Genomic DNA, 257159 nt, shown 5'->3' with positions numbered 1-257159 from the left:
TAAATCGATTTTTCGACCCTTTTTAATTGAGGTCTCTTTATTTCTTCCTCTTTTCAATATTGACGAATAAGGTAGCCCTGATTAGATGTCCTGGAATCTGCGTACTGAAAAACCATAAAATATTTTCCGAAGTTGAATGGCATATTACATGGGACTCAATCTCAAATGATTAATTTGAGATCACTGATCACTGATGTAGTTTATGCAGTTAGCTCTGAAATAGGCCCCGCAACAACAATTTCGTAAAAATAAATCAATAGGTGTGTTTTTTATTACCACCGGGCTTAACTGGATAAAAAAACGCATCAGGGCTTAACCTGAAATCTTGGCAGCACTGTTTATTGAATGTTCCGAAAACAGCAGACTCAAGAAAAATTTAGAGTTGTCATTATTTTTCGCTTTCGGGTTTTTCTTGGGAGAAGTAACCGTGGCCGAAGGCAGTCGCAGCTCTTGGAGCTAGTAAAAGTTTAACGTAAAGTTATATATCTGGACGAGTTACTAATGGGTCTGTGGGATTGCCCCAACCCATTCGTATGTCCAACAAACACGTGTGACTTATAAGTCAACACCAGCAATAGATAATTAGCCACAGCTAATTAATCCAAATAGTGATGGAGATCCGGACGAGTCACTTACGGGTCTGCGGGATGCCCCAACCCGTTCGTGTGTCCTGCAAAGAACGTGCGACTTTGAAGTCGACATAAATCATCAACAGCAACAGACAATTAGCCACAGCTAATAATAACACAAAAAGTGACTAGGATGGATAATTACATCGCCATAAAACAGGGAAACTAGTATGTACAAAAAGTTAAACTGTGCTAACAGTACAACATAACACACCACAACAGTAAATAGCGGCATTTCATCGCACGCTATATCCATACAAGTAAGCGGTACGAATCATAACGGCGCATCGAAACACCTGATGCTAAAACTGAAAGCATATTCCCTAGTACATCTAAAATACTTTAAAACATATTCGCCAGTTAATTGATTTAATTTCATCTAAATTGAATGTTTTATTGTTTAGGTTAGGTTAGGTTGAACGGGGTGATAATCCGACAAGTCGAGTTATCCCACTCGGATCTCGATGGATCCATTGTGATCCCCAGGGTTAGGGTGGGCAGGAGTGAGGATGGGTAAGGGAAGGGTTTAGGGAATTACGGGTTGGAGTTAGTGTTGTGGGCCTCCCTGAACCATCCTGAAATTTGGATAAATTTCATTATGTTTTTCAGTGGCAAGGACGAGACGTCATCTAACTCATCGAAGAAGTAATCTCCGAGAGTTGTTTTCCTACTTTTTGCTAAGCTGGGGCATTCACAAAGGAAGTGGTATGAGCCCTCCTCCGCCTCTTCGTCTTGACACCCTCTACATAAGTCTGATGAGACAATACCCATCCTACTCATGTGGGTTCCCATTGAGTTGTGACCCGTAAGGATACCAATCAATAGGGACAACTGAGGCCTGCTTAGCTTAAGTATGGTTTCAGTTTTGTTCTTAGAAATGGTCGGCCACAGATTTCTTGAAACACGACAGGTTTCAAGAGCTGACCATCTATCGTTTGCAGAGTTCAGGAAGCTTTGCTTTATTCTGCTTTTTTCGTGTTCCATTGGCATAAGCACCCATGAAGCTGTTTGGCACGGATCAAGTGTTGATCCTGTTTTGGCCAATTCATCTGCCCTTTCATTCCCCTGTATATCACGATGTCCTGGGACCCATCGAAGGGTAACTATGTTCGTTGTGTTTAGGGACCTTAGTGCCTTACGACACTGGTCAACTAGTTTGGACTTCGTGACAATAGAGGAAATGGCTTTAATTGCTGCCTGGCTGTCTATAAAGATATCAATATTTTTGTTCATTAAATTGAGTGCGGAGAGTATGTTTGCTGCTTCGCAAACTGCAAAAACTTCCGCTTGAAAAACACTACAGAAGTCAGGGAGTTTCAGTGATTTGTTTATGGGAGGGTTATCTGAAAAGATGCCTGACCCTACGCCTAGGTCTGATTTAGACCCGTCAGTGAAAACCGAGACATTATCTGTAACAATGACCCTGTTTGACTCCCAGAGTTCCCTTGTAGGGAAGTCTGTAAGCGCTACTGGGTTAAAATCATTGAATGGAAGATTATAGTCAGTTTGAATGTTACTTGCAACATAGTTCAATATTGTTTTATGACCCAAGAGGCCCCCTTTCCAGTTCTTGCCCTCCTTCAAACGAAGGGCACTTATGGCCGCCGATTCTTTTGTAAAAAGGTCGATCGGGGCAAGTGAAAGGAATGTTTCTAGGGCTGATGTGGGTGTAGTTCTCATGGCACTAGTGGTACCTATACACGCGAGTCTTTGAATTTTGGTCATAATTTTAAGGTTGACTGTTTTATCTAGGGCTGGCCACCAGACCAGGCATGCATACGTCAGAATAGGCCTTATAATGGCTGTATACATCCAATGAATCGTTTTGGGATTGGGCCCCCATTTTTTACCAAAAATTCTACTACAGGTGTAAAAGGCAATAGAAGCTTTCTTTTCACGTTCCTTTATATTTTCTTTCCAATTAAGTTTTCTATCAATTATCAACCCAAGATATTTGGCTTTACCAGTGATGGTAAGAGGAGTCCCATTTATTGTGGGAGGGTTAATATTTGGGATATTTCTTTTCCTAGTAAATAATACTAGTTCTGTTTTAAGTGGGTTTACATTGAGACCGCAGCCTGAGGCCCAGTTGTTGAGCTTGTTAAGGGCTGTTTGAAGAAGATCTCGCAGGGTCGGAACAAATTTGCCCGAGGCCATGATAATAATGTCGTCGGCATAAGCCACAACTTTAACACCGTTTTGGCTAAGCTTGGTTAAGATCTGGTTAACAACTAAGAGCCAGAGTAGGGGTGATAGGACTCCTCCTTGTGGAGTTCCCCTACAAGTTCTTACCTTCAGCTTGCTGCTACCCATTTCTGCATTTACAAGTCTAGTTTGAAGCATCGAATCAATCCAGTTTGACAGATTTGAATCGACACCGCTGGTGTCTAGGGCTTGCCGTATGGCTGCATTTTCAACATTGTTGAAGGCCCCTTCAATGTCTAGGAATGCTCCCAGAGTGAATTCTTTATGGTGGATTGAGTGTTCAATCGTACCCACAACTTCATGTAATGCCGTCTCAACAGATTTGCCCTTCATATATGCATGTTGGGCCTGTGAGAGAACATTGTCGTCGATTTTAAACCGAATGTGAGTTTCAATTAGTCTTTCTAAGGTCTTTAAAAGAAAGGAAGATAGGCTAATCGGCCTGAAGTCTTTAGGTTCCGTGTGGGAAGGCTTACCAGCTTTGGGAATGAAGATTACTTTAACTTCTCTCCAACTAGAGGGAACATAAGTTGTGTTTAAACAACCTCTAAAAATGTCCGTAAGGATTGGGACTAACAAGTCTTTAGAGCTTTGTAACATGATTGGAATTATTCCATCAGGCCCTGGAGACTTGAAAGCTGAGAAAGAATCAATGGCCCATGCCACTTTTCTATTGTCTACTATTTGGGTACCTATATTGTTGTTTATTATATTGGGACCATTTTCATCAAGAGTTGTGACCTTGTCACAGCCTGGGAAATGAGTGCGCATAAGTAATTCGATAGTTTCAGAGCTAGATTCTGTCCAGGTTTCATCTGGGCATTTTAGGAAGCCCGGAGGGGAATAGACCTTTGACATAACTTTTCTGAGCCTAGCTGCATCGTTTGTGGACTCGATGTCGGTGCAGAATTGCCGCCAGGCTGCTCTTTTGGCATAGGTAGTTCGGTTTTTATATGCGTTTTTGCTGATTTTGAAGAGATCCCAATCAGCTGGATTGTTACTGTATTTAGCTCTATTGTAAAGCCTCCTAGAATGTAGCCTCAAAATGGAAAGCTCGTTTGACCACCATACGGGGTTGAGCTTTCTTTTAGCTTTGGGCAAGGGGCAAGAGCTTTCGTACGCTTTAATTATATCTGATGTAAATTCAATTACAAGTTTTTCTATAGCTGAGCTGTCTAATAGAGGTTGACTAACATATTGGCCCAACGATGAGGCCTTAATTTTACTATTATAGGCTTCCCAGTTAGTTTTCCTAGGATTTCTAAGGGGTTTGGGGCTTACAGCATCATGCCTTATTTGGAATGTTAACATTCTATGGTCTGAGAATGTAACATTACTTGACACAATCCAGTTACTTATCTCAATAGAGTTAGAGTTCGTGGAAAGTGTCACGTCTAGTACTTCTTTTCTGATTTTTGTAATGAAGGTTGGTTCATTACCTCTGTTGTGTATCACCATATTGTTTTTAATAATAAATTCAAAAAGTGACTCACCTCTTGTGTTTGTATCTGTGCTGCCCCATTGCAGATGGTGGGCATTTGCATCACAGCCTGCCAGAAGATCCCAACCTTTCTTACCAACTTCTGCTACCAACTCGGTGAACGCTGCTGATGGTGGAGGCCCCGGTGAATCACCTGGCATATAGACGGATGTTATGATCAGGGGCTGGGCCCCGTCTCTTTCACATTTGACCGTCGTCATATCAGCGCTACAATGGGGGGATAGAAGAAAAAGATTTAAAATTTTTTTCGCTACTATACATGTACGATAGTTACCTTCAGTGGGCCCTTTTTTGCAATAAATAATGAAATCTTTGGATTTAAGTCCGCAGATGTTACCGCTGTTGATCCACGGCTCTTGCACCAGGGCGATGTCTATATTATTTTTTGACATAAATGAGGTTAGGGTGGCAGAAGCCAACTTGCTGTGTTGCAGATTGAGTTGCAACACTTTCATATTTTTGTTTTTAGTTATTGTTGTTGTTATTTTGCAAGTTGGCTGCCGTTACCGGTCTCACCTTTACCGCATTTATGCCAAATCTCAAAAGGAAGTCTAAAGATGGTAACATAGCCATGGTTTCATGGTTGAGCATGATGATTGCTTCCCGACCTGATTTTGTAGGTGCCTCCATTTGCATGACTTTCCAGTCTGCACTGGGGAGGCTTGGGTTTTGCGCTCTTAGGTACCTTTCAAGGGTGGTCTCGTCGATATTGGGGCCCGGTACGTTAATACGGACTTTGGGTCTGGTGGGGAGGTCATCTTTAAGAGCAACGCTAAGCGTAACTCCGTCCAATAACCCCTTCATGCAGCCCACTTTATCTCTGAGCCAGTTCAGGGTAGGTTCACCGCAACAGGCAAGAACCTTGAAGCCTTTTACTGTCGATAGTGGCCCGAAGGTTGGAACGAAACCTGTGGAGGCAAGTATCTCTTCGTTGACGAATTCAAGAAGCTTAACCTCCACTTGTGACCACTGTTCGTTGGTTAGTTTCCCTTCTGGGCTCCCTGCATTGATAACTGCCGCCTGAATATTTATGGGTGTTTGAGCACTGTTTGCCGACTTATATTTCTTGGGGTCAGTTTCTTTCGGGGACGACGTGTCGTTTTGCCTACCTCTCTTTTGGCGATTGCTTTCACCAGCATCTTGGACCCTAGAGTGTTTGGGACCGTTTTCCGGTATCACCCTTGGGTTGCTGGCTGCAGCTGCTTTTGAGGTGGAGGCGCGATGTTGGTCATTTTTCTTTCCTATTTTCTTTTCTTTTGTGTCGCTTGGGGCTTCGTTTTTAGCATCGAACTTCGCAAGAAGTTTGCGGGCCCAACTCAATCTTTTCCAGTCTCGCAGACACAATTTCTTCTGGTCACCACTGCCATATCTTCGTACGGTTCTCCTCGCATTATCGATCTTTTTGAGATCTGGAGTTGGCTCCCCTACCTTATTCTGCTTATTTGGATGCACCTTTCCTTTATGAGTCGATGTAGGCCCTTTTGGGCATCGCTGTTCGGGTCCGGTGTTTCTCAGCACCTTTGTGGGGTCTGAGCCATCCTTACAGACTTTGGTAGGTTCACTGTTCCTTTTGTCCGGAGTCGACGTAACTTTGGCTCCTGTCAATGACAGGGTTTTGGCCAAAGTTTTGTCTAGTGGGTTGTCAATGTCCATGCCCATCGCAGGGTTTTCTGCCACTGTGACATCTGCGTCCGAGCTGTCTGAACTGGGTAGGGATTGAAAGTCGTCGTCATTGAGAATACGATTCTCTTCATCCGACGACATCTCTCTCTCCCCAGTTCCCACAGTTTCGTCCTCAGTGTTGGTGAGGTTCATGAGATACGCAGAGAATATCTCATCAACCCCACCGGCAGTAGGCCTGCTACAGGATGGAGCGCCAATAGTTCCTAATTGTTTTGAGTTTTTGTTTGTTGTCACTGGCGACTTAGTTTTATTCAAAACCAAGCCCTCGCCGGCAGCCGTGACATCTGCCGACACTTGAGTGAATATCCCCACTCGATTTTTATCTACTTCTTCAACTTTATCCATAATTGTTCATTAATTTAGATAACATCTCTGTTTTTTGGTTTTCTTAGTTTGTTTGGTCCTACAGCTGGGTTGCTGGAGTGCCAAACGTAAGCCCCCCCACCACGACAAGGTGAAAACCTGGGGGGGGTTTTATTGTTTGCTACAATGTGATTTTACTTGTATGTTTAATGTATATATGGCGCTCTCGCTTCATAAACTCAAAAGAAACAAAAAAGAAAAGAAACGAAAAAAAAAATAAAAATCTCAAGCAATATGTTAGATATTAAGCATATCACTGCACTGGCCAGTTTTCGTATATATGTAGTTTTAAGATAGGTTAAGTTTATTGTATATATGTCTTCGTGACTACCGTCACAAACAAATTCAACTAAATGCTTATGAGCAAAAGCAGTCCAACCATATATTTAGTTTTATATAAATACTGACAGCCACGAGGCTTTACAAAAAAAATACTCGAAAAAGAAGGCAATACTTTATAGCCACTTTAGTACAATAAAAGCTATTGTTAGAATAAGATATAAAATGTAACCTAACTTTGAAGACTCAATAAAATTCAATTCAATTCAATTCGGGTTTTTCTTGTATTTTTTTATGTATGTTTTACAAAGAGATACAAAAATGTATGCCAGGAAAACTAGTTAAATACATTTTGTCATTCCAAACGTCAGTTTTCATGTTTTTAAACAAATTCTAAACAATTTATGAAAAAATTAGTTTGGTAGCACAGATTTAAAACTGTTAAAAGTTAAGCCCAGAGAAATATCCGGGCTTAACAGCTAAGCCCAAGGGACTTAGGTATTGTTGTATTTAACATATGTAAATTGCTTAGCCCCGGCTGCGTTTTTTTTTTTTTGTCCAGTTAAGCCCGGTGGTAATAAAAAACACACCTAAAGGCTTGGCCACACCGGAGGGTATGCGGTAGAGGTACGGGTAGCGGTAACGATATTTGTATGAAAAAAATTCCACATCTGAACGTTGATATGTCAGTTTGGAATTTTTTTCATACAAGTACCGTTACCTCTACCCGTACCGCTACCGCATACCCTCCGGTGTGGCCAAGCCTTAATAACTCTTTTTTCATCTCAAATAATAGAAGCTGCGTTCCTTTGGAAATATTTATCTACTGCTTAGTACTTAAAACTTTTTTGAACTACTTTTGCTATACTGAAAAAGTAGTTCAAAGCAGCTTTAAGTACTAAGCAGTAGATAAATATTTCCAAAGGAACGCAGCTAGAATAATTGAATTCAAATAAATAGATTCAAAAGAAAACGATAAAAACCGAATTGTATCCCACTATAAAAACACTATTGTGACTTGATCCAATTCCAATTGTTTTAATTCACAATCAAAACAAAAACATGGCTACTGACAAATACTTGACATATTTGTCATCCACTCAGCTGTCATGTGTCATAATATTAAAAAAAAAGAAAAGAAAACCCATAAAAAATTTTTCCTTCGTCTGTAATTCGTAATTATTGAAAGAAAAAATTGATTTTCATGAAAAATTCCAAATTTTCTGTATAATTTTCCTATCTGTCCATTATCAATAAATAATAAATTATATTATAATTCCCTAAATATGTATTCATAACGTTAAAATTGTGTTCAACAATTCAACAAAAAAACATAAAATTTCAATCAACCATTCCACCTACGCAATAAAAAAAAAATGGACAACAAAAATAAAAACAAAAGAATTTGGTTTATCCTCTGCTGCTGTTCTTCAAACTAAACAACACATATCTTGCGTAACGAAAACTAAAAACAACAAAAACAAAATTTCAAGGTTGTTTTTTTGGAAGCAACACAAAAAAAATGCATCCATTTATACTCTGCCACAATGGCAGAGATTTGCAATTAAAAAGCACCTCTGTCAGCCAAGATTTAGGTCCTGTCAGTCGAATCTGTGCGACAGAAGATGAAATCTATCTTCTCAGTCATGGAATCGTATTTCAAGCACAGATTCCCACTGAAAACGATAACAATGAACTTTCTCTCGATATCATGTTCCGTAACATAGTAGACATGGACATGTGGGAAGAAAGATTCTATATTGTCGATATTTACGGTCTAGTTCGATCGAGAAATCCAGATTTAAGCTGGACAGAAATCTCATTCGATCCTCTAGAAATCGCTGAGGAACGCATTCGAATTAATCGAGTCAAATGCAATTCTCTCGGAGCGGTTTTCGTCACTGACAAGCGCGAAGTCTACGCCATGGGTGTCTGTGGCGAACTCTTCAATTGTCAATTGCCAATCCGACTCAAATCCTTTGACAAACCAATTCTCGATGTGAGTTCTGGAGATGATTTCTTCATTGTCATTGTTGAGAATGAGTATTGTGACAAAGAAGGCGAGCATTTTGGAAGAAACTCGCAAAGAACAGCTTCCAATCGGCCAGGGAACTCTTCCCGGTTGGAACGATGCTCAGAGAACTCTCTGAGCAGCCGGGAGAGTGACGCCGCAATGTGCCTTGAAGATAATATCCAAGACATTCTTCGGTGTGGTTATGCTTTACTCCACACGACAGTCTGTTCGTTTGGGGCATCGAATAATGGAGTCCTTGGGACGGGTGATCATATCAAACGTCCTGGGATCAATCATGTCCTTAATCTCTGTGAAATCGGAGTCTGTGCTATATCCACAGGCAGGGAGCACTCCATCGCTCGAACTATCGATGGGCGGTTGTTTCACTGGGGATTGAATTCCCGTCAACAGTTACAGAATGGCAAACATGAACTAAGTTCACCGGCAGAACTTCGTTTGGATACTGTATCAGTGGATTCGATAGAATCCCATGTTTTGGAAGCTTGTTGTGGGGATTATCGAACTGTCTTGCTTAAATTAAACGGTGAGAGGTTGGAGAAAGACAATGGCGAGATAACTCAACGCCAGCTGTTGGCAATGCATGTGTCGAATGTGCCTCAGAACATTCCTTTAATTCTCACCGCCAGAGATTTTACACTCTACAACGACTTTACATTCCAACAAGCCTATTATCAATTCCTCCTTTCCCTTCAACAATGTTTGCATTTGTGTCAGCGGGGAAGGGCAGTCATTCGATCGTTGCAGGCTCTCCAAAAGTCTCAACAGCAATTTACCCAGATTTGTCAGAATTACTTGCAAGTTCTCTACACACTTTTTGCTTGTTGCAAATCTTTGGAGAGTTTCTATCGTGGTGATAGTCCTTCTTTCAAGGAGATTTTATGGCTGCGAAATGCCAAAGAAGTAATAAAGATATTCGAGGACTATACGAAGTCTTACTGCGATTTGAAATCTGTAAATGGCTTTGGACAATCTAGTCAAGCTTCGTTTGGTGTCGAATCTGCTCCCAAGGAAATGTTGGAGCATTTATTCACCCATCCCTTTGGTCAGATTTCGAATTTTGTCAAACTTCTCGAAACATTGGCTCAGAATCAATCTGAGGAACCAGCGTCGAATGAGTTAAACGAGAAGCTCCTCTTATGGCAGGAATTCTCTCGTCAAAGTCGAATTGACATCGAATTGGCCGAGCATACTTATGACTTTTGGCTGCGTAATGAGAAGAATATGAAAATTCGGCCATTTATGAAGAAGCATCGACGAGTTATTCTTGCCCCAACTACTGTTCCATTGAAGTGGTACAGTGGAGTGACGACTTTGGGAACCAATTGCTTCATCCTCTTTTCGGATTGTCTATGTCAATATGCCGGAACCAGTTTGCATACATATCCTCTGGTCGCTGTGTGGGTCAAAAAAGAGAGCGAATCCAGATTGAAGATTATTACGCCTGAAAAGTCATTTAGTTTAGAGGCGAAGAATCATGAAGATAAGGTTCTGTGGTATGATCAATTGGAGTCGAGTATTATGTCAGCATTGGGACGTCCTGGGGGGAAGTTATCGAATGTTAGGACAACTGCGTATGTGTTTAGTAGCAAACATCCAAAGTATGCGAAGGTTCATGCCTATGGTCGATGGAAGAATGGAATAATGCATGGCAAGTGCTATCTTGAGTATCCAGATGGGAAATTCTATTTTGGAGATGTTCGAAATGGAGAAATTGAAGGTAAGTCTTTCCTTCTCTTTGATCTTAAATGGTTGAATCTAATTTGTATTTTTCCAGGTCATGGGAAAATGGCAATCCCATCGGTTGGCGTATACGAGGGCAATTTCAAAGCTGGCAAATTCCATGGTTACGGTTGCTTTGAAATGAATAACAACGAAGTTTATGATGGGAATTTCCGAGATGGTCTCTTCCATGGACACGGTTTGTTGCGAACGAATACTTACACTTATGTGGGCGACTATCAATTCAATTCGAAGAGTGGATATGGGATCTTAGATGACATGATTAGCGGAGATAAGTATATGGGAATGTTTGCCGATAACAAACGAGTGGGAGCAGGCACATGTATAACCATGAATGGCGACTACTTTGAGGGGATATTTGTGAATGACGAGTTGACTGGGCAGGGAATTGCAGTTTTTGAAAATGATTATTACTTTGAGGGGGAACTCACGATGCATGGACCGGCAGGAAAGGGGACCTATTACATGCCGCATGGGACTATAGATGGAGTGAGTTGGTTACTAACCATGTCTAGAATATTTATCAATGTTTTCTTTTTTGCAGGATGGTGATGACGATGATGCTACAAAGTGCAACATGATTGGAAATGTAATAAGTGGTCACCTAAGTGGCACTTGGAATGATGTTCGAGTTATAACTGGATCTGTGGCAATCAATCGAAACTTTCCGAAGTTTCCCAAGTGAGTAAAACCATAGAATAATTATACATATATAAAAGTGACACCTGAAAAAAAACATCCGCTATAAATAAGATAGGGCGTTTTTTAGTTTTTTTTATTCAATAGCCAAAAAATCCCTGAAAAGACTTTTTGGTTACGATTTAATAAAATATGCTATTTATATTTTGATTATTTCTATTGGTTTTGTTTTGTGTTCAATTTGTATGTTTTTGTTCTGTTTTAAAGTTGAATTTTCAAATGTTTGATTCTTATAACACTGACGACAAGAAAATGAACATTTTGTTCTATTATTAAGTACAAGTGTTCATTTAATTTCGATAGGGGTGTGTTAGCATTCCGGCTATAGTTGTTGTACACATTATTTGCACGTTGTCCACATACACTGTGGCGTATACTTGCTGTTTTTTGTAATGGCTTTTCCTAAACCGCATATTATGAAAGAGTTTTGGAGAAGAAAACGTTTGGTCAAGTTATAAAATTTAGGTTCATGTGATCTGTTTATTGGAATCCGTTTACTTATATTTTTGCATAAACAGTGGCTCAGACCAAGGATCTTCTTAACTTGTATTCATTCAAATTGCTTCTTTTTGTCCTTGCCACATGGGTTTTGAGTTTTATGACCGAAATGAAAAGTTAGATTTTATAGCTTTAATTTTATTTTAGAGTACTTAATGGAATTATGTTGCGCATGATTGAAGGTTATTTTTCAATTTTGATCTGTATAAAAACTACTGTTTTTGGTTTCAGGTTGAAAAACACGCTTTTATCATATACCTACTAAATGCTTTCATACCATAGCTCTGAAATTAAATTTAAGTTATAAAACCTAACTTCATTCTCTCTTCCCTTTAAATTGGGATAGTGAAAAAAACTTTTTGTGTTCTAAATCCTCCCGTTTCAATAATGTTCACACATTTTTCCAAAATAAATTGGCATGCTATTTTTAAATTCATCGACCCATTTTCAAAAAATTTTTTCGAAAATTGGGGATTATTGAGGATGCTAGAATTCTTGCAATGACTGAAAGTCGAAAGATACGAGTAAATTATTTTTGACGCTACATCCAGATTTTGAGGTTATAGTGGAATTCGTACTTAACATTTCGTAATCAGTGTAATGATTCAAAACTTTTAATATTAACTATTTGAAAAGTGCGAGCCGTTATAATTTTAAATATTGGTCATATAGCTGGTATCGCTAAAAAAATTCAATTTCCCCTCTAGGGAATTACGAAGTTTGAACCAAATCGCCTTACTGTTTTGGTCTGTTGACTGATTTGCAATTTTGCGAAGAAACGAGACGAAGACGTCAGGGATGGAAAATGACATTTTTTAATTGTACTGAAAATTTAATTTGTATTGTACTGAAATGAGTCCAATTGCATTTAAATATATTTTTTCACCCGAAAAATTAGTATAAAACTTAATCAAAATGTTTTATTTGCAAGTGGGTACTCTTAAGTTTTCTATATACCTTTCATTATTTTCTGCGTTTAAGGGTAATTTGTATTTATTTTCAGTATAAAATAAATATGGGAAGAAGAACATATTCACAGAAGAAGTATTAAAAAAATTGAAAATAAGCACAACTCTATGAAAAGATATAGTTTTAACACATAGGTATCCAACATAAAGACAAACATGCTTTCTTTGAACTTCATGAAATTTTATGTAAATCTACACTAACATGCGTATTCCATATAAAAGTTTGCAGCTCTTCGGGCTTAATGTTTTACTTTGACAGAGTGAAGTCAGTTTTGACATTTCGACTTAAAAATTATCTGATTCGAACAGCTTTTACAATATTTGCTGATGAATGTCGAACAAATAGAATAGCTTGATCTGTTTCATAAATATTTTCAGAAAACAAGTCACTAGACTCAAATTGTAATATTTATTATGGTTCAAATATCTGAAACTAAATTAAAACTTAAACAAATAAATCTGTCTTTGTTATAATTCTTTCCATTTTCCTTTTTTACTTGCGATATAGGTACTATAGGGCAAGTTTAGGATTCGTAAAAAAAATCGAACTCGAGATAACAATTTTACATGACATTACGATGATGGAGAATGCCAAAAAAGTGGGTCCGGCAATTCTGTCTGTCTGTCTGTCTGTCTGTCTGTCTGTCTGTCTGTCTGTCTGTCTGTGTGTCTGTCTCTATCTGGAGCTGCAGCCTAAACGAGTGAAGTGATTTTCTTCAAACTTGGTAGTTAGCAGTTTTTGGTGATTCCCTAGAGGGGAAATTGAAATTTTTTTTTTATGACCAAAACTAACGGTACCTGCCATATAACGGAAATAGAAAAGTTAATTTTTTTCAAAAACGGCTCTAACGATTTTGATTAAAATTTTTGTGTGTAGTACTACACATAAGGGCCAACTTTTTAAATAAAAAAAATATTTTTTGTACCGTTATTAACGGTACCTGTCATAGAACGGTTTTTTTCGTTTCTGAATATCTCGTACAAAATTAACCCGATTTAAATGAAAATTTTTATACAAAAGTGTGTAAGTAAAGATAATATTAAAATTTTAGAAAATTTTCAAAAAACGCATTTTTGGTTTTTTAAAAAATATTTCAAAATTTTTTTTTGAAAAATCAATTTTTTGAAAACGGATCAATGAAAAATTTTGAAATTTAGTTTTTATGTGTAAATAAATTATTTCTTCAAAATGGCATACCAACTTTTTTTTTGAAAAATGTTAAAAAAATTTTATATATAAAAAATTATTTTTTTAAAAAACGGCTCCTACAATTTTCAAAATTTTTTTTCTAAAAATACCTTTTTATACGAGAAATAAAATGGCATATTTGTTTTTTTTTTTAAGATATTTTAAAACAGAGTTTTATTAATTATAAAAACAGATTTAATTTTTTTTATACTACTTATGAAATTTCTTCAAAATATCAAATTTAAAATTTCTTGAATAAAAAGCTTTAACATTATAGTTACTTTAAGCATAAGAGCAAGTACGTGCGACCCCAGTCGTGCAATTTATTTTTTTAAGTTTAGATTGCAAAAGAATTTTTAAGACACAGAAAAAATTGTATTGAATTTATACAAACTCATTTGTATCGAATTCGATACAATTGTATTCACTTTTCTATGCCTGGAAGACGTTGAGTTTGTCTCCAAACAAAAAAAAAAAAAAAAAAACAACCTTTCTTGGGATACAAACCAAGAACGGCAAAATTGAGAAGCAACTCAGTTGTTGTCTCGATATTTTTGTTATTCCTTACACGTACATATCCATTATATCATATCATTTACTTGAATACTGTCATAACTCAAAAATCACGAGTTTTGAGTTATTATTGCAGAATATATTGGAATAAATTAATCTTTAGTCCTGCAGAAAGGAGCACTAGTTTTGTTTTAGAAACTAACTTTTTCCATACAAAAATAGATTTAAAACTCGTTTTCTGAAAAAAACACTTTGTTTGAGTTATGACAGTGTTCAAAATATCTAGGACAAGCTCCATTCCCTTTCGGGATTTTTTAGTACATCTAATTGCCAAAAATGTATATCGCTTGAAACTATCGGTGTCACTTCTATATATAATTATTCAATGGTACTAATATCTTCGTTCAATTCCAATGCGCTTTACACTTTTTTCTTATTTTCCAGATCTATCGGTGAACTGGTTGTGGACAATTCTCGAAAATGGCGCAATCTCTTTGATAATTTCGAAGAGCAAATCTTTGGATCGAATGATTCCACATCTTCGACAAAATTACTCTGGAATCGCATAGCAGTATTTATGACAAATCAAAAGAATCGCGAGAAAAATAAGGATCTCGAGAACATTCCCTCGTCGACGCATTATTTTGCAAAAAACATATCAATGGGCTATTCGTCGAGTTTGGATAAAATAAGTCTCAAGTCGATGAACAGTTTACTGGTGCCACCATCGGCCAAAGCTAGTTATCTTGATCTCACCTCGGATGAATCACAACCAAAGAAGTCCTACAGCCAGGAGACTCTCAATGATAGTTGGGATGGCCTTCAATATGATATATCATTCAATGAGGATAATCTTTTGAGTAGTAGTTTTTTGAATGCTCAACTTGAATGCTGGGCAACTGATTCTCTCACTTCGACTAGTACACGTAGTTCCATTGATAGTACAACCATACACTCGACATTATCGAATGGATTAGAATTTGTTCCGAGTTTTGGCGTGACCTCTCTGACAGATGATGATGTAACTGCGATTAAGGAGTATCTTGGACAAGCATTCAAAGATCCACATCATCCATTGCATTTGTTAAATCAAAAGATTGCGAATTGCTTTTGTACTTCATACGGCTCGTGGAAGGTTAAGCCGACGCCGATTCTAGCCAAGCAAGCGATGCAGGAATGGGAGTCGTTTTCGAAGAGGGTGTATAATTTTGTGAGGAGGCTGTTTCCAGCTTTGCCAGAAGATTTTTGTTCAACTGATGGATCTAGAGAAGTTATTTCCCATATCAGCCTACTCTATCCAATTGTCCTGTCCGAAGGAATCTATTCCATTTTGTTTGTTCTCTATGCACATAAGTACAGTCGCAAGGATGAGCAATATCGACAGAATTTGATGTATGTCGACAAACTCTCCGATAAGGAACTTGCAAAGATTTTGTCTCTGGATGAGTAAGTTAGTCACTTTTGAAAAATTACAAAAAAAAACTAAAAAAAAACACATTTTTGTAGGTCCCATCTTGTTGTAGTGTCGAATGCATACTTTCACGATGCTATAGCAATGCTTAAACAGCTGCAAAAAAAGTACAGTCCCAAAGCCATGCTGAATGTTATCGAACGATCCGTTGAACTTATAACAGAAGCTCACAAATATGCTGCAATGGAAAACTCTGTGATATTAGCGGCAGATAGTATGATGCCATTGGCATTGTTTTTGGTCCTTCGAGCCGGAGTACCACATTTGGGGGCAGAATTGGCGCTATTAGATGATTTAACAGGAGGTTCAAATTTTCAATCAGAAATGTCTGGTCTAGCAGGTTATTGCTACACAACAATAAAGGTATTTATTCCAATTCTAATATTAAAAATAATCGAAATTAATAATATTTGTCATTGCAGGCAGCATATGAACACATCACATCAAACCAATTGTCAAAGTCATAGTATCAAATCAAATAAATTGCTAACCAAATGAATGTTCTCGTTAAAAAGAAAAAAACGATATCTTCAACATTCCTGTTGCTTATTTTCTAAGAAACATACAAATCCATATACAATCTAAAACAACACATAATAATATATATTTTGAGAAAAGAAAAGACAGATAAAGATTTATGTATATGTAAATAAAATACAAAAATTATTGTTGGTATATAATTATATTCGTGATAAGTAAAAAATATGTTATTAATATTATTTTCAAATTTTATTTTATTTCTTTTTTTTTTTGTTTTTTTAACTCTTTTTGCGCTAAAAAAAATCGCATTGAGAGTTTAGTGGCAATAACTAAACAAAGTAAAAAATGTATATTTAAATATTTACGATAAAGCGTAGAAGAAACAAATCTAAAAAAAAATATTTCACGTTTTTTTATTTCTATGGAAGTTTTGTTATGCAATTTGTTTTAGGAAACAAATAATAAAAATAATTTCTTATCGCTGTTTCCCAAGCGAAAATACAAGTGGAAAACTTTTCATCCGAAATATTTATTCAGATCGAATGTAGAAAAATTGCAAATTGCAAGTTAAAACTCAATGATTTTGAAAAAAAAAACTCACCTCCATCCCATTTCACGTGAATAACGTTGTTTTTCTTATCCTCTTGATCAAGTTAGACATCGAGATTATAGCAGCGCCGAGAAAAAGGAAGAAGAAGAAGTAAGACATCAAAAGGAAGGACACGGAATTCGTCCGTAATGGAAAATTTCATACGATGGAATACGTGATAAGGCCGATTTTGTTTTCTAACATTCGAAGGCAGATTTCTGCGGGCCAAAGTCTCGAAACAAATTTTGGTTTACAGATATGAAATTTTCGATAAAAAATCAAGGAACCGAAAAATAATGCATTTTAAAAAATTTCCTCCAATTTAATGGAGTGAGATATCAAAAGAAAGGTCTCCTTAAACTCTATTCATAACGGAAAACCAAAAGTTTTTTGAGGGTTTGGTTGCTAATTTATTTGCATGCAAACAATTTGTTTCTTACAGTTGGAGGCAGATATGTACATTATCTGTGGACCAAAGTTTCGAAACATGTTTTAGTTTAGATATGAGTACACATTGAGCAGGCCTGTACAAGAATTCCATTCGTATCGGAAATTTTCTACAATTCCCGAAAAAACAATCACAAAATCCGATCATTATGGCAATTTGTATGAAATTTTAAATTACGGACGGATTCCGTGATTGTTTTTTCGGGAATCGTAGCAAATTTCCGATACGAGTATCTTATTATCTTATACGATAAGGCCGATTATCTTCACTTCACTTCACTTCAAAGTACAGTCGATGTGAAAAACCAAACCCATTTTATGTGACATCAAAGCCTCATTTTTGCTTCGGAGAGACAACTCGTTGACCGACATCATTTGGGTACAAACTACCCAACAAGGGATATTTTTTGTTGTTAATGACTTTTGGCACCCCATATTTAAAAATTTTGACAGCTAGTAAGTGATCAATAAAGTCCAATTGGATGTCAGTAATTATTTAAAAAAAAAAATGTTTTTGGCAGTTTAGCTTTAAGGGTCACTGAGGCGTATGTGGAACTTTTTTTTTTAGGACTTTCATGAGGGGCAACGAAAATCAGCTTAGCTATCTACCCCAAAACTGGCGATATTTTTAGTTTAATTTGATTTGAAATCCAAATAATTTACGGTATATGTTTCTTCTTTAGTGCGACCAAATTTTTTTTCACCACCGGATATGAACATTTTTCCAATTGCCAGGATTCATTCAAATGGAGTGTTCTTTTTCGGGGTTATACAAATTCGTAGTGGATGAATTTCGCGTCAAATAACAGGTTAAATATAACATCTTCTTACAAAATTAATCATGAATTTTCTTTTTTGTCATCAAATCAATGTTGAAAATAAATTTGACTTCATCATATAACTCGATGGGGTTGGGGTCGAAATTCTGTATGTGCCAAAATTCGGATTCCAAAATTCTGTATTCCAAACCTCTGTATTTTAAAATGCTGTAAATTCAAAATTCTGTATTTTAAAATTCTGTAAATTCAAAATTCTGTATTCTAAAATTCTGTATATACAAAATTCTGGATTTCAAAATTCTGTATTCCTAAATCCTGTAAATGATAAAAGAAAAATTGTTTTGATAACGAAAAAAAGTCCGCACTTTTTCATACAAGAATATTCATACATTTTTTACCATTTTGTTTTTTTTTTTTTGTTATTTTTTATTTGTTTTTGTCTTTTTTTGTAAGGTCTGAAACGAAACTTAAATATTTATGTATGTAGAACATAATCTCTTATTCCCTAATTTTTCCTCTGCGAAAACTGTCACATGAGGTTTTATGTAGAACATAAATCCTTGACTTGCGTTTTACCAAACGGCTCTTATACACTGTTATACTTAATTTGTGAATTGAATACAAATTGTTTAACAGGAAAGACCAAAAGGTATGTGGAATATACAGAATTCCAAAAAGCAGAATAATGGATTTCCAGAATTTTGAAAAAAGAATTTTGGATTTACAGAATTTAGGAATACAGAATAACGACCCGTTCCCAATTCGATGTGAACAAAGACCCTTTCGCCACCATAGACAAAATTATTGTCAATTTTTTCAATCATTTACAAGCAAGAAATTACACAATTATTTTTTTTTTTTTCCAAATGGTTCATGCCTTAGAAAATAATTTATTTAAGTATTTCATTTTATATAGATTTTTTTTGTTTGTTTTAATTATTTCTTACAAATATATATGTTTTAAAAATATATAATTAGATTTTTTTGTTTTTATTTATTTATTTATATATTATGATAAATTGTTTTCCCTTTACATTTGTCTGTATTTTTTTTTCTTTTTATGTTTTTATTTTTGTTTTTAATTTAATATTACATACATATATTTTATATTTTTTATTTTCTTAAAAAAGCGTTATAATTTGTTAAAATTGATAAAAATGATATAAATAAGCACGTAGCTATTCGCGGATATTTTGTTTGTTTTATTTTTTATTCTTGTTTTTAAATTAATTTTATAATAATTTATTTAGGGTCTGCATTTTTTTGTTTAATTTAATTATTTTTGTTTTTCTGTATGATTAAATACAATATGTTGTGTTTATAATAATATGTATATAATTTTTGTTTTCTGTTTATCCATTATACTTTTAACTCTCTCATAGGTTTATATACTTCCATTGGATATTTTTGTTTTTTCTTTTAATAACAATCATTTCTTTTTTTGTAATTAAAATTAACTAACTTATATTTCAACAAATTTAATAAAATAAAATGCATAATTTGATTTCTTATGGCAGAGTGTATGATCTGTGGGTTTTCTTTTTTTAATTTTAAACAAATTTTTCAAACCTTTCAATTTTTTTTTCGTTTTGTAAATAAACGAAAATATAAACATTGTTTTTCTTTCCTTTCATAGGTACTTCTCTTTGTTGGTGGATAAAATTTTAAACAACACATTCTTTTCATTTCTAAGAACAAAACATTCCATGCTAAAATATGTTTAATTTCTTTATTAAAAAAAAAAGAGAAATTAAGGAAAAGGCGAATTATCAGGATCGTCATCGTACTTTTACACAAAAAATGAAAAACATTTGATGTACCAATATAATGTAATAGTTTTTAGGTTTCAGAGTGAATGGAATTTGAAAGTGAATACAAAAAATGTTAAACAAAATAAAATAATAATTTTATTTATTATTGAAGAAGAAACACTGATATAAAATCCTATAATTTCTTTAGTTTATATTGATAAGCTATAATTGGTACTTCTTTTTTGTGTATAATATACGTGTATATTTTTTAGTATAAGTATAAATATAAATATTTTTTTTTTTATTCCCATTGTGTCCTTAATTTAATATATAATTTTTTTTTATTTATTATTTATTTTACGATTTCCCTTTGTTTGTGGTCGGTAAAAAAAAGTTATTTATATATTTTTCTTTAATATAACACTATTTCGATATATATTTTTTTTTATATAAATTTTACTGTTTTTTTTTTTCTTAGCTTATGGATTATGTTATATTATTTACATAACAAAAAAATAAAGGAAAAACCAAACAAATATAATATTTATATATATAGATTATTATATAAAAATATTTACAATAAATTAAGTTTATCTGTATGCGTGTAATACATATGCATAATGTTCACATTTATTTTTTTTTAATTTTATTTTTTAGTAAAAATTATTACATACTATTTTTTTTTATTTATTTAGGGGCATCTTTGTAGAAAAAAAAATATATATAATTAAAAACATGTTACAACGTCGATTAATTTAGAATTTAAAAAATGTTTATATCGCTTCGCTCGTTAAATTAATATTATTATTATTTTTTCTTGTTTATAGTTAATATTTGAATTGTTTTGTTTTGAAAACATCAATTGCAGTTTTATTTGTTTTGATATACATTTTTTAATTTATGTTTTAGTTTGTTTTTGTGGGATTTTTTCTTAAAGGAAAAACCACACATTCATCAATTTGATATTTTTTTGTTTTTGCTTAAATAATTTTATATGTATGCGTATTACATGCATGCTGATTATACAAAAAAAGAATAAGAAAACAGAGAAAATAAAATAAATATCTTTAAGTAAGAGTACTTTCTGTTTTGTATCTGATTTTTTTTTTTTTTTTTTAATTTTTTTTTTTTGTTAGTTTAGTTGTTTTAAATGGACACAATATGCATTTGCCATTTTAAATCTTTTTTTTTTATTATTATGTTTTTCTATTCCTCTTGCTATTGTCGTCTTATATTTAAAAAACATTTTTTAAATTTAAAACAAAAATAAAAAATAAACAATTAAGCTTTAAAACTTAAATATTAATAAACATATATTCCCACTGTTACGTTTTATTACTTAGATCGTTTAAACTGGGCGGACTACCGATTTGTTGCTGTTGTTGTTGTTGCTGCTGTTGTTGCGACTGAACTCCTTGGTTGTTAGTCGGTTGCTGTGGTTGTTGGGGTTGTTGTTGTTGAGTGATAATAGATGTCGTTGATGATGTCGGCTGCACCATTTGCATTTGATGTGATTGTGTTAAATGAGTTTGTTGGAGAATTTGTTGTTGTTGTTGCTGCTGTTGTTGTTGTTGCTGTTGTTGTTGTTGAAGATGATTGTTGAGGGGATTATTTGAATTGCACAATACACTATATACTGAATCAACTTTGCTTAGTTTCTCAAAGAGAGGAATCAACTCGAGCAGTTCACAGTCAGTTACGTCGTCGAACCACGACTTTACTGGAACCTTAAAAAAGAAAAAATGAAAGTTAAGAAATAGCAAGATTTTTATCTAAATCATAAATAAGGATGTTCAACTCTTAAAGCATCAAAACTCAAAAAGAAAATTTACAATCATTCATTATCCAGTAAAGAACGTCCAAAACATAGTATCTTTAATTTTTTTTTTTTTTTCAAAATGGTTGGAGATATCCAGAGAGAATAAAATAGCTAAGCGATCAAAGGTTCAAGTTCTTTCTTGAAGAAGGTAGATCGATATCACCAACTTCGAATGCGTTTCTCTATAAAATTGTCCACATTCAGATACAATACCGAAGTAGAAGAGGCTATCAGGATAACAACTGACACACTTAGACCACTTACTGGTCCGTTGTAATACCATGATATTGCAAGCAAGCTTTTAATAAAGCGGTGAAGGTCAGTGGTGATTATGTAAGTCATTCGTATTTTCTAAATACATAGTATTTCTCCAAGAAGTATAATTTACGTCTACTGGAAAGAGCAGGACATGAGCAAAGAAGGTGTTGGGTTGTTTCTTCTTCTTCTTAATCAAAACAATTTCTGCAGAAGTCGTTTGAGACCACGCCTAGTCTCACGGCGTGTCTACCTATGAGACAGTGTACAGTTAGACACCTATTACGGAGCTAGAATGCAGTCTTTTCAGAGATTACAGATTTTTTAAGGCTTTGTATCCAGCCTAGGTCAGATCTTTTTGGTAATTTGGCATGTTGTTATACTTCACCATCTTTTTTTTTCTCTATGAATTTGCAAGTTGCTATGGGTACACGAAAGTTGAACTAATTAGGTAAAATTGCTATTCCATTTCAGGTGAGTTCATCTGCTTCGCAGTATCCCAGAATATTTCTATGTCCCGGCAAAATAAAGAGGTGAATGTTAAAATGTTGTGAAACCTCCATGAAAGGCAATCGACTGTCACGGGCATTTACAGAATTTAAAAAAAAAAACCATTTGAGGGCAGCTTGGCTATCAGAGAAGATGCGGATATCCGGTGTAGATATCACATTTTCTTGAATGAACTTAAATGCTTAAGTTTCGATTCAGCAAACGACTCTTAGTCTTTTTGAGTAAACTCCGCCACCCACTCCGTCATTAGTATTTGTCTGCGTACAAATGAATTGATTCATCTCTCAAAAAATCTTCATTGGCCAATGCCGATTTGTTCGGAATGGTGACTTTATAGTTGTTACCAAAAACCAATTGTAAAGTAGTGTAGTCAGAGTGACTATGAATTGATCCGAATGAATTCAGAATTTTTTTTGTGGCCAATAAAGTTATTGGTCCATTGGGAGATGACCTCGGAGCGAATAGCTGTGCTCAAGCCCACTTGTTTGCTCAAAATATTTGGTATCAAGGAATGCAACAAAGATGAACTTTTTGTGATGGATGGAATATTCATTATTGCTAACTACAGTAAGTAGGGCTGTTTCTACCGATTTCCCTTTACAATAAGCACAAAACTGCTGTAGATAGAAGATTGTAATCTATGAAATTACGAAAGTGGGTATCAATCATTTACTCTAGAGTTTTGAGAAGAAATGATGATAGACTATAAGAGAATTTGACTGTTTTGGATATAAATACAACTTTAACTTCTCTCCATAGAGGAGAGATGTATTTCATGTCTACACATAAATTCAGAATTATCTATAAGATGAAGTGGATTTACATAAGGCATTTTTTGGATTTTAAAAAAATCCACTGAATATTTATTTATTTATTTATTTCGTCAAGCAGGGTTTTAAATCTCTTATACACTACAGAATACAATGAGAATTATAATAAATAAATTCTACCCACCAGAGAACAAAAAAGATATAATATTTTTCTTAAATAAATCTCTGCTTGAAAACATATTGAAATCGATAATGTTACAAACTGAGTTAACCTTTGATTTCTTCTAGATTCAAGAGATTAAATTCCCCATAAAAAAAAAATATTCTTAGAGTAGTTGAAAAATAAGCGCCTTGAAACAAGTATCATGCATTGCTTCATGACTAATTTGTCGAATTGTATTTATATTTACTTGTTTATGCATATCTTGAAGTATTTATATTATCTAAAATTAACCAAAACAAAAGTCGATAAGAACAAGGAAACCTAAAAACAGTTTTGTAATGTTCTTTGAAAATCTTATCTACCAAGACAATAATGATAAGACTTAAGGCATAACAATAAACTTCAATCAAAACAAAAACTCCCATCCATATTAATAATTACCGCATTATCTGGATGAAATATGTAACTAGCTGGCGAATTATCAACTATAACAATCTTTTGTAAATCACGTCCTAGTCGATTAAGATCCTTAATATAATTTCCTCGATAATAAACGCATGATTCCCTAAACAGTCTTGCACGAAACACATTCCATCTGTTTAAAATAAAAAGATGAATATTTTTAATTAAACACACAAAAATTCAAATAAAAAAAGAACTTACTTATCTAACAGATCTGCAACAGGATCTGCATATTTGGCTAGTGATGCTGTAAACAATACACACTCGTACAGTTCACCCATTTTCCGAAGGAATTCATCCACATGGGGACGTTTCAAAACATACACCTGATGAATGGTTCCATCTATTTCTACCGGTACTATAAAATCTGCATTGGGAATTGGCTGTAAAAAAAAAAGAAGAAGGAAGAAAATTAAAGTTATTATGTTTTTCTTTTTAATGATTCTAAAATAAGAATAGTGTTATATTCATGTGTATTTTTAGTGACACTCTCTGACGAGGACAAAAAGCCCGAGCAACAACCAGGCGGATGACACATACTGTACGATGTCCTTTTCATGGCTCTTGTGGCAGGAAATTATGACTAATTTTAGATGGATATCCATAATGGAAAATCATTCATGAGGGAGAAATTCAAAAGGTCCAGCAGATGCCCTTTTAGTTTATAAAAAAATAATAACATAGAGTTTGGGGTTGAATGAAGAAGAAGGAGTTGAAATATGATGGCCAGAACGGACAACCATAAACGCACACACACAAATGAATGTGCTACTGGTGCTCCTTTTCAAAGTCTCTAAACGGAAGCAGTACCTTCATAAATTTGTTCTAACCCAAACTTTGTTTTAAAATGATAATGTTTTATATGGTGGAATTGGGTTATAAAAGAGAGAGAGAAAGATAAATATTTTTATTTCCTCTGGCTTTTTGTTGGACATGAACATGGAGTGTGTCAAAGAGGTAAAAACACTGAATTAATTTTAAATTACCTTCGTTTTTTTTGTGTCGATTGAATGAAACGATACGAGGATAATTAGAGCTTTTATGGGTCATGAATAATTTAACTTTTCTCCTGAATAAATGGTGTGATGACTTAAAAATTATATTTATTTCTTTTTTTATTAATTAATTTATTTATCAATTATGTACATATTTGCCAGTAAAGTTAATTCAAACAAATTTCTGGTGAATAAAAAAATCCAAGGTGGCAGAAAAGTAAATATGTATATTTAAATTGTGCAATGTGCATGGGTGCATTTTATGATAAAGCTTGTTAATTAATTTGATTATTTTGTATAAAATTGAAGTTAATATCACTCGAAATGATTTAAAATTTAAACAATTTAAAATATAAGTATAGACAGGTGGTAGAAATGGCAGTCATAAGCAACCTAGATTGGTGACCCAAGGAGCTAAGAATGCACTTTTTTGATACCAAAACTAAAGTTATGAGTGATTAATGGATTTATAAAATTAATATGGTTCTAAAAACATATGGCATGGTCAAGTCCCTGGAAAACTAGTCGTTTACCGTATTTAAAAGCCTGCTACCTTCCAGAGAGAGCAGTGCAGTACTAGGAAGCTGTTACTAAAACCACTGTCGCATTGGGGAATGAGATCAAGTCTTTGATTTTTGATAATCAGATTCCCAGAGAAAGTACTCTATTCCCAGCAAGGGCAGGGCATTGGTATAGCAAGTGGAAAACTGTTTCTTTTTCTTGCTGGTTGAAAAATGAAAATGCCAGCTGATTGGAAAACGAAACACCCTTTTGCAAATTGGACGAAGACATTTTTAATTTTGTTGCAAACCAAATTCACCTTTCTGCAAATCGAATTCATCTTCCGAAGATCAAATTTTTGACAGAAGATATAAGCTTTTCAAGCAAGTTTTGGAGGCTTTTCTGCTTATTTTCTTTGAACCAAACACTCTTCAAAAATCGAAATGATATGGTAAATATAAAAAGCTTATATCGTAAGTTCTATTCATCCGCACGCCAGTTTAAGGGAAAATTACAAAAATGTTAATTAATAAGAATTTATATAAAAATCAAACATTTTTGATTTTGAAAAGGGTGAATTTGGTTTGCAAATGAATGCATATAAGTTACAATATGGTGAAATTTTTTCCAAAAAGTTTAAATATTAAAACCAAATAACTAATTTGAAGCACATCAGTAGATATTCGCTAGTGTTAAGAATTTTTTACAGAATATCGAAAAATTTGAGCATGTTAAAAAACATAAGCAATCGTTTTTTAATATTCCTTATTGAGAAAATTTTGTGTCAGAAATTCCTAATTTCAGCATTGCAGAAACAAGACCTGTTTTCTATTAATTGTTTATCATATCACCTTCATAATTTTAATAAACCAATAAACTCTAATAGGTTATGGACGAAATAAAGAGTCGGTTTATGGAATTCCCAATTTCATGCAAGCGAATTTGATGGTTGGCAATTTAGGGTCAAGACCCACCTGAACTCGCTTAATCTGGGAGATGTTTTGACCAATGTCGTTGAAGCAAATGGTGAGGGATATGAAGATTTTTTGAAAAGAGATAGGAAAGCCATAGAACGAATTGTAGCGTTTGTTCATAATGATTTTTTGAGCTACATACATTCTCGAGAAGACTACAGCTAAAGAGATGTGGAAAAGCCTTCAATCGACTTTTGCAAGAAATTCTGTGGTGGATCAGGTTTTGGTCAGGAAGCAATTATTGAAACTCAAGATGAAATATGGTTATTCAATCGCAAAGCACATCACTGGTTTTGAAAATTTGGTAAGGCAGCTTAAGATGTCGGGAGCATCATTACCCTGTCTTAAAAATTTGATCCGTTGGTTAGTGGCAGTGATCTAACGTTTCAAATTACCAAAGACAGACTGCTCTTAGAGGAAGCAAAGTTGAATGACAGAGATGATGAAGTAATCATGTGAGATCAGCATTTGCTGGAAAGAAATTTTTTAAGAAACCTTTCAAACTCCAAAGCAAATGTTTCAAGTGCAATAAGCAAAGGCACTTAGCGAGAGATTCTGAATCAGGACATAATCAAAAGCCCAATAAAAATTCAAAGCGGGTATGTCTGATGTCGGATCGAAATAACTGTAACCGTTTCAAAGAGTCAAGCTCCAAAATAAAATGTAAGCTTGATTCTGGGACAAGTGACCATCTGATGAATGTTAACTACTGGTGTTTTTCTGAAGAGAAAGAACTGAGAGAACAAGAAAAAATCAATGTTGCGAAGAATGGTCAATTTTTAATTGAAAAATGTGCTGGAATTATTCATGGAAGAAGCAACACGGGAATCGACCTGACAATTAATGATGTTCTGTGCCTACCAGAATTAAGAGACAACTTACTTTCCGTTCAAAGTATTAAACTATTCCGAATTAGTTATTAAACTATTGCAATGAAATTTCTTCAACTGTATTTAAACTGAGCAGGTTATGATAACGCATCTCATGGATGAAAGTCTTAAAAACAAAATCAATTAATAATTACGATATTCACAGGTCGTTATCGTTTTTAAACAACTTAAATAAGTTTCTGAGTGTAGGAGTAAAAAAGAATATTAATTAAGCAATCAGACTTTCCTTCTAGGTAAAATTTCCGAAGACCCTGAAAGGAATATTTATCGAAATGGAAAACAAACAAAAATATGTACATCCTAATGACATCGTTCAGGTTGAGTTCACCTGAGTCAACCTTATATTAATTAGAAAATAAAGCAATGAACTTTTTTAATAGGCTTCTTCGTAGACTTAAATTCATCTACCCATCTGAGTTACTCAAACTTTTTTGTTTTATTTTCGTTAAAATGTGCGCATCCAGCAATTTATGTTTTATCTTTTAATGACTTCCTTCCAAAAAAAAAAATTCTGAGTACATATTTTCGTTTCCATTAATAACCTACGTGATACAAGAAACAATTAAGTATATCACCAACGACAACGTCAAGATAGAAGCAACAAAAAGGATTATATAAAAAAGGGGGCTGCTGCTGCTGTCTCAGATGTATAATTGGCCTCGAGTCCGAAAGGGGTGTTAAGAAAAAATCAATTTTAACCCAAAAAATTGAAGAAAAAAACCAGAATAACTACAAAAACACCCAACTTCATAAAAAGAACTTGCGGTGTATCATCTAAGTAATCGTCATCATCACGGTGCTCTTTGGTGGAATCCGCTTATAATGGAAGAAATTATTAGAAATTAATTTTCATATCACTCTTCAGCACTTCGCCATCGCGCTCGTTTCGATTTCCATTTGTAGCTTTCTTATCTCAAAAATGGGAAGTAAATTCCATCCACTAGAGCTATACATAAATGAAGACACGTGCATGAGACTATTTAATTTGAAAATAATAACAAAAAAAATGAGAGAGAGGGAAGGGGAAAAAAATATTTAATAATAATAAAAACAAAACACGCACATCAGAAGCCAAATTCAGAAGGCCACCGGCCGCTATTTGAGCTCGCTTGGCCAATTACAATCTCTCTATGCGAATATGTTGTAGTGAAACTATACTCTATCGATTGATATTTAATAGAGGGTTTTAATGAGGGCAAAATCGATTCATAATAATAAAATATGTAGTAAACCTTTCCATTTTCTATTATACGAGTTGAAGAGAATAAATGATATGATTTTTTGTTTTGTTTTGTATTCTTACCTTAAAACTACTATGAACTAAGGTCTCGTCCAAATCGATGACCATGCATTTTTTATGCATATCCGAGTGCCTAACTTGAGGTAGTAGGTACCTTTGTTGGTCCGGTAATGGTGGCGGTGTTGTTGATCCATCGATCGGTGTGCCATTTTGGTTGGTTTTCGTTCGGTTTCGTCGCCAACAGCACAATATTGATTGGAAGAATCCACGCTTTGGGGGTTTTAATCGGTCAACGTCATCTGTAAAAAAAATTGTAAAAAAACACTGTTAGATTCTACTTCATAGGTTTTGATGAATTAAATTTAAAAAAAAAAAATGAGTAGATTTTTAAGCTAAAATTCATTAGTTTCTGGTTTATCAATTTCAACTTAGGCTTATAAATTTTTGTTGAGATTTATGAAATTCAGCCGAAATTTATCAAATTCAGTTAAGGTTTATCAAATTCAGCTGAGATTTATCAAATTCGGCTGAGATTTATCAAATTCAGCTGAGGTTATTAAATTCAGCTGAGATTTATAAAATTGTGATGATATTTATCAAATTCTGCTAAGATTTTTCTATCAATTTCAACTTAGGCTTATAAATTTTTGTTGAGATTTATGAAATTCAGCCGAAATTTATCAAATTCAGTTAAGGTTTATCAAATTCATCTGAGATTTATCAAATTCAGCTGAGATTTATCAAGTTCACCTTATCAATTTTAGTGAGGATTTAGCAATTTCAACTGAGAAATATCAATTTTTGCTAAGATTTATGAAATTTAGCTGAGATTTATAAAATTCATCTGAGATTGTTCAAATTCACCTGACATTTATCAATTCAGCTTTATCAAATTCACCTCATCAATTTTGGTGAGGACTTGGCAATTTCAACTGAGAAATTTCAATTTTTGCTGAGATTTATTAAATTCAGCTGATCTTACCCAAATTCAGCTGATGTTAATCAAATTTAGCTGAGATTTATCAAAATTAGCTAGATTTATCAAATTCAGCAGAGATTTATCAAATTCAGCTGATATTTATCATATTCAGCTGATGTTACTCAAATTCAGCTGATATTAACCAAATTCAGCTGAGATTTATCAAAATAAGCTTAGATTTATCAAATTCAGTTCAGATTAATCAAATTCAGCTGAAATTTGTTAAGTTCAGCTGAGATTTATCAAATTCAGCTGAGGTTATTAAATTCAGCTGAGATTTGTAAAATTCCGATGGTATATTTATCAAATTTTCCTGGGATTTTTCAAATTCAGATGAGTTTTATCAAATTCAGCTCAGATTTATCAAATTCAGCTGAGATTTTTCAAATTCACATTATCAATTTAAGTGAGGACTTAGCAATTTCAACTTAGAAATATCAATTTTTGGTGGGATTTATCAAATTAAGCTGAGGTTTATCAAATTCAGCTGAGATTAATCAAATTCAGCTGATATTAATAAAATTCAGCTAATGTTACTCAAATTCAGCTGATATTAATAAAATTCAGCTAAGATTTATCAGTTTCAGTTTGATAAATTCAAGTCCCGGTTATAGACTGTGACAAACAGGCTCCTCAAAGTTGACTTTTTTCAAACAAATCTTCGTTCGATAGGTCATTACGGAATCCATTTTTAAACATTTCCGGTATTCATAAATATCATTTATGATTTATTCCTGCTCTTTGGATCTAAGATTCATTCATAATTTTCTTCACAGAAATTCTTATAGAATTCGGCATTTTTCTTCTTAATCCAATCAAGTTTCACATTTTTCCTAAATTTCCCTAATTCAAAACTGACAAGTGAATTTGATTATACTTTCCCCTCAATTGTAAACGCATACATAACTCAAGTATACATACGTCGGTGTCGGCCGTACATACATAAATGTGCAACAATATAAACAATCAACTTACACTATCACTATTCTGGTTTTCTGGTGCAAAGAGAGACGGCAACTCAAGTCAAATCGAGAGTGGGTCATGCTATAATTAAGTGTTTCTCGCACAGCGGTACCTCATGCCCTGGATTTGTTCAGTTCAATTTTTTTTTTCTGTTTCGATACAGAATTTTCTCATATTCAACGCAAAACCCCATCCCTTTTCTCTCTTCCTGATTTAACCGAATTCCGTCGATGCAATTTTGTTATGACAAAACGAAAACATTGCGAGGCAGCAGAGCGGCAGTAAGCAGCTCGACATGGCATCCACATACTGCTGCCTGTTGCTGCTTAAATTTTTTTTTTATAACTTTTTGAACAACAACTGTTCACTCGCGCGAATCAAATTTGCATGTTGTAAACATTTATTTCGTTCGGTTCGTCATCATAATCGAGATACGGGTGGCAAAAGTGCAGTGGAAACCTACCACCACCACACCACACCGCCATCATCATCTCTCTCACCCATAAGGAGTATTCTCTTGAAAAAATAATAATAACTCACAACTTTTATGAATTTTGAATGTTTGTTTACATTTTGAACATTGCAATTTTTAGTAGGAACGTGCCGCCTTTTTTTTTGTATGTAGATACTTGTGATATATGTGGCTGCCTCATTTACTTTAAGGAGATGTAAAGGGTTCTTAAAAAATAATCGATAAGAAAGAGAGAGCTAGCGAACCTAAATTTGTGTCATAATATTATGATATTTACAGCTGTCAAAAATAACTCCCAATAAAACAAGCTAACTCAGCAATTTATTTTGTTGTAATTCCATCATCTATTCTGATTTAGATACGTTCGGTCAGTAGCATGAACATGAACACGTCTTTATTTTGTTTCATTTTTATTTGGTTCGCACTTAAATGTTTTAAAAAAGCATGAACATGAACACGCCCATATTTTATTTAATGGCGGTGTTCACATTGGCCTCAGTCAACCGACTCCTTTTGACTTCTTTGTGTTTTTTCTCACTCGCACTTTATGGTGAGAAAGAGATGGCGAAGTGAGGCAGAAATTTTAAACAGATTTGAAATTTTTGGACTCTTTTTGACATTTGAAGTTTCCCAATCTTGCCTTAAGGTTGGAGCGAGAAAACAAATATTTTTTTTTTTTTAAACATTTTCCTTTGTGTTATGTCAACGAATACTACCATTATAAATAAATATTTTGAAACAAAGTTGCAAACTCGTGTTTGATTTCTTGAAATAAACAATTAAGATGAGTAATTGGAATAGAATTCAACAACTACAAACGTCAAAATGAATGTGGAGTGTTCACACTACTTTTGTGTCTGAACACGACGGTGTGGCCTTACGTCAAAATGGGTCGGTTGACTGAGGCCAATGTGAACACCGTCAATGGAGTTGTAAGCGAATCTGTCAAATGCAACTCCCACTTTGAAGAACATGACAGATACAAATTTTTATTAAATAAAACACGGGTTTTTAATTAATTTTCGTATGAATTCATTAGATAAATTGTTGCTGACTGTTTAAAGACTCTTGTTGAATTGATTTTTTTGTAAAAAAAAATAACATAACTTTATAGTTCTTAGAGATGCTTTCTAATAGAAAAACAAATGTCAGTTTCATCAAAGTGTAAAGTTTGACGTTTGAGCACTTTTTGCTTAAAAGCCCTATTCTTTTTCAGGGGCCAGCTAAAAAAGAGGACTGGACGAAATAAAATTAGGCCATGTTCATGTTCATGTTTTGTTTTAAACATTTAAGTTTAAAATATTTAAGCGATCGGGCCAATGTGAATCCTACCTTAAACAACTGACCAATCAAAGTGTTAAGTGTAAACACGTTTTGTCAATTATTGAAAATGTTAAATGAAGATTTGATTTGACATGACATTTATACCATGTTGATCTGTCAATAATGAAAGCCCTTCCGAGAGATATTCTATTTCAAAAGTTTATCTAGCGTAAGTCAAATAAGCAAGTACGTACGACCGGCTAGAGATTCACTTTGCTTCTTGCTCCATTGAGCTATGTAACAACTAAAAACGAAACGATAAAGAAAAAAGAAGGAAAAACCTTTCAATATATGTATAGAGATAGAGGACGCATGTAAATAATTAATATAAAACTCATACCGGCTGGTAGTAGTGTGAGAATGTGTAATAGGTAGTAGGCTTTTTTTCGCATCCCCTAAGGGTGGAATATAAAAAATAAAAATTCAAGATTTATTACATTTTTTCAAACGGAACACGTTTAATGTGACAGTTTTTTTTTGACATACAGTTGGTTGACACAGAGTACGTGTTGTCACATCCGAATTGGAAATGTTTGTGTTTATAAATTCATCCCTGAGCAAAAAAAAAAAAAATGAAAAACTTGTAAAATGCTAACATAACTTTTATGCAAAATTTGCTCTATATTATCTCTCTCTAACATCTCTCTTCGACGACTTCAAACTAACTCAAACGTGACTGGAATGTCATGATAATTTTTCCCTTCCTTTTTTTTTTGTTCTTTTTGGCCCAGAATTTTATTGGATTCATTTTCAAACTTGCTTATATGATTGTCTCTCTGACATCATCAAGTTTATATTTTCAATTGCTTCATTAATTTGCTTGCAATACAAGACACTGGCAGTCTTCAAATGTTTGATTATAATCATCTATCGAATGTTGCTTTTTCCCAATGAGAATGCAATAAAACAAAACGCCTTGTTGGTGTTTATGACAGTCGTCGTCGTCGGTCGTCTACTTGTTACCGAATTCCTCCACCAGACGACGATGCATCTCTACATCATATCTTCAATTCATTCGTGCATATTGTAGTCATTGTCGTCGTCGACGATGTTGTTTATTGCTAATTTCATTAGAATCAAATGCAAAAAAAAAAAAAAAAACTACAACAAAACTATGCAATGACAATATATACTAAAGGGGCTTGGTGCCAATCGGGCCGACCAACAAAACAACCATAACAAGTTAGAAAGAAGTGGGCGGACATCATTGTATCGAAATGCAAATGTTGCTTCCACACAATGTGTGTGCATACACAATGCCCAATGTGTGATTTGATATTGCAATTATTCCAAATAGTTTTTTTTTTTGTGCCGGTTGGGGCGCGATTGCCATGGAATGTGGGTGCTGAAAAACCAATTAATAAAGTCAAATAATTGTTGTCATGATGTGAGTCGGTTTTTTGTTGGAAAAAAGACTAAAAGCAACACAAATTAGTTGCAACGGACGACAACAACACCGACATCGACACGACGACATGACATGATGACGATATTTTAAATTTATTCCGTAAGAGGGCGCTAGTAGTGTGGCAAGATACCTAGAGTGATGGCAACAAACGACTAAAAAGCCATTCATCAAAGTAATGCATTTATGGAAATTGGTATTTCTTAATTGAGGCGCCTGTGATTTGGTTTTTACCTTGATGGTGCAAAAAGTTGAGACTGATAGAGGTAATTAAGAACATTAATTTGCATAAGGAAGAGGAATTCAAAATTACTCAACACTGCAATAAAGACATTCTTATGATAAATTGAGTGTTGAATAGAAATTAAGTTTGCATTAAAAAGAGTTTTCAACAAAAATCCATCAAAAAGGTATTTTTTTTTTATTTGATACTAAACTTGAATACTTTCAGTAGAATGAACGCGCCCCAAAGAAGTTCTGTTTAACAGAAAAAAAAATGAATTTAACAATAAGGTAGACTTATTTCAGTACAATGAACACGGCCAGTTTGACGTTAAAAACCTTTGTTCGGACAAAACAAAACAGATCTTTTTCACGTCAAACATTTTATACGCTAAGCGTGTTCATTGCACAGAAATAAATCTTCAACATTTTTAAGTTCTCTTTCTTCACGTCAAACATTTTATGAACGGGACGTGTTCATAGTGTTGAAATAGCGTCGACTTACCTATCAAATGACCTTGCTGTTTACAGTTCCAGCAATGGGTTGTTCGGTCATAGGAGTCGGGGAATTCTAAATGCTAGGCGTCGAGATTTAGAGAATTAAACGTCAAGTTCTGAAATACGCGCCCTCTTGTTCTTTCATTTCATGTTCACATTTCATTTTACTCATCTCCAATAAAGCTTAGTAAAAATATATATTTAAAGAACTTTTGGGTATAAAATTTCGTTGGTGAACAAAAAAATGTCTACAATGCAGTGCGTAATAAATGACAGTTCAATGTTAAAGAAATGAAAAACATCGACAGATGGCAATCTGTCACTGAAAAATTTAAATATTAAAAAAAATTAATAAAATAAAGGCAAAATATATTTAAGCATTTTTCTGTTTCATTTATAAAAGAAGAGAAATGAAAAAATTTGGCACACATAAATCTTGTCGCCAAATATTCCATTTTACTATCCGAATTGAGGGTTAAAAATGTTTCTCTCGGTTATTTCCCAAGTCGACACGTTCGCCTGTCCAATGTTTAAATTCCTTCGTTTAATTTTTGTTTTGCTTGAGGCACCAATGTCACGGTGAATACCACTTAATATTGCAAAATAAAAAAAAAAATACAAAAAAAAAGGAAAATACATTAAGGAAACAATATTGCCTGGCGTCTGGCAATTTCTTTTTTTAGACTTCTTTTGTGTCGCATAAATTTAACCAGGCACTGCAACACGTCATCATCTCGTTCGCGAAAAACTTATTTACGTGCCGGCTATTTAATTGAAATGACAGAAATAAATAAAAACCAAGCCAAACAAATAGCCATATTCCTGTGTTGTACAAAAGAGTTAAAGCAAATAATGTATTCCCAAGGCAAATTTTTCATGCAAATAAAACCACAATCCGTTTAAAAAAAGTTAAAAAAAAAACATTAAATAAATGTTAAGCTAAAAGCTTCAATAAAATCATTTTATGTAAAGGATTTAATTGGAATCTCTTTGGTTTATTTTTTATTTCTACAATTTTAACAGAAGCAAAGATTTGAATTTATGTAGGTATGTTTGTTTCTATTCTGCGGCATACTTAGACTGGGTTGTCGTGATTAGTACTAATGGAGTGTTAGTACTTTTATAAAAAGTTTATTTAACAATACAATCTTGATTTAATGTAGAAGATAAATTATAAATAATCTTTTGAATGATTAATCGGAAGAGGAAACTTTGTATCATCTTTCATTTTTGTCGGTTCTTTTAAAATTCCAAAACGACAACCCTGTCTCACAACATTGTTTTAACACTTTTTCTCTTTTTTGAAATATTATTCCTACTTTTTTATCCGCATTCTGCTTGGATAACTTCTCGAGGTACAAAAAGGCAGAAGCCCTATAAAGCTTCATGGGTAGTAGCATAGTCTGTATTAAAAAAAAAAAAAAACAAGACAAAACAAAAAGAAAACAAAACAAAACAAAAACTGATGCTTGCTGTTGTGTATATGCCACACTACTACTATCCAAACAAAAGGAGTAAAAACCAAACGAATAATTCATAGGGAAATAAACAAAGGATGCCTTCTAGCGAAACGAGTGAATTCGACAGTACGAGAATGCGAGGGAAATCCTGACGAAGAAAATTGGATAGCAAAAGGATGTGAGACGAGTGGGTCGGTATATACAACATGGATGTGGTGAATATAAACCTCCCACTTCTCATATCATGATGGCACGGCACAGGCAAGGCGCACCGAAAACACACAGCAAAAGCAAAAGCAGCTGTGGGAAATAATCCATCGACACTTGTTGAGCTCTTGAGTCCTTGTGCTGTGTGTTTCCTTTCTTGGTTTTTTGCCTCCGCCGCCCGCTGTCGCGCTGCCGTCGCCGCGCATTTAAATGTAGATATGCCGATTCTGGTTTGAGGCTAAAATGTATATTTGTTGCTTTTGCAGCCACAAAACTAAGTTTCAAAGATGTGTAGCTTCGAGTGCACGGAAGAGTGTGATGATGACGATGATGGTGAAGGGAGGCTTTGTAGGAGTCTCTGCACGGTTAACATTACCTTTTATTGTTGCAAGCGGAAGATGGTTTTGAAAATAAAAACACAAACCAAGAAAGAAAAGGAAATAAATCCAAGCAGTGAGGAATAAAGTAGGAACTGTAGTTGTTGCTCTTGGAGTTGGGGAGGGTAAAAGTTCATATATGCGGTGGACCCGACCCTCAAGTACGAGAAAGAAACTTTTCCTTCTTCTTGTTCTCGAAGAAGAAGCCACGGGGTTGTTGTTGATGGGTGATAGGGTGAAGGTTCAAGTTCACTTCGAGAACTATTTTCGAATGCAGATTCCATGAATATAACTTTTTTTTTTTTTGTTTCAAATACAACACTTTGGAAAAAACCAGAGCAAAAGAACATATATAAAAAGCAAAGGCCAATGGCAAAACAAGCCATCAGGAGCATGTTATGTTTCCAGAGAAAAAACAGAAAAAAAAAAAACATTCCATTTACCCTTAAGGCACATATATGATGATGATGATGTTGATTTTTTTTATGAAATGACAAACATTACTTTAACAAATTAAAAGCAAGATGGATTGTCAATGAGTATAGGGAGTTTAAACTTGGATATTCTTTGTTTTCAAATTAATGTTTTGTCATTCAAAGTTTTTGGGGATAATTTGAATGTCAGGTAGATGTCACTGTCTTGTTCGGCCGATATGTTGGTAGTCAAAATTAAATCAAAAATGATTTTACATTCTGCTTGTTGACTGCGAAAAAGAGAGGTAAAGTTATGTAACGCTACAGTACCTTATGTTATGTAACGTTATCTTATGCTACTTTACGGTATGTTACGTTATGTTACGTTACGTTATGTTACGTTACGTTATGCTACGTTATGTTACGTTGCGTTGGATAATTGCCTACCTGGCAACTGAACCCATGTCATATGAGGCAAATTTTGAAAGATAAGATTAACAAATGGTGCAGTTTAGCGTCACGTACGGACAAAGCAGGTGCCCGAAAGAGAAATCTTCAAGTTTTCAGACTGCTTCGGTTGTCACGTATGTACATAAAAAATACTCTTTTCAGTGCAATATACCAAATGTACAAATACGAAACTTATAATATTTATTTGCATGTCACAACAAAAAATTAAAAAAAAAAATATCTACAAAATATGTCTAATTTTGATAAACCTAAGCTCCTTCACTATGTTTCTATATATCGAGGCCAATAACACATAAATTCAACCACCACACAAAGACTTCTTTCCACAAGGTGGCACAAAAGTCATTACCCTATAGAAGATGCTCCCATTTTTTGCAAGGTATCCACCAAACCAACAATAGAAATGAACCAAACAATATTAAAAAAGTTTATTTTTATCAAAAATTATTTTCTTTATTTTTTGTTTGTTGCAAAAAAGAAATATGTAAGTTTAAAATTGTTTAAACCAAAACTCATCACACATCTTTTTGGCCGCTAAAAATATCATGAAAAAAAGAATTTTTTTTTTTCGAAAACGTGTTCGGCAAGAGAGAGTAAAGTCAAAAAAAATAAGCATGTCTAAATATTTGAAGGAAAATAATGTTTCTAGCCTGGGAAATTAATAGAAAAAAAAAGATGCTCGTATAGTAAAAAAAAAAATTGGGAACATTAATAAAACATACACAGCTTGCGGCAACTGCAAAATACACAAGTTTAAAAAAAAAAATTGAAGAAAAACCTATAAAATCATCATCAGCATCATCATCATGGTTATTTTACAAACGAATATATGCTTAGTTGGATGGGAGCCAATAATTTTTGTTGCTTCTCTAATATTTTGGCAGATTTGTTGGCAAATTTTTTTAGTACTTTTTTTTTTGTTGTTGTTGTGCCTACTTAAATGCCTTACAAATAAATACAATGGGGATTTACTTTTTTTGGGAGTAGATATGTGTTTTTTTTCGCGAGCATAAACCAGTAGGATATGTGTTTTAATGTGTTGGATTTATTTTTAATGGTGTAATTATTATAGCTTTTATTAACTAAATCTTTTTTATTACTGCAATATCATTATTGCATTAAATAGACACACTGCAGGCTGATTTTGAATGGGAATTTTATGGAAACTCTCTTAGTGACTTTTTTTAGTCAGTGGAAGTCATAATTCATAAAATAATATGTTTTTCTTTTGATTGCAATCAATAGTCACAGCCATTAGCGTAACTTTTAAATCGAGTGACTGAAACATTGGGATATTACTCGTTTAAAATTCTATAAGGCTTCAATAAACAAAAACATTTTCACAGAATTCAATTTTTTATGGAAGTCTTCCTTTCTTTATTTTTTGGAAATTATTTGTTATTATGTCACACACAACACACATGTAAAAAAATTTAATTGGACATCAAAACTAACTCCATTACATTTTTGCAAATTAATTGCCCAAAAGAATTGTTGAGAGTTGGTACCACAAGGTATTGCTCCTTCATTTTTTTGTTTATGATAATTTATGCATGACATTTTAAAGAAAGCCATCAGTTTTGGTGTATTTCACACTGTCACGTACAGACAAAACTGCACTCATCTAAGGACAAACCTAACTTATTATTTCTTTATTTTTCCTATAAATAGTCTTCGTCGTATGATGAAATTAAATTATTAAGATATAAAACAAAAAAAAAAGAAAGAAACGTCACGTACAGACAGATAAAGTCACCAAAAAGCTGTATGGAGTTCGAAAGTTAATTTTTCAGCAAATCTATAAAACTTAGTATTGCGAAGTTTTGTTTTCTAAAAAAAAAAAATACCGTAAAAATATGTTAACATATGAAAAAGTGAATCGTCACGTACAGTAAAAACTTTCATGAAATGTTCCTTTTCAAGATACATAATTCAAATATAAGAATTCTGCTAATGTAATGCAATATCAGGATAAAAATTCTTAAAATTATAAAAAAAAGCACGTCACACCCGAAACTATACCTAATTAATTGTTAAGAAGACAGTTTTTGGCGTCCAAAAAAAAAATATGAAAAATGTTTTTAAAAACTGTCAATTTAATCTGTTTCTATCATTTTCAATCAATTATATCTGAATCTTGATAAAAATCTAATTGAAAATCATAACGATTTGGTTGTGTAAAATGCCTTTTTTTAAAACAAATCTGTTTGCCACAATAGCTCATTGTACTCTATCATTAAGGTACCACAACACTATACAACGTTATGGATGATGACTCAACAACAGCAACAACAAAAAAACCACATCAGAAAACTATGGAAATTATCATCAACTTTTCTAATATTTATTTCTATATTGTGTGGAGACTATAAAATCATACAATCGTAGCCAAACTGCCCACACAATATAATAATGTCGTCTGGGCTATGTCTGTCTATGGTGGAATGTTGGAATATAGAAGTCCCACAAGCATTTCTTTTCCTCTCTATATATGCTTGCATGCATACGAACGAGATTATAGGACATGTATACACAAAGGGAACAAAAAAAAAAAAAACTTCCATATCTGTCAACCCAATGGAAAAAAGTTTCCTTAGTCCTGTTTTGTTCTTCTGCTGCTATATGCTTTTTGACTGTAATCAGATATTCTACTGGGTTGATTGTCCTTTGCAAAAGCCAAGCAAAAAAAAAGACGAAGGGAAATAACCCAACGATACTGTCATTTAAGAACACACACAAAAAAAAGGGGGAAGAAATTTTCTAAAAAAAAAAAACAAAAAGTAGAAGAGTCTCCTTTTTCGCCACCCACATAGAATATCTAAAAGTTTGTCTAATTGATGTAATGTTTTTGTTAGTTTCTGACTTTTTGTCGAAACACGATTAATGTCAAAAGGGCTGGCTTTTGTTTTGTTTCCACACAAGCAAATTTAATAACAAAATAGACAAAGTATCAAGAACAACTCTTTTCCACACTCAACTTGATAATAAAAAAGGAAAAAAATAAAATAAATATCGAGTTCAATTCTCTCAACTTGTTGAAAATGTTAACCTTTCATCAACAAAGTCGAGTACATATTTAACTACTTGCAATTTTCGCCATTTAAAATGTACTTTATGTTTATTTTTTATTATTTCATTGGTAATTGTGTATAAATAAGAAAGCTATAGGGCATGCACATGCGATTCTAAAGAGTCTTGAAGTTCAACAAATTAAGAATGCAAAACACGATTGCTATATGCAAGGGAAATATAATTTTGTTGTGTTTTTAAAATGGCTTCGTTTATATTTCTGGCTGCTGACCTTACCATTAAAGTAATATCAATGTTTGTTAACAAGAATCTGCAGAGGGAATAAATTTACATTTATATGAACAAATTATTGTACAGGAATCTATGAGGTAACTCACTTAGTTTTATTTTTAAATCAATAAAACTAAGTTTTTTGCCATAGGAAACGACTTGAAAATGCAAAAAATACTTCACCTTCACTAAATTAATTAAATAAACTCCTATATCCTTCACAGATAAATCAACTTTTAGTAAAAAAATATTTTAAATAATTTAATTAGTTCGAAAGATTATTCGCCACAAACAGAAAAAAATAAACAAACAAATTTAAAATGTCATTCCTACGCACAAAACGCAGGAAACTATAATTTTTTGTTAAATTATTCTAACATAAATATTCAAATAAACAAAATTTCTGGAAAATTATGAATTTTTCAAGCATTTTTCTGTTCTCAAAATTCAAAACTAAATCCATTAATTTAAAAATAAGAAGCAAAATGTTTTAAATCATTTCATGTATAGATTTTGTTTTCTACATTTTTCAATTTATTTTTCTTCTTCGATGAGAAAAAAGATGGAATATTCCAATACTAAATCATTCTTTGTTTAAATTGTTATTAGATAATAAAAATAAAAAAAAAAAAAAAACTAACTCAGCAATTAAGTTGTCGACCAACATTCCCGCAACGATATTGAATAAATAAATAAATGAAAAATAATAATGCTCGTTTGGTATAAAGAACACAAAACAGAACACAGCACACAGTGAGGGAAGCAGCAGCTATCTGATGGATTGATGCTGGATCACGTCGAACGATGCATTTTATAATCCCATATTTAACCACGGCAGCTAATATCCGGATGGAGGTAGTACATTATAATTTGATTAATTGTTATTGTTTTTTTTTTCACTTTAAAACTTTCAAACTGTGCGGGAAAAGAGTGTTTTTAAACTAAAAGTATTAGTAAGGAGCTTAGAGTAATCCAGGTGAAATAGAAAATGGCATTTTATAAAAATGTCAACTTTAATATTTAATTAAACCGAAAGAACAAAAGATTTATTAGAATATATACATGGAAGATGGTTACAAAATATCTCAAATAGTACATCCATGGAATAACTTTCTATTTCGTCAAAAAAGAATGATGTTTTCTTAAGATAATAATCTATAAAAGTTATGAACACTAAATAATGCAGATTTGTCTGTACGCGACGTTAAGTTTGCCGTATGTGACGAAGGAATGGACCAAATCTTCTATATTATATTAAGGAATGACGAAAATGATTGCTTGTGTGAAGAGTTTGATTACTTGACAAATGTTTACCAAAAAAACAAAGTTTTAAAATCCCCAAACCTAATGTTTGGAATTTTTAAGTTTTGAGGTTTAAATGCCCGAATTTCTTGAACAAAAATTTTGCACATTGTTTGTGAACCTATATTTGAGGTCACGAGTAGCATAAATTAATTGCATACAAAAAAAAAAAACACAAAAAATCAAAAATACCTACCGAAAATTTAAATCTTGAGAAAGCTAACATCTGAAAATATGAATTGACAGATTTTTTGGGTTTTCCAAAAGCAACAGTGTCGAGTCTTTTTTCAAATGTTTCAAACTAACAAAACATTGAACAAAAACTCTCCAAAATGACTCAAAAGTGTTGTTTCAAAATGGCTATGTTTTGGTTTCTATTGGTCTTTAGGCTAAGGGAAAATGAGAGAGCATTATTTATACAAAAATATAAACAAAATGTGGAAAAACCGAAAAACTGAGGCACATTTGTGGAATCCTGTTCCAACTTTTGAAATAAAAAAAATATTTTTGAACCAATTTAAATTAAGTTATTTAAAAAAACATTTAAATAACCTTTATGTTGGAAGTTAGAACATTTTTTTAAAAAAATTATTCGAAGTATTTTTTTGGAAAAATCAATTTTTTGAAAACGGCCCAGTAGTGTTTAAATAAAAACTTTGCGAACTTATCGAATAGTTTTCGATATTATGGATTTTTTGTTTTATAGCAAAATATAAAGTTTCCTTCAGATAAAAAATTATTTGGACTGCACTGCACTTCGTGTTAAATTTCAATGCTTCTAATTAGCCTTATCAAAACCCCCCGTTATCAAATAAATTACATTAAAATAACATGTATTTATTCTCAATGAGTTCTTATTTAGGCCCGTTAGTTATCCTCTTTTTTTTTAACAACTCCACCTCCGTTTCCTCCTTTCACATAAAGAACCAAATCAAAAAACATCCTTCGTCTTAAATGTTCAAATATTCTCAAGAGCACCCTCTCAAACCAACAAAAAAACAGCCCTAGCAAGCAGCCTTATAGAGAAAAAGAAGGCAACCTTTACAAAAAAAATAAGTGAAAGGAAGGAAGTGTTTTTTTTTTTCTGCAAGCAAGCAACGTTAAGCCTTCGCTATTACAGGCCACAATGTGTTATTGAATGCAAATTTAGACCTTAAAAGCTCTCACTATACACGAACACGATTACACAAAAGTTTTTTTAATGTTATGTTCCTTGCACACATAAAAAAAAAAGCAAACGAGAGGGCGGGTGGGTATAAATAAAATTTACATTTAAAATTTCTTCCAAAGAACCTCTCTTTTTTCCTTATGGAAAGTCCGTCCGTCGTCATTTTTTTCGAGGACAAAATATATGTTTATGACGTCATTAATAGTTAAGAAAATCGATTTTTTATTCCCTTTCATTCACTCGTCAGCGCGCGCGATGGCCAGTGCAATATGACGGACCATGAAACGAGGACGAGGCACAGGCTAAAAGGTATATAGTTGTTGGGTAGTGTGGTACTCAAAAGGTCAGGAAATTATATGATATCCGTTGAAAGGATACAATTTTTTTTTTTTGTAATTTTCTTGTATAAAATAAATGTAGAGGAGATATTTAACACACATATGTAGGCAAAATGACCACTTGAACTAGGACATCCTTTAAATATATAATGGCAGTTTGAAGGCAACAATTTAAGTACCATACACGACCACCTACAATTTACATATAGGACATGGAAAGGGTTAATATGTTTTTTATATAAAAGAATATTTTGTGCAAGATACAATTCGACCCACATTTTCTATAAGATTGATAAATCATGTTCAAATAGCTAAGAACTTGTTACAAGCTCACTACTCTCACTCACTTTAAGAGGGTTTTCGTTTCCGTTTACGATTGACCTTTTTTGTGTGTGTGCGCGCGCGTTCTCTTTGTTGTCCTTTTTGTGTGTTGATATGCCATTGCCAGAGCGAGCGAGCACTCGGAATTGGAATCGGAATCATTTCACTTTATTTAATTGCAAGAGCATTAAGTGAAGCTAAGTGGTAGCCGACAAATAAATTGATGACAGAGACTGCACTTCTTAAGTGTTCAATTATCCGATGCAAATGAACTGTAGACGAAGTCGTCATCATCATCATCAGCAACAGCATCATTGATGTTGTTGTCGTCCTACTTTTTATTTTTTTGTATTTTTTACAAACTGACTAAATACTTGATGCTTTCACTGCACTTGCAATGGAAGTGATGTGAATTAAAAATGTATTTGTAAAAAAGAAAAACAGTACTGATATCAATGTAACTGTTGAATTTAATCATAACGGCTTTGGCGCCATTTGGTGATTAAAAAAACATACTTTCTCAAAGTAAATGGATTTTCCCATTTTTAATTTTGATAACTGACTTTGATTGTTTACTTGTGTAGCTTTGATGCGATAAGAGGCACAATTTTTAAAAGAAACTATTCAAATTAGGATGAGGACATGTCACTTTCTGTCTAGTTCATCTCTATCAAGAAATGTATTCTTTGACAGAAGTTAGACGTTTTTTTTAAACGGGCTGTCAAACTACTTTCGCTGTCTGACATTTTATAAAGGAATGAGTTCGTTACTTGACAAGCTATCATCAACATAATCATCTGCGTTCGTTTGGAGGTTATAGACCACTCATTAGTAGAAATCTAGTACAACTGCACATTCCTATCTACTCGGGTAGAAGATCATGTCTTCATTGCAGTACTAGATCTACTTATCATTTTACATCTCCAAGTGAACCCAGCTACTGTCAAATTTCAAATAAATTTTAAAAATCCATATTTGACAGCTGCGATGAATTTTGATTTGACGTTTAGAAAATGTTGCGGTCATTTTGGCACTTTTCCCTGTTGCCCTGCCCCATCTCCACTGACTAGATCGAGATTTTAGGTGATTTACTCTAAATCTCATCTAAATCACTAATATAAATCTCCTCAAAACAAGCTTTAGAATAAATCTCCTTTAAATCTACTTGGAAATCGAGAATGAGGAAATCAAACATACCCAAACATACCGATTTTGGTTTGCTGAACACACTCATTTTCTCACTGTAAAAATGGAAAATTTTAATTATTTTGTAATTTTCTCACAATTTTGGGAAATATTGGAAACTTTTTGCGCTAAATAAATTAAATAAAGCTTTAAGGCAGTGAAAGAATTAGTTTACATAGCTCATCCAGATGTCAATACATCTGGATGAGCTACTCCAGTACGATTTTTGTAGAACTGTCAAAATAAATCTTCTTATAAATCGTCTCATGCTGGTGGAAATACCATTTTAAATCTTCTTTCTTCAAAGTTATAACGAACATTCCTATATAAAAACTACACAGCAAAATGCACAAATAAAGAACACATATAAATTTTCATGTAAATGAACACAGCCAAAAAATAAAAAAGTACTGAACACACCCATCAATATGAGAACTGTTCGCCTTGATTTAATTTGATAGGTGCGTTCTGCATTCAGTACTTTATTTTTTGGCCCTGTTCATTTAGGTGCATGAAAATATGACTATAATAAGATTATACACGTGTATGATATATGAATAAAGATTAATTTATACAACTGCAAATTAGAAATATTTTTAAATTCGGCAAAGTAATGTCTGCCACTTTTGACACAGACACATTCGGAATTTTTCGTTTACTAACGAAAACATTTCCACTAACCAGGGGTTCCAATATTACTTATAAAGTAGCAAAAAGTTCACATAGAGATAAGGTTATCATCTTCTTAAACACCAAAAGATTAATGGCAAATAAAACTTTAAAATATTTTTATTTACTGCTTGATTGTGTGCTTTCGTTTAGAGGTATACAGTAGTCAATATGATTACCATGAGTCATTATGAATCATTGTTGAATAGGTAATTTGTTTGTGTACCTTTCTAACAATTTTTACGTGTGTGAGGTCGTGATTGACACTAGATACTTTTTTGCCTCACTTTTGTTTTGCACTTCATTTGCTGATCGTTTGTAGAGATTATGTCAAACGTGCTTTGTTGTGTGATTTTTTTTTTTCTCAAACCCTTCTCACATATGTTTTAAAACTTTCTAAGAACAACAGAATCTTTCAACACACATAATAATTGTGTCATTGCCTAAGCCGCACCTTCTTTTTTTATTCTCGTGCCCTCTTTTGACATTTTTTTGCTTTCCTGTTTGATTAAAATTTGAAGGCAAAAAAACAACATAGTTTTATAGGGCAACACTGTACACATCGTACACCTAACTGTCATTATTCTTTTGCGAATTCCATTTCTGTGTCTTCCTTCATCATCATCTTAGTCTTCCGCGCGCCGTTATTCGGAAATACTTCAAAACGATTAACTAACAATAAGACCTTAACATTCTTCTTCTCTTCTGTATTATTCCTTTCTTTATTATATTCCTTGACTCTGTGTGACAAAATGAGGTGTTGTTTGGCTCTTGTTAAAGAAGGAAAAAAAAATTGGATGAAGAAAGAGAATTACATGAAAGAACAATGCGAACATGAACACAAAACACGTAAGCATGTCACGTTTTTGATCCGCGACAATCTTATTGTCGTTAACATTACGCGGTTATGCACGTGAATGTGTAAATTACTAAACGTTATTTATTTTTTTTTTTTTTTTCGATAGGTTCATTGGGATTGGGGGACTTTTATTTTTTTTGAAAATAGTTTAGGAGGTACAAAATTTTAAGTGATAGTGTCTTTTTTCACCAGGTGAAACACGAGAGGAGATTATAATATTTTTTGACATTTAAATGAAGCAATAATTTTTTGTTAAAAGACACTTGATAAGTGACATTTCCATTAAAAGAATTCCAATAAGTCTTAAAATTTTAATCGGAAAATAAGTCTCATTTTAAAACCAAACCAAAAGTTACCAGAAAAAAAAAAGTAACCACAACGAATTGTGGTAACTTAGGCAAATGTCAAACGCAAATGTCACATCCAATGTTATACAGATTTGTGTTACTATATTCAATATTATTTTTTTTTGCTCGAAGCAATAGTTAAGAGCAAATAATTTCAAGTATCGACCAGTCACAGAAATTAAAATTAAGAGTCAACATATAAACCTGCGTTGAGTTGAAATGTGTTTCAAATTTGACAGTTAAGTAATTTCGAACTGTTTCAATGGCTCTTGAATAATTTCGCGAAAGCTAACGAAACTCAGTAAAACGCATATTATGGTATGTGTCATAAAAGATTGTCTTTTGGCTCTTTCGCATAAGCTGGCTTCAGCTCAGTTAAGTTTTTTAAAGTGAATAAAAAAACATTTGATTTAAAATGAATATTTAAAATTAATGATGTTTAAAATACAACTCTAGGTCCCAGACTATCATTTAAAATTTAGTGGTGCGTTAAAACGAGATGGGATTGTATTAACATGTAGTTATTTATGTTGTATTTTATTCCAGTTAAACCAAAAATTGATCAGCAATTAAATGGAACAAAATATTTCAGTTTGCTTGTCAATTAAAAATAACGAAATACAATTTTATTATTGTTGCTGCAATTTTCAGTTCAGCATTCTTCAAATGGTATGTTTTTCCAAACTATTTTTAACAGTTATTTGTTTATTGTGGTTTGGCGACCTTATTTTACAAATTGTGGATTCATATGATTTCATCCTGCTCTAATTGAATGGCAGAAAACTAGTACATTTTAAATTTTAAGGGTAAAGTTTTGCTGGTTTTTGTTGTGCTGAATTGTCATAAATTCCTTATTCATTTTTCTATGACAGCTGTCATTTTTCTTCTTTTTTTTTTCTTTGAAAAACTGAACTTTATTTAGATTTGAGAGAAAGTTATTAAGAATAGATTGCTTCTTTCTTCGGTAAAGCTTCGATAAAGCTTCATTTAAAATTGGAGACTAAACCAATGTTTCTATAAGGCCTTTAGGAAGCTGTTAATGAATATCTTACCGAAGTTGTATTGTTAATTGTTTTAAAACAAAATTTTTTTGTTTAGCCCCGTTAAGATATGAATTCCTAATAGGTTCTTTAAACACGTTTAATATGCAAGAAAAAAATTGCTCCATACAAAATGTTTCCTTTTGACAATATTCACTGACAACTAATGTACCTACCGATAATTATTTCTGTTCTAACAATTCTTCTCCATTTTTCAAGTGTCAATTGTATCGTGTCAAGTCTAACATAATATTTAGTAGAAACCTCACCCAAATAACAATCCAAATCGGTTTTGTGGTAATTAACCTTTAACAAAGTTCACGCACTTTCATTCCACACGTTTTCACTCAGACTCTTCAACTGAATTAGCAATTCAGACTTTTTCGATTATGTCTCAATCTACTACAATCTAACAATCACAGAGACATTCAGCGGCCATTTGAAATTTATAAAAGGAAACTAATTTACCGTGTTACTGTGATGTCACGAAATCAAGGCCAAAACATAATGCGCGCTTCCAATGAAACAACCCATTGCGTATAGCTAGCTAGCTAATGATTAATTCACTTTTTCGTGTGAATGAATACACACTCACAGAGCCTATCGAGACGTTTGACCTACCTAAAATAATTAAGCTTTCTCTCCAATAATGGCGTAAAGTAGTTTAAATATCAACGACGCGGTGCGCGAGGCGGAAACTATACCTACGCGACTTCATGCAACTCACGTATCCGTATCCCGATGCGGAGAGTCGTGTTAAATTTCTAATGAAGCAAGTTAGCCATCGCGCGGCATTCACACGCACTTATAATTTATATCAAAACCATTTCCATTTCTCCATCAACCCTTGACTAATGTTGGTGATAGAGTCCTTCATCCGCTACCAAAGAACAGTATCAATTTGTATAGAGGAGAAAGAGAGAGGGACAATGCCATTAGTTGAGGATAATTTAATTTCCTCCTTTTAGAATTTTATAATAATACAATGTACCAGTGCCAGTGCCAGTAGCAGCGAGAAGCACTCTAACCAGCTCTCTAGTGCACATCAATGTAATGTAATACAAAATCTATAAATTATGAAGGATGTGTGTCCTTTGTCGTCCTATCGATTTGTTCTCACTTAAATACCCTCTCCATCACTCTATCCACAATCCCTAACCCAGGTGACCGTTGTCGTCGTCAACGTTATTGTATCGATATGTGAAAATGACAGCTCAGGATGGTTATCTCTATTTTTATAGCCTAATTCAATTCCTAGGAAAATGTAATGAATTATAATATTTTCCATAATTCTATACAACCCACACACACATACATATGGTGTTATTCTTTTTTAAACTGATGCGATGGCAGGCAGAACAAAAAGAAGACTCTTCAGGTTAAATATAGGACGACCGTTTGAGGTCGTTTATCCCCCGCAATTTTTGTATTGTGCTCATGTTGACAAAAAGGAGCATGCGATTTTGTCATCTCGTGGCTCTTTGGCTAACAAAAGGATAAAAATAAATTTTATTGACATGATGGAAAAAAAACATGTTTTATTGAAAAAGGATGGGGTTTGGCTTCATATACAAACAATCGATTAGCGATTAAAATCTTGAGAAGGAGGTTGGGGGTTGGGGTAGGTGCCAAAGTTATTTCAACTCAATCATTCATCCGTTTATAGGCTTTTAATTTATTTGAAACAGTTTTTCTATATCCATCAATAGGATTAACAACAGTTGCCCCTCCTAAACCCTTTGCCAACATTAAGATTAGATAACCGAGAGGTGGCAAAGGCAAATAGTGTTAATTGACGGCTTTGCCAGGCACACTGAGAATTTGGAATCTCGGCGGGAAGCACACTTAATTTAATTGACGGTTTTTTCGTTGTTGTTGTTGTCTTCATTTTGTTTATAGAGGTGAGTTCTAAAAATAGAATAAATTTACCAAACAAAGAGAGAGAAGAAGGCTTAGAACTAGAGCGAACGGGTTGTTTGATGTATAACTGATGGCACAATAACACACACCGTTTTCGTCATGGCAGTTTAACTTTGAAGATAAAACGTTGACAGCCAGCGTTTTAGCCGGAATTCTTTTTTTCAATGAAATGACGTTCGAGTTATTTTCTTCTTTTCTGTGAAGTTTATGGTTTATTTTGGTCCGAAACAAATTTAAAGGATTTCGTTATACAATTTGCGTCATTATGAAGTGAAAAATAGAACTCGACATTAATCTCGCCATAATCAGTTGGTTTATGTGTTGTTGCTTCGATAAGTTTACTCTTCGTCAGAATTATTATCACAATTGCTAATTAATGGAGTGTGTCGGTTTTAAGCCTACCCCAATAACGAATTGATGTTATCTAGATGTCAATATATGATAGGAAACGGTTCTTTTCTCGGAGTTCTATATTTTTCAATTATAAAGTTGAAAATGGAAATTCAACTAGCATCACTCGAAATTTTTGTTATACTTGCATTCAACAGATTACGAAAATTCAAGTACAATTTTTATTGGTTAATAAGTATGTATAGTTTTTAAAATCCAATGCTAGATCTTTATACACTCCTGCTCAGAATTATCGCACACTAATTATTTTTCAGAAAAAAACCCTTTATCACTGTATGCCTCAGTGTTAAGGTAAAATTTTGTTATATCTGCTATTTGTTTAATAAAGTAGCATAAACTGAATAAGTAAAAAGTAAAGGTAATATGCACTGAACTGAATAATTAATGAATTTCGACAGGCGCAGAATGCCTTTGATTTTTTTTTTTTTGAAAATGACGTTGGATTTCAATATTTGAAGTCATTAGAGAAATTATCTTTAATAGTCGCGCTTTAAAATTTGTTAAAAAACTAAGTTTGAAGAAAGTTATGCCCAACCGTCACTTTTTAACAGAAGTTGAAGCTGTTAGAGCAAGAGTTTTGATTGAAACAGGAAAATCGCAAAGTGAAGTAGGTAGAATGACGGGGGTTCACCGCACTACAGGTGGAAGAGCCCTAAAGCGATTTTCTGAGACTGGATCTGACAAGAGAAGACCAGGACAAGGTCGGAAAAGATCCACAAGTGCAAGAGATGATCGATTTTTAAAAATCACAACTTTAAGAAAACGCACTGTAACAAGTACAGAGCTGAAATGCCTAATGAAAGAGATAAGAAATGTGAACATTTCAAGGCAAACAGTCTGCCGACGTCTTAGAGAGTCGATATTAACAAGCAGAAGACCATTTAATTGCCCACGGCTTACTGTACAGCACCGTGTAGCTCGACTCAGGTTTGCTCGGGAGCATATCAATTGGACATTAGATAACTGGAATAAGCAAGTTCTCTTCTCAGATGAGACAAAAGTGAGCTTAAATTCACCAGATGGAAGAAAACGTGTGTGGAGGAGGGTTGGAAAGAGATTTTCTGAAGTTTGTCTATCAACCCGAGAACCTTTTGGAGGAGGGTCAGTAATGTTCTGCACTGAGCCAAAAAACAACGTAAAATCAATCTAAACCACTTTGAATCAATGGAAAATCACTACATTTTTAGCCTAAAGTGGAAAATGATTGAATCAAAGTAGCACACTTTAAATCAAAGTTGTTCACACATTAAATCAAAGTTGTTCACACATTAAATCAAAGTTGTTCATACATTAAAAAAAATAAAAAAATAAAACTGGCATCCGCTGGGGATCGAACCTGCTATACCTGCGTTGACAAGCTTGTGCTTTACCACTGTGCCATCTCACTTATAAAAATTGATGTGACAAACTGTAACTTAAGCACAGGACGATTTTTTAGAAAATTAATGAATATATTTTTCACCATTGATTCAATGCAGAACGGATTAAAAATTACTATGCGTTTTTTCTCTTGGTGTGGGGAGGAATCTGCTTCACGGCACGTACAGAGTTGGTGAGTGTTCCTAGACCTGCGCTGAATGCCCAAAGATACGTGAATGATATACTCGAACAACATGTGGTCCCAATCAGCGCTCGAATTGGGCCACGTTTCATTCTGATGCAAGATAATGCACGACCTCATAGTGCTAGAGTGGTTTCAGGATATCTTCAAGACGTTGGTATACCGACTTTGGACTGGCCAGCTAGAAGTCCGGACATGAATCCCATAGAACATGTCTGGGACATGCTCAAGAGACGCGTTCGTGACCGAAATCCGCCTCCAAGCAATCTTGATCAGCTAGAAACCCCAGTAAAAGAAGAGTGGGCGAATATTTCACAATTGGACCTACAAAACTTGATTCGTGGAATGAGCAGACGACTGCAAGCTGTCATAAGCGCAAGAGGAGGCAATACCAAATATTGAAGACAATTTTTGTATCGAACTGACACTTGCTTACCACTTTCTTTCTTTTTATTCTTAAAAAGAAAAATAATTTTAATATCAGTTTTTATAGCATTGATTGTTAAGTTTTTGTTTTTCTTTTTTTTTTGTTGATGCTACTGTGGCAGTGCAGCGTTTTTTTTACTTGTCAATAAACAAACAAACACCAAAAAATACAAACTTGAATTATTAATCCATTTAAGCTAAGTTATAGGGGCTTAACTACAAAAGTTCAGAGATGTGCGATAATTTTGAGCAGGAGTGTATTTTATTTTTTCTTTCAATTATGAATAGCGAACTGAACTCTGCCATTTTGCTTTCGTTCACATTAGTTATGTCATTATTTTATAGGTCTGTTTGGGTACTGCCTAGAACATAAATATTTACAAAGCGGCGTGGCTTTGTCTGTTGTTTTTATTTTTATTTATTGCGTGTTAGTAGTAAACTCAAAATAAATTAATATTTAATAAAAAAAAAATAATAATAAAAAAAAAGTGTTTCAAAAACCAAATTGCAAAATGTTTTGATATTTTTCGGTTCTTTATTTTTTTCCAACTGGTGTTGTTGTTTACATTTTTTTGAGGTTAGAAAAGTAGCAGAAAATTTTGTACTAAAAGCGTTTGGGTACTTTTTTTCTTTTTCTGAGAGGATTTCATCACCACTCCCTAAAATTTGACAGATTTCATATTTTGTCCAAAAAGAACCCAAACAGACCTAATATTTCGTTCAAATTATGAACGATTTAGATGGGCTTAATTCCACATGTGTCATAATTTTACTTTAAAATATATAATGGAATTTAGATAAACTACTAAAATTTTCGTTTTTATTCCAATCGAATTATTTATTCAATTAAATGAAAATAAATCTATTTGAATAATACATAACTTCAAATTGTTATTTGCTTTCAAAGATTGGTTTCTTTTTTTGTTGCTGTTAAAATCAATTTATTTTCAAAATACATAAAACCCAAAAAACAATCACTAGGTTAGGTAAACCAATCAAAAAATAGATTTATCAAACAAAAAAGAATAAATATCTCATCTACTAAAAAAAAAAAGATAAAACAATAATATCTTCTATTTGTGTCATTGATTAAAACACAATACAAACGACATGAAAGGAAGGACAAGACAATATAGAAATGAAAACATCCACATCCTCTACCGAATTTATTTCTACAAAATATTATAAACATACATATAAGAAAAACCAATCTGGGTCATCTCCAAGGCATGCTCTCTCCATGACTATTCGGTTTTCTTAGAATATCATATACCTAATACAAGTAGCTCAACCATGTACCATAGTTATACTCATCAAAATACTATTTATTCCAATAGAACAATTCAATTAATTGAGATTACCAAGAATCCATTCCATTCAGGAAGCTAGAAAAAGAATCATTCACGCCTTTTTCCTTGTTCTCCCTTCTCTATATTTTATATAGCTTTTTTAGACCACCATCCACTTTGAGCCACTATACTTCCACATCATCCCGAGATGAAGGAAATAGTACAAATTATATTGCTCTATATATTGGGATCTGAGCTGAGAGTGACTTTGTGTGCATCATTAGAGTCTTACAACTTCGATTTCTTTAATAAGATTAAAATCATTGAAGTGCACATAGAGCTTTTATAACCTAATGCAACTTTTACAATTATTCTCCCCAAAGGGGTAAGAGATTGTTCAACATTATCTATATATAGGTACGAGAGTATATTGGGACTCTGACAATGGGCTAGGCATAAACTTCCTGATACTTCATGAAGATGACTAAGACGATTTTTAATTGGCAATGCAATGGGATCTTTTCTTTTCATTTCATTTTTCAGGGCAACGAAAACTTTTTCAATTTAAAACTTAAGGTTTTTTTTTCAATGACAGGACTGTGACGTTTGGATAAGATGTAATCATGGCTTAAATCTTGCGTTCATATCTTTTTTTTTGACAGAAAATTTTAAATGTCATAATTTCTGTCATTTCTCAATTATTGTTTGGTGAAAAAAAACGTTACCTTTTTCGTAGCCTGCTGTCACAATTTTTTTGACACTTGCATGTCAATTTGATTTGATCGAGACTGTCAAATTAATCCTTTATTTACTGGCTAGAGATGAAAAATTAGCAGCGTTCCATCGGAGGTAGTCTACTCATGAGAAGAAATTTAGTACTACCAACTACACATCCAATTTACTTGACCAGAAGATCATGCGTTAATTGTACTAGAACAAATAATCATCTACTCATGAGAAGAACCAGTAAAAAGGTTGTTTATATTTCGACTAACTTTTCAAAACTTGCATGATTAACTGCGTGATTAATAAATTATGACAGTTGACTGACACAATTAGTCTTTTCCGCCATTTTATCGTAAGCGACTTTAACTAAAGAACTCATGAGTCTACAAATAAAGTAGGAACACTCTAAAGTTTATAAGTGTAAACATATATGATAACGCTAATTGTCACGTACAGACAAAACTTCCGCTATTTCGAGGACTGCACCTACTTCTGATATTAGGTGGGTTCCTATAAACATTGAAAATGCATTTTAAAGAACATCTGGCTGCGTTTAATGCTTTCTTTTTCAATAAAAATATACGAAATATAAAAATAATGGAAATAAGAAAAAAAGAAGTAAAGAAAAACTACCCTCAATAGACAACCAAATACATGAGTTTATAAATTGACGTAGGACTCTGTCCCTAAAGTACCTCATGTACCTACACTCTCTCATAAAAAAAAATTTCAATAAAATTTATTTACTTCTGCCTTTATTATCAATAAGCCTAATGGAAAGAAAATGTAATAATTGAATCAAATTATAGGCATTATCATCTTGTGAATCTGAAATTCTAAAAAAAAAATTCCCTATGTAAATAAGTATCAATAAAAAAAAAAAATGTGTGTAAAGCCTAAAGCGACAATAATTTTAATATGCTTCTGCTTCGGTATTTTCTTTTTTGTTGTTCTTGTCTGATATTATCATAGAATTTGGTTGGTATGTATATGTATTTAATCAAATTAAACAGAGGTAACCTTCAAAATATGTATAAAATATTTGTACAACCTTTGTTTGGATAAGAATAATTTCTTTAGAAGGTCATTACTTTTTGTAGACGTAAAAGTAATGAATATGAAGATTATTCTTCTTGAATTTAAACATTGAAAGGAATACAAAACTCCCACAAATTGACTTAATTTTTGTTAGTTAATGAGTTTGAGTTTCGAAGAGTATTCTATGTCAGAAAGATATACCAATTTTAATGGTAAAAAAAAACTCGAATTCATTTAATCAACTTTTTATGAAAAAAAAAAGTGTGAACAGAACCTTAAAGCTCCCATTGCAAGAATTAAAAATAAAAGAATTTAAAGAAAATAAAAAACATCAAAAATAAGAAAAAAATTAAAAACAAAATTAAAAATAAAAATTAAAAGAAAAACAAAAACAAATTTAAATGAAAAAAATTAAAAAAATATATAAAAATATAAGAAAAACATAAAAAATATATACAAAATAAAAAAAAAATATAATACAAAATAATAATATAAAATACAAAATAGTAATATTAAATAAAAAATTATGTATAAATAAAAAGCTACTACTGAAAATGTTAAGCTAAAAATAAAAATAATAATTTTGAATAAAAGGTATTAGGCCTGGTACGCAGCTCGCGCTTAATTTTAGCTCCCATACAAATTATCGAAAAATTTTAGCCGAGCTAAAATCTATCCCATACAAATTAGCGATAACTTGTATGGGAATTTTATCTCGGCTAAAAGAACTCTAAATAAATTTGAATTTGATATAACACCGTCAGAGGTCAGAATGATATCCAATATGCGTCATGTTGAACTCATTTTCACAGCCGCACAGTGTGTCGAGCCCATACAAAAGTTTATCATAAATACTTGCAGCTAAGTTTTTGGAGTTTTAATATCTTTTTTTTGTGTTTTTATGGCAGGAATAGAAAAAAAAATTACAAATTAACAAATTAAACAACCTATTACTTTTTTTTTTAGTATAATTTATGAAATTAACATTTATTGAAGAAGCCACTTGTGAGCAAAATTAATTTTTTTTTTTATATATATAAACAAAAATATACTTTTCGTAAGGTTTTTGGTGTGCTGAACTCGAATATCACGTTTTTGAAATATTCCCGTTAGTAAATCTGAAATGTCGTTTTTTAACAGTTTTTGAGGTTATGTTATTGAACGTGGTGATTTATTTTAAATAAATTTGTGACAGTTTCTAAAAGAACTAAATGTTTTCTTTTAAAGCCCGTTTAAATCTTTTTTTCTACCTTGAGAAATCTTAAGTTGAAGTCAACTTGTTTTGTTTATCTTCTCTATACAAAAAAATCGTATGTTTATTTGCGTTTCATAGCAAATCTCGAATAGTTTTTTGTCAATCGCTTTCAAATTTTGAAATAACGTTTTATTTGCATTTTCGTAAATTCTTATATCGGAGAGGTTGGTAAATACGCTATAATACACAGTAGAGCGTGGCCGGGTCAAGTAATTATATTAAAAATTTAGTATGCAGAAAAATATTATTTTTTTCTTGTTGAAAACAATATTTAAAATATTTTGAATTACATAAACAGCTTTTTGTTACTTGTGTATGGCTAAAAATTATTAAAAACATCGATTTTTTCATTTTTGTGATCCCCTTAAGGATGTTTCTCAAAAAATGAATTATTTTGAGTACTTGACTCGTAGCACATAAATGTGAATATCTCTGGTAATCGCAAACAGAAGCAGACCAAACTTTGCCAATATTAAGTATAGGCCTAAGGCAAAATAATATAAAAAAATTATCGATATGATTTTATTAGTTTTTTTTTAAATTAAGTTTAAATATTAAATTTTTTTTTTTTGGCCATTTATCAAAGAAATTTTAATAACTCATATATAATTTTATAAATTTAATTTTTTTTTGTTATACGTTTTACAACAACACTCAAATAAACAAAATAACATTTAAAAAAATTTTCAAACAATTACCAAACGTGAAATATACACTCTCAAAGATTCCCATAAATTCCTCAAAATATTTTCGATTTCCGAGGTACTTATGTTTCGGAGCTTATTTTGAATACATAACCTGGGTTATTTTGTAAGATAAATATGTTTTCATATGAGTTGACACTTCTAAATTATATTTTAATAGCAAAAATATTAATTTAAAAAAAAAAAAAAGTGATTTATCATAAGGGGACGACAGACTGTGAGCCGGTTATAAATTTGATCGGAACAAAGTTGACACGATGGAAACATTTTGTATGTTATCTAACAAATTGTTAAAACGATGATCTAAATTTTTACTTGCTTGCTTTATAGGGCAAGTATTGGTTTCATGTCGAAAAAAAAATTTGAGGTTTTAATCAAAACCAAAATTACGATGATGGGGAATTTCAAAAAAGTGGGTCTCGCAATTCCGTCCGTGCTTCTGTGCGTCTGTGCGGTTGTGCGTCCATCTGTACACATTTCCACAACCTAAACGGGTGGCCGGATTTTTTTCAAATTTGGTACAGATGATTTTTATAGAATTCTGAAAGTTGGTTTTTTTTTTTGTTTTTTTATATCTCGCTTAGAAAGTGGTACAAATTTTTCAATTCAAACCAAATAACTCGAAAACGGCTCTAACGATTTTTATTAAACTTTGCAGACGTAATATTTAAAGCAATTGCAACAAAACTGCATTTTTAGTTTGCCTCAAAAAAGTCAGAAAAGTGTACCTCCCATACAAATTTTTCAAATTGTACCAAATAACTCGAAAACAGCCCTAACGATTTTGATTAATCTTTGCAGACTTAATAATTCAAACAATTGCAATAAAACTATAGTTTTAGTTTATCTCAAAAAAGTCAACAAAATTTCTTTAACTTTATATAGAGGCAGCTCTTAAAATCTACAAGTAAACTAACATAAAAGTGTTTAAACTGCAAGAGCAAGTACGTGCGACCCCAGTCGTGCATTTTATTTTATATTGCCTTTAAAGTAATAAACATATTAAGAATCTTGATTCACTGATTTTAGGTTAGACTAACAGATGATGGTGTCAAACCGCTTATTTGTAAATGTCAGTCCCCAAAACGATACTATGCAAATTTCCAATAATGCTCTTGTTCCATTTTGCTAATATAAAATTTAAAAAAGTGGGCCATAAGTCAAAAGTGCCAATGCAACTTTATTCCTATCCAATTTTATATATACCTACTCAGTACTCCTACCTATTACACATTTCCCTTTTTACTCTCAAATAGCTATAAATCTAACCTAAATTCGTAATACATCTTCTTCAAATTCGTTGAGCTATAAGGAACACATCTCAAGTTTATCTCCTTACCTACTTCCAATCCATTTAAACCCTCGTAGAAAGGAAGAGAAAAAAAAACAACCACAATCCGTCCATATAGCAGAATGAAAACTGTTTTTTTTTTTTTTTTCTCCAGTTCAAGAGTCACTGTAGGTGCATTGACATTTCTCTAGTTCTCTTCTCCGTCAAGGGAAAAAGTACTAGAAAAAAAAATCAAAGTGCACATTCTGCAGTTACAAGACGCATTGTTTGTCTGCTTCCGACAGAATTTCAATTTCAAAATGTCGTCGTCGTCGTTGTCGTCTTCTTCGTCTTGGTTTTGGTGCGGTTGGTGTTGTCGTCGTCGTAGTCTGGTGTCTCAATGTGATCGAGACTTTCGAGCCTTTTATTCCATGTCTCCTCTATATAATTTAATACCGTTGTTTTCCCGCCCGCCGCCTTGCAAACAAATTGAATTTAACTCATTCAGTACGTTTGCGGATGCAAATAAATAAATTGAATAAAATTTAAATAAAAAAAAAAAACTAAAAAATTATTCAAACAAAGAGTAAATCTCACACATGCAGGATGAAAACTATTTGTCAAACTATGCTTTAGGTTAAGATTGATGATGAAGATTTGCACCTAAGGTTGCCAAAAACTGAGTATTTTAAAAACCTTCTCAGTATCCAATTAATTTTCTTTGTTTTCAAAATGAAAGCATTAAACTTTTTCTCAATTTATTACATTTTTGAGACTCACATAAAAATCTACTACTTTATTCTACAAAAAAAAATTAATTTACGACTTTTTAAGTTTAAAGAAGCAAATCATAAAACAGCTACCACTTTTCTATTAAACATTTTCAAAAGACCTATTACTACCGCAGGTGCACAATATATTTTATATGAACTTACGCACCCATAAGGTTTTTCAATTTAAAAATATTATACCTTTTCAGCAAGTAATTTTTTTTGTATCTACCCCTTAAAATGTGAGTAACTTAAGTCTTCAGCCTCAAAAGCAAAAAAGAGATAAAAAAAAAAAAAAACAAATATAAACCTTTATAAACGTGTCGCGCTAGATAAAGCTAACCACAATATAGGACACTTTGGAGGAATTTTACCGCTCTGGGATCAAACATAAAATTTTTTATATCATTAACTTGAGTCATGTTATCTATGGAAAAAGTAGGTACATAAGCTACTTTTGTGACATAAAATCGTCTTTAAAAATTCTTTGCAATTTAAGATTATAGGCTTAGAGCAAAAAAAAAAAAAAAAAACACAATCACCATTTTATGTTGAGTTAAACATTGTCTGCAGATGTTAAGGAGTTAATCTTAGTTCGATTATATTCAGCTATTACCAATTTTATCCTAATAGAACGTTTACTACAAAACGCGAAAAAAAACTATTACAGAAATCATATTCAACTACAATTACTTAAAGAATAAAAATTAAATTGAAATCAGTTGATTGAAAATATTGGAATTTCAATTTATCAATGGTGTATTCTGCCGTCACGTGTGCATTAGGGTGGGTCAAAAAAAATCGAAATTCTTTTTTATTTTTATTTTATTCTCCGAAAAATCGATACGAATATCTTCTAAACGGTTAAAGCAATTAAGTTGACGAAAAGGACTTTTTTGTAGAACGTTTAAGCCCCTACAAGAATACATCTTACTAATTTGATAATAATGACTTTTCAGTGAATTAGAAAATTTTGAAAAGTAAAAACTGTTTTTATAAATTTTTTTAACTTTGATTTTGAATATATTTCAAATGGTTAGATTAATAAAAAAAAAGTTTATAAGACCATTTTTGTGGAGCAATTTGTTTCCTACAACTTGCCCGTTTGATTATTATAATTTTTCAATTTGTTACAAAATTGAGAACAAAAAACGATTTTTGAACCTCAAATATCTATTTAACGGTTAGATAAACGAAAAAAGTGTAGAAAGGTCTTATTTGTAGAGCTTCAATTTCTTACAAGTATATGTAAAGACATTTGCTAAAAAGTCGATTTATAAAAAATTATTTTTTTAATAGAAACTTGATGTAAAAACGGAAAATTGCGAAGCGGAAGACCTTCTCACTAATATAAAGAGCCCATATTTGGTGAGTATATTCTAGAGCAATTTATTTCTGGAGTATAAAATAAAAAAAAAAAAGGATTTACATTTTTTTGACCCACCCTAGTGTGCATGCAAATCTTACGTCACGTACAGACATATTTGCTTGATTATGGTTCATATTTTCGAACTGTCTCGTTTGAAGGTTGTTTGTTTTTTTCGCAGATATCATTTATCTTTAGTGCAAACAAATAATTTAACTCCTAACTCAATTAGGTAGGAGATTAAAACAGAAACAATTAAACGTCACGTACAGACATGAAAAGTTAAACAAGAAATTGTATGATCTTTGGAGTACACCAGAACGTTCTAAGCGTCGAATTTTTATAAAAAATATATCAGAAATATCTGAGTTCCTAAAAGTTTAACTGTTTTTCCTATTATCTGTCTGCTCCTCCCGATTTCGATTTAATTGTGAGTTTCAAGTGAATTAGCAGTTTTTTAACTGTTAAAATTGTCTAACTAGTTTCAGTTGTTTAACGAAAAGTTGGCCCGCTTCGTGAAATGTAATTTCCATCGCCCTTTTTATGAAAGAAAACCAACATCAAAAGAAAGGTGTCTAAAGCGATTTTGGGTGGCCTCCGTTTTCCTTGAAATAACGATGAAATACGAAACGACTTCACAAATAATGACTAATTCGAAAAAAATTATAATGTTCTTATGCATAAATTAATTTTAGCAAAAATATTCAGGACATAAAGAACCTATAAAAACTAAACTCCCCCATCTTAACAGTTCCGTCTGCGTCGAGTTGGTAATGTCAGTTCTTTAACTTAATTTTTTTTTTCTTTCTTTCTTTTGCAACACTTTTGTCACGTAAAACGCCATCGCATCGCGCCGATGAGTTCACTTGAGTTCATCACTTTTCAATTCCACTTGAGTTTTCCCTTCTCTTTGCCAAACTAAACACCACATACCACCACCTCACTCTCAGGCAGTCTCAATTCTATGCCATATCAAAAAAAAAAAAAGTCTCTAAACTATCGCAATTCATTGTCGCTGATTTTCTTCTTTGGATTTATTGCCCGTTACAAGCCAAGTTTGTTGGTTTTTTTTTTGTATTTTTTCTTGCATGTTCGCTTGAGCGCGAAGCATGTTCGAACGACGACTACCCTCCCGCTATATGTATATTAGCAGCACACGGGGTTTATATCTATATCTATGATTGGTTGTGCCCTTAATTTAAATAAAAAAAAAAAATACTTTTGTATATGCATTGTGTGTAATGCACTTTCTATTTCCCTCCCCCTTTTGCATACCTACATGCATATAATGCAGGGAAGGAAAAAAAAATTATGACAAGAATGTCATTCGTATGGCTTCATCTTATAATATAATAATATTGTATGGCAGCAATTGTATGGCAGCAGCAGCAGCACCAAAACAAGCGAGGGAAAATAATATTAAAATGCAAACAGCAAATTGAACGGATTGATGTGAATCGAGGGTGTTGTTTGGTGGCACATGCTGAATTTAATAACGTAGAAGCTTTTGTCTACTTTAAATCTTCAAAATAAGAAATGTCAAATTTTAAAATGAGTCTGAGTCAATTTGTCTGAGTCAAACTGTCTGGGTAGCACTGTGTGAGTCGAGTTGTCACTGAGTTGAGTTGTCACTGAGTCGAGTTGTCACTGAGTCGAGTTGTCACTGAGTCAAGATGTCACTGAGTCGAGTTGTCACTGAGTCGAGTTGTCACTGCGTCGAGTTGTCTATGAGTCGAATTTTTTTTAAAGTCGAGTTGTCTATGAGTCGAGTTGTCTATGAGTCGAGTTGTCTATGAGCCGAGTTATCACTGAGTCGAGTTGTCACTGAGTCGAGTTGTCACTGAGTCGAGTTGTCACTGAGTCGAGTTGTCACTGAGTCGAGTTGTCTATGAGTCGAATTGTTTATGAGTCGAGTTGTCTATGAGTCGAGTTGTCTATGAGTCGAGTTGTCTATGAGTCGAGTTGTCTATGAGCCGAGTTGTCTATGAGTGGAGTTGTCTATGAGTCGACTTGTCTATGAGTCGAGTTGTCTATGAGTCGAGTTGTCTTTTGGTAGGTTTTTCTGTTTACGGAGTATTTATTCGTAACGCAGGGTTTTCTGTTTAAAAAAAATAGAAATTGTGTATTAAAATTAGATCTGTTTAAAAATATAAAATGTATTTAAAAATCATATTTTTTTAAATGTTGCTAAAGGTTAAAAGTAGCAAATTTATAACCTAGAAACAGAAAAAAACACATAATTAAATGTTCTTCAATTTTTTTGTATGTATGTACGTCAATGTATTCAACAACAACTACCAGTTTCTAATTATTTACGTTCTTCTAATCAAAAAAGGAACAGACTTAAAACGTTTTTGTAAATGCAATTATATACAATTTTATTTCGGGGAAAACCCCCCAAATCAAAAGCAACACTAAAAGGCAAAGAAATGAAAAAAAAAAAGTTTTGCAACTTTGGCATTTCGTTTTTATTATCTAATAGGATTTTTGAAGAGTAAAGGTCATGGAGAGAGTGATTTGATTACACAAATGATGTTTAAGCTGACATATTTCTTTACTACGCTTCTCTTTTGAATTCTTTTCATTTATACTTTTGGAGGTTATATGTTACGTTTGCTAAATAAGATTTCTTTTCAATATGCTTGAAAGTTGCGTTACATTCATTTATTTTTATAACGATAACATCCTCTCCTTCAATAATGATATACTCGTAGAAAGCTAAGAATAAATACAATAAAATCCTGCAAATGTCACATAAAACTACTACTGCATGTGACGTAGTGACCTTTAAAACTAAACTAAATTAAAAAAAAAATAAAGAAAAAAACAGAATCATTACAAAAACTTTTGAAATATGAGCAAACTATGCAGTTTTAGGAGTATTTTATTGCACCCAACACAACGACGCATAAGTTCTCGTGTCGATTGAACATAGTTTACCAGAAAATTGTGTTTGTGTCTTCATATGAACAGTTAAGCGCTTAATTACAATCACACAATTCCTGATGAATAGTTGATGGGATGTTTTCAAAAAAATTCAACTTTGAGGGTTCTCATGCATCGATATAGAATTCAAGAAAAGTTTTATTTTCTTTTATGTAAGTTTACCATTGGGTAAATGAGCTGTCAGAATTTGTATGGAATACTAGTTACACAAAGTAAGCAGTTTCCCGAGAATAACGGAAATAGACGAGTGAGATGGAAAACTTAAACAAACGTCATTTTGACATTTAGAATTAAATTGTAACATAAAACCCACGTAATTCAATTTATATTTTGACAGAAAAATGTGACAAGGACAAAAAAGAAATGTCAAAAAACTCTTTCATCCGCAAATTAATTGTTAAATGATTTACAAAAATTATTTGTTCTGCTTTTTATTTTTAAGAAACAAACAATTTTGTTCGTTTGAACAAAAAAAAAAATACACTTATTCCCATCTGTCAATAAAGTCACTCAATTAAAAAGTGCTACTCTAGCGTCACAAATATGGCAGCACTTGAAACATAATCGTTAGCCATTGTGTATGTGAAATGTGCACATTGTGCATCATCCTGCATAGCTATGCGTATTGAGTAATCCACATAGAGCACAGGCCAAACAACACAAACGCATTGTAATAACTTCTTTTTTTTGCAACCACACATTTTAACATGAGACATAGAGCTTTTAAGGGTAAAGTTTTGGATTAATAAAAAAAGGAGTATTTGAATTTTTGCGTTTATAACTTTTATTTTGTTTTTTTTTTAATCCAGCTCAGTTATAATAGACGTTAACGAACTTAAGCTAATTTCAAAACTGAACGAAAAGTTACCAAAAGTTAAGTTAAAACAAAAAGTTAACTATATTGGATTTTTGTAACTCACACAAATGTCAAATTCAAATGTCACTTAGCATTCACTTACAATTGATATAAAATTTTTTTTGTGAATTTATATTACCTACTTCTATTTGTACTACTTTTTTCTATTTCTACTACTTTCTTCTATTTCTACCACTTTCTTATATTTCTACTACTTTCTTCTATTTCTACTACTTTCTTCTAATACCTTACATCACGAGTCGTTTCCGAGGAACCAATTTAACAAGATAAGTAAACGTAGCCCAAGGTTCGAACTAGGTTGCGAATATTTTATTTTAGATTGACAGAAATCATGTTGCATGATTTAGTCTCAAAACTTTTTTATATTTTAAGCGCGTTTACATTAATAAATAATATTACTTAGATTAAAAGAGTGTTTTTATGTTAACCTATAAACAGGGTTGCCATGTTCTTTTCCTTGATATAGAGACATAAGACTATATATTTTTTTGTTAGAAAGACCTCAACTATTTGTACTTGTGTCTTGTGTACATTTCATTAGAATAGAGTTGCCATGTACTTTTGCTGGGATAGAAAAGTCAACTGATATTAACCTTTTTTTTATTAGAGAAGAATCTCAGCAATACTTTTGTAACCTTAAAATTATATAAATATTTTGTTTATAAAGATATTTAACATAGCATTTCAATAGGGTTGCCATATATTTTTTTTTTAAATAATATAAACATGGCACGCTCAATTTTTTACATAAACAGAATCTACAGTAATAATATAATTAAATTTTTGGCATGGATTTTAAAACATAGTTTGTTTTTTGTGAACAGTGTTGCCATTTTGTACATATTATTAGCTTTTGTTTTCACTTAAAAAATATTTTCAACCAAAGGTGTTACACCTTCATTTCATGTGAATAGGGTTGCCAAAGACAATCTATTGATTCCAAAAGTGGCAACTCTATATTTAAATTTTCAATATTTCACGATTTTTAGTCCAAGTTCTAAGAAAAAGAGCTACCCTAACGCACCTATGTAGGTTCTGACATTTTTCAAATTCAGAGCAATATCAAAACAACAACCTACACAATGCCTACCACCTATAAAAACATATCAATCTATTTGACATTTGCTTACAGATTGACTATTACATGTTAGTGTGATGTTTAACATAACTTAGAAGTCTTTGCTAGGGATACAATTTTGTTTGCATTCAAAAAATTCTTTTCCACTGATGAACCCATGTCAATTTATATTAAAGTGTTTACTTTCAAAAAAATTTTTTTGTTGGTTTAAACAGAGGTTAAGACACACAATGAAACTCTTCGTTAAAAAATAAACAAATCCCTACGACCCATGTCAAGAGCTTTATTTTGATCTCTTTTTTTTTTTTTTTGTTGCTTGCAACATTATTAGAAATCAATGTGATATACATGATATACCGGGTTTTAGTGGGGGTTCAACGTCTTATTGACAGCAAACATAAATATTATGCTACACAAGTCTAAGAGTTCCAACTTCAAACACACACAATTTTTGTTTTGTTGGACGACCGAAGACGACGACGAAATGACATAATTCGACACGATGCTGCGTCTTTCATCGTTGTTGTTGTAGTTTTTTTTTTCTGACTCTCTTAATGGAGCAAATTCGCATTGAATTTCATTTAGATATAAAAAAAGATATAAGATATAGTTTTTATCGTAAATATCGTATCGGTATCGGTATTTATTTCATTTGCCTCTTTTTTTTTTTTTTCTGTGAGTGGTTATCGATTTGTGGTGCTCAAACACGCTTACACACAACATTGCCTGGAGTTATTTATTTTGGTTTTTAGTTGTTGTTTTTTTTTTTTTGTTTCTTTTTATAAATGTCTGTGTCCTTTAGCATTTAGCCGGTAAAAGTTTATTATTGTTTGTTTGGTTCATTAAGTGTACGGATATTTGCTATATAAAGTTCTTTCCGGCCAATAATAACAAATAAACTTTAACACACATATAAACAACACATTTTTATTCATACATGTGTTGATGCATGTTTGTATATATTTTTATATTTGATAATGGATTAGAAATATAATTTTGATTAACAAAAATGAACACACTTACATAACAACAAACAAAAACCTTTTTTATTATTTCGAGATGAAATCTTCTTTTTGATCAAAATATGTTAATATGATCAGGAGATGGTGAATAAATTACATACCTGAAAAAGAAAGAGAATATAAATTAGTGTTTAATTTTTATTGTTTTGTTGAAGAAATTTAAGCAAAAAATCAAATGTTTTTTTTTTTGTAAATGGCAACTTTTTTGTTGATTGAATTAAACATCTGCGGATAAGGCAGAACCTATGGGTCAAAATCATGGAGGTGGAAAATTTGTGGTATTTTTTAAAAATCAAAATAACATTTAATTTAAGGTTTTTTTTTTTTCATTTACCAATTGAAATAACAGGCACGCTTCTGGCAATATTATGTTTCGGTTAGAAAAGTTTTCAATTCTTTTTTGTTGCATCTAACTCAAAAAAAGTGTTCCCGGACATGTGCATAACCCAAAAACTGTAATTCAAATGGCTTAAAAAAACACATTAAACTCAATTATTTTTAAGTATTTCTTTTCTTAATGCCAGTTATACACTTGGGTATTTTTAATCAGTATCATATCTAAGTATGGCTGTAATAGTAGGAGAGCTAGTGGCACATTTGACTAAAGTAGCTCTTTTAAGGCTGAAAATTTGTACAGTGGTAGTTTTCAGCATGCTAAGTAAGAAAATCTTGGTCTGGCAGGCCTCAGCGGTGCACATCATATATATATTTGACCTTGAAAGTTTAATTTTCAACTTTTTTTGCCCAAAATTTGACTTTGAAATCGATTATTTCAAAAAGTATTGATTAAAATAACTTGATTTAAAAACTAATATAAAGTGTAATATTCTGCCTTTTGAAAAATGTATCACTCATAACTGTCGGTGTTGCCGTCGTTTTTAAATATTTTTTTTTTTATTTTGAGTTACTTTTTTAGAAAATTGCCCCTCCCTCCTGAACGGGGGGAGATAGACCCCCCCTTCCCATAGTAAAAAATGCTTGTATTTAACTCCTCTGCAAGAATCCGTTACTAATTTTCCCCGCCTTAGCTATCGTAATTTCCCCAAAAAATATAAAATACAAAAAAAAAATTTGAACCAAAAATGGTTTTCTAAGGCGGGGAAAATTAGTAACGGATTCTTGCAGAGGAGTTAAATACAAGCATTTTTTACTATGGGAAGGGGGGGTCTATCTCCCCCCGTTCAGGAGGGAGGGGCAATTTTCTAAAAAAGTAACTCAAAATAAAAAAAAAAATATTTAAAAACGACGGCAACACCGACAGTTATGAGTGATACATTTTTCAAAAGGCAGAATATTACACTTTATATTAGTTTTTAAATCAAGTTATTTTAATCAATACTTTTTGAAATAATCGATTTCAAAGTCAAATTTTGGGCAAAAAAAGTTGAAAATTAAACTTTCAAGGTCAAATATATATATGATGTGCACCGCTGAGGCCTGCCAGACCAAGATTTTCTTACTTAGCATGCTGAAAACTACCACTGTACAAATTTTCAGCCTTAAAAGAGCTACTTTAGTCAAATGTGCCACTAGCTCTTGGACTATAATATACACTGTTATCAAAAAAATTCCAAAAAACAAAAGAAAAAATTTGTATGGCCCAAGATTTTCGGACATGCCTAAAATCATTTTTTTTTTGTAGAAATTGGTCTCTGAAATAATAAGTAAAGTCATATTAAATTTTTTTCAGACCAACTATCTTAATATAATGAATTAATGATACATCATTCACATCGATACTGTTTCTAGACCCCTAAAGTCGTTTTAAAGAGATCACCATCATTTCGAGGAACTTTTTTCTATAGTACTAATTTTTTGGGTTTTCCCGTTCATGAAACGGCAAATTATAGCTTAATCAAACATTTAGGCATTAAATTTTTATCATAAAACAGAGTTGATTTTTTAAGAATTCGGTCCTTGAAATTTCCCATTTCCATGATTTTGACCCATACAACAATCAAAAAAATTAAAAAAAAATGCTCGGTCATATCACTTGAAAATATTCAACTTAAAGAACTTTTATCTTCAAGTTATATTTCCCTCATAAAATAATAATGAGTACTGAACTTGAACTCTCTAAAAAAAGATCAAAAAATCATAACACTTCGATTATGCAAAAGTCAAGTGAATTATAAAAAAAAAATAAAAGCTAGAAACATTCCGCAATCTATTTAGCGCTAAAAAATAATTTATAATTATTGTAAGTCATTGCGGTCGGTCTAGACATCAATTTAATGTATGACTTCATCATCTGGAAGCTGATCTTGAGATCAAACTCTATCTGCCTAGCAAAGTACAAAAAAAAGACATTCTTCATGTTCTGATTCCATCTATTACGCTTGTACTTATATATACAAATAAAAAACAGAGGAAGCTCATTCGTACTGTATTTACTCAGATTAATTCAAGACTAACAAATAATCACATTTAGCCACTTGAAATTCAAAAATGAAAAAAAATATTCAAAAAAAATTCCTCATCACTTCTCTCAACCCACGCCCAAAATTCAAGTTAAGAAATGTTTTTTTTTTTTTGTCAGCCGCACTGTTTTTTTTTTAATTTTTTTATGACTTCATCAATTTTTTTATTTTTTTTTGTTGTAGATAGCGAATTTCTCGAGTTTTGTGTTTATTTTCTAGACAAACACTTAGAACACACACAAATCATTATCTTATCGCATTTGGCATCGTTGTTGTATGCAGCACGTTATATTTTTTGTTTGACAAAAACAAGGCCATCTTTTATTTTTTTTTCCATTTATTATTATTATAATTGTTGTTGTTGGTATTTATTTTTTTTTTAATCCACATTGATTATATAAATTAATTTTATTTTCAAGGTAATTCACTTTTTTTTAGTAAAACGATATATCCGCATATTGGTGTTTGTGTTTATTTATAACAACAAAAAAAAAAAAGTAATAATATTTATAGTTTTCATACACTCGGATATTACTGACAGACGACAGTTATTTGCATAACTGCGGTTAATTTCTAGATGGCATGCATGACAGGTAAATGTAATTACAACAACAACTAATATATCAATAGCAATCGCTCACACACAATCAAAATACAAAAACAAAAAAAATACGAATACTTAATTAAGCTTCAAAGCAACAAATTTAATAATAAATAAATAAATGAAGAATAAAAAAAATTGATCAACAAGTTAAACAATGATTGAAATAAAGTGCATGCTTGTGGCGCACGTGCTTGTGATTAAAGATAATCTAGTTTTTTTTTTTTTTTTTTAATTTTATTTTAATGATGATTTAATTTGTTTAAATTTTTTCTTGCTTTTTAGTTTTTCTCGCGAAAAATTAGGTATACATAGTTTCAAGTAGTTAATATTTTTTTTTAACTGAATTAAAACTTTCGACTCAAGCTAATGAAATGTATAATTTTTATAATATAAAAAGTATTCGGGTAATAAACATTTACTGCTGTTCTTATTTTTACTTATCTGTTAATATGTTAAATGAATTATGTTAAAAACTCTCTTAACAATCTGTTAATCTGTTAAAAACATTCTATAGCTAGGTTAAAAAAATATCTAAAAAGAAATGTTACCTACCCTGTTCATACCTGCGTTTAAACACTCTAATAAGTTTATTAATAACACTATTACACTCAAAATATACGCGGGCGGAACCCTATTACGAAACGTTATTTTTTAAAAACTCCGTAACACCCCCAAAGTCTGGAGTTAGAGGCAAAAAATTTTTTTTTTTGGACCTTCAACCCATTGAAAAAAATCTAGCTTCATCAAATTTGTACTCACTTTAGATTTATTTACAGTTTTGGATATAAGACATTTAGGAATTTTCAACAATGTATTAAACATGTTCAGAATTTATAAGCTGACAAGGTTCAAAAATTTCATTTTTTTTTTCGTCATTTACCCAAATTCGACATCAATTTAAAGTAAATGTTTTCAAAACAACATGCTGTTTGAAGAATTATTCTAAAATAATTATTTTCAAATCAAACGAGGTATTTTTTTATGAAAATCGGTTCAAAATTGGCTTAGAAAAAAAAAAATCATGTGTGCAATTAACACGTGGTAGAAGTGAAACCTTAAAAATCATTTTTCTTGCAAAAAAATAAAATAGAAAAAATCTACCAATTTTTATTTTTTCACCTTCAAATCCATGTTTTTTATATGACAACCTATATAAATTTTACACCATCTGAAAGCTTATTGTCTTAGCTCAAAATATATATATCGATCAAGTCTATGAGACATCTACAAAAAGAGCTAGAATTTTATAAACTCGATAAAATTTCATCCAAAAAGCAAAAAAAAAACATTTATTTTTATGTTCTCATGCTATTAAATCATTTTTTTGTTTGACAAGCTATAAAAAGTTTTATACCATGTGAAAGCTTATTGTTTCACCTTGTATAATGATGTATAAATCTTATTTCAAAGATGTCTACAAGAGAAGTTAGAATTTTTTAAAGTCAACCATGTCGAATTTCCAGACTGAGATTACGGTAGGTACTTCCTACACTGGTAGCTGGTCATCGCCAACAGATCTCCACAGGTGTTTTGAGGTATTTTTAAATTTTTTTCAATTTAAGATTGTGTAACTCGTAGAGCACGTAACGTTATGTTTGGTATATCAAATAAAAGGTTATGTTATCAGCATGCGTATTATTGTTAAATCAAATTTCTATGTGCACTAGAGCAAAAGATATTACGTGTGTTGGAAAAGAGCATCTTTTTACAGTTATCTCCGAATTTTGAATATGAAATTAATTGAAATTTTGTACAATTATAATTTATTTAATTACCTATCTACAGTACAAATTTCATTCATCTATCTATAAAAACAAAAAAGTTATAACAAGTTGAAGTCGTGTCGCGTTTTCGTTTCATCTTGTTTCAAATCACTACGATACTAAAGAAGTTTTCACTTCAAAAATTTACGATTTCAACCCAGATACATTTAGGCACAGAAGAAAAATGTTATTTTGGCACGTAGTAGGATAACTTGGGAGCCAGGATTTGATAGCGGTTTTTTGAAGAGGAATTCAATACAATCATTTTTTACTATCTACTCCCCCTTAGGTGGGAGGGGCGATTTTATAAAAAAAAAAAACTAACTAAAAAAAAATATCAAAAAACAACGGCAACACTTACAGTTATAAGTGATATCATTTCCGAAAGGCAGTATTGTACATTTAATTCTAATTTTTGAATCAATATATTTTAACCAATTGTTATTGAAATCATCGATTTCAAAGTTAAAAATAGGCAAACAAAAAATTTAAAAAATAACTCATTGAATATACTATATTTGTTCAGGCTGTGAATTTTAATACAAAATTGACTTATGCAGAAACCTGCCTAAATTGATTGCTTATCGAACAATAAAATCTATATGTATTATGTATGTTTCAATGCCTCCTAGTTTTTGAGAAAATTTTCTAATGATAAGCTAGTTATGCTGAATGCACTCATTTTATTGAAAGGACAAAACCAATTCTCCGGAAATAAAGAAAAGTTTATGTTGCTGGAAATTTTGACGATTAAAGATCAAAGTAAATGTTTCGTTAAGTACACTGAACCAAATCCTTACGTAAATACAACGAAAAAATTGATTAAGCCAACGAAAATTTAATTAATTTTCAGCCGATGAAAATTTTAATTGGCTCAACGAAATGGCTTTCAAACGTTAATGAAGAACTTCATCAATCAATGAAAACTGTAGTATTTTAATGAAATTTTTCATAAAAATTTTTGATCGAGAGTTAATGAATTTTTACATAGCTTTACGAAATTTTTCATCGATTAACGTAAAATTTAATTAACCACGATGATATTTTTCGTTAGTCAATGTATTTTTTGATTAATTTATGAAAAAACTTTCGTTAGCTAACGAATTTTTTCGTAAATTTTATGAATATTTTAATTAAATTACGAAAAAATATTCGTTAGCTAACGAAACTTTTCGTTGTATTAATTATTTTTTTTTAGTAGATTAAAGTATTTATTTATTGGACTTGTTAAATTATTAATTTACAGTCCAAACCAAAAATTGGCGTTTCGACAAGGTTGAGCTCACTTAAGTCAACTGATGAGTCCGACTTATCGTGAGACACCATGTCAATACGCAAATATTTTTTATATTCAGCTCAACTTACATAGATTTTTAAACAAAAACCTAATGTGAACTATATATAAAGCAAGATTAAATTTTTAATCATTAAAACAGAAATGCACCCCAGTCTACTTTTTTTTTTTTGTAAGGCCACGATTTTTTTCGCTAACTGATGTATTTTTTCATAAGCAAATGTAATATTTCATTAGTATATGAAGAATTTTCATAAGCTTATGAAGATTTTCGTAAGTTAATGTTAATTTTGAAGTTAATGAATTTTTTCGTTACTTAATTAAAACTTTGATAAAGTAAGGAAAAAATTCTTAGTTTTATTCTTTAAAATGAGTATGAAATTTTTCGTTAATTGATGAATCTTTTCATTGAATTGGATTTTTTGGCACTAAAAAGGGAGAAAAAGTGTATGAAACGTTTTCATTAATTGATGAAGGTTTTCATATTACGAAAAAAAATTACATATTTTCGTTGAGCCAACGAAAGTTTCGTTCGGCCAACGAAAATGTATAGTGTATGAAACGATTTTCGTAATTTTACGAAATTTATTATTTGCGTTCACATTTTGTTCTGTGATTCGCAACTGTGATTTTTTTCCAATTAACCTTAAACAAACTCTTTTCTAGCTTAGCACTTTGAATATACTAGAACTTGTCTAACTACGTGACATTAACCAGTTCAATATGAAGACAATTATTTTTAATTTACATTTGATTTTAATTATAATAGTCTCTAAAATGATCAAATTTCCTTTTCTCGAGTTTTCTACTTTAGAACAAAGAGCTATTAAACTTCAGCATTTACTACAATCTACTATCCTTAAAATAGAGTAGGTACTGTTTTTTATAATAAGAAAAATTAAATAAACATTTAAATTAAAATAAGAGCAAGTTTCGGGGTTCGTTTTTTGATAAAAAAATTTATATTTCTTATCTAGGATTGATACCCAGTCTTTTGCTGTTTTTTTTTTTGCTAAGACATTCTCCTTTAAAGATTGTAACCACACAAAATTAACTTTAATTTTTTAATATTTTGCAAGTTTTGTAAAAATGAAAAAAAAAGTAAAACACCTTTAATAGAAGCACTTACTAGTAGTTTCTAAAACACCTAAACTAGATCAATAAAATAAACGAAAACAATTTTGGCAATGAAAAAAATAATTATTTCGCCATTAAACCCATCAACACAACACAATAGTTTCTAGAAGTTATTATCATTTCAAATAAAACCTCCCACCAAATACATTCTTATGTATACATTTTATTCATATTATGCCTAAAAAACAAGGACAGACATTTAAAACACAAAATTCAACAGCACAGGGTTTTTTAGGGCAGTTCATATGCATAAAACCGTGTCGACCTTGCTTTAGCCAAAAGAGCTTAGCTGTACTTTGCACTAGAAAATAGGAAACGGATATATAAAAAAAAATATTCTATATGTATTTATGACCTGTCGGCTTTAAACAACTCACAAAAAAAAATTGAAAAAAAAAGAAAACTTGAAAAAACTAAAAAGGAAAAAATTTATTTATTTTCATTTCATTCAAATTTATAGTGAAAAGGAGTGTAGAAGAAGAAGAAGAGAAATTTTTCTGTTCAAGGGGATTAAAAAGCACTGAAGGCATCCTGTTTATTTTTAGAAATAATATTTTTCATTCCAATTTTTTGAGAGTTAAAAAGGGAATAGAACACAAACTTTGCCACACATGTTGCTGTTTGCTGCCATACAATTTATTGGGGGTATGTTTGTATGTTGTATGAAAGTATACCTAAGTAGTTTGGGGGAAATGAAGAAACTTATTTCTATTTTTTTTTTTTTTTGTTGAATGGCATACATTTAAGTTTTCCAAGGAAAATGTGTGTGAAGTCTGGGTTCAAAGTATGTGAAAATACAACACATTTGCTTCCGGTCTAGAGATTATTTTGTTTTTTTCTTTCTTTTTTAATGTGGTGTATGTTTAGGTTTGGGCACGTAACAGGTATGAAAAGAATTTTCAAGGAGGGGTTTTTTTTTTGATTATTTTGGCAGACGTTTGTTAAATGTTACTTTATTGGAGTAAGGGAATTTAGTCATGGTGATGTATAATGTATGTTTAGGCTTGAAAAATTTGACTGAATAAAGTTATTATGGTGATTCATTTTGTGATGCCAGTTCAAGGACGAAGAAAGACTCATTCCTTTTAGATAAACACTGTGACTAATAATTTTTTTTTTTTTTTTCGTATTTTACGAAAAACTTTCTCCTCAAAATGAAACCTTGCTGGTTGAGGTACACTGATAAAAAATGTTTAATATTTTCATGCAAATTAGATTTACTTTGTATTTATATACGTCCGTCGATTAACATTTTGAAATTTTATGTTTTCCTCAATTATTATTAACATACATTGTGTCAAATTAAAAATAAACGTCCAATTATAAAACTGTCAAATTGTGTCAAATTAATGACAAGTTGAAGGGTGTCATTAATTCTGTTTTGTGTATATGAATGAAATTCAAAACACATAATTGTAAATTAATTTGCTAAAATTTGAATTAATGACCCATTCTAAAGCTTTCAAACAGTGTCAATTTAATGACAGGTATAAATATAGCATTTAAAATATTTCTGTTTGTATATTTGTGTTATGTTATAAAAATTGTGGTTAATTATGTTTACAATAGAGTTTGGCGTATGGCATTATTATTTATATTTGATAGAATGAAGTAAGTCATGTCACAAATGCTAATAAATAATTATGAGGAAAAAATGCACTGAATATTTTGTTTAATAAAATTATATTTTATTTTTTAACTTAACACGAAAATAAAGATTCGTATTAAAAAGAAAAAGAACTTTTTTAATTTTTTTTAATTCTTTTTATTTTTTGAAAAATTCAATTTTTTCGAAATTTTTTTTTTTTTATCTTTTTTTTTTGAAAAACCTTTTTTTTTTAAAAAAACCTTTTTTTTTTGAAAAACCTTTTTTTTTTAAAAAAAAAAAAACCTTTTTTTCCTGAAAAATCCTCTTTTTTGAAATTTTTTTTTATGAGAAATGCATTTTGCTTGAAAAAATTATTTCCTTTTTGATAAATGCTCTCTTTTAATCATTTTTGCAAAAAAAAATTTTTTTTTAAACTATTTTTATTTTGATGTTTTTTAAGTATATGTTTTTTATTGTGAAAAATTCTTATTATCATAAATTTTTGTTTTTCTTAAATTTTTTAAATACTTTTTTTTAATCTTTCTTATTTAAACTTAAGAAAAATCTTTCTTTTTGTGTTTTTTTTTTCAATTCTTTGATGTTTTTTTTATTCTTCCTTAATTATACCTACTATGTATTGTAAAAATTGAAAATTTTATAATTTTGAAGGGACACTTTTTGGTGGTTGTTTTTTTTATTGTTTCTTTTGATGACATATTCCCTGAGATAAAATTGTCCCTTGATGGGCTGTTTATAATGACTTACTTGTTCCATGATGAGCTTTGCTTTGATTAGTTGTGTTAAAACCTATGTTTGGCCTCTTAGTAGTTTTGACATTTTTAAATATTCAAAAATAACATTAAAATTTTTATTTTTATTCAATCGAACAATTGACTCTATTTCTATTAGTGTATTTTCCATAAGGGGTCAACCTTAATTTATTTATAGCTTCTCGTCCCTAATTTCATCGATTTGTGGCAACAAAAAAAAATAATAAAATCACCGTAGTTATAAAGTTTTTTGCGTATCGCTACTATATTTTCAAAAGCCTCTGTTCTGATTTTCCCCCATCCATATCGTATCAACATAGTCCGTCTTTATTTGCACGCAATTTTGGCAATCCCATACTCCTCTCTTTCCACCTGACCTCAAATCGATTGAAAAATAAAACAAACAACAAAAGAAATGAAAATAACATAAAATAAACGAAACGAAACGAAAGGATCAATGTTGTTTGTGCCCCAAAATGAACCTGTCAAGCTTAAATCAGGACCGTCTTCAATCTTTTATAATATAACCTCGTAATTAAATTCCTTCTTTCAACAAAATACGACTTTTTCTTTATTTTTTTCTTTATTTTAGAGCCGGAGGAGTTAACTATGTACAAAACACACATACAACAACTATTTGTTGTCTCTCGTTAAAAGTATACTTTGGAAGAGAGATTAATTGAAAATGTTTTCCACCTCATGATGGCCTTCCTTTGGGGGATTTGTTTTTTTTTTTTTTTTTTAAAGCTTGCAATCGTAATTCAGTGGCCCATTTTACAAAACACAGCAAACATTGCGATGGTCGACTGACTGCTTCCACACAGAACAGTGGGAAAAGTATATTTTTTTCTTAACACTTTCTTCAATAACTTCAATACTTAATATTTGTAAAAAATAATTTTTTTAATGCATTTGCTTTCCATTACAAATTTTTAAAAAAAATATGTATTTGAAATACCTAAACTAATTTGCATTGAAAAAAAAAAAAAAATTTGGAAGTGAAAAATATTTGCATTAAAAAAAAATATTTTTCGCAATTGAAAAAAATTTGCATTAAAAGTAAACTTTTATTGCAAATAAAAATATTTTGCATAGAAAAACAAATTTTCTGCATTGAAAACAAATTCAATGCAAAATGTGTGCATTAAATATTTTTTTTTTAATACTCGTCGAATTTCTTACAAATAATATATATTATATTATCTTAAATATTATAGTTGAAAAAGTCAAATAACCAAAATTGTAAATTCGACAAGTATTAAAAAAAAATATTTAATGCACACATTTTGCATTTTATTTTAAATGCAAATTTTTTTCACTTGCAATACCTACATTTTTTTTTTAATGGAAAATATTTTTAGTTGCCATATATATATTTTTTTTTTCAAATGATATAATAATCATCTTATTCACTGTACCAACAAAATCCACAAAAAAATGTTTTTTTGTAATTCATATTTTTACAACCCTGGCTTGGAATAGCTTATTCATTGGAGAGAAAAACTCTGTAGTAGAAAAACTCTCTGTAGTTGTTCACAAAAGGATTTTCAAAATATTTTTTTCTTTAATTTATTAGATGTCCTGTCCCACTGTAATATGTACACCCTTCAACGACAGGTGGAATACACTGTAACTTGATCGATTTCTGTCCAAAAATTAAATTTTTGTCGACTGTGAAGAATTCCCCGAACTGATGGTATGCCATGATGTTGTCGTCGTCGTGGTGTCTGTATTTTCGTTTAAAGTGTACGTAAAACCAAAACCAAACATACCCAACCCTCCCTTCAAAACTTTTATACAAACACCAAACCACCCACCCCAAAAAGACCTTTCGAGTAAATGAGTTCAAATTCAGTTGAAAACTGTCGTATTCGGTTAAACATAAAACCCCAAAACCGCGACCTGGGATTTTGTTTGAATTAAAAAAAAAAAACTAAAAAAAAACGAGGTCAAACACTCTTGTGTCGGCAAATATTGTGTCGCGGATTACCATGGTAGCAAGTGCTTGAAAAGAAAAAAAAATAAGTTTTTATATTAAAATACAAGTATTCCTTATAGACTACGACGACGACGGCAAACGACAACGATGACATATTTTAGGGGACACTTTTTCATTCACATTATTTTTTGCTGCTGCAGACGCTCTTTTGGAAACAATTACGGAGAAAAGATTTCGTGACTCTTGGTAAATTTTGTGGATGTGAAAAATACAAGTGGTATTTCATAACTTAATCATAGTATCGAGTGTTTTATTATATTTTTTTGAATAAGCTTGGAGAGGTTTGAAAAAAATAAAAAAAAAAATAGGGCTACACAAGGAGAACAGAGATAATATAAATTCTTTTTCGTCACTTTTAATAATGCGAAAAATTCAGTCAGTATCAAATGAATACCTAAATGAAATGAGACATACTTAAGGTTCCATTACCTCTTTTCAAAAGCTAATGGGTACATACCATGCGTCATTTCAACATCAAAAAGAATTAACTATAAAGGAGAGGTTCACAAAAATTACGAAAAAAAAAAAAAATTTCCAGGTTCAGCGACTTTTATTAAAATTTTAGAAGGTTACGGAGAAATTTCTTAAACATTTTCAACTGACACCTTACAAAGCTCAGTTACAAATTTGTCTAAATGAAGTTACCATGCATACGAAAGCGTTTAGTGACATGTAGAAGCATTCTCAACCAATCCTATCTGCGTATAATTACTTTGCAGGAATGGAAGGGGCCCAAAATTTCCTGTCCAAAGGGCAAAGGACTAGGCAGAAATACACTTTTTCATGACAATGATACTTTTAAATGCTTTGTGAATACAATTTGTCGGCTATTTAAACTACGCGTTTATCGGACAGAAACTATTAACTTGATCCAATAACCAAATTTCCCATGTGAAAATATTCAGTAAAATTTTTTTAGTAAGGTGAATTCCATTAATAACCATTTAATTTTACCAAAATGGCAACAAGCATAAAAGCAATAGGGAATATTTTTTTAAACGGCTTCCTCAACAAACTCCATAAATGTACAGTTCAGGACCTAATACACTACTTTGTGGAATACCAATTTCAATTGTTTTGAGTTTGGATTATTTTTGATCGCACCAGTCAAAACAAACCTTTGTTTTCGTAGCCAAGGGAAATCCCAATTAAAGATCCCACAAATTAAAATAAAATATATATGACTTTGCCTCTAGAGGAGCAATTTTATGCGATGTAACATAGCCATTGACCAGTGGACGAACAAGACGCTTCGAACGATACCTCATTTGTAAAGTAGTGATAAGGAGTTTAGGAGCTTTGATGTCACAGATGAACATAGTTTTTTTTTTTTATTTCAGAGAGATTAATGCAATCAAGAACATTTGGTTTCGCATTTACTCTTCTTAACATTCTCGTTATTGGTTTGTTTCTGTCATAATAAGTTCTATGGCGATCTTCTTCAAATTAGAGTACAGATCCGAAAGAGTGTGAGTGTATGTTAATATTAATCTCCTCAAGGAGGATGTATTATAAAATTCGGTGGACAAAAACTACATCGGCAAATTTCCAGACATTTTATAAGAGATTGCAATCCTCGCAGACGATCTTAATAGACAGACAAGTTGAGTTTGTCAATCTATTGAAGTCCTCTTAAACCAAATCAAACATAAACCTTTTCTGTATTGCTTCATTTCTTTTAATGTAGAATGATGAAATAAGGTACAACCTTTGCTGGCATATTCAAGTAGGCCTCACAAATGGTACAAAGAGATTTTGTTACGTAAGGCGCAAATACGTTTGCGGAAATACGTGATTGATTAAAATGCTCAATTTAAAGATTCAACGTTATTGATTGAGAGGATAAATATAATAGGGCCTAAATGTCTACCTTAAGGGATGTTTGATTTAGCAATGAATGGCTAACTGTTCATGTTCAACACCAGGAGTAATTGTAATCAACTGGATAAATATTCTAGGCAATTTTTTTTATATAAAATATAGATTTTTAATAAAGATTTCATAAATCTTAATGCTTAACGTTACGTTACCCCCAAAATTAGAAAAAAAAAATAAAAGCGGCACAAAAAGCCCGGTAATCTCTAATAATTGTTTTAAGACACCACCGAAAGATTATTCGAATTCACTCAAAAACTTCTCAACAACATTTCTCTTCAAAAATCACTCAAAAATTCATCACATCTTAAATTTTATTTCAATTTTTCTTCTTTTTTTTTCTTCGTTCTCCATCTTGTGTCATCTGAAGTTTGTCAAAATCCAGGACAGTCTTAAGTACAAAAACAACGAAGAAAAACAAGACATGTCATTAAGGAACAAGACGATATTACATTCCACGTTCGTTCGGAGGTATAAAAAAAACCGCGAGGCACGTGCTTTTCTTCTAATAGCATAGCAAATAAACAAGAGTGTTCCCAGTCATATCTCTCTTCCAGAAAAGAGAGATAACTTTATATATTTTCGCTCGTTGATGTTGTTGATGTTTTTGTTTTATTCCCTGTTTCCATTAAGGATTTTTTTTTTCTATATTTTGTCAGTTGTTGTTTCTACAATTCCTTTTTTTTTGGTTTTTGTTTTTCCATAAAACGACATAAAACAACTTCAAAAACATTCCCTCAGCTTCTGTGGATTTTGTGGGTTGAGTTTGGATTTGTGTGTTGTCTGAAATGAACTTTGTGAGCTCATTTAACTTGAAATGCGTAAAGTGAATGATAAAAGGAATCTGGTTGTGTCCCTAATTACACATATACACGGACTACATAACGAAAAATTGAGGACATCTGGTGGTTGATATTAGAACAATCATATTCTTACTGCACTTGCATGGGCAGGATGCTGAGAGTGAGTGATAAAAAGAAGACAAGACAAGATTTACAAGCACAGGGTTGAAAAGGACATGACCTGCAACCAATTTATGGTTAAAATAGAATTAAAAGAAAACAACAACAAAAAAAACTAACAAGGACTGATGGAGAGAAGGGTCTGGGGACTTAAACTTTGTTAATTTCTAATCTAATCATGTTTCCCTAATGTCTTTTGGTAAACAAAAGCTGCCTTTGCTTGCCTATATATAGAGAGAAACTGATGCTTTGATTATAATTCAGGGCATGGGTGCAATTGCAAGTTAACTTTGTTTCAATGTTCTTGCTTGGTCTTAATTTGCAACTTGTTTGTATTATAATTTATTGCATTACAAATATAGATGGATAAAGTTCAAAGAAAGGAAAGAGAGAGAGAAAGGGAGGGAGAAATTAAGGTGGGGCTTGTTTTTACCTTTCTGCGAATTATAAAAATAGAAAAAAAAAAAAAACAAAATTGTTATTGTTATTATCGTCGGTCTAACTAACGGTGTACAGGGGGTTTGTTTCTGTGTTGACTTTTACTGGTTATATCACAGTAATTGTTTGACATTACTTTTTGTGTTGCTTTAGGATCAAGTAATTAATGGACCGCACTTAAGTAAACAACAACAACCTCAGCAGGGGTGTTTAAAGGAGGTGAGTTGAGTAGTGTAGTAGCTGCTGCAAACCTGTCCCCTTTTCTAGGTTTTAGTGTAAAGTTTTTTGTGTAACAGTGTCAAATGTTTGTTGGCTTATTTAATTATTTACACTGTGTATAATGTGATGATTCAATTTTATGTGCTAATGGATGTTGGTTGTTTTGCAGTAATTGTGTTATAGAAATTCATATAAATCGAAATAACATCCAATTTCGTGTTAAATTAGGGAATTTTAAGCTGATTTATTGACCCTCTTTGTTAAATTGTAAGATTATTTTAAGGAAAGGGGCAAACGGTTGGAATAGGTGACTTAGGAATACCGAAAGTTTGTAGGAGTTTGCAGACCATTTGAAATTAAATTCATTCATTGATCATCTTTCATGGATTTTAGTGAAAGCTTACATTTTTCGAACTTTCTTTTTAAGAAGTTTTTTTTTTTCAAAGAAAAATAATAACCAAATTTTTTTGATGATCTGGATAGATATTACCTACTGTTTGTGTGGAAAAAAGAACACATACAAAGAAAGGACACGAATCCTTTTGCAAATTGAAGTTACCTTTGATTTGAAAAAAATCAAAAAATCTACTTTAGTCCAAAAGGTGAATTTGATTTGCAAGGAGATGAATTCAAGATCAAATTCTGTTCCGTTACCTGCTCCTAACGAAAAATATAAACACGAAAAATCGGTCTTAATACTAACAGTCGTATTTATTAGATTTTTGTCTACTTATACACTGCATAACTTTTTTCAAATTGTAGGAAATATGCTTTATTTCATAAAAATAATAATCACATTGTTCGCGGTTGAGACAATCTACCCTTGTGTATAAGTTTGACAGCTATAAGACAACAATAAACAAGGTTTTTGATTACATTTTCCAAATTTTAACAGTTGTATAAAGTTATACAACGTTTATAAATACGGGAGTAAATGTATAGGAGTCAAAATCATGGAGGTGAGAAATTTCGAGGACCGAATTCTTAAAAAATCAACTTTGTTTTATGATCAAAATATCATGCCCAAATGTTTGCAGAGCACAAAAATGTATATTTTTCAATTTACCACAAAACCCCAAAAAATTTGTAGGTACAAGAAAAACGTTCCTCGAAATGATGGTGATCTCTTTAAAAACGACTCTAGAGGTCTAGAAGTATTATCAATGTGAATGATGTATCATTATATTAAAATAGTAGGTCTTAAATAAATCAAATATAAATTTATTTTTTGGTTCAGAGACCAATTTCTACAAAAAAAAATTATTTGTATGCACGTCCGAAATACTCGTATTTAAGCCATACCTAAGTAATTTTGTCTTTTGTTTTTTGGTAACTTTTTTGATAAAAGTGTATATTACAGCCATACTTAGGACACTGATTAAAAATACCTAAAAAAAATCAAAATTAGGAGTGTAAGACCACATTATTAATTCACGACGAAATGATATTTTGACCTTAATTTATTTTTATTTTGTATAAGTAAAACAAAATATTTTTGAGATTATATTGTAGTGGCCTCAATTTTTGATCATAAATATAATTATAGTATCAACTTAAAAAACTGCTTGCAACACCATTTGTAAGTTAAATGATTAAAATATTGAGTTTATTTTTTTTTTTTTTTTTTTTTTTTTTTTTGCTTATTACAAGCAGATACAAAATGTAAAAATAAATATGTAACTATATGGGAGCATGGGGAAACATACAACCATATAGAAAAAGAATTAAAATAAAGTATTAAATAAAGTTAAAATTTAAAAATAAGTAAAAAAAATTAAAAAAGTGTAGAAAAAAAAAACAATAAATAAAATAAAAAAGCATGCTTATGCACTTGTTAGATCAGTAAAAAAAATAAAAAGTCCAGTTTCAGTTTCTCTTTTACTATTTCACTATTTACTAATCTTTACTAATCTTTAGGTCCAAGAGGGCTATGAAATACCATATAGTAGGTTTTTTTGTGTGATCTTGCTGTTATTACAATCAAAAATATTACAATTTTTATTAACATTCCTTAACATTCTCGTAATCGGTTCATTTTTGCCATAATCAGTTCTATGAAGAGCTTGATGAAATTGCGGGGTCGTTCTGAGAGAATAGGAACTTACGTTAAAACTAATTTGCTCGAGGAGGGTGGAGTTTTCAATTACATTACATAAAATTTGGTGTATGAAAATAACATCGGCAACTTCGCGACGTTTTTCTAAAGATTGTAAGTTAATGAGTTGCAAACGTTCTTGATAAGGGGGCAAGTTGAAATTATCAACCCACGGAAGTCCTCTTAAGGCAAAACGGAGGAATCTACGCTGTACTGCTTCAATTCTCTTGATGTGGACTTGGTGATAAGGGGACCAGACTTGGCTAGCATATTCAAGTAAAGGCCTCACAAACGTGGTATAAAGTGATTTCGTAACGTAAGGGTCAGAAAACTCTTTAGACCAGCGCTTGACGAAACCTAAAGCAGAATTAGCCCTAGATATAATATTGTCATAGTGGGATCTGAAGTTAAGTTCATTATCACAAATTACACCCAAATCCTTAATGGTTGTTACTCTTGAAACAATACATTCATTGATAAAATAGTCACGTGGTGGAGGACGGAGTCGTTTGCGGGAATATGTGATTGCTTGGCATTTTTCAACATTAAGATCTAAGTTATTTTTCTGACACCAAACAAAGAAATTGTCTAAATCAATTTGCAAAAGCAAAGGGTCGTTTGACGATGAAATTGTCCTAAAGATTTTCATATCATCTGCGTACGTAGAGACTTCACAATGCTGAATGACTGATTCTACGTCATTGATTGTCAAAATAAAAATTATGGGGCCTAAATGACTTCCTTGTGGGACGCCCGACTTTGCAATAAATGGATCTGAGATTGAAGATCTAAAAAGTACTTGATATTTACGATTATAAAGGTATGAATTCATCCATTGAATAAAACCGGGAGGAAATCCTAGAGCTTTAAGTTTAAACGATATAATTTTATGTGATATTCTATCAAACGCCTTGCTAAAGTCTGTAGCAATGACATCAACTTCGTTCTTATTTTCTAATGATTTCAAAGTGTACGATACAAACTCGGTTAAATTAGTGGTCGTAGATTTGCCTTTCAGAAAACCGTGTTGTCTGGCTGAAAACAATGATTTACAATTAAAATATAGTGTGTCGAAGATAATACTTTCAAAAAGTTTTGGGATGCACGATAATTTGGCAATTGGTCTATAGTTAGCAATATCACTTTTGCATCCCTTTTTGTGAATAGGGATGATGAATGAATCCTTCCAGATTGATGGAAAAAACCCTACAGTTATGGATTTTTGAAACAGAGTGGCAATAGGTGAGGCTAAATGGGCTACACAATTTTTTAGTACAATCGCGGGCAAGCCATCAGGACCCGATGAGAAATCATTCTTAAGTTTATGAATTTTTTGTATCACGTCTTCAACAGTAATATTAATTGATACTAAAGATGTTTGGTTACAGTTATTCATGTAGGTGAAATAGTTACTATCAGGCACAAAGTTACTATCAGAAAACGCAAGACTGAAAAAATTGGCAAATAAATTAGTTATAACTTTAGAATCACTAGAAGAGAGATTTAAATAATTTAAGGTATTAGGATAACCGTCTGACTTTCTTTTTAGATTAATAAATTGCCAAAAACGCTTAGGGTTTGAAATTAAATCAATTTGCATTTGATTGATGTAGTCATCGTAGAGAAGTTTTGAAAGGCTCGAAAATTCATTGCTTACATCCATATAAAGAGAAAAATCCATGTCTGATCTAGATCTTAAATATTTCTTCCATAGAGCGTTTCGGGAGTTGCGTAGAGAACGAAGCTCCTTTGAATACCATGGGGGTGAAGAAGACATATTTTTCTTTTGTGAATATGGTACTGACTGGTAAAAACATTCGAAAATGGCTACGTAAAAATTGGTGGTTAAACTATCGATACTATCGTTGACACTATTTAAAATAAGATCAAAATTTATATTACTTAGAAGCTCATTCAGTTTGTTAAAGTTAGCCTTCCGGAAATTAAAACAATATTGTTTTTCAGACTCTACTTCTGAGTTACAATGTTCATAGGCGAAACTTAAGCATAGTGGTGGATGATACAGGTCAATAGTTGAGAGAATAAGGTTACTTTCCTTTACGATGCAGTTATGAGCATCATTGGAGAAGATCAGATCGAGTTGCCTATTCAAGTTATTTTTTATATCGCTAATCTGAAGTAAGCCGCAATCAGACAGATTATCAGTGAATAAAGTTTCTTTTTCGGTTGTTGCGTTAGTTGCAATAAAATGTGAGTCATCATCGGACTTTGACCACGACAGATTAGGAAGATTAAAATCACCTAGGACCAATAAGTTATCATGAACTTCAATAGTGTCATCCAAGAAGTCAACTGCATTAATGAGATTTTGATAAGTTTCGATGGGGCTGCAAGGTCGCAAATAGCAGCACATAATATAAATGTTTTTTCGCATAAGTTTAATTTTTACACAAATCATTTCAATGTTTTCGGTATTAGGAATTTCAATCAGAGAACTGTCGTAACTAGTGTTAACAGCAATAAGAACCCCTCTTCCAGACCTATTCCCTAATTCTAACTGACCATCTTTACGGTAAACATTATAGTCTGATGAAAAAAATTCATTACTATTAAAATCATTAGTTAAATTAGTTTCGCTTACAGCAAAAACATCAAAAGGAAGCTCTTGCGACTTTAAGAATACATCAGAAGCTTTGGAGCGGAGTCCCCTTACATTTTGATAATAAAGGGACAAGCATATTAGTTTTTTGGAGCTGCATTTAAATGGATTTTTGACCCTTGTGTGTTTTTGTTTACAAATTCTTGAATAAATGTGTTATCAGGCCATGATGAAGGGTGCATCAACAAATTAAACATAGGTTCGGGAACTGAAACTTTAAATGATGCTACTCTTCCATTAGACCTAGTAATGTTTTTACATTTCACTAAGTTTAGGTCATTAGAAACGTTATTTTTAATAAGGACAGACTTAATGTGATCTAAAATGTCTGTATGAGATGTTGAAATATCAAATTTAGAGATAAATATATTTTTGGGACAGGGTACAACTCTAGGTTGAAATATGTTTACTGGAGAATTAGTATTAGCAATAGGCAAAGTGATGTTGGTTGGGTTTTGAGTTTGAATTGAGTTTACATTGATGTTATTATTAGATAAACTTTCAGTGTTTATTGTAAGATTATTGTTGTGAACATGAAACTGCATTTCTTCCTGAATAGACATTGAAACAGGGTTTTCAAGAGCATTGACCGAAGTTTGGTTGGTAGTGGGAATCGTGGAATTAGAAATTTCAATATTGATCAATTTATTTAAACTATCTTTGGTACTTTTTAACTCATTCTCCAAAGCTGCGAAATGATTGTTGCTTTCATCAAAATTATTATTGCTTATTGTTAATAAATTCTCAACTTCATTTGAAAGTTTGAGAACGGATTCAGAAATTTTGTTATTAGTTGAGTTATTAAATGTATTGTGATTATTAATATTTTTATTAATCAAAGTCAAATTTTCATCAATTTTTATTAAAAGCCGCGAATTTTTTAAATTTTCTGAATTAATTTTATTAATTTTACTATCCAATACCTCATTAAGGGTATTGTCTAAGTTATTTAACGATTTAACAACTTTGGAGTGGTTTTTATCACTGCTAAGAGTGTTAAGTGATACAGCTCTACTATTGGAATCTATAACTTTTTCTATTTTATCTAAATTACCTTCCAGATCAATAAAATGTTTAAAAAGCAATTCAACTTTGTTTTCCAGGCTGAAGAATCTTTCTGAGTTATTATCCACTACAGATTTTACCATGTCTACATTATTTGTTACACTAGCGAGATTAGTATTTAAATTTTGTAGTTGTAAAGAAATATTTGAACTTTTGCAGTGATTACACAAGAGTGAAAACTTTTGCAGAGCGATCGTTTGCATTCTTGTGAGTCTATCAGAAGCCTCAGTTATTATTGAATTACAAAAAAAACACCTTATTAAATCCATATTGTATGAGAAAAAAAAATATAGAGAAAAAAAAAAAAAAGCTTAAAAACAATCAAAAATGGCAGGTGGTAACCCTAGATTTGTTTATGTCACTATGTATGTATGCATACAAGAGAACCAACAAGATCACACAAAAACACAACACACGGGAAAAAAATATTAACTACTAATTATGATGAAAAAGCAGGCAATTGAAAATTAAAATACTAACTATTATTTTATTAAAAATTTATAACTATATATTGTTTATTTAAAAAATCACTCACCCCAGAATTATTATAAGGCACAAAATTAATTAACACAAAAATAAAACAAATAACATTATTGAGGCAAGAGAAAAGAAAAAAAGAGAATACAAAATATTTAGTAGGTACTAAAAAGAAAAGAGAGTGATTGATAGTATATGGTTAGATGTTTGAACACTGTAAAAAGCAAGAAGAAGAGACAAATAAGAGAAAATGGAATTTAGCTTTACGGGGAAGTAAACACCATGCATATGATACAGAACTAAATGGATACAAATATAGATTAGATTTTTTTTTTTTTATATATATTTTTTTATATATTTTAACTTTTATATTACTTGTGTATTCTATTCTATTTTAACAAAGAAACATAATTAAATTAAAAAACACAATAAGAAATACACTGTCTAAACACAAAACATAAATTAAGAGGAGGAAACAAAAATTATTATATATAAAATAATTGTTTAGACATTAAATGAAAACAAAAAAAAAAATTTAAGAAAGAGATTAGCACAGGCACTAAGAAAAAGACAACTTCACAGGGAGAGAGAGAAACTGAAACTGTGTTTTTGAGTTATGGACATGTCCGGGAACGCTGTTTTTGAGTATATTAAATGCAATACAAATTAAATGGGAATTTTTTTTAATGAAACATACATATATATTCCTAGATGAGTGCCTATTAATTTAATTGGTTAATGTGAAAAAAAAACTTTAGTTAAATGTTATTTTGATTTAAAAAAATGCCTGGGCATCAAGTTTTCCACTTCCATGATTTTGACCCGTATACAATATTTATACTTTAAAACATCATACAGCTAATTGTTATACGGAAAACGAATGTTTTTCTTTGGAAGTTATTCATGTTTAGCCTTCATTTGGTGTTTAAGGACTTTCATATGCTTTAACAACTTATGACTTTACAAGAAAATTGTCTTTGATGAAGCAATTTTTACGAATTTTTCTTGGTTTTAAAAATGTTTTGGTCATAAGAAATGTGAATTAAAGTTTTAACCAAAATTTTATTTGCAAAACTTGTAGTCATCAATTTAAGTTAATGGTTAAGCTAGATATATTTGAAGGTGGCTGTGAGAAAAGGTGTGTTATACTTTATACATAATGAAAGTGATAATTATTTAAAATTCATCAGAATTAAATAGTGCAATTCTTGACTTAACATCTACTCAGACAGACTTCCTAGAAATTTCTACACCACCTACATGCAAATTAAAACAATATCAACATCAATAAAACAATAGCTATCATTCAATAATAATTTTTTCTTTAAAAAAAAAACAACACCCTCTATGTTAATAAACTCAAATAGAATATTGATTATGAATTGTTTTAGATCTTTTTTCTTTAGTTCTAAGAAAAAGCCATGCAATTTATCCTCAGATGATATCATTTCATCATCAAAGAACCCTATCAAAATTCACATACCTACTACTATTTCTTTTTTTTTTTGTATCTCTTTCATTTACGTAAGAATAATAAAAGAAACAACAACAATATGAATTTCGTATAGTTTCTGAAAGAATAGAAATCGCATCAGACTGCTTGGTATCGAGATTTAAATAAATGTATATATAAATATCTATACAAATCCACTCAGACAACACATTTAATTATTGCAACCTAATAAAAAAACAGAAGAAACAACAAAAAAAAATAACAGAAAAGTTCATCTCAGCTGGAGTGATGGTTATTTTAATATTCCATTCTCCATCTGCTGTCGTGTTATCGAAGAGCAACAGCAATTTTTTTTATCTATAAATTAATATTCCCACAATTCACGTTTAGTTTTAGTTCAAACAAAAAAAAAACGAACATTCGTTTAGATACAAATCGAAAAATAAAATAAAAATAAAAATAAAAATTGTATCTACAATAATTGTATATTATAGGCACTTGTTGAGCTCATACTATATACATTTTGCTATCAACTTAAATGCACTATTATTTATAGTTTCATTTTGTAGAGAGAAGTTGTTTTTTTTTTTTCATTCTTACAAACTAAATATACAAAGCGGCAACTTTTAAGCAATTAAAAACGACCAGTGTTTGGCAACAACAACAGCAATACTACCTGATTAGATAAAATATCAAAAAAAATTCTGTTCCTACCGAGACTTAATAACGGATGTGAATAAATTTTTTTGTTTTTGCTTTCTTTCCGCCAAAAATTTATAATTATATTATTCACCACCAATTAAAAAAGATTAACCTTGTCCTTGAAACTAGGGTTATAGAGGCGGTATAAAATAAAAATCACAATAATTAGAAAACTCATTTGGAGAGGTACACTGTGTCGTATACGCAACCTTTTTTTTTTTTCTTTTTACATTGTAATTTCGGCAGTGGCACAAAGTCTAATCATTTCAATTGTGTTCGAGGGGGTAGTAATAATTACACATGTTTCTGCTGACGAATCCACGGTACTAGTAATTTTTAGCGGCAGAAAAATTTCTATTCTCAGGGGAGCTAGATGTGAAGGGCGCGACACTAGGAGCTTAAATAAATTACAATATTTTTTTCAATTTTTTTTTTCCATTTTTTTTTTTATATTTTTATTTATATCCAAGGTGCAAAGGTTGACATTAATTATTGTAACCATGTCGGCGCCACACCACGCCACTTAGGGGTTGTTGCTATTAGTAGAAATTATAAGGTATGAGTTTGGTTTTTTTTTCGGACCCTCTCTCGTGGATCATCGGCGAAAATATATCTAGAGCAAAAGTTATAATGTGTTTGTGTTTATATTTATTTTACATACATATGCACATCAAAGAGGGTAGGTAGCTTGTTTTAAGAATGCTTTTGAGAGAGAGAATGAAAATGAATTTAAATTTTTATTGGTTGGTATAAGCTTAATGGTTTTGATAAATTGAGGGTTAGGGAAAAACTCTTTTGTATATTACCTTGAAAAATAATATAAGTTCATATATTATTTTGATCTAATTCTATACACATATTGTACCTAATATAAATAACCTACATATATGAATATTATATTAAGCACTTTTTCAAGTCATAATAATATTTTGCGTAGGAACATGTTTACACTTGCCATTTTGATTTACATAAAAACACATTGCATTCTAGATATTATATTCATGATAATGTTATTCAAAAACGAGTATATAGGGGAGGATGAAATTGAAAACATATTTTTTTTTGTTTTGTTTGTGTCTGTAATGTTTTTAAATGTCAGGTTCAATTTGGTGAAAGTTTAAATCAGAAAATTTTCAACTTTTTGATTGTGAAAGTTTAAAGTAGTTATTCTGTTTAATACTTTATTATTATTACTATCTACTTCAATTTGTGATGATGCTTGGCAATGTTAACAAGAGAATTTTGATTAAAAAATTAAATACTTATTAGGATAAAAATAAAAATGTAATTTGATTTTTGCGTTGAAAAGATTTTTTGCTCAAATTTGACTCATTCAATCTCAAACTTCAATTGAAATGAAAAGTTTTAAAATTTGTATTAATAAGTAAGCTTGTTGTTGGTTGATTATTTTGGTTGGGGATTTTTTAACTGTTCAAAAAAATAATCAAAGATGAAAACCTTAAAGTTCGAAACCAATACTTGCCCCCTATGAAAAATCAAGTTGTTGTTTTTTATCTACTATACCTTAATTTGTATGCATAACAATTCTTAATCAATTGTCTTTATAGCTTTATATCATTTTGATATTTAAATGCATTCTAATCAATAAACGTCAATAACAAAGTAACCATTTAGGAATAACATTTAACGTGTTTATTATTTTATGACATGAGATGTAGAAATAAAACAGGTATTTGGTGCGTATAAATTCAAATTGTAAGCGACTAGAATTGTTGTTGCGTTGAGTTTTTTAAAGTCGAACTGTGCAAACAAAAATGTGTTAATTTGATTTTTTTTTTTTAATAAACAGGGTATTTTCTACTGTCACGTGTGGGACAAAAAAAGAAGCGATTTTCAGGTGAAGCATTTGCTTACAGAATCTTTGCGAATCTTTTTCAAAATTTTGGTCACTTCCATTGACTAAGTACTCAAAAAAGCGAATTAACCCATTAGCACCCAAGTGTAGTAAAAATTAAAAATAATATATTTTTATGATATTTTCTGTTTATTTAGATAAAAGTTAGATATATAGAAAAAAAAATTATTTTTAAAAATTGTTGGTAAGGAGTTATGGGGGTGTACTTTTTTTAGTACAATGGGATCATGCATACCATATTAATTTTCATAAATATTAGAATTTTCAAAACACTCTTTCGCAATGCATAGTGCAACATTGCACATTCAACAGCAACATTTTAACCATACATGACATTTGAGACACTTTAATTGATTAGGCAGTTTTATTTTAAAGAAACTGTTGTCTAGCACTCTCTATAATGCGATTTTTGAGGTATTGGAGTGTAAGTGCTTTTGTAATTTTAAGTCGAACATTACGGTAGCCGTAGCTCTATTATTTTTATGTTGTCATCATCAATGTCTTCTTCATCTGTCATACTACCCAATGGTCAAGAAATCAGGGATATAAGGCCCAGGGACATAACCTCGCACGTACAACAAACCCTATAGTGTGTCCACCATTGTTTACACACCATTATTGCTTACATATTATACAGTGCTTGCACTCAGTATAAGTGAAATATGTTTAGGAGGGGAAAGAGGGCATGCTTCCCAGCAACCCCTGCTTGGGCGCACTATTGGATATGGGGTAGGTGCGAAGTTGCTTGTATGCAAAGTTCCTTTGCATTTGAAGAATCTGGAATTAAAGAATCCTTTTGTTGGGTACCTTTTGAAAACAAATATGCTTGGTGGGGTATAACTCCATAAAATTCTGGTATGGACTGATGTTGGGCATAAGTACAAAATCGAATTTGCTATTTGGGACTAATGTCCCACTTGAGTGGGACTTGAGTAGGTCATAAGCCCCATAAAAGTGGGCGTAATTACCCTGAGCCTTATTTCCCTTAGCCAACTATAAGCTTTTACTACTTCCGCATTGTTATCGACTTGTTCTAGGACAGCACCAACATTTTGAAAAAGTTTTTCATACAAATTTATACTGGGGATATAATACAGTAAAATAAGGAGAAAAAAGGGGTAAATCTCGGAATGAATGTTAGTAGAAATTTTTTTTGCTCAATATCTTCCTTTTGCCATTCTATAACATATTTCAAAAGTCTAGAAAAATCTCATGTCCGCTTGTCGCGATTTCAAGGTCAAATCGCGAAATGGAGATTTTCAAAATTAGCAAAAGTAGGCTATGGTAGTATATACACATATGATACATGATTTCAAGGTGTTTTTTAATGCTGATTCCAAAAAAATTAAAATCAAGACAATCTGACGTCTCTGGAAAAAGTTTTCTATCTGTCAACTCATATTATTATAACAGTTGCAAACTTACTGCCGAAAAACCCTTAAAAATTATGGTAGATGAACCAAATTTTGCATGAAGATTTTAGAATCCATCATTATTAAAAATCAAAACAATTCATTACAAAAAATATATATACCTACGAAATAATGGTATTTTTTGATGGAGGAGCAAATTTAAGGATATGCACTAAAGAAGATTCTTGTTCATCTTAGGAATAAGTGCAAATAGGCTATTTTTTTCATTTTAATCTTTGTTTGGATATTCTTTAACTACCCTCAAAAATCTAAAAAAATCTCATGTCCGCAAGTCCTAATTTTCTTGGTTTGAAAATAAGGTGCAGATTTTAAAAAATTGGAAAACTACACTTCAGATATTTGTGTCAGATCAACATGAATAAGGTGCATTACTTTTCAGGGATGGTCAGGTTGACTTGTTTGTGAGTTTTGTTGGCATTAGTGTTAAAAAATACCTTTAAATCATGTCGCTTATGTTGGTATACATATAAAAATTTAAACTTTTCTTATTAATTTTTTAAAATCTGCACCTTATTTTCAAACCAAGAAAATTAGGACTTGCGGACATGAGATTTTTTTACATTTTTGAGGGTAGTTAGAGAATATCCAAACAAAGATTAAAATGAAAAAAATTAGCCTATTTGCACTTATTCCTAAGATGAACAAGAATCTTCTTTAGTGCATATCCTAAAATTTGCCCCTATATCAAAAAATACCATTATATCGTAGGTATATATATTTTTTGTAATGAATTGTTTTGATTTTTAATAATGATGGATTCTAAAATCTTCTTGCAAAATTTGGTTCATCTACCATAACTTTTAAGGGTTTTTCGGCAGTAAGTTTGCAACTGTTATAATAATATGAGTTGACAGATGAAAAACAGGTATAACTTTTTCCAGAGACGTCAGATTGTCTTGATTTTAGATTTTTTGGAATCAGCATTAAAAAATACCTTGAAATCATGTATCATATGTGTATATAATACCATAGCCTATTTTTGCTAATTTTGAAAATCTCCATTTCGCGATTTGACCTTGAAATCGCGACAAGCGGACATGAGATTTTTCTAGACTTTTGACATATGTTATAGAATGGCAAAAGGAAGATATTGAGCAAAAAAAATTTCTACTAACATTCATTCCGAGGTTAAACCCTTATTTAACTGGATTAATAGTTATAAAATCCATTCAAAGTACTTGAAAGAAAAATGTATGTATGATCCCACTGTACTTTTTAAAGTACATTTAACTTTATCTTTGCTTATCTCCGTATTTATGTATAAAAATATGATAAAATTTATTATTTTCTTAATTTTGGGTTTATTTCCAATTGATTATTGCAGAAAAAACCAAAGCATTTGGTCTATTAATTTTTTTTTATATACAAACTTTTTCGACCGTAGCAAAAAGAAAAATAATTTAAAATGCTTTGCGCGAAAAGACAATTGCGTACACCCTAATTCAATTTTTTAAAAATATATGTATTGGAAAAATCAAAAACACCCCCGACTGCTTTTGCATGCACATAATGTCAATGCATTTCACTGTACTTTAAAAAGTACAATGGGAGAGAATGGGTTAATATAAAAATTTGTTTGTTTAAAAAAAAAAAAATTAGTTATAAATGTCACGGGAAAGAGACACATGCGAATTGTTCTGAAAATGAGTATTTTTTTTTATTAATTATAAAACAAAAGAATGTCAATAATTAAAATACCATTTTTATGCTTTTTCAATTTAAAAGCTTTGCAAATCAAATTCACCCCTTTGTAAATTAAATTAAATCATTACTTTGCGGATAAAATTCACCTTTTGAAAGATTTTTGATTCAAAATAGGTGAATTAGGTTTGCAAAGGGATGATTTAAAATTGATGAATGAATTTAATTTGCAAAATGTAGTGAATGGTGATTTAAAAAAAGGATTTATTTAATTTGGAAAATGGTGAATTTGTGAATATTTCACTTGAACCCAATTGAAATTTTCATCTAAAAGAAACCCACGAAGCAGACTTGAAATAAAACAAAAAAAGAAACAGTAAACTGCACACATTTTAAAAACAAATTGTTTTTTTTTTTAACTTAGCATCAGCAACCATAAAAAATTAAAGTCTTCCATGTCAAAGAAGCGGCGGATGCAGTCAATGGAGGATTCAAATTTTTAAATTTCATTAAATTAGCAGCTTTTTCTTTTTTAAGTGCGATCTGCATCATAATTTTCTTTTATTTTTACACTATTTCTAATTAACTTTTCCAACAGATGTATACTATTTACGTAACAATGTTTCTTTCTTTCTTTTCCCCGAAGTACTTTTTCCTTCATGTGGCAATTAAAAATCTGGCAAAGTATTTTTTATTTTTTTTTGCGCCCCAGCACATAGATAGTACACAAAGTACATAGTAACCAATCGTATTTTCTTAGAAAACTAGATCACGTCAAAGTATTAAATAAAAAAAAAAAAAAGACAAGAATCAGATACATAATTGCATTACACTTCCTCTAAGATGATGATGACGAACGGTTAAAGTACGCAAGAGGATTTCATGCATTCTTTTTTTTTTGCATAATTGCATTCAGTAGCGTAGGCTGATAGAATTGGGCCCAGAAGATGACCTTACTAATATTTATCAACTTTCATACTCTTCAAGTGTTAAGAGTGTGATTTTGTTTAGAAAACAAGACAAGATTCATTGGCTGTCTTTTTCATAGAAATCCCAAAATCGAAGAATTGAAAAAATTGTAGATATCGAAATCGAATCCGTAAATGGTGCTTTCCACCGTCACGTACAGACAAAACTCTCGTCAAGTACTAATATGTCTTACAACTGACTAATATTATTATTAAGAGATAAAACAAAACCTAATAAACGTCACGTACAGACAGAAAAGTCAACCAGAAAAGACAGAAATAAGAAATGTCACGTACAGACAGGAAAGTCGGAATATTAGAAACATTAATTTCATTAAATCTAAAAACTTGATGAATTAAACAAAAAAAAAACGCTATTAAAACATATAAATGTTTATTGTCACGTACAGACAAAACTTGGAAACAAATTTTTTTTGTCATTTTCTTAAACTCTATTTCACAGAGAGCCCTGAGAATTGAGTCATTTCGCCCTAATTCAAATTCGTCACTTTAAGCATTTCCTTCTGTTGTTGTGTCTATATAATATTGCCTTTCCATGACTTGCACTTAGCGGATTCGAATAATAAAAAAAAAAGAAAAAGGAAAAAACTAAAACAAGAATAAAAGCTGAGATACTTTCGCTAAGACAACAATTGAATCGGATATACTTTTTATTCAATATTTCTAGTGCCCCAACAACAACAAAAACAACTACTTCCCTTGGGATGAAGGAAGAAGCACTTTTGCTATTTTTATATTTCGCATTCGAACTAAGTATCTACATATGCAGGAAAGATATAAAACAAGATACAACGGGTAGGTAGGTAAGGTACATCTCTAAACACAATGGGAGGAAGCCATGTATTCTTATTTTGCTACGAGAAAAGTATAAATTGCTGTTACTGCTGCTGTTCACTTTGCACGCATCAATTCATTGTGATGCTGCTAGCTACTACTTGCTACTCCGCTCTCTATGAACGAAGACTGAAGACCGACTACGACGACGACATACACCGTATCCAAGTGTACACATATAGTTTGTTTTTAAGCTTCTTTGCTGTTCTATTTTTATTTTTAGACCAACACCGACCATATTATAGCCATTGAGCGAGCCCGGCTGCCGACTGTCAGACCAAAAGACTACTGTCAGAATTCTCATTCTCAACCAGCAACCAGCACGTATGAAAAAAAAAAACAACAACAGAAAAAAAAAACACTAAAATTTCAGTTGGAATGGGTAAAAATAGAAAACTCGTAAAAGAACAAGACTTTCTGATTAAGATTGTATAGGTAGGTTATAGCTAAATATTTTGGGTAGGACATTTTGCCATTTGGTTATAAGTAAATTATTTATTTTTTTTTTTTTTCTATAGAGGTAAAATATTTTGTGAGTATTTTTTTGGTGATCTCATTGATTTGATGAATTTGCTTGTTTTTTTTTTTTTTGGGAGTGGGGGGAATATGAAGAAAATGATGTATAGCCAAGATATTTATCAATAATTCTGAGCAACGCAAGTGTTGATAAATCAGATGCCAAGGTCTCCATGAGTTTATTTTTAATTGTTTTGTATATAAGCAGTTGTGCACAAGATTTAAGAACTTATGAAAGATTTTTAATTTGTTTAATTTACATTAATTGATTTTGCTGAAAAGAATACGCAAGCAATTTATTTTCTTAGGTGAGTTTTGGCCAGAGTAGTATAATTTTGGTATTGATGAGCCATAAGAGATTTGAAATTATCAAATTTTGTGGTATTAAAATTAAATTGATTAAATAGAAAGTATTTAAGTCAATTTTGAAGAGAAAATCATAAATTAAACTTGTCTTTCTGTATATCAATATATTTTAAATAAAACATTTTCCCACTTAATTTGCATATTTGCATTAAATTCGTTTCAGACCGTGGTGTTAATCGAACTTTTCATATAAATAATTTCATTTTAAATTAAATTCACCATTTTGCAAATGAAATTCACCTTTTTGCAAATCAAATTCTTCTTCTTCCTTTTTTCTCGGCGCTGTTATGATCTCGATGTCGAGGGGATCATAACCTTCCCACGTTACTGCTTCACACTAGTGATCCGCCTGTGGGGTTCGCCGGGTTGACCTCAGAAATCGGCGGCAAGCCTCCCGGTTTTGTATTGTTCCGTTTCTGAGGCCAACTGAATGCTGGTGTTTTTGCATTTGCTTGTACCAGGAGTTTTTAGGCCTACCTTTCTTTTTATTTATTTTGCAAATCAAATTCATCCTGTTGCAAATCAAATTCACCTTTTTGGAGATCAAATTCACCTTTTTGCAAATCAAATTCACCTTTTTGCAAACCGAATTTACCTTTTTGCAAATCAAATTCACCCTTTAAATAATATAATACAATAAACACATCATTCTTACACCGGTATTAAAATGGTCTCTGTGTGTTTAGAACAATGACCTCGGAAATGACTTATATTATGAAAAACAATTAGGTACATAAATTCCAAAGTAAATGCCACTTGAATCCAGCGTTATTCTACCAAAAAACTTAAGAAAAATAATTTCAAAATAGTGTTAGGCTAGTATAGTAATAATTTCAAAACTTCATACAAAAAAAGAAATAAAATCAAATAAACAATCTACTTGCTAATTTTCACAAGTTTTGAGAACAAACATAAATGTAAATCAATTTGAATAAAATTTAAGACTGACATTCACCTATACAAACGACATACACGAGTAGAGTAAGGAAGGTTGTATTTTCCATATTCATAAGTTAAACTTTATTAATAACGAATCACGTGAAGGCTTTTTAAGTAAATATATTTACACCACATCTGTCAAGAAAACAATGTATAATTGTATATATAATTTGACATTCATAAAATAATGACATCAGTTTTTTTTTTGTTTTTTTTTTTTGGAAAATATGTCATAAAAATTCAAAACATGTGGATGAAGTTCCGAGATTCCTTTATTCACCTTGACCATCATTAAACTTCTTTTTTTTTTTTGTTAAATTTTTATCGAATAACTCCACCTCCATGGTAATAAACATTTAACATTTATTGATATTTTATCTCAATTTATATTCAATAAAAATAATCAACACCAACAGAGGTTTTTTTTTTGTCGAACAAAAAACACATTCCAGTCAATCAAATTCTGCCCACTTAGAAAAATAATGCACTTCATGTCATTTAAACGCAAATAGATGAAGCGCAAAAAAATAAAACAACAAAACCACAGTAAAAAAAAAGCAATAAAAATGTAAAAATTATCGGATATTCGTTTATAAATAAAAATAAGCAAAACAAAAAGTAAAATAAAAATTTAAAAAAAATTCAACAGAAGCAGCAAAAGTATTTGGCCACGAACGCACCGGATAGAAATACGTTATTTTTCCGCACCTTATGATTTTTTTCTTCTCTTAACTTGCGGTATTATATGAAATCTTAGGGACTGATATAGGAACCAAAAATAAAACTGAACAAAAAAATGCACCACGAAATGTTTTGTAAGACTATGCTATGGAGTTATTAAATAAACGCTACAAATTCGCCACATTTAAGAAATTCTCATTATTAGAAACTTGTTTACGTTCACCTTTTTTACAAGTTAAATTACTAAGTCATTCCTTTGAAAATCAAATTCACCTTTTTGCAAACCAAATTCACCCTTTTCCAAATCGATTTCATCCTTTTGCAAATCAAATTCATATTTTTTTGCAAATCAAATTCACCCTTTTCCAAATCAATTTCACCTTTTTTCAAATCAAATTCACCATTTTGCAAATCAAATTACCCATTTTACAAATCAAATTCCCCTTTTTGCAAATCAAATTCACCCTTTTTCAAATCAAATTCACCCTTTTGCAAACCATATAGAAATACACACTTTTGCAAATCAAATTCACCCTTTTGCAAATCATATTCAACCTTTTGCAAATCAAATTCACCATTTTGTAAATCAAATTCACCCTTTTGAAAATCAAATTCACCTTTTTGCACATCAAATTGAAAGATTATTCTTTAACTTGAAGAAAATTCACAAACTCATGCGATACCTTTGATTGCAAGAGTAATTTCTAGCAACCAAATCGGGCTTTATTTTAAGCAACAATAAGAAACCAGTCTAAGTGCAATGAAAGAAAACGGAGCATGAACAAAGTATGTAATCTTTAAAAACATTAAAATAAAAATACACCAAGTAAAAACCACTAAAGCGGGAAAATCATTTCAATAAAGAGACGTCGACGACGAAATGGAGAACGAGAACGGCAAGAACGTTGTTGCTGCTGCTGATTGCTGCGCTGGCCAACTTTGAAAGTCTGGTAATTTCATTTCTTGTTTGTGTCTCTTTCTCCACTTTAATTGACATATCATAGAGTATGAGGCAACAAGATGAGTGCGTAAAGCGCAAGGCCTAATGAGGAATTAAATGGGTTGTGTGATGTGATGTGGATGTGAGTGATACATATGGCATTTTTTCGTTTCCCTTAGCATCCGCATAAAATCAAAATGAACAAAAAAAAAAAAAAACAACATGACTGTGCGGTAAGACAGACACAAACCATCAAAAGACATACGCATATACCTAACCTACACCCAGGTCTAAGAACTCTACCAGGTTTGTTTATCTTTATGTTGAAAAACGAGGGATTGGCATCTATTTTTGTCACAGTCACGCAGTCAAATGAAGGAAGCGATGTTTTTTTTTTTCTTCAAGAGTGATATAAGAGGGGAACATAAGTGTTTTTAGATGTTACTCTTCTATACCTACAAATAGACAGTTAGGTTGTTAATATGCAAATGATAGATGTCATACTCTTTGTTTTAAAACAATTCTATTTTTATATCAAATGTCAATTGCTTTTTATTCCTTTAAGGGCAAACCTATTTAATAAAATAGAGGAAAAAAGTAAATTACTGCTTGATTACTCTCTATAACATCAAAACATTATTCAACCGATATTTTACGTCAATAGTAAACCGTAGTTTTATAGATTAAATTTGTTACAAGAGAGAAAGAGAGAGATAGTCATTGAATCGCCATCACAATATAAAAAATGTTTGCATAAACGTTTTTATAGATCAACTATCTCCGTCTTTATAGCAACTTTGTATACCTACAAGTTTTAAATGGATATAAGTTTCACATTTAAATTTTCAACTTTAATTAAAACTAAATCGCAACAGTCATACGGAATTGATTCACATCTTCGAATGACATTTTCCATGAACGTAAACTCAAACATTAAACACATGGATCAAATGGTTGACAACAGTGACAAACGTCACATTCAGATCTAGTCAATGTGGCATTCCAAGAATAAAGTGTATACTCGTATACAAGAGTATATTATTGTTTTTGCTCTCTTGTTTCGTAAAAACTCTTGCCTTCGAGTAAAAGTAATCGAAAATGACAAGTTGTAGACGTAATTGTTGGCAGGCAAAAGACACAGGCATTAAAGGTTTGAAAAATACTTTTCCAACAAATGTCAGTCAGAAAAAAAGAACATATCATTTATGTTCTAAAACTTTTTTTTGTTTTGTATGCAAAAAAAAGTTCGAAGCCTTCTTTAAACAAGAAGAGTTAACTTGCACATTTGCTCCTGTCTGTTTTTAAGTTGTCAAAAGAGAGAAATATAATTTGACATATTGTATGTGATAGTTATTTGCAGAAATGTATGCTGAATTAATTTAATTTATTTGAATTTATATCAATTTGAAATTATTTTTTTTCTTTGTTTTAATCTAAGAAGGGACGGACAGAACTAATGCAAATATCTGTTTTGAAGTTTGTCAAAAAAAAAAACTAAATTTACATAGAAAGAGATTTTATACGTGAACGTGAACAAGCCTATTAAATGGAAAATTGTAAACAAATTGAATTTTTAATGGCATCAATCAATTATAGGTCTGTTTGAGTATTGCCTAAAACAGAAATATTTCTACTTTTTTCAACATTTTTAACCCATTTCCTGCTTGGGTACTAAAAAACTAAAACTGTGTAGTTTTTTTTTCATAAACGAGAGCGCTTGCTTCATAAAATGTAGCAAAATATACTGTCTAACTGACAGTACTGTAGTCAAACTTACCTTTTTTTTGACAGACTAGCTGACATTTGGCCAGATCGAGCGCCATTAGCATCGTTCCATTGGAGGTGGTAGTTTACTCATGAATAGATCTAGTACTAGAATTAACACATGATCTTCTGCTCGAGGAGATAGGAATGTGTAATTGTTGTACTAGATTTCTACTCACGAGTAAACTACCACCTCCAATGGAACAGGGCTATTGTAGTAATAGGTCTGCTTGAGTTATTTTTGGACAAAAATATGAAAGCCGCTAAATTTGGTGCAAAAGTTCCGGCCAAATGTCAGCTGGTCTGTCAAAAAAAGGTAAGTTTGACTACAGTACCGTGAGTTAGACATTAGGTCTGTTTGGGTACTGCCTAAAACAAAAATATTTCTATTTTTGTCAAAAATAATGTACAAAACTACACCATTCAAGAGTAATCAAACAGGAATCGGCCTGAAAATGTTTAAAAAAAAAGTAGAACTATTTCTGTTTTAGGCAGTACCCAAACAGACCTAATATAAGCCCTCCTTATCCGACAAGGTATATAAAATTGACAGATGAAATATTAAATTAATATTTGACAATTTTCCAATACGAGTAATTAGGCTAGTTCACGTTCATGAAATCCCTTTTGATGTGACAAAAGACCACTGAAAGCTATATTCCGAAATTCATAGTCAAAACCGCCAATACAACTGCGATGAATAATAGAAGAGACATAATACAAACCTTTTGTGTCTCTTCACCAACCGAGTTTATATTTCATGTTACTTGCGTTACAATTTGGTAAAGAAAAACTTGGCTACATTATCATGAAGAGAATTGACCTTTAAGCGAGCATAACCTTCTGAACTCTCTAAAATTCAAATATGAATTTTTGTTCAGTACATTTTTCACTAATCCCTTACTAATCGGTTACTTTAAAATTACTAACATTTCTGTATAGCATGGTTTCATTGACTCCAGAATTGTTATCTCTTCTTAACAAAAGAACTTTTTTCTATCCACACTATTACATTCCATTGACCTTTTTTCATATTTGCAAAATTAGCAAAAGTCTACCAACGCCAACCAACCTAGCTAGCACAACGTTTCGAATGATGCTCCTTCTTCTACGATTCTGCTGCTATTGCAGCAGCACTACTCCAGTTTTTTTTTTTTTTTTTGTACTTATCACAAAGCCTCTTTCCGTTCACCGCGCTACTGCTGGGGTACTACTGTATACCACATGCAGATGGGAAATATTACACTTTCCTGCATGAAAATCCACAAAAGGTACTTGAACTGTATTTTACCCAATTGTTGGCAATGTTGAGAGAAGTAATACAACACAGTACCAACAACAGCAACAACAAAAACAACGACAACAAAAAAACGCAAAATGCATGTATAATATAGGTATCAACGAAGTATGGAAGGATGATGATGCTTCTGCTGCTCAGAAAGAGTGCACAAAACCCAAACAAACAAAAAGAAAATTCTGAAAACTATGGAAAGAAGCTTATAGAAGCTCCTTCATGATAAGGAAAAAAAACAACAGCAAGACTGAGCGACCGGTTGCAGTGTCGAAATGTCAGCCCAGACCCAGGATGTGGTTGCATTTGCAGAAGCTAGAGAAGTAGAAAGAATAATAAGAAAGTGTTGGTGGGCGGGAAGAAGTGCAAACAACTACAACAACAACAAAAATAGAAGAACAACCATTGAAATGAAAAAAAAAAAAATAATAATAATAATGAAAACAAACGTCGTCGCACGTTGTGACACATCCAAGCTTTTATACATTTCCATTTGTCACACAAAAGTCAGGTACTTCTTTATCTGAAAACTCAGATCCAACCAACCAACGAGCCAACGAGCGCGCAACAAAGAACGGTGGAAGGACATTCCACTTTTTATCTTCTGATTATTATCCTTCATTTATAATCTCTCTTTCTCTCTCACCAAAGTAGATGACATTTTTGTTCGTACTTTTTTTTCTTTTAATTAAAAATAGATAATAAATTATTCTTTGTTTACATTTTTAATTTTCTCTCAAAACTAAAGGACAATAATTTGTTTGGCAACACGAGCAACAAAAAAAAAGTGGCTTAATATTTATGTCAGTGAAGGAGTTGCAATGTAGAAGGTGAGGCATTGTTTTCATATTTTTGTTCTTTTCTTTTCAAATTGTTGTTCTCACCGATAGATGGCATCTTTCCAAATGTCATTTTCTTTTTGTTTAAACGATGATGCTTTTATTGAATTAATTCACCAATTTATTTTGACGTTCCTGTCAAACACAATGTAATGTGAACATGAACACACCTAATTTTATTTCATTCCACATTTTTGTATCGCTTCTATCTCAGGCGAGAACAAATGTCAGAACTGTAAAAATCTAAAATTAACTTATGTCAAATGTCATTATGACATCCAACTAACAATTTTGCTTCTATAAAGCTTTACAGAAGCAACAGTAGAACATGCAATACAAACAATGGTGTAATGGTTAAATTTCTTTCTAATAAATGTTCATCATGTAATCAGCATAAATTCGCCATCTGGTGACAAACCCACGTAACGTTCGTTTTGAAAAATCTAATCCCATTTGACGTTTTCTTCTAAATGTTTAATACTTTTGCAGTTACAATCTATTGCATTTCTTTCGCTTGTCTATAAGCGAATATGACATATTGAGACTCAAAGGATTTAGGCAATTTATTATGGATAACAGTTTCTTTGCAAAGCTAAGAAAAAAAAAACACTAAAAACAAGATTTGATGTACCATTTGTTTCAGGTTTAATCTGACTTGTTTTTCTTCAAAGCCTGGATTGGACAACATGGACATGGACAAGTACAAGAAACTGTTTAGCAATTTTTACAAATTCTTCCACACATATCCGTTCAGTTTTGTTTTTGTATTGGTTAGAAATAGAACTAGTCTTGTCATAAAACAATACCAATTCAAATTTAATATTAAACTTTATTTGATTGAACTTGTTTTGCAAACTGGCTTAATGGTCTTCAATAACTGATATTTTTTTTTGTTTAATCAACTTGTTTCCTTGATTGCATTAGTATGAAACAGTAATTTTCTATCCCAGTTAAAAAAAAAAAAACCTAATGAGAGTGAGAGATATAACACGAGCAATCTAATTGACTTATACAACACCTTGATTTCTCACTTTCGACACAGCATTTATGAAAATCACATCTACCACAGACAAAAAAAAAATATAATCAAATGAGAATCTTGTGGCATGATAAATATTCATTTGAATTCATCAACTCACAAACATACATAGAAAACCTCCTGCTGAGTCGCACAACATGACATTAAAAGATTCGACAGTTAAAATTGAAAGGCAAAGAAGAGATACAGTAGTAGGTAAAAAAAAAATTAAATGAAAAGAAACAAGTCCTTGAGAAATTTTCTCTTTGATTATTTTGACTGTCATATGGTTTTGCTTTGACATTTAATTACATGTGATATACCAATTCATTAAATAGGGGAAGTAAATTCCCTTTTTGAGGAAATAATCGTGTCACTTAAAAAAACATGAACAAAAAAATCATTTATAGATAAGAAAATTGTAAGTTAATATTACTTAGCATACGTGCTAAGGGTCCTAGTTTAATCCTTGTGATATTCTTTTCAAAAATTTAATTTTAATCTGTACAAACGCCAGAAAAGAAGTATAACTTCAAAAATACAAAATGTATAATCAGATAAGCGTTTTCGTAAAAAGCTTTCAGCATGAATTTCAAAAGTCACACGAAATCACGCCTAATATCGACATTTAAGTCAAATCAAAGCAATGAATTTTGTACGGTTTGGCTGTAAAAGCACCTACAGCATGTAGAAGTAGATGCGGATCTCAATAAAATGACGGAAACAAGTAATACATGAAATACAATAATTGCATTACTAAGAGTAGTATTTAATGATGCGAATTGATTGCGAATCGTCAAAATCAATTAATCGGGAATTCCATTTGCATTTTTTTGACATTTTCACGCTTATTATCCAGTTTATCTCGTTTAAGAAGCAATATTTTTTCTTGAAACTTGGTGGGTCTTAAGGGCTCATGATAAAGTTGAAGTTTTAAGAACAACTAATTCAAAATAGCTAAATTATTAACAGACAAAGACGGTAACGGAAAAGACTTGTACGCGTCTTCTCCGTTACCGCTTTATCTGTGAATAATTTGGCTACATTTATTTTTTTTTTTTCGTTAAACTTCTAGAATATCAACTTAATCATGAGCCCTTAAGACCTACCAAGTTTCAAGAAAAAGGTTTCTTCTTCAACGAGATTAACTGAAAACAAGGTCAATGTCTTCTCCTTTACTTTGGAATTGCCGTAATGCTTAGTTTAATCTTTGACACAAAATCGATGACAAATTTTGAGGATCGAAAATGCGCGCTAAAAGTAGCTTGGAGTGGATTCCTACATCATTTACTTTTAATTTTTTTTTTTTTGTTAATTCGGGTCTATTGCTAAGAACCAAATTGGTCATAATCATAGTTTTTGTTTAACTTAAACTGGAGTTTATCCAATGCAATTCAAATGGGATAAACTCGAGTTTTTCTTAAAAGCAGCTTAAACAGTATCTATGAATACGCCCCAATATGTTTAACTTTTGGTATCAATTTATTGATAACCACTTGAACGCGGTTACTAGGAAGTAAGTTCAATTAACAAAATGTCCTTTTTTTGGTCATTGAAGAAATGGTTACTGTATACATAATAAATAAGTCGAGTCTTCAGAAAAACCTAAGATACTTTATATCAGTTACGACTACCATCCATCACTGACTGATTGACATGGTATAAAACTCTTACATTCTACTGCATTTGGTATGTGTTAATGCACTTTAAAAAAAAGTCTAATTCCTAGAAAAAACAAAAACACCACGCTAATGTTTTACAGTTAAGAAAATTTACGTAAAATAAATAAAAGGTGTCCTGAAAAATGTTTACACGATAAATTTATCCAAAGAAAGGGAGAAAGAAAGGATCTAGGTACATTACAAAGTAAACTTTCACTATGGTTCACTTAAAATTTCAAAAAAAAAAAAAATAAATTTCCATGAATATAATTTATTCGATCCTTACCTCAACAGCAAGACTCACAAATTTAACAAAACTCCAACAATGAAAAAAACAAAATAAAAAAGACGAAATAATGAAAATATTGTTTCTTTCGTGTATTAAAATTGTTTTCATGGATTTTGACTAAGGCAGCGACATAATGAGTGCTTCATGTCGCAAGTGGGTTGAAAATATGTACATAAATGTAAGAAGAATTATTCTTCGAAATTCCTTTAAAAACAAATTCCAAACCAAACCTTAATCCTGTCTACACAAAAAAGAGTTTATCCAAGACGTGTCCTTATTATTTTTAAAAAAATTAAACTTTAATTTACTAATCTTATGCTTCGTTTTTTTTTTCAATACATGGTTTAATTGTTTGAAAACCAAACAAAAACTGCAATTTTTTAAATTTGAAATATCTAATGATACGCAAAACTTTGTGTTGCTATCTAATATTAATGCAAAATCTATAATAAATTAGAAAAGAATGAACTAATTAGCCAAATTAAAACACATGTTATAGACACGAGAAAAATATTGCATCTAATATACAAAGTGTCACGCAAATTATTAAACCATCTAAACAAGCAACACCATTTTATTTTTATTTTTCTTATTAGCAAATATTATCTATCATATCTCATGAATATTTTAAAGTGTTTGAAATAGATCACATTTTGATTTGATAAAATTTTCCATCTTAAAGCAGTCTAACAAAATTAATAAATTAGAAAATATATTTCACGATAAGGAGAAACCTAATATCATTGTTAAAGCTTTTGTGAGATTGTCAGCAGTGTCTCATATCGATAAGCCAAGAAATAATTAGCATTTTGAATCGAAATATTAGTATACTTTACCGATGTACCGATTTTTTTTAGAAGTTCCGAAGAATGCTTATCCTCATGCTAACGTATTGATCGATTTTCAAAACAAATAGCGAAATTCTATCCATTTGTCCAAAAAATCTGCTTAAATCTTGTACTCAAAAATACTAACCAACAAAATTACCTGTAATAGCACATGTATATAACAAATTTCAAATCTCTTTACCACCGGAAATCTTATACGAATGAAAAAAGAATAAAGAAAACAAAAACAAATGTGTTAATAATAAAGTCAACACCAACATCACCTTTGTCAAATGACAAACAAAATTAAAAGATCTCCCACATTGATCAACACAAAACGCCAAATGTGCTTCAAAGTAATCACATTGAGAAAGAGTTGTTCTCAAGGTCAGCTCATGACCAAATTTGTTCCGAGTAAATATAACCAACTTGACTTTGGGAGGAATAAAATAAAAGTAAAAGTCAGTTATAATTAATCTTATACTCGTATGCTTTTATTAGGTTTTTCTTGTTTGATATGATTTCATTTTCCTTTTGGGTAAGAAGTTTGATGGTCATTGATTAAATATTAACGAATATTCATGATGTAGTTTTACTTACATTACATCCCTTTGGGGCATTTCTGTATAAAAATTAATTACATTTCAGTCACATAAAATCTCTGCAGTAATTACTTTGTTTTTATTACATATTTCCTTTTTCCAAAAAAAAAAACTGGTAATAGAGAAGACAATAGCAATTTTTGGAACAATCATGACATTAAACTCTATTTAACTTTTGTGTAATTAATTTTGTTCCTACCTACCTATTTCATTATGCGATTCATTTTTACACCATAGTGCATGTATCAGCATGGATGGATGAATACCTAGATGTTGCAATGAAATAACATACTCTTTTGTAAAATGTACATATACATTTTGTGCTTGCTAGTAGCCAAGAGCATTAGGCCATTTTAGTGGACGACCGAACAGGTCTTTCTGGCTGTTCCTTGTGTGAAGACATTTTTGGAGTGGTTTTTTCTCATGCATGCACCCACCTACATTTTCTTTCTATTCACCTCACACGTTTGTCTTCTTTTTTTTTCTTTGCTTTTATACATTTTCAGTTCATTATTTTTGTCTTGCTTTTATTTTATTTTTATTTTGCAGAAAAAAAAAAATTCACATAAGAATGAATAAAATTAAGGTCAAAGTATGTATTTAGAAAAAAAAAAAAAAGAGTTAAGTCCGTTTGAAAGTGGGTTGGTTTGAAATTTTATTGTTTTATAATTGATAAGAGTTTTTAATTAAAATAATCATAGTGATTTTTGTCTTAAAACTTTTTAGAAGCCATAAATGAAAAAAAAGACAAACACAACGAAACATAGTTTGCCAAAATGAAACTTATAATATTCGTTTGTTCATAATTTTTCTTCGCTTATCCACCAAAAATTTGTTGTCCTCTAGAAAGTCGGAAAAAAATGAAGAATCATCTGGGTTAGGTTAGGTTAAAGTGGCTATCGGGCGAAGATCCGGCTTACTTAGTCCTCATGGATCCACTATACGAACTACTCGGAGCTTCTTATGAATAATCATGCAAAAATGGGAATTCCTACAAAATTACACAAAAATAATCAAATAAAAATTTTTTAAAGCCTGAAATGCTGCTTGAATGATAATAATGTTATGCCCACATTACCTTACCATTGTAACCGTTAAACTAAACGGTTGTTTTATTATAACGTCGAAAATACTTTAACAATAATGTACCGTAAAACCGGTTGACTTTGGCACGTTTTCAAATTCAAATGTGAATAACTTCTGCAATAATTTTTTTTAACCAATTTACCTACTTCGCTCATTCTATAGGTATGATTAATCTTGAAGAAATCTGTCCAACAGTTCTATAGATAAATGCCAAAATATGGGTGGCCAAAGTCACCCTCCATTCCGGGTGACTTTGGCCGGTAGGACGTTTGCTTTATTTCCAGTTCAACTACAAGTAGCACGTCATTCTAACCCAGCCCAAATGAAAGAGCAGATTTTTTAAAACATGTGGGTATTTTTTTTTTTTTATTTTCGTACACAGAATTGTGGGTTTTTATTTGATTAAAAAAAAAAAACAAGAAATTAAAATTAGCATAAATTTTGATATCCTTCAAAGGATATGGAAAAAAATAGTCTCTCTCTGCGGTCAACCATTGGAACAGGAAGTTTCTTCTCCAGATCACTTTTGGTGACTTGTGCAACGTCTTTTTTCTCTGAAGCTGTACCCAGCACCTCTTCGCAGGAATGACACTGTAACCTCATCGTTATCAACATTTAAGATGTAGCCGAAGTAAAATGCTATTTTAGAAGCCTAGGAAACACATCTTTCGGCACTGTTTTGTTTTCGAGTTTGCCATCTTATAAGCTGTTAAGGTCTTCATCCATAATATTTTAAGAGGCCGAAAGAAGGCTACGTCTAGTGGTTGAGCGGCCAAATGTTAATATGTATGATCTGATAACATTTTAATTATATTGCCAAATATCAGTTTTGTCAATATATACCAATATATAAAAACAAAGTCTAGTGCAAAAATTAAGAGGGTGACAAAGTCACCCTACCATATGGCATTTTTTATAAAAAATTAAAATTAATTTTTATGAAATAGTTGCAAGGGTAGAATAAAAGTAATTCAACTTGCAAAACAATACACATATCGGAGTTAAAGTCATTTTGCAATCCTATTTCTGCAACATGTTCAAATCATCCAACATTTTCAGGTGATTTTTTTTTTTAGCATTTTTAAGTAAACTAAAATTTAGTATAAATTAATATCTAATTTTAATTAAATAAAGCTAGTATGATCACTTTTGAATTCATCAAATTATACGAATTTACAAAGAAACTTGGAAAAAATCAAACAAGTCCTTCATATATTAACAATTTTTTAAAAAAGTGTCCATGTCAAAGTCAAAGTCACCCGCCAGGCCAAAATCACCCGGTTCTACCGGTAATAAATTACTCCACATATGAGGAATGAGGATGCTATGGTTCTAGAAGCCTGGCAATTATTTTGCGAACAGCAAGTGAGATCTCATGTAATCTACATCTTACACCCGAAATATCAATTATCAGTGGTTTGTTTTATGAGAATAAATAGTGTATAAAAATATACAGTTGTGTTCAAAATAATAGTAGTGCCTGCAACAAAATAACATTTTTTATATTTACGGTGCTTCTATGGTTAAAAATTTAATTTCTTTGATGTCAAAGTTTGTAACGGTCAATTACTAATAAATGTATCGTAATTTTAAAATGAAAAAGAAGGTGCCAAATAATTTTTCATTGATTTTTGGTTGTTCTTTCGAATTCGACCTGTTCAAAATAATAGTAGTTAAAGTTATTTTTTAAGAATTTAAAAGCGGTTTATAACTTAGAATATTTATTTTTGGTTTAAAAGTAAGTACTCATATAATTTGAATAATTTTTCAACAAAAAACGATTTGTTTCGGTTTTAATCTATTTAAAGTTCGAAGAGCAAAACACTGCAGTTCGGATAACGGCAACTTATACGAAAGCTGCTTGAAGAAGGGAAAACCTACTTGGAAATTCAAGTTTATATTAGGATGCTCCCCTACAATGGTAGCCAATGCAATAAAGTCAACGAAAGACCCGAAACGCGCGGTAGAAAAAGAAAAAAGACCGCCGTAGATGACAGGCGTATTGTCCAGATGAGCAAAGTTGAGCCTTCTGCATCGTTGTTTCACATCCAGAAGGCTTTAAGCCTGAATTGCAGTGCAGTGAACATTCGGAGGCGAATGTTAGACACTAATTTGTTTTTCCCTTCTTCAAGCAGCTTTCGTATAAGTTTCCGTTATCCGAACTGCAGTGTTTTGCTCTTCGAACTTTAAATAGATTAAAACCGAAACAAATCGTTTTTTGTTGAAAAATTATTCAAATTATATGAGTACTTACTTTTAAACCAAAAATAAATATTCTAAGTTATAAACCGCTTTTAAATTCTTAAAAAATAACTTTAACTACTATTATTTTGAACAGGTCGAATTCGAAAGAACAACCAAAAATCAATGAAAAATTATTTTTCACCTTCTTTTTCATTTTAAAATTACGATACATTTATTAGTAATTGACCGTTACAAATCAAAATTTTACAGGAGAGACAAAAGAGTAGAGAAACAACAGAGTATTTGGGGAGTAAAGTACTTTACAAAATTTGAATTTAAGTCTTTTAAGAGTTTTCGGAATGACTTCAAATTCTTCTGGGTAGCTCCGCTGACTATTTTCTAAAAAATGGTATTCAAAAGTCATTTTCGAAAAAAGGTGGAGTTACGAGGTTTCCTTATGAAACCGATGATATGTAAATGTATATGGATAATGACTAACTGAAAATTGTTTTAAATATTTTTAAATATTGGCATAGTAGGTAATAAGCAACATAAAAAATATAAACTATCAAAGTTGTTACGTTTTCAGCGGCAATATCAATGAGTTGTTATTATTATTGTTTCACCACAAAATGCGGTATTTCATCAAAGGAATCATTTTTTTTTTTTTTTTTTTTTGCTTTATGAAACTTAACACTAACTGAGATGATGTGAAATCAAAACCGCAAACCACTATGGTATCTTTGAAAATTAAAAAAAAAGTATTTGTAGTTATCTTTGAGATTATTTGAGTATAAATTTCAATATACAATAAGTACAAATTGCAAATTAATTTTAAATTTTATTAATTTTTGTGCCTGTATTTTTATAAATTATTATTTTTTTTTTTTTATATTTTATTAATTTAATAAGCGTCTTTAAGTTTTGAGTAGGTAGGTAGGATTTTCTTTCCTAGATAACCACACAAAAACCAGAACTATCCAGATTACTTTATTACAATAATTAAACATTCCCCATTCATGATGGGTTATTCTATTTTTGAAGACTTTGAATTTAAATACATTTTTTTTACTGATAATGGTTTTATGGCTTTAAGGTTTTGTGAAATTAGAAAGACCATAAATTGAATTTGACAAATTGTTTTGAACTATTAATGTTTATGTTTAATCACTATAGGTACTTTCTCAGTAGTGAACAAATTATTTACTATTACTATTTTTCACTGTCTAAGATATGGTACTATCCCCATAGTTTCAATTTGTGCCAAAAACCTGCGATTAGATTTCAAACCTAAAATTCTAAATTTACGAATCATTAATAAATTTAAAAATAAACAAAACAAATTTACTCGACTTATCTAAGATAAGGTTTTAATGAAACGACAACTTTTGTGTGTTATCAATCACTATTTGTACTAGGAAATTAATAGCTATAAACTAGTTTTGGTATGTACAAAATGTGAATAGAATGAGTTCATACTTTACAATTTTTCTAGTAAAAGCATTCACTATTTTTAATGCATTAATGGTGATTGGAGAAGAAGATATAAAAACGAACTTTGCGGGTTGTACAAGCACACTAACCTAGCCGAGGGAGTTGAAGTGCAGCGCCTGATACATAATACCGATTTTATCAAAAGAACTATTCACAATAGATCTCAAATTTATAGCAAAGACACAGTTTATCAAAAATTTTGATAGTCGATCACGGTAATACCGATTCATTCATTTTGTTGATAAATGTCAAATATTGTGTTGATATTTGACAACCGTAATAGGGGCCAAATCTAGGTTTAAAGCCATATTGGTGATAAATTTTTAGTTGCATAGTTATGCATATCGTCGGTTCAAATGCAAAACTCCCTGGGGCATATTCATTGTCATTTTTAGACTCCAGTTTATCTTAGACTAGAGTTTATCCAATGTTATTTGAAAAAGATAAACTCCAGTCTTTCTTAGAAGTAACTTAGACAATGTCTATGCAGGTTAAAAGTCACTTCAATTTTTGCTTTCTTTAACGACGTATCACTCAAGTAGTAATAAAACAGTTATGCATATTGCACAGGTATAGGCATTCGCATTTATAATCTAAATCAAACATACGTTTCATTTTAGTGTGTTGAATCTGAAAAACTAAAAAAAAAAAAACAATATTTTTTACCCTTGACTAGGATCCAGTAAACCTGCATGAGTACCTGCCTACGTATTTTCCCTTTTTCTGATTGCCATTTCACAAAACTTTTCACCCTATTTGAAATTTCCAGAATTTCTTATAGGCAATTCGTCTTAAGTGAACACTTGACCTTTTACCTTTTATCTTCCAAAGCTGGTGTGATTGCAATTTAAATAACTTCCATTTGTTTAAAAGTATAGGAAGGTACTAGGGCGGATCCAGGATTTTTTTCTGGGGGGGGGGGGGGCACAAGGGACTGATTGGCAAAAAAATCAGCAATAACAGTTAGAAATAAAGTGAAGTATCATACGACTGACTGAAAAGCAGCAAATTTTAACGACGCACAGTGCGGTATTTTAGTCTTAAACCTGGCCAAAAATATTTGGGCACATTTTCCACATCAAATAGGTACCAAATGACAAAAAAAATATTCGGAAGGAAAAATTTTCATTTTCTTGGTAAAAGCCACTTAAGTGCTTACCCACTTACCTCCCGATTAGCCGGGAGAAAAAAAAATATTAAAAATCATAAAATGCACGTATAACCCTGTGCTATAACTTTTCTTAAAGTTAGTTATTCATTTTATTTTTTGAGTCAAGTTGTTTCATTAAATATGTAGGTAGTTTTTGAGAAATTAAGTTTTAAAGATGAAATGTAGAAAAAAAAATGTTTTCGTTTTTTAATTGATTTTGTATAAAATTTTGCAATATTATGGACATATTTATACCATTTTTTAATGACCTCGTAGTTTTTGGTCAAATACTTTAGTATTCACAGACTTCATTCTAATAAAAAATATTAAAGTTCCTAAGATTAAAAAAAAAACTGAAACATAGTTAGGTACTTTTTTCTGGGAAACTCAGTTTTGTTGTTTTCATTTGCAATACATTTTTTTTATATCTCAAGAATATTGTGTTCAAGTTGTAGGACTATTGGAGCCAAATTGACCAAGTTATAAGTATTTTAATACTTTGCTTACGAACGTTTTAGTCCAGGGTTCAAAACTTTAAATCGTTCTCCCCACAACTAATGTTTTCAAGCCGGTGCCCTTTATAACTTAAAAACTACTGCACCGATTCTTTTGAAATTTGGAACACTATTTCTTTACATATTTTTAAAGGTATCCCTGAAGAAATTTTCTCAATAACATAATATTTATAAAAGTTTATAAGTAAGGGTCGCTTTTTTTTCAAGGGGTCTTTATTTTTAGGGGTGCAAACTTGGGCAAACTCTTGAAATGCAAGATTGTTCTATATATCCAGCAGTTCAATAATATATATTTTATGCAATAACGAAAAAAGTGCAAATTTTTTAAGTGTGTATTTCAACCCCTCCGTATGAAAAAATAGAGTTGCATATACAATTAAATTTTTTTTTTAATACAATTCATACCTTAATTGTCGATGTCCATATCAAAATTTTTCACCAAAATCACTTTGAAGTTAAAAAAAAAAACACTTAGAAAATTAACTTTTTTTTAAATCGAAAAAAAATTCGTGTTTACCCAACAAATAGTGGTTTATTTATTTGTGAGGTGGATCAACAAACAATAAAATTCGCATTTACAGCCAGAAATAGACAAGAGTTTCAGTCAAGTTCTTTCTGTTATTATTCATATATTTTAACAACTCTTATAATTTGATTTGCTTTAAGTATGAACCAGTGACCCCCCCCCCCCCCCCCCCCCCCCCGATGGGAAGGTAGGTACTTTTAGAAACGGAAAAATAAGACTAACATCGTAACACAGCCACACAAAAAAAAATAAAAGTTCTGACCTGGGGTTTCGACTAGATTTTTCATATAGTTTTTGGGTCGCTGAAACCGAATCCGAAGTCCGTTTTGGCCCATCACGTCAGGTTTTCGAGATAACCTCAAAAAATGTCACAAAAAATAAAATTTTTTTTGTCTGATCTGGATGTGCGAATATGTTAACCATATAGTTTTTGGATTGCTGAATCCAGATTCGAATCCAATTTTGCCCTATCACGTCAGGTTTCTGAGATATCCTCAAAAAAAATGGCAAAACCAAAAAAACAAAATTTCTTATCTGGGATTGCGATTCATATAGTTTTTGGGTTGCTTAAACCGAATCCGAAGTCTATTTTGCCATATCACGTCAGGTTTTTGAGATATCCTCAAAAAATGTCAGATAAGAACTTTTTTTTTTAGTTTAGACATTTTTTGAGGATATTTCAAAAACCTGACGTGATACGGCAAAATAAACTTTGGATTCGGTTTAAGCGACCCAAAAACCATATGAAAAACTTAGTCGCAACCCCAGGTCAGAACTTTTATATTTTTTTGTGTGGCTGTGAAATATCCGTTTCAATGTTTAATTTAATTTATAGTTCGTTATTTGTTTTCATATTGACGAACTTGATGTTGATTTCTTTCATTTCCAATCGATAATAATAATAATTTTTTATTGTCGTTTTCAAAAACAGTTTGATTATCAGCTACTAGTTTTTATTAGTTCAATTCCAATGATTCCTCTTCATTTAAATAATTGTATCTAACACAACTTACGTTTTTTTCATTTTTCTGATTGCCATTATTTCACAAACTTTTACACCCTATTTCAAAATTTTCCAGAATTTCTTTTATAGGTAATTCATCTTTACTGAACACTTAACCTTTAACATTTTATCTTCCAAAGCTGGTGTGATTGTAATTTAAATAACTTCCATTTGTTAGGAAGTCAAAGTTACCTACCTAAATCTTCTCTACAACTCTGTCATAAACTTGAAACAAACCAATAAAAATCTTCTTATTTTTTGCAATATATAAATTCCAACCATCTCAAAACAAAAAGACAAATATCTTTTCCTCTTAATGGTGACTCCCTGACACTGGTAAATGGTAAGAGAAAAAAAGGATTTCCCCTTTTTCTTTGTATTAATACCTTCTTCGACTAAAAGCTAAAAAGATTTAAAGGAAGTTACACCCAAATCCCACATCCTTATGCCTCATACTCGTATTGTCTGCAAAAATATACAAAGTATGAATCATCTATTCAAGGGGAACCAAAGTAAAAAAAAAAAAGAGAAAACTCCCATCGTCGTCTATCGTCCTCCAACAGAAGAAAAAGAAAAAAAAAACCTTTGTGTTTATTCTCAATGCCAATTGGCAATTTTTAATATGAACTTTATACCTATCCAAATTAGAAGGAATAGTAAACTTACCTTTCTCATTTGCATAAACATTTAACTGTTCATCATCACGTGCGACTTGAGTTATTATTGATGTTGCATCCATTTAAGCATTCGCTGTTTAAGTGCGAATTTATGCGCACTAAAATGACTTGAATGTGAAGTAAAAAAAAAAAAAAATAAACAAAAATCCAAAAAAAAAAAAGAAAATCGAGGCGACGCCGATTGGCAAATTGAATTGGACAACCAAAACGACACGACTTATTTATTAACTATTATCGAATTGACGTCCTTCGTCGTGGAATCTTGCACTTTTGCAAATTGGAAAATCGAAAAATTTTCTTCCCTTTTTTTATAGAATCAAGAGAAGTCAAAGAAGAATTAAATTAATGACCAATTTGATGGAGGAATCTTCCTGCGTCTGTATTTATATTGCATAAATAAAAAAATTCACACAACGGCAACGCGGAGACAAATCACAGTTGAGTAATGATTTTTTTTTTTTTATAATTTTTTAAGCAAAATTATAAAAAATAATCCACTTGCAGTGGCATTTTTTCATTTGTAAACAGAAACAGAAACACACGGCAGAGTAGCGGCACTAATACAAAGCGACGGCATTGGCAACAATGGCAGCAGATGTAGCAAAAAATAACAGTACACTTCCAATTGCAAATCTATTGCGACTCTTCTTCGTTTCGTTAAATATTTTTTGTTATAAATATTTCTTTAATTTAAAATCGGAAATTGATGAAAATTTTACTCCTGACAAAATGAAAACTGGACACAAGAGACAACAAACACAAACGACAACGATGACATGAAATCAGCGTAAAAGAATTTCTGTGTACGTCGCGCGGATCGAGTCGAGACTTCGCCACCAACACCAAACCAGACAGAGAGAAGGTGAAACAGCAACAGACGATGAGACGAACGAACGAAAATTAACACAACGAAAAAAAAAAAAACAACAACTAAACAGTTTTTTATCTCTTTTTGGATGTGTCACTTTTTGATGGGAACTACTATAAGTTAGAGTGAGACAGTAGTAGAACTCGTTTCGTTTTTCTTCCACTTGGCTTTTTTTTTTTCCTCTTTCTCTGGTTCTTATATTTTTATTAAAAATTGAACACAACCCGTTTATGATACATTCAGCACAATGGTACGTGGATTATTTTCAATTATCTTAAATATTTGCATAGACTTTTCATTGGTAAACAAAAAATTAGAAATATTTAAGTGAATTTTGAATGAATAAATGAAGAAAAGCGCAACAGCTCGGAAGGTTCGTTTTTCTTGTTTCCCCTTGTGGTTGATTTTTTTTTTTTTATTCTCACACACTTGCAAACCGACTTGACAAAAAAGGGTCTCACACATAAAAAAAAAAAGTGCAAACGTACGTTTATTTTTTTAGGCTGTGTTTTCTCTCGAGCGTATACTGCGCTACGTCCAATGAAAAAGACAATTGGAAACTGAAATTTATGCGAATGTAAAATGGCCGCAAACTATTTTTTTTTTTTCAATTTTTTTGAACGAAAGTTTTCCAGTGAGAATTTTTTGATTTCCCCTGAATTGAAATGTCAAAATAATGTAAGAATATGGTTGTCTTTGTTTGGTATATAAAATAGTTGGTAAGGAAAATTGGGTGCTATATGGTTATCTCTTTTGTTGAGCAACAAATGATTTCCATGAAATGTGAGATTTTCTTAAAAATAACGAAATCAGGATGTTAGAAATTAATCGGTAAAATGAATGAATTCAGGGTGGAAAAGGATTGATTTTGAATAAAAAGTTATTTTCTAGATAGTTTCACAAATGAGGTCAGTTCAAATTTAAAATTAAATTTTATTTCTATATGATTTGATATTCAAAATGAGATTATTTACGAAATTATCTCATTTAGACGTTAGTGAAAACAGGTTGTAATCTGTTTACTCATGAGTAGATCTAGTACTAGAATTAACGCATGATCTTCTGCTCGAGGAGATAGGAATGTGTAGTTGTTGTATTAGATTTCGACTCACGAGTAAACTACCACCGCCAATGGAACAGGGCTTATATTTGTAAGATCTAAAGGCCAGTTGTACAAATATTTAATCCAATGGTTTAGCAAATTTTTGTCTTCTGATATCGATGGGAAGATAAGGTTTAGCACTTCGACTTCCGACTAACAAATTCGCTTCTATAAAGCTTTACAGGTGGTAATGTAGCTCCTGTAAAGCTTTATAGAAGTGATATTGTTTGTTGGGTTGTTCAAGGTCCATATTTATGTTAAAATAGCCAAATTCATGCTTGGGCAAAAGTTGAACCACAGGAAATCCTACGAAATCAGTACGTTAAAACCCTGTTCCTTTGGGAGGTGGCAAAGTACTTCTAGTCGTTTACTAGCGATTTTCAATGGTACACACACGGAGAAAACATAACGCCAGGGATAACTTTACTTCTAGTATATTCAATCAGAATAAAGTTGAATATACCAGAAATAAAGTTAAATATACCAGAAGCATAGTCATCCCTGCCTTATTTTTTCTCTGTGCACTTTCAACGAATCAATTCTCATCTACTCGGCAAAAAAGCATGAGTAGTTTTAGTAGTAAATGTACAAGATTATCTACCACCTCCAAGGGAACCGGGCAATTATAAGAAAAACAGATAATTTTGCCGAAATCACAGATTTAAACCAATATGGAAAACACGGTTTAATTTTTGTACTGTATGCTGCCTAGAGTATTTTTGAATAAAAAGCCAACATCAACGCAGAACGCTGTGAAGCGTTGTTTTTTTTTTGAGTGTGTGTATGGTAAAAGTTACACATGAGTTAGAAAATTGCAAATTTTTTTGTAGTTGTTAAAATCGGAAATTGAAATGACTAATTTTGGTTATAAAGTCAGCTATTACACGAAGCCTCAAGAGGCGCGCCTCTTTTCAAACATAATAATAGGGGTATTCACGATTCGATGCAAATGGTCTTTTGTATCGTTGTAAAAGTGCAAGAGTGTAACATTTTCTTAAACTAAAATAACCAAATATACAGACTACAATTTTTTTACGCTTTTGCAATACCCTAACCCTATTGCAAAAATAAAATACAATGGTGCAAAATTTGTTTCTCTTAGTTGTAGTAGTAGAAAAATAAAATTTAGCAATTTTATACCTTTTTGTTGCACCGGATCGTGAATGCCCCTAATGAGTGCAAAAGAGAAAAAAGATGAAGCAAAAAATTCTCCAACCAGAGAGTCGTGGGTCGAAATTCTGAGACACTTTTTTGACGTTTCTTTTTTTCAACATTCCCTTTCATTTCTTTTTGTTTTTTGGTGCAATGCAGCAACAACAAATTTTAAATCAAAAGAGAAATGCCCTTGACTCAAGAGGCATCACGGAATAGCACGCACCTCACAGAATAATTATCATAAGAAAATTCGAAAAAAGAGTCATTGCAAGCCTCCTGAGGCTTCGTGTAATAGCTGACAAAGCATTTTTAAAAATAGGTGTGTTTTTTTTTTTGTTTATCTATAGGTGTTTTTTTTGCTTATATATTTTGTGCAAAAAAACCACATCGGGATTTTTGAAATCCGTCCAAATGTTTGGCACCACTGTACATACATTTTGGCAGCTGTCTGTCAAAAATGTGCCGTGCTCATGTTTTTTTTTTTAACTCCATAGTGGTATGGCCATTACATCCATGATGGATTAAAAAAAAAATGTTCAAAAAAAAACCAAAACCATTCATATGGCCATTGCATCCATGTTGGATTCATAAATTCTTTTTTTAACAAAAAACCAAAAATCTTTTGTATATTCTTAGCTACATTTTAAGACCATGACCACCAAGACCAACATTAGTTGCTTCGTTCTTGTGTTATAAGCGTTTGAAGGTTTCGATTTCAAATATCTCGATGTCTTTTTTTGCACAAAATATATATAGATAAACAAAAAAAAACACACCTAATGTCACCTTGGTATCGGAGAACCTTTAAAATCCGCTGAATGCAGCTCACATAAAAAAAGCAAAACAAAATAGAAAATTCTACCTCACTCACACACATCCCTGTACAATAATCTCCACCAACTGTCATTTTTTTCATCCCATTTTTCTGACATTTCGCAGGCTCAGCTGAAAATTTTGTGCATAACCATCATCTAAAAAATTTAATAAATTTATTAAAAAATAAAATAAAATAAAAATGTTAATTATACGAAGATTTCAAGATCTAACTTTGAGGTATTTACATACATTTCACAAATATAAACAAATGTCATCAAATCAATCCTCTTTAGAACACTTGCTGTTCGTTCCAACCTCATCGTGCGAGATTTCAGTGATCGCAAAAAAGATGATAGCGACAGTAGTGACAGCGACCGGGAAGACAAGAAAAAACCCAGAAAACAACCAATCAAAGAAGAAACTGCCGCAGAACGTTTGAACAAACTTTTGTCCACCATGAATTCCGAGGATAATACACAAATTGTTAAAAATATAAACATGGCAAAACCAGGTGGTAGTAAGAAACGCTCAAAGGCAGAAGATGAATCCAAGGATGTTGTGGAGGCGGCAAAGAATGTTGCCTCGCTGTTGGGAGAAGAAAATCAAAAACAAACTGAAGCCGAACTATTGAATAAGCTTTTGAATCCGAATGGAACTCCTCCGACGACACAATCAACTAAAGAAGCTACCGATCCAAATGAATTGAGTTTGAGGTAAATAAAGTTTGATGGTTGACATCCTTTTTGGTTTAGGGTAATTCCATTGTAACGGGTGTGACACAGTTACTTCATTTTTTGTTCTTGGCTTGTGTACTTACTATTCACTAAGCCCTGATTTTTCAATCGTCTCGTCACACTGTGGGCTAGAACGCTATTTTAGCTGGAATTAATTATAGAAATTCTCGAAATAGTCTAAAAATGCAGTTAAAGGTATTGAGATGATGTTGAATGATGTAATAATAATAATTTTATGGTGCAACAGACACTAAACATAAGAACAACAAAAAAAAAAAATAAACGAAATATTATGTTAAATAAGGTTTTCCAATTTACAACAGATATTTGTAAAAAACAAAAAAAGTTCTATGATGTTTTAAACGCATCAAATTCGAAAATGGTGTCATTGAACACGAACAAAAGTTGTTTTTACTTAATATGGAAGGTAAAATATTAGTGCAAATAAAAAAACCGTTATTTGATAACATACAACTCGTTTTTTTGTCATCGTAAGTGTTTTTTTTTTTTTTTTAGTATTTTGCTCACTATACTTTCAGAGTTAGAGCGAAAAAAGTTTGCACTTGTAGGACATAGTTTTATATAAAACATAAAGCCATCATATAGTCTAGCTACTTTTTAAAATTGTTTCTAGAGTGTGCCTCCTCGTGCCTTTTTTTAAAAGCTTAGGAACATTCGTTTTAAATAAAATTGGTGCAAGTAGCATACTTTACTTTAAAATTTATAAACAAAAGTTCAATATAATAACAATTTATTAGCAAATACTATATTTGGATACATTACCTATTTATAAACTAGCAAAATTTTCGCAATCGATCCGTTAAAACAAACTCAGTAAACGAATATCTGAATAGGGAAAAAGTGGCCTTTTTTGTTTTTTTTTTTATGTAGCCAATGAATTTTTTGACCTAAATTTCGAATGGGCAATTATAGCTAGTCCATTTATCTATCGAATAAGACTAAAATTAGCAATATTGGAATAAGTTGACTATTTAATTAATTCCTGCTAAAATAGCGTTCTAGCCCACAGTGCGTCAGTTAGACTATCAGAAGAATGAATGTCAATATAAAAAACTTTTATTCCTAGGAATAACGGGAATTTTGGAAAAAGATAGCCCAATTTTCTATAAGTAAACCAACCTGGCAAGGGTAAGCCTGCTTAACTGGGGTTTATCTGGATATTTAAAAATTGGGAAATTTATGTAGTTACGTTGCCAGTAAGCATATATTTTATCACTGAGGAACGATGGGACGTAGATATTGAAGTTTAAAGTCGTTGATGTGGCTGATGTAGTTCATGTAGCTCGTCGAGAAATAAGTCCCTGATCAATTGTCGTTTTTACAGAACAAAGTTTGATTCCATTTTTGCTCCTAAGTGTATAAACATTATCTGCGTTCTTTTTAGAACATTTATCTACTGCCTAGTACTTAAAACTACTTTTTCTATATTGAAAAAGTTGTTCAAAGCAGCTCCCAAAGAAACGCAGCTATTAAAGAAAAAATACAGGTTTGAAATGTTTAATCACTATTTACACAATAAATAGTTTTAAAGTAACGAAGAAAAAATAATAAAAATTATTTTTATTTTTAGTGGAGCGATTAAATATAATTCAATTTTAAAGTTGAGGTCACTTGAACTTTAAAATTGAACAGTATTTTAGCCCTATTCTTCTATTCGATTCACGTGAAAGTCTAAAACAAAAAAACATTTAAATAGAGGTTAAAATTAAACCTAAGCAAATTTTGTGTCTTTTAAATTTCTTAAAGAGACGGAAGCAACGATTTGCTTTCGAGGTTTTACAAAGCCAGTTTGATTTCGATTCACGTGAATCGAATAGCAGAAAAGGGCTGTTTATTAGAATAATTGACTTTAAAAAAAATGCCGGCCTTGGAAACTCTTATGTCGAATTCCAAACAACCAAAAATTCGATCAGTAGTAGTCGCTACTTTTTCCAATGAAAAAAAATTCGTAACTTTTTCTCGAAGAATCGATCTTTTTTAAAACTCTTTTTTTAGACGGACTTACAAAGATTTTCACACACACTACAATTTTGCCAAACTAAAATTTTATAAAGAGATGAAGAACCAGAGAAAATTTTTGTTTATTTGTGAAATATAAATCATTTTTAGTGAACAAAATAAACTAATTTTACGTTGTTTTGTTCCTACTATGAAGTTTTGTATATTCTTTTCATCGGTCACTTGGACACAAATACATTCACAAAAAGAGATCCCACAATTTAATTTCCTAAACAGCCAAAAAGTAACGAATTTAGTTTCGTTTTTAGTAGCGACTGCAAGCGGTTGAAAGGAATTCTACATTAGAATGTTAATTTTTCCCATCTTTTACTAAAAAAAATTTCTCATTTTTTTAATTTTTGAGATTGAGGAATATAAAAATAATTAAACTTATATAAAATTATTAAAATAAAATGCAAAAGTATTTAAATCACATCATTAAATTTCTTATATTTTTTGCTTGTTGGTGGTCAAATTGCGTGGAATTAACCTTTATATACTCGTTTCAGTGACCTAATTGTGGGAATGAAGATTGATAGGCGCCAACCGGCCATAGAATACTCTCGAAGCGAATTCGTTCGAAAGAGTCTTGCACCTGCCCGACCTGACCAAAGTCGAGACAGATCTGTTAACCGAGGAAGAGGTGGCAAAAATCAGCATCAACAACAACAACAGCAACAACATCAACGACAACCAGAGCCAAACACTGGTAGTGTCAACCTATTTGGTGCCAAGCCATTAGATATATTCAAGGATCCCAGTAAACTTCGTGACTCTCCCGATATGATCCAAACATGGGACCATCTTCACCAACACGAACTCAAACTGGCCATTACCCATCCCCCAGCAAACTACTTCCAGAAAATGGCCCTTTGGACCGAACAAGGCAAGCTATGGAAATTCCCCATTGACAACGAACAAGGCATGGACGAAGAACACGCCACTGACTTTTCCGAACACATTTTCCTTGAACAACATTTAGAACCATGGTGTCCAACCAAGGGACCTATTCGTCATTTCATGGAATTGGTGTGTGTGGGTCTCTCAAAGAATCCCTACATTACTGCCAGAGAGAAAAAGGCTCACATTCTCTGGTATCGTGATTATTTCGAGGACAAGAAAGAACTCCTTAAAGAAATCATCATACCCCAAAAGGAAACTCCAAAAACTGTCCCATCTAGTTAAGTTTGTTGTTGTAATTGAATAGAGAAAAATATATATAAATTCATATTCGAACGTTCTGATACATTTGAGGATTTTTACTTATATTCTCTTCCATAATCCTCTTCTTCATAATTTGCCATTTTTCGAATTTTTCCATAACTTCAGGTAGCACCTTTTTAACTTGCATACGGTCAATTTCTGGACCATCTCTCAATTCTACTTGAGTTTGAAAATCATAACTTGGTTGATAGCCATTGATAATGAGAAAATGATCAAAGTAAAAAGGAACAATAGATTTTTGAATTCCTTCAATCACATCCAAACTTTCGCGTGCTTCTTTCAGACCTTTCGGATCACCCTCATCATGAAAGGCTTTGTAAAAGAATTTCGTTTGTTGTGACATTGAAATTTGCCTTTTCTCACGCACACGAATCACTTTCTTCAATTCTGAACGCGGAAGATTACCTTGACGTTTTGGTTTTACAAATGGAGGTGCTAAGTTGCGTTTAACTTTAACCATTTCAGAGGCAATTCGGCGTTCTATGAAAACAGCCTGTTTGGACATTTTGCGACGGTAAGCGAGGAGTCTGCGGTGTTTTTTCTCAACGCGATTACGTTGGGCCACAGGAATGTTTTCGAATTTACCTAAAAAAAACAAACAAACAACAATACATTTAAAAAAAAAATCTTATGACTGAAAAAAAGACCGGGAAAGCTATTTAAACAGTTGTGAGTTGGATTCGCTAAGAAATTCCCGGTTTGTTTTGGAAATTTGAAGAACTGCCAGAAATAGAAAATTTCTACTTACCAAGAAGTTCATCCAACACCTCCGATATTGCAGCAACCTGCTCCAAAGCACTCAAATCCATTTGATCACCATCAGGCACTATGTGTTTATAAATTTCATTACAGATTCCTTTAATCTGACTCAATCGCTTATCCCCAAAAGTTTCATCAATCGGATCGCCTAGGAAAGCATTCATTTGTTCTTTTAACTTTCCAGCTCGATCTTCCATATAGTACTTATTTGCACATTTATTTTCAGCAAATTTCTTCTTAGATGCCAACTCAACTGTACACCAATCATTAAACTCTTGATATCTCTGTTCCAACTCGGCCAAAATCCACAAAGTATAATGTAATTCAAGAAGTAGAACAAATGTTTTAGATTTTAAATTTTCAATTCCATTAATGAATTCTTTAGCATTTGGAAAAACAACAATAATAGGATGAGGATTCTTTAAGAAAATCTCTTCATAATATTTTTTAACAGCCCATGCATCATCTTTATCCCTCTTACGAATGTTCACAATCGATCTCTTAACAATCGACTCTTGGAAGCCTTCCAAACTACCATCTTCATTTCGATGAATCCAATCGTGCTCCACTCGCCACTCCATATCGGCCAATAAATAATGGAAATTTTGTAATATAGTTCGACGTGTCCAATCGTTTTCTATGTAAACAATGTCCATATTCAAAACTGTAAATTCCTTACTTAACTCTTGATAGTCCTTTCGATAAATATCAGTTGCTTCATAGTAGGGTTTGACTCTATTCACAACTTCCATTGCAGCTTCATACTCTTTCTTTTCCCATTTTGCAAACAACCTTTCAAATAATTCCTTTGATTTAATCATTTGCTGGTAGTATTCTTCATTGCGACGATCGTTGATTTTTGTTCGGACAATTTCACCTTGAATCAACATCGATTCGAATTTCTTGCGAAGGGCATCTTTGATCATGGTCCGGCAGGAATTCCACTTAAATGGCTTTAATGATGGAGGTTTCTTGAGGTCTTCTATATACAATTCGTCGATGTCAGTTGCTACTTGAGCGATCTCTTTTGGGCCTTTCTTCGGACCAATTACCTTTTTTTTGGGATCCTCTGTCTTCACTTCTAGACGTTGTCGCATTCCATTCTGTAATCTTGTATTGAATGTGAAAAAGTTATCTTTAGCTGTTGTCATAGACAATTGTTCCCTTTGCTGACCAGCAAAGGGAACAGTTCGATAAGGATTAAGTTCTTCTTTGCTAGCGTCAATAGGTATAGCTTCGATACGATGTCTATTCATTTCCTCAAAAGGAACCACTGACTTTCTCAAGTAGTCTAATGGGATTTTTTTGTCTCCAGCCATAAGGAAGCTTCCACTGTCATTTGATAAGTTTGTACATTCTGAAGAGCTAAGTGAGCTAAGACAAGATTCTATACTGAGGAGATCTTCCTTGAGTTCATCTATGAAGGATTTTTTATCAATTACCAGTTGACTAGTGTCGGTTACCCCTGAACGCTTATTCAATTCTGTTTTGATGTTACGAATAAATTCAAGAAATTTATCACGTCCTGGAAATTCTTGAAACTCATCTTCACCCAAGCTATGGATGGGCATATCTTTAGATTGATGGAACACGTGTTCTTTGGTTTGTCTTTTGGTATCACTTTTTATTTTATTTCCATGATTTTCGATAATTTCGTCAAAATTATACATTGGTATGGAAAAATCTTGTTCATCGACATTACTTCCTCTTGGTCGAGCTTTGTCAAAAGTTGTTTGGGATTTTTCTCTTGCATCGACTTGAGATGTTCTTTTCAAAAGTTTAGGTTTAACTATTTTTCTCGAATACCGAACATTTACAGATTTATGTTGCGTTGGATTCCAATGGTCATGATGATGACGAGCTCCAAATTTCTTGGCATATTCGGTTGGTTTAACATTTCTAACATTTTCGACAACAATTTTATCATCTCTAAGCTTTCTCAAAACAGGTATATGTTGGGCTTGGACATATTCATTGAGAAGAGGTGAAGGGACTCTCAAGTGTTTGTAATCTCTAGAATTTTTTGGAATTTGCCGTAAAGTCGTCTCCCGATTTTCTGATGCAGGCATATTTCCACGACCTCGCAAATCAATGTGCTCAGATGGATTTTTGTCATTTGGTATTTCATCTGGAATCCAATCAGAATCTCCCGAGTCGGAATCAACGCATTTGGATTTTGTTTTTTGAATCTTCTCCTGAGAATATGGTATTCCCAAGTATTGCATACGTTGACGTTTTTGGATTTTCTTCTTTAACTTTTCCTTTTCTGTTTTGTTTCTCACATATTCCATCGTGCATCCTTTAAGATTGATTGCTTCAGAGCTTCTTAAAGATGCTACCGATTTGTTTCTTGTCGATTTGCCATATAGAAAACCTATTAAGTTAAACTTTCTTACCTTCATGGTTTTTGGTCTTTTTATGTGAAGTTTCTTTCTAACGGTTCGATCATAATGCCCTCCCAATGGCTTTTTTCGAAATTCCCTAATAGCACTTTTAGCATGAAACGGTTTAAGACCGAGTTCTTGAGGATAAAGTTTCATTTCAAGATCTCGTTGGTCATTTTTCTGAACTTTTCTTGGAACTAACGACTCAAACCATTCTGTTCTGGTTATGCAACCTTTCATCTTGCCATTTTTCTCAGCCAATTCATGCTGATTAAATTTTCCTTTTAAATTTGTACCCATTTTATATCGAAATCCACGAAGAATAAATTTACTTCCTTTCTGGCCAACAACCATGTCATCTTCATCGTTGGTAGATTGCTCCTCAGTTTTAGTACTTGGGGAATTTGAGTCAGTGCTAATGGCAAGTTCAGTTTCAGGAATTTTCTTCGGTATTCCCATTTGTTGGTAGAAATTCTGCTTCACAATGGCGCTGTCCCTGAGAATTCGTTTAGATTTTTTCATATCGTAACGAAACTTAATAGTTTCGGAAATATTATGGGGGAATTTTTTCCTCTCAGGAATCTGACGAGGATTCATCTTTTTCGTTATGATTGTACGATCAAGTAAATTAACAAAATCTTGAATATCTTTTTCTGCTAAAACAGTTGCTTTATCGGCAGCAACTGCTTTTTCATTTTGAATTTCTTCTTCATGCTTTCTAGCAGTTTTTTGTTTTTTCTTGATATACAACTGCTTATAGCGTTCTCTTCGATTTTGTTCTTCCTCTTTAAGGATCTTATAGACCTCTGGCTTTTGCTCAGCTCTAACGAGCCTCCCATACATATGTCTGCCTTTATTCAAGACGTTTGATAATCGTACAATAGGTTTGGCATGTTGTACCGAAGAATCGTCCATAGCAAAACACTTTGGAATTGCTATCCTCTCAGCCTGTTGTTCTTTTTCAGTATATTGTACAGTTTCTAATTGAACATTTCGTCGATGTTGAAATCTTCTTACCTTTCGGTATTCGATTTGGTTCTGACAAGATTGCTCATCCCGTTCGTAAGTGTTTTTATAATCGGTTCCTTGAAAATCCAAACCCAATGGATTGGCTAAATCTATAACTTGACAAATACTAGAATTCGATGAATGCGATTCTGAAGAAGAAATAACATTGTCGGCAGTCTTTACAAGTTCTTTGACTTTAGCCAGCTCAACAGGCTGTGCAATTGGTTTGAAATGAATTCGATTTGGATTTTTTAAACAAAATCGTTTACGAGGATCTTCAGTTAATTTGAATTGTTGTCTATCTTTTGCTGGACATTTTCCAATTAATGATACGGGAGCACCAAATTCAACACTATCTGCACAAGGTCTTGTAAATTGTATCTTTTTGACTCTGATAGATTTTCTATGTTTTGTATCAACCAGAACTTTTGATGTACCCAAATGGGATGGATTTTTGGACAAAGGTTTGAAAGAGGATGCAGGTGGAGAAGTTGAATTGTATGAGCTGGATTTGGAGAGTGATTTTCTTATCGATATAATTTGTGGTATTCCAAAATCAGTTGACCGAAGGGGTCTTATGTTGTTCCGACACATTTCTCCGAGAGAGCAATGCCACTTGTAATGGGCTAATTCTTCTGGGAAATCAAGATTTGTAATAGGTGCACTAATTGTTGATGATCTTTTTGAATGTGAAGTCATATTTTTGGTTTAGTTTTGTTAAATATTTACAGTTTAGAAAATATTTTTTCTTTTTTTTTTTTCAAAATGTCAGTTATTTTGTGAAGTACCTAATTTACTACCTATTGTGATTTTTAAAATAAAATAAAAGGTATTCTTTTAAATAATTTTCATATAAAAAGCCTTTACATTCTAATACCCGTGACACGCTAGCATAGATACCATGGTATAAGCTTATGCCACATGTGTTTTAGAGGCTACCATGCTAGTATCATGCTAGTAGCATGCATGTCAAACTTGCGGCCCACAACGAATAACTTTGCGGGCCACAACATTTTTAATAATTTTGAGCTTAAAGATTGGTACGAAGATCCGTGCTCAATTTTAGGTCCCATACAAATTTATCGATAAGATCCTCAGATAAATTAACTAAAAATGTATTATTTTCTGTTTAACGCACCTTCACCTCTTTTTTTTAATAATAAATAAATATACATAGAATGTACAAAAAAACAAAATTATAAATTCATAAGATCTCGTGGTTCAAATCAGGGTAAGTTCTGTGATTGCTTGAAGGTTCTAATTAAACCCAACAGTAGGTTAAATTATGAATGCCTTAGTTAAGGCATTCAAATGCAACATAGCTTTGTATGCACATCAGAAGAGAAACAAGGATTTGACGGCTTTCCTACGTGCAATATTTCAAATTTAGGTAAATCTTCATCGTCGTCGTATCAAAAATAATGCGCGGAAAAAATCTAAACTTTAAAACTGAATATGAAAAAGGTTTGCAGAATATGCCTCTGAAAGACAAGTGATTTTAATTTTCTTAATTTTTTTTTCTAGTGTGACTCCGAAGTCCGAAGCATATTCCAAATTTCTATGAAGTGGATATGACCGAATTTTATAAGTATTTTCCAGTCAGATTTAGGGCAATTTAAAATGCCATATAAAATCGTTTAAAATCCAGCCTAACTTACTCCTTGGTCTTGTGAAATAAAATAAACGACTGGGTCGCACGTACTTGCTCTTGCAGTTTAAAGCACTTTTATGTTATTTTACTTGTAGATTTTAAGAGCTGACTCTATATACATTTTAAAGAGATTTTGTTGATTTTGGGAAAAAGCCGAAATTTACATAGGGCAAAATTTTCTTAAATGAAATTTTATTTTCGTTATTTGACTTTTTTTGAGAAAAACTAAAAATGCAGTTTTATTGCAATTGCTTTGAATATTACGTGTGCAAAGTTCAAAATCGTTAGAGCCTTTTTCGAGTTATTTGGTATAGTTGGAAAAATTTGTATGGGAGGTACACTCTTTTACTTTTTTGAGAAAAACTAAAAATGCAGTTTTATTGCAATTGCTTTGAATATTACGCGTGGAAAGTTTAATCAAAATCGTTTGAGCCATTTTCGAGTTATTTGGTATAGTTTGAAAAATTTGTTTGGGAGGTACACTTTCTAAGCGAAATATATAACAAAAAAAAAAAAAAACGTACAGACGCACAGACGGAATTGCGAGACCCACTTTTTCGGAATTCTCCATCATCGTAATATTGATTTTGATTAAAACCTCAAGTTTTTTTTTTTTTTTGACACGAAACCAATACTGGCCCTATAGAGCAAATAAAAAATGGTATCAAAGAAGAGATTCTAGGTACCAGGAAGAAAACATTAATGTTACCATTCTTCTTATTTCTATAAATTTGTTTTATAAAAATTTTAGATCTACTTTTTTTGCTGCCCATAAAAGTTTAGATCCCGATGTTTTGGCCCCTAGTAACAATTGAGTTTGACATGCCTGGTATAGAAACTATGGTTTTTAGCGTAGTATAAGCCGTGTTTTATTGGTAGGTAGGTACTCAGTATTTTACTGAGTTAACATTTTAAGCTGTAAACAACAACAAACGATTTATGTATAAGTTTAGAAAAAAATTTGTCTGTAAACCAAAAAATAAAAAAACTTTAGTTTAACCTTACCAATCAATTGTTGAGCTTTGTACTGAGTTACCAAAAAAACACGGCTATAGTAACTATACAAGCAGTATGTCTCAGGTATAACATATGTATAACTGTTTCTATACGAACAGGTTGGTGCGACCAAGTCGTGCATTTTATTTTATTACCCCTGCTCTATTTGACTATGCAGAAAAAATAGTTTACCTATTGTTGGTAAACTGAAAATATAATGTAGTTAATATCTTCTAAAGAAAAATTAAATCAAAAAATGTTAACTGTGAAAAAATGTGCATTTTTTTAAAACATAGTAACCCGGAAAATATTTAAATACGTTTGTTCAATGGGGATTTCCCTTCTTTACTTCTTTTTCTTCAGTTATTCAAAATTCAATTTTAGTTCCAGTTACGGTTACCGGTATAACCACGACTACGACGTACAATACCGAGCTAAAAAAATAAATTAATTTTGTTCAACAGACAAAAACCTACCTAAGGGCAAAAGTAACCACTAAAAATAAAAAAAATTGAAATAGAAATAGAAAAAGGTATGTAGAAATACACATCTATAATAGGTATTAAAAAAAAACAATGTCCAACCCAAATTCCTTGCAGATCCGTGAAGATGCAAGAGCAACAAGAAATTTCTTTGCCAAATTTTAACCTTGCTCCCAAAAAGAGTAAAATTGTTAAATCAGTTAAGCATATGAATGATTTATGCGATAAGCATCTTTCTTTTCTCGAAAAACATGAACTATCTGATATTTGTATTATTGCCTCCAATAATGTCGAATTCCATGCTCACAAAAATGTTTTGTCAGCTGGAAGTGATTTCTTTTTGACCATGTTTGGCGGTGACCTTATGGAATCAAAAGCTTCTGAAGTCAAAATCCATGAAGTGATGGGTGATATCTTGAAACTTATTCTCGTTTTTATTTACACCGGGACTATTGATCTGCAAACCGATACAGTAGAAGACATCTTGAGAGCAGCTAACTTCTTTCAAATAAAAGCATTGATTAAAGAGTGTTACAATTTCATGGGTGAAGAAATGGATTCTAGCAACTGTTTGGGCATAGCTTTGTTCGCTGATCAACATGACTTGAAAGAGCTATATGAGAAAGCGACTCAATTTGTTTGTATGAATTTCGAAAAAGTGGCCAATAACGACGAGTTTCTAGACCTCACCGGGGATCAAATCGACATGATAATTTCTAATAAAAACCTTTATGTGGCATCGGAAGAAACTTTATTTTTGAGTCTGATGAAATGGATGGAGCATGACAACCTGAATCGTGAAAATTATGCCTTCAAATTGTTTTCTCATGTTCGATATTGGTTGCTGAGTCCCTATTTTATAAAACAACATCAGAAAAAACTTTGCAAAGCAGCTGAGTGTTGGAATATGATATGCGATTGGCTTCAATGGCATTTATCACCAGATAGTTCTGGACTGGAGTCCAGGGAGCTTTCTAAAGATAAACTTATTGTGATTGTGAAAAATCAGATGCACACTTATAATCCGAAGCTAAACACCTGGGTATCTGAAACACTTCCAGGCTTTCCATTATCATTCGATAAAATACTTGAAACAAATAAGAAGCTTATTGTTAAAGTCGATAATTCTTTACAGTGCTATGATCTCCACTCAAATGAATTATCTAATCTACCTCAATTGGATATACCGAGAACTGGCTTTGGAATAGGTATACTGAATCATGAGTTGTATATTGTTGGTGGTTACACTCCTAACCCAGTTTCTTGGAAGAGGCATGTAGAAAAATTTAATTTTTCTTTAAACAAATGGCAAGCTGTAGCTCCCATGAACAACAGACCACTTTCCAATCCTATAGTAGCCGTTGCTGGTGGATTTTTGTATGTTTCTAATAAAGAATATGGTACAATTGATTGCTTTAATCCTCATTCTAATGAATGGACTTTCAAATATGGTCCACCTAACTCACCGAACTTAAATTATTGTTTCACCAATATAAACGAAAAACTTGTTATTGTTGGAGGCCAATTATCGAACAACCAGATTTCTAAATCTGTTTCAATATTATGTAATGGTTCAACTGCCAACTGGAATATATATCAAATGAGGCTTGCACTATCCAGACCTAAATGCGCATCTTGGAATAATCGACTTATAATTTGTGGTGGATATGACGATACTAATACTCTTCTAAACTTCATTCAAGAATACAATCCTGATTTAAAGAAATGGAGAACTTTGGCTTCGTTGGATCATTTAAATGATGATAATTATGATATCATTAATATACCAAATGGAAACACTGATGTAGCTATGAATGGTACCTAATTGTTATTTGAAATTTTTTGGTTGAACAAAGATTAAAATAAAAATTTAAAAAAATTTTATTTATAAATAAGTTATTTTTTTGTATAATTTGTACCTGTACTGTATTGAAGGTGTGTAGAATATTATCTTCGGTAGCTAGCGCTTTTCACATATTATTTTGTAATTTATTTGCAACGTAATAAACTTATAATAATAATAATAATATCTTCGGTAAGATGACAAACTTTAATTGTCTTCAAATAAGATTTAGACCTGGTGGACTCTTTGCCGACACTGATGGAGCAGCGCGCATTCTCCATTGTCATCCTGCCAGGAGCACGAACTTGGCAGGGATACCAAAACTAGACATGACTCTATAGAGCTCTTCTCTGTCGATCCTGTTTCACAACTTTGAAATCAATGAATAATAGCTGATGGGCATCGATTTAATATGAACTTGGTCGATGGTGGACTTTTCAGGTCTAAAAATTAAAATACACTGATAAGGGCCTATCTGATTGTTGACGAAATGCGTCAGACTTTCACATATTAAAGGAGAGAGGATATTATATAGTTAAGATGACTTATTCCTATGTAACTGGCGTAGTTCAATATCTCGTTTCTTAACTTACATGATGATTATAAATTTATCAAAACTATAAGGAGGAGTTTTTCATTGAAAAAGATTAAGAGCGAACAATGGTTTGATTTATTTTCATTTTCTACCTTGAGTATTAAGTTAGTCTATTTACTCCTGAAAAAAAAATATTCAAAATGCTTATTTAAAAGACGTTACAAATTTACATAATAACTACTTTGAAACTACGTAGATCTAAGAAACAAGAAATCTATTCATCATTATCTACAGGTACTTAGCATTTCCACTAGAAAAGCGACTATCCAAGAATTTAGCTTTATCGACGATTTTCTTGGTTTGATTCTTGTCGATTTTGTTGAGTTGTAAATCAACATCTCGACTAAATGGACGACGTTCTGACTTTCCATTAACTTCTTTTTCCTAAAAAATAACAAACAATAGTTGAAAAAAAATTATGCATATTTGTTATTAATCTATTATTTACCTTCTTGTCTTTTTTCAGTTTCTTTTGATGAATCTCATACAAAGACTCATCTCGTTTGTGTTTCTTTTTTAATTTTTTTGCAATTTTCTCTTGTTCAGCATCACGTTGTTCCTGATATTTCTTCTCAGCTTTTGATTTAGTTGTTTCAGTGACTTTAGATGTTGTTGGGGCATCACTTGAATTGGGAGTTTTTGTCCAAGAAGATCTATCAAAAAAAAATTTATTAAAAAAAGTTATTTAATTAAATTATTTAAAAGTTTACCTATCACTAAAATCAGGTCGTTCTTTTGTATGAAAAGTCCTTTTCAAACTGGCCAATCCAGTTTTCAATCCCACATCGGGTAACTCTAACATCCATTCTTCACGCTTATTTATATCTTCTTTATTGGCATCCGGATCAAGCATAGCCAGTCTCATCTCTAGGGCACGTTCTTCGAGTTTAATTTGAGCCGTTGTCATTTTTGCAAACGACTTGCAATCTGTTGGCAGGGGACCGAATAACTCCTCTGCATCTTCTTCATCTTCGCTTTTCTGATCGGATTCATGATCTGTTTGAAGGACTATTCCAGCAGGCAGAGATGGTCCTATAACTGCAGGTTCCTCCTTAGTATTCTCAGGAGTCTTTCCAGCCAATAAGTGTGGAGGCAATGCCGGTCCAAATGCTTCATCGGTAACTTCTGGATTCTCATTAGTTAAGAACCTTGGTATTGTTACATCTTCAGGTATTTTTTTCTTGAGAGGATAGTCATCCTGAATAGATGCCTCAGAATCAGAGATCTTGTGAGATCTCTTTTTATGTTTGTGTTTTTTGTCCTTTTTGTGTTTCTTTTCTTTTTTCTTGTGCTTCTTTTCAGAACGTCGTTTATTGCTTGAATCTGAATCGCTCATTGTCTATCACGAAAGATGAAATGAAAGAATACAAACAAAGTTAGCTTCATTTTTTTTTTAAATAACAACTTTTATTTTTTATTCTTAAAAGCTACTTAGCAGTTTATCTAATGGAAGGAACTCTTCGACTAGCAGTAAGCTCAATATACATATATGATTGTTCTTTAACAGAGGTACATACTTAGTGGAGTAACTAAAGCTCAAAAAATGTCAATATTAAGGAGCCCGACAAAACAGCTCTGATTTTGATGATCTTTTTACTTGCTCTATAGGGCAAGTATTGGTTTCGTGTAGAAAAAAAAATTGAGGTTTTAATCAAAACCAACATTACGATAATGGAGAAGATCAAAAAAGTGGTTTTCGTCATGCCGTCCGTCGGTCTGTGCGTCTGTGCGTCTGTGCGTCTGTACGTCCATCTGTACATCGAGCTAGGGCCTAAACGGATGGATGGATTTGCTTGAAACTTGGTACAGATGACTTTTATGTAATTCCCTAGACCCCTTTTTTTTATTTTTTTAATATCTCCGTTTTAACGCATATCTCCCATATAACGTTTTCGAGGTATTGCAAATTTCTCGAAAACGGCTCTAACGATTTTGATTAAATTTAGTGTACGTAATACTCTTACTGATTCTAACAAAACTGCGTTTTTAGTTTTTCTCAAAAAATGCGGAGAACGGAAATATGGCGTTGCCGTTTTTCAAAAATTGACATATTTTTAAAGTTCATAAATTTCATCAAAACATAAGTCAATTTTATTCAAAATTTATAGACATAATTTTGAACTGGCGAATGTAAAAAAAATTAAAAAGAAGTTTTTAAAAAAAAATTTTTAAAAGGTTTTTGAAAAAAATAAATTTAAATGTAATTTTTTTAACTTTCATTTTTTTTTTGTATTTTTTCTCGACACTAAACAAAATCTTAAATTTCCGATAGATATTTAAGATAACGATACTTTGAACTACAAGAGCAAGTACGTGCGACCCAGTCGTGCATTTTATTTTTCAAACGTCGGTAATTAAAAATACTTTAAGGTGTATAGGTTTAAAATTGCCGATGTTGCCGTATTTTAACAAAACCAATTTTTTTGTTTAAATTTCATAAAATAAATGATACCAAAAGATTCTCTAGGTAATTTAAGGAAAAAAAAATATATGGGAGTAAAAGACAATCTTCCATCGTTTAAGCGATAAATGCAATTTTCTCACAAACTGACTTCAAACACAAAAAAAATATTTTGAACACAATGGTAAAACCTACAACATTTGCATAAACGTTTTTAAAAAGCCAGAATCTCATTTCTATCTGTAAAATTTAAACCCAAACTTTTTTGTAGTAAAATATGAATTTATTTTTAAAAAATTTGGCCATAAATATTATCAGAAATTCCGAAGAGAAAAAGGTGATATTTATTACAGTAAAAAAAAAAATTACTTCAATTTCATTGGATTTTTTTGATAAAAACTGAATTTTTGCATTGAAATAATTGATTTTATCAAAGACTTTAAAATTTTGCTTTTCAACTTTCAACAATAAGGGCTATTGAATGAATCAAAAATAACTTAATATTTAAATGTTGAACATAAAAAAAAATAAGTTAATTTTTTATCAAAACTTCTATTAAAAAAAACTTTTTAATTTTTTTTTTTCATAAACTGTAATACATATTGACATTTTCTTTTATAATTTCAAATCATTTTATATTACGAAAAACTTTTTAAAAGGAAATGTTAAAATTTTTTCAATAATTTTTTTTTTTCCAAAAATCTGAGTTTAACTACCATTTTTTCAAAAATTCTTTCCTCAATTAACTTAGTTTTAATTTTACAAATTTGAATACGCTTCTAGCTTTTTAAAAATGTATATTTAAATATTGTAGGTGTTGCCGTTGTGTTCAAATATTTTTTTTTTGTGTTTGAAGTCAATTTGTGAGAAAATTGCATTTATCGGCCATATAGTTGTTTTCCTTTAATTGCCTAGACAATCTTTTGGTATTAGTAAATTTATGAAATTCAAGCAAAATTTTTGAAATCAATTAAATTGAAAAAATCAAAACGGCAACAGCGGCAATTTTTAATCTATAGACTTTAAAGTATTTTTAATTACCGACGCCGACGTTTGAAAAAAAAAGATCATCAAAATCAGAGCTGTTCGGTCGGGTTCCCTAATATTTCCAATTTTTTTTAGCTTTAGTTACTCCACTATACTTTGGGATTTTAATTAAATGTTTTCAAGGCTTTTCTATAACTATATACAAGGGATTTCGATATACCAGCCGATGGTATATTCTTAATTGACTGTTTTAAGCTACTCCTCCAGACTATGTCGGTCAGAGACATTGATATAACATCATGTGTATTGCCACTAGTGGAAATCGATTGTACCACTTCCATATAACTTCCTTTAACCACCGAATTCCTACGAATTCTTTCTTGCATATGGCTTGGCAGTAATTTAAGATGATGCTGAGTGGCTTTAACGGATTTGTCTTGTTCGAAAAATATCTCGTTTTTAGTCTTCTCTTTGCCTACAGCAACGTAGGGAGAGAGACTTCGCAATACAGGTTGATACAACTCAAAGAATTCTTCCAATTGAGGGCGGACAATATTTTGAACTTTATTCTTGTTCTCTCCAAAAATCATTCGAAAGTCTCCACTGTAACTTATATTCGAGATTGTATGAAATAATTCAAAATCTGTGAAGTTTTCGGGCAACATTAGCAAAGCAACTAAAAATGCTGATTGAAGATTCTGTTGCAAGGCTTTTTGTAGACTATCATCTGGAGCAACCACCTGATTGACAGGCTTATGAAGTCGCCCCGCAAAGTATAAATGAGTCCAGTCATTTAGGTCATTTAAAAGATGTTCTTTGGAGATAATTCCATATTTTATGGTTACTCCAATGTCTGTCAATGGAACCAAAGTGTTAAAGTACACTTTGGCTGCCAATTTGTCTTGATAGGATGCAATAAATTGACTACCAAGTATTCGGAAGCCTGAATAATGACTGGAATGTTTTTCTAAGTTTTCTGCATGCCATTTATCTGGATTGTCCACGCAAAATGCTAGATCTATGACATTGGATTTTTGTTTGGATATGCGTTCGTAGCCAACTTGTTGTTTGACTCCAGAGCCATAGGCGAAGCTGTAAACTATCCCGCGGGGAAAACGTCTTATTATTTTCTGGTAAATATTCATTACTTTTTTGAGGGGGAGAGTGTGTTAACCTAATGTGGAAATGGGTATATTTGGTTGACTAAATGCAAGCTAAATTAAGAATAATTAAGGAAGAAAATCTTACCTTGAAAAAGGGTTTTGCAAATTAAATTAAATTTATATTGGACTTGGAAGTGGAAGGATAACCAAAGACCAAATTGTTGTTTTTTTTTAGATATGCAAAAGTCAAATTTATGAACAGTGGATCTATCTCTTTTTAATTTATAGTAAATAAGAGACAGTTGTATTTTCTGATATGTGTCTTTCTTTTTCGTTCAAATTTGTGAAATCCAGGGTTGGCAAATTTATGGGATACTATAATTTAATGGTCTGTTTGAACTACTGTACTGCCCATAATCTCGTAAAGGCCCTAAGTCAGCTATTACATGAAGCCTCAAGAGGCGCGCCTCTTTTCAAAACCAATGAGTGCAAAAGAGAAAGAAGATAAAACAAAAAATTATCCGACCGGAGAGTCGTGGGCCAAAATTCCGAGACTCTTTTTTGACGTTTCTTTTTCCACTATTTCTTTTTTCAACATTCCCTTTTATTTCTTTTTGCTTCTTGTTGGAATACAACAACAACAATACTTAAATCAAAAGAGAAATGTCAAATACAAGTTATCGATATTTTTTATGGGATTGGGCTTTTAAGCAATCTGTCTTTGTCTTTTTCCTTTCTATCATAACTGTTTATTAAAGAAGAACAAGAAAAAACCAACCAATCAAATCAAATCAATTCTGAGGAAAACAAACTCATACTGAGGAAAACATACGCCACTCTTTTCCTTAGAATTGAAATGTCAAGTTTTTTTTTCTGCTTTTTTTTTTTTTCGACACTGACGTTTGGCTTAGGGCCAGTTGTACAAATATTTGATCCGTGGATCAGCAACTTTTATCTTCTGAATTCAGTGATTTTTAGCACTGGTTCTAGGTCCATATAGGTTGAAATAGCTAAATCCATCCTTGAACCAAAGTTGATCCACTGCTAATCCGCCGAAATCGGCGAGTTAAATTCCTGATCCGAGGCTGAACCACGTTTGTACAACTGGCCATTAAAAGCCCAATAATTTTCTAGCTCGGCTAATTTTTTTCGATTTTTTTTACAGAGTACAGAAAAACAGTATGGAATTCTTGTACTAGATTTGTTTTCATTCATCGCTCATCTCTAGTGACAGATGTTTTTTTTGACATTTCAAATCAAAATGAAATTTATCCCCACAAGAAAAGAAGCAAAAAAGAGAAAATTCCACTCACAAAAACAGCAAAAGCAAAAATCTTTTTTTTTTGTTTTAATTAGAAACTATTTTTCCCCGTTTACCAGAATTTATTTTTAAAATAGAATCCAAAAAAGAATAATTTTCTCCAATATATATCTTGAATGTGAATTGCCAAGAGAAGTGAATAACCCGAATGAATCCTTAAAGCCAGAACTATAATTGGCGGATGGAGTCGGATGCTAATGTCAATTGTTGTTGTATTTCCATAAGTTTCCATCCGACGAGTGCGGTTGCGAGCGCACTCGTCGGATGGAAACTTATGGAAATACAACAACAATTGACATTAGCATCCGACTCCATCCGCCAATTATAGTTCTGGCTTAACACAAAAGAATATAATCGGATTTTGTTGGAAAAAAGCAAGCAAACGTAAAAAATAAAAAACAAAAACGAAAATCATTTCAATCACACTTCAAGCCCTGTGTTTTTGCTGTGTGCTTCTACTTTTTGTGTCTCTCTCGAGAAACCAAAGAAAAAGTCTATAATAAAATATTTGCAAAAATCAATCTGCAACACTTTTTTGACCATGGCCAATATTACCGTTGGACAAATTATTGTTGACGCTCAACGAATGGCAAGTCGAATCAAAGACTTGGAAGTCTTAAGTGGCGGATTGCTAATGGAGGCCGAAGGCAATAATCGACATCTGGAGGCGATGAGAAAGGTATTAATATAGTTGTTATTTTCTGTTTCCACTCTGCCACATTTGGTATATATTTTTTGCAACCAATCCGTTAGGTGGCAACTTTTTAGGTCACACAAATCTAATTGATATTCAATGCAAGTATCTCCTCCACTCCATCCATATACTATTGTTTTCTATGGAATTATTACTCGATTAATTGTATTTAAATTGAACGAAATATTCTTTAATAAAAATTCGCTTTTCTTCTCGTTCCGAAAGGTAATCTATGAGCTTTGCCATATCGCTGGCTGACAACTATACAGCCCTATTCTGCTGTTCGATTCACGTGAATCGAAAGATTTCCTTCCTTTACTACGTCAACATGGTTTTGAAAAACCACTAAAATTCGAAAGCAAATTGTTGTTTCCGTCCGTTTTAGAAATTTTGAAGAAACAAAATTTGTTTATGTTTAATTTAACCCTCATTTAAACGCTCTTCATTTTAGTCGTTCAAGTGAATCGATTAGAAGAATAGGGCTGATAAGGTCGTATTTCATACATATGTTGTTTAAGTTGTATACATCAACATTTTTGGTAATTTCAACGGCTCTCAGGATAAATTTGAAAAAATATTTTAAAAAAATTAATGGCGAAGATACTGGTAAAAAACTTATACAACTTCCATGGTTTCACACAAATTTATTATTATAATAAGGTTCCATGTTATTCAAATTGCAACATTAAACCCTTTTACTGATTTTTTTTTTCAAACAAAACAATACATTGATTAAGGTTACATACAACTTTTTTAGCACAAATTTCTCAACACGTAATCTCATGAAAATAATTAGTGGAGTAACTAAAGATCAAAAATTGGCAATATTAGGGAACCCGGTCGAACAGCTTAGATTTTGATGATCTTTTTTTTTCAAACGTCGGTAATTAAAAATACTTTAAAGTCTATAGAATAAAAATTGCCGGTGTTGCCGTTTTGATTTTTTAAATTTAATTGAAGATTTTTGTGAGCAAAAACAAATTTTTTTCAAAACTTTTTCTTAAATTTCATAAATTAATTGATGCCAAAAGATTGCCTAGGAAATTCAAGGAAAAAAAATATACGGGAGTGAGGGACAATTTTCCATAGTTCAAGCGATAGATGCAATTTTCTTATTAATTGACTTCAAACACAAAAAAAAATATTTGAACACAACGGCAACACCTACAATATTCAAATATACATTTTTTAAAAGCTAGAAGCTTAGTCATATTTGTAAAATTAAAATTAAGTTAATTGAATGAACGGCTTTTGAAAGAATGGTAATTGAACTCAGATTTTTGAAAAAAAAAAAAAAATTATTGAAAAAATTTTAACATGTCGTTTTTTAAACTTGATCGTAATATAAAATGCATTTATTTTCAAATTTTTTTGGCAGCATTTATTATGATTTCAAATTATAAAAGGAAATGTCAATATGTATTACGGTTTATGAAAAAAATTAAAAAGTATTTCATTTTCGAAGAACTTTTTTTTAATAAAAGTTTTGAAAAAAAATGTAACTTATTTTTTTTTTTTAAGTTCAACATCTAAACATAAAATTATTTTTTATTCATTTAATAACCCTTACTGTTGAAAGTTAAATAGCAAAAATTTAAAGTTCCTATTTACCACAGTCTTTGAGAAAATTAATTATTTCAATGCAAAAATTCAGTTTTAATAAAAAAAACAATTGAAATTGAAGTAATTTTTCATTTTTTTTTTTTCAAAAGTGTGATATATTTACCTTTTTTGCTTCGAAATTCAACTGATAATATTTATGGCCAAAAATTTTTTTTAAATAAATTCATATTTTATTAGAAAAAGTTTGGAAAAAAGTCATTTTAAATTTTTCTAATAACATTTTTTTTTTAATTTTGAGTTTGAGGACCATTTTTTCAAAAAGTCTTGATTAAATTTAGTGGATTTAAATTTAAGAGATAAGAATGAGATTCTGGCTTTTTAAAAATGTATTTTAAAATATTGTAGGTGTTGCCGTTGTTTTCAAAATATTTTTTTTGTGTTTGAGGTCAGAATGTTAGAAAATTGCATTTATCGCTTAAACGATGGAAGATTGTCCCTTACTGCGTTTTATATATTTTCCTTAAATTACCTAGAGAATCTTTTGCTATCATTTGTTTTATGAAATTTAAGCAAAAAAAAATGGTTTTGTTAAAAAAAATTTAATTTTTATTTAAAAAAAAAACAATACGGCAACACCGGCAATTTTTAATCTATAGACTTTAAAGTATTTTTAATTACCTACGTTTGAAAAAAAAAATCGTCAAAATCAGAGCTGTTCGGCCGGGTTCCCTAATAATTTGCTTTAGTTACTCTACTAAATCTTTTTATTATTTAAAGTAAAAATAAAAGATCTTTTGATGTTGTTGCTGGTATTGAACAACAAGGTGGAATCGGCTAACTTGATTGTCGATAGTTGATAGTCAAAAAATGACGATTTTGTTCCATAATTTGTCGTATTTTTACTATCAACTATCGACTATCAAATTAGCCGATTTCACCCCAGGACTTTTGCTAAACAGCAATGATTTTTTTTTATCTCGTTCTGTACTCTTCAAACTAAAATGTGTACTCTCCAACCTAAACTCCTTGCAATAATTCATTCGGGTTACCTAACCTAGATATTATTACAGCTTAATTAAGAATTGGAAGTGATTTTTTGAAAACGTTATTTTCATAATCGAGGTTTCAAATTTCCTAAAGTTGGCATTAGTAAACAAAATTTTAAAGAAACACTTAGTTTTCGTAACTTAAAACAAAAGAAGTCAAAACTCAAAAGTACCAAAAACGAACCTTCGGACAAACCTAAATCCGTTGGCAAGCTTTCAATATAGTACTAAAAAAAAAAACAAAAATATTTAAAAAAAGTTAACTAATTTTGAGTTGTATTTAGTTGGCAAATTGAGTAGGTTTTTTTTTCCAAAGGTCAATATTTTACTCTACTAACCAAAGTTTGTTTTTAAGACGACTGTCTATTTGGCAAAATAGCTTGCAAAAATATGATTAATTTAATACAAATTCTAATTGTTTTTAGCATGTCTTTTTTTTTTGAGTACCTAATTCAACAAAAGCAGAAGTTGTTGTTTTCTATAAATGCAACTACGTGATTTGTGGTATTTTTTTCTATTATTGAAAATAGAGTCTGGCAAGTCCTTTTACTGTTTTCACCTATTTCACGATGAAAGTCACCTTTTTTTTCATTTAAAATCCATTTATTACAAACATGTAAGCTCTTTATAACTATAAGGTTCTATGTTAAACATAGAACTTTTCTCAAAACCTTTTCATAAAAAGGTTCTATGTGTTTTTTTTTTTAATGCTCATAGAATCCTTTTTAGTGGTTTTATGACTTTTTTTTATGGTTTTATGACTTTTTTAGGGTCCTTTATAAGATAACATCAATACTTTACTGCTATGTAACTATTTTATCCAAAAAAAAACAGCCTTAAAAAACTTTGAGATCGATTTTATCAAAAGTAAGGTAAGTTGACATACAACCCTATAATTCTCAGGCAGCGATATATGCGCGACTCACACAAATTCTGGTCAATCTTTTGTTTTCTTTTTAACATGTCTCTTGTCTTGATGTCCAATGTCCAAATCGCTCATGATACAGTTGTAGTGTCGTATTATCTCCAACGACTACATTGAACTGCAAATCTGACTTAACTTTCGAAACTTTTGGTGTGATCGCTGCCTTGTGCAAAAATCCGTTCACATGACGATATCCACGTAACACTATCTTGCCATTAACATCAATCCAAAACTGAGTAGTTGTGGACTTGAAAACACTGTTTCGATTTCGGTCTTGAGCGGCTAGAACAGAACATAAAATAGTCATTCAAGGTCACTTCTTCATTTTTGTGAGTTGATTTGACTTTGATTTTTCCCTTTCTAACAGCTGCAAGAATTTCTTTTGCAGCAACTTGAATTTGACATGAACTCTCAAATATTTCAAAATCAATTAACCAGTCTCGGCAGTTGGTGACATATCTTGTAGCACCATTACTCTGGTCGGCAAAAAAACAAAAAAAAGTCGGGAGCAAGAACTCTGTAATTTGATTAAAATTAACTTGAGTGTGCTGAATTCAAAACTGTTAACAGATTTAGTTAATCACGTCTAGTTTTTAAGCTCAGCTCATCACTATTTTCGCTAAAAAGTCCCAAAAACTAATCTTGAATAAAATGTTTTTTGACGTTTGATCTAAAATATATATTTTTCTGAAATATTTTACTTTTTTTTATCCAAATCAGAAGTCCAAAACTGGAATTTGCTTCAAATATGCTTCAAAAACCATAAGTTACCTTAACCACCAAGATTTTGAGATATCATAAATTTCTATACCAAATACCTTTATTTTAGAAAAAAATAGGTGATGAAATTCAACGCCAAAAGTACCAATAAAATGCGTTTTTGACTATATCAGATTCGGAATCAGCACACAAAAATCCCTTAGAAAAATATGGTTTGGTTTAAGCTCTATTTTCGTTGCCTAGGCATTTTTGCAAACAGACACTAAAAATGCATTTGTATCAACAATGTTGCTTGGATTTCTGCTAAAATTCATATCTTTTTCTGGTTTTCCTTCAACTAACCACTTGACCTCTTTTCTTACAAAAAATACAAATATCTTCTTTCTTGTTTCTTGAATTATTTTGTTTTGGTCGAACTTCTTCCTTCTTTTTGTCGAATCGTGATGCAATTAGCGCCTCTTGAGCTAAATTATCGTTTTCTTCTGTTTTCTTGAAATTTCTTTCATACATGCAAAGCTGCGTGGTCAACTCATCAAAAATGTCATGGCTTCATCTTTTGTGAGTAACATCCAGCTTGATCTGAAAGTCTCAAATCTTGATGGTAAAATATGAAAGACTTTGCATACCAATATCAAGTATGGTACGGCGTTCTCTTTTTTAACTTTGAGTCCACTATTCAGATCGTTCCACAAACCTCTGAGCTTCGCAATGTGTTAGAAACATCTTGAGTGTCTATCTTGAACGGTTGATCCTTCGATGTTGCTTCAAGTTGCTGTTTTAAAGCTTTTCACGCATCATGTGCGGTCTCTTTATCCACTATCTTCTGAAAAACTTCTTCTGTGACTGAGCTTGTTATCATCGATTTAGCGTAACTGTTCACTTTTCGATATATGTATGTAAATTGAACATTTCTTTATGTTGGCTTATTTCTTCTGCTTTAGCTGTCGCTGATAATGGATCTGACTTCTTCAGAATTCCATCTATTACATCTAGCGCTTCCTCGTGGTAGTCAAGTAAGTCTCGAATTTTTCTTTTCCATATAGGCCAATCTGTCTCACCAGTTAAAAGCTTGATATATTTTGCTAAGTCCATCTTCAAATAGACTATATCTCTCGGTTCAAAAATAACGAAAATTAAATTCAAATCAAAACAAATTAATCAATATTGCATGCTAGGCAAATAACCTAGTATAAATTAACAATAATCATAATTATTAATATACGTATTCAATTTTCTTTACAGTTTCAAGATGACTTAGATTCGCTGAATCGTATTACACGTGACAAATCCAATGCCGATATGGTAAATCGCATAAACGTCCAAAATCCATGCATTCGAAAGGTTCGCGAGGAGAATCGTGAACTCAAGGCATGCCTAGAAGATCACGAAAGAGCACTAGAGCTGATTATGCATAAATACAGAGAACACACGCAAAGCAAAGTGCTCACAAGTCAAATTAACTTTAAAGAAATGTACAACGAGAATCTGTGGAAGATAATACGCGAGCAGGCAGACAAAATCACTGAAATGGCCGCTGTAATGCAGCGAGCCGCTTCAATAGACGACGAAGCTATGTACAAAGAAATCGAATTGCTTACAAAGCTCAAGATGGAAAACCAAAATCTAAGAGAAATGCTCCAAATCTCTAATAAATTCGATTCAACTGGCAAGCTTATAACCCCAAATGCGCATCTGCTCGAGGACAAAGCAATACAAACAGAGAATAATGCCCCTACTACATCTACATCTGTCGCTGACCATGAATCATCAGCATTGACGACTTGTGCAAATGTAGCCAACAACAACAACACACCCATAAGCACTGTGGCTGACAATGTGGTAGACAAAATTGGAACAACCACATCCGTGGCCACATTGGAATCGGGTGGTAACAACAACGTAGTGGCGATAGTAAATACACCACCATCACCAAATGCAGCAATAGACAATTCCATTATAGCAAACTCAACGGTGGCCACAACTATAACTGCTGCCGTTAGTAATTTAGAAAAGAGCTTAAAGAACACTTTGAATATGTCCAGCACCAACCAGCAAGCTAGTGGCGATGAGAGTAGCCGAGTCGAATCACAGCAACAACAAAATCCAGAAGCACCACCAAATAACCCAGCTAATCTACCAACAGCCACATCAACTACGTGATAGAATGGACTTAGTCCGATTGACAAGCTTTCAAAAATTTACACCATTACCATAAAACACGCTCCATCTCTCTTGCTTATTAATTAATTAAAAACAAAATGAGTAACATTATATTATAATATGCTTTCTAATTAATTTTTGTATTCTTTTTTGTTTTAATTTTATTCATTATCGCTGATTTTTTTTAAGCAGTGATAAGTTTTTTTAAAAAATTATTTAATATTCTTCTAACCCTCTACTGTATAACCAATGAGGTCAATTTATTTATAAACTTATGTTCAATATTATGTCCCTATTTTTCAACACCTAATCGTCCCTTTGAAATGAAGCACAAAACAGGATTTATATATGATTTGCGTTTGATTGAATCTGACGATAGACCAATTTCCGAGTTGATCGAATGAAAGAGTGCGCCAAAAGAAATAGTAAGCAAAAGATTATAACCTTAAGCCCTAGTTTATTTGAATTATGTTTTTTTTTTTTTTGTAAGTTTAAGTTAAAAATATACACACATTAATTAAAAAAGTTTTTTTTTTTTATTTCATTTTGTAAACAAAAATTAAATACTTTTGCAAGAAAAGTATTAGGTCCTTGTGGGAACGATACAGTTTAGAAAACACTAGTTTTTGGTTTAAATAGCATTAATGGATGTGCTTTGAATGCTTTTGTTTGTGATAGCAAAATATCGCTCACTATCGTGTAAATTTTTTTTGAGTTTATAGATTTTTTGAAAGAACTCAAATATATTTTTTGCAGTTAATTTAACTTCCGGATATGTAAGTAGTTGGTACTTTTTCGTTATTTGGCCCCCTCCTAGTTTTGCATAACAAGAGGGTCTTTTCATTTATTCAACACGTTAAATACTAACGCATAGGGCAAGTATTGGTTACGTGTCAAAACAAATTTGGATAATCAAAATCAACATTATGATCATAAAGAAGATAAAAAAACTTATGGCCGTTCATCTGTACATCCAGCTAGGGGTTAGCGGATGGATGATTTGCTTGTAACTTGGTACAGATGATTTTTGCGTAATTTCCAAGACTCGTTTTTTATTTTTATTAATATCTATTTTTTACGCATCTCTCAAATATGTAACATTTTCGAGATATTGCAATTTTTCACAAAAAAAAAAGTTTTTGTTCTTTCAGTAGATTCTAACAAAACGGCGTTTTTAGTTTTTCTCAAAAAAAAAAAACCGAGGATGGAAATTATGGCGTTGCCGTTTTTTCCAAAAATTGACATTTTTTTAGTAAAAAAAAATTTGAAAATCGTTAGAGCTTATTTTCAAAAAAAATTATGAAAAAAAAATAGCTTTTCTATTTTGGTTAATTTTGGTCCTAGAACCTGGAAATATAATTAAATATAATTTCTCCTCTATGGAACGTGTTCTGTAGTCACAAGCCAAGTGTGAATGTGAGTAAAAGATGCAGTTAAACAGTGGATTTTTTCTCACTTTAAATCAGGATATCATTTAAATCAGTGAACTATGACCAAAACAAAAAATACTTTAGTTAGGATTTTTTACGTTGTTGAATAGTTTCGTCTTATGCAGTAGAGGGTTATGTTATGAAATTATAGTCAATTAATTAAACATCCAAGTTCTAGTATTTTAGTTTCTATCTTTTCAATCACAATTATGGTTTTATTTGGGCATTTTTTATCCGCCCCATTTGTTAACATCATTAACCAGAAGAAAATAAAACATGATTTGATCGTTTTTTGGTCGCAAATAGCATAAATAAGGTACTTTACTAAAAATTATATATACAAGAGATTTGCATTTATTTTCTTAAAACACATCACCACTACCACCACAATTATTAATCATTTTCACAAGTATTTGTTTTTTTTTTTTAGAGAATCATAAATGAAACAAAAACATCAATTTTCAAAATCTTACTTAAATATTTTTTGAAAACTAAAAAAAAAACTTAACATCAATGTGGGTCTATTACTGCCTTTAGGTTTTTGGAGAACTGTGAAACCATAAAATATAAATGATTAAATTAGAAAAAATGGAAATAATACATACATACTATACTAAATCAAATATTAAATGTATCTAAATAAAGAAGAAATCATAACGAAACAAAAAAAAAAAAATAAACTTTAAAACTATAATTTATTGTTCATGATATCGTTTATTTATAAATTAACAGTCCCTCATGTGAAATCGTGTTTTGGATATCGATGTTAAAAACGTTTCTCAAAACTATGATAGAATTCACATTCAAACTAATTTGTGTACCCGGCAGCAAAATTATCACAAAATCTCAATAATTTTGGGATATATTCTCTCTTCACTTGGAATATAGATTAGGGTGCTCGTTATTTATTTCGAGAATCAAGTTCCTAAGTGGAAAAAGTTCAACGTAGACAAGTACCTCATCAAAAATTTTTGATTTAAGTCTATATCTAAAAAAATTTCCTCATAAGTCAACACATACCTATTTCTAATGAGAAAAAACTTTACCCCTCTTGGGGCGCCATCTAATGTCAAAATAAAAATCTGAAAAAATTAGTGGATTTTTTTTTTATTATTTAGAAACGGTTTTTCCACTTAGGAACTTGATTCAAAAATAACGAACGCCCTAATATAGATATATACCTTAAAGGTAAGTTTTCCATTATCTCTCTCATCTTTTTACCTGCAACAAGGTTTCTCATGGCAAGTTTTGCATTCTTAAAACAGAACGACGCGACTTTGAGATTTTGATAAAACATCAATAATTGAAACGGGTGCAAGAGAGGTACCTTAATGGACGCTTGGGGTAGTATGGCTTTTTACTATATTTCTTTGAAAAAATATCTTATTATTCCCTTTCATCTCGAATAAAATATTTTACTGACCTTTCTTAAAACAAAATTAAAAAAAAAAATAAAACATATACATTCACATAGTACAAGTACCCAATAGGTACTCCATTTTTAATACATTTATTCTTAAATCGCAGCGAAAAAAATGTTGGTTTAACAATAAAATTCCATTTAAATTTTTTTTTTCTATAAATAAATCTTACAGTTTGCTTTTAAAATGTTTTTTATTTTTTTTTTTGTTTCGATATCACATACCTTAAGATGGCTAGGGGTGCATTGGCAGAGAAGCGAACGGGCTTCATCGTCTACTTAAAAAATTCACTTTTGGACAAATAAAATATTCTAAATCATTTTATATAAACTTAAAGATTAGATCTATCATCAAAAAACGTATCCAAAGCTGTGTCATTAACGCTACCAAAATTCCATTGCATATTTGGATTATTTTTGTCACAGGGATTAACAAATACCAATTGTTTAATTGGATCAGCATCGAGACAGTTTTTAGCTTCTTTACCATGTCGTAGCCATTTATTTGTACGATCATAATACCAAAATTGATTGCCACCTTGACCATGACAATCCCAAAGCCAAACTGGAGCATTCTTCTCAGATGATTGTACATCCAGACAGTCTCGTTTAAATCGCATGCGTAAGTCACGATGCCAACTCAGCGTCCAAAATTGATTGCTCTGTGGTCTTTCATGATTTTTGGCACAGTAGTAGAGGCCAATCATGGAATGACGTGCTCGGTTAAGTGTGTCCAAGCATAAATTAGGAGTAGCTACACTACGTACTGTTCCAGAAGCATAGTCTGGTGGTTCAACAGGTGGATACATTTTGGGTAGATCGAATGCAATCTCAGTCATGAACCATTTAAATGATTTACACTTTAGTTTTTCTCTAATTGCCAATTGTTTGCTTAGGTCACCAGGATCGATATTGTCATAGAGACCTGGACTGTGCTGGTAGATGTATTCTTTGTACTCATCCATCCATACTTCGGCAACTCGTTTGTAATTCTAAAAAAAAAGTACAAATCTTACTATTTACAGTACAATGTGATTTATAAATTACTCACCTTATGAACATAATCAGTTTTTCTTGGATTCTTTGAATCCATTGGTCCCCTATAGATATGTGCAACTCTGGAACATGGCGCATCGACTAGCTCTCCACCACACATCCAAATCTTAAAACTCAACTCATACTGTTCTCCTCCCCAGATGTCCAAACCTTCATCGTATCCACCAAGTTCCCAAAAGAAATCTGACCCAATGGCAAATAGTCCACCAGCCATAATTGGACTACGGAACGGTTTAGTTTTATCTATCAAATCTTCCGGTAGTAAATTCAATCGCTTGTAGTAGAACTCCCAATCGAATGCCCCTCGAGCACCTTCGTCTTGTGCACGATATTCAAAATTGTTATAATCAAGAACATCAATAAACGGACAAACAGAAACTTTGGGGTTTTCAGCTATTGGCTCCAATAAAGGTGGCAGCCAATTATAGTTCGCTTCGATGTGTGAATCCAAAAAGATTAAAACCTGCCCCGTTGCCTTCCTGGCACCAGCCATTCTTGCACCAATCAGACCAGTCCTCTCAGGCAAACGGACAACTTGCACGTGATGGAAATTTTCTGCTAAATACTGGTCAAGCTGCTTCATTAAGTACTCCCGATCGCTAAAATCATCTACTAAAATAATTTCCTTCAATAATTCCGGTGGTGACCGATTGACTATACTATGAACAGATCTCATAAGTACACTAAAGTGTTCGTTATAAAATGGAATCACCACACTGACTGTAGGGAGATTCTTTAAATATTTCTTGGTCTTGCATCCGGGATTTCTGATATCAGGCACGGAACGATTGACTGATATTGAATCACTTAGCAAGGCATTAAATCCATTTTGTCGGAACATTGACTTCTCTTCAGCTTGATATTCTTCATCTAGAGTAGCTCTCTTGCCGCCTTCGCCAATGCCAACACGTTGGCTATCTCTTGTCATTGCTGGATAGTCATGCCAGTCTATTTTATCTCCATTATTTTTCACAATTACATCTGCTATCCGAAGTCGTTGAGCATCTTCTATTTCATTACCTTGCGCCTCGCGACTATCTCCACCGGGGAATAATCGAGATATGTCTTTTCTTAGTTTTGCATTAGTCTCTTGGAGACTTTGACTAATTCTATTCGTCGCCGAACTAGATGATATGGTACTTGTGATGGCTACAAACAAAGTTATGGCTACTATGGATAGGAATATGGCTTTTAGAAGCCATTTCACATTGCGACGTCTCATTTTTTTAGATCTAATTATTTGTATTGAGTGCGCCTGAAATGATAAGTAAAGAATAAAATTGGAGCTTTAAAACTTGCATATGCATCAAATGATTTCAAAATATGTATTAAATCAACGTGACCCTAATATATAAGTGATACAAACTTAGAGTAAACAAAAAAAAACAAACAAACAAACGTGTTTTTATTGTTTAGTTTTATAAAAAATTCAAATTTACACCTTTGTAAACATTTGTTCTTTAAGACGAAGATGAAACTTGTTGCGTTAGAGGGAAAAGTATAACTGCCACATCTTCTAATAGAACTACAAAAAAAAAAAAAACAAAGTTCTAGTTTGCTTATGATGAGCATTTTTTTTTTTCTTTAAGAAAAACTTAATTAAGATACGTGACGACAAGAATTTAGGAAAGATAAATTAATTGAAAAACTGTGTTGTTATAATTTTTTTTTTATCATAACTTGGAATCAGATTTTATGGTTTATTTTGTCTAAAAGACTTGTTTGTCAGTGTATGGGTTTGATAACATGGTAAACGTTCTCTGGCAAAGACTGATAGATAACAAGATAGAAAAAAGAATTGTTATCAATATAAAAAAAAAATAAACAAAAGCAATAATTGCAACGATATGATGTTGGCAGTGGGGTTATCGACTTTATTAACAAAGAGGTTTTGTGCCAACGAGTTAGTATTTTGAAGAAAAAAAATCATGATTAAATTAGCATTAATTTCCAAGTTGATTTCTATGAATATTTTACTACCATAAGTTATTTTATCGTTTTACCAGTTTATCCCAATGGTTTAGCTATCAAGATGTACTTTTCGATCTAGATCTAACGGTTTTTATGGAATTAATTAATTTAAATGTGACTTACACACATGTAGGTTGTTTTTGTTACAAACCTATGAATTAATAATCGTTATGGTGGCATACAATTTAAGGTTCATTAAACTTCTTTTGTGAAAGATATTCTTTGGTTTTTATTTTAAAGAAATATTTTTCAAGGAACAAGTTGGAAAAAAATACTTACAAACAGTAGCATGAACAAAATCTGTAGTTATGAGGGGTGACCAAGTGGTGGAAATTGTGTAACGGAAACGACTTTGCTTGTAACTTCTACAGATGAGTTGAATTCAACTAAGCCCATTAGTACTCGAATCCCTAAATAAAGTACATAATAATTTTCCTCGTTTATCAAAAGAAACTACGTGGATCCATCAATTTATTTTGCTTAGGTGAATTCGTATGCATTCTGTAAGCGTTGTACGAAACTATCGTAGATAGATCAAGCAAGGTTACATCTTGAATGCTAGGTTTTCTTTTTTACTTTTTATATGCGAATGAAAAAATAGATTTAAAAAAAGCAGGATTTAAAAAAACAGAATAAAAAAAACGGGATTTGGCAGGAATTTAAAAAACAGGATTGTGAAAATCGGAATACTGAACCCAACCCAATAATAGCGTATTAGTTCTAAAGCTTCAGAACTTTATTTGGAACAATCTAATCGCCAATTTCTTAACAGAGTCCCAGCTCTAGCTAGTACCGATCCTTGTCCTAAAGTTAGTTACTCAAAATGGTATCAACTCATTTCTTCATCCAAGAACTAAGTCCTTGTACTAGCTGTTAGATTGACCACGAATACTAGCTAAATCTTCAAAATCAGTTTCTACCTGGTTATTATACGAAACGTTAGTACTCGAATCGGTATACCTACTATACAGTGGTACCAAAAAAGTTCTATGCTCTGAAATAAATTCTTTATGGGTGCTTACTTTAATAAAAATAATACAAAAAATGTATTGAAACTAGAAATCATTGTATGAAACCACTTTAAATAGTTATACTGTATCTTTTATGTTCTAATGGTTGAAATTTTTTAAAATACCTAACTTCCTGCATATGTTTTGTGCTTCTAAAATTACATTCTTATTTCATCAAAGGGCTTGATAAATTTACATATTTATCTATTTATAGTTGTCTTCTTTTTTAACTACGCCCCATCCTTATGAGGGTTCTAAACAAAAATTTATTGAAAATGTCAATAAACTCACAAGAAAAAAGAGGATGGTTTTTCTAACATAATTTTATTTCTGCTGACAAAGTATATAAAAATGTTATAAACATACCGGTTTGATATTTAAATGAAGACAATATTTAGGTCCATTGGAAAAATTAGTTTTCTCTACCTCTTCTATCTTTTCATCTTGAATCTTGACTATTTTTATTGCATATAGAAAAAAAAAAGAAACAAGTCAACCGATAAAAACTTGTTTACGTATACTACCCATTAAAATATACAAAACGAGTTAATATACCTCCAGCCGACCAGCCCCAATCATTTTTCTTTTTTCTTGTTTTTAGCCGATGTTATTAATTAAATTTAAATAAGTTTTATGTAGTTACTATAAGTACTTACCTATTATAAATTTATGTGAAGGTGAAGAAGAGCAATTGTAACTTTTACAAATGCACAATGATTGTTATCATTTAACTTGGAAGGTATTTGGCCAGGCTTCGTCTATCGTTAATGATATCTATTCACCAACTAAACTCTAATGTTTTGGCCACGGTACTCAACTCGAATTATTCTTCTATTTTTTTTTTTTTTTCGGAAGTTTGTTATCTTGGTTAAAAATACATTTTTTTGACGACTGTGTATTCGTTTTTAGAAAATATTATTTTATTTGTTCTGTTGCCCTTCTGCACAAAAATTCTTTCTTATCACTTTTTGTTTTATCAGACTTCAAAGAGTTTAGTGTATATGAATTGGATGATATGAAGAAGAGTTTTTATTTTGTTTTATTACACACAATTTACTTTAAGTTAAAAGCAAACAAAGGAAAAGGTATGTCAAGAGTATGAAATCCAAATCTGTGTCTGTTTCTGTTCTAGTCAGCTAAATGGCAGCTAGCAAAGAAAATACAGGTAGATAAAGGTAATATTTTCCTCCTGGCTAGGCCAAGAACGAGAAGTAGTTCACTTGACAATGGTGAATGAAGTCTGAAAGTGGAAAAGTGGATATGCAAGCAAAGTGGTCAAGTGAAAGAGCGAAGCACACAATTTTGACAGATAAACAGAGTTGCCAGTAGACAAAAAATATAAATAGTACCAAAGTGCTGCCACTAGCATACAAAATAGTACTAAATGGTCCGATTCGTTTTGAAGTATTTTCTTATTTGTATCTTATACAGGTTGTCCGGTAGAAAATGGATAAGCCTAAAATGGCTGATAGGTGCACTTTTGACTGTTTTGAAACCGAATAGAAAAATTTTCTATCGCAACCAGTTTAAAAAATATTGGCTTTTTTTCGTTCAGTGTACTTTAAAGGAGATGGGGCAAAATTATATGGGACTTGGGCCATGAGCGTACATTAATGAGACTAGTCTCGAATTGAAGCTGGAGCTTAGTATATTCAATATATGAAGTTTTTTTTTAAATCGAAAGTCAGGGTCCTGAGATATAAGGCTCCAAAGTTCGTTCTGATAACCATTTTCTGTCCCTTTTATATGCAAATATCATTAGAACTATAAGAGCTATATGTAAGTTTTTGATGTCAAATGAAAGGTTTTTTTTGTGCCTTTTCAACAATATATAACACATATTACACATAAAAAAGAAACGGCGAAAAAATAAAGAAAAAGTAAAATATTTATGAAAAAGAGAGTAATCCTGAACAAGTTTAAGGTTGACCTGAAAAAACGACAAAAACTAAGGATGAGGCTTTGTTCCTGAAAGCCTCTGCAATAATAATCCGCTTTTACCAAAATCGGATTAGATATTTTTTCGAGATATCCCCGTAAAAGGGTTTTTTTTTTTGTGAAAAATTCATACCAAAGCAAGGCACGAGTACGATAACTTAGGCGCCGAGAATTGACAACGGCTATTTCTAGAGGTGTTCAAAACAAATATTTTTTCTTACGGGAGGGGGGGGGGGTCAATGTCCCTCCCTTTAGGCGGGAGGGGCAATTTTCAAAAGAAATACTTGAAATCATAAAAAAATTATTAAAAAACAACGGCAACACTTACAGTTATCAATTATACTTTTTTCAAAAGCTAGAGTTATACACTTGATTTTAATTTTTAAATCAAGATATTTCAATCAATCGTTTTTGAAATAATCGATTTCAAAATCAACATTTGGGAAAAATAAGATTAAAAAAATACATTGGATACTATTTTTGTCAAGTTTTTCAATGAGAAATTGATTGATGAGTAAATTGTCTCAATAATTTCCTAATCAAATACTGAAAACCATATCTTCTTATGCTTTCTAGTTTTTGAGAAAATTGTAAAATAAGAAAACTTTTTTCAAATCCTTCAGTGGATTAAGTTTTTGGGGACTATTCTCTGCACCATCAGGGCTCGCCTGTGGTGAGCGTACAATGGGAATCTAGTTTTTTTTTTTAAGAAGAACAAAGCTCTTTACTGACTCTATGTATGAATATCGATCTTTTCTGATTTTTGATAATGGTAAACAGCCAAGAAAATAAAAATCTGATTAAGAAATTAGTTTTTCTATTTTTCATTTTTCTCAAAAACTAGAAGCAAGGCATAAGAAGATATGGTTTTCAGTATTTGATTAGGAAATTATTGAGACAATTTACTCATCAATCAATTTCTCATTGAAAAACTTGACAAAAATAGTATCCAATGTATTTTTTTAATCTTATTTTTCCCAAATGTTGATTTTGAAATCGATTATTTCAAAAACGATTGATTGAAATATCTTGATTTAAAAATTAAAATCAAGTGTATAACTCTAGCTTTTGAAAAAAGTATAATTGATAACTGTAAGTGTTGCCGTTGTTTTTTAATAATTTTTTTATGATTTCAAGTATTTCTTTTGAAAATTGCCCCTCCCGCCTAAAGGGAGGGACATTGACCCCCCCCCCCCCTCCCGTAAGAAAAAATATTTGTTTTGAACACCTCTAGAAATAGCCGTTGTCAATTCTCGGCGCCTAAGTTATCGTACTCGTGCCTTGCTTTGGTATGAATTTTTCACAAAAAAAAAACCCTTTTACGGGGATATCTCGAAAAAATATCTAATCCGATTTTGGTAAAAGCGGATTATTATTGCAGAGGCTTTCAGGAACAAAGCCTCATCCTTAGTTTTTGTCGTTTTTTCAGGTCAACCTTAAACTTGTTCAGGATTACTCTCTTTTTCATAAATATTTTACTTTTTCTTTATTTTTTCGCCGTTTCTTTTTTATGTGTAATATGTGTTATATATTGTTGAAAAGGCACAAAAAAAACCTTTCATTTGACATCAAAAACTTACATATAGCTCTTATAGTTCTAATGATATTTGCATATAAAAGGGACAGAAAATGGTTATCAGAACGAACTTTGGAGCCTTATATCTCAGGACCCTGACTTTCGATTTAAAAAAAAACTTCATATATTGAATATACTAAGCTCCAGCTTCAATTCGAGACTAGTCTCATTAATGTACGCTCATGGCCCAAAAACGCCCCATCTCCTTTCATCATCTTACGTTTTCTTCAACCACAACCACGAATGAATGAATTTTATAAATTTCTTATTTTTATAATTTTCTACAATAATTGGCTCACTACATAAGAAGTTAAAAGTTTTTATAACTGTTGCATCTTTTCTTTTAAAAAATTTTGTAATTTGGTTTTCGATGCAAAATGTAAAAAAAAATATTTTATGAAAATTTTCAAACACCTCTGGTATAAAAAAAAAATCCATAGGAACGTAGGTGACCAACTTTTTTAAAAATATGCGCGTCCAAAGGGGATTGCAGAATGGTAAAAGTTTTTATCAAATCTAGAGTTACTAGCAAGTTATTGGTACCAAAGTGCAAAAAAAGCCTATTAATTTAATAAATTATTTTAACTGTAAAATCTTAAGTTTTTCACATTGCTGCCACAAATGCATGGATTCCATCAGTTTTTTTAATCAGTCATATTTTACAATAATTCTTCTTACACATAACTACTAAAAAAAGCGTTATAACCGTTGAACAATGGCTCTACAAAAAATAATTTAACTTTTTTTTAATGCAAAGTAGAACAAAAAATATTTGTTTGCTAATTCGCTAATAATCAGTTTAAAAGATAAAATAAGAAGTGGCTCACAATATTAACTGTAAATTAAATTGCATCTAACAAATATTTTTATGTCGTTTTCTATTGACGAGATTCATGGCGTTTTTAATTGGCAATCTGGAAGCAAAAAAAAGCAATGTGAATGCGTTCAATTGGGCAAAACTGACAGTTCTGATTCTGAAAAAAAGAGAATTTCTCTTCTGGTTTTAAAAACAGAATCAGAAGCAGAATCACTCACACATTCATAGATTTAAATGTCAGCAGTACAAAATGTTTGCAGCACAAATACAAATGAAATTTGGCGCGAATACACATATATGTGAAACATGTTAAACTCAAACAATACATTCACACCAAACTTCAGATTCTTCGGAATAAAAAAACTGTTCAATTGGGATTCCGAATTGAAGAACAATTCCGGATTGCCAATGAAAAACGCCATCAGAATTAGATTTGTGAATCTGACAAGTGAAAGGGGGGGGGGGGGGTGAAGAGGGAAAAAAGTGGAAAAATCTCAGATTTCATGATCTATTTGCGGCTTGAGATTCAAAAAAATGAATCTGGGATTCAAAAATCTGAATCTGGATTTTTATCAATATCCACGCATACAAGCACACGCACTTTCACACACACTCCTCTTTTGTCTGAACATTTGTTGTTGTTTTATTTTTTTTATACGCACAGATTTCGTACACAATTACAAAACTAGATTTCATATTCTATTTGCAGTGGAAAATCTGATGTCGTTTTCTATTGACTTTTGAGATTTTTGTGTAAAATTCTCAGATTTTCCACTGCAAATAGAATATGAAATCTAGTTTTGTAATTGTGTGCGAAATCTGTGCGTATAAAAAAAATAAAACAACAACAAATGTTCAGACAAATGTCAAACAGAGGAGTGTGTGTGAAAGTGCGTGTGTTTGTATGCGTTAATCTTGATAAAAATCCAGAATCAGATTCTTGAATCTCAGATTCATTTTTTTTGTCATTTTTTTGAATCTCAGGACGCAAATAGATCATGAAATCTGAGATTTGTCCACCATTTCCCCTCTTCACCCCCCTTTCAGCTGTCAAATTCACAAATCTCATTCTGAGATTCGTCAATAGAAAACAACATGAGATTTTTACACAAAAATCTCAAAAGTAAATAGAAAACGACATTAGATTAGGTTTGTTAGAGTATATTGTTGATGGTTAGGTATTTTACTTAGGAATTTAGTTTTACGGCGTAGCGTGTAAGGTATTTTAGGCTAGTTTTAGGTTAGATTTTAATTAATGAAATTTACTGAAGCAATAGTTTTTTTTGTAATTTTTTTTTCCTTTTATAATTCACATCCTCTTTCTTTTTCCTTTCCCACTTTCCTTTTACTTTTCTATCGGCACGATCTAATTTTGTTTAGTAGAGCAGGAGGTATTTTGAGGAGTGGCAAGAACCACACCCATTTTCCACGAGCTTAGCCGTGCAACCACAAGCGTGCCACCCGCAACTTCTCTTATACCAAAGTAAGCCCTAAGGTAACCTGACTCCTAACTCTGACTCTAAATTGTCCGTCGAGATCACAAGAAATTAGTGACGCACTATTTTAGGTCAGTTGATAGAAAAATAAACAATAACGGTTCAAATCTTTGAACAACAACAACATCTTGAAGGTGCTACCACCAAGTGTTTATGGCTAGAGTTACAGCACTGTTTCACGGATGCCAATCCGATCATCAGACTCCTTTATTCTATTTGTATGGGGTGCTTAGGGCCAATTCTTCAATAGTCAGATAAACGTCAGTTAAGAGCTTTTTCCTAGGAATATCTATTTTTATATTGACTTTATTCGTTTGATAGATCAGGGACCGATAGCGGCCATATGAATAGACTTAGCATTTTTAGGGCCAGTTGTACAAACATTTAATCCGTGGATCAGCAACTTTTGTCTTCTGGAATCGGTGGCAAGGTCCACATATGTAAAAATAGCCACATCCATGCTTGAACCGAAGTTGACCCGCAGCTAATCCGCCGAAATCGGTGGGTTAAATTCCTGATCCGAGGCTGGCCCTTACTAGCGCCATTAAGTATGATTATTGTTATCCGACTCTTTCAAGTTTTTCTCCATTACTCTTAGGCACATCAACAATTAGTTGCATATACCAAAGGAGGGAAGTGATTAGAAAGATTTTAGACGCTGCTCTAGATTATAGTTTAGTATGGAAACATACGAAAAATGAAACTTAACAACGATTTAAGTTGTTTTTGTTCACGATTTTCTTGAAATCAGCAATTAATAAACTGTAACTCTAATGTGCATTAAAAGAGGATGCTCGGGATGCTTATCCATTTTCAATGTGTGATGCGAGTCAAAACACGTTCGTTTTCTTTGTTGGCAGCCATCAAATGAAAATGAAATGGAGAAGCTCATTGAAATTAGTGCCTCCACGTTTGGAGTTGCCCAAGCTCTCCATATTGAAAATTCTCTGAGGTGAAGACTTGCAATAGTTCTTTAGAGGCAAGATATGTGGATTTGCAATTTGATGACCCATTAAATCTTCGAACTACAAACAATTTTTTGTTTGACTCTCCCTATCAGTACGTCTTCATTTTTGTTTAAATCTCTTTCTTAAGTAACCGCTAGGAATTGCTTAAAACAGGTTACCGGTAAAATCGGCCTTATCGTGTATTCCAATCGTATCGGACATTTGTTACGAATCACAGAATCCGTTCGTAATGGAAATTTTCATATAAATTGTTGATAAAAACGTATTTTGTGATCTTTATTTTCGTGGTTCGTAACAAATCTTTGATAAAAATTTAATTCGTGATAAGGTCGAATATTAACATTATAAGCCGTATTTTATTGGTACTCAGTATTTTACAGAGTAAACATTTTATGCTGTGAACAACAACAAACATTACTTCTATATATTACACGGTGTTACAAAAATGAGGTTTTAAAATATACGCGGGCGGAGACCTATCAGGTTTTGTAGAGCTAGTCGCACTGAATACGAAACGGTATTTAAAAATCCCCTAACACCCCCAAAATCTGGAGTTACGGGCAAAAAACGGTTTTTTGGACCTTCGCCCATTGAAAAAATTCTAGCTTCGACAATTTTTTACCCATTTTCGATTTTTTTACAGTTTCTGATAGAAGATAAATATACCTTTTTAACAATGTATAAAACATGTAACTCGGTTAAACCACTTAGAATTTATAAGATGTCAAAGTTCAAAAATTCAATTTTTTTTGTCATTTGCCCAACTTCGGCATCAATTTAAAGTATATGTTTTCAAAACAACATGCTATTTAAAAAATATATTCTAAAACTATATCTATTTCCCAATTGATCGAAGTATTTTTTATGAAAATCACTTCAATATTGGCTTAGAAAAAAAAAATTTTCGATTTCAACCCAGATACAGAAATTCGAACTTTTAGGTATAGAACAAAAATGTTGTTTCGGCACGTAGTAGGATAAGTTGGGCGCCAGGATTTGATGAAGGGTTTTTGTAGAGGAGCTGAATACAAACATTTTTTTTCTTTGGGAGGGGGGTCTATCTCCCCCCGTTTAGGTGGGAGGGGCATTTTTCTAAAAAAAATTATCAAAATAAAAAAAAATTATTAAAAAACAACGGCAACACTTACAGTAATAAATGATACCATTTCCAAAAGGCAAAATTGTGCATTTGATTCTAATTTTTAAATCAATATAATATTACCAATAGTTTTTGAAATAATCGATTTCAAAGTTAAAAATAGGGGAACAAATTTTTTTTAAAACTCATTTTATACTATTTTTGTCCAGACTGCGAATTTTAGTAAATAAATTACTTAGACAGAAAACTGCCTCAATTGATTCCTTATCGAACCGTGAAAACTATATGTTTCTATGTCTTCTAGTTTTTGGGAAAATTGAAAAATTATTTTATCAGATTTTTCTTTTTTCAAAATATTTTTTGTTTTTATTTTTTTTTATTTTTCAATTTTCTCAAAAACTAGAAGACATAGAAACATATAGTTTTCACTGTTCGATAAGGAATTAATTGAGGCAATTTTCTGTCTAAGTAACTTATTTACTAAAATTCACAGTCTGGACAAAAATAGTATAAAATGAGTTTTAAAAAAAATTTGTTCCCCTATTTTTAACTTTGAAATCGATTATTTCAAAAACTATTGGTAATATTATATTGATTTAAAAATTAGAATCAAATGCACAATTTTGCCTTTTGGAAATGGTATCATTTATTACTGTAAGTGTTGCCGTTGTTTTTTAATAATTTTTTTTTATTTTGATAATTTTTTTTAGAAAAATGCCCCTCCCACCTAAACGGGGGGAGATAGACCCCCCTCCCAAAGAAAAAAAATGTTTGTATTCAGCTCCTCTACAAAAACCCTTCATCAAATCCTGGCGCCCAACTTATCCTACTACGTGCCGAAACAACATTTTTGTTCTATACCTAAAAGTTCGAATTTCTGTATCTGGGTTGAAATCGAAAATTTTTTTTTTCTAAGCCAATATTGAAGTGATTTTCATAAAAAATACTTCGATCAATTGGAAAATAGATATAGTTTTAGAATATATTTTTTAAATAGCATGTTGTTTTGAAAACATATACTTTAAATTGATGCCGAAGTTGGGCAAATGACAAAAAAAATTGAATTTTTGAACTTTGACATCTTATAAATTCTAAGTGGTTTAACCGAGTTACATGTTTTATACATTGTTAAAAAGGTATATTTATCTTCTATCAGAAACTGTAAAAAAATCGAAAATGGGTAAAAAATTGTCGAAGCTAGAATTTTTTCAATGGGCGAAGGTCCAAAAAACCGTTTTTTGCCCGTAACTCCAGATTTTGGGGGTGTTAGGGGATTTTTAAATACCGTTTCGTATTCAGTGCGACTAGCTCTACAAAACCTGATTGGTCTCCGCCCGCGTATTTTTTGAGTGTTACACCGTGTTATTAATAATTTTTTTTTTGTTGAAGAATCAAAAATATATAAGAATTTTTTTTTATGTATATAAAAGAAATTTTCTGTAAACCAACAAATAAAAATCTTTTGTTTATCCTTAACAATTATTTTGTTTTCCGTGCAAAATTTTTCTGAGCTAAGAACTGAGTTACCAATAAAAGACGGCTATAATAACTGCTCGAACGTGACCGTGGAATGAATAAATAAGTGATATGCAAATATAAAAAAGGCAAGTGTTTTTTCGATATCCAACTGATAATGATATAGAATTTTAGTCGAAATCAAAATATATTAGTCTCCTTTTCCAGTATCGTACTTACTTCAAACTGTACTCAAGTACAGTATCAAGAATTGATATACACGTTATTCTTTTTTGTCTCAATTTTATTTTAGCCAATATCATTTTGTCTTAAATAGAGATTGATAAATCAAAAATAAATTTCGATTCTTTGTAAATATAAGGTGTAAACATGTATAAAATCAACTCATTTTGCTGCATTAAGGTCATTGTATCCGTCTAGAATATGCAACATCTATGAAAGTATGTATATTTAGTAAAATGTATACTAATTATGCCAACAAAAAAGGAAAATATAATATTTAAATTTAATTGAAATTAAAAAAAAAAAAATAGTACAAGTTTATCTAGGCTTGAACGAACACTCGATTTGTTTATAATTGGCTTGTTTGTTTTTAGTTCTTTTTCATTTCAAATCTATTCATTCAAAAAATACATAGTAATTTACAAAATATATATATATATATATTTCAAGCTCGGAATAGGCACTAGTTGTAAGTTTAAAAATTTCTATTAAAACTTAGGTATTTGATTAACTTTTTTTGCTTAAAGTTTAAAATTTTTTTGTTTTTGTTAATTATAAAATATTTACTCATTTATAAAATTTATTTTACAAGTGCTTTCCGTTTTTTTTTTTTTAATTTACACAATACAATATAATATTATAAAATATAACAAACGATATAAACAGGGGGTTATAAATTAAGGGATCTGAATTACATAGATAAAATATCGGTTTAACCAAGATAACGAAATATATTTAAAAAAAAAAAGAAAAACATGATTTTGTATTTTAATTCACTTCTAGTCAAAAAAATTTTGTTATTTTCTTTATAATTTATCTTAACTTTTTCTAGGAGTAAAAATTTAAAAATACATAGTAAAACTGTACATATTAAAGAAAGAAAGAAAAAAACCATTGCACATGTATTTCAAATGTGACAAAAAATCATACTTATTGGAGCTTAATATTTTAAAACTTGTATTTATAATACAAAAAAGAGATGATTTATATTCTTATCAAAAAGATTCGTATTAAATTTCTGATACAAGATCATTTTCTGAGATATTGGTTAAAACACCGTTTTTTTTTTAAATATCAAACAAATTCAAAGCAGAGTTAAGGCACAACTATAATATTGCCAACAAAAATAAACAATTTTTTATCTTAAAAGGACCATTTGCTTGTTGAAAAAAAATTGTTTTTGAATGCGAAATTTAACTCTAAGTTAACTCGGAGTTATTAAAAAATAATTAAGTTGATGAACACTATTGAAGTCACTTTGAGTTAACTCGGGATCAAAATTGAGTGAAAACCATTTAATATCACACTGATATCGATTTCGTTTGGTTTCACTCAAAAAGTCACTCATTTTGAAATCCACTGCCACTCAATTCTGTAATTTTATTGTCGTTTTCGATTGGTTGGTTTAGTGAATAATCAAATAAAAATGGATTTCATTTTACCAGGAAATTTTGTTGGACGTTTGAATTTCTACATAAATGTATTAGTGAATTTGAGCGGATTCAGAATTGAAATGGAGAAGAGAGTTTTTGCTTTTCATTTTTATATTCAGTCTCACTTTTTGAAGAAATGAGGAATCATTTGGAGCAATCGTGTTCAAATTTCGCAAATGGGTTTAACGGTGATTTTGCAATGATTGATTTCCTATCGAGTTTGTTCTTTTGGCTTTGATAAGAATGAAGCATTGTTTAAAGGGCTGCACTGTTACCAAATGTGTTTAGTACTGTTTTATATTTTGATCGAAATCATATTTTTTTAAGGAATTATGTATATTTCATAATTGTCCATAAGGCTATTTTATGTGTTTTTTTAAAGTCATTAATAATATCCTTATATTATTTATGTATGCATGTCACTTTTGAAATACATGTACAATATGTATATATAATTTTTTTTGTTAAACAAAAAAATGTAAATATTGCCACAATTTTTTTTTTTGGGACGCAAATGGACAAAATATAATGACCTCCTCGCATCCACTCCTTTGCTGTGTTTTATCCCCTGTCCAATTGATTTTGAAAACGTTTCTGAAATATTTTCATACATCACAGATTAGTATCGCTGATCATTACAATAGATTGTTCCTGGGATATTGCCGAAAGTTCTTTAAGCCACTCATCGAGGAGTACAGCACACAGAGATAGATCACGAGTGCGTTCGGTTCCACTTGAATTAGCAATTGCACCCATTGTCGATGACATAGAAGAAATCGAATCAAGCGATGCTGGCTCCATATTATTTCCACCAATTGTCGATGGTATTAATGAATTTGATATTGTTGCATTTGAATTGTTGTTAGATCCTCCTGTGTTTGGGGTTGTTGAGCCACTAGTTGGGGTAGACTCCCGCAATGGAATACTGTTCATTTGATTCGAGGATATGGAATTAGATTGGGATTGAGAGGCTAAGGAATGAGTAGAAGAACTTAGGGACTGAGCAGCATTTGAGAAAGTTGAACCTATATTGGAAATTAATTAAATTAAAATATTAGGATACAAATATTAGGATAAATAAATAAAATAGTATCCAAGCATGCAGGGCGATGATGCGAACGTTAAAAGCTTAAAAAAAAGGATTTATGAAAAAGCTGCAAGACAAAAGGTAGTTAGGTAATATTGTTAACTTAGCAAGGGTGCAAAGGTATTATACGAGTGCAGTCGACTCTTCTAAGTCGAACTTTCACGGGACTCGAAAATCGGTTCGAGTTAGAGGGAAATTCGAGTTAGAGGGATTTATTTAATATTTTTTCTTAAAAATTGTTCATTAAAAATGGTGAAAAAGTTCGACTTAGAAGGAGTCGACTGTATTTACAGTGATGATTTAGTATCAAACGCAGAATAGAAAAGTTTAGTTTACTTTGGAAAGATTTTAAATAAGAAACATATAAAATTCCATTTGTTTTGAAATGGTAAGTTCTTAGGCATGTACGTGATATAAAAGTTGAGTTTTTAGAGATTAAGTTTATAATTAAAAAAAAAAGGAAAAAGAAAACAGACAAAAATACAAATTTTAAGAAATTTTGTGTTTGAATTGATTAATTAATTTATGTACTTCTTAAAAATGTTTTAATGTAAATTTTGACCAGGCTTATACAATCTGTCCCATATGACTAAACTTTTTTGATAACTACAAACACTTGGGACTCGTTTCCTAGAAAAAGCAATTGTTTGTCATTTAACCGGATGAAAGACCGTTTTTTCCAACCTTTTTTTCGTCTGGTTAGAGAATGTGATCCTGTCTAGAGTTTTATTTATTTTGAAAAGCTTCATATCGTCAGCGAATATTAAAATATCACGAAAAACCTTGAATGTTGAATAGGTCTATAATTTGTTATCAATGTTTTAGCACTTTTGTTTTAATTTGAGTTAGAAATGATTTATTCCATACACAAGGAAATTTTCCTAATTTGATGGATATCTCGAACAAAAAGAGAAGGGGCAGAGCTAATGAATTTCTTAATTTTTTTTTAATAGAATTGTTGGAATACCATCTAGATCTGAAACTATGCTTTACTGCACAGGAATACTGCTACAAATTTCAGCGACATCAAGATTTTATAGCCTTGGTCCATTTGAGATTTTATGCTTTGTGCCTTAAAATTATTTAACGTCTTATTATCTTCATAATGAAACTGGGTCCAAAATTTCGATTTTAGGGCCCCGCAAGTAAAACTTCGGTTAGAAAGCAAAAACTTAAAACTCACAAGCTCAATGGGGGAGAATAGTCTAAATTGCTGTTGACTGCATAAAGACGATACCTATGCTTTCTAATGACTCCCCACTCTAAACAGTGTAGTATGACTTTAATGAGAGGCTCCAAACAGTATACGATGATCGCTTTGTGAGCATGCTGCGGAGTTTGCATGATTACTTCATAATAATAAAGGGTGAAACTAAACCAAACTAAATAATATCGCCGACTCAAAAAGTTTAACTCCCTTAGCCGTAAAGTGGCTTAAACTATTATACAAACTGCTTTAAAAGCAGGTACTCTTGAAAACGTGACTTACTTTTTCTTAAGATAGAGCTTATGTGTATGGCTTTTTCATACACGCAGTCATGCTACCTGTGAAATCAAATTAAATTGAAGGTTGCTGGAGTTATAGCTATTTCACGAGGACCAACCCGATCATTAGACTCCTTTTATAACATAACCGACTTAGCTACTCTAAGAGGAGTCTGGGGATCGGGTTGGCTCTCGTGAAATAGCTATAAATCTAGCTTATAAATTTGGTGCTAACACACACAAGTTATTGTTCATTCAAAAACTTCGATAGAACTTTTTGTAAAGAGTTTTTGTATAATTTTACATGTATGTCTTTGACCCCTTCCGATTATGTGTTCAATATTCTTACAACCCCTATGTTTAGTGATCGGTGCCAGTTTTTTGCAAGAGTTCATGTTACAATTAAAAAGAAAAAAACAAAATAAAAAAAAGAACAGAAGAACACATGGTTTAAACAAAATTTCAAAAATTGTATCCACCACTAAAATTATTCTAAAAAAATTTTTGAAGTGAAAACTTCTTTAGTATCGTAGTGATTTGAAACAAGATGAAACGAAAACGCGACACGACTTCAACTTGTTATAACTTTTTTGTTTTAATAGATAGATGAATGAAATTTGCACTGTAGATAGATAATTGAATAAACTATAATTGTACAAAATTTCAATTAATTTCATATGCAAAATTCTGAGATAACGGTACAAAGATGTTCTTTTTCTACACACGTTATATCTTTAGATCTAGTGCATAAACAAATTTTATTTAACTTTAATACGCATGCTGATAACATAACCTTTTATTTGATATATCACACATAACGGTAGGTGCTCTACAAGTTACACAATCTTAAATTGAAAAAAATTTAATAATACCTCAAAACACCTGTGGAGATCTGTTGCCGATGACCAGCCACCAGTGTAGGAAGTACCGTTATCTCAGTTTGAAATATCGACATGGTTGGATTTAAAAAAATCTTACTTTTTTTGTAGGCATGGTAGAAATATGATTGATACGTCTTTTAAAAAGTGAAATAAGCTTTCAGATGATATTTTATCATAGGTTGTCATTTAAAAAAAAATAGATTTAATGGGAGAAAAAAGATTGATTTTTGTACTTTTTTTATGAAAAAATTTATTGGGTTCAAAAAATTCTAGCTCTTTTTGTGGATGTTGTATAGACATGGTCGATATAAATATTTTGAGCTGAAACAATAAGCTTTTGGGTGATATAAAATTTATTATAGGTGGGTGGATTTAAAGGTGATAGAATAAAAAAAGGTAGACTTTTTCGATTTTCTTTTGCAAGAAAAATGATTTTTTAAGGTTTCACTTCTACCACGTGTGAATTGCACAAATGATTTTTTTTTTAATCAAAGTGAAGTCTATACAGCAACAGGGTGTTTATCAAACATTCAATTTAAACAATTCAATAAATATTAATTAGGTACTTGAAAAAAAAGAAACATTAAATATTAAAAACCATAACAGATGCATAATTGAATTTCAATTGAAAAAGTAAGTAAATATACAAAAAAGAACTATTAAACAAAAGGAGGAAAAACACATAGGAAAAATAAAAGAACAAACTACATTCAATCTACTACTCCATATAAACCAACTGAATAAATTAGAAAAAAAAATCATCTAAAGCAAATACTACGATTAGGGATTTTGTTGTATTATTTGTTTTAATTTCTTTGTGAAATATTTACCAGTGAAGAATGCGTATATTTGTGATAAGCCAGATGAAGCTGATTAAAAAAAAAAGAAGAAAATAATAATTTTTTTTTATTTTTACTTAATTTTTCTCCAAAAGAACGAGTGTGATACAAATTTATGTATGAAATTAGAATAAACAAAAAAATATATTATCAATTTCCAATAAACTACAAACAAAATTATATTCTTATGAGTGTTGTTGTTGTATATTATTGTCCCACCACCCAAACAAAAATTATATTTAGGTAGTGAAAATATAAAAATGAAAAACAAACAAAAATGAAAATGAAAAGATATGAATTAAGCTTTTTACTTACCATTTGGTTTACGACCAAACATATTGGAGATCGATGTTGTGAAGCTTTTACGCTTATTGTCTGCCCGTCTAAAAGGGTCATATGATGACGACGGTGTCACTTGGACCGGTGATGATGACGATATGTTAGCAAAAGTCGATGTCGGCTGTAAACTATTACGCTGACCATTTTTCATTCCGCTATCGCTGACAACTTTACGAGCATTGATTAATCTAAACTCACGATCAATCAGATATGATCGTGCTACATCGATTATTTCAAGGGAATCTTCTGTAACTGGTAGTTCAGCATCGATTTGCTGTTTAAGAATACGCAAAACTTGATGAAAAGAAGGTGTATCTGAGGTTGTCACAATATCTGGTCGTAGTAAGACAGATTGTGTAAGAGGCAACGGGTACAAAGCTAGTCGTGTAATAAGCCCTGTTAGATGAAGGTTAACATACAGAGTATTGCTGGTAAAAGTTTGCAATTTTCCCCAGACAGCATTCAAAAATGGACCTAATATAAATATTTAAATTTTTAACATTTACCAAAAATCAATAAAAAATGTATACAAAATTTACCCAATGTGACTGTCCCTTGAGCAAACAAATCTTCTGAGAAATCCAAATCAGTTATTACCAAATCTCTGCGGCTTGTTAACCTCCAAGTTGCTTTCACCTTTGTCCCACTATCGGCATCAACTTCCAGCGCAACTGCAACTACTTCACCACTATCATGATCGTCATCCGGTCGCCATTTAAATGATTCATATCCACTAGACTCTCCAATCGATTGCAAACTATCGTATTTGTTTTTATCACTGTCAAGCAATGCATTCGATGCATCGCCTATATATTGCAGCGGACTGCAACTAAACTCACTGAAAAAATTTCTCACCATCTCATTGATTCGTTCAATTGTTTGGCCATTAGCTTTTTGCCTAGGTGGCCACTTTTGATACTTGTACGTATTTGCCCATCTATTGCAGGCAGCCCGAGATTGTGCAATTTTGTAGTGTGCGTCAAACAAATACGCATGATAATTTGAGTACAATGTGTCGCCTGTATGTAGACCATAATAATTCCAATTTGCTCCAATTGTTTTGCTCATTGATTGTCTGGAAGGTGAATCATTGGTAGATGTTCCTTCCATCGAACTTGGCTTATGCTTAAGTTCTCTGGCCCGTTTCATTACTTCGGGAGTAAGATCGAGGAAAAAGTCAGAAGTGTTTGTGTATGGATCGATTTTGTTGATTTTGTGACGATATGATATTGGAACATGCTTGCCAGGTAGCAAGTATTTTAATAATAATTCCAGCATGATGTCTTCACAGTGTAGACTCAGTAGAGTTTCAAACAATGACATTGCCACCATGCATAGCTTATTTAAATATCAAAAAAGATTAGATAAGTTGATTTCTGTTTTTTTTTTTTCTATGAATAATTTCTTACATTTGAATCACTGGCACTTAGCCTCTCAATAAGTGTGTCTATAATCCGTTGACCATCGAATTTTTCTTCATCCAATAGAAATTTAACAAAAGCTCGTAATAGCCCAGGTTCGGTCACGGACCGCAGGATTAAATCCAAGTAGGACATTGCTGAAATTTGTGACTCGACGTTTGTCTGCAAATGTTTGCCTTTGAATGTCTGTAAAGTGTAATTTTCGATTGTTTCCCTGGTGTGGTTAGTGGAATCAAAACTCAAGAAAAATAAAGTAAGCTTTTTCTTTTTTTTTGTTGTTGTTCAAAAACAAAAAAGAAAACTAAGAAAGCATTAAAAGTAGAGCGAAAGAAATGAGCGTATTTGAGTTCTTGTGTACAGATTGCAGGTTTTTTTTTTTTTTTGAGTAACATGTTTTTGACGTAGAAAAGTTCAGACGAGAAATACAAAAAAGAAAAATAGACAAATTTAACTTTTAACTTAGAAATAAAACACAAAAAGTGTGTTTTCAATAAATAGATCCCATGCCCGCCCACAGATACAAAATACAAAAAACAACGAAAAAAAGACAATAAGGACAAAAAAACATTAGACTTCCCACACCACAAATTAATCGAAAGACATATTTCTAAATATGTTCAAAGCATTTACCTGCAATATCGCTGGTCCTAATACAGGTACAATAAAACCTTGATACATAAAATCCAATAATTGATTCTTTATCAAATCGTGTGCCACTTGAACGACTGCATTGCAAAATTCCAATGCATTCATAAAAAGTGTAAGTTCAGGTATTTCGGTGACATCATCGGGCGTAATACGATGCCAGTCACTTGTATTGATCTCTATTGAATTTGGCAATCGTGAATAGAGACCTCCCAGACCGGTAACCAGTAATGGGCACATGGACGAGTATTGTGCAATGTATGTTCCAATGTTTGAGTTTTTTTGAGAGAGTGCCATGCACAGGAGGAGTGCATCACGTGCCTGATGACCAAGACTACCCTCTCGATGTACATACGGTATTAGAAGTGAAAATATAATAAAGCTGCAAAAAAAAAATTCAAACAAAAAATTAAATTCATTCATTTAATACACAAAATTAAAAGATTCTTACTTTGTACTATATTGTCCCTGTTTGTGCTGTTCTGAGGAAAAAAAGAACAAATCCAATAGATGAACATTTTGCATTAGAACAACACACAATTGGTTCAATAGAATAACTAATCTTTTTTCTAAATCAGGAGGGAATATTTCTCCTTGACTTGAATCAAGAATTTTTAATAGCGGTCGCAAGAATGGTTCGTGACATAAAAGTTGATGTCTTGAATGGCTAACTAGCAATTCATAGAGCTTAAGTTGTTCTAAACGAACTGCATTGGAATAACGTCCTGTTATTATTCCCCATTCGTATAATTTGTCCAGTAAATTTTCACTTAGTAAAAACTCCAAACATGGCGCTGGAGGATTTGAATTTGCACTTGGCAGCGATATTTTATTGCAGTGATGAAGTTCTACAAGAAGTAGTGTTACCATGTAATCCAGATGAGAAACGACCCCAAGAACATCATCGTGTGTTGGTGCCTTTTGATTCTATGAAAAAAAAAATGCAGACAAAAATATAAGTAAAGTAATTATTAAAGATTTTAAGTGCTGAGTTGAGATAATTTATCTTAAAATTAAACTTATATATTTAAGAAGTATATTTTTTGTTGTACATAAGAACTACCCGGTCAGTACTAAAAAAAAGCCTTTAATGAATGGGCATCTGAAGATAAAAGGTCCAAGGATTTAAGTCAACAAATAAGTATTGGCAAAGTTAAAACTTCTCAATTTCAAACTAAATCAAGGGACACGGTAGTGCCCAGCCAAGTTCAGGTTTTTTTTTTTTGCTGAAATTGATTTGTTAAGCTGGTAAAAACCAAGCTCCTCACAAAATTTCAGCTACTTACGATGAGTAGATATAGGGCTCCAAAAATCGCAAAAACCGTAACTGACTGACTCACTCACTCACTCACTGATAGATCATCAAAATTATGGTGAACTTAATTCGAAAAAATATACGCGAATTAAACTTAAGATTTATAATAAATTTATATAAATCATTATATTTTGTATGCCATAGGTATACATTAATTAATATTGTTACCTGTGAAATAAATAAACATAAACATTTGTTAAAAATTAATTTTAATCGCCATTGGAATGCTTTATATTTGAAATTTTTAGTTCAATCGGATATAAAAAGTTAATCAATCAACTAGTTTTCCTTGTCACCCGAATCAATTGAATTTTAATTAACAGTAACAGCCTAAACGGAGAGATCGATTCACTTTAAACTGGGTATTTTTGAAAGGTGTTTGGAAACTGTACAGTGTTTTTTTTTTTTTTTTTAATTAATAAGGTTTGATTTTCTCAAAAACGGCTCCTACCGCTTTGATTTGAAAAATGCAGGTATAATTTTTTAGACAAATCTTAGCTTATGGAACGATAATTGTTTTTAATATAAATTCTTTTGTATGGAATGAATAAATTCTTGAGTGGAACCAATCGAAACGATTTTAATAAAAATTAAAAATCATTAAATATTTCGAAAATTAATTTCTTATTCAAATTTTTGTTTGTTATTTATTAAAAATTTTTTACAAAGTAACTAACTTTACTCTTTTCAATAAATTATTTAAAAAAAAAGTTCTGCATTTTTGTTTCTAAAAGGTTATCTTAATAAAAGAAATCACCTTTAGGATAGGCTATCTGAGATATCCGTATCTGGAATATCTTTTTGAACAAAAAAAAATGTAAATATTGAAAAGAGGAAATTATTTTATTTTCAAGCTGAATAATCGCGCGAATAGCAATCAAAACAAACGCTACATACATACACTTCGCGTCACTTGAATAGAAACAACATTTTTTCTTAAGAAAATAGCGATTGGCGCTTTGGTGAGGTAACTTAGTAGATTTTTGGTTTTGCATTTTCAAAGAGGAACTTTTAACAAACAATGTTGTAAAAACAAAAAACCCAAAACAGAAACCGTATGGCTTCTAGTTGCGTTTTTTCGCATTACCTCACAAAAAACAGTGTTTTTTTTGCGTCACTTGAATAGAAACAAGCTCTTAAATTAGATAAAAATGATGAAAAATCATGGAAAACACTAATTATAGTAAGGCAATATTAAGCTTTGACATTATTTGCACATTATAACCAATTATGAGCTACGAGCTACCAATAGGCACCACAGAAAATGCATAAATAGAACTTAACATTGAAAATGCACTTCTACTGTACACAATCGTGGACCTAATTGGAGAAAGTGATAAAAGTGTTTGGTAACTTCTTACAAATTAAGAAAATGACATTTTCTACAATTTAAGGATTGAATAATTGAAATAAACTTTCGTTTTTATCCGGAATGCATCTGTTTTGTTTTTATTGCGTTGTTTTTTCTTGAACTATCCTTGTGCAATCTCTAAGACGGTTGTTCTTCCACGTTCCTAAACCTGCCAAGAGCTTCTACCATTATTTCTTTGTAAAAGTTAGCATCTGTTTTTGAAGCGTGAAGCTTCAATTTTGCTATTGCACATCATAAAAACAAAGCGTATTACTATAACACATTTTAGTGCCCTTTATTGGCGATGCGATAAAGGTTATTCTTTTATAAACCAATGAAATAGGGCTAATATTAACGTGGTCCATCTGAGTTGGTATGTTTTCCTTTAAAAAACCACTCTTTACCTCACTACTTTTCAGTTCGAATGCGACTATAAAATAGTTAACTTTTTTGTAATCTTAGTAGAACTTAAAATGTTGTTATTTTGCATTTTGAGGCTTTTTAAATGCTGTGCACCTTTTATAACTTCCATGATGGAACAAACCAACACATTACCATCGCACTAACACCACGTTTTTGACCGATTTTAGCGGCAAAGTGAAGGAAATTGCTGCTAGTTTTTAAATTATTTTTTTCTCTGCTCTTGATTTGGGTCTCACCTGTCTTATTTTTTTATTCAATCACTAGTTTACGATATTTCAAAAATATTCTATACAAATTTGGTAAATTTTCCAATATCTTTCGCGATTTTTCATAGTGCAAGTGCATTTCCAATGTTAGCTGCTATTTATGCATTTTCTGTGATGCCTAATGGTAGCTCGTAGCCCATAATTGGTTATAATGTGCAAATAATGTCAAAGTTTAAGACTGCTTTACTAAAATTAGTGTTGTCCATGATTTTTCATCATTTTTATCTAATTTAAGAGCTTGTTTCTATTCAAGTGACGCAAAAAAAACACTGTTTTTTGTGAGGTAATGCGAAAAAACGCAACTAGAAGCCATACGGTTTCTGTTTTGGGTTTTTTGTTTTTACAACATTGTTTGTTAAAAGTTTCTTTTTGAAAATGCAAAACCAAAAATCTACTAAGTTACCTCACCAAAGCGCCAATCGCTATTTTCTAAAGAAAAAATGTTGTTTCTATTCAAGTGACGCGAAGTGTATCTATTAGGGCATTCTTTATTTAAGGGTTTTTTGGAGAATCAAGTTCCTAAGTGGAAAAACTATTTCAAAATTATAAACAAAAACCCCATAATTTTTGAAGATTTTTATTTCGACGCTAGATGGCGCCCCACGATGGTTAAATTTTGTTCTCTACATGTTAAATTTAAAAAAAAATCATATAAAGACACTAATTGATAAATCACTTATTACTTATTTTCAAATATATTCGATGCTACTGAGTAAGATAATCAATTAAACGCGAAAAAAAATAAAACACATGTATTTCAAATGAGAAAAAACCCTTAAATAACGAATGCCCTAATACCTTAGTACAGCGTTGGCCAAAAGGTATTAGGATATACAATATATTTGCTTATTGGAAGCGCGGACTTGTTTCAGGTTCTATTTTTTTTTGGCTGAAATTAGTCGTTATGCATGTGAGTGTTAGGGTTGCCAACCGTACTCTAAAAAAGAGTATTGTACTCTATTTCACGTATGTGTACTCTATAATCTATAACTCTGATAGAGTACGTCAAAATACTCTTTTTTAACTTAAGGCTAAGAAAAACACCACATAAACATCGTCAGACTTAAAATTTAATTTTTTAAATTCTGTTTTGGAATGAAATTGATTTAAAGGAAGGAGCAAGCTTTTTTCAAAAAATTAAACTTAAATATGAAACGCAACTGATGCTATTTTTCTTGATTTTCCAATGTTTGAACTGGTGCAACTTTTGCTGTTTTCAATATAATTCATCGAAATAAAAAAATTTATAGAATATTAATATCTTGATTTTTATTACAAAAAACGGTTTTAAATATTAATTAAAGAAAAATGTTTAAAGGATTTTTTACTTTTTCAGAAATATTAGTTTAATTTATTTTTAATTCAAATTTTGTTCTCTATTTTACTTTGTTTTGTTTAAGACCTCAAAACATTAAATTTTTTCTTGTACAAAATCAAGGTATTTATGTTTGAGATAAGCTTCTTATTTCTTTTTATTTCGATGAATTATATTGGTAACTGCAAAAATTGTGAGCTATATACTATCTGTTCTTACAACTTCAGCATTCACTGAGAGAGTATTTTGGGTCATGAATATGAAGTGGTTAGCTGAGAGGAATAGAGCTGCATTGAAATTGATCAAAAATGAGCTCTTAATTTATATGAATTTTGAATTTCACCGTTTAGAGTTATACCTACACATATTTTAAAAATAACAAAAATATTGTTATATACTGCAAGAAGTACCAAAAAATTCATTTTCAAGACTTGAAATGAATGGTACTCTTCTTTTTTAAAATGTACTCTTTTTTTTCGTCCCTGAAATCAAATATACTGTTATTTTATTTATTACCTTCTTTGTTTTGCTTCTTTTAGTTCAGATTATTAAAAACGCATCTTTTTACTTTAGAAAATTATTTATTTTTTTTGCCTATATATTTCGAGGTCTTACTTGCCTCATCTTCAGGGTCTAAAAATTACAATATGCGTTTTAATAAATTATATTAACAAATAATTTGAAATAAAAAATAAATTACCATTGAAATAAAGTAAAAAGATGCGTTTTTAATAATCTGAACTAAAAGAAGCAAAACAAAGAAGGTAATAAATAAAATAATTACATATAAAGTTCAACATAAAAAACAAATAAAACAAATATACTGTATTCCTTCTTAAAAAAGTTGGCAACCCTAGTGAGTGTTTTTGATAAATAAGGCGTTAACAGTTTAACTGCTTGTTCTCATATTACTTATTTGCGTTTTTGGGTCGTCTATATCTGAACATTATTTTTTAATTATGTCGGGAAGAATGGGACCCCAGACCTTAATTTTTCCCCCAATCGCCGTTATCTGGCCTATTATTAAAGAAAACTTTTTGTATATACCTACTATATTTTACATTATGAGATGTTACTCATTTAAAGCCTGATAAAAAACACAACAAATTCACCTAATAGTTATTATCTTCGTAGACCTAAGTTCAAATAGGTACTTAGCTATCTCTTAAGTGTTTTAGTCATTTTTACTAACTGCATAAAGGCATTATACATTTGTACCTTTTTTTATGCAATTGCAACTATTCATTATCTATGTATTCTCAACTATAAATAACTCGAAAGATTAAAGATTAGAACAATTATCAAATCGACCTCATCAGCAGAATTGTCGTTGATTTGAAAACAAGAAACAAAAAACAAAAAAACAGCAAAACTCGAAAAAAACCGTTTTGCAACTTCCTATCTTTATTTAGAAGAAGCAAATTACAATTTTTTCTATATATTGAAAATGAAAATGGAAAAACAATTTACAACACTTACGTCCGCCCTTTGTATTATCTCGTACGCTTGCTGCCAATGCTTGCAAAAACTATCATAGCACGCTCTTGGATCACAGTCTGTTGCTGTGTCGATGGGCCGCTGCTTATTTAGGCTAGATAATGATGTTGTGGAGAGGCTGTTGTTGCCACCATTGCCGCCGCTGGATATCGATGCTGTGGCCGTTGTTGCAGATGAACTGCTCCCATTTCGTGTTAGACTCTGCCGCAAAGGGCTGGAACGCAGCCAACTCATTTCCCGTCGTCGTTCTTCGTCGATTTTTTATTTTATTTTCAATAAATGCTTTTAGTCTATTTCTATTTCGGAATGCAGCTCATTAAATATGCGCAAATTAACCGATGATGGAAACAAAATAACAGTCGATTGGCGATGGTACATTCGTTGTACCATAAAAAGATAAAATTGAAAAAAAAAATTGATGTTGGGAAACTCTAGAAGCGGGGGCGGAGTATGACTCGACTCACTCTCTTGGCAATTCTAAATATTAAAAAATAAAACAAACAAAAAAAACTACGCTTACGAGATTATAATAACTTTATCAATTATTTTTGTTTTTTTTTTCTTGAAAACTGATCAACATTTCATTTGTTTAAACTATGTTTTTATTTCTACAGCGCAGAGGACAGAAGATATTAAAACACATAAAATATATCAGAAAATATAAATTAATGATAATTTTTTTTCTTCTTTTTTTGTACACTTGCACTGTGTTTACTGATGATGGCTCACTGGCTGCTTCTGCTAGTGAATAGTACTTTTTTGCCTTATGTAGTTGTTGGCTAGCATAAGTGAAAAATATAAATTTACAAATATATTGTTTTCCATTCGAATTAACTGCACTTTTAGTAATTTATTGAATAGTTTATTTATTATATTTGTTTATTGGATATTCATTTTATTGGCAATTTTGGATAGATTTTGTTCTATTTGAAAGATTTATTTTATGAGTAACATTTTCGATATGAATTATAAAAACGAATTTGCTATTTTCTTTGCCCACTTATCTTCGTGGCTGTCAGTTTTTTTCCTATAAATTATGGCGTTTTTTTTTTTTCTTTTTTTTTGTCTCTACTAGTACTTTCACTTTGCTATAAAAAAAAATAATATAAGGCCCAGATTACACTTAACTTATATTTAACAAATATATAAAAAATATCTTGTATTGTCAAAAAAGCGGTGAAGGTTATTTTGTGTCCAGTATGTCGATCAAGTTAAGACCCAACAATAATAGACGGACGGGAACGGAAGCTAATGTCAAAACCGAACGAACCGTTTCTTTCCGATTGTCAAATGCATCCGTTTGTGCCTGGCTACACAGTGATTTTTCAATCGATTGAAAAATCACATGCGGTGGCTACACACTGTTGTGCCCAATCACGTTCCACTTTTACATTTTCTAGGAAAAAATGTCAAAAAGAGGAAAAATTTAGCAATGGAACTGTACTGCCCTCAGAAAATTCAGTTCCCTTCGTGAGCATCTTCCCCCTTCACTCTTCATCCCTCTTGCCAACAAACTCACTGCTTAGGCGATTGAAAAATCACCGTGTAGCCAGGCACTTTACCCATAATTGTTTTAACAGAACGGAAGCATTATTATGTCAAGTTGTTTTTGGTTTCGAGAATTCATGTTTCATATCTTTTCAGACTTACAAAATTTTATGTAAAAATAAATAGAACAAACACGTTTTAAATTGCGGACGTTAATTGAGAAAGGAAATTGAGTTTACATCCGAAAACAAAACTGAACGAAGCCAAGCAATCCACTATTATGGCTGTGACATTTGATTTGCATATATTTGGGAATTTTCGTACGTCAACGTACGCACTCTTCCGACTATTATATATAATAGTTGGGCCTTAATAGTATAACTACGTTACAACATATGTTAATTAAGTGGTAAATATAGCTACCTTTGAAAAGTGAACTGGAATAAAACATATACAAATATTCAAACCCACAATTTCAAAATATCGTCGCCTCAATAAAATAATGTCGTATGTTACATTCGGCTACTTTTGGGAAAACGCAATTAAAGTTCAGATTTTTTTTTTCTCGAAAACTGTACGGTGAATTTTTTAAAAAATATCATGACATATACAGAAAATATTTGTCTATTGAATTATGGTAGAATTATTTCAATATTCCAATCCAGAAAAAAATAATAGTCAATTTTCTCCAATATGCCGATGTCGTATGGTACGTTTTCACAGAAACTATTTGTTAGCCAAACACATACGACAAATTGATGACACATACGACAAAAATAAGCAAAGTTTTATTCGACACTTGTTTACGACATACGACAAATAGATGTCAAATTCAATGCGAAAAACAAATAACTAACGTTAATTTATTAACTTTTTAAAATCATATTGGCTCTTGGTAATAACCCGAGTTTAGCAAATTTCGATTTTAACAAAAACATCAATGGTGAAATAACATACCTGCATCTATGTAACTTCTAAACAATTGGTTTAGAAGCAGTTCACCTATAAAATGATAGAACTTTTTTAATTTGGAAGTGAAATGTATGTTTTATTTTTTGTTAAAATCGAGGTTTCGCTAAATTCGGGTAGGTATATTACTATGGGTTATTGACTTCACAAAAAATTCTTTCCTAAAGATAAAATCACATAAATAGAAACAAAAAATAATAGGTACATTATTTTTAAAGCAATTTTAGAATTAATGAGATCACAGTTTACTAAATTTAAGTTAGGGGGACTTTTCACGAGTCGATTTTTCACGTGCGGTGAAGCTTTTCGACCCGTGTGAACGTAAGTCGCAGGCGACTAAAGTGACAATCCCCATAGAAAAATCCTAGTCGACCGACATATCGTGGGGCTAAAATCGACTCGTGAAAAGTCGGCATTACTATTCAAGTTGAATTAAAATTATTATTACAGTTTTAAGGCTTGGTCACACCGAAGGGCACATGCGGTAGCGGTACGGGTACTTGTATGAAAAAAATTCCAAACTGATACATCAACGTTCAGATGTGGAATTTTTTTCATAAATTTACCCGTACCGCTACCGCATGTACCCTCCGGTGTGGCCAAGCCTTTAAGATAGCACGATAAAAGCTTCATACAAATTTCGTAGGGCCAAGTTTTCATTGTCACTGGATATGAAACATTGGGGGAATCTATAGGATCGGCATCAAAGAATTCATCTTCCAATATTTCGTTACGTATGCTAAATTAATAAAATCATTATGCATTTTGTATGCATAAAATAGAGCATAAAGGTCCTCGGATAAACTTGGTGCAGGTCGACTCGTCCGACCTGCTCGACATCTTGATTGCAACTGAAATTACACTCGTCAGTGTATTTCCTTATGGGACATACGACAAACGTTTACTGAAATTCCAGTAAAATATTGTTGTATGTGTTGCAAATACAGCACATACGACTATTATTTACCGAACGAAGAGAAACATAGATTTGTATGAAAAAATTGTAGTATGTGATAATTTTTGTCGTATGTGCACGTTTTCTGTGCACTTACGACAAAAAGCTACTGAAAATGTTTGTAAACCTACACATACGACAAAATGCATAGCGATTATCTCGGAAACGGATAAAGATATCGAAAAACGGATTGCACAGAATGAAAGAGAAAAAATCAATTAGCAAAACTGCATTCAAATCTCAAAACCTCAATTTTGCACATACGACAATATTTTATTGAGGCGACGAAATGTAAATCCTGTCAAGAAAAATCCAAAAAAAATCTAACGTGACCTTAAAATACTTTTTGTCCTTGTACGTGTTCATTTTAGATGTCATTTTTTTTCAAGTGAAAAATGTCAGTCAGAAAAAAATTGACAACCCTGATTTCCACCAAATCGCCGAAGTGAAGAAAGAATTCTTTTTTGTAAACTAATCGAAATCCAATTTTTCCAAACACAGTCGAACGAAGTTTTCCCCCCAACACAAAAACTGATTTCACTAATTTTTCCAAACAAATTAAATTAGTGCTCGAGAGGATTTATTTACATTCCAATTAAGATGATGGACGAAAAAGATATTGAAGATCTTCAAAGTTCGGATGTTGACAAAATTAAAACAATTCTTGGCACATTCAATACAAAAGTAAGTACAAAAATAGAAAATAAAGAAAATAATAAAACATGAATCATTTAAAAAAAATCTAACAAATTCATCAGTATGCAACATTATTCGATTTCACCGAATTCAACATCTCTGGCCAATGGACAACCATTTGGAATGCATTCTTTGCCAATCTACGCGATTCATCGAAAACCGCTCTTTACCCTCAATTGCTTAATAGTGTTCGCATCCTAACACGCGACGAACAATGCATTAAAGTCAATAACATCCTCCCTGACTTTAATTGCCTTCTCGATTTAGCCGACTTGGGACCAGAAAAACTCACTAATCCATGCACACACACAACAGAAACAAGCATTGAAGCTTTGAAATGCTTGTGTAATATAGTTTTCCTAAGTTCCGATTGTCGTAAAGTATGCATTAAGAATTCCGCAACAGAGCGAATCTTAAAACGTGTCAGTAGTCCAAATAGTCATCCATTTGAGATTGAATTTTATGATATGAAATTGTTATTCCTTATAACTGCCTTGGAACCGATAACACGCACTAAAGTACAAATCGATTTGAATGGTATTTTCTTCCTAACCGAATGGCTCGATATGAAATTGTCATTGGAAGAGAAATCCGAACAACAAATCGATTTGATTTGTGAAATACTCAAGGTTATGTTTAATGTAACCTCGAATCCGGATCGAAGTCCGAATGAGAATGAAATACAAAATAGACGATTGACGGCAGTCATTCGGGGGCTATTGTATGAGTTTGGTAGTTTGGAAACTGAAAAACATCGAAATGTTGTATCGAATTGTGTTAATTTACTTACAAACATTTGTACTAGTTGTTTGGTTGAACTTATAACTAGGCCAGGAGTTGGGGAAGCTCCAGAGAATGTATATGAAGGGAAGTGCATTCGTTCGTTGGAGATTCTGTTGCGCTTTCTTAAATCAATGCTGGATGATAAGGAAGGTAATCCGATAGCTAATGATTGCCTTGCACCAGTTCTTACTGTGCTGATTAATTGTGCACGATGTTGCCCGGTTATGAGGCATTATATTCGTCAGGTAGTTCTTCCTCCACTCAAAGATGTCTCCCATCGACCAGAGGTCGGTGATGAGTTGCGTAATCATCTTTGTCGGTTTCTAACAATTCCCGAGATGATTATAAGGGATTTATCAGCTGAATTGCTTTTTGTTTGTTGCAAGGAAAATGTAACTCGAATGATTAAATACACTGGGTATGGTAATGCTGCCGGACTCTTTGCTAATCGAGGTGTTTTAGATTGTAGACGAATTGAAAACACAGAATATTCATCAGACAGCGAAGATAGTGACACTGAGGAGTATAAAGAAATGCAACATGGTATTAATCCGGTATTAGGATGCTTTGAGAAACCAAAACCTAGTCCGTTGGCTGGTATGAGTGAGGAGCAAAAAGAATACGAAGCTATGCAATTGGTTAATTTAATGGATAAATTACATCGCAGTGGAGTTGTACAGCCATGTCGTGTGGGTGAAGACGGGAAGCCACATCCAGTCGATCATATTTTGCAATTACAAGAGGAACTTCCACAACAGCAATTCGATCAAAAACGAAAAACTTAAAGGATTTCAAAAGAAATACATAGGTGTTTAGAAGTTATTTATAATTAAATTATGTAATTGATTATGTAGGTAAATTGTAGAGATATATTGTATATTTCTATTTTAGTAATTAATTCTGTTGGATAGAGTATTTATAGAATTTGGTTGGGATATAGTTTAGCATTGGAAATGATGGGGCTAATATAAGAACAAAAAATACTACTTATTAATTTTTTGTGCGACAATATTTTTTTAAAATGCGGTGCAAAGAGTGAACACTATAAGAAGTTTTTCTTTTTCAATGTTGCCCAATGTTTAATCAGTTAATTCCCATTGTTTTATAGCTCTTCCATAAAAGAAAGAAAAACAACGTTTAAGATAAGTTTAAATTTATTGAATTTTTCTGTACACTTCTTAAGTAAGTTTTGTAACCAGAGATCAGAAATAACAGTCAACCTTTATTTTGAACTGGTTTCTCTCTGAGAGTTACCATATTACTTTAAATACGTTTCGGTTAAAGTTTGAGATTTATTTTAAAAAATCATAAATAAAGGTTATCAGTTGAGATTTATTTTTTTTTAAATATCTCTCAATAGTTGAGATTTTTACAAAAAAAAAAAAAATAAATGGAAAAGGTCAACCTTTAACCGTTTTCGCAGAAAAGGTCAACCTTAAACCGTTTTCGCAGAAAATAAATCAAAAATGGTTAATTCAAAGGAAAAAATCGAATATGTCAAAAATCTTTATTTTGCAAAAATAAAATATGAAAAGGATGTTTTTCTTAATACATGTATTAAGTTCAACTTATAATACACTCTAAAAGTTCTTTGACCCAAGATTATATATCTTTTCGCTTAAAATAAAATGTAATGATGAAAAATGTCCTTTCCACTGTGATTTGGGTCGTAGGGACGACAAGCAAAACCAATGCAATTTCGAATATTTCAGGAGACCGATGTTCTTATTCTTAAATTTGCAGATGAGATTTATTTTTTTCTCTCAGCGATAAATATCACTGGTTGACCGAAACATAAAAAATACAAAATAAAGGTTTCTTTCAGACCTTGACCGAGAGTTTTATTTTTTTAAAAGGTTTTTTTATGACCATTATTGAAAATGGCAACAAATAATATTAAAGAACCTTTCAAAAGGTTGAGATTTATTAGGTGTAAAAGTTTTTCCATAATCCACACCACATTTTTGTAGAAAAATTTTACAACTAGACACGCTTTATACTTCAAGGGTTTAGCATCTTCATTGGATTTAATTTAAAACACCAATTTCGACTTCAAAGGTTTAACACCGACAGGTTTCTTCGTCTAGTCTTTCTCAGAAGGATAATTCATGATTGTAATGTTTTACTAATTTACCATCCAAAAATTTCGCTAACACTTCTCGAAAATCACAAATTTATTTTAAACCCAAAATGTAGTTACTGAATTTTTGCAATTTAACGACACCTACACCTACTTAATAACTTTGCGGTTCTTTGGTAACAATTTTGAAACCAAGGCCTCTTTATACTAGCTAAGCTGGTACCGTAAATTTGTTTGTTCAGTCCCATTGATCCGATGTAAGATTCCACCAAGTTATGCAGATTAGAATCATCAACCAATAATACTTAAGTTTTAAATTTATTTATACACAAATAAAATATATATTTATTATAAAAACATAAAACAAAAATACTGCAAAAACCAAAAAAAGTGTTCCTTTCTTGGTACTTACAATTTCTTTTGCTTATAGTTCAATAAAAGAAAAAATAAAAAGTATTCGAAGATTAATTTGTAGAACTTATATGAATATGAATAATTTTAAAACAAAAGAATATAATAGAAAAGTTAAAGAAGTTATTAAAAATAGAAAACTAGAAAACCAAGACCTAAAATATTTTCTAGCTTCGAATTTATTTTTGTTTTATCGAACTATAAACTAGACTTACCAATTAATAAATAAAAAAAAAAAAAAAACAAAAAAAAACGTTACGATTGCTTAAGTTTATAGCAACTCCTATTAGGAATATAATGAATGAATGATATACTATTAAAAGTTGTTTACCTAAACATTTAGTATTATTATATTACTACATTGCACTTAATCTTATCTTTATTTAAAATAAACATGCTTAAATTATTTTAATTAATCCCCAAACAAAAGAGTCTACGCACTACTTTCGGATAAAACAAACAAAAAAAATACTGTGTTTCAAAACTGATAAACTGATTGTAAACCTTAGACTGTTTTTGTAAGTAAAAAAAAAAATTATTAATCTTTGAAAAAATCCGTTATACCACAATTACATAAATTAAAAAAAAGGAACAATTGAAATTATTAAGTAAATTATACGACTAGCAATATTAAAAAATTTAAAAAAAACGTCGGCGAATGCATGCAAAATATGGATAGTGTGTAAGTGTGGTGATCTTCTTTTACTCTGGATTTGTATGAACATTAAAGTATTAATGTAATTTATTTCAAAGATGAAATAAAATAACTACGATAACGATTTAAAATATTTCAATAAAGTTAACTATTGCAAGCACTTATTTAATTCTAGGTTGTTTACTTATTTTTAATAGTAGTACAGGTAAAATAGTACATAAAATCAACAAATACAAAAATAATTGTTACACTCATGAAACTTGGCAAAAAGTTTGCTTTTGGGATAAGAAGCAAGGATACAAAAAAGTCTATAAAAAATTCGGTGGAAGCGGAAGGGTGTTTTTCGCAGATAAGGGGGAGGGGGTGAAAGTCAAAAATATAGTGAAATATCGTCATGTGACACATGTTTTCAAGGTATTTTTTTATGCTGAATCTAATGACATAAAAATAAAATCAATACGATTGCTCTTAGAAAAGTTATTGCCGATTAAAAACAAGGGTGCTTGTTTTTTGACCTCAACAGGTAAAATATAACCGGAACCCATGTGAAAAACATGCTGCACTGATGAAATTTGAGATGAAGGTTTTAAATAAAGCAGGGGCAAAGGATTCAAAAAGGTAGGGTGTTTTTTTTAATGGGTTGAGTTATGTGTGAGAAAGATATCCTAACAGCTGACTTAAATTTTATTAATTTTTAAAACTTGGTGAAATTTTTAAGATTTGGTTGGTATAAGCATTGAATAATTATATATAGAAGTGTCACCGGAAAAAACGTCCGCTATGTTTGAGGGGTGGAGCCACAATCGTTTGAGGAGTGGCGCCACAATCGTTTTAGGATTGTGTGTTCGATGGCCGAAAAATCCCTGAAAAGGACTTTTGGTTACTAAGTAACCACATCTACAATATTATTTATATTTGGTGTATTTGTATTAGTTTTGTTTTGTGCTAGTAGTGTGTTTGTTTATTTTTGTTTCTGTAATATTGAAATTGAATTTATTTTAAATTTTTGTATTATTTTGAATTGAATATTTATTTTTGAATGTTTGATTCTTATGTATGTTTGGAAGGATTTTGTTTTTTGTTTTTATTAACGAGAAGAAGAAGATTTTCTTCAGTTATAGAAGTGTTTATTTAATTTTGATTAGGGTGCTTTTTGTAATAGGCCAAAGTTGTAGTTCACATTGTTTGAATGTTTTCCACATGCACTGTGGCATATACTTACTATTTTCTTAAACCGCATAATGCAAGAGTAGGTAGGGATCAAGTTCATACAATATGGCCATATTTCACATTATTTTAAAGTATTTTAATACAATACGAAACAACTTCGTTTATTTGCTTAAACTGATTTATGTTTGCGAACAAAAACTTTGGATATACGGCTTTGCACCTGCAAATAAAAATTAAAAGTTTTTATAAAATGTTAAATTTTGAAAAAAAAAATCTTTTCGTACCATTTTTGGATACTTTTCTTTATTTTTAATTAAAACATTTTTGTTATCTAAAATTTAAACGATATTTATAAATAAAATGTTCAAATAAACTCAAAAGGTAAAAAGGCATATTTTGATCGCAAATGCAAGAAAATGTGGTTTTGGGATAGTTCCAATGATTTTTCTATTTCACCATTTGAAATAAAATACATATTTGGTTCTAAGATTCTAAAACTAGAAGAATGTAGCTTTTACATGCTTTTTATTTTGTCATGATATAGTCAAGCTATGCATTCGTACAAAAAAAAGTTGAGATAACAATCAGACATGGGATTACTATAGCCCTGTTCCACTGGAGGTGGTAGTCTGCTAATAGTAGATTTTTTGTTTAATCTAGTACTATCATCTACCTACTCATGCTCTTCTTCCCGAGTGGATACGATTTGTATTGAATTCGTTGAAAGTGCGTTCCTTTGAAAATCGCTAGTAAACTATTAGTAGTACTTTGCCACCTCCCAAAGGAACAGCTAAATGGATCTACCGAGTAACATCAAACTTGGTATGTAGCATTTTTTTGCAGAATCTCCATAGGGGTTTTTAGAACTAATTTTTTTTTATCAAAAATAACGATACCTGTCATAAACAATTTCGGAAATGTTTAATTTTCTCGAAAACGGTACCAGTGATTTGGTTTAAAAAAATTATATAATAGTTTTTGGGCAATCATGGACATTTTTTAAAATTATTATTAACCTACCGTAGAACCGTGCCAAACTACCAATTTAATTTCAACAAATTTTTTATACAAAACATTTATATAGTTTAGATATAAAACAGAAAGAAAATTTGGGAAAATAATAGTTTTTGGATTAGTAATTTCTACAAAATTGCATACCAATTTTATTTTTGAATTTTTTTTTAAATTTATTTATAAGGTTCCAACGATTTTGAATTTTTTTTTTTTCTAAAAATCTATCTTAGTAGAAAAAATCAAATCGAATAGGTACTTGTTTTGGAGCTATCACGAATTTTCCTTTGTTCCTTAAACTTTTTGGGCTAGTGTATAAAAACAACTCAGGTTAAAAGCTAATGCTCGGTTAAATTTTATGGTTATGAAACTCAAGTATTAAATTTAGCCGAGCTTTAGCCTTTAGGCTAGGCGCACACATGCGATTTTCAGTCGTTGCTACTAAAAAATCGCAGTCGCAACATTAAATTACCGTGCACACACTTGCGACTAAAAAATCGTGCGACTATTTTTATTGCAAGAAAAAACATGTTTGGTCGAAAAAAAGTTGACCGTTTTTCGATAAAAAGAATGCATCATCTCAAGATCAAAAGAGCCAGGAGATACTCACTGTTCAAATCTAATGGTCAAATGACCGCAAAGAAAACAATCACGAAATCCGTTCGTAATGAAAAATTTCATACAAATGGTATCTACATCGGATTTTATGATAAGGTGAATTCATGAAACGGTGTAAGCTCTGGTAAAAGTCGTAAAGTGATAAATTTGTCAAAATTTGTTAAGGGTTTGACAGCTTGTTTACCAGATTAGAAATAGAAATAGATTCTCTGCAATGTGTATGTTTGTATCTTATTTTAGGCCCCACGAGTACCATCATTTCACCAAAGCATTTAATACTCATACTATAGTACTGGGTAAATTTCTGAGGGTCTTCTCTTAAATTTGTATGAATTTAATGGAATTGTATTTTTAAATTTCCTATCGGTTATAAAAAAAGAGCCACTATACAACACTTTCTAGTAATATCCATTATTGTACTTAAAACAATTGGTGCATTATATTCTGTATAATATATCCTTATGTGCAGCAAAAAAAATCGCGAAAAATAGAACCGGATCCATTTTTTTAAACTTTGCTATTATAAAATCGCATGTCTGTGCACTCTCATTTAAAATAATGTGTTTCATTTCTTGCCTCTAAAAAATCGAGTGATTGAAAATCGCATGTGTGCGCATGATTTGGCCTCTTTGCGACTGCTACTTTTTAGTCGTTTTCGGTTTAGTCGCAAGTGTGTGCACAACTATACTGGTCCATTTGTTCCATTTTAATTTGCGACAATCGCGTCGCCAAAAAAATGGGACAATTTTCAATTTTTAAATCGCGGCTATTTTTTAGAAGCATATGTGTTTACCGGCATTAAGATCCTTGTGATCCATTTTTGCGACTGAATAATCGTGCGACTAAAATCGCATGTGTGCGCCTAGCCTTAACCTGAGTATTAAATTGTTTATATTGGTTGAGAGAAATATGTATGTATAATTCAGTTAAATATTTAAGTGAACCTTTAATTTGATTATTGATAAGGCTCGTAGAAAATCAAATTTACTAATGAAAAGCTTTGGTGAATTATAGTAATAATAGCCTAATAGTAAGTGAATGTACATATAAGCGTGGTCGAATGTTCGGTATTCGACCGAATCATTATTCGCAGCATCTCTAGTTGGTACCGTTAAAAAATTTCAATTTCCCCTCCTTGGAATCAAAAATAAACAAAAAGTTTGAGCCAAAACGACTTATTGGTTTGAGCTCTTACCTGTTTTAAATTATTACGTTGAGTTTTTCTTAACGTTTTTCTTTTTTTCTTTAAGGGCCATTAGCTGAAACGAACCTTAAATAATTCATGTTGAACATAAACTTTTAGGCTCTATTTTTACTTATTTACTGATCATACCTTGTCTTTTTATACCATGTTACGTTCACATGAGTCGAAAATCTTCGCCGCACTGCAAAAATCGACTCGTGAAAAGTCCCCATTTTGCCGACTTTTCACGAGTCGATCTTAGCCGCACAGTTTACATAGTTGAAAATTCAGAAAAATTATAATTTTTTTTATTGCGTAGGCTGAAATCTAGATTTAAGATTTGGTGGTGCTTGGGCATGGGCATTAAAGATTTTCTATTGCATCGGGCAAGCATATATAAAGCTGAATGTGTTCATTGATTTCAGTCAAAAATTTAATCATTGAACGTACTCAATCAAATTTTAGTTCTCCAATTCCATAATCCATAGGAACGTTGCTCTGTTTTCTTTCAATTTTAAAATGGAACTATTCCGCCATCTGTCAATACAAGAGTGAGTTTGAAAGAAAGAAAAACATATACATTTTCACTGAGTTAAACAAGAACAACAATAGTTCTTTCACATCAAACCATCTGTCAATTTTATCCATAAAAAAAATTCCCCTCTGTGAATAGAAATTTGTGGTGTCTATAAATTTTTATTTGGTCACAGAAACAGAATGTGGGTGCTGTTGTTATTTTTCTTTAGAGTTGTTTTACCTTAAATAAATAATAAAAAAGGTTTAAAATTTCTTATAGAATAATAAAAAATTCAATACATCCAAGTGCATAATAAAATGAACATTTGAATTCAATTCTCAATAAAATACCGACTGTACAAAGTAAAAAAAATAAAATCAATAGAGACCCCCGAGACGAGCACAGCAGAAAGCAAAAAGAAAGAACAAATAAAAATCAAGAAGAAAAAAAAAACTTCAAATCATCGTCGAAAAAAAGAACAAAACAAAGGTCCGTCAAAGAATAATTATAAAATTAAATGATTTTTATTGTAAAACAAAAATCAATTATATCATTTTTTTATTAGTTAATTTGTATTTGAAGAATTAATAAAAAATACAAAAAAAAACGGATGTGGATTAAATCGCTGATCAAAAAAGTAATTGCACCCAAACAGCTGGGAATTAATAAAGAATTAAATTATTAACTAAAATAAGGCCGCAGAGGTTTTTTTTGATGAACTCCGACGGCAAGAACGCAGACGACGAAGCTTCAAGGTAAATAGAGCATTTAAATTGTTGTCGTTTTTTTCTTTTTTTCTGTTATTTATCTTTTCAGTTTGTTATTCTATTTATAAGTTGAACTTTATTATAATCAGCACATGAAATGAATCCATTTATTGATAGTTTCAACGCAAGCAAGTGGCATTATTTGTCATTAATCCTCTTTTTTGTTTTTACTCTGCATAGTTCCTAACACAAAGCCCCTCTAAATGCACTTTGATGTTACTTTTGTATAATCTATCATTCATTAGCAAACCATTTAACATAAATGTGTTGTCCATGGTCAAATTCATATAAAAGACGCAGATTTGGAAATTTTCCTTTGTTTTTCCTTGCTGAATCATTTTGCACACATTTTTCGAGAAGCTAATAACCTCTTTGTTGATTTCTCTTTTTTGTTTACCTCCTAGAAAATAATTGCCTCTTAGGCCAATATTTTTCTGAGATTTGATTTTGAGTGGGTTTGTAGTTTTTTTTCTTTTTTTTTTTTGATATTTTGTCTGTGATGATTGATGAATTAAAAGGTTCTAGGTATATCAGCGGACGATTTTTAAATTTTACAAAGTTTCTTTTCTCTTCAATAAACCATACAAGTTTACCTCATTAGTAGGTGCATACTATTTGTAAATATTTTTAAAAAGTAAAAACCCAAAATTGGACATAGAACAATTTCTATACAAGTACGTACTTTCCTTAAATAAAAAGTGAACTTAGAACAAAATATGATGGAACAATCAAGAATACTCGGGTCTCATTTTCAGAAAGCTAATTACCCGTGTTTTTTGTTCTATGTCCCTGGTAAAAAGAAATTTTTTAAACAAAAACCCTATTCAAATTCGGAAAGAGCACCCTCAAATTAGTAAAATTGCATCATTATCTCATTTTCGGTAAAAGTGTATTTAGAACAATTTTGCTTTACGCCGACGATATGTAGGTATCTTTGTTTTAACATTATTTTCTATTTGATTATAAAATGCAGAAATCAATGAGTTGAATTTTTTTCTGAATGAAAAATGCCAACCTCCAAAGGAGTAAGGTACAATTTAAGTGATATCTGAACAATACTTCTATAACTCCTTCGCAATTTAAAGATCCTGGTTATAAGTTTTTGTCAATATCAGTAGTTATCAATATTTAATGTTTGTATTTTATTTTTCTACATCACGCTATTTTCAAGATTATCAAAAGTAGCGTTGAAAAGAAAGAACAAAACCACTACGATTATAAATGTGTAGAGTGTAGGTCATGAGGTTAAGCCTACTGTATTCACTTATGCGTTGATTTGTTTTTTTCCTTTTCTCTTTAGAATTTTCATTTTTGAATACATATTGGCAAATATGCTACATTTTCTTTGTTTAAAATCATAGAACTTTTTAATACATTTATGTAGGTAAATCCTCAAATAATAATAAAAAAAAATGAATATAATATTTATTCTGAAATCTCTAATAGCCTTTCTAAAAAATGCAATTCTCGATGTGTATGTTGGGCAACAAAATTTCAATTTAACCAAATCTGAAAGTAATAAGTTGGTGACACACCGTAACAATGGCAGAAGAAAATTTTTTCCAACCCAATACGAGCTACTAAAACCGCCCTAAACTCATGAATTGTGCCAAGTGCCAAGTAGTTGAGTAATTACTAAAAACAGTGGTATAGTTAAAGACGGTGTACGATGTTGACAAAAATTTGTTAATTTTTACTTCAAAAGCAGACTACATTTAGCGCATTTATTAACAAAGGAGATAAAGCCAATATAGCAAACAATACGCCAATTAATAAAGTATCATCTATTCCAAAGCTTTTCGAGCAAGTGGTTTGTGATAGTTTGACGTTCTACAGTAATCTCTACAACATGGTTTCATGCAACTGTTCAATCTATTTTCATTTCTATAAAAGTGCTTCCTGGCTTTATTTAATGGCTTTTAATAAACTTTCTCATTATATCAAAAAGTTTAAATTCAAAATTATGGGTTTTCCTATAAGTTTGATCAATTGGATTTCTTGTTATCTTCAAAATGGGTCATATTCAAGTGAAATTCAGATGCAAATTCTCAAAATCTTTCATTGCCAAATCTATTAATGAAGTGCTCTAACGTTAACGTAAGAGTGAAATTCTTATTTCTGCAGATGATATGAAAATCTACAAAAGCATTTGGTCTGTGAATGGCCGTATATCCTAGAAGAAGATATTGACAGGTTTACTACATATATGATGTTCGAAGAATGCTTTATATCTCAATCCCCTTTAACGAATAAAAAAATTTAAATTAAAAAAAAAATAAATTTAGAAATGTTGTAAAAATGATTCTATATTTTGTATGGAAAAATTTGAAGACTCAGAACAGAAAAACAGCTTAACTGATTGAACTGAAGCTGGGCACAGTTATTGCTACGTTATTAAGCTTACATAATTAAGCCTCAGATCATTCTCATCACTATTATTTATAAAATAGCGGTACATTTTCTAAAACGACGTAAAACGCTTGTTTTTAGTATGTTTTTAAAACTAATGTTAAAAATACAAACAACAAAAATTTGTTTAAGCTAAATTTCTTTATTGAAAATTTGATGCAGTTTTCAAAACTGCCCTTAAATTTTTTGTACATCAACACTATCCTGAGATATCTTATAACTTTAAACGAGCTAAAATTGTTTATATATATGTATATATATATATAAATATATATAAAATTGGGATCTCGGAAACGGCTCTAACGATTTCGATGAAATTTTCAGGGTTTGTTCATCTAAGCGAGTAAAAAGTTTTGGAAGTATTTTTGGAAAAATCCGCCCACTGCCACGCCCACTTTTTTAACATATAAGTTTTTTCGGGAACGGCTCTAACGATTTCGATGAAATTTTCAGGGTTTGTTTGTATAAGCGATTAAAAAGTTTTGGAAGTATTTTTGGAAAAATCCGCCCACTGCCACGCCCACTTTTTTAACATATAAGTTTTTTCGGGAACGGCTCTAACGATTTCGATGAAATTTTCAGAGTTTGTTTATATAAGCGAGTTAAAAGTTTTGGAATTTTTTTTTGAAAAATCGGCCCACTGCCACGCCCACTTTTTTAACATATAAGTTTTTTCGGAAACGGCTCTAACGATTTCGATGAAATTTTCAGGGTTTGTTTGTATAAGCGATCAAAAAGTTTTGGAAGTTTTTTTTGAAAAATCCGCCCACTGCCACGCCCACTTTTTTAACATATAAGTTTTTTTCGTAAACGGCTCTAACGATTTCGATGAAATTTTCAGGGTTTGTTTATCTAAGAAAGTAAAAAGTTTTGGAAGTTTTTTTTTTGGAAAAATCCGCCCACTGCCAAGCCCACTTTTTAAACATAGATTTTTTTTTGGTAACAAATTAAAAGATTTCGATGAAATTTTGAGGGTTTTATCCTCTAGGTAAATACAACATTTTGGAAGTATTTTCTCTTATATTAGTTTTTTTTACCGGAGACAGATTCAACGATTTCAATAAATTTTTGAGGGATGGTTCCATGTGTTACGCATTGTTCTTTTTCTTTTTGTTACAATAACTAAACTAAATTTTTTAGATCATGACTTTTTTGATCATGCATTGAAACTTTTAAGTAATTTGTTGATTTGGTATCACTAATTATCTTTGTTTTACTTTTTTTTTTCGTTTTAATGCGACTATTGTTAACGTATAAAGCCTTAACTACATTGGCTCAAAAAGTGAAAAAGTACAAAAGTGAAAATTTTCAAACGCATTTTTGTATAGTTTTTCGGGATGAAAAATTAAAACAAATGATGCAGAAAGCTTATTTTTTGGTCTAAAATATAATTTCTTTACTCTTTATCACAAAACAATTGCGATAGCCAGAAAAAAAATCTTTTCACTTTTGTACTTTTTCAAAAAGTGGTGTATGTAGTTAAGCCTTAAGAATTAAATAACTCACAAAAAGCAACACCGTTGACCTAATGTCAATCTTATAATATACAGGGTGTCCCAAAGGTAATGGATCAAACGAAATATGCTAATTGGTGAACTTAAGGGCTCTCAGAATTTGGTAACTTGTTCATCCCAAATCCTTACGGTTTTCGATTTAATGCAATTCTTGTGAAATTTCGAAAAATCCCTACTTGGCAACAGTACTCTACTTCTTGCGCCCATTATTGATTTTTGTTTTTTAAAATTCTTTCAAAATATTTTTTATTCCATACGCCATTGCGCTGCAAATTAACTAACAGTTTCAAGTTTTATAAAAAATCTATTTCTAACTTTTATTTGCGACCAACACCGCAAAAAAAATTTTTCGGTGTGAGAATGGTTTATTATTTTAAAAAGTTGCCCTGTTATTGTAGTTTTCAAAAAGGTATAAAAGTTTCCAAAGTTGCAGTTAGATAGCAAAATATTACAAATTGAATTCAACAAAACGGGGTTTTTCAGTTGGTTGTTTTTTGTTCTGAAAAACCCTGTTTTCTTGAATTAAAATTGTAATATTTTGCGATTATTGATTAATGGCCGCAGGAAGCAGAATACTGTTGCCAAGTAGAGATTTTTCGAAATTTCACAAGAATTGCATTAAATCGAAAACCATAAGGATTCGGGATGAACAAGGTTCCAAATTCTGAGAGCCCTTAAGTTCCCCAATCAGCATATTTCGTTTGATCCATTACTTTTGGGATACCCTGTATAAGTAAAAAAAAGAAAGGAGTAAAGCATCCACTGATACAGAAAAAAAAAACAGGGATAAAAATAGTATTTCTTCATACTAAGCTTGAAAAAAAGCTTAACTTTATATTCACCATCCAAAACTTTCTTACACGAAAATTAAAGTTTGAACAAAAAGATATCTCATTGCTGTAAGCATTTTCGATAATGCAAATTCCTGTAACCCTTCTCTTCATTGCTGATCGTATATTCAAACTTAAATAAACTGGATTATAAAGTGGGAATGTGGTGTATTGTAACCCGCGAAAACTGCAAACTCAAACCCACTCCAAAAAATTGCTGTTTACATTTGAATTTTTTCACTGAAAGTTATAACATTTAAGGATTCCGAGCAAAGCTCGGTCACCCAGGTACTATTGATGTTCAAAGTCAAAAGTACCACTTTTCCTTTGAAGACTGATATTGATATGAAAAAAATCGTACAAAGAAAAAAAAAGAAGCATTTTAAAGCTTAAAAGAATGCCTAATTGAAATTTAACTCTATTTGAACAAAACAAACATTTTTCCACTCTTTTTCAGACAAAAACCAAAACAAAAATTTTGTATTTTTTGAGATACTTTTAGTGATTGCGTAGCAACTGCGCATTGTTTTTTTTTTTGTGTTAAAAATTTTTAAACAAAGAAACGTAGCTTTCATATGCTTTTTATTTTATCTTAATACGATCATTTTTCACGGAGAAATACGTCTTCGAAAATCACTAAAAAAATCAAACTTTTTTTTGTTCCCTTAATTTTTTGGGCTAGTGTATCTTAGAGAAAAATAAAGGCTTCTTCAAATGTTTTTCTCAAAAAAAAAACCCACCGTAGACTTTTTTGCTATATTATTTTAGCTTTAATATGACAATATTGTGTTATGTTCCGTCTTGTTTTGACGACCACGGCATATGTATTTGCATTATTTTAAGAGCATGAATAGAATGTGAAACTGAAGAGTTGAACTGCAGGTCTACAGGTCACCCAACATTTTATACATCCCACAAAATTATAACCATTTTTCGTTCTCTTTTTGCTTCAACAAAATAAAAATATGTATGTAATGTATGTAACAATTTTTTTTTTTAAATAATTTAAAGATTACCTGAAGAATCGTCGTCTAATAATATCGAAGAAGAACAATCACAGCAAGCAAATATAAATAATATCGTTACCACCACTTCATCATCAGACTTATCACAATCATCAACAAAAAATAATTTTAACTCAGACAAAAACGCAATAACGTCACCAACGACGACAGTAACAACACCAACACGTAATAACGATACGCCCGACATGAAACGCACCGCAGTTAAAGAACTAATAGAACGTTACTTCTATCAGCTGCAAAAAGGCTGTGGCAATCCCAAATGCACGAACAAATACTGTGCGTCCAGTGGTGAAGTAGAACAAATGACACCGAATCAAATTGCAGCCCGTGCCATTCAACTATTCTCACAGGATGCAAAATTATGCGACTCATATAGTCAGCCATCGAAAGTAGCAAGGACATCGGCTGATATGAATGAAGTACCATCTTCAAGCAGGTATATTATATTTTTGTCTAACCTCACATAGAGCTACTAATATTAAATTTTTTTCTAACAGCCAACTGCCATCACCAAGTACGAAGTCGAAAACGATTTCTAACAATGAGGCTCACACTCAACCATCAACATCTAGTCATTTTCAACTTAATCCAGACTTATTTTTAACAAAAAACAAAAAGTCCTGTGAAAATATCTCATCACTCTCCTCGCCCAGTCCAAAATATTTGGATGAAAAAATTATTGATGATCTTCTAGAAAAATGCAAACAACAAAACTCCTACACAGAGCTAACCCAAGCTCTGGATGGAACATTTTCCAGCTTCGAATCATTGAGTAAAAGTTTTGTACATCAAGAAACCGAAGCCATAAATAAACTTCTTGAAAAGGCCGGCAAATCTGACTTGAAATCAATGAAAAAAGAAGATTTACGCACATTAGAGGGCGAGACTGACAAAGATGAAGACAGCAGTGCTGAAATCGAAGAGAAACCCAAAGATCCCAGTGATACGACAGTGGATTTGCTTAGTCTTCGAAGATCTCTTATAAAACTATTTAAACTTGACAATTCAGCAATTGTTGATTCTATAAATGGGGCGATTGATGGCCTCTTTATTGGCTTATCCGGTGACCTTAGGCTGAAAAAGACTAATAATTATTTGGAAGAAGGCATGTTGCATTGTTTTGTAATTGCATTTGAAATTGCTCGAGCTGGTAAGCATAATATAAAAAATTTTCTTATTTTTAAAGATGAAAAAGAATCATTTAACAAATTGAGTTTTACAGCAGCTCCAGATTATATCGAACGTGCACTGCCTACTGTATGTAAAGCCGCATCTCTATTATCAGTTACACTGCGAGCACGACTTGCTAAAATATGGGCAAAACATTCTAAAGACAACCTTCACAGTCTAATAATATCCCTACAGCAGTTGATAACTCTTGAAGTTATTATTGATAGCGGTCCAGTGCAGGGAAATGCATACATCACAGCAGCAACAAAAACACTTAAAGTAAAGAATGCCATTCTTGATTGTACTTCCTTTCAAGAGCAAACTCTTACTTTTTTGTTTTCGATTTGTTTAGATTGTATTTTATGCCAATATTCTTGCTGGTCAATTGGAGTCTACAAAAGCAGCCGATGCAGAGTTGGATGATGCACCAGCGAATGCCGAAGATGATGATTATTTCTTCTATCAGCAACCAACAAAACCACTTTCACAGAAATTTCCAGAGGATAAATTAGAAGCCGAATTGGGTGTTTCGGCGATAGACTGCCGGGTGCCCTTGGTGCCTTTTGAAGAATTCTACAATGAACCGTTGAGTGATGAAATACAAATGGATCGAGATTACTTGGCATATAAGAATTTGTTACTCGATGCAAATGGGGAAGGTTTGTTTTTTAGATTTCATTCATAAAAAATAGAATAAACTTAGAAAGCTTTTATTTTTATAGAATTTGATTTCACATTTATGCTGTATTCCTTTATTCTAACGCCGGCGAAAAAAGTGATAGCCTTGTACTATGACAGCAGAATTCGTATGTACAGCGAACGCAATCTGTCAATGTTCACTGCAGTGAATTATTTTGGGGGCGACAACGAAATTGGACCAAGGCCCTATTTAAAATTGAAAGTTCGTCGGGAGCACATTATAGACGATGCTCTGGTTGAGGTGAGTTTGTAAAAAATATATTTTACTTTATTTTAGCACAAAGAGTTTAGAGTACTTTAAAGCCAAAACCAACAAGGCACATAAGTCACTCATTTAGAAAATCAACGACAACGTCACATCTGCCAAAGCGTAGGCTCAAATTAATAGAAAATAATCTAACTGCTGTTTGGCGGAGGCTTTAAAAGTGGTGAAATAGTATCGGTATTTTGGAATAACCCAGACTCTATGACCAATAGGCTGGATCAAAAATGTATGAAAAGTTGCGAAAAAGTTGCGAAAGACTAAGAAGGGTTTAAAAAATAATCAAAATCGATTAATATATTCTGCCTTCGGTTTGGCCTTGAAACTTGAAAAAAAAAAGTTTTAAAAATTGTATTTTTAGAAAAAAAAATTTGACCAATCTAACGCCTTATTTTTTTTAATATAATAACTCTAGACAACTCTTTTATGAGCTATTTAGCTATTAAGTAGACAAAAAAAATGTTCAAATTGGCTAAGGACTTCCGGACTTCTGGCGTTTTGAAATTTGTCGAAATAATACAAAATTCCTGTTTTTAAGATATTTTTTCATTTTTATGGACCATTTGGTAAATTATTATTTCTACCAAATAAAAAGTAAAAATGAAGTTGACACAATCAGTGAAAGTCATGAACTCGCTGAAGATTGAAAAATCTGTCGGTCAAGCTGGCTTTGACAATTTATCATTGTCCTCGCCACACAGTGGTGCATTTGGTGCTTTATGGCGTCAAAAATCATTTGCACTGCCATTTTTTGACGAAAAGTCATGAAATTTAGGACACTGAAGCATATTAGTATTTAGTAGAAATACGAAAAATCATCCAACTTTTATTTTTCCAAAATGTTGGTTCTAAAATGGCGGACAGAATAAGCGTTAATAGCATTTTCTTTTTCAAAACTGTAGATTGACCAACGTACACTCTTCACCTAAAGAAAAGTTGATATACTCAAAAAAAAAAAAACCCCAAGTTGCACTTGGAAAAATGTGTTATGCAGAAAAGAAGTTGCACCCAAAACCAAGTAAAAACTCTTCGAGGATACTCGACTGCCCAATCAATTTTGTGTTACGCAAGTCAAGTATGGGGCTTCGAAGAACATGAAGAAGTTGAGCTATTGCAAAGATACTTAATAAGGCACATCATCAGACTTCCAACGAACACCTCCACTTGCATGCACTTATAAATCTGCTTACTTTAACGTTACATCTAAATTATGTTCTAAAAACTGTACTAAATCGTGATAATTTTTCTGCTTTGAAGGAAATTAGGCTTTTTTCGCAAAGTGGCATGAGCTTAGTTGGAAACCAGGAGTGGAACTGTATACTTGGAGAATAGTGCTGGATAACATTCTGCTAAAACTAGATTACAAAATCCATTCTTAATTTCTGGAGGAAGCCGCTAATTCTTCGAGTCGCCAAGTATAAAAACAACTCAATCGTTGTTTATTAGAAAGGAACTTTTTGCATGTAGACTTTAGTGTCCAGCAAATTAGCATGATTTTCAAAACTAGAGGAGAATTGTGGCCTCTCAACTTTAAATCCCATTGGAGCAAATTACCATTCCTCTGCACCCGACCAAAGGAAGATGGGAAATGCTCAATTCGTCAGGAAAATGCATTGGAATAAATTTTTTTTTTTCAGTTGAAGAAGTAGAGGAAATCCCAAACGGAGGAAACTAGAAATCATTCTACAACTATAGAGGCGCTCAGCGCCAAAACGGCCTAACCCCAAAAATTTTGTTTTGAGAAAAAGGGGTTTAAATAAAATCATATTTTCAGGGTTTCTTATTACTTAACTCTTAGTTTTTATTTTTTTTAGTTGGGAGTGTTGGCTATACTTTTAGGCTAAGGTCTCATATTGTTTGTATTCCGAAAGTACATTTTGTTATAAGTAGTTTAGGCAATTTTGTCTCCGAAGCCAAAGCCGATATCAGTTTAATTTTTTTTGAAAAAGTGGGTTAGGCCGTTTTGGCGCTGAGCGCGTCACTTGTAATGCTCTCATATGGAAAACAATTCATTGAAGAATAAAAAAGCCCAAATTTATGTTGCAAATCATTCAAAATTGACAATTATTATAAAATCCCAACAAAACTATTTTACGTTCTATATCATCAGAAACTATCCAAAAAAATATAAGGAAATTCATTTTATGTTGCAAATTATTATAAATTGATAAAAAAAATCCTCGCTTTATAGTCGAAAATTGTGGTAGATATTAATGTCGTTTTCGATTGAAAGTCATGAAGCGTTGACCAAACAAAAATTGAACAAAGTATTTAGTATGTGCACGTGGAATTTCTTTACCTTAACAGATCATGTGTAGCCGAACACAAAACAGACATTTCAACCATCCAGGAAGTGCGATGGAATAGAGAGGGTATATACACAAAAAATAAAACCTGCGATATCTACCACGGGAAATTCCAGAAGGAGAAGAAACAGAGACTGTTTGAGTTTCTCTTTCTGATAAGAAAAAGACTAAAGCAAGAGACTTTAAGCATGTAAGCGCCTTTTCGAAACCTCTGTGGTGTACTTTTAGGCGAGAAAATCTGCCACTGCATCGACTATCGTTGCAAACTCATGTTAAAAAACCCACATTGTTTTCTCCTCTCACCTCACAAGTACATGTAGTCATTTTTTGTCATGCTCATTGTTTTGTAGTCGCCCCATCCACCATGTCTTACTATATTAATAAAAAAAAAAATATTGAATATGTGTTTTGTTTTTATTTCAGTTGGAAATGGTAGCCATGGGAAGTCCAAAAGACTTTAAGAAACAACTAGTAGTAGAATTTGTCGGTGAACAAGGTATCGACGAAGGAGGTGTATCAAAAGAATTTTTTCAATTAGTCGTAGAGGAAATTTTCAATCCCGATTTTGGTATGTTTACTTATCAAGAAGACACGAAGACTGTTTGGTAAGTCCTTAATCAACCTATCCAATCTATTTATCTACTCAAATACAAAAAATATTCTTCAGGTTCAACTCGTCACCTTTCGAAAATGAGGCCCAATTTACACTAATAGGAATAGTCTTAGGCTTAGCTATCTACAACAATATTATTTTGGCTGTGAATTTCCCAATGGTTGTCTATCGCAAGCTAATGGGAGGACATGGGTCATTTTATGACCTTGCCGATTGGAACCCAACTCTATATCGTAGTTTAAAATCAATGCTTGATTATGATGGCAGCGATATGGAAGATATATTCATGCAAACCTTCAAAATAACTTATAGTAATGTTTTTGGTGAAACTGTGGAACATGAACTTAAAGCCAATGGCGATGATATTGCAGTTAATCAGGAGAACAAACAAGAGTTTGTTGATTTGTATAGTGATTTCTTGTTGAACAAGAGTATTGAACGACAGTTTAAGGCGTTTAAAAAAGGTTTTGAAATGGTTACTGATGAATCTCCACTGAAATTGCTTTTCCGTCCTGAGGAGATTGAGTTACTTGTTTGTGGTAGTCGAGTAAGTATTGCAGCAAATCAATGGAATCGTTATTAAAATATTAATTGATTTCTTTATTTTTTAGAATTTTGATTTTGTAGAGCTGGAAAAATCTACAGAATATGAAGGTGGCTACACTAGCGATTCGCAAATTATCAAAGACTTTTGGAGTATAGTACATTCTCTGCCAGATGAATCGAAGAGGAAACTCTTAGAATTTACCACCGGTTCAGATCGAGTACCTGTGGGTGGTTTGAGTCGTCTGAAATTGCTCATTACCCGCCATGGATCGGACAGCGATCGTTTGCCAACGAGTCATACCTGTTTTAATGTTTTACTCCTGCCTGAGTATAGCAACAGAGAAAAATTAGAAGAAAGATTACTCAAAGCAATAAACTATTCAAAAGGTTTCGGGATGCTATAATGTTTCAAAACAATCGAATGCAAAAAACAAAAAGAAAAAACAAAGTTAATAATGCGGTGTGTGAAATGTTTAGAAGTTTGTTTTATTTCAACATTGATTTTATTTTTATATGTCTAATAAAAGCAAGGCGCGCAGAGTATATTTATAGAAGAAAACAATAAACAAAGAAATATACATTGTTTGCCTTTTGCTTACAGGTTACAAATTTAAATATATTGTTGACTTTTGTTTTTTTTTTTAACTGAGAAAAAGAAGCATTTACTAGAGTGCATTGAATCACGAGTTTGGCGAATTTGTGAATGAGAATGGCTATTTTATCTTATCGTGAATCTCGAAGGGACTAATACTTTCTGATTTTAGATGATTTTGCTGAAGTTTTCAATTTTTTTCCAAAAAAAATGTCTACCCTCTTAAAACTTGGCAAAAAGTTCTCTTTTGGAATTATAACACTGGTTTACAAAATTAAACTTTTTTTTTGTTGCCGGAACCAAAATATACTTTTGAAGGTTTTCGGTGTGCTAAACTCGAATCCGAAGTCAAAAAAATTCTAGCAGCTCGCGTTTTTGAAATATTACTGTTAGAAAATGCAAGAAAACGTTTTTTTGACTACTTCGGACGTTTTTTTTTTCATGTAAGAAAATTTTTTAAAATTAAAATTGTAACGGTTTCTAGAAGACCTGTTATTCTTCTTTCAAAATCTGTTTAAATCTTTCTGATATCTTTCGTATAAGTATAGATATCTTAAGATGAACTAAGTGTGTTTTGCTAAAAATCATAGAGGATGTAATAACTTTATAATACATTGGTAAGCCAAGCAGCACATGTGTTGTCGAAAAAATTTTAGCTGTTGCTGACTACATATTTAATACCCTTTTCAAAAATGTAAGTAAAAGACTTTCATCAGCTCTAGTTTCTTAGTTTCAGCAAAGTAGATACATATAAAACAGAAAAAAACATGTATTTACTTAGAAAAACTTTATTTAAAAAAATAAATTAACCATTAGTTTCCAAAAAACTTCGTTTTAAGTCTCTCCTCTGGTGTGCTGACTTTGGAAAATGACGTATAAGAGACCAACAATAATCGGGCATCATATTCGTATCCCAGAAACCCTGGTATAAAGTTATTACATCCTCTATGATTTTTGAGCAAAACACACTTACTTCATCTTAAGATATCTCGACCTACACGAAAGATATCGGAAAGATTTAAACAGATTTTGAAAGAAGAAAAACAGTCTTTTAGAAACCGTTACAATTTTAATTTTTAAAAATTTTCTTACATGAAAAAAAAAAACGTCTGAAGTAGTCAAAAAAACGTTTTTTTTGCATTTTCTAACAGTAATATTTCAAAAACGCGAGCTGCTAGAATTTTTTTGACTTCGGATTCGAGTTCAGCACACCGAAAACCTTCAGAAAAGTATATTTTGGTTCCGGCAACAGAACCCTTGTTAACCAGTGTAATCAAGAATCAAAAGAGCCTACGAAAAATATGTATTTGTCATGGATAAGTTAATTGAAAACGGTTTCATAACAGCCGACATAAATTTTGTTTATTTTTTAAACTTCGTAAAAAACTTTTGTTGGCTATAAAAACTATAAGAATCTATAGAGTCTTCAAAATTATCTTGAGTGAAGCGAAGGGTATTTTAATAAGAAGAGATGAAATTGAGAATACCAAAACACTGTGGCAAAAATGATACCTACTTGGTAAGTGTTTCATTTACAACAGAATCTAAGAATTTAAGCAGTCTATAAAAATATGTATATTAGGTGATTTTTTTTGTTTGAAATAAGCAAAAGCCGCGATAAGTTCAATAAAATCATGGTATCTTTATGAACTCAATTGAAAATGTTGTCTTTGCCATGGGAACTACGAACAACAAAATGTGTATACATTTTTTTCATGTGAAAGGGTGTATTTAAGATGTTGAAAAATGCGGGTTTACTGCAACCCTAAACTAAGTAAAAATAATGGTATCCTATTCACATCGAGGAACAAACATTTATTCATCTTGTTTGAAAAAGGAAATCTTTCTTTTGAAATATGCATTTAGATTGAAATTTCATAGGGATCCCCGTTAAAATGCAACACCCATGAACACAATGCAGCTTAATGCTTTAAATAAAAACTTTGTTTTTGCATTACATGTTCAATTTCATCTAAACTCTTCCACAAAAAATGTTTGCTTTCCTCAAAATTAAAATGGTATCATTTATCAATCATAAGGCAGATTATTTGATTTTTATTCGAGAATTTGATTATTTTTGATTATTTTTCGAGAATTCAATATTCGGCTTTTCCGTTTTTGGTAATTACAAATTTAACTAAATAGGGGTTTAATATTTGTAGATGAACCGTGCAAAATGTTATCAACCATTTAATACATTTTACGGTGACCCAACGATGTGTCTTAGGTTAAATTTTTAAGTAGAAAATGTTGCATTTCTTTTATATTTTCTTATCTATTGAAATCGCTAATTTCAAAAAGTCATACGTAAAAGGCAGGAGCCAATTAAAAGTTTCATTTACAAATAAAATGAGATTTAAGGATTTGGTCTCGCAATTCCGTCCGTCTGTGCGTCCCTCTGTACACATTTCCACAGCCTAAACGGGTCCACGGATTTCCTTCGAATTTGGTACAGATGATTTTATAAAATTCTGAAAGTTGTTTTTTTTTTTTATATATATCTCGCTTAGAAAGTGTACCTCGTATAAAAATTTTTCAAGTTATAGCAAATTACTCGAAAACGGTTTTAACGATTTTGATTAAACTTTGCAGATGTAATATTTAAAGCAATTGCAATAAAACTTCATTTTTAGTTTTTACCAAAAAAGTCAAATAATAAAAAAAAAATTTCATATGACAAAATTTTGCCCTAAATGTCGGCTCTTCCCCAACATCCAATTTTTTTTTAAATTTATATAGAGCCAGCTTTTAAAATCTACAAGTAAATTAACAAAAAAGTGCTTTGAACTGCAAGATCAAATACGTTTTTACTGAGAATATATTCATCTCAAATTATCATTTTTATCAAAAAAATGTATGGTTTTTCTCATAGCTCATTTACCCAAGGAACTGAAGGATATTGAAATGGGACACACTGCAGGCACCAGCTTTCCAATACAAAAAGAATTATCAAAATTGGTTAACTCAGTCCAAAGTTATGACTTATGAGGTAACAAACATAAAACAAACAAAAAAAACAGACGAATGGAATACTTCTTCCTTTTTGGAAGGCGGTAAAAAATTATTTTAAATCGTATTTTATTTGTGAATTAAAGTTTTTATTGACTTCTGCATAATTTTGACTGTGAATTTTAATAGTTTTTTTTTTTTTAATTACGGATTCAATTGTATTCAACAATAATTATCAATTTAATTTACTGTGCATGGATATGTAACGACATTTCACCTGCTTAGTTGATATCACCTATAAGTTGATCCAATAAAGCTGCTTGAAGAAAAAAAAAAACATATTTTATTTTTTTTATTAATTTTTATTATTATTAGTTGTTTTTTTTTTTACTTTTAAATAGACAATCTCTACTTTAAATTGAAAGTTGTAATCACAAAACTTATTTATTAATTTGTTTAAATTGTTAATTTAGTTAACTACAATTATGTATATTATTATAAAAGGAATAATACAATACTCACTAAACTCATCATCTCTATTTATTTAAAAAAAGACTACTCGCCATAAAAAATTATTTATTCATAATTTTCTTTTTCTTTGTTTTATTTAAATAATACTATATCGCTTTTCAAGTTTAACTTTAATAACTTTCCAAGCTACTCTTTCGCAAAACTCTTCTCAATGTGAGCTTTTTTTTCTTAAAAATTATGGTAGCAAAAGAAATTTATAAGTTTCAAGCCTAACGTCTTAGTATGTAATAGTAAAAAATAAACAATTGGAAATTTCTAACTAATAATAGTTTGTTGTCTTTTTTTTATATTTTAAAACAATTCACAGCGTTTAATTCGAAAGGCATTTCCACAATACTTTATGGGGAATTTTGTTTTTGAGAGTTTTTTTCTCCCCATTATTATTTTTTTTAATTTTTTTATAATTAAAAGCAAATAGTAAATTGAAAAAAAAAATTATTTAAATACTTAGGTCGATTATGTAAAAAAATATTTATTACGAATGTTTTTCTTTCTTAAATAATGAATATAAATCAATAAAACGAATTTATTGATTTTTTTTTGTTCTTATAAATTAGTAATATAAGAAAAATAAAGATACAATTACAGGTTATACAAACAAACCAGTTTGAAAATATTTACAAGAAATAAGAAGACGAAAATGTGTGCTTTGGTGCGAGTATTTTCTACTCGCTTGGAAAATAAAAAAGAACTAAAGGTCGCTCGTTTCGCTATAAATTTTGTGATGGAGTCACACCAGCTGTTGATGCCCTCTCGGCAGCTTCTTCTTCTGTTGCAGTGGGCTGCTCAACTGATGGCCCGCTTATGGCCGCTTGTGAGGCAGCCATTTGTTCCATGGAAACCTCTCCGTCTAGGGTAATACCAGGAGCTGTGCTAATGGATCTAGCAAGTTTTATCTTTTGCCGTTCCAGACGCTCTTTTTCACGTGCTACTCGCAATTTTTCAAAATCATCGTCTTCAGAAGGATCCGCATTTGATTTTGATTCATATTCTTCAACTATTTTGTTAAAAGAAAATTAATTAAATAAATTAATTATGTAAATAAAATTATATATAAGAATTTCTACTAAAAATATCAAATCTTAAAACTCATGCATTCTAAAACTAATTAAAAAAAAAAATAATAATACAAAATGTAACAAATAGGGCAGCGGGATTAATTGTTATAATTTATCACACAAAAACTCAGCAAACAGTTCTAAAATTGTTAATTTTATTTAATTTTTCTATTTGGGTTTTTTTTTTTTAATGTTTACATACTTTCAAAAACTAGCAACAAATTACAAATAATTTTGTTTGTTATTTTGTTTTTTTATTTACCCGGTGAAACAAACCAACGACAGATGATTGGTCCATCCATACGCACTGCACCAATTGGAAAATTTTGTTAAAAAAAAATGTGTGTGAAATTTATAAAAATGAATGTGATTTGTGCTGGGATTATTGCACCAAAACAGTTGTTTTTTGTTTTTACAATGATAAACATTATGTTGGTATGAGATCTTTTGAAAACAAAATTAGCTTCTTCTTCGAACATATAAAAGGGGTTTACATTATATATGTAGTCTCCAAAAAAACTGACCTGAACCCCAAATGTATTATAAGACAAAACTTTAGTATCGAACTTCGTGAATGTATTCTATTAGAAAATTTCAGTTGAGTTTATCCCGTGGATCATGCGAAATTTTGTAACTCAACTCAAACTCAAAGTCGTCAAAAAATTTGCGAAAATCTAAAAATTTTGCAATATTGGAAAAAATAGATCATAATTGAAGCGTCTGTTTTAAGAACGGAAAAAATTTTGAAAATTACTTTTTGGTGCAAATTGCATCTTTAGGCGAAGACACATCTTCTAAGTTGAAAAAAAAAAACAAACAAAAAATATTTTGGGTGTCGAAGTTACAGGGGTAGAAAAATTGTATAAGTTTGAAGAACAGAATAAATCTAGGATTTCAGGCCATTGATTATACAAGAGAAGATAAAACCGAGGAGTGCTATTAAATGAGAGGGTGAAAATTGAAGATAAGGGGCAAAAGCCCCCTTCTTGGTTTTTTCAATATATCTCGTAAACAAATCATAATTTTGATTATTGATTTTAAAACTTGTTGAAGAGAATCAAATTTAATATCGGAAAAAATTGAAAAAAAAATTCCATACAAAAACAGAACATGAAAAAAAGTTAAGAAAAACGATTTTCTGAGTTTTTTTTGCTTTCTTTCTTTATGTGAAGGTCAAACATCTGAAAACAGTTAAATATAGAAGCTATTCATTTTTTTGCGTTTTCAATTTTGCAAAGTGGACTTATTTCGTTCTTAAAACTTACGATTCAATTATAATGATATAGTAATTTTAACAAACTCAAAATAAAATAAAATGCACGACTGGGTCGCACGAACTTGCTCTTAGAGTTAAAGTTGCTTAAATTTTTAAGACTTTTTATATAGAAATTTGGAAAATGTAGGTACCTACTATAGAAATAGAAAGAAATAGAAAGAAAGGTAGGCCTAAAAACTCCTGGTACAAGCAAATGCAAAACCACCAGCATTCAGTTGGCCTTAGAAATGGAACAATACAAAACCGGGAGGCTTGCCGCCGATTTCTGAGGTCAACCCGGCGAACCCCACAGGCGGATCACTAGTGTGAAGCAGTTACGTGGGATAGTTATGATCCCCTCGACATCGAGATCATAACAGCGCCGAGAAAAAGGAAGAAGAAAAAGGTACCTACTATATAGGTAAAAAAAAAAAAATAAAATTAGTTTTTTAAGAAAATAAAATAAAATCTGAAATCAAATTGCCCTCCAAAACAAGTATGCAATTTTGATTGATATATTAACATGCATTTTTAGAAAAAAATTTTCAAAATCGTTAGAGCCGTTTTTTAAAAATCTAATTTTTTATAAATAATTTTTTGGAAAAAAAGTTTTAAAATAATATTGGTATGCCATTTTGTAAAAATAACTAATCAACATCTAAAAAAAAAATTTCAAAAAAATTCAATGTCCCGTTTTCGAAAATTTGATTTTTAAAAAAATAATTTTCAACATTTTTTTAAAAATCCAAAAATTATTTTTTTTGAAATTTTGTTTTTATATTTAAATTATATAAATGCTTCTTCACAAAAAGTTTCGTTGAAATCGAATAAGCTCTTTCAGAGATAATCGGATTTGAAAAAAAAAAACGGTTCTATGGCAGGTACCGTTAATAATGATTTTCAAAAAAAAATTTTTTTATTGAAAGATAGACCTTGTCTTAAAACTAACATTTGAATTTTTTAAACAAAATCGTTGGAGCCGTTTTTGAGAAATTTCAATTTTACTAAAATCGGTATATGACAAGTACCGTTATTTTTGGTCCAAAAAAATTAATTCCAAAAACCCCTCTGGAGAGGCGCCAAATAATGCTACATACCAAGTTTGACATCAATCGGTTCATCCGTTTAAGCTGTAGCTTCGTTTACAGACAGACAGACTGACAGACGGACAGACAGACGGACTTCCGGGACCCACTTTTTTGGCATTCTCTACCATCGTAATGTCATGGAAAAATGCTATCTCAACTTTTTTTTTTGTACGAATGCATTACTTGATATATAGTACCTATATCGCAAGTAAAAAATCAATTTTTGTAGTGGATTTTTTCACCAAATATCTGAAAATGTTCAAAACTTTTCTTTTTAAATTTTAAAAATAAGGAAACTTTGACTACCTGTATCAGCAAAACCCTTTTACCGTTTTTAAAATATCTTTCGGCTTTTGAAGCTTCCAATATTCCCTTACCCAGCCAATAAATTAGTATAGCATACCGAAATATGATTATTGTAACGACTTTTAAAATGTTTGCCCACTGTGTGGCGTGAAAAACGTTTATGTGAGGCCTTTATAATAGAATTGTGGACTCGGAGAAAGTACCACTCATGGAGAGCTACATGAGAGACTGATTACGCTTTAATCGTATAGTGGGTATAGCAGTCATCATTTTATAGCATTAGCTTTCCCATTTGACAATTCTATTAAGATCAAGAAGAGCAAGAACTCTGTAAGGTGATTTTAATTACCTAACTTGAGTGTGCTGAATTCAAAACTGTTTACAGATTTATGCCATCACATCTAGTTTTTGAGCTCTTCTCATCATTTTTTCGCTATAAAGTCTCAAAAAATAATTTTGAATTAAATGCTTTTTGATAATTGGTCTAAAATATAATTTTTTCCGTAGTATTTTGCTTTTTTTTATCCAAATCAGTAGTCGAAAATTGAAACTTACTTCAAATCTGCTTCAAAAAAACTTAAGCTACGTTAGCCCACTAAGATTTTGAGATATCATAAATTTGTATTTCAAATATTTTTTACAAAAAAATATTTTTGTTAAAAGAATAAACATATTTAAGACAGCAGCTAATCATATATTATCATTTATTTGCTAAACTATTCAAAATTTTATTGTATTATTCATTTCACTCAGTTTCAAATCATAATAAATTTATCAATGTATTCGAATCACTTTATTTAAATTAATTATGGTAGTAACCTTTGAAATTTCATTTCATGGCCCGCATGCATAAAAAATAGTAAATACTAGCACTAAACTTAACTAAACTAGGTTTGATATGCACAAAATGTGGACAAAAAACGTTCATACTTTACAATTTTTCAAGTAAAAGCATTTACTATTTTTTATGCATACAACCCCTTATTGTGAATTTTACTTTTTAAGCCTTGGCCACACCGAAAGGTACATGCGGTAGCGGTACGGGTAATTGTATGAAAAAAAGTTCGAAAAAGGAACAACAACGTTTAGGTGTAGAATATTTTTCATACAATTAATTACCCATACCGCTACCGCATGTACCCTTCGGTTTGGTCAAGCCTTAATATTCGTTCTTAGATTTTCATAGAACAATTTCTTTAAAATTAATTAATAATTTGTTTTAGTTTTTTTAAACGCTTTCGTCTTTTAATTTTTTAACTTGAATTTTATTGACTTGGTATTGGTCAAGTCTGAATCAAGACTATTATCCATATTGGTGACCCCTTCGTTGAAAAAAAAAATATCTTTTTGAACTTACATAAGTAGTTTTGCAAAAAAAATTTAACGGTGATGTAATTCGACGCCAAAAGTCCCAAAAAAAACGCGTTTTTAACCTTTTAATATTCAAATATTTCAAAAATGTGACGTGCTAGTAAAATTTTGACTTCGGATTCGACAACAGCACATACAAATATCGTTTGGTTCAAGCTCAAGTTTCGTTTTGGACCTGTGTTACCAGTGGACCCACTGTTACGAAATCCTTACATCCAAGCGGTTCTCTTCAAAATATTTCTCAAGCTGTTAACTAATCAGCGTTTCCATTTGTATAGCCTCGAGATTGGCGATCGATGTTTAAGCCTAGTACGCAGCTCGCGCTAAATTTTAGCTCCCATACAAATTATCGAAAAATTTTATCTGAGCTAAAATGGATCCCATACAAATTATCGATAATTGTATGGGAATTTTATCTCGGCTAAAATTTAGCGCGAACAGCGTACCAGGCTTTAGTGGGAGGGTGATTGTCTGGAGTTAATTTGTATGAAATGGTATTGCCATCCTCCAAGAACATGCCTTTAAAATGCATGATGATGAAATTAATATTCGTTTTAACTACCTTTGGGAGAGTGTAGTATTTTAGACCTGGGTTTTCCTTTTATAACCTCTATTTTGTCAGCATAACCTTTTTCTGAACAATACCATAAAAATGTATAAACCTATATTAAGGGTTCAGGTGAAAAAAAATATATATGTATGTATTTACATATGTATATAGTCAAGTTTGAAGCTAATTTTGTTTTCAAATAAGGAGGACTTTTTCCACCAAATATTTACTCATCTGGGAATTTTTTTTATAAAAAATCTCACCTGTTTCTCTGCTTCCATTATCCTTCTCACTTTGATGGAATAAACTCTTTGTGCTATCGCCCATTGGCGAACATGGAACAGTTTGAGAAGCAAATCCTTGATTCCTACCACTCGGTGCTGAAGATGACAATAAAGCATCCACTCCACCTGGAGGAAACAACGATGGATCACCAGTTGACTGAACACGTGTATATTTTGGCATATCAATTGGATCCGAACGATGATCTTGCACTTGACTGGCACTACCAAATATATCCTTAACATTGGGTCTTGCACTCTCAGCACCACGATTTGATGTTATTGTCATTTGTTCGTCAACTTCTTCGATAACTTGATCAGTAATACGCATACTTCCACTTGGTGGAACTTTTGGAACTACTCCTCCTTGTGGTACTAGACTTGTTGAACTAACAGAACCAGGAAAACGATAGTTTCCCTGCTCTGATGTTGGTGTTGAGGATCCTGGACGGGTTTCGTCACGATTCAAAAAGCGTTTGAGTGCCGATGCTACTGTATTCACCCGAGATATAGTTCCACTAAGACTAACCAAACTAGGTGATGAACCTTGTCGAGCTTTGCCATTTCCAGCTGTAAAGTGAATTCCACTAGCTGCATCATCCACCTGAGTTGTTACATACAAGAATTTTCTTATTGAATATATTGATAAAGCATAAATACATAAAAAAAAAATCATACTACGTGGTTAGTAGTGTTTAAGTACAAACCACAAGAGGACAGACAAATTTTTTTGTTTTTTGAAAAATTCCAGGAAACCAAATTAAAATGCATTCAATTTATTTATACAGCCAAATAGAGCGGGAAAAAAATAGTTAACAAGGAGTTCACTCTGTGAAGAATGGAAATTAGAATCAAAGAAGTTAGTTGAAACCATTATATTCCGCCGCAGCCAAAATCTACTTTAGTTGTATATTTTTATTTTATCTACATGTTTTTTTTTTTATATTATACTACATTTATTAAATTAAAGCAGCAAAACACTTAAAAAATAGTTTCAGAATTCAACATCAAAATGTTAGGATGTCACATTTGCACTTACAAAAAATGATGCGACTTATCCCAGGATATGGGTCCTTTATTTTCGTAACATGGGTTATTATTTTGTGGAGCCGCTTCCCAAGCAAAGACCAGGTAGCTTGACAAATTTTGCTGAATTCTGAAACATTTTCGTTTGTTTCATGTTTAATTTTATTTTTTTCTTTTACCAAATAGAAATCACCATAAACCAGAGAAAAACAATATTTAGCTAATAGTATAAAAGAATAACTAGGGACTATAGAATATAAAAAAAAGCTTGATTTGATTTTTTATTTTTTTTTTTTTAAGATGTGAGTCAGAGGAAATTAACATGAAGTTGCAATGTTTACTTTTTAGCACAAAAATTGGCACAGAAAGACGAAAATAAAAATGATGATGACTAATGAGTCATACTACTTAAGACTTAAGTGATTCAGATAAAGGTATGCAGTTTGCAAAGTTATCATGAGAAAGTCTTCATTCAGTCTCCGGTCACGAGATTTTATGATGATAGTGATGCACTACACTCAACGTGAGAGAAATAGGTTCATGACCAAATTAATTTGAAATATTAATAATATTTAAAAATAAAAATGAAATAATGTAAAAAAAAGTTCCTTTTAAACAATTTTGTAGAGCCAGATCAAAAAAAAAACACCATGCGAAGGCCCATTTTCTAGAATCTAGAGGATTTAAAATTGACCAAATTTGAAAACAGTATTTTGAGGGGATTGGATTTTTAGAGGTATCGATAAGAAATCTTCTGATGAAAAATTAATTCTCTGCATTCACAATACTATAAATCGGAGTTATTGTTTCAGAGTAGTAGCGCCAACAACTATGTGGCGCTGCACACTCCAACTGCCTAGGCAGTCCTTTATATTCAAAATTATTGTGTGTTCCGAAATGCGATACAAATTCTTTGTCATATAGCCCTATTCTTCTATTCGATTCACGTGAAAGTCTAATATTAAAAGCGTTTAAAAAGCTTCGTTAAACACGGAAAAATTGAAACCTCACAGGTTTTTTTCAAACAATTTTCTTATGAAGTTATGAAAAACTTTATTCAAGAGCTTATAATTAAGTTGTTTTTAAAGAATTCATACTGAACTTCGCTAAAACTTCAATAAGTGAGTACATAAAATGAAAATGAACAAGGAATTTATAAAAAAGTTCGGTGGAAACTTACAATTAAGTTTTTGGCACTCGAAGTGATAAAGATAAAATTCAAAGCCTTTAAAATAATATATTTTGTTTATCACTTAACAACTTTACAGATCGAAAATTGAACCTCAGGGGCCCAACTTTGTAGTTCGATTATACAAAAAATGTGTTCGAATTTGCAAACGATCTCTGTGATTCTGTAAAAACATAAAATAATACAGCCTGTCATTTAAAATCTTTTATTGGATTTAAGACATGCAGTTCGAGTAGGAGGTACAATTAAAATTAACTTTGCGACGCTTTAACTCTGAAAGAATAATAAAAAAAAAAGTTTTTACTTAAAAAAGCTAAAGAAGCGATCAGTATTAATTAAGTTCCCCTAAAATACTTCAAATTTTTTTTTCAAATCTGGTTCAATTTCCTAATGTTGTTTCTACCAAAAAGAAAATATCAAATATGAACCTATGAAAAAGATCCCGAGTGTAAATTAAAAAAAAAAATCATTTACTACCCATTCGATAGGTACTTAAAATCAACTTTACCGCACATGCAAATAAGTTAACCGAAATTAAATGAGGACAACCGTACTAAAAGAATTATTCATCATCGTTTTCTTTTTTTAGACATCACGTAGGTAACTTATTTTCAAATCAAGCTTCTTTAAAATATTCAAGATGTGTTCTATGTTTAAATTTAATATTGTTCTTTGCAAAAAGTAAGGAAAGTCATAATACACCAATCACCACCGAATGCTAAAATAAAAGAATTTTGTAGCAAAATTTAAGTTATTTAGGAATAAAAAACAAAAGAATATATGGAAGATTTCTTTGCTTTCTATTTTAGTCAAATTAAAAGAAGAAGAGTGTCGTGAATAGAACGCTCTGTGTATAAATCCTAAATTGATTCTAACCTCCTCGACGGTATCCGTTTCTGGGAATTTATAATTAACCGCTTGCATTTGACCTGTTTTACCAACCATTTCATCGATCTTCACACTTGACAAATTAGTGGGCATCGCTGCAGCTTTAGAAACTTCAATTTTAGCTGTTGATGGTTCGGGATGTTCTTCTCGGAACTTCTCAGTTGCCTGGGAATATGGTAATTCGTTGGGGAAAATCTCATCCCAATACTGATCTTTAATTAGTTCTGGATGTTCATGATGCATTTCATCAACAATCATGTAAGAAACTTGAAGATTTCTATCCACCATCCAGTTTACCTGAAAATATTAACAAAAAAATGCTTTTGAGACCCTTAAACATGCAAATATGTAAATAAAATCTACCTCGAAATCGTCATCATCTTCGCCAAATGGATTTATCAATGATTCAGCCACTTTCAGCCAACCCATATAAAAGAAAAACTGCAGTGTTGTAAAGATTGGGAAATACAAGTCGATATTTATGGTAACTCCATTTGTAATGGCTTTGTTTTCGACCCATTGTTGAGCCATTACCGAGGTCAAAAAGAATGAATAAACTGCCAGTGTTACCACCTGGGTGTACACCAGAGGAACACTTATTGTGTCGTATGAAATCAGCAAACCACATTGGCCACGAAACTTATTCAATTCGTCTAGAATTGTCTTGACAGCAAAATCATCACGTATTCTACCTTCTTTGCGGGCCCGCGTTACTATACTCGCTGCCCATACAATTGGTAGCCAATGTTTTGAATGCCTTGGGAATTTTATGTTTAAACTCTCGATAATGGCCTTTTCATTTTCGACCAGAAGACCAGCATCGACGAGATTTTCAAGATTGGGAAAGCGTTTTTTAACTCGTGGTGAAATATTTATCAATGCCATGGTAAGGCAAAGGCATACGTAACGCATAACTGTTCGGCGCATTACACGACCACGTTCGTCTTGACCATGCATATTGGAGCTGACAAAAACAGCTATGGGATCTGGCCAGGGTATACTTGTGTATTGATTCCACCATCGAGTCATAACAATTTGTACATAGAAACCGAGCACAAACGATAATGGAATGAGATTACTGTATGTGGCACAATATTTAACAACATCTTCGAAAGTTCTAAAATTAAATTTACATTAATAAAAAAAAAATGTCTGTTTTTTTTGGTGTTTTGATAGGGTACTCACTTTTTTTGTTGGTCATCCAAAGCTAATCGATACATTAGATTTAAGCCATAGTAGGCTCCTAGGAAAAATAGCAGGTCAAGCCAAACTAATTTGTAAATGCTGCCTCGCCACCTAGTGAAATAAATCGAAATATTTTTAAATTAGTTACTAAATCATAGTTAAATGTAAAGTTAGTGAGTAAGAATATCGATTATTTTGTAAAAAATGTGTTATTGACTAAACTTTTCTGTTGAAATTCTAGTTTGTTTGAATAGAAAACTCTGGAAACCAAAAGCCGAAAGGATAGTTAAATAAAATGCACGACTGGGGTCGCACGTACATGCTCTTGCAGTTCAAAACACTTTTATGTTAGTATACTTGTTTATTTAAAGAGCTGGATCTATATAAATTAAAAAAAAAAATTGGGGAAGAGCTGAAATTTTTATAGCAAAATTTTGTTAAATGAAAAAAAAAAATTTTTATTTGAGTTTTTTTTTGGAAAAAATAAAAATGCAGTTTAATTGCAATCGCTTTGAATATTACGTCTACAAAGTTTGCCGGACAACGCGATTGAAGTTTGAGTAATGTGTGAAAATCCATGAGTTTTTGAGCATTGATTTGTTTATTTTTATAGGAAGAGGTTGCCCTAAATTTATAATTTTGATACCAAATGAAAGAGGATAAAGAGCTTTAGGCTTATTTGTTAGATTTCGCTAAACAGCTCTTAACGGCTGCATAGTTATACTATACAATGCATAAAGTATTATGTAGCCTCTATGCAACGTTATATAAATTTCTATTTATAAAACATTTTCTTAGAAATAATAGTTATGCTAGGTTTGTGTTCAAATAAGTACTAAAACGGGAAAATTAGTACTTTTTATCCCGACACACAATTCCATCTGTCGATAAAAATACTAATCAAAAAAAAGAAAATAAGTACCTACATCAATAAATAAAAAATATACATATGTAATTCTTTTCTGTGGTAAAAAAAAACAGAAGGCGTGACAAGAGAAAAATTAACAAAAAACACAAATGGGTGTACTGCGGATAAAAATTCTCGTACGAATTCATATCAATTATGTGATGTTCAAATGACGTTTAAGAAAAATATACTTATTTAGGCTCTAAACAACAGAAAAAACGCGTTTAGCTTATTCAACCTCTATGCAACGTTGCATAAATTTTACAAATAGGAAATTTCGGTTTAAAGGCATTACAAAGAGTGCATAGTGATATGTACTATCTATGATGGGTTTATAAATACGACTGGTTATTTTAATTTTACCAAAACCCGAAAAATGCAATTTTTTGAGTTAACTGCTTGGTTCCCGGCGGCAAAGAATTTTGGATTAAAACAAAAATAAATAAAAATCTTTGTTTGAAAAATTAAATTTTTTTTAAAGCGGATTGTGAGTTTTTTCGAAACTTTGTTTTAATGTGTGGATACCTAAATATTTTTTTCAGAAAATCTTTATTTTTTAATTTTTGTGTATAAACAATTTTTTTTTTAAAGGCGGATACTAATGTGCAGCAGATACGTGGTAGAGTTGAGGATGATCCACTCGACATCGAAATCATTAGAACAAAAATAAAAAGAAGAAACTGAGTAAAGATTATAAAAAAAATTGGATGATCAAATTGCTTCCAAGATTGATTTCTATGTTTTTATACTTGCTGATAAACTTGAATTCACCTTGCTTTAGGTAACACACCGTGGAGTTGTATATGTATTTGTCTAAAGTTTATCAAAGGGCAGATTTATGGCCATTTGTAAAAATCCATCACTCTCTCTCTCTCTGATTCAAACCCTAGTCTTATGAGGTCTTTGCTTAAGTTCTAGATTTTGATTCGATGTAAAAATGGTATTAAAAGTTAATCAAGCTATACGAAATCCTTTTTTTTTTTGCAGCCAAAAGGTTTCCTTAAATGCAATCAATGTTTAAGCGTTCCCGAAATGATTTTTTCGCAACGAAAATGAAAACTTTTTTAACATGGCAACATATCGAAACAAAAAGAAATCTTTGAGTTAAATTTTCAGAAACTAAGAATGACCTCAAGAGCGTTAAAATTTATATTAAATTAATAACTCAACAAGTCCAATATAAAAATGCTAAATCTTTCACTTTAATGATGTATTTCAGTTTTTTTTAAACCCCCATTTATTCAAAACAAATGATGTCACTTCTCCCATTAATAAACTCTCTGATTTTTAGATGAGATAAGAACAAATACAAAACAGTGTTGAAAAGGCTTATCAAACTATCTCGATTTAATTTGATGACACATCTATATCTCTTTGATGGGTGATATACTCAATTGTGAAGTACATAATACCAAATAAACCCCACGCAATGTTTCAGAGCTCTATTATAACACGCTTGACGCTTTGTGTTTTTATTTGCAAATTAATCTATGTTAAGTACAACAGAAAAATGATGTAAACAAATATTTTTTACGAGGGCTCAAATTTGCTTATCTAAGTGCACATACACAAATACATATATAAAAAGCTAATTACTAACTGATACTAGTAGTTAAGTGCTTATCACAGTATTATACTCGACGTCGAATAAATATGCAAACAATACACTTAGGACCTTGAATGAGAGCTCTATAATCATATTAATCTCAACGAACTTTATCAAATTATAGCTGAAAGACCTGACAGTTCAGACTTGAAGTGATAGAATGGAAAAAAAAATGACAGTCTCGTGCAGCTCTTTAATTTCCAATTTTGATTAAGCTAACGCCAAGTGCAGAGCTATACAAATGACAGGGTAAAATACTCATAAATAATACTCTGTGATGGCAATGATATGAGCTCAGTCGACGTCTGATGCTCTTAAATTAAAACTTATTGACTTAGGTGTTTTTGCATGCGTTGACTGTCTATGATAATGGCATATATAAATTATATTTTAATGACGTTATTAGTAAGCGTAGGTTGGAAGCTGAAGTAACTACCTCCTTTTATGGGCATTTTTTGTAAAAAAATAAATAAAAGAAACCTTTTTGCATATACCTAATATGCCTTAACGTTATATCAATTTTCTATAATTTTCTATTACTTAATTAATAAAAAATAAATTTTTTTGCAATTTTGGATCTCTTCTTTTGCTACCGACACCGACGTGTTTTTATAAAATTTAGTTTAATTGCAATTTGCTGGCTTTTTATTCGACTCAAGAACAGATATTCCGGAAAAGTTGTCTGAATAGAAAAATTCAATTTGATGGCAATTTTTTTCGGGATTTCGCAAAAACTTGGAAACTTTTTCATGAAATAAATTAATTAAAGATTCAAGGGCTTCAAAGAATCAGCTTATAGAAACTGCTGAAAATTAAAAATTAGTACGATTCTTTTGTCTTAAATAATTCTTCTTTATTTTCTATCTTCTTTTTTCATAAATTTCGGGGACGAAAATCATTTGCATGGCCCTTTCTAGACAAAATATAATGAAAAATTTGTTGAATCGATGAAAAAGCATTTTGATGTTAATATATGTATTTTTGGCCCCGGGTACAAAGGGGTTAAGTCAGAAAAGGTAATTTTGAGAAAAATTACCTACATAAATTGAAGTTTCAATTTTTGTTTGTAATATTATTATTTTGAAAAAGTAATGATGTAAAAAAACATCATCCTATAATACTGTACAAAAATGGCTTTTCGTTTTCTGTCTTCCTCTTGATTGATCTTAGGATCAATTTTTGTATTTAAAAATTAATGCAAATACAAAGAAGTTAAGTCAGCTTACGCCATTAGTACCTACCACACAATTTTAAAATTTTTTGACTTAAACGCTTTGTACTGAATGTACTCTTTAGTTTATCCAATTTTAGATTCTGAGTGTAAGCGAATGATTGTATTCGATTTATCTATGTACGTCATACCTAGGTATTCTATATTCTATAGTGTATCACATCTACGTCACATGCTTTTTTGGATGAACCTCGACAAGTACCTGAAATTCAGAATAGGTTAAAAATAATATCATCCACAATAGATGTCCTAATTATATTAGTGAAAGATTGAAACTAATCTTGCCACGTTTCTCACACACCATAGCTGAACGTTCTTTTTACGAGTCTGCAATTCGTATTGCCGAACCTACGGACTTTAAGCGGAAATTATTTTTGCACTAGTCAAATCCGACTTAAACTGTATTAGGTATATGTATTGTCTCACTTTTTGAGCATTTACTTATATAAAATGTTGAATTATTTTTGCTCTTTTGAAAATTTACAAAATTATTGAAATTCTAAAAATGTATATAAAATAGATTTTTATTTTTAAACTTTTGAATGTTAAGAAACTTTGATTGTTAAATATGTATAGATGTTTCAAAAGATCCTTATCTTAATGCGTCAATTTAAATTAGATACTTATCGAAATAAATGAAATGAAATTGAAAAAAAAAATTGACTGAAGTCCAATAAATATCCGAAAATCGTTTTTTTTTTTACTTAACCCCTTTGTACCCCGCAGCAAAGATATCTCAAAAATGTTTTCGACTTGGAACTAGGATTCAAGAAAAGCATATTTTTGTTCAGCAAAAAATTGAATATTTTGCAAAACATGTAATTTTTTTAATTATTTCTTTACTTATTCTAGAATTCAGTATCTACTAATTTTTTATTTCTTTCGCATTTAAAATAAAAAATGAATAACTACTGAGTTGTAGAACAAAAAAAACACTGATGTAGTGAACAACAATAGCCTTGTTTCTTTGGAGGTGGTAAACTATTCATGAGTAGATGATCTAGTTAGTACATCAGTTCGTTAATGAACATCTCAAGTGCTCAGAAGTCTCTTCGGAAATTCTCTTGAGAAAAATCTAAACTTGAGTCAGTCACTGCAATGATTTTCATCCTAAGTGAGATTTGTTAAAATTTTGCTTTATTGATTATATCGATGAAGGAATGACCTACATGTTTGGTTGTATTTTTTGTTGGTGCAATAAAGTGCTTTGGTCACTTGACAGCTGGGTTATTGAAAGCTCTTCATTATAATGAAATTTTTATGGAAGATTTCTTTTGCTAACTCAACAAGTTTTATAGCTCAAAAATATTACATGATTCAACGTCATTATCGTCATACATTCCAACAAAAGTTATAAATCAATTTTGAATAATCAGAATTGAAGCCAATAAATCAGCAATTGATTAAATTGAATGACTTTTTATTGTCTAGGAATCACCATACTGTCTACTGAATTTCCAATTAAATTTTGTTGTTGTCGTTGTTTGGTATTTCTGTTATCACTTCAAACATTAAAAGACAAATTAAAACAAAAAATTGATAACGATGGATGAAGAGTTAAATCTTTTTTTATATATTTGTATTGTTGTTGGAAATGCAAAAAATATCTATAATAGAACAAGTTGATGTCCTGGGACTGATTTCTAACTCAGATGGTAGATTAGGTTATTATTCCACGGAACAAAAAGTTTGCACGTATTCATATATCGTTTTGAAAAAGGGGGGGACTAAACAAAGGAAGTTCAAGGTATTCTAGCATGCAAGGCATTCATAATACAATTGCTAACGTATAATGGACGGACATTAATAATTAAAGTTTAAAACAAAAAAAAAATCAATAAAAGTGAGTAAACAAAAAACATATACAAATGAAGTTATTCTTTGTGTTTGCAATTGAGAGTGTATAAGTGTTGTTGACACATTTCATTCAAAATAAAATAAAAACAAAAAGTTGAAATAAAATCGATATTGAAGAGAAGTTTTGCACTTATTCACAGAAATATGAGAACTCAAAGATGAAAAAAAAAAAAAAAACAAACAAATAAATCTGAGAATCATCATCATCAAAAGTGCAGAATCATAATAAGAAAAGAAAATAGGTTACAGTGTATAGACAGAATGCAACTAAAATTTGATAGGTTGCCAGTTTACGAGAGGGGGGAATGATTAGTCGAAATTCATAAAACAAATTCTGGGTTTATATCTGTGCACTTAATTTCGGTTAGTTTGCGAAATGAAGTCATCAGTAAAGTCATTAAAAATCAAAATGCATAGCTTTTGGAATATAATGCAATGTCCATTATTTTTTTCTACATTCGCACAATCCTGACAAAAAATTTTTTTGTCCATACCATAATGTTAGATTTCTTACACTGTTTGAAAAAATTCTCAACGAACTTAGCGTTGATAGTTCCTAAATTTCTACCAAATTCTACCATTAATCAAATCACCGTCAATTAGTTGCACACTTAACTTACGACTACCTTGGACCTGTAGAAGGGAAGAGTTATCTCGCAGTGTTAAGGTCTTTTGTATTACATTCAACTACTCCTTTTTTCACCTTTTTAACACCCTTTTTTACTAGCTGTGTATTTTTGGCATTGCTATACGTATTCGCAGTTGGAGTTTACATGCATATTCTGATAATAATAGAAGCTAAATCAAGCTGCGGATAGAATTTTGATGAAGTGTATAAGTTAACGTTTTCCTTTTTCTTGGTGCTTACATATAAATTTTCCTTCAGTGTTGATATTTGTGAAATCTTACTGTGCATAGATTTGCCAAAAAACACGCTACTATTATTAAATTTCTTTTTCAAAACGTTAATAAACGACCACCTAACTTTAAGTTTAAGAAATAATTTAAACTAATACGATAGTACCTTTCGCAAAGTCCACAAATTTATCACATGTCCTGGTTTTCTTTTTGTTACAATTAATTAGCTTCATGGATTCCTTTTGATTTTATCATTATCCTCACTGAGCAACAATACTATTTTATTTTTAGATTCAAAATTTCATTGAATTATCTTTATAAATAAAAAAGTTATATCCAAAAATGTAATGATCCACGTTGGTTGAGTGACTGTATGTTCCTTCATAACTTCTATACTAGTTATCAAGGGGCACGGTAGTGCCCAGCCAAGTTCTCTAGCAAATTTGGCACTACACCCTTATTAACAGGAAACAACTCAGGCCATTTTCGACCCTCTTCTAACTTCCATACCAAAGATGCCAGAAATTTCAAACCCGCTTCATTTGTTCAACTGGTAAAAACCAAACTCCACACAAAATTTCAGCTACTTACGATGAGTAGTTTCTGAGATATATTGCTTCAAAAATCGCAAAAACCGTAACTGAATCACTGACAGACTATCAAAATTATGGAGAACTTCCCGCCATCGTTGAATCTTGTAATTTGGCACGTTGATGGGCTTTGTGGTGTATACAAAGGGAAAAATCGAAAATTTGAGATTTTTAATTCAGGGGGCGTGGTAACCGCCCATTTTCACTAAATTTTTATCAAATATTTTTGAGCACTTCTGACTATCGTAGAATCTTGAAACTTGGTAGAATTGTAGAACATAGTAAGTTATACCAAGAAAAAAATTTTAAATTTGAGAATAGGCGTGGCAACCGCCTATTTCTGCTTTATTTTCATAAAAAAATATAGAGCACTTCTATCATTCTAAAGCTTGGCTTTAAAATTGTATAAATAAAATTTTGATCTGTTTCGGTTGAATCAGTAATTTAAAGAAAAATTTTCAAGAGAACAGTCAAAATTTTATTGATACAAATTTAAAGCCAAGCTTTAAAACTTGGTACACTTTTACATTTCAGTACTTTCTGTGCAAGCATAATTTCAACATAGGAGAACTTGGCTCTTTTTTTAACAGTAATGTTTTTGTTGGTATGTTCGTTCGCTGATTATAATCTATATATTCCTAATAGAGGGGGTAAAATACTCAATATTCATGGGTAGAAATCTAGTATTAGCTATTACACGTTCTATCTACTCGAGCAGAAGACCATGTGTCGATTATAGTACTAGATTTATCAATCATCTACTCTTTAGTAGTCTACCACCTCCAAAGCAACGCGGCTATAGAAGCAAATATACCACTCATTTGGATCGTTTTAAAGTGTCTTCTTTTACAAATACAATCATTTATGACTAAACGAAAAGTTTGAACACTTTTTTTCTACCACAAAATCAGCATTTTATATTTTATCTCCTTATATCACCATATTTTCTGCATTGAACTTCAGTTAATTCCTAGAATCGTATACGGCTTATTTCCCATGATACATACAGTCACCGCCAAAAGAAAGTTTCCAGGCAGATTTATTTTAAAATCAAATTTGCCTATTCCAACCAGCTGTCAAACATTCTCTTACAAAAATAAAACGATATAAACATTATAACGGGTTGTCTTGTTTGATTTTGCGTATATTCAAAGATGAAGCCCAAAGGGGTTAAGGTTTTATGTCTGAATTTTAAGCAATTTACCAGTTTTTTTTTTTTTTTTTGTTAAGTATCTCGTTCGAACGTGTACCTATTTCAAAAACTGCTCTAGCTCTTACGATTTATGTAAATCAAACGTTACGAACAAAAACGTTCAAAGTCCTTCGTGACTGTGATTTTTTTTACACTGCTTACTTAAGCATTTTTTAAGTGTAAACATCCTTTTGACCCTGACTGTATCAACAACAGTATTGAATCCCTCATTCCTGAATAAAAAGTAAAAAGCTAAAAAAAGACAAGTGGAATATAAAAGATACACAAACAAATTAACATACAAACATCCTGGTTGTTAACCCCCCGCTGGGGTGGGTGCTTCAAGAGAATAAGTTTGCTTGACAGCATTTAAAACCAGAGCAAGCTAAATAGTGCCAGGAGAATGGCATGATAACCAAGATAATACGATTAGTTAATAGCTTTAATGTGCGGATATATTATCATCGTCGTTTGCTTTGAATAGAGCTGTCAAATGGTGTTTAGGAAAAATAAGGTTGTGTGAAAATAATATAGGGATAGGACAGTAACAATTGACACTGGAAAATAAAATTAATGAAAAATAAATTACAAAATCTGTGTGTTGAAAGGAGGTTTTAAATAAGTGGTTTGAATTAATATGATGTACTTTAATTGTGGTTTAATAAAGATGAGAATTCATGAATATTTGAGTTCAGTATCATTATTTTTGAGGAGTCATACAAAATAACGATTACTGAAACTTTATTGCTCTTGAAAGATATTTACATTTTCGTCAAACTCTCACTTGCAAGTCAGCAAAAAACAAAAAAAAATTGATATATTTGATTCACATGATCAATATAAATGCATTTAATCAAACAAAGAAACAAAAAAGAGTTAATCACGCAAAGTATTTATTTATTTCAGATATTATTAGTATCGTGCAAAAATCAATTAAAAATTGAAAAAAAAAACTTGATTCTCAGTCACTTGACCTGTTCTCTTAAATAAATAATTTCATGATATATCGAATATTCAACAGTTTGATCTCAAACAATATCATTTCAAGATGTATAGTAATTTCTTTTCAGCCGACAGCACTGGTGAGAAGTTATAAAAAAAAATATTCCGCTGGTCATAATTAGACAAATATTTTGTTTTAATAATTTCCTGAGAAAGGGTAAGACAAAAGCGGGTGTTTAATTATAGTGGCAATTAAATAATTGCTGTTATTTTTTACTTGACATTAAAACATTTAACAAATTCTAAAACGTGGAATAAATAATAAAAACTATTAGAACTCAGGTGACATACAAAAAACAAAACCATTTGTTTCTTATTATGGAAACAAAAACAAGTACCTAATTGGCTTTAGAACTTTTTTATATTACTCGTTCAATATTTAATACATTTTTTCATATCGAATTAAAATCTAGATTTTAATTCACACGTGGAAGAAGTGAAATCTTAAAAAAATCAATTTTCTTGAAAAAAAAATTAAAAAAAATAAAACTTTTTTTCTTCCATCACCTTTAAATCCATTTTATTTACATGACAACCTACATAATGTATAATAAATTTTATATCACATAAAAGGTTATTATTTAAGCTAAAAATATGTTCTTCAATCATGTCTGTTTGACATCTATAAAAACAGCTAGAATTTTTTGAAGCCAATCAATTTTCATCCAAAAAAGGAAGAAAATCAATAATTTTAATTTTTTTCTTCCATCACCTTAAAGTCGATTATTTTATATAACAACTTATAATAAATTTTATATCATCTGAAAGCTTATTATTTAAGCTTTAATATGATGTTTCAATCATATTTGTACGATATCTAAGAAAAAAATCTACAATTTTTTAAATCTAACCATGTCGAAATTTCAAACTGAGATTACGGAAGCTGGTCTTCGACAACAGATCTCCACAGGTGTTTTGAGGTAGTTTTGAAGTCTTTCAATTAAATTAATCGTGTAACTTGTAGAGCATGTACCGTTATGTGTGATATATCAAATGAAAGGCAATATTATCAGCATGTGTATTAAAATTAAATCAAATTTGTATATGCTCCAGATCAAAAGATATAACGTGTTTAGAAAAAATCATTTTTTCAACGTTATCTCTGGATTGTGAAAATGAAATTAATTGAAATTTTGTAAAAATATAGTCCTGTTTATTACATATCTACAATATAAATTTCATTCATCTAATTCGATTTTATTATTTTTTCTTCGTTATTTTTATTCATTTATCTATTAAAACGAAAAAAATATAATCAATTAATTTTTACTTTTTCGCTTTTTCGTTTCTTCTTGTTCCAAATCACTACGATACTAAAAAAGTTTTCATTTCAAAAAAATTAAGACTAGGGTCCGAATCGAAAAGAGCGATGCCTTTTTACAAAAGATCAAAAATCTACCAATTAATTAAAATTTTTATCACAAAGCAAATACATATATGATCCCACGGTGTTACCTAAAGCAAAGTCAATTCAAGTTTATTATCACCAAGTAAAAAGACATAAAAATCAATTTTTCAAGCAATTTCATCATCAAAGTGTTTTTTTTTTTATTTTATTTGCATCAACAATCAAGAAATAGCCTGATTTTTTATTATCTTTACTCAGTAAATATCGGAAAAAAAATATCCAACTGATAACCATCACGACGACGACGTAAGCAATTAGAATGATATTCAACAGGCATGATGCCAGACCAAAGCTTCTGGCTTACCTTACATAACCTTTTATAATGATGTCAGCTGGTACCTACTATACAATCTTAAGTACTCAATCTTTATTATTGAATTGAATGCACTTCTAAAGAAACAATATTACTTAAGTAACTTTTTCTTTAGTGCCTTCTGGTAGTAGTTATAAAATTAAGAAGTACCTACTCTGTATAGTATAGTTTTTGATAAGTAGTGTACAGTGAGATCACACGCGTGGTCGATTTAAAAAAAAATTTATCGTGTCAAAATGAACTCTTTTAAATTAGCCAAAAATGATCACTCTGAGTCATTTTTCGTATCTTAACTCTAATTTAATAAGCGGTTTGCTCAAAACTTCATTTATTAACCATCATACTGTCAATTTTATTTTTCCATATAAGCCATCAATGACATCATCATAATGAATGAATGACTTTATTTTTGGTGATGAATGGATTTTTCAATGGAAATAAAGATTTTTGTTCAAATTTGATTATTCTTCTATCTCTTTTAAATAATCAACTTACCTGAGTAGCAGCTTAAGAAAGCATCCGAAGCCTCTACATGTCGCAACTTCGGCAGTGTATGTGATAGTCATCTTGTTGTTTTTGTTGTTTTATTTGTAACTTGTTAATTTTTAAGATTTTTTTTTTTTAATTAGCACTTTTGTTGAATATATTTTTTTTTAGTATCAGCATATATTTTCATAATTAATATAATTCTATACTATAATGTGGTTTTGTTTAAGGAAATATAATAATATATATCACAAATATGTAACACAGCACATAAATCAGTCAGCAGCAGTTTATTGGCAGAGCCTAGAAGAAGAAAAAAAATAAATACGTAGATAATATCTTATTTAAATTTACAAAACACTTTAAGTGGAAGCAAAATTAAGTGATGATTTAATGACTTAAAAATTACTGAATTTATTTACCTAAAAGGCTGTATGAGAGAATTAAAAAAAAAAGATAAGAGGAACACATTTGTTTTGCGTGATGGGTATCTTTTTTTTATAATTGACAGGTCTTTTAGGGGAATTTTAAAAAGATAGTTAATATTTTTCATCAGTTAGTTAAAAAATACCTGTACACAAAATACGGACAATCTGCTATTCTAGAACAAAACTAGGAGTACCAAAATACCAAAAAAAATTTCAAAAACATTTCTCTTCGAAAAATCCCGCTTTTTTTCAAAACAATTGGTCATAACAATGGAAAATGGATCACTTAATATATCTATTTCAATACAAAAAAAATAGATTTATGCACTCAAAACTAGAAGGCACTCAAAAAAGTGTTGTTTTAAAAAACCCTGTATCTTAAATCTCTCTTAATTTTATGGCTTACGCCACTATTGTTTTTATAACCTCATTTATTTCTATACGCATTTAGGATGTGCTAGTAAATAGGTCCACACTTTTTATGTACCTACTAAATAAGGAAGTTTTTCAAACTTCTGAGAGTTGTGAGAGAATTATCTCAGAAGGAAATAAAGCTACGAAAGACTCAAAGAGCCTGGAATTATTTGACCACCACATAAATCCTCTTTTTGTATTATACAGCCCTAATCTGTTATTCGATTCACGTGAAAGTCTAAAATAAGAACTGTTTAAAAGGTGGTTAAAATTATATCTAGACAATTTTAGAAATTTGTTCTTTAGAATTTCTAAAACAGACGGGAACAACACTTTGATATCGAAAGTTTGAAGTTTTTCAAAGCCAATTTGACATGATTAAGAAAGGGAATCTCTCGATTCACGTGAATTGAATAGCAGAATAGGGCTGATAGTTAAAAGCCATCAGTTTATTACAAAAAAGAATTAAAATTAACTTGAGTTCAAATGGAAGTAGTCTTAAAAGTTTATTTTTGTATTGCAGTTACATACATAGACTTTTAGACTTGCAACTTTGTGGAATTATTAACGGGTTGGGGTCAAAATTCTTTTGTCAAAATTCTGCTTTACAAAATTCTGCTTTCAAAATTCTGCTTTTCAAAATTCTGCTTTTCAAAATTCTGTTTTTCAAAATTCTGCTTTTCATAATTCTGTTTTTCAAAATTCTGCAAAAAATTAAAAAAGGGTTTGGAAAATGTTCAAAAGCGCGCGCTTTTTAACATTTTCCAATTTTTTCCAATTTTTTTAATTTTTTGCAAAATTCTGTAAAATCATCTTCTTGAAAAATTATCTGTTTATTTGATTACTTACCTACATAATTTGCATCCTTTGAATGTATATTAATTTTTGTTTTATAAATGAATAAATTTTAAAATATTAAGAAAAGGTTTTGAATACTAAACATTTCCAAAAATAATTCAAAATTTTTTAATTTGTCAAATAAAGATGAATATTAAAAAATTTGAATAAGAAAAGGAATATCTTGTATCAAACAAGATCGGTTCCAATAAGTTATAGATTTTATTTGAAAGAAAGTCAGTCTATGCATTTTAAAAAATATTTGCGACACTTAAACAAAAAAATTTAGGAAAGTGCCAATGTTGAATTACATTAATGAGGTGTATTTTTCTTTAGTCAGCGCATATGCTATAAAAAAATTCAGAATTGGCAGAATTTTTTTGTTCAAGTATAATGCTGGCAGAATTTTTAAAAGCAGAATTTTGAAAAACAGAATTTTCTTTAAAAAAGCAGAATTTTGAAAAACAGAATTTTGAAGCCAGAATTTTGACCCGATCCCATTATTAACAAAACATTTTTGAATACTCAAACAATACATACATACCTACAGAATTATGACATAAACATTATTTGATGAAAAAGTCAAAGTCAACTGAACATATAATAAAACCACTTGAGGTCTTTTTCTTCAAGGCCGGAACTCAAGTAGAATGGCCGACGAGATTGATAAAAATTAAATGCATTTTGTGTTCTCCTTAAAAAAAAATCTTTGCAACTGCAATAAAAAGTAACAAAAAAAAAAATTATCTTATCGTTGTTCGTTGTAAATGTGTTATGGCTTTTAAGTAATATTCTTATTATCTATCTTACTATACTTTTTGGTTGGCGCTAAATATTTACTGGCTTTTCATAAAGAATATAAATTAATATGGAGTTTATTTATGTTTTCAAAACAACACGCAATGCTGTATTTAAGTAAGTACGAACTTACCTTAGTTAATTATTACCTAAATTAACTTAAATAAACACGAATGTAAAAAAAAGTAACAAAACAAAGCAAAACATTATTAATTAAAAATTCTTGAATATCGTTGTAACGAACGTTGGTTTTGTAAACCAAATAATATTTTACCATAAGTTACTTAAGCTCAGTTAAAGAAAAAACTAGGTATAATTTAAAGCAGGTACAAGAAAAAAGAATAGAACTGTTTGATGAAAAATTTTACAACAAATTTTGCAGTTTTCACGAGCTTTTTCTGACTCTAAGGCCCTTATTGCGAATGTCGTTTGCCTATCGACAGACGACTTTTGTCGATAATTGATCATCCAACTGATCTATTGTAATGTGAATCTCTCTTGTGAACAATATTTTATCATTTGATATTTTTCGTTTACAATTTCGCTATCGATTCAAATCAGATTCATAATTCATAATAGGAAATATCTTTGTCGAAAGAGACAGACAATACCAAAACAGGTATTTATCGATTCTATCGACTTTTATCGCATCGAAAGTTGAACGATAATCGCAATAAGAGACCAAAGTAAATAAAAAAACTTATCCAAGAGAACATGTCCTTACTTTTTGCTATTTTGTAACAAATAATATTCGAAATCGCAAAAAAAATATTTACTTAGATGGTGAAGCACACGCGCTTAAAAATTTATTTATATATTCAAATGATGACACTTAATTTTAATTAAATGCGATTAACTGAAGCATGACATGTCTTTTTTCTCTTGCACAAAATTACTTAAAATAAAACAGTATGTTGCAGCAGTACAAAAAATTTGAATTCGTTCAATTCATTTGTAAACTTCCTGTATTTAATGTTTCTTATTTTAAAAACATCGACTAGATACCCAATCGTTAAACAATTAACCCATTAGTCAGTGTTGAAATCTCTGACGTCAAAATTTAAGTTTTGCAAAGCTTATAATGCGAAATGTGATTTCATTAAACTTTGAGAGAAATATTACTTAAGGTAGATAGTCATAAATCAAAGTCATTCTTCATAATCACAAAGTGCTTTCGGCATGTTTTGAACTTGAGCTTGTGTTGTATAGCAATTTTTTTAATAAAACTTGTCAAAACTTCATCTGAAAGTAATTACCCACATCAATTCAAAACAAAAATGTTTTTTCATGTTTGTACAGTTATAATTATTTTAATTGAAATAATTCGTTGCCCCAACAAGAAGATTGAAACCTTTCGATTTTTTTTGTGATTTTTTCTTTCATGACACATTGTGTTGTGTTTACCTACATTAAAATTGTATATTTAGTATTTTTTGAAAAATATTCATCAAACTAATGCTCTCAATTCCTTAGAATTGGTCTTAGATCATAATTCATAGGTATTTTTAAAAATAAATTCAAATTTTCAACCAAAAGGCAAATGCAAAACATATGGTTTTAGTTTTCTGAGATAAAATCTTGCTATTAGGAAGCTACCATAAAAAGTTGATTATACTATACTTATACTATAAATATTGATACTTTGTCCGTTTATGGGAGAAAATAGAATACAAAATTAATTAGTTTTCTTTTTTTTTTATTTTTTATTCAAACAAAGAAGAATACATTTTAGTTTTTTGTTCTAGTTTACTTTGATTTATTTAACTTTTTTTTTATTATTTCCATATTAATCTTAGATTGACATTGAATAAATGCACATAGTCTGCACTTAAAATTATACTCTTTGAACAACAATTCCCTGTAAGTTATTTGCTCAATGACATTTTTTATTTTTTTTTATTATTATTTCTCTTGTCGATATAAATAATTATAGATAATCACATTGTTTTCACTGCATGGAACTCGTGTTTGCACGCTAGCAAAAAATGTGCAACTTAGTGGAAAATTAGATGTAACATAATTTTCTATTGAATTGTATTTATATGATGAAGGAATTTAATGATAGGAATTGTTGCATGTGTTGGTTTTAAATTAATGGAGAAAAGAAGCACCAAAAGGTGTTTAATTTAAAAGTGTAGGTACCAAGTAGGGTTAAATTTGTTTTGAGAAGGTCATATGGCTCCCTTTTAAAAAAAATACCTACTCAAAGGGACGGTATTTGCCTACCAAGTTTCCTAACAACTTTGGCACAGCACTTTTATTTAAAGGAATAAATTCAAGGCTTTTTGACCCTCATCTAACTTTAAAATCCTAAAAAAAAAACAGAAAAATTGAAGCTCGCATTATTTGTTGAGTTAGTCAAAATCGGTGCAGGGTCAAAAGTCCACAGGCAAAAAGTCCATAATGGACTATTGGCTCACTGGTGTGGGTCATAGCTCCACTGATCAATCAATGGACTTACAACCCACCCAAGTGGGTCAAAAGTTCAAACGAAATTCCTGTGGACTTTTGGTCCATCGATTTAAAATTTATAACCAATTAGGAAAGCCAAAATTTATAATGCAACTGAAATTTCATCTTCTAAATTTCTTCGCAATATCTCTTCAAAACATTTATAAAAAAAAGTAAGCAAATATCTTTAATAAGTATTAAAAACTGGAACACTGGTCAATTTTTGAAAGTTTCTTCATTAAATGTTCCCAACTTTCCGATCAAATTAGACTAAAATAAGTGAATGAGGTTACATAAATTCCCAGCAAGCTGAAAATTGGTAGGATTGTTGGAAACACCATCATAAATGAAATCTAAAAAGTCCTCATCGATCCGAGACCTGGAAAAAAATTTACTTGGGGTCAAAGGTCACAAAAACTGGTTTTTCATGATTTTTAGCAAAACAGGAAGTCTTATCAAAAAATGTTCGATGCAAAAATTGTAGACCAGATTATTATCTATAAGACCCCAGTTTTTTAGGTATAACGATTCAAAAATTTGAAGTTGATTTGTAATCGTCATAATCAGGCCAATTCTCAAAAAAATACTGCCAACTGAAAAGTTCCTGAAATTTCATTATTTTTAGCTTGAATTTCGTTCTTCAATTGTTAACAACGCCGAGAAAAGGAAGGAAAAGAAGAAGCGAGTCATTAGTCCATTATGGACTTTTGGCCCGTGGACCGTCAAAATCACTAATGACTTATCATTGTAAGATGAGGAGAATCGGTCTAGCACAAAAGACACTGAGATATTAAAGAACACCAAGTTCTAAATTTTGGTTTTAATTTTGCTATAGATTTAATTTTGGTTGTTTTACTTGACAAGTTTTCAAACGAATTTGCCAAGATAAGCATTTTTATTCTGTCCTTTAATAAATACTCGAAAAATTGCTCTTCAACATTAAAACATTTAAATTTATCTTTCCAAGATTTGTAGTCATTTAAATTAATTAATGTTTAATAGAATAATTGAAGCGTTTGGATGAAGAAGGGGTTAAGTGACATTTGCAACATTTCGAGATATAAGGACTTAAAGTTTTTTGTTGAGAACTTTTTTCGTATTCCAATATAATTAAAATTGAATAAACTAATAAAACAAGAAAAATAATAGCTTTTTAACAATGGTACTTTTATTTCAATACAGTAGCTTGGTATATTACAAAAAAAAAACAAAATTTTTCAGAAAAAGAGCAGTTAACTCTTTCTTGCACAAAAAGCTTATAAGTATTTTGAATTTTTAAGAATATAAAGGGGTTAAGTATTTTGAATAGTTGTTTTCTGTTCGCATGGTTCCGATAAAGCCTTTTCATAAAACCAGTGGTGTACCCTTGGTATGAAAATCATTTGTTAATTTAAATTTTTTTATTTTCTCAACAGAAAGCTGCTTTATCTTTTTTTCTCGGACGAAAAAGTCTTGTTTTTTTTATTTCACAAAAAGGAGTTAAATGCTGTTACCCCATCCTTCCACTCATATTATACTATTTTTAGTTGTTAGTAACCCTTTTATACCAAAAATGAAAGCGCTAAATAAGAAAATACGAAAAGTAGCGTGACGTAGATTAGACGGAAATTTAAGTTTTCGCAAGGCATCCTCATTTAAAAAAAAAAAAAAGAAAATCAAAAAATTTCACTTACCCCCTTCTTCATCCAAACGCTTCAATTGTTAATGTTTGTTAAACATATACACATGTTATATGTCAAATATTAATTAAAATTTCCTCTTAACTACTTTTTCAAGACTTTTGATAAATGAAAACGAATTAGGTACGTTCGCCTAACCTAATGTAATTATATCAAGAGCTCTGTTTCTAGGATTCTTATCGCTATTCTAGCATCTCGTAATATTTTAACGACATGAAGTTGAATTCTTACAGAAAATACATGAAATATAGAAGTACCTAGCAATGGCATCCAGGAAAAATATTGTGTTGAATGCATAAATGCATAGGCTTGGGTGGGTGTGGAAAAAAAATTAAAACTAGGATTTTGGTCGCATGTAATTGCTGTTAAAAAATTGATGACTTTTGTCAAGTAAATATTTCATTAAAAGTTAGTATAACTGATCCGGTACAATTTACTTCTGTTGACTTGAAATGATTTTACAGTGAAGTAATTTTTTTTTATTTATTGATAAGTTTTCTCCACTTTTATTTTTCTCAAAAAACAAATACTTTGCCTTAGTAAAGCTATAAACAGCTAAAACGAGTAATAAGACTATTCTCATGTTGCTGGCATTTTCTTATGAACTGCAACAAATAGAATATTAACTGAGAAACTTCAAAGAAAGCGCCAAGTTTATTTAATCGATCCATTTTCCATGTATAGCTCTGAGTTATTAAAGTTTTTTTTATGATTGAAGATAACAGCGTGGTGATGAATTGCAAATGTTAAAAAAAAAAACTATAAATTCAATACGATAATCAAAAAGTAATAATTTTTTAATCGTTTTTGTATTTCCTTTAAATTCTACATAAAGATCTATTTGGATTAATTTATTAATTCATCACAGAAATCAACTCTTGAGACAAATTAAGACTTAGATTTTTGATATAAACAAAAATAAATAATATAAATTTTGTCAAAGAGATCCTTATCATGATAGGTACTTAGTTTATCTTTGTAACAATCTATGAAGTACTTTTTTTTAGAGATAACAATAGACTTTTAGAATCAACAAATTCCTTTTTAACAAGCAAACTGGTTTAACTATAAACAAACATCACATCTTCTTCCCTCTGTTATAATATAATACACTTGACTTTTTCATTGGCGGGCTTAAAAAAAAAAATTGATTTGATAATAAAATTCCATGATTCAATTAATACTGGAAGATACAATTCTCATATACAAATCAAATCAAACTTCTAATGAAAAGAAAAAAACCGACACAAGTGACATACTCATATTCACCAAATCATTTAACTAAAATCAAAGTTTCGTGTCGCCGGAAGGCGCCTCAGTTCGGGTCAATAAGCTGTATTTTATGGGTTCAATGGCATTTTCGTCAAAAAAAAAAATTATTTATGTATTAATTTTCCTTTGTAAGTTCAAATAGTCATTAAACCTTCTGTAATAATAAAGCTTTCCAATAAAACAGTAAGAAAAAACTCACAGAAGTCAAACTTGCTATTGGGTCAGTAGTCAGTCAGAGCCAGTTCAATTGTTATTATACATTTTTTTTTCTTTATTTCCACGGATATAAATAAATCCGGGGAAAAAAAAGAGTCCGTAGGAGCAGATGGCATTAATAAATTCTCATTGTTAAATATTTCAAAGAAACAATTACATGTTATGAAGTAGATTTTCTATTTTTGTTTTATGAAAAATGATATTTGCTTGAGTGTAGAGATAAGACCTGTGATATAATGCATTATTTATTATAGGACTATACTCTTAGCAATTATTTTTATTTTTTTATAAATTGAAAATAGTGGAAGTATGTTTGTACACATGTTTGCTGTAATTTTATCATAGGTCAACCTTACATGAGTCGCTTATTTATTTATTTTTAATATTGATCTGCAAAAGTTCTGAAGAAGTATTAAATTTGAATGTTTAAATACTTAAAGAAAAAATGAACCCGACACTCTGTTGTTATTGGCATGTTCAAAAGAGAGATCCTGAAAACCCCGTCAAAAAGAAAGTCAATATCATACAACGTTAAAATATAACCGTGAATTAAGAAGAAAGGAAGGTCAACCCGGAGAAACCCACAGGTAAATTGATCGATTTGAGGTATTTTTCTATTCTAAAAAAGTCAAAAACAAACATTATGACCATCATGCAAAAATATATGACGTTGTGACGTCAGCTAATTATGGATGCAGTATTGAAGAGGGGTTTATTCTCAATAAAAGTCATGTTTTATTCAAACTTTTTGGTTTTGTAGGGCATCCGCCATTTTGTTAAATAGAAAGCATCGAGAACGACTTGTTCCAAAGAAAATTTGCAAAACCCTTTTTGATTGGAAATATGTATAATTACATATCTTTCTTTCACGGGATATCGAGAGTAATTCATTTTAGAATCTGCAAGACATGCACATCTTAAAGTCTTATACTTTATACATCAAATCGTAATAATTGTATGTAATCACCCGCATAATTGCTGTAGGTCGTGAGGCATGTGCATTGTGCATCATGCCCAAAAACAATCAAACAATTTCATTTAAAAATCTATACTGGATCTCATAAAACTGAAACCAAGACAATCTGATTTCTCTGAAATTGTGGCTAATAGCGATTTCGTTTGGTCGCTCAGATTTATTCTGAATCTGTTCGTTTGGAACTCAATGATAGTTCTAAGTCTGAAAAGAAGAGAAAATAGATTCCGAATTTTGAGGCAGAATCAAAACATGTTCACACTTTAGACGCCAAAGTAGTAAAATGTCATTGTTTGTTGTTTATTTCATCAAGTGATCAAGTTTGCAGTGATTTTTGTTTTGTTTTTGGGCTGCAATAAATTGTTTATTCATGTTTCCTAGAAATGTAAGTGAGCGAAAATTCTACTCTGATGCTAGTATCAATCTTCTGATTTCGTTAAGCAACTAAGTCCGAGTTTACAGCTGGTTGCAAGGTTGCTGGTTCTTTGGGGAAAAGTTTTCATAAAATAATTTTAATATTTGTCACTTTCTTATCGCCAAATAGCTTTTGCATTTATGAACCCTTTTTTTTAATGCAGAATGCATTGGTACTTGCAGGATTTTTTTGTTCATTATATGCGTTAAGTAAATATTTTATGCGTGGTATGTGCAAAAATTTTTCAATTATGAACTCAGCCTTTTATGTATGGAAATTTGCTAAACAGTTGTGTTTTGTTTTAAATATGAGACAGAAGTAAAAATGGAAAAAGCCGAAGGACCTTCCCATTAATATTAGCAACTCATATTTGGTATCTATCTAGCAATGAATTTTTCGAAGTAGGTTTAGAAAAAAAAAATTAATTTACCCACCCTAATATGTACATATTATGTGTGTAGGTACTCTTATATTCAATATTATTTAATTTTGAACATTTGACATTAATTTTAACATCCAACTTCAGTTAAGTAATCCTCTTATTAACGCATGGATAAACTATGCTACAGGGGTGTAATATGTACTGCTAACTTACCTACCAGAACCAATCTACTGGGTATTGCATCATCCTAATTTGGAATTTTGTTTTCATGTTAAAAACCCGTAGATTGTTTTCAGAAAGATTTTAGCTGTGAAACCCTCTGAAAAGAATAGGCAGACAGTTTTTTTTCGCCTAACTCCGGCCACCTTTCTGAAAAATCGTTATAACTAGTGATTTCGTTAGATTTATTCCAAATTTTTGCTCTTATGCTGTTCTTTTAAATGTCTCTCCTAAAGTTACAACATTCTTGTTAGTCAGTCTTCTTCGAAAAATAACTTTTTGTGCCGTGATCCAATCGGGTAAGGTTGTTTTATAATTTTACTGCCGAAACCTACCATCGTAATTAGTGTTTTGTGTAAACAATTTCCAAGTTAATGTTTTGAAATGTTGTTTTTCTTATTAAATATACAGGGTGTCCCAAAAGTAATGGATCAAATGAAATATGCTGATAGGCCAACTTAAGGGCTCTCAGAATTTGGTAACTTGTTCATCCCAAATCCTTACGGTTTTCGATTTAATGCAGTTTTTGTGAAATTTCGAAAAATCCCGACTTTGCATCAGTATTTTGCTTCCTCCGCTCATAATTGATTTTTGTTTTTTACAATTCTTCCACTAAAACATTGCCTAATAATAGGAAATAATTAATCAATGAAAATATTTTTTATTTCATACGCCATTTTGCTGAAAATTAATTAACAGTTTCATGTTTTATAAAAACTCAATTTCTTACTTTTATTTCAGAGCAGCATCCCGAAAAAAATTTGTATGGTGTGATACTGGTTTATTATATTAAAAACTTGCCGTGTTATTGCAGTTTTCAAAAATGTATAAAAATTTCCAAAGTTGAAATTAGAACGAAAGATATTACAATTTAAATGCAACAAAACAGGGCTTTTCAGAGAAAAATAACAAACAAAAATAAACACATTTCTCGACTGTAGTTTGTTTATTTCTTTTTGAATAAAAGTCTCGATTTTTGTTTGTTATTTTTCTCTGAAAAGCCCTGTTTTGTTGCATTTAAATTGTAATATCTTTCGTTCTAATTTCAACTTTGGAAATTTTTATACATTTTTGAAAACTGCAATAACACGACAAGTTTTTAAAATAATAAACCAGTATCACACCATACAAATTTTTTTCGGGATGCTGCTCTGAAATAAAAGTAAGAAATTGAGTTTTTATAAAACATGAAACTGTTAATTAATTTTCAGCAAAATGGCGTATGAAATAAAAAATATTTTCATTAATTAATTATTTCCTATTATTAGGCAATGTTTTAGTGGAAGAATTGTAAAAAACAAAAATCAATTATGAGCGGAGGAAGCAAAATACTGATGCAAAGTCGGGATTTTTCGAAATTTCACAAAAACTACATTAAATCGAAAACCGTAAGGATTTGGGATGAACAAGTTACCAAATTCTGAGAGCCCTTAAGTTGGCCTATCAGCATATTTCGTTTGATCCATTACTTTTGGGACACCCTGTATATTATTAATCTTTAATTAATATAGGTTTAAAATAGAAAAAAGATGTAAATTTGGTTTATTTTAAGGGGGCCGGAGATAGAACACAAGAAAAAAGCTTGGAAATTCCGGGGTTTCCTATATTCCGCCCCCTTTTATTGATAAAAGTTTAAAAATGAAAACAAAAATTAATAAATTTTTGAGGTACCTATTCAATTCAAAATTGTTTCTAAATTCTTAAATAACAAAAATTTAAATAAAAAACTTTAAAATTTATTTAAGCTCAACCTAAAAATTTCTTTTAATTTCACCGAAAAACAAATAAAATACATTTTTCTTCCAGAATCATTCGAAAATGTTGATATTTGACGTTTTTGTGCTTCATTTTATGAGAACAAATTCTAAAGGGCCCGGGCCCGGCTACTAGCAACTCTACCCTATATTACGATTACACCTTCCACTAAAATTTCTGCTTACGGATATGACTTATCGAACAATAATATGCTAATGGATACCAACTGTCTTCTTAAACAAATAAATCAATATCATCTCCTGACAATTCTCATTTAAATAAAAGATCAGATCAGAAGTTATTTCTAGACAATTGTTTTTTTTTATAAAAAAAAAAACTATTCATTTATCGTGGTAACAAACTCATAGTAGGTACAAACCTACTTCAAGTGGATAAACAGAATTCCTCTACATTAGGGTGGATCAGAAAATCCTATTTTTTGTTTTTTTTTGTTCAAATTTTTTTTTTTCAAATGTTTAAAGTGATTTTTTAAGGTCGCACGTATCGATTTAATGAAAAAATAACTTTTATTTGTATTTATTTTGCTAACAATATTAATATTCATTTCTCAAAAAACCACAAGAGAGCATAAATATACCCTGTGGGCAGTTATGGTAAATATACAGTATTTACGTTTCTGAGAGTTAATTTACTTTTTAATGAAAGTAAAGAACAAATCTGTATGTATGTAGGTGCCTAAGGAGTTTTTTTTTAGTTTTACTTTTTTAAAAAAAAGTAGGAAAATGTGTTGGGATATACACTCCTTTTCATCAGAATAGGTACCTACACAACTTTTCAAATGTTCAGTATTCGTTTTTTCCTCACAGTGTAAGGAAAAATAATAATTTTTTGATGTGAAGTCATTGTTTAAAATTTTGGCAAAATCAGCAAAAAAAAATAATTCAAAACGTGTAGTTATTTTTCTTGTTTCTATATGGCAAAGCATTTCGCATCGGAAAACTGAATTATTGTTTTGTTTCATCAGAATAGGTACACATAAAGAATGATGTCAAAGTGGTCCATGAAATGAATTTAAACCAAGTTCTTCTTAAAAATATATTTTACTTATTTTATTTTTTGTATAGTGGCGTTTTTATTCATAAAAAAATAACAAAACCGTCCAAAAATTGCATTGTTAAATCTCTTTATGCAATCTATCGGAATCTCTTCCCTAAATTGTTAAATGGTGGTTTAGGAAATATTTTTGTCTTAAAATCGAATATCACAAATTTTACGGGCTAGCCATTTCCAAACATTTTCAACAAGGTTCAGGGTTGTTTTCTATGGTAGATACTCAAGTACTTTCCAAATTTGCACTTCCTCCCAATACTTTACAGAGCATTTTTTGTGGTAGGAGGCGTGGTCCTGTTAAAAAATTCAAAATACTGGTTCACAAATACTAGAGAATTAAGGAAAAGTTTCTTGAATATGCATTTACAAATAATTGTGACCATTCTTCACGTTTGAAATTCATTATTTGTATTATCGTAGAAGATTACTTTTTTCCATGCCTTAACACTTCTTTTTTAACAATAAAGTTGGTCTCAAAATGGTTTATCCTTTCGCAGAATATTAAACTGATAGTTTAACTCACCAAGGACATCAAAATTAAATGTTCGTTGATCCAAAAATAATAAGAAATACCACTCAACTTTTCATGTGGTAAAGGATTTCAAAGACCTTAAACGCATACAATTCTGTTCTTGGTGTAGTAATGGTGTCTTTTCAAAATTCAGACATTTTAGAAGATTGGGACTAATGACCATTCCTATTCCCAAGTCCCAAATCCCACAAAGATTTGCTAATCCTAATTTATCTTTTTAATTTTTGTTTTCTTAATCATATATAAAAGATGTAATCTTACTGTACAAACCGTTATTGTTAATAAATAAACTTAAACTTAAACTTAATTCTATTTACTGTCCTAAAACTACAAATAAAAACTGTTTTTCACTTTTATTCTTGTCGTTAATCCACCAAAACTGGTAGCACATGTAAAAATTTACTCGTCTTAGAGTGTTTTTTTGCATTTTCTTTTTACCACCATTCATTTTTGTAACCCCAGAATGTTTGTATCTGAAGTCTGGATAGAGCATATTCACAATTCGTAATTTTTTTTAATCATACCAGTACTGGTGGATCCTTCATTGTGTGTTTTTTTTTTCCTATGTGTGTTTCGCCAAAATGTAGAGATTTTAATCCACCCATGTTTTTCAAAATGGTAGTATGATTATTAAATTACACTTAGGAAAGTCCAGTTATTTGTTTTAATGGTAAATTTGCTCGAAATCCACAAAAACATTAAAGATAACAAGGGTGTACCTATTCTGATGAAGAAAAAAATAAGTTGATTTTTCCTCAAAAAATACTTTACAAGACAAACAATGCGAAAGTTATGGTCCATTTTGAAATAATTTTAGCTGTTGCTTTTCCAAACATCTTAAACTATCATAAAACAATAAAAGGGCGACTTTCTATTAGGGTCGCACGCCTAGAGTTATGATTTTATTTTTTACAGTGAGCTTAGGGTCTCAATAGAATACCTTTAAAATATTAAGGTTAGGAAACACCCCTAAGTATGATTAAAAAATAAATATTTAAATTTTTCATACAAAATGTATGCAAATGACGACCACGAAGAATTTGAAGTTTGAGGCGTATAAAAGTTAGATGCGTATGGGGGGGCATACTGCCCCCCTGCAACCCCCCTGCTTGGGCTCACTATAGGATTTGAGGTGGGGACAAGTTTGGGTATGTAAAAAGAACTTCAAAAAAATATTTTTTTTTCTTCGCGGTCGTCATTTGCATGCATTTTTATGAAAAAATGAACTTTAAAAAATTAATTAAAAATATAAATACACGTTTCCTAACTTTAAAATTGTTATTTTTATTACTTTTAGCCATTAATCTTTCACATAAAATTATTCGCGTATTAAAATTCGTGCGACCCTAAAGGAATGTTGAGCCCAATAAAACCTTGTTAGGTCACGTACCACTATTGGGGACAAACGATTAATGAACATTTGAAAAGTTGTGTACCTATTCTGATGAAAAGGAGTGTACATTTGATAAAAAAAAACTTTATGAACATTAGGTAGGCATACTAACTGCTTAAATTTGTATTAATACAGGTTGTAGGCATTTGTTATAGGTATAACAGAAAACTATTTTTGAAAGAGATTTTGAACAACAGTTATTTTTTGATAAAATCGATACGTGCAACCTTAAAAAATCACTTTAAAAATCTGAAAAAAAAAATTGAATCATTTTGGTTTCCCCAGAAGAACAACATATTAGAAGAAGAATAAATGAAAAAATAGAATTTTCTGGTCCACCCTACTCTACATATTCCTACCTACACTTCTTAAGTCATTATCACAATAATTAATTCATAACACAAACACAAGCTTATAAGTATTTTTTTTTTTTTTTTTTTTTTCATAAATCTTAGAATGTAGGTAATTTACATTATGAAGATAGGTTTAAAAAAAAATCTTTTCTTCTGATTGATTCCGCTTTTTTTCGCACATACTTACCATTTATGTTCCCTAGCCCCGTTCGTAGTCCGTACTAGGAAAGTCCCAGTGATGTAATCTACTGCACGATCACTCCATTGGATATCATTAAGTTTGCACACAACGCCTAAACAACAATGCCCGTCAAAGCGAATGAGGCAATCAGCACGAGATTGCTTTTTTTTTTGTTAGATTAATTTTAAGTGCGACCTTGCCACTTCCGGGTTTTTGTAAATCCTGTTTTCCCAATAAGTCTGAGCACTATCGTTTGATTTTTTTTTTTCTTTCGAATGATGAATCACTTTTCAACTTAACGGGTCATTAAATTGACAAACTTACGCTCAAACAAAAAATACTCTACTTTTTTATTTAAAACCAAAAAAAAAATCCACGATTTTATTTGTTTTGTTTTCATTTTATTCTTTCATCACTTTGTTTAATAATAAAAATAAATAAATAGATACATAATTATGATTTTTTGCATGCATTTGCATCATATCTCCACCCGTCTTCGTTGTTTTGTTATTATTCCACCCAAGTTGCAATAAAGCACATGCCAATACACTCAAGACTTTTTTTGCTAAGTAAATATTTAAGCGCACAGCATAGACAAGACAGGCCACACGGACAGAATAAAAAATTGTATAATCGATTTGATTTATTTTATGCCTTAAAAAAACTTAATATTGCAATTTCATTTTTGCACCCTGTGTTTTCATTAAAAATCAAAATAAAAAAACAAGAAAACCAACAATCACAGTTATTAAAATCACAACAACAACAACATGACTGACTGACTAATGAACCCTACACGTGAATTATTTACTGCTACTTTGGATATAGTAAAATTGCGTCTACTTTTTTTCATAACATTTTTTTGGGGATATCCTTTTCTATTCTTTTTAAACGTAGCCGGTGTCAAAGAACTCTTTAAAACAAAGAAATCCGCAAACAATTGTTTATTTCCTTTTTCCTATGGGGATTTTTTTTTTACACAACACAACACACAGTAGCCGGATTCGATTACCGGAGAGGAGACAGAAAAAAAGTTTACAAAACAACCAACGATGACAGCCGAACGAAGCACACTGAAATGTGAAGTGAAATCGAATATTGAAATGGAATTGAATAAAACAAAATACAACAAAACAACTTGAAAACAAGATGAATTGAAGAATGAACTATTGAAGGAAATTCATTGCGGTAAGTATAGGGTTCGGACTTCAGATTAAGTTCAATAGGAAATGTACTTTTTTTTTTAATTATATGCCGGGCATAAACAAAAAAAAACAAAAAATACCAAGACTGGAAACTTTCATACGTCTTTCCCCCCAAAACCCTTTTGTGTACAGTGTTGTCTGTGAATATATGGGAAAGCCACCATGTTGGTAAATGGCGTTAACACGCACACAGATTCACGACATTCACCACACATCCAACACGAACACAACGATAGATTGACGACATTCACCACACCTCGCAGCTTGTAGGCAAATGTCATTCGACCGCTCAGTTTCCAGTCTTGGTATTTTTTGTTTATTGTGCCGGCCTACACGTTGATTTTTCAATCGCCTAACCAGTCATGTTGTATTCAAGAGGGTAGAGGATTTTCCTCTTTTTTTGTTTATGGGCACAACACTGTGTAGCCAGGCCCTTAGACCTTAGGTCTTTTTTAAATGCATACTGCACGGCACTTATTAGAAGGAATATAAAGATAGGAAAGAATTTTTTGTTGGTACAGTGAATTGAGAATAAGATGATTATTATCTCATATAATCCCACGGGTGACTTCTAAGCTAGGGGATTAAGAAAAGAATGCTGTCTGAAGTAGGGCTCGAATCCACACCTCCAGGTTAGCAGTCAAGCACTACATCCACTGCACCATTTCCACCCGCATTATTTATATTTGGTAATATACCTTTTTAATATGCATTAGCTTGTTTAAGGCCGTGTGTGAATTGCGTTAATTAGTTAAATTCGTATAAAATTTTTGACACTATTGAGGTGAATAAAAAATTTTCAGCTGTTTAAAATTTATTGGGCTCCGGGACCTGGTTAAATTTGAGTTAAAATTTTTTTTGCAGATGGTTTTGTTTTTTTTTTTTATTAAAGAGGAGTATCATGGCAGAAAAAAGGCAGACAAAATTTTAAACAATAAATTCTTTTTTTGAAATTATTTTGTTCACCTCAATAGTGTCAAAAATTTAACACGGATTTAACTATTTAAAGCAATTCACACACGGCCTAAAGCTGTGAATTTGAAGTTATCATAAAGTTGAGATAAGCACAACGTGTTAGAGTTGACAGGCATCAGAAAGAAGATAAAGTTTTCACCCCTTATTTCGTTATAAACTTTTTATAAAATAAATGTAATGTAACACAAGGTTAGGAAAATCATACTGGGGAAGGATAATATTTACATTTAATTTCGCAATTTACGCAATATCGAAAAAAAAATTATAAATTAATTTTTTTTTTTCGTTTTTATAAGTTAAGGAAATTAGTAAAAAAAATAATATGCATCAGGAATCATTGCAGGTTTTATTTATATTGATCAAATGCAATAGGTAAACAATTTCAATTGTAAGTTTTATTCTTGCAAAATAATTTCGGGTTTTATAAAGCCTGAACTGCATAGAAACACAAAGTGAAAAAAGTACAAAAAAGTTTATAATTTTTCAAATAATTTATACTTTTAAATGTCATATCAATAAATTTTGTTTTTGTTATTTTGTACTTTGTTTACTTTTTATACATTTTTTGCCTCTGTTTCGATGTAGCTTAACAAAAATATATTTTTTTTTCATCCGAACCCTATTTCTATAGTACTCTTTTTGTATGACAGTACAGCCCGTGCAATTTAACCTTTAAGGCTTGGCCACACCGGTGGGTATGCGGTAGCGGTACGGGTAGAGGTAACGGTACTTGTATGAAAAAAATTCCAAACTGACATATCAACGTTCAGATGTGGATTTTTTTTCATACAAATATCGTTACCGCTACCCGTGCCTCTACCGCATACCCTCCGGTGTGGCCAAGCCTTTAAAAGTATTAACGCAAATTTTCAAAACAAAACCGGGATACTTAAAATGATACTCCGATCTAAATACATAACGGAAAGGAACTTTTAAAATGGAGCCCCAGTTTATAATTTGCGTCTTAAAGTACATATCTGGTATATTTATTATAATACCACAGTCTCTAGTTAATTCCTATGTAGAGTCTGTATGGTACCTACAGTACAGGTAACAGAGAGAGCCATGAAAAATCTGAAAAAAAACTTATTATGAAGAGGGCATGATTCTTTTGTGGTTTTCCATTTGCAAGATTCAGAGTCAGATTTGTGAATCTGGCTGCTAACAGAGGGGAAATTACATACATTCATCTCTTCCATTTGCCAGGTAAAATCTGGGAATTTTACACAAAAATCTCCAAAGCAAATGAATGGTCCAGAGGAAAAACGCATCATATCCACTTTTAGTCAAAAATACACTAATGATAAGGTCTTGTAGTACTTACTGAGCACTATCTGATGGCATCCTTACTTTTAGAAAACAAATTTAAGCCTTAGGTTAGGTTAGGTTAGGTTAAATGGGCTGACAGTTGATCTTGTTACCGTCACACTTAGATCAATGTAGATCCCTTGTGATACCCTGAAGTATTGTAACTTCATGAAAAAGTGATAACCTATGAATGCTATGGTTGTTCGAGCCATTTGGAGGACTTTACAAAGTTCAGTAGGCTATTGCCTGAAAGTTCCGAAAGTTCTTCTAATTCATTAAAGAAGTAGTTTCCTAAGAATTTTTTCCTAGTGCGACAGAGTGCTGGGCAGTGACAGAGGAAGTGAACAGTGTTTTCCTGTTCGTCCTCATTACCGCAGCCTCTGCATAGATCATCCGTACTAAGCCCCATTTTCTTTTTGTGGTATCCTAGTAGCCCAACTAACAATTTTACTTCCACGAGGTTAAGATTTTTAATTTCTTGCAGCTATTATCTCTACAGGGCTTGTATTTAGTTTGTGAATCGAAAATTCAAACTTTCGAGGCTTAACTTTCGTTAACCGCTTCCTAGAAACCTAGTGCAAGTGGAATCTAAAAATTTCTACAAGCATTAATGTAAACATTTCGTTTAAATTTCAATACGGCCACATGAAATTCCATTGTAGAAGCACAAGAAATAAAAGCCAATAACTGACTTCTTTTAAATGGCCTTGCAAAAGAAATTGTATTAGAACTGCTTACAAAATCTTTATGAATGCTTTGTATTTTTTTTATCCAATTCGAAAATTATTAGACTCAAAAATGACTTAGGTATGTATTTAAGTATGGTAGAAGTACCTACAACTTATACAATTGCCTTAAATGCATTTTATTATTATAATTCTATATTACCGAAATTATGTCAATAGTATATGAGTCGTGATATTCATTAAATAAAAAAAAACATTACGTTGAATTTCAAATAAACCGCATTAAACGGTTTTGCCTTTTTAAACAAATATTCCACAAAATAGATGTGTTATAGTTACTGCATTTTAATATTTGAATTAAAAAATTGTTGAATCATTGTTTTTGATTGAAAATATTACAAAGTATGTTTTATATTACTTTCAAATAATAACGACTTACATAAATGTTTATTTTGTATCTCTGTATGAGAAAAAAAGAAGTTCAATTTCAGGCGCATGCGCGAAAAGCTTTTAGTTTTATATGTTTGCCTTAGCGAAGTTAGGGGACATTTATTTATATTTGTACAGATCCTTTAAGTACAAGCAAAACATTGTAAAAAGCATTTAATTTTATAAGTTTGCCTAAGCGAACTAATTTTATTTCTAGAAGCCCTGTGAGAGTACAAGCTAAATTTTTTAAACTGTCAGGCAAACTCATGAGAATAAGAAATATTTGGATAAGTGCCATTATGGTGACCATTTTTGGTTTTTTTATTCATTGTTATAAAGAAATAAATAAAAAAGTGAATCTTTTCATATCGGTAATTGGTTTAAAATAGTGATATTAAAAATGGTTTACTGACCAATTTGGAGTTCATATTATATAAAATAGTGATGGACATTTTAGATTTTTTATCTAAGTTCAAAACAAAGTTAATTCTCTTATTTTTAAGAAAAAGCCAAAAGCCCAAAAAAATTAAAAATTTTTTTCTGCTTCGGAAAAATGCAAGTTGACGGCATCCGGGTGAAACCTCTAAAGTCTAAAAAAAACCGAATTTTTCAGATATTTTTTTCTGCTCCAGAAAAATTGTTCTTGAGTAAAAAGTTATTCTCTTTCATCTTCTCAATAATGATAAGATTTGACAATCAGAATATAATATTATTAAGTCTTTATTAAATAATTTTTTACAAGATAAAAAAATAAACAGAAAATACCTAACCAAAAATAATAACTTTGAAAAAAAAACACAAGTGGTCACCATATTCTTTAAGATAGTGCAACTCATCAGGAATTAAGTCGAAGCCCTTAGAAAGTTCTGGTTTCAACTAGTCCAAATTTGAAACCCTTTTATTATACACCTGAGTAGCTCGATGGTTAAGGTACCGGACTTTCAATCAGGATGTACGAGGTTCAAATCCAGCAAAATGCGTCAAGTAAGTAGAAGTTTTTTTCTTAATATAATTGAGTTTGGAAATTTAATTTCAGAAGCAAAACTTGTCTGGATGGAAAACAAAGAAGAAAATGAAAAAATAAAATGTAATAGGTACACAAAAAAAAAAATGAAAAAAAAATATTTTTTTTTCTTTATTCTATTTGGGATATACCTCGTTTAGACTTTCACAATCCTTCCACAAGTCTGCTCCGAGCTTCTAAATAAAATTAAAAGCCTGTAGCAGTAATACAGATTTTTAAATCTTGAATGTTGCTTGTTTCTATAAGGCATTAAACACATGTTTTGAGTCTCTCTAATCAACTTGCATATGACTTTTCTAAAGCCTATCAAGCTTCTCGGGTGGGCCAAAAGGGCTTCTCTATGGTCGTATACAAGCAATATTTCTAAAATCGAAACAGCTTCGTTAGACCCTTGTGGAAGTAAAATTGTTAGTTGGGAGGTTATGTCCCGTTAAGATGCCTATTAGGGATCTTAAGGAAGGTTTACTAAGTAGTAAGATCTTGTTTGATTTTTTCTCGTCGAAGTTCGGCCATAGTTTCCTGGTGTGACCGCAGGATTCTAGGAGGTTCCATCTTTCATTTGTTTTTTGTGAAATATTGTTGGAAATTTAAGCCTTGGTAAAATAATAAGTAAATGATGTGCCTTATCGTGCCTTGGAACGTGATTGGGCACAACACTGTGTAGCACTTAAGTAGTAAGTTGTATGAGAAAAAAAGTTTAAATTGCGTAATTCTCGGAATGAGTTGGAATGGACTTGTGCTGATTTCCCCTGGACCCTTCAAATAGAAAACAACATTAGTATAAACCATAGTTTGCTTCATGTTTAGGATTGTGGGGCTAGCATCATTTCGAAAATTTTATAACTCGCAAAATCTCGAAAACATATTTAATGGACTGATTTTTTTTTTACTAAATGACCTATCTTTCTTTAATACATACAAACAATCATTCTGTTATAGGAGTAGGACCTTCAGAGTTTGTTATGCGTTTTGTCTTTAGCTGGAGCAGTTGATAAAACCTAAAACCACTTTCATTCTCAGAGGAAATGAATATTAAAAATCCGTAAAACATTCACACCGAATATTTACATTTCAATAATTTTAATACATTAAGCTTTATTATTACTTTCCCAATAGATCTACCTGGAGTATAAAAAAAATTTTAAATGTGCAATAAGGTGGAAGGAAATGGTTAACAAATTTATGATATTGGTATATAAAAAAAAAATGTGTCAATTCCTATAATTATGTTCCAGTGTTATTCTTAGCAGTGGCAGATGGCAGTGATCGAATTATTTTTTTTAATATTTTTTTTGTATGAATATTAATCTTGAAAAAAAAAAATCAACTCTTTAATTTTTGTGGCATAAATTAAACAAACATCAATTACTGCCTAAATATTCAAGTATACAGATATTTATTAAACTGGTTTACAAGGGTTTTGTTGCCGAAACAAAAATATACTTTTCTAAAGGTTTTCGGTGTGCTGAACTCGAATCCGAAGTCAGAAACAACTAATCAGCTCCCGTTTTTGAGATATTACCGTTAGAAAATGCAAAAAAATGTTTTTTTTTGAGTTCTTCGGACCTTATTCTTTTGTATAAGAAAAATCGTTTGAGCATATTTAGTAACGGTTTCTTTAAGAACTGTTTTCCATCTTTCGATACCTGTTTAAATCTTTTCAATATATTTTGTATTGCCCGAGTTATCTTAAACTGAAGTAAGTGGGTTTGGCTTCATACATCATAAAGGAGATAATTACCTACGTAATAAAATTTATAAAAATACCAAACAACTGAGGATATCTCGAGCAGTAAAAAAGATATCGGAAAGATTTAAACAGATTTAAAAAGGTGGAAAATACTTCTTTTAAAAACCGTTACTAAATATCATTGACTTAATATATATGGACTGCAACATATATATAAGTGCAACATTTTTGACGAAGTACGAAAGGAACAAATATAGAAAAACAGAGAAAGCACTACCTTTTGACAGCAAATATCATTCATTAAAACTTTTCTCTTTTCGCCGTTTAAGTTTATACCGCTAGTGGAGCTAGAAAGAACTAGAATCATTTTTTTTCAATTTTTGTATGGAAAAGTCAAACGACTAGCAGTCCATATATAGTAGGTCAATGCTAAATATGCTCAAACAATTTTCCTTGTATAAAAGAATAAGGTCCGAAGTACTGCATTTTCTAACGGTAATATTTCAAAAACGGGAGCTTATTTTTTTTTTGTCTTCGTATTCGAGTTCAGCACACCGAAAACCTTCAGAAAAGTATATTTTTGTTTCGGCAACAAAAAAAAAGTTTAATTTTGTTAACCAGTGATATCAATGGGACAATGGCATGATTAATATGGTATTCTTAGAACTTATAATAGGCAAAATGGAAAATTTTTTTTATTAGTTATTACTTGATTTGAAAACTAACAACCGGGCTCGACTGTATTAGGTAAGCAAACAACTATGAGTATAGTGGCGTCATCTATCGAAGGTTGGGAATGAGACATAAAAGTTTTTTCTTATTTGTATGCATAATAACAAAAAACAAAACATCACTGATTTATGCTGAAAAGCTTTTTGTGGGAATACCGCCTGGACTTTTTGTGTATGGAAACAGCTTTTTGTTTAAAAGTTTTTAAGCATAAAAGAATGTTGCACCTGCAATTTCCAATAGCCGGTAAATATTGTTTACACTTTTTATTTATTTCAGCACGTGCATACAATAATGCTATGCGCAAGTCCAGATAAATATCATTTTTATTGTTGTAGGTATTCTTTAAGCAGTAACTATAGGTAACCTATACAGGACGGGGTATAAAATCTCATGCAAATTGTGATTATATACAAACCTATTCTTTGATAGTTTTTTTTTATGATTCGTAACCAATTCCAAATTTCTATAGGTACGCAAATTTTGTGAGTTGTGACGGAAAACTTTTGATGCTTGAGAATGGGGTCTTATATTTTTATTTAAAGACAAATTACCTACGTTCATAGCTATTGCTACTGATATCATGTTGCCTTATTCCATTCCAAAGAAGAATGATCTATTTAGGATTCTATATATGGATGACTTTGTATCTTAGTAGACTTTCTGATTTCGTTGTACGGAAGTGTTATTGTAACCATAATAATACTGATAGGTACCTACTTAGAAAAAAAAAATACATAAACTGATTTTTTTGGATTTAAAAAAATGGATTTTTCAACCAATTTTTTTTAAATCTAGTTGAAATTTTTTTTAGGAACATTTTTCAAAAATTATTATTTTTTCCTACGAGAAATTGAATTGAAGTCAGTTTAAAGGATACCTATGTATGTATATAATGTAGGTACACTCAATTTAATAAACAGGATAACCGGTACCAACTACTAAACAATGTCTGGAAAGAGCCTTTACGACTACGAAACAAGTATAAAACAACACACCGGTTTTTTTTTTCCAAAATCCCACTTTTTAAAAACCCGTGTTTGGAGTTGTATTTTAAAAATCGGTCCAATACTCTGGATGCTGGAAAACAGACATAGTGTTCACGGGCGTTATGTGTAGGTATGTCATATGAAAGGAGAACAAAAGCAAACAAATATTTGTATGGAAAAGTATTTTTATTGATTTGTAACGTAACAAACTTAAACTTAAACCATAAAATGTGAACATATTTTTTTCCAAGTATAGAGTATGGTATGCTATATAATAACGATAAATAAAGTTTAATATTGAGGGATACGGAATTGCTAGTTAATTGAAGTCTACAATATAGAGTAGCATTTATCAAAGTGTGAAACGGGATTTAGAGAAGATAAAAGGGGTTTTTAAAACCGGCCTTTCCCGAGATGGGATTTTGCTTAGAAAGTATTATTATAAAAAAAAAAACACTATACCTACTTATGAAACGGATTTTATAAATTTTTTCGGGATTTCAGAAAACGGGATATTGAAAAAATGGGATCTGGACTCTCCCAGTGTCTAGCCCATAAACAAAAAATACCAAGACTGGAAACTCGGCGGTCAACTGACGTTTGCCTACAAGCTGCTTGGTGTGGTGAATGTCGTGAACCTATCGTTGTGTTCGTGTCAAATGTGTGGTGAATGTCGTGAATCTATAAATGTGTGCGTGTTAACGTCATTTACCAACGTGGTGGCTTTCACATATATTCACAGACAGCACTGTACACAAAAGGGTTTCGGGGGGAAAGACGTACGAAATTTTCCAGTCTTGGTATTTTTTGTTTATGGTCTAGCCCTATAGCAATAATTCCGTCGGAACGGAAAATTTCATATGGATCAAAGATAGAAACGGCGGAAGGTTTTTTGATACATTTTTACCCTATTTCCGGAACGTGCTTAACTGGTACGGTAAAACTAAAAATTTCATGTGGACCAAAAAATGTTTGCTTCTCAGAAAAAAGTTTCGTGTATGAAAAGTTCTACCATTCGTATGAAATCTCCCTCCAACCGATGTAGGTATTCCTCGCTATGTCGATTTTTTCGAGCGAAATTGTTTACTCTGGTACAAAATTTAACCTCGGGTGTAATTTATTCTCCTAATCAAAACATTTCAAACACTTTAGTCAACTTGCCTTGATTTTTATAGAGGCCCAAAATTTGCCCAATTTTTGTTAAACCTGAATACAACCAAAACGCTCGCAATTCTGTATATCATCAAACAACTTCATACAAGTTCGTCGCATTTCTGTTGCTAATGCGCATTAATTTTGCGCGCAAAAGCCACCCAAACCGGATTTTTTTTTCTCAGTACCCTTCTTCTTCTGTTCCCCCATCTACCTAAAAATACAAGTCTTCAATTAAAATAAAAAAAAAGTACCTACATCGTTCTAGATGCTTCTTTTCCAGCGACATCTACATTTGTTTCTTTCTTACATCAAATAAACGCAATTCCTATCTCACAAATACCTACAGATACAAATATACATACAAACAAATTCGCTTTCACATATTCCATTTGAAACAGCTTGTCTACCTAAATCTACCCATAAGAACAACAACACAAAAAAAATATCTACACTACGAGTGCCTTCTCTACCTACCTACCGCTACCTACCTACAAGCAACAACCTACATACACTCAAGCTATAAACAACCGAACCGATATAGTTTGTATATCACGATATACGATGATGACACGTCATGGAAGCAAAAACACACGAACCAGTTGTTGGTCTGTAGTCTGTACTGTAGCCGTTTTGCCCCCAAAAACCTCTCTCCTCAACCCGCACCCTCTCTAACATCATCATAACATGAACAGAAAAATTTAATTTTTCTTTTCAATATAATTCAGCTCTACCTCTGCTATTTTTATGAGCCAACAACCAACCCTATATGAAAGAGAGAACCGAGTTAACAGAGACTTTCTCTTTTTTGCACATGAAACAAGACATGCGTAGTTGAAATGGCGGTAGAAATAAAATATTTTTAGCCAAAAAAAATTTTAATTTTTTTACATAAGTTACCAAATTTTTGTCAAAAAATTAAGGTTAACTTTGGGGGGTGTCTAGGGTGAACGATCTTAATTAAGTTCCAAACGATCGTCGTCACATATCACTGTTGTTGTGATCAAGCAGAAATGTTACCTACTCTTTTCTTTTCTTTCATAGGAATGCACTACTGTACTGATTGTTGGGTAGCAAAGCATTTTTCTTGAAGAAATTCGGGAAAATTTTATTAAAAAAAATCTTAATCTTAGAAGTAGAAGATCTTTCAGATAGAATAAATGCTATTATTATTGATAAGATGAAGATAATGTATTTCAACCTAAATGAACTTGCTAAAATTGGCTAAACAAAATTTGTTTGTCGACTTGCTTTGAGATTGAATTTTGGTGGGGTTGCCTGATGTTAGTTCGTCAATGTCATCAATTTTGTTTTTATGATTGCGTTTGCAAAATTAAATCTTACAGAACAAATTAAAATGATTTAATTAATGAAAACGAAAGCAACCATTAATGATTTAAAGAAAGGGTATTGAGTAGGTACTTCATAATTTAATATGGGTCTGCAAACTATGTATTTAACAAATTACTTAACCTATTTTTGTTAAGTAACTTATTAAAGATAAACCTTAATTATTAATTTAAATTAAATAGGTATAATTATGTATGTAGGTATGCATAGGTACCTAAGGGGAGCATGTAGCAGACTACATTTATGTATGTAAACATGTAGGTAGAACTTTATATAGCTAGGTAGGTACTTGGGGAATTTATTAGGGTCAAGGAACTTTCTTTTTACAAAATATATAATAGGATAGAGATCATTATCAAGGCTATATACATTTATATCTTACACATAGTGTAACTAAGCACATAAGCATTTCCGATTAACAGTTCGCTATATATGCTCATTATTCTATGACATTTATTTTAATAAATACCTGGTAAATTTCCCACTTTGGTACCTAGGTACCTAGAAAAATGCTTTAAAAGTATTAAACGCTAGAGGAAGGTTGTAGCAACATAGGTATACCTATTTCTAGGTAGGTATGAAGTTATAGAAATTTGGGTACATTGTACTTTGTAATTAGTCAGTAAATAATAAAGAATTTTTTTAAGTAGACATTTTGGAAAATGCTATTTTATACTTCAAGGTCATTGAAAAAAATTATTCTTCTGTCAAAATCGATTTTGATGTTCATCCATTTTTAGGTCTGAGAAGGGCTTTTGCTTCCGAATTAGGTTTCTATCTGGTTTTAGCAACTGTTTTTGACAGCATTTTGACAGTTTGTTGGGTATTTTTGACAGCAAATGTCAAAAATAATTAACAAACTGTCAAATGAAAGAAAAAAAGATGGTTTTCTAAGTTTTTGACAGCTGCCCTATTGAAATTGTTGTTGTTTGTCTTGGAAATTGTTTTTGCTTTTGACTTTGACAAACCAAACGTCATAAACTTATATGACGCCATCTTGCAAATGAAAACGCTAATGATACTACCTTCTCTCATTATACCATGGATTTTGATGATTTATAAGAAATAGACTTGCAAAACTTAGCAAAATGGTTTATTAAATTATTTTTTTCAGCAGATGTTTTCGACGCCATCTTGAAGGTTTGTTAGCCGTAAAAAGTGATAGCAAATTTGAACAAAATAGGCCAATTTAGTCCCTTTTGTTGATTTTAGAGAAAATAAGACTTACAAAACTTATCAAAATGGTAAGTTGCAAAATTATTGTAAAAAGTAATAGTAAATTTTGAACACAATACGCCACTTTAGTTCCTTTTGATGACTTTGGAGAAAAAAGGTTTTGAAAAACTTAACAAAAGTGGGCGTGTCTCGCCCTAAATTTATTAGAAAGGAAGGTTTGTAGGAAAGTTATCTCAAGTTTTGTAATTAAAAACCTTCAATACGCCCCCAGTGGATGTATATTTGTATCTCCCCCAAACCCCTAATACGCCCAACCATTTTCAAGACCAAATTTTTCTAGAATCTTCGAGA

General features: G+C 31.2%; 12 protein-coding genes and 1 long non-coding RNA gene across 21 annotated transcripts; 6 read left to right on the top strand and 7 right to left on the bottom strand.

The window, feature by feature from the left end:
- The first annotated feature begins 7805 nt into the window (after positions 1 to 7805).
- Positions 7806 to 16567, top strand: LOC129918416 (alsin homolog). The gene is made up of 6 exons (XM_055998930.1): positions 7806 to 10412; positions 10470 to 10924; positions 10980 to 11116; positions 14747 to 15748; positions 15809 to 16136; positions 16196 to 16567. Exons 1-6 carry the CDS (start codon positions 8183 to 8185, stop codon positions 16238 to 16240), a joined length of 4197 nt encoding a protein of 1398 aa, XP_055854905.1. The 5' UTR covers positions 7806 to 8182; the 3' UTR covers positions 16241 to 16567.
- Positions 16568 to 20950: 4383 nt separating this feature from the next.
- On the bottom strand, positions 20951 to 118457 carry LOC129920031 (phosphatase Herzog). 2 transcript variants are annotated; one of them, XM_056001185.1, is made up of 6 exons: positions 116988 to 118434; positions 28462 to 28697; positions 24000 to 24181; positions 23778 to 23931; positions 21104 to 21546; positions 20951 to 21068 (listed from the first exon to the last, which is right to left on the bottom strand). In XM_056001185.1, exons 1-5 carry the CDS (start codon positions 117058 to 117060, stop codon positions 21145 to 21147), a joined length of 1047 nt encoding a protein of 348 aa, XP_055857160.1. In that variant the 5' UTR covers positions 117061 to 118434; the 3' UTR covers positions 20951 to 21068; positions 21104 to 21144. The 2 variants fall into 2 exon arrangements, with proteins under 2 accessions (XP_055857160.1, XP_055857161.1); XM_056001186.1 differs by having other exon boundaries at positions 20958 to 21546; positions 116988 to 117105; positions 118355 to 118457.
- On the bottom strand, positions 98628 to 100005 carry LOC129920032 (uncharacterized). Its single transcript, XR_008773170.1, has 2 exons — positions 99688 to 100005; positions 98628 to 99645 (listed from the first exon to the last, which is right to left on the bottom strand). It is a non-coding gene; the product is annotated as an uncharacterized LOC129920032 (long non-coding RNA).
- Positions 118458 to 121034: 2577 nt separating the features above from the next.
- LOC129918315 (28S ribosomal protein S31, mitochondrial) lies at positions 121035 to 124940 on the top strand. The gene is made up of 3 exons (XM_055998785.1): positions 121035 to 121176; positions 121233 to 121652; positions 124202 to 124940. Exons 1-3 carry the CDS (start codon positions 121139 to 121141, stop codon positions 124875 to 124877), a joined length of 1134 nt encoding a protein of 377 aa, XP_055854760.1. The 5' UTR covers positions 121035 to 121138; the 3' UTR covers positions 124878 to 124940.
- Positions 124869 to 129860, bottom strand: LOC129918314 (uncharacterized). Its single transcript, XM_055998784.1, has 2 exons — positions 125665 to 129860; positions 124869 to 125501 (listed from the first exon to the last, which is right to left on the bottom strand). Exons 1-2 carry the CDS (start codon positions 129764 to 129766, stop codon positions 124918 to 124920), a joined length of 4686 nt encoding a protein of 1561 aa, XP_055854759.1. The 5' UTR covers positions 129767 to 129860; the 3' UTR covers positions 124869 to 124917.
- A 2463-nt stretch (positions 129861 to 132323) lies between these two features.
- LOC129919388 (kelch-like protein 28) lies at positions 132324 to 134021 on the top strand. Its single transcript, XM_056000248.1, has one exon. The coding sequence runs from the start codon at positions 132324 to 132326 to the stop codon at positions 134019 to 134021; it is 1698 nt and encodes a 565-aa protein (XP_055856223.1).
- Positions 134022 to 134833: 812 nt separating this feature from the next.
- On the bottom strand, positions 134834 to 139386 carry LOC129918945 (uncharacterized). Its single transcript, XM_055999716.1, has 5 exons — positions 139271 to 139386; positions 138226 to 139196; positions 135345 to 135973; positions 135083 to 135287; positions 134834 to 135018 (listed from the first exon to the last, which is right to left on the bottom strand). The coding sequence occupies exons 2-5, from the start codon at positions 139165 to 139167 to the stop codon at positions 134863 to 134865; spliced, it is 1932 nt and encodes a 643-aa protein (XP_055855691.1). The 5' UTR covers positions 139168 to 139196; positions 139271 to 139386; the 3' UTR covers positions 134834 to 134862.
- Positions 139387 to 140786: 1400 nt separating this feature from the next.
- LOC129918208 (FGFR1 oncogene partner 2 homolog) lies at positions 140787 to 147864 on the top strand. The gene is made up of 2 exons (XM_055998605.1): positions 140787 to 141125; positions 146637 to 147864. Exons 1-2 carry the CDS (start codon positions 140988 to 140990, stop codon positions 147552 to 147554), a joined length of 1056 nt encoding a protein of 351 aa, XP_055854580.1. The 5' UTR covers positions 140787 to 140987; the 3' UTR covers positions 147555 to 147864.
- Positions 147865 to 150449: 2585 nt separating this feature from the next.
- Positions 150450 to 155713, bottom strand: LOC129918206 (N-acetylgalactosaminyltransferase 6). 2 transcript variants are annotated; one of them, XM_055998604.1, is made up of 3 exons: positions 155098 to 155713; positions 151456 to 152715; positions 150450 to 151396 (listed from the first exon to the last, which is right to left on the bottom strand). In XM_055998604.1, the coding sequence occupies exons 2-3, from the start codon at positions 152680 to 152682 to the stop codon at positions 150737 to 150739; spliced, it is 1887 nt and encodes a 628-aa protein (XP_055854579.1). In that variant the 5' UTR covers positions 152683 to 152715; positions 155098 to 155713; the 3' UTR covers positions 150450 to 150736. The 2 variants fall into 2 exon arrangements, with proteins under 2 accessions (XP_055854579.1, XP_055854578.1); XM_055998603.1 differs by lacking the exon at positions 155098 to 155713 and adding an exon at positions 152902 to 152988.
- A 10312-nt stretch (positions 155714 to 166025) lies between these two features.
- LOC129918210 (FHIP family protein GJ17503) lies at positions 166026 to 179319 on the bottom strand. Of its 3 annotated transcripts, none has more exons than XM_055998608.1 (8): positions 178313 to 179319; positions 172615 to 173090; positions 172149 to 172545; positions 171507 to 171704; positions 170637 to 171435; positions 170074 to 170571; positions 169750 to 169788; positions 166026 to 166491 (listed from the first exon to the last, which is right to left on the bottom strand). In XM_055998608.1, exons 1-8 carry the CDS (start codon positions 178562 to 178564, stop codon positions 166079 to 166081), a joined length of 3072 nt encoding a protein of 1023 aa, XP_055854583.1. In that variant the 5' UTR covers positions 178565 to 179319; the 3' UTR covers positions 166026 to 166078. The 3 variants fall into 3 exon arrangements, with proteins under 3 accessions (XP_055854583.1, XP_055854584.1, XP_055854585.1); XM_055998609.1 differs by having other exon boundaries at positions 171507 to 171680; XM_055998610.1 differs by lacking the exon at positions 169750 to 169788.
- Positions 179320 to 182139: 2820 nt separating this feature from the next.
- On the top strand, positions 182140 to 186536 carry LOC129918729 (synembryn). Its single transcript, XM_055999428.1, has 2 exons — positions 182140 to 182426; positions 182501 to 186536. The coding sequence occupies exons 1-2, from the start codon at positions 182343 to 182345 to the stop codon at positions 184004 to 184006; spliced, it is 1590 nt and encodes a 529-aa protein (XP_055855403.1). The 5' UTR covers positions 182140 to 182342; the 3' UTR covers positions 184007 to 186536.
- A 4497-nt stretch (positions 186537 to 191033) lies between these two features.
- On the top strand, positions 191034 to 203622 carry LOC129918562 (ubiquitin-protein ligase E3A). 2 transcript variants are annotated; one of them, XM_055999172.1, is made up of 10 exons: positions 191034 to 191355; positions 191432 to 191621; positions 197398 to 197847; positions 197909 to 198561; positions 198637 to 198860; positions 198934 to 199240; positions 199304 to 199521; positions 202272 to 202453; positions 202516 to 203008; positions 203073 to 203622. In XM_055999172.1, exons 2-10 carry the CDS (start codon positions 191581 to 191583, stop codon positions 203409 to 203411), a joined length of 2907 nt encoding a protein of 968 aa, XP_055855147.1. In that variant the 5' UTR covers positions 191034 to 191355; positions 191432 to 191580; the 3' UTR covers positions 203412 to 203622. The 2 variants fall into 2 exon arrangements, with proteins under 2 accessions (XP_055855147.1, XP_055855146.1); XM_055999171.1 differs by having other exon boundaries at positions 198634 to 198860.
- Positions 203623 to 207531: 3909 nt separating this feature from the next.
- Positions 207532 to 245173, bottom strand: LOC129917905 (bestrophin-4). 4 transcript variants are annotated; one of them, XM_055998113.1, is made up of 8 exons: positions 244102 to 245173; positions 228736 to 229029; positions 217277 to 217387; positions 216455 to 217208; positions 216080 to 216388; positions 212971 to 213592; positions 208400 to 208444; positions 207532 to 208076 (listed from the first exon to the last, which is right to left on the bottom strand). In XM_055998113.1, the coding sequence occupies exons 2-8, from the start codon at positions 228804 to 228806 to the stop codon at positions 207790 to 207792; spliced, it is 2199 nt and encodes a 732-aa protein (XP_055854088.1). In that variant the 5' UTR covers positions 228807 to 229029; positions 244102 to 245173; the 3' UTR covers positions 207532 to 207789. The 4 variants fall into 4 exon arrangements, with proteins under 4 accessions (XP_055854088.1, XP_055854091.1, XP_055854090.1 ...); XM_055998116.1 differs by having other exon boundaries at positions 216146 to 216388; XM_055998115.1 differs by lacking the exon at positions 208400 to 208444.
- Positions 245174 to 257159: the final 11986 nt, after the last annotated feature.

The sequence above is a fragment of the Episyrphus balteatus genome, chromosome 4 (genome assembly GCF_945859705.1).
Source record: "Episyrphus balteatus chromosome 4, idEpiBalt1.1, whole genome shotgun sequence".
Classification (NCBI taxonomy): Eukaryota; Metazoa; Arthropoda; class Insecta; order Diptera; family Syrphidae; genus Episyrphus; species Episyrphus balteatus.
Note: the sequence above shows the minus strand (reverse complement) of the source record. Positions and strands in the feature narration are given on the sequence as shown.

Bases quoted from the DNA above. Each gene is read 5' to 3' on its own strand.
- LOC129918314 (XM_055998784.1), bottom strand. From the start codon at position 129,766: ATGACTTCACATTCAAAAAGATCATCAACAATTAGTGCACCTATTACA. The intron at 125,502-125,664 runs GTAAGTAGAAAT...TGTTTTTTTTAG, and splicing joins GGTGTTGGATGAACTTCTTG to GTAAATTCGAAAACATTCCT.
- LOC129918315 (XM_055998785.1), top strand. From the start codon at position 121,139: ATGTTAATTATACGAAGATTTCAAGATCTAACTTTGAG. The intron at 121,177-121,232 runs GTATTTACATAC...AATCCTCTTTAG, and splicing joins TTTCAAGATCTAACTTTGAG to AACACTTGCTGTTCGTTCCA. The intron at 121,653-124,201 runs GTAAATAAAGTT...TACTCGTTTCAG, and splicing joins CCAAATGAATTGAGTTTGAG to TGACCTAATTGTGGGAATGA.
- LOC129918562 (XM_055999171.1), top strand. From the start codon at position 191,581: ATGAACTCCGACGGCAAGAACGCAGACGACGAAGCTTCAAG. The intron at 197,848-197,908 runs GTATATTATATT...TTTTTCTAACAG, and splicing joins GAAGTACCATCTTCAAGCAG to CCAACTGCCATCACCAAGTA. The intron at 199,241-199,303 runs GTTTGTTTTTTA...TTATTTTTATAG, and splicing joins ACTCGATGCAAATGGGGAAG to AATTTGATTTCACATTTATG.
- LOC129920031 (XM_056001186.1), bottom strand. From the start codon at position 117,060: ATGGATGCAACATCAATAATAACTCAAGTCGCACGTGATGATGAACAG. The intron at 28,698-116,987 runs GTAAGTTTACTA...TTTTTTTTACAG, and splicing joins TGTTTATGCAAATGAGAAAG to ATGACGTTGACCGATTAAAA. The intron at 21,547-23,777 runs GTAATTATTAAT...TTCTTTTTTAAG, and splicing joins TATTTCATCCAGATAATGCG to GTTCCAGTAAAGTCGTGGTT.
- LOC129918208 (XM_055998605.1), top strand. From the start codon at position 140,988: ATGGCCAATATTACCGTTGGACAAATTATTGTTGACGCTCAACGAATG. The intron at 141,126-146,636 runs GTATTAATATAG...TTTTCTTTACAG, and splicing joins ATCTGGAGGCGATGAGAAAG to TTTCAAGATGACTTAGATTC.
- LOC129917905 (XM_055998113.1), bottom strand. From the start codon at position 228,806: ATGACTATCACATACACTGCCGAAGTTGCGACATGTAGAGGCTTCGGA. The intron at 213,593-216,079 runs GTTAGAATCAAT...GTAACAACTCAG, and splicing joins AAACGGATACCGTCGAGGAG to GTGGATGATGCAGCTAGTGG. The intron at 208,445-212,970 runs GTGAGATTTTTT...CAATTGGTGCAG, and splicing joins TAATGGAAGCAGAGAAACAG to TGCGTATGGATGGACCAATC.
- LOC129918945 (XM_055999716.1), bottom strand. From the start codon at position 139,167: ATGAATATTTACCAGAAAATAATAAGACGTTTTCCCCGCGGGATAGTT. The intron at 135,974-138,225 runs GTATATAGTTAT...CTTTCGTGATAG, and splicing joins CTGGTATATCGAAATCCCTT to ACAATGAGCGATTCAGATTC. The intron at 135,288-135,344 runs GTAAACTTTTAA...TTTTTTTGATAG, and splicing joins CGACCTGATTTTAGTGATAG to ATCTTCTTGGACAAAAACTC.
- LOC129918729 (XM_055999428.1), top strand. From the start codon at position 182,343: ATGATGGACGAAAAAGATATTGAAGATCTTCAAAGTTCGGATGTTGAC. The intron at 182,427-182,500 runs GTAAGTACAAAA...CAAATTCATCAG, and splicing joins TTGGCACATTCAATACAAAA to TATGCAACATTATTCGATTT.
- LOC129918210 (XM_055998608.1), bottom strand. From the start codon at position 178,564: ATGAGTTGGCTGCGTTCCAGCCCTTTGCGGCAGAGTCTAACACGAAAT. The intron at 173,091-178,312 runs GTAAGTGTTGTA...TTTTTTTCATAG, and splicing joins AGATAATACAAAGGGCGGAC to AATCAAAAGGCACCAACACA. The intron at 169,789-170,073 runs GTAAGTAAAAAG...TTTTTTAATCAG, and splicing joins GTTTGGTCGTAAACCAAATG to CTTCATCTGGCTTATCACAA.
- LOC129918416 (XM_055998930.1), top strand. From the start codon at position 8,183: ATGCATCCATTTATACTCTGCCACAATGGCAGAGATTTGCAATTAAAA. The intron at 10,925-10,979 runs GTGAGTTGGTTA...TCTTTTTTGCAG, and splicing joins CGCATGGGACTATAGATGGA to GATGGTGATGACGATGATGC. The intron at 15,749-15,808 runs GTAAGTTAGTCA...ACATTTTTGTAG, and splicing joins AAGATTTTGTCTCTGGATGA to GTCCCATCTTGTTGTAGTGT.
- LOC129919388 (XM_056000248.1), top strand. From the start codon at position 132,324: ATGCAAGAGCAACAAGAAATTTCTTTGCCAAATTTTAACCTTGCTCCC.
- LOC129918206 (XM_055998603.1), bottom strand. The intron at 151,397-151,455 runs GTGAGTAATTTA...CTTTTTTTTTAG, and splicing joins AAACTGATTATGTTCATAAG to AATTACAAACGAGTTGCCGA.